This window comes from Nilaparvata lugens, chromosome 6, assembly GCF_014356525.2.
Source record: "Nilaparvata lugens isolate BPH chromosome 6, ASM1435652v1, whole genome shotgun sequence".
NCBI classification, from domain to species: Eukaryota; Metazoa; Arthropoda; class Insecta; order Hemiptera; family Delphacidae; genus Nilaparvata; species Nilaparvata lugens.
In genome coordinates, this window is record NC_052509.1 from 2491972 (window position 1) to 2780329 (window position 288358).

Genomic DNA, 288358 nt, shown 5'->3' on the forward strand with positions numbered 1-288358 from the left:
TTGACTTCATAAATGTCGTCCGACACGACGAGAGGAAAGCTCTCGAGAAGATTTTATCTTCTGTCCGACAATCGGACGACACATTTAGTGTGAGTGAAAGCTCATTTAAATTTGATGCAATCATGTAATTTTGACCCCTACGACTTTGGAACGAATTCATGTCGGTGTCGTGTCGTCGCGAAATCGTTGTGTGTGATAACGTTCTTTACAGTGGATGCCGTCTCTTAAAATGTAATAAATGAAATTTAAGACGAGCAAGAATCGAATTCCTGAGCTCTGAATTAAGGAACTCTCGTAACATACGCATAAATACAGAGTTGGTGAAAATTATGGAAACAGATCAATAATCTTTTTACAATGATAATTTAACAGTTGGTTTCATTTTAGATCCTATTCGAATTTAAAAAACTATACTAAATGGAAACTGTCACTTGAACAGTCTAAACATTATTAACAGCATTCAATTATGATTCTCTTTTGATAATAATAATTCATTGATTAACATTTAAACAAATACAATTTCTAATTTATGTTCATCTGTAAACATTATTTACCAACTAGAAACTAGGCTAAACATTCTCAACAGGATTCGAGAGAATAATGTAGGCCTCATTAGCCACTGAAGGCTTAGCCCTTCAATCCCTCAATCCTACATAACATCAAAGTCATAATCTACATAACTGCCTATAACACCAACATAAACCCATATGTACTAAAGTCATGTAAGGTTCTCTCAACTCCCCTCGACTAAATCCATGGAGACCCATCACTGACATCCTGACTCATGACTGCCAAGCGAAGGGCCCGGGCATCTCTGATCTCGGCTCTGTGTTATTGTTTGCTCAGACAACAATAGCTTAGCAAGTGCTGTGTTGTACTTGAATGTTATCAATGCCTTTGAGTACACAACAGGTGCTACAAAATGACCTACAATCTACAATCCTGCCAATTACTTGGTTAGTAACGTTCAAATTGTTTGTTTGCGTGTGAACGGATCAACAGATTTGAACGGGACTGAATTTGACAGTTGGTAGCAAAATGGTTTGCTTTGCTGGATCATGAGATTAACTGAAAATAGGTGTATCCGACTTATAATATTGTCAATGAACGAGCATAGAGACTTCGTAATTTTGACATGAGGCTCAAGTAGTTGTCCATAAGTGAGTTTGATTGTATGTTCTATGATAACTTTTGATTTCTTTCGTAAATCAATTTCACATTTTCGACACGTAGCTATTCTATGAACTTATTGATTTCGTTGGTCAAGTAAATTGACCCGAAACTTCGTCTTTCTTGAGGATACAAGCAGGATAACATTGAAAGTTTATAACAATTCATTTCAGTAATTCAAAAATTCACAAAAAACAAATCAGCTGGATTCATAATTGCATGCAATGACTCACTCCTTCGTTCTTTTTGAGGATTCAAGCAGGATAACAATTAAAGTCCTTAACAATTCATTTCAGTAATTCAAAAAATCACAAATCCAAATCAGCTGGATTAATAAATGCATGCAATAATCTTTGAAATTAATAACTCAATGAAGTTAAAAGAATAAGACTTTGATATTGTCTATACCATATATTATATCCATATAATTATGGAGAAATACCACAACATCTCATACCATACAATCAAATCAACTCAATGTAGCTTGAACTATTTCTCTTGAATTTCCCCTGCTTTCAATAGAACAGCTGACAGAATATCAGCAATAGTTTTAGAGAGTTCTTCAGTTCTTCAGTCCGAGGACTCACTAGTCACTAACTATCACTACAAGAATGTTGTCAAATTTTCTAGTTATTCATTTATTCAGTTATCATGAGGAGATAATAAGTAGACTAGCAACTAATATATGTATAGACAAACTATTCGTATAGACTAACTATTGGTTCGTTGACCTTCACCATAACAAGGGCACCCAATCACATTTTCAAATTATCCGTTTTCAATTATTATAAACAAAATTTATTAATTTGGGTTAGCCTACCAATTGTTATTATTTGTTAACAATCACCAATTATGTATCAATATTTTTAAAACCCAATTCTCACTTATCGAATTACAAATTGGGCTGCCGAAAATAAATTCCGATTGGTAGGAATGGTATCGATAACAAAATGGAGTATATCCAGTGACGCAAAGGCATCAGCCAATGGGAATGCGTTGTGGGCGTGGCTTTGTAGTGAACATCTTCAGTGTACTAGCTCGTGATTAGTCGGAGTTTCCCACTCTCTCATTCTCTCCTACTCACTCACACACACACACACACACACACACACACACACACTGACTCTCTCTTACTCTCTCTCTCTCTCTCTCTCTCACTCTCGCACTCTCTCTCTCTCTCTCTCTCTCTCTCTCTCCTCTCTCTCTCTCTCTCTCTTTCTCTCTCTCTCTCTCTTTCTCTAAAAGAATCGACAATCATTTGTTGAAACTCCGCTGATTTATGAAGTTACATCATATTATTATATTATCGTTATCCTAATTGCATTCTATATTTATTATCATTGATTAATATTATTTATACTTTGTGAAATTCGTTGAATAACTAGCATTATCTTCATTTAATGTAAATTAGTGTATAAGCCAGTAAATATTGTAACATACATGAATAGAGAAATCTTATCTAATCTCTGAATAAGAATTTAGTTCATTTATATTAATCTTTTGTAATCTTATTACATATTAATATGTAATCTATTTTTTTGTATTCTTATTTAATTTTTGTCTTATTTTGTAAAAAGTTGTGTGGCAGAGAGGATCAGGAGTCCTAACTCCGCCCCAATAAGGGTATATAATCAATCAATCAACTCCCTCTCGTCATCAGACTGCTATTGGCATTCAACATAAAGCTGCATACACATATACGCGCTTCCAACCCGCACCGAGCACGCTCCGCCCTCGTACCGCCCTCGTTCCTCCATCGTACCGCAGTCGCTCCGCCCCCACTCTGCAGTCGCACCCATCATGAACGTTACGGAAGATGTTAGATCTTCTCGCGTTCCCCGGTCGAACCACTGTTGCTCCCCGGTCGATCATCAATCGCTCTGCTGCAGTGACGTTCGGTTGCGGAGCAGAGCGTAAGTCTGTACGCACCTTAATACACTCAAATCATTGACTGAAGCTTTCATGAGACTTTATGATTGTTCTATTTCAATCCCATTAAGAAGACCGGGTTTGTCAATATTTATCAACAATTCACTTTAAAAAAACGGCTTCAAAGGGAAATGCCCTTCAAATCTGAATCGACATCTTCAAACAGACTTGGAGTAACTTAATCAACTTGATCCTTATCAAATACGATTCCGATTGAACACAAGAGAAAAATAGAAAGGCAAAGATTTATCATCTAAGTTCAATCTATGATTAAACTCATGGATTCAATCGAATAGCATTTAGATTTTAGATTAGGCTCAAATAAAAACGAATAGAGATCACTCATTATGAATAACTCCTATTTAACACCATTAAGTTTGCCAATAATTTAAAAAATCTAGGTTTCTCATAAAATCAAAGGTGGAAAACGTAAAATTTAGCGACCAAAGGAACTCTCTCATACAATAAATTTTGCCTTAGAACTATAACCAAAATTGAGCGATTATAACTCAATAGTGAACTCATCGTGAATAACCCATTATTGACTTCAGTTTTGCAATAATGAACAAATTTTTATAATTCTAGATTCCTTCTAAAATGAAAAATCAAATACAAAATTTAACGTTCAAAGAATCTCACTGATATAAAAACATTTCCGTAGAACTATAACATCCTGAACTATAACCTTTGCCGTGGAAGTAAAATTGAGTGATAATATTTCAATAGTGAACTGACTCATTCCCACTCAAAGTCTCTCTATGAAAATCTTATTGAGTTCATTAGAAAATTATGACTTCAGACCCTCATCTTCCTTACGAAACCTTTCCATTCACCACTTACAGCATCCATTCAACTTGTTCACTCTTGAATTTCAAAAAACTCTTTTACAGTTTCCGTTTGATGAAAAATTCATCGCCAGGTGACTCACTTTTATTGAATCGCTAGATCCTTACAACAGAAAGAGCATCTCGTAAATATCATATCAAAGCGGAAGGAATATCGGTGGTAGAGGCGCATCAATATTCTGATTCAATATTGAATCAATAAATTGAATCACGACAGAAAAGTCTGCTCAATTATTTATACTTTGTGCTTTCATCGAGTGATCCCCCTCCCCAATCACCACTTTTCTATTCAATAAAACCCCTTTTCACTTACATTCTGCTGCTTCAAAGACGGTCTTTTGTTTTAAGATGTAAAAGGTATCTATCATAGAGCTTCCAAGTTTTTTGCTAGCTCGAATAATCTCTTCATCTATTCTATGTTCTTTTTGAGGAAGCAATATTTCTGCCTAAGTGAATCACTCAAATCTTTGTAAAAAGATGGGAAATTTCTATATCAAATTAATTACTTTGATAGTTTACTCTTCTCTTGTCAGGGAAATGCATTTTTAAGATTTAAGTTCAAAATATTAATGTTTTCTCCCAATTGAAACTCGGTCGGGTAGTAATTATCGAACTTTAGAGAATATTCTGAGATTGGTGAAAAAATGTTTTTGAGGATAATAAGTAATAATTGGAAAACATTGAAAATAATAATGAACAACTGCAGTGATTGAAAATAGTAAGAATATAATAACCACACAGAAAGGAAATGAGGATCCCTCTGGATCACTTTTGTACTTGATTAAGGGCTCTGAAATAAGAACACTAATTAGCATAGAGTAAAGATAGCCTACTGTACCTTTGTATCATTTGTCTCTGATATTAGTCAGTCCAAGGCCCGGTTGCTCAAAGCCTGTTAGATTTCAATCATGAATAAATACCACGAGAACCAATCAGTGAAGGTTTGATGAAAAAAAGTTTTTCTGTTTGGAAAAAAACCAGGAATGAAATATAGTGAATTATAAGAATGCAAACCTTTCCACAGCCATAGTTTTTTAGTGTAATAGCATATCATATAATTGATCCTATAATCAATACTATATATAAATATTTATAAAGTTTAGGAAATGAATATTCTCGAAACGTTGAGTCGACAAGTTTATGTAATTTTCTTGAAATTTAAGAGTGAAGTACATGTCGCTATTCTAGTAAGAACTAACATAGAATACAACAATCTATAAAAATAAAACGAATAAGTTTTCTCTGGAACTAGCTTCATTCCAAGGTGTTTTTCTACTCAATTTAAAAGACAAACAACGTTATTTTCTAAACAGCAATAGAAGTAGAACAGTATTTCAGAATTACGAGAGTTATCTGTTTATCTTCCACGAAATAGAAAGACCGGAGCACATTATTGTAGGTAATAAGGGATAATGGATAAGATTGATGTGCTATGCAGATAATAAGGTAATGTGACTTCTCAGACTACAATAATGCAACATTACGCAATTCCATTCCGTAAAACAACTTGCAATTGTTATTATTCAGAATAATTTATAGTTTACCACTGATGTGAGACTTGCTCAAATTGGATGAGCTCTCCAGTGTCCTCAACTAAGCAAAATGAATTATGACGGAAGTAAATAGTAGGCTACTCAACGAGTACTGTAAATTTCAAGTTAAAGTTTTATATTAGGATCTAGATATCTGGGAAATCAAATATTACAGTTCCAATTTTCAATTGAATACCGGAGGACACACAATACAATAATTTAAATGAATTGGCACTAAAGATAATTTATACGTTTCACATTAGAAATTCAAATCTCCGAGTCCTAATAATGGAAAAAATGTTTATTGCATTACAATTTTGATCTGCCTCAAATGTTTAATAGTAAACTTGAAAGAATCTGGATAAATTATTCATTTTTGACAATATAGAAACATCTTACCCGTCCGATTCTTCAGTATTGAACATGTAATGAAATGCATGCTAGTAATTAAAAACATGGTACTATTGGAAGTTGGAGCTTTAGATTGATTTAACATCATCATTAGAATGATTGAATCACAATTATTATTGAAATGAACAATACTAGATCAAGTCAATCACATTATTTCTATTTATTTATATGAATGCACGTGTACATCAAAAGCTAACATTTATCAATTTATTGTCGAGATATGGGTTGGCAATAAAACCCAGCATTGATTCTGTGTTCCCTTTGTTTAAATATTGCTGTTAGGGATGATAATGCATTTCCAGGAATACAAATCAAAGCAACAAATACTCTTCGATCGTTTATTTACTTTCAGCTGTCAACTGTTTTATTTACTTCAGTGGTAAAATTTGAATTTGCCCTTCAGCAAAGCACTTGGCTGATGAAATCAACTTTCGCGCACGTGTATTTATAGTGTAAGGTAATTGGAAAATATGAAGACTTGGGAACAAAGAAATAATAATGATGATGGACTCGTGCTTAGATTCCTTCCTAGGGACAAATACTTAACTTAAATGTCTTTACATAAACTTAAACTTAAACTTTGAACTTTATTCGAATAAATCGAAAATAATAATTTGTTTGATTAATAATTCAAGCACTTAATTTAATTGCAATTGATATTCAATTGCAATCATAGAATGTTTTATCCTTGGGTTTCAAGGTAGAAGGTAGCCAATGAGAGTTGGCAAAGAGAAAAATTACAAACTAAAATGAAACAATACAAACTAACCAATGAGCCAGTGGCAATTTCGTGCTCATGACAATAAGCAATGGGAGTTGAGACTGTGCAAAGACTAAAAATAAACTTTCTACTGGTGGTATTTTTCAAAGTTTCACGATTTGTATACTATCAAGCTATCAAAATTGAAAAGTTTTCTCAGGGAAACATTTTTTTTCGATCATTACTTTTTGAGATATGAGCGTCTAAAGTTTAAATTTTTGTGCCAGAACATTTCAAGTTCGGTGAAAGATAAAACCATGAGATTTTAAGGTTGGATTCTTCATGGTATTGTTGATCTAATAAAAAATTTTTTTCTGGAAATATCAATTTTTGAGAAAGTTATTCAATTTACCAAAAATGACCGAAAATAACTCAACTAAAACTTATTTTTGGTCATTTTTAGTAAATTGAATAACTTTCTCAGAAAACGATATTTTCAGAAAATTTTTGTTTTATTAGATCAACAATACCATGAAGAATCTATCCTTAAAATATCACCGGTTTTATCTTTCACCGAACTTGAAATGTTCTTGCACAAAAATTCAAACTTTAGGCGCTCATATCTGAAAATTAATGATAGAAAAAAATGTTTTCCTGTGAAAACTTTTTAATTTTGATAGCTTGATAGTATACAAATCGAAAAACTTTGAAAAATATCACCAGTAGAAAGTTTATTTTTAGCCTTTCCACAGTGAGTGGGGAATTCAACCAATCACAGGCTAGCCAATGAGAGAGTGGCGAAGCGGCATAACAGCGACAGCCAATGGTAGTTGGGTTATGGAGAATTCATGACCAATGACGGAGTAACATGTTAGTCGATATAAACTGAATATAAGGGAATTCAACCGATCTCTAGCCAACCAATGAGCGAGTAACAATTTTGGTAACATTTCATCATGGCAACACTGTCAATATGGTTTGATTGAGAGAATTTAATAAACTAGCAACAATTTAACCAAAGAGAAAGCAAAGATTTCGTCAATCCAATGGAAGTTGAATGAGAGAGAATTCAACCATTCACATGCCAAACAATGAGATGGGGTAGACATCGTCATTTCTACAGCCTACCCAAAGAGAATTGAGTAAGAAAGAATCAAGAACAAATTATTGTATTTGATTTACATCACCTTCATTGAAATTCGATGAGATTGATTTTCCTGAATCACTACCAATACCAGGTCAATAACTAAAAATCTCTTGAAGTATTTTCTACTTTTAGTCCCAATTGAAATCTGATTATCAGAGTCGGAATGAGTGTTAATACTGAATCAGTTTTCACATTCACAATTATTTTTTTAACAAAATTATTTGACTGAATTCCATTCAATTCTAATCTATTGATGCCCATTTGATCATTATTTAAAAATGTTATGAAAGTTTTCTCTTACTATTAATTATCCAATGTTTTTCTTCACTAACCTCTGTCAATCACATTATCGGTCGAGTGTATCTGGAAAGGGTACAAAATATTCTATGGTCATATCATTTATTTGCCATAAAATTCATTTATTTGCCATAAAATAATACAGATTGATAAAATAAATATTTTTAAATAAATATCACCGTTGGAGAAATAATTAAGCCTACCGGAAGTAAAGAACCTTGAATCCCACAGCAGCGTATCTCAACCAATGTAGATCACGTTTCAAGCAGGAAAGCTTTTCTTTTGTTCTTTGCAGTTGTTGAAGTCTCAACAAATTTCGGGTTTGCCGTACAGGCCATAGACCTGAGCTGTAATTCAGGTTCTGCTCCCTAATTCTTTGGAAAGAATTCCCAGCCCTTAATTGAGGTAGCCGTGACGCGAATTTTGTTGACAAGTTCGTTTTATCGAATCAATGTCATTGGACAGAAAGCTGAGAGCTGCATTGATGTAATTTGATTTCCGATAAGTGAATTAGCTGGAAATGAGTGACAGATGAATCGATAACTTGAAAATAATTTGCTATAGTCATCATTATTCATGTTGCAACTATTTTCACTTGAATGATTTAGGCTAATCCTTTCGATTCAAAACTTAATTTTTTCAAATTTTCATCCTCGTGATTTCAGAAGATTATTAGTTTATCACAGTTTTAAATAGGATATTCACTTTACGTTGAACATTGGGGTAGTCATGAGAAAATAAATTTTCTGTCTGCCTCTAAATTTGGTAGAATACGTAGACTCACTTAGTAAATAGATGAATACTCAAGTTGTATAGTATTGGAGTATCCTATCTATTTTTATTAGTGGAATTTCCAATGTATTTTCTATTCGAGAGTGAATTTTCAATGTGAGCTGAATAAACCTGTGTATCTAATGCAGGGCTCTTCTTTTTCTTCTTCAAGCGCTTTAGACTATCAGGATTCATAGACTTTATTTATTCTGAATTTATCTTATGAGAATTCCATTCTTATTCTCTATCAAGTATTTTGTCAGAGTATGAATACAATCGCTGCTTTTCAAATTTCTTGAAATTCTAATATCGTGTTCAGTTCCAGAGTAATTAGAGTTTGAACTCTGTTCTAAGATCAATAATAAGATCAGCTTTACTGGGTTATTAACATTTCATAATAATTAAGTAACTGGGTAGTTGAAATATGTACAATATTTTCCATACAGCTATTATCCAAGAACAATAATTCAAATTCCATAATGATGGATTGATGAATTTTGAATTACAGTACAATCATTCTTGAAGCACATTGGATGTAGGCATAATGCTTGTTTAAATAAATCTGTTGAATTTTGTATGATAGAACCAGCAGGTAACGTGCTTCGAAATAAGGGTCTAATTAGAAACTTGGCAAACTAAAAACTTGACCCACTGAAATCTTAAAGAATTTTAAATAGGCCTATAACCATCCTCAGTAAATTAAGAATCTATATGCAAAATTTCAAGTTTATCAGTCAAGTAGTTCATTCATACGTGATGATGCCTCCTCATTCGTGAATATCCTATTTCCGTGTATAAGTCAATTCTTTCCTTTAATTATTATAGACTAGCAGGTAACCCGTGCTTCGCAAGGGTCTATTTTAAAACTTTGCAAACTGAAAACTTGACGTAATAAAAATTCGAAATTTGAAAATAGGCCTATAACCATCCTCTGTTAATAAAGAATCTTTATGCAAAATTTCAAATCAATCAGTCCAGAAGTTCAGACATGATGATGCGTCAAACATAATTTTCCTACATAATTTCCCGTACGTGTATGAGCCAGCTCTTTCCATTATTATAGTAAAGATGATGGATAGATGTATGATTTAGCAGTATCTTTGAATGAGAATACTTTTGAACGGTTTGAGAAATCGGTGCGGTTTTGACCATTCATTTTCTCTTGAAATTCTGTATTGAAATCATGTATCATATGACCAACGTTAGTTTTCTGTCTTCTAACTTTGTCATATGACTACCTTCCAATTAAAAAAAATGAAGTTGAATTCAAAATGGCAGAACAAAATTTTGATGCGACAGAAAATCAGTTATTTTTATTCGAATAGGATCCCAATCATACGTATCATCTAATGTCCCTTTTAAAAGAAATGTTCAGCTGCTTCTATACAACAACTGGAAGCATGAAAAATTGAAAGCTTGACGTAATGAAATCTTGAAGGACTGAAAATAGGCATATAACCATCCTCGGTTAATTAGGAATCTATATGCAAAATTTCAAATTAATCAGTTGAGTATTTCAGACGTAATGATGCGTCAAACATAATTCCCTATTCCTTATGTGTATAAGCCAGTTCTTTCCTTTATTATAGTATAGATAACTGAAGAAGACATAATACTTGAAAACATCACAGAATCATATTGATTTTTTCAATACATCAATAAATGTTAGTATCTAATAGATCCTCCTCAATTTGAATCAGGCAGCCTTTTGTTTACCCAATTCCAAACAAAATACCTAGAATATTCGTTTCACTGCGAATTTGTGACTGATATTACATTATAACTGAAGAATATAAATTATTACTTATTCTATTGTGATATATTCATGTTTTCCTTATGAAATTCAATGATACAGCATGAAGACTATGTCCATTTCAGTTGTACTGGTGGCAAAATTTTACATTAAAAATAATTATTTCATAAAATCCAAGTTCAATTGTAATGAAAACAAATTCCTTCAAAAAATGATTGATAATAATACGTTTCGAGGGAAAGAATAAAGAACAAAAAAATTGGGAAGAATCGGGATTTGAACCAAGAAACCATCGCTCCGAAAGCGAGTGTTTCACTGTTACACGGCTCCGATCGAAAATGATTGTCTTGTAACAGCATTATAACCTCCTCATAAAAAACACACTTCTGGGCTGCAACAATGTAGTCTATGACTTATGGAACTTCATGTAGCATGAATGAAATTTGAACATTAATTCTGAAAAATCTAGAAGGAAAATTGAAATTTTTACTTCCAAGTGCACGAGATTGTTATTTTTAGAATTAATGTGCAAAATTTGGAGATTTAAATCATTCCCGTTTCTCCGGTATGCAATCCACAAGTTGACATGTTTTGATGCGAACAAACGAACACACGAACAAACACAACCCTACTCTCTCTTATTATATAGAAGAAGAGAACGATAGTACAGAGAGTATTGATATTCTCTGTTTGTATGAGGAGAGGAAGAGAGTTGATTTGAATAATAAATAATAGTATGTTACCAAATTTCACAGATTAACATCCAATAATAATGTGACTATCATTAGACGTAGTGTAGACACATGAAAGCGAATGTATATTATTCTCAAAGCGACATAAATTATGTGATTCATTAGATGTAGTTTGGAGACATGAGTGACATAAGTGATGACATAATTATGCTATGCTAGACATCAAAGGGATGCTTAAGACATGGCTTATGTTGTAGCTGGCTGCTTCCCGCAGTAATTATGCTGGTGCAGTCATGTAGGAATCAGACATTATGCAGGTATTGAGCTGTCAAACTGATGTTGATTGCTGGTCCGTTCGGAATCCCTTTCAAGTCCTAATGAGACAAGTCGGACAATATGATGTCAAGCAGGAGTCAGATTTCTTCATTTATTACAATAACGACCTTGAATAATGATAAATAATACCTTTCAAACTCAAAGTTTAGGCTTAATAAAAATAACGATTTTATGTACATTACATCGGAGATTTCGAATGAAATATTTTTTATTTCTGAACTAGAGAAGAATTTCAAGATAATAAGATTCTATATTGCATTACAACTACTTGATATTGCCAAAGCCACTGATTTATTAAAACAAAGTGTGTTACCAGTTTATCAATGTGTTACATTAACACAACGATGTGTTACATTATTATCAATCTCCAGTTAACTAAAAGCTTAAACAATGAGCAGAAGAATATAATATAGTGTGGGTGAAGCCCTACGATTACCGATTGGCTATTAGCTGTTTTGACCAATGAAGGTTGAGCTCTCCTGTCATTGGCCGAGGCCAGACACGCCCAAGTATGCTAGTATTGTCCAGTGGCTTCATCCACACTATATATTGCTCATTGTTAAGCTATCAGTTTAGTAGAGATTTATAATGGAGTAAAACTTTAACTAGTAACTCAATTTGTTTCAATAAATAGGTTATTTTGGCAATATAAATTCGTTTTTATTCAATATGGGTATTCACCAGAACATCATCTTCGTAACAACTCAGAAAGTTGAAGATGATATCAGTATGTCAATCAGAATACCCATTATGCATCCACAATAATGATGACTTGAGACCTGAGGACTTTAATAACATAATGAACTAATTTCAGAACATCAAAACACAGAACTCATCAAGCTAACCATATGCAGGCATCAATTCCAATATTATTGTAACTACATTATAAACAAAATTCCAAATGACTTTATAGATGAAAAAAATCACAGGCGATTCAATTAAAAGTATAGAATATTGGATTGACCAAAATGTATTCTTTAAACTAGTGGTATAAAGTATAATGTTGTATACAAATAATTGTTACTAAAAACAGTGAGCGATGGGCATGTATACTCTTGAACCAGGCTTGTAATTGTCCCAAGTCACATTACAGGAACTTCTTTTTATTGTATCAGTTCATTTGTTTTTCTTTAAGAAAGTTTCACTGTCATGATGGCCTCAAGATGTCACAGTGATTAATTAGATTAAAATTTTCATCATAGCATAGTATGTATAGTATACAAGTATTCTCAAGTTTTTTTTTGCTGTGAGCCTGTGCGTTTTTTTTTTTTAGTATAATAGGTATAGCTTCATTAGCATTATTATTTTTTTGTAATTTCTTCGTTAGCATTATCAATTGTATATTAATTCATATACTGACCTGAATTGATACAGAATAAATAAACCGCAACTCACTGCCAACACACAAGGAATCTTATGTTGGCAGTGCCAAGTATTACAGTGATGTTATTGATGCACTAAGTTACAATCAATGTTATTTATATTGTATTGTAAAAATATGTATTTGTAATTTTTGGCAATAAATTAAATTCAATTCAATTTACTTGATTACTGAGATTACTTAACAATTTTAAGATGACTGGAATGACGTGACTACAGAGATGGTTAGATGGCTGTTATGACCAAATTCTTCGACAATTCATATATATTCTATATGATTAAGATAACTTTTTGAGCTTAGCTTAGCAATATATTATTGTATCTCAACATACATTGTAGATAAAAAAATCAATAAGGAATTATTCTTAATGCAATAGTATATTTCGCACCTAGGGCCGAAAATGAGACTTTTCCGGCTCGAAATCGGTTTTCAAGTCCGAGGCCGTAGGCCGAGGACTAGAAAAGATTGATAGCCGGAAAAACATTTTTGCCCATGGTGAGAACGTTATTTTTCGCCATACAGAAAAATAAACAATTTAATATGAGAATAATTGTTTATTAGGCACTTTCGAAAGCAAAACAGGAAGGTCATAGCTCTAGCAAATCTGAGGTAATCTGAATATTAGGAAATTGTCCAAGTATTTATATTTTTGATTCTGATTTGTCTAAATAACCTAAAAGATTATGTTCAATTATGTAAGAGGTTGAGTTTATACTTTTTATTCTTCCAAATGACAATAAGATGATATTATAAATGTTTTGATTCTTGAATAATAAACACAAATAATGAAGTTTTTTGATCAGCTGTTTTAGCACACTTGAAATTTGGCCAATCTGAATGTCAACGTCAACAATGCTTGTTGTCATTGACCTCGGAAGTTTGGGTTAGAAGTTGTATCCTACTCTGAAAATCGAATTTGAATAGTTTATAATATATATCTTATCTGTATTTTATTCATCCAAATAAAATGATAGTATCTTATTGCAGAATACTTATTCAATTGTAGAAGCATAAACTAATTCCGTTTCATAAACCATTTTGTAAGCACGTTCACATCAAATCAGAATCAACTGACTTCAAGGTTATTTTACAGCCCTAGGGCCGTAAAACTTTTACCGGCCTGGTCAGAAAACAATCATCTTCGGCCTCCATATGACGCACGAAAACCAGCTCATTACATCCAAGTGGGGCGAAAAAAAATGATAATTCTTATTTCTCACAACAACAAGAATACAGTAATGTCGAATTCAACTCACATTGATAGAACCTTTGATATCAGAGAACAGATCAGAAAACAATACTGTCTGTTGGGTTTTTGAATGTGTCAACATCACACGATTCAAGCAAATAGCATTCCGAGGTGTTGGTTTTGGAATAGAACAGAAAAACTCTATCTCTGCCGAGACTCTGTGTTTATGAATGTTTCAACCCGCAGCATAATAGTTTTCCATGGTGCTACTTTTGGAGGTACAGTACAGTAGTACTCTGTTGCTTTTAGAGGTAGTTTTCTGCCGTAGAACATAGAAACAGCGATAAATTGCAATCAGATGCTGGAATGATTTTTATTCAGCTACGCAACATGAAATCCAACTAATTTCCCGTGTGATTTGATGGGTCAGACCGAGTCACGAATGCCAACCACGTAGCATGAATTCACCCACTAGAATATGGACCTCATTTCTGGAGTTCTGAGCTCTCGTCTACTACTGGGGATGATACCGACTGGAAGGGGGTGGCAAAGGGGGTATTTTGTGGTTGCGAGGGGGGGGGGCTGGTCACTTGGTATTCAACAGACACTTTTCAGTTGGCGAGTCATAGCTCCAACATCACGTCCGTACATGCTGAAATAATTTGAACATGAGTCTTTTAACAGTATTGCTGTACATCTCGCGCAGGATTATAGGCTTACCTTTACTGGAAAGACCGTTGATCTCTTTTAGTTTCTTTGGCTTTCTTGCTTCCCGTCTAGCGTGCATTAGACGAAACTGCTCTATTTCTTGAAGATTTATTTCGAGTAATAATACAGAGTGAGCTGAATGCAACGTACAATTTTATTTTATGTTTTCTCTGTTTCCTACTAGCTAGCAGGAAGAGTTCAGCAGGCTTGTTCTACAGAGTGTTTCAGAGAAACAGGAACTTTTTAAAGTTAAATAATTTCAAGTGAAACAAATCTTTAAATGTTTTTCATATCATTCAATAGTAGAAATAATGCCATTCTAGAATAAACAATACAGTAACATTTATTTTCTGAGGATGACATCTTGCAGGTATGCTCCTTTTCTACGCAAACATTCCTGTAGTCTCTTCATTACATTGTCCATGCATTGTTAGACGTAACATTACAACTGGAATTTGAAATTGATTCTCGGATCTTGGCTTTCAATTCTGCAACAACGGAAGAATTGAAAGCCAAGATTCGAGAAGCGATTTCAAATTGCAGTTGTAATGTTACGTCAAACCATGGACAATGTGATGAAGAGACTATAAAGAAATGTTTGCGTAGAAAAGACAATCTTGCATCCTGCAAGATGTCATCTTCAAAAAATAAATGTTACAGTATTATTTATTCTGAAATGACATTATTTTTACTATTGAATGATATGAAAAACTTTATTTAAAGATTTGTTTTTCTTGAAATTATTTGACTTTCAAAATTTCCCGTTTCTCTAAAACACTCTTGTCTGTACTTGTCTGTAAAAATCAAATGTATTGTCTGTACAACAAAATATACTTGTCTGTACCATTTTCCACTGACTACTTGTCCATTTGAAAATGTTTATTTATGAGACTAAATGTTTATTTATTTACGATTTCAACTGTTAATTGAATTGTAGTTATTCAAACCCAGAAGTAGTGTATAGACTATAGCTATAGCTTTAGCTATACACACTATCCTTGATTCAAACCTACTTACTCTCTTGAGAATGTCAAAAACTAATTTTGGAGTACTGTACTTGAATTTCTAACTTGCTGGAAAAGGTCGGTTCTGTGGTATTTTTTCAGAAATCTATAATCTTTCAAATCAAACTCAAGATTAACCGAATAACCAATAAAAATACAATGAATTAATCATATACTCCGTGCTTTAGTGATCTTCCTTTAGTAATAATGCTAATCTTCCTTACTTGGAAGATTTCGATAGATTATCTTCTTGAGAGTTTCTAGAAAATAATTCATACAAATTTTTCCATCATGCTAGTCTCTCAATATTAAATACCAAATTCTCCCTCCTCTCACATTCCCTTTCTTCCCCCATCTCTCTCTCTCCTCGGCAGTCGATTCTTTCTAAAACTTAATCAAAAACACGACTTGTACAAATATTTCCATCTCCGAAATTCATAAAACCCGGTGAACGACCCCTGATGAAAGAACAACACGTAAAAAATACGCCGTAAGATGAGCTCAAAGAAATTGGCATTCTTGTACTGGCACCGTTTGTCATCAAAGTGAACTAGTTGTCTTTCTGGAGGAATTGACTTGTCCTCAAACTTTGGAAGCTTTCGAGAAGTTTGTACTCACAAACACTCGTGGAGCGCGCGTGGGTTTCTAAACAAACGCGTGTACTTTGCTCTGTCAAAGAGTCTTGCGCGTTTGACGGAGAAGCGATTCGCGAGGCGAATATTTTAAAATATTTAGAGAGCGCAAACCTGCACCTCAGTGAGTGTGAATGAGGCGAACGTAGTTTTGCCTCACGTGCGAATTGAGGTCGCTTCTTGTAACATGAGTAGCGCATAGTAACGTTCCTCTTCAAACAAAAACGCACGCCGCTTGAGAATTTCTCGTGCTGTTATTTTATTGAACAGAGTGTCTATTCCTGTTTTACAGAAACTATCAGTGCTTCTCTTAACTCTTACTACTCATTATTTTATTGTACAATTGAATTACGACAAGAACTTCTCTAGAAATTCAGTTCTTCAATGCGAAGCTTTCATCATCACGTTTTGTTATACTGAGCAGCGTATCCTGATGGAAGATATCAGTGCTACTTCCTTTAATCTGTTACAACTTGTTGATATTGTTCGAAAAGCAAGATTAGAGTTTGAAAAATCTTGACTGGAAATGTAGTTATGCCTTCCCAATCTTGTTTCCTCTTTGAGTAAAGAATTGTTCTATTCTGTACTGTTTCATTAAGGAAGGTATCAACTATTTCATTCGTCATTTACTGTGTTATTAATCTTGATTCATGACTCATGTGATCATGGTTTGAAGCTTGTCAAAGTCCCGTGGTTAACTGGTAGAGTGGACATTACTGTAAGTGTTGATATGCAATGGGTCATGCAAGACCTGGCAATATATTGTAATTTGTGATAGAGGATCAATCAATCAATCAAGCTTCGCCACTTCAAAGAATAGTATATAGAATAGCTATATACTATCCTTGCACCACTCCATCAAGAAGTCATTCTCTTCTAAAATCAAAATGATCCATTTCCTAATAATTATATTGTATCTCATAAACCAATACAGAAATCTGAAACCACTATTTTTCATTATCTCATGAATTTCATTGAGTTCTTAGTAATCTCATCTTCCAATGATCCCATCCTACTACTCTTTCGACAAAAAATATGTATCTTCTGATTCTTTCTCTCTTGGCGGCAGTTAATTTCTCTCATTGATCTTTATCAATAATGTTGATCAGATCAGCTACCAATTTCCAAATTTTCATGTTCATTTCTTCTATTGAACAAAATTCTGTTCACAGTATTTCTGCGATTAGTTAGAGTATTGGCATAGAGAAACAATAGCATATAAGTAGATTGTATCTATAGTAGATTGTAGATTGTAGATTGTATTGCATAGTAGTAGAAGTAGTAGTATCCCATGGTATAGGGCGTTTATGTCGCAGCTTTTACTGTTATCTCAAGCTGATAGTCTACGTAGTTCTTTCCCGTGAAGCTTTATGACGCTGGTAGTCTCTCATATTGTGCCGTTCATACACTCTTACCCGCTCAAAACAGTAGAAACCGACAATAATCGGCTTGAGATAACAGTAAAAGCTGCGACATAAACGCCCTATACCATGGGATATCTACTTACGCTATTGTTTCTCTATGGTATTGGTATAACCTGCTTCTTGAAGCTTCTCTACTTCTAAGCTTTCATCAGCTCTAAACAACTCCTTCTGAGGAAAAGTTTTCCCAATATAATTGATGAAGTGCCCTTATTCACTTCAACTTTGTCTGTTTGTAGTATTCCAGCAATAAGTTGAGAGTGCTCGCATACTTCTTGAAGCTTTCTTAGCATACTCCTAAGCTTTCATCAGTAGCTCTAAACTACTCCTGAAGAAAATTTCCCTCAATATAATATTGATGATATACCGTAATTCACTTCAACTTCTGTCGTGAACATTACTTTCCCTTATCTTTCAGTTGGAAAGAGAACAGAACATGAGCAACCAAATCGAAATTTTCATATCCCTTATCTTTCAATTGAAAAAAGAACCGACATGAGCAACCAAATCGAAATTTTCAACTCATACAACAACCATTTGCTATCAGCTTTACGAGCGAACAGTTTCTGTTTATATACTGTATGTGAAGAAGAAAAGAATTCTCTCGTGCTAGCAATGAATGAAATGAGAGAAGTGATTGTATCTCTGTTGTTTTATGGAATCGATTCAAAATACTAGACTTTTTGCAGTGAGATTCACCTAAAACTGTCAGCTTTACCTATGAATAGCATCAATGCTTCTCATACAACTAATTCTGACAGTTCGAATTGAATCTTACTATAGTGGATGTACACACAACGGTAGTAGAGCAATAGAGATGATATCAAAGCCAGAGCAAACTGCGAAATAGTGATGGTAATAGCGGAGTTTTGGGAGCAAGAAAAAGGGTAGGTTATTCTCTCCAACCCTGCAATTTTATAGGGGAAAAGTTCCGGTGGTTTGGACTGCGATTCTATCAAGTGCACAGAATGAATCTAAAATTTTATTTGCGGTTTTATCGGGCTAATCTTGATTTCAATACATATTCGACCCAAGAAAAGTAGGTACTCGGAGATAATACAGGTCACTTATTGCGTAGAAATGATTTTTTGTGGAGTTGGGTAGTGGCTATTCAAGTGACTATCGTGAAATCCATTGCAGATTTTCAGCTTTGGTTGAATGAGAAATATTGATGCTGTTCATGAGGAATTCTGAGACATTGGAGTGAATTTATTTTTATCCTAATAGATACTCTTGTATCCCATCTTATGAGACAATTTATAAACTGATGCATCACAATAATTATTGCTTATGAGTGCAGATATTACACATTAATAACATATTGATATTTGGTTTGATAACGTGAACTCAGTTTTCCAAATTTGAAAAATTCTCTTCTAGATATTCTGGATTGATAAATGATTTATTTTGCTTACAATTTATAACTCCAGAACTATACTTGAGTACATATGTACATCATGATTACTATTTTTGGTTATATCTGCCTAATCTTTGAACTGCATTTTTCTCATATACTATGGTAGATAGTCTGTTGGCCAAATAATTTGATAACACTAGAGCTTGACTCATAATGAACTTGAAGAGTTTGAAGGGAACCTTATTTTATCTTAATAAATACTTGCTATCTCATCTGAAATATTTAGCTGAGTATTTTGCTCAAGCTGAGCTCTAGGAACAAAAAATCATGATTGAAAATAGATTAAAATTGTTTTCAATTTTAAGCTTTCTCTGATATTCTGAAATACGAATCCTAACTTAGTTATAAACCACCACAATTCACAAAAGAGTAAATTTTCAAAATCCAAAATGATATTCCATACCACAGATTTTCAGTGGCATTTCTCTCCCTGACTTCAACAATACTCACTGAGCTGCAGTGAAACCTTGTACTGGAATACTCATATGGAAAAACATGGAGATATCAAGCAGACGTATTAAAGCTGTTGAATTCAAGTTTGTGGAGCGTGAAATGACATTCGTGTTTCATTGGAATTTGTGTTTGCGCGCGCTTTTTCGGCCATTTTGGCGCCAAAAGCGTGACGACGATTTTCGTTTAAAACTGTATCTGTTTGAATGAATGCATTCACGTCTGCTTGACAATTACATCGCCATTATTTCGATTGAGGTCTAAATTTCCGCTAACTGCGGAAATTTGCTTTCGAGAACACTGAGAGATAATCTAGTAAGTTCTGTATGGTTTTGATGAAAACCTTTCATATGAGTTCTTGTCATTATGAGAATAGAGCTGTAGTATTATCCAATTATCACGTTACTAGTAACCTATATAATAACGAACTGTATTTTTATCAGTATCACTTGAGTAGTATATTCATAGTTCCACTTTATTGCTAATTCATTACATACTTTTACGAGCTCCACATCTATTCATTTTATCCTAGGATCTTGTCTAAAGACAATAGGATTACATTATTACATTTTATCAACATCTCACGTACCATTTTCTTTCATTTCACTAATTTCAATGTATCTTTATTTCTTAAAACAGCAATGATCTTATCAATTTTGGACTTCACGATCTGTGATTATCATTACTATACAATGTTATTTGAACTTTATATCACATCAGTGGTAAAACTATAAACATCCATTAATATGATGTGGGATATTTAATCTAAAACACTCTTATTATGACGTGTGATTCATTTGTGTATATTATTACGATATCATCATTCACTGATTATAGTAAAGTTTATAATCAATACTTTATGATAGTTTATCTTGATTTACATGAGATAGAGTCTTGACATTTTTGGTATGATCAAAAACATTTCAAACTTGTCTGATAGAGTATAAAGGTGGTCTCTTAGGCTCATGAAGTACATAAAGTTTGAAAATTCCTGACATTCATCTTGCTTTATGCAGGCTACCAACTCCAGTTTCCTAGAGGAATTCTCCTAGTCCGGCAGGTTCCCACGTAACACGATCAGTGTCAGTAGCCGGTACAGTAGAAATGTGATTCCCATGAGTTCTAATGGTAATATTCACACTCTCAATAATTACAGATAGGCAGCGTGATCAGTAGAAGACAAGGATTTCTTCTTCTTCTTCTCTTCTTCTTCTTCTTCTTCTTCTTCTTCTTCTTCTTCTTCTTCTGACTTCCACAGTATAGTCATGATTGCCTGTTCCGGTCTTTAAACAAGCCTTGGAAATTAAAATTTATCAAAAATATAATTAAAATTTAACTTTAAAATCATGTCTAGTTTTGAGACCACCTTTTCCTTGGTCTTCCAACGTCTCTCTTACCTGCTGGTTTATAGTTAGTGCTTTCACAGGGATCCAAAAAATGATTTCTTTCAAGATTAGAGATCAACATCATCATTATCATCATCCATCATGGACTAGGCTTGTAAAGCCTGTTCCGGTGTCCACCGCTTCGGTCTTCCGACGTCTCTTTTGCCATCCAACTGCAACTTCCAAGCTTGTAGTGGAAGACGAGTTGGTGGCATACGGCGCAGGTGATTTGTCCACTTCAATCATTATGATTAGAGATCAACTTGATCACATTTACAAGACGTACAACGTATGGATAATTTAGAAGTCCAACGTAATGGATAATTTAGAAGTCCATAATAAGTGACTAAGATTATGTTTTTTCATAATATAACTTATCATTATTCAATTTCTCTCTTTGAAAAATTCAGAATATCGTTTTCGGAGTATGAACGTGGAGCTTTCATTTCCAATTCTAATGAAAATTATGAGAAGAAAGCAGAAAATCGTACTTTTCAGTACGGCATTAGAAAAATGAATATAATATTCTTATCATGATAGTACTTTACTATCTATTTTCAACAATAATCCTCCTCTGATTACTAAATTTCTAATTATAAATTTGAATATTTTATTCAAATAATTCCCATTAAAACAGCCAAAATTAAAGCCCAACATTGAAAATGACGATGTAATTTCAGATGGATTACGCCTACCGCCATCTCCCAATTAATTTTCAATTGAAAGCAGCTTAGTTCGTCAAAGGTTCTATAATATTTTATCCGAAATTGAATTTTAATCCTATTAGGAGAAATCAATGAATGTTTAAGCTCAGATTGAAGTAGCCACATCAAACGTCTATTGATACTTCATCATATTTCAGTAATACAAAATCAGGTTCTCCATAAAATCAGGAATTAAGATAAATCCATCGATTATGATAGATACTATATTATATTATATATATTTATATAGATACAAGGTGGTTTTATGATCATTAAAAAATTGTTTTCATGACTCGTCCAAGGCTCTTAAAAGTTTTCGAAAACAATTATATCCAATGTACTTTTTCAATCTGAAATTTTTAAAGTTTCGAAAGCTTAATCTCATTTTTTTCCAATGTGGTAAGTGATTCTATATTTGCCATTGATACATATTGATAATGTATCATGATTTCAAAGAGGCAATATCAAGATATCCTTGCAATGAGAAGGAAAGAAAAACCTTCAGTCACCTGTGTCTTGTTGAGAATCTTTGAATATATTCTCTCAAATTGGCTCACGAGGCTCGATGTGTCTTTTCTTTCTGCCTTGTTATTCCTGTAAAAAAGGAGAATTCCAATGTAGAAAGTGGAGGAAAATACTCGTATTATTTCTCCCAATGACGTCATTATTTAGGAGCCGGGAGCCTCAATATTGATATCGGATATGCGATTCTCTGATTTGGTTCACGTGAAGTTAATCAGGATTAAAATTTAACCGGATTTTGTGCAACCGGGCCTTTGTGAGGGAAATTTTTGCATTCCTCTGGGAATTAATCTCAATTTACCGTTATTAGATAGAACATTTCTGTATGAATGTTATTATAATTTCTTCTTTGGTAATACATTTTTTATGCTTTTGTACTCCAGAACGAAGCTCGGTCCCCGATATTACTTTGTGATGTTAGTAGGACTACAGAAAGTATTACAATGCACACAGTTTCTTGTATTGATTAAAAAGTTTAAAATGTTGTGGATATAACTGGGAAGTACTGCAATCGAAATAGAAAATTCGGTTATGGAATCAATATCGCTCAAGGGGATTGCTCAGCTCCTCTGTTCTCAAAACTAATTTCTACACCAATTTATTTTTATCCACGATACGTTGAAGGCAAATTCTATTACTGCAATAGATACCGTACCTAAAATGACTCCACTTGTCATCACAAGTTAATGAGAGAGAGAAAGGAAATAGCTCCATTCTCTTTGGATCAATGTTGTAAAAGTAAAATTACTGTTGTCCTTACATTATTATTACTTTCCCGATCATATTAGAGCTCGGGACACATATAACCGCACCGAGCCCGTGCCGAGGTACGGCCGAGCTACGCGCCGCGACACGGTGATGATGGTAGGAGAACACACATATCCGTGCGAAAGCCGAGCGGCAGCAGTGTCTCAGTTCTGTAGTGCTACTGTGGTCTGATTTCTGAATGGGTTAAACTATTGTTAATAATATAACATCCGATTTGAATTCATATTTTTCAATTTTAAACTAATTACCTGTAGACACAGAAGATGAGAATCATAGTGCTGGTATATATTTCGGTGCATAACAATACCACAATCAGTCATGTATCGTAAATATATATCAGCAATAAAATTGTTATCTTCTGCCTTATGTATCTAAACGTAATTAGTTTTAAATTTAGAATTCAAGACACAGTCACCGTTTCCTTATCTTATACTTTTTGTTGTTTATTTAATATTTATTATGTCTATTCTTTGGCTTAACTTATTATTTGGTTATACTTTTACTTTTGGTTTAACTTGTTTTTCCGTTCAACCATATTTCTCATCACTTTGATCGTAAAAAACTGGATGATTCTGTATCTGTTCAATCAGTTTTTCACTCTCAATGTTACACGAGCCCGCACCGTCACCGTCAAAAAGTAAACTGAACTAAAGTGCGAGATAAATTACTTTTAACATGAAGAGGAGAAACCCATTTCTCCCTCCATAGTTTGTAGCGTGGACACAGACGGACATCCTGCGCACAATTGGATGCGCCGTGTCATTTTGCTTCATGTTCTTGTGATGAAAACATCTCTGTAACATACACAAACCAGTATATCTGCTGACCAGTACACTACTTGGATCATTGCCAGCAATAGTTTGGAGGGGAGTGTTGCCGGTCGTGTTACATAGCTCTCTCACTCAGACACAAAAGAAGGAGAATGCTGCTAGGTAGTGGGAGTGATTAGTGGAGGATAGAGCATCGGATCTCTCCGTCTTCGAGAAAGAGCCGTGTTAAAAGTAATTTATCTCGCACTTTAGTCGGTGACGACGCGGGCAACAAACTCGGTGACGGTGCTGGCGCGGTGCGGTAGTATGTGTCCCTACACGTTTGAAAGCATTTGTTTTCTCACTCGGCGTAGTACGTCCGTCACTCGGCCGTGCCGCGGCTCGTGCTCGGTGCGGATATGTGTGTCCCGGCCATTATGTATGAAAATAGTTATTTGTGCAACTAGTGAGCAAAGTGACAGTTTGCTGCACCGAAAGAAACGTTTACGCCCGAGCCGTAGGCGAGGGCAGAATGGTTTCTTGAGTGCAGCAAACGAACTTTGCGCACGTATTTCACATTAAATTTTTCCTACAGTTACCATTGAATATGAGAAGTGGTTGATGATGGGTAAAATGATGGCTGAAATCCATCAAATGTTTGTCTGTATAAATTAATAACAACTTTAATTTATTTTAAACTTGATAATCCAATTGAAAATTAATAATCGATAATTCATTCAAATTAAAAATTAAATTAATCCAATTAATTTGAAAATTTGAATAAATCTTAATTTCTAAAAATTTAACCGGCTGCTGTGCAACCGGGCCTTAGTATTAAGAGTGCGCAAAGTAATACTTTGCGCACTAGAGCGGAAAAGTGATTCTTTGCGTTCTGTAATCAGTGCAGCAATGGCCACTTTCCAAGGTACCTGTAGGAAAATATATTTAGTTTATTATATTCCAATGTTCATATAATTATTGTTATAATTACCTCCTATTTCATCATCATGGATGGTATAATAGACATCAATAGCACGATATACATTATTTCCAACATGGTGAGTTTTATTTTTATCATAGTTTATTATTTCAACAAAAATAAAGTATTTTCACATGAAAAATATCCGATTTGTGATTCTCATTCTATGGGCATGTGGTGATGAATTCCACTTTATTGTGAATTGCACCTTTCACATGCTGGTAGTAAATGTCTGACAGACAATAAAGGGGACAGCAGTTAAGTTAAGAGAGAGAGTGAGTGTCGTCGCTCGTTGGCAATTTAAGAGTAGAGGCTATGGCATGAGATGTTGTGGCGGTGAAAAGGTATTATATGCGGTTGATGGAAGGGTTATTCGGCCACTTGGGGGTGGGGAACGAGAATGAAGATGAGGAGGAGGAGTGGTAAGGAGTAGGTGGGAAAGGGATGAGAGAGGGAGGAGAGAGGGAGGAGAGAGGGAGGAGAGAGGGAGGAGGAGGAAAAGGAAGAGGAGAATTACACAGGAGGAAAAAGAAGAACTTGAAGAGATGAGGAGGAGAAGAATAAGCATTCAGAAGAAAAAGTCAAAGAGAAGAATTGAGGAAGAAGAAGAAGAAGAAGAAGAAGAAAAAGAAGAAAAAAGAAGAAGGAGTCGGCAGAAGAAGAATATTTAAAAGTAGGCCAAATTTTGAAGAGGTGGAGGAGAAGGATCAGAGGACGAAGATGAATATAGGAAGAATGTGAAGGGGACATAAATGTGAAGACAGAATGAAGAAGGTGGAGAAAAATGTGAAGGGGTGAGAGGAGGAGGATAAGGTGTGAAGAAAATTTAAGAGGAATAGCAGGAAAAGGAGAAGGAGAATGAGAAGAAGATAAAAACTGATTGGATGAGCAGGAGAAGGAGGAGCAGGATGAATAGGAGGAAGATCAGGTGTAGAAGAAGAAGTGGGAAGGAGGAGAATGAGTAGAAGAGAATAATTTATTGGAGGAGTTGGATGAGCAGGAGGAGGATAAGGTGTAGAAGAAGAAGGATAATAATAAGTAGAGAAAAACTAATTGGAGGAGTAGGATAAGTAGAAGGAGGGGAGGAGAACGAGAAGGTGAAAGATACGAGTAGTAGTAATGAAAAGAAGAAGAGGAGGAGAAGGAGAAGGAGGAGGAGGAGGAGTAGGAAGAGAAGGAGAAGAAGAGAGAGGAGTAAGATGAGGAGAAAGAGGAGTAGGACAAAGAGGTGGTGAAGGAGTTAGAAGAGGTGGCTATGATGAAGAAGAGAAAGAGAAGCTGTCGTATGGGGGAGGGGATGATTTATCGTCACACTAAATATGAGTGGATGACATGGATGATGATGATGATGATGATGATGATGATGATGATGATGATGATGATGATGATGATGATGATGATGATGATGATAAAAATGCGACCAGACGTAACGGAGACGGAAAACGGACGCTTTTTATCGTTTGCGGCTCTGTGTTGAGTCTCTGTACACGTTTATGGTTTGTATGTGTTTGAGTGGGTCTGACCTATATTATAACTTTTTCATCATCTTTAGTTTTCTCTCATTCATTTAGTGTATCGGTGTCTAGTTTGTGAGTGTATTAGGGAAAATGAGAATCCTTTCTAATTTATTCATTAAATACTGAACAAAAAATACAACATTAAAGAATTGAAAGACAAGCTCAAGATTTCCTGAAGCTTGAGAAATACGCCCAAGCTTTTCTGATTTTACTATCTATGATGAATGCATTCTGATTTTATTATCTATAATGAATGAATTCTGATTTTACTATCTATAATGAATGAATTCTGATTTTACTATCAATAATGAATGAATTCTGATTTTACTATCTATAATGATTGAATTCTGATTTTACTATCTATAATGAATGAATTCTGATTTTACTTTCTATAATGAATGAATTCTGATTCTAATCAGAATATAAGGGTGTGATCACAGTGGATCAAACCCTTATCACAGTGATCACAGTTATATGAGGTGAGAAACAAGTTGCACAACAGCCGTTTAAACTTTAACCGTGATTAATTTCACGAGAACCAACCAGAGAAGGCGTTTTTGAAAAGATGGCTTCTCTGATTGGTTCTCGTGGAATTAATCACGGTTAAAATTCAACCGGCTGTTGTGCAACCGGCACAAAATTTTGTGAGATTGGTGGGTACACTCACACTGGAAGCGTGCACTTGCTGGTTACGTCCAGTGTTAGTAAGCAGATGCATGCAAGTCACAAAGTGTTTCAATAGCACTTCCTAAATTTTGTTTTTCGACTTTTTGTATGATTGTATGATTTTGTATGATTTTTCTACTTTTTGTATGTATATCGTTTTTCGATTATGCATGATCTGACGTGCATTTGCACATATACGCATTCAGTGTGATCACACCCCAATCTTTAATTTGAATGTTTCAAATTGGGATAATGCTCTAAAAACGTTTATATCTTTTGTATCGTATTCATTGTAAAGTAGATTGTCTCGGCATTGGAAATTTAAAATTTGGTGAGTAAGCTACCTATAAAATTAAAATCCATAACTATAGTGAGGTCCACTTTATATGGCAGTGCATAAAGATAGGAGAACAACGTTGCCGATCCTCTGTTTTGTCAATGGAGGGTAGCTGATACCGCTTTATTTATTTATTCATTTTATTCATTTCATTTTTTTGTATAAAATACTATAATCATAATACAATTATGACATTGGAGGAAAAACTAGGCTGAGCCTGTACCATTTCTCTCCAAAAATTTTGATAAAATGTTAATGTTGTCCAAAAGATGAGGTTATGTAATCACACACTGCTTCGTCACTTGATTTTCGGTCCAAGAATGATTATTTAAAATTTTGAATTTTGAAGGTTGATTTTATACTCTAAATAAATAAATTACAGAATGTATCACAATAAATCAAAAACTTTAGAAATATTTTGCACTTATTTTAAAAATTTGAATTCGAAATCAAAAACCTACTCACTATTTGTTATTCACAGCTGATATTAAAATGAATATTAACTGTTAATTAACTGTTAATATTAACTGTTCATTCTCGTTTAAAATAATCAATTAATTTTATCAAGCAAGAAATTATATTTTTCAATGATTTTTATAATGAAGATTAAACAATTTGTAATCAATCATATTTCTATATTGTTGAAAAACTATCTGACAACAGAGCAAAGCGAGAAAGAGGTAGCGTTATCTGCTTTGTTGAATGATAGACAAGTATAGCAATGCAATTATTACTAATCAAACTCCATTATAACGTGGACCTCACTATAGCAGGCTGAATTTTGTAGAAATCGGACACGAAAGGTAAGTTGTAGAAATCAATTTTGTAATATTCATGTCAATAGTGGACAGAATATGAAAAAATATAGAAGCATGTTCAAATTGGGTAAGAATAGGTAATATATTATTTGTTGTAGAGACGTGTGTACAGTCAGTATTGTAGAGTCGCGAGAAGAGTTTCGACTTGTGACGTCATCAGCGTCATGTACTGAGGAGATATCACCACTAGTCATGGCTGAGGGTGGAGGGTGAGTGAGCGTGCGGTCAAGGGTTGATGACAGCTAGGGGTGTGTTGTGGGGATGAGGTACTCTCCACCACTTTATGACAACAGCTGTGTCTGAAACCAGGTCAAGGGGTAGACGACCACTAAATAGTGTTCCTGGTTAGATTCCCAGAAATTACTGTAGGTTTTTAGCAATTTAGATTCCAGAATGTAATTTAGACCTGATTTTCTTCGTTTGTTGATACGAATGCTGAGACCAATCTATTTGAGACTTTGATAGCATAATCTTGTATTCTTGCAATCTATTTGAGATTTTGATAGCATAATCTTGTATTCTTGCAATCTATTTGAGATTTTGATAGCATAATCTTGTATTCTTGCAATCTATTTGAGATTTTGATAGCATAATCTTGTATTCTTGCAATCTATTTGAGATTTTGATAGCATAATCTTGTATTCTTGCAATCTATTTGAGATTTTGATAGCATAATCTTGTATTCTTGCAATCTATTTGAGATTTTGATAGCATAATCTTGTATTCTTGCATTATATACAGATTGAATTCGTTGGCCAATGAAATTAACTCAATCCTTCGTTCTTTGAGAATATCATGATAATATTGGGAGTGCACATGAAAAAATAATATAAATTTTCATTGAAAAATGTGGATCAGAATGTATATCAAGTATCTAGTATTGTAAATAATGCAGTAAGACTTGATAAAAAAATTATACTGAAAGTGCATTATTGGTATATACTTTCAGTTGTACGCTAGCATTGTCATTAACTTACATCTTTCGGGATGCTGTAGATTCATGATCGGATTTTTAAATGTCACTGACGTTTATCATTGATTTGCGGGGAGGGGGTTAACCAAAAATGTTTTTGGACCTTATATTGGACCTTATCCGTTTTTTCAATTAATCAAGGCGAATCTTTTGATTGGGACAAGTCCCAAGAATGCCTCCTACACAATTGTCGAGGCATGCTAGAAGGAAGGATGGAAGGTAACTTACACGTAAGAGATGAGGCAGACCAAGAAAGCGATAGATTCAGGAGATTGAGGAGGACCTATGCTCCATGGGAAAACGTGGATGGAGACGTTCAGACGTTTAGTTTATCAGAGAACATATTGGGAGCATATTATACAGCAAGCCAAGGCACACCCATGACCCAGGGCAGAGAAGTGTTGAAAGTAGGATCTTACCTTGTAACTAGGGTTGCCACCCGTACTATATGATAAAGTATTGTACTTCATTTGGAGGTCTTGTACTTTATACTTTGTAAGCAAGGTAAAGTACGCAAAAATACTTTATTTTCCTCAATAAAGAAATAATCGGAACATTTTAGGTTAGTAGAGTGGCGGAGACTGTTAAGTTTCAAATAAATAGAATTTTTTACTGATAGAAAGTAACAGGTAGCAGGTAACAAATGGAACAGACTGCTCCACCAAATACGTATACGTTACCAGGGCATTTCATTATTGAACTCATTACCTATTCCATTATATTCATGTATTGTATTTTGAATATTCATTCAAAATTACTTTATTTACATGGGTTACTTATAAAAGTTATTCAAAACATGAAGCACCCATTATTTATTTTTCCAGGAGCACATTCAAGCTCTAAAAAAATACTACTCAATAATCAGCCTTGTGGAGCACTTGATGGAGCACAGAAAACCATGAATATATTGATATGAATGCTAATATGAAGATTTTAAACGTTGGAGGCAAAAGCAGTAGGCTAAATTAAATGTAAAAGACGATTTTCATATCTACACTACAGCGAAATTAATAGAAATAAAAAGTAATAACTATCATTCAATTCGATTTAGAAAATCCCATTTTTGATAAAATTTTGCAAACCAAGAAAAAGAGCATAAGGAGTATAGTCATATTATGTACATAAATTAGTCAATACTTTTGTTATTTATTTATATATTTTCATTTGAACTTGAAAATGGCTTAAATAAACTGAAACCTTTATTTATATAAATAAAGGGTGCTTAATTTTTTTATAATGTGTTTTCAATAAATCAGTCAAAATTGTATTTTGAGAAGTACACATATCTCAGGCTTTGGCCAAAGGGGTGCAATTTTTTTGCATTAATTTTCATAATCCTGTGTACCTCGAATTATTTCGCAATAGCCTAGAGTTGATTAAATTGTTGAAGAGCAACAATACTATGCATTTTTTAAAGGCGTATAACTTACATTTTGAATTTAGAAGACCAACTCTATGACTTCATTGGTTTAAATAAAATAAATTATATATTTTTTCTATGATACTATACCTACTATACAATTATACTGTAAGAGCGTGTACTTTGTAACAAAAAAAAAAATCTATATTCAATGATTTATGACTATTTTTTTCATACCAGTATTAAAATCAATAACTTTCCAAGCTATCATGCATGATCTTATTTGGATAAATCGAATTATTCTATCATTGGTAATTATTAATAGGATAATTATAATGGATTTGAATAGTAATCACTAATATTCAAATCAATAATGTGTATTCTTGTGAGTAGCCTATATAAGAATGCCACAAAGAACTATGTTGACAGAACTTTTTGAATACCGGTATACAGGTAAAAATAAAAATGACATGTACTTTATTTAAACCTAAAGTACTATATTTTTGGCCTGTGATTACCAATGTACTTTATTTTTCATTCAAAAATGTGGCAACCCTACTTGTGACCCTGTCAACAGTCAACATGAAATTTGATAGTGTATTGGTGGAGGGGGTTTGATTATAGAGAAAGCAAACAGAGAAACGGTACTAAAATTGTATTTTGTAAAAGTTTTAGAAAACAAATTTCTCTCTGGTTAGGCCTATAAGTTCTGAGTAAACAAGTATCGAAGTATAGGATAACATTGTTGATTGTTCTGATAATTTTGAGTAGTAAATATCGATATTGCAATTTTATAGGAACGAGTGATATCGACAGTATCGAAGTCGGAACAAGAGTATCGAAATCGAATCGAAGTAACATAACATAACCTAGAAATCTGCACTGCGTTTGCCGCTACTAAATTGTGCTAAGATTGTGTTGCAGAAAACTAGTTTATAAAATTTGTTTAGTTATGTTTATTAAAATTTCATCTTGAGAATGTATTGAAATTATATGTTATTAACAGTCAAGATGGCTGAAATAAGTTTCGAACAAATCCCTGCAATTTGGGAGAAACTATGTTGTGCCTTCCCAATTTTGTCTGAAGATGTGTATAAAAAGGTAAGTAGAATAATAACTGTTATTGAATAAATAAGTTTACTTGATTATTTTGTAGCTCCTCTCATAATGGGGAATTTGTTTTTTAATAATTGTCTCTATTTTTTCTCAGACTATAGACTTTTGTCAACGTCAAGCTTGGTGTAACTTAGGTAGGTTAGATTGAACTTATCTGTGCTTGGGTGATAGCAATAAATTTACTAAATCAAGAAAGACTAACCTGATTTCATGCAGAAAGAAAGCTTGCTTGTTTTAATTGACCGCCGTCTTATTTACCTAGTTAGTAGCCTTCCTGCATCTAGTTTATTTAGTCTCAATTCTACCAGAAAACCGAGAAGTGACAACTACTTTTATATATTTAAATTTGTTTGTTTGATATTACTGTATTCGATCTTATCAACTCGCTAACCATGATGATAAGATCGGGACAATCGGTTATATATGATCGGGACAATTCTGAAGAATTAACAGTTTTTAAAACTTGAATAACATAAAGTACCCTAATAAAAACGTGTATACAAAGTTATAACAACCGTAGCACATAACAGAAAAAAAACTTTAAAGTTTTATAATATGAATTAAAACAGGAGACACACGACATAGATTAAAAACACTATTAGAAACTTACATTATAATAGTTAATTTTCGTTAGCTGGGCTACCTTCCTCGACCGTGCAGAGAGTGGTCACTCTTAGTAAGTTTCCAAGTGTTTTAATCTATCTATTTCGCGTGTCTTCTGTTTTAATATGTATATTATAAGTTATAGCAACCTGTATACAAAGTAATAATATTTTTGAAACACTTACCTAACTACAAAATTGTATTTTCCAGCATGATCCAGACATGTGTACGTACACTGAACTACAAGAAATCTGTCTGTTGGTTAAAGAACACACACTGGGGCCAATCGTTGAGGATTGGTAATCGAACGCATTGAACAGGAGATGCGCAAAACGATTGTGCCAAAATTCTGGAACTATTTCGAGGATGGAATTAATGATGGAAGTGGCTTTGAAACATTCAGAAATGCGGTCGAATATCTCTACCACACGGCTGCCAATTTTACAACTCTTTTGGATAGGATTCATGTGATGAGAAATCATTGTGATATGAATCGGCTGGTGTATGGTGAGGAAGGAATGTATGACACGTTCAAGGTGATACTTCGATCTACGCTGCATTCTCAGCTGCCTCTCAAGTATCAGACAGTTATTGAGGATTTTTATAAAGTCTCGTTCAAGGTCTTCTGCAAAAGTGAGAAGGGAAGCATGGAGAAAGGTTAGAGTTTTTTTAAGTATATTACCAATAGTATCTTTAAACTTTATTCTTCATCCATTACCCACCATCTTGTAACAAATAATCAAATAACATATCAAATTTCATTTCCAATAGCCTACTTACAGAAAAACACTTACATAGATAAATATGTGTGACAACAACAAACAAATGTAAAGAAACTAACGAAATATAATGAATAATCAATAGTCGCTGACACAATGATCAATAATTACAATGTAGTGTAAACAAAAGAAAAACATCCCAAGGCTTAGCCTGTGGGGGATGGAGTATCAGTTTAGTATATTTGGTTACGTCTAATTGAATATAACAGTATTTAGGACCAGCCCTTCTAACTCGCTTCAATTTGTACTGCACTTATAATCAAATAATAAAGATCAATAATTCCAATACAACTCACACCTAGTTAAGGGTTGTTGAATCTTCAAAATAGTTCTATTCAGGCAGCTTAAATAGTCAGCTAGTCCATTTGAGAATAAGTAGCCTAATTATGTTTATCAGATTTCTTGAAGCAACTGTTCATTCTGTTTAAAAAAGAAGCAAATCACTACTATTTTAGAAGGATTGTTTGAATTAGCTAACTCGGAACTCGCTGACTCCATGTTAAACTGCTGTATGAATCAAAACTGCTCTGATCATAAATAGTATTGATTCAATATTATTGAGTATGTTAATTAATATTCAATTATTATTGATATGGCGAGTCAACGAATTCCGAGTTAGCCAATTCTATCAACCCTTTTAGATCCTACCTGCATAATTCTTCCCGTTCAGAATATTGAAAAACAAAACATTCTTCATGGCAGGTTTTGCAATGAGGTTTAACAAGTTGCTTATTGCTTTAAAATAATTTTCATGTTCAACATCTCTTCCCAATTTTAGACGTGGTTACAACTATTCTTTTCTGATTACTTATCAATAACATTATACTCTTCCCACAGAGTTGTCCTGCTGGTAGCCCTAGTCTAATCATTTATCATGCTTGAAAAGTTGATTACTTCACATTAGTAAATATATTAAAAAATATTAAGTTTATTTCAACCATAGAATGATTACAGGGTTGCTGTAATGTCAGGATCATTATAATCTTGAATTATAATAAAGGGATAAATTATCAAATAATAATGAAAATAATGTTCGTATGGCTTTTATTGGTGAGATTTTCCACCTCGCCTGACTATATCAATATATCGCCTGATATGAATTATCTAATCATTGTTTGCAGATTCGAACGAGTCTGGTGAGCTAGTGGTCAGCTGCGGTGGTTGTGACTCTGAGATAGATACATGTCGCTGCGAGAAAATCATCGAGTATTTCCACAGTGTCAACAGGTTAGCTAAATATTTATTTATTCGATACAAACATAGAAAGGCTCACAGGCAAATTCCAGTACGAGCCTTAATGAGATATCTGATAGCATAACATTACAATAAAAAAAGGAAAATAATATCGTACTTCATTAAAAATATTCACAACGATTCAGTATAACTGATAAGATTAGAAGAGAAAGATAGTTTTGAAACTCCGTAGTTTAGTTACTCCATAGTTTTGAAATATGTAGTTGAACGGCGAAAATAGCAGAGAGGGTTGAAATAATGCAAGAACTATAGTGAGGTCCACGTTATAATGACAGTATTTGATTGAATTTGATGTTGCTATGCTTCTCTATCATTCGACAAAGCAGATAGTACTATCCTTTTCTAGCTCCGCAACGATGCCAAATCTGTTTTTGTCAATGCAGAAATATAATTAATTGAGGCAGAGAATCGACAACGCTGTTTTCCTATCTTTATCCACTGTCATTATAACGTGGACCTCACTATAGATTTGAAATATAGTTGAACGGCGAGAGTAGCAGAGAGGGTTGAAATAATGCATGAACTAGTTTTGAAATATAGTTGAACGGCGAAAGTAGCTGAGAGGGTTGAAATAATGCATGAACTAGTTTTGAAATATAGTTGAATGGTGAAAGTAGCTGAAAGGGTTGATTAATGCATGAACTATTTTTGAAATATAGTTGAACGGCGAAAGTAGCTGAGAGGGTTGAAATAATGTATGAACTAAAGTGTGAGATAAATATTTTTAACACGGCTCTTTCTCGAAGACGGAGAGGTCCGATGCTCTATCCTCCACTAATCACTCCCACTACCTAGCAGCATTCTCCTCCTTTTGTGTCTGAGTGAGAGAGCTTTGTAACGCGACGCGGCAACACTCCCCTCCACTGGCAATGTTCCAAGTAGTGTACTGGTCAGCTGGTATATTGGTTTGTGTATGTTACAGAGATGTTTTCATCACAAGAACATGAAGCAAAATGACACGGCGCATCCAATTGTGCGCAGGATGTCCGTCTGTGTCTATGCTACAAACTGTGGAGGGAGAAATGGGTTTCTCCTTTTCATGTTAAAAGTAATTTATCTCGCACTCTAGTTTTGAAATATAGTTGAATGGCGAAAGTAGCTGAGAGGGTTGAAATAATGCATGAACTAGTTTGAAAAATAATTGAACACGGTGAAAGTAGCTTAAAGGGTTGAAATAATGCATGAACTAAACACGTCAACCTAACCTAACCTACACCCAGCATGTGCTGCGCCTAAACAGTCCATAGAGGAATGGCGTAGGTAGATTGAAGCTCCGCTTCAAGCTCGGATATTATTATTACCGATTTCAAAGGCGACGGAGCTGGTGAAGCAGGGATTGAAGCTCAACCTACACTCTATATTACTGCTTCACTATGTTTAATCCTTGGATATGAGAATCATGTGATCAATATTCAATTAATGATCAAGCATTTATCACAAATCAAGTATTACAAAATTGATTTGCTCTATCAATGTTTTATTCAAAGTATGCTTTTATTAGTCTGCATATTATGAATCACATCAATTTTCCAAAATGATTGGGTGAGAAAAGCGGGGAAGCCCTAGTTCTCTCCCGATTTAAGAAATATTTGTTTACTATGGATAAGTAAATGTATTAAAAAACTAAAAAATACTACTAAAAACTAAAAAAAATTCTGCAAAACTTATTCAATGTTGAGTCCCCTAGTTGGATTTTAACATGCGGTACTTTAGTACTTAGTATAAGAAATCCTCATTATTTATTTATTCATTCATTGTATAAAACACTATAATCATAATACAATTATGACATTGGAGGAAAAACTAGGCTGAGCCTGTACTATTTCTCTCCAAAAATTTTTCAAATAGAAATATTATCATAAATAAGAAATCAATCGAACTCCCTCGATAATTAAGCATTCATAGTAATGACGAATTATTATTTTATAAGATTATTAGTGAGTACGGTAATCAAAAATTTTTAATTTAGTTGATTGGAAGATTCAAACTCTACAAACATTGATACAATATTTGCAGATCATATGAATGTAATTTCAATTATATATTTAGTAGGCCTATTAAAGTATAATGTTTTAGTCTCATCAAATAAAATTGGAATGTAGAGTTCCGTATCTTGATAATAATTTTTATAGATTTCTACTTGATACTTGTTTTCATCCCACTGGAAAGGCGGTTTTGTTTCATGTTTCTCATGAATTTGTAAATTTCACCTATAAATTAAATAAGTTACTTGAACGATGGTAATTATTTTTTCCTACAGTTACGTTGAAAAGTGGCCATTGCTGCACTGATTACAGAACGCAAAGAATCACTTTTCCGCTCTAGTGCGGGAAAAATTTTTCTGCACTCCAGATTTGCAACATGGCAACGCAAAATACTTAGTAGGTTATATGGAGCAACAGTGCAGCAAAATCAAAATGAAGTTGGTAACAGTGACTGGGCTGCTATAGTGAGCAGAGGTGCAACGAAGCACAACGCGCTAATTATTAGTATTAGATATTATAACCAAGGACAACGAGGACTTTAGGATTTTAGGATTAAGGTTTTTATCAATAATAAAATTACACAGAAAAACTTGATGGATCTCAGGCAATTTTACCCATAATCACCCACTTTTCATATTCAATGGTAACTGTAGGAAAAACTTAATGTGAAATACGTGCGCAAAGTTCCTCTGCTGCACTCAAGAAACCATTCCGCCCTCGCCTACGGCTCGGGCGTAAACGTTTCTTTCGGTGCAGCAAACTGTCACTTTGCGCACTAGTTGCACAAATAACTATTTTATAAGATTATTAGTGAGTACGGTAATCAAAAATTTTTAATTTAGTTGATTGGAAGATTCAAACTCTACAAACAATTATACAATATCTGTAGATTCATATGGATGTAATTTCAATTATATATTTAGTAGGCCTATTAAAGTATAATGTTTTATAGTCTCATCAAATAAAATTGTAATGTAGAGTAGCTTATCTTGATGATAATTTTCATAGGTTTTTACTTGATACTTGTTTTCATCCCACTGGAAAGGCGGTTTTGTTTCATGTTTCTTATGAATTTGTAAATTTCATCTATAAATTAAATAAGTTACTTGAACGATGGTTATTATTTTTTCCTACAGTTACGTTGAAAAGTGGCCATTGCTGCACTGATTACAGAACGCAAAGAATCACTTTTCCGCTCTAGTGCGGGAAAAATTTTTCTGCACTCCACATTTGCAACATGGCAACGCAAAATACTTAGTAGGTTATATGGAGCAACAGTGCAGCAAAATCAAAATGAAGTTGGTAACAGTGACTGCTGTGGCTGCTATAGTGAGCAGAGGTGCAACGAAGCACAACGCGCTAATTATTAGTATTATATATTATAACCAAGGACAACGAGGACTTTAGGATTTTAGGATTAAGGTTTTTATCAATAATAAAATTACACAGAAAAACTTGATGGATCTCAGGCAATTTTACCCATAATTACCCACTTTTCATATTCAATGGTAACTGTAGGAAAAACATAATGTGAAATACGTGCGCAAAGTTCCTCTGCTGCACTCAAGAAACCATTCCGCCCTCGCCTACGGCTCGGGCGTAAACGTTTCTTTCGGTGCAGCAAACTTTGCGCACTAGTTGCACAAATAACTATTTACACACTTTTTGTCGCCAGGCAATTAATTGAGCTAGAACTGCTGGAAAGGCTGGCCGGAGACGTTCTGACAGCATTGATCCATAAGCGTATTGAGAATCATGTACAAGAGACGTGTCAAGGCAGCTTTGACAAAGAGTATATCAAAGACTTGGAAGATGTAAGTGCGTTCACATGTTACCAACCTTCAACTCTAGTATTAGTATTCTGTAGATCACTCTACATACAATGATACAATAGTTGCAGATTCACATGAATGTAATTTCAATGATATATTTAGTAGAATAAGTCGAATTTAATTTAATTTAGTTTAATTTTTAATTCGAATTCTCTCTTTTTCTATATATCCATTCATAGGTATACTTCTTTCCTCTATCTTTTGTTAAATACTAATTAATTTGATGAAAAATAACAACATTGAAAGAGATGTCTGTATAGTGAGATTCATGTTATAAATTCAGCACCTGATAAATATTGGCTTTCTATCATTGGACAAAGCAGATAGCTGACAAATCACCGGTCTTTTATCAATTTCTTTCAATTAGAGTGGGTCATTTGTTTCTATTCATTTCCACTATATCAAAATCAAAAATCAAAATTTTTATTCACAATACAAACAATTGAGGGTCCTGCCAAACCCGAAGGTTTTTCGGCGGTCTATTTTATTATAAATTTATCCAATTTATTGTACAAAACACTATAATTATAGTATAATATTATAGTATTTATAGGGCTCTCTCCAATACTCTTTAACTGTGCTCTGGAATTCATCATTAGGAAATGGAGAGAAATTAATCCTGAAACCATACAAATTGGCTATCATAAAGACAACATCAAACTTAACTGCTTGGGTTTTGCAGATGATTTGGTTTTCCTTGCAAATGGAGTAGCAGAAGCACGGCAACAAATAACATCTTTGGAAGAAATAGCAGGAAAAGTCGGACTGAAGATTTCTTACGAAAAAACGAAACTCATGATAACTGATCCTTTGTGTATAAATAAAATTAATATTAACGGAAGTCTTATTGATATTGTGGACAGTTTCAGATATCTAGGAGAGACGATCACATATAATCTTAGTGAGAAGGCCTCATGGAAGGCCAGAATTTCAAAGCTTTCCAAGGGACAGCATGTAACTAGGGACACTTATAAAAGAAAAAGTCTTTCCATTCATACAAAACTGAAACACTACAAGGCAGTTCTAAGATCACAAGCAATGTATTGCAGTGAAACACTTTTCAATATTGATGGAAATGGAATTAAAGAAACTATAAGAAGAGTTGAAAGACGGATTCTTAGAACCTGCATAAACAAAAAACATGTAGTTGACAACCAGTTCAGACTCCTTCCAAGAGAACAGATTTATAGAGAAATCGAACCAATAACTGACGCAATGCGCAAAAAGAGAATTTCTTTATTTGGGCATATTCTCAGAACCCCAGCGAATCGATTGTTGAGAAGACTTATTGAAAAATTCATGAGTGCGAAAACAGACAGAGCCACAATTCCTTGGCTTGTGGAAATTAAAAAAGACATATCGGAACTAAATTTAACTATTGACGATGTCAAAAATCGCACAAAATCTATAGGGAAACCATCACTGACAGAAAGAGGATCTTATCTATAAAAACAATTAGGAGAAGGCAACAGGTTTGTTCAGATGAATTGAGAAAAGAAAGGTCTGACAGAATGAAAAGGTACTGGGAAGAAAGGAGGAGAATTGAAGCGAATAAACGAAGAAAGAGGACTAACCAGAGACTACAATGATCCTATGTGGTCATAAAATTGAAAAAAAAAAAAAATTATAGTATAATTATGACCGTGGAGGAAAAACTAGGCTGAGCCTGTACCAATCCTTTCCAAATTTTGATAGAAAGTTAATGTTGTCCAAAGTTTTATTAGGTTATGATATCCCACATCACTGCTTCCCCACTTAATTTTCGGTCTTAATTTCATCACTTTGTCTCAATTTTTTTTATTTTCATTTTTCGCAATTCATTCTTTTTTGCGTCCCTATTTTTTCTCTATTCACATAACCCTCATAACTAGACTCGCTCAATAATAATAATAAGGTCAAGCCACAAGAACGTTTTTCAGGCGTTTTCAGACGGGTCAGAGGGCAGGAAGCTCTCCGATTGGTTGATTGGGTTGACGCTCATTGGGTTGACGCTCGGCAATCAGCCAAACGGAGAGCTTCCTGCCCTTCCGACCCGTCTGAAAACGCCTGAAAAACGCTTCTTTGTGCTTGACCCTAATTGTGTTCTCAATCATTAAAAATTCGTCTATTATTAATATCAATGTTCATCCTTTATTGGTAATCCATAAATGTACTGAATATTACACCGATTATTGAGGCATAACCATATCTACATTGAATTGATGTTTTAGAATACTCAATAATCATTAATAATATTCTAACTGTTGTTTCTAAGTGTAATACATTTTTTATTTCAATTTCATTTAATTTGCCCTTGCAGTGGTTGCAGAATACAGTGATGGGCTGGCTAATAAAGATATACAACCAAGAATCTGATACCAGTTGTAATGAGTCCATTCAAAAGTCGATTTTCAAATTCAAACAGAAATTGATGCATTTTATGTATGAAACGTACACCAAAACAAGAATCGACCAGCTATTCAATATCATTATTGGTAAGTAGCCTACACTAGGTCTAACACATTATTTATTTTATTAGTTTCAATTATAATAGGGTTATATTACATGGAAAATACTTGAAGGCAATTTAATTTGAACGCAACTGAATTTTAATAGTAATTTTATTACTATAATTAGTAGGTAGCTTACCTATTACTCTATTATTAGTGTGCAGCTTAATGTATTACTGTACACTCTCACTCCTTATCACTATTAATTTGCTGCTGTTTCTATGAGTTTAACTATTTGCAGAATGACAAAGCCCAACACCTCAATGCAATACGTTCGTTTCTAGGGTCTAGTGCAATAGCAGGCATTCGCTTCAATCTAGTCCAAAATACAGCTAATAAAATATGTTAAAAAAACCTTTCCAAGCGTATTTATTCATAAATTGAATAATACTTGAATCATATGAATGGTTAGGAAAGGGACAACAAACTCAACATCCCAAAACTGTCCCTCTCCCAAATTTTTATATTAATAGTTTCAAAAGATAGTTTATCATTTAAATTCAGGATAAACATAAATATTTTGAACATTTTCTCTTACATCTTATTTCTCCTCTCATGAATCAAAATTGAACTATCATTATGAATATCAGTGTTTTTGGTTTGGTTGCACAAACGTTTGTTGAATTTCAACTGTGCTTGAGTGCTATTGAAAGACGTCTTCTCCCTCTCTGATTGGATCTCGTGCCATTCAACTGTCATTTAATCACCGTTACAATCTAACAGATTTTTGTGCAACCGGGCCTGGGTGGATCACAATATTCACTTATTAATTTCACTTATCCACAATATTTCCGATTTAACTTGAATCTCAATCTTTGTAGAATACCCCGACTCAGACCCGGCCATCTACGATCTGCGAATTTGCCTGGAGAAGACGGATCTGCGCGCATTCCTGATCCAGAAATTCCAGCGCGCTCTGGAGACGCGCCTGCTGCACTCTGGTGTGAACACGCCCGACATTCTCACCGCCTACATCGCCTCCATCAAAGCGCTGCGTCAGCTCGATTCTACCGGCGTGCTGCTGGAGACTGTCACTCAGCCTATCAGGTAGTCTTAATTAAAATTTCAGTATTAATTTCGTATAGAAGTATATTTTACAGTTTATAATAGTAGAATTTTTAGATTGTTTGGTGTAAAAATTTATATGGGCTTGACCTTTTTGGACTACTTGAGACAAGATTTAAAGAAAGAAGAAGTTTTGGAAGCCTTTTTTTCTTTTCTGAGTCTTGTATTTTTTGCTCTATTGAATAAATAAATAATATAGTTTGAAGATTTATAGAAGTCGACATTCCTGACATGTGACATGCCACTTATCTGTGGCCTGGTTGCACAAAAGACTGTTAAATTTCAACCATGATTCAATGCCACAAAACCAATCAGAGAAGCCCTCTTTAAAAAGGTTGCACAAAAGCCTGCTAAATTTTAACCATGGTTAAATGCCACGAGAGCCAATCAGAGAATTCTTATTTAATAAAACGTTACACAAAAGCCTGTTAAATTTTAGTTATGATTCAATGCCACGAGAACCAATCAGAGATACTTTATTTCCAAATACGTTGCACAAAAGCCTGTTAAACTTCAATCATGATTAAATGTCACGAAAACCAATCAGAGAATTATTCTTTTCAAAAAAGTATTTTCCTGATTGGTGGTTTTCGTGTCATTTAATTATGTTTAAAATTTAACAGGCTTTTGTGCAACCGGGTCTGTGAATATTATTATTTTCTTTCGCTTTCTTTTGAATCCACTCTTTTTCATTCCTGAATTTTCCTTCCGTTTACCTTCATTGATCATGAAAGATCGACATCATATTGTTTCAGATAGAAGAAAAAATATTCGGATGTAGTGCTTGATAAAATGCCAATAAATGGTGCCAGTACTTTTTATGGAAAATTGAACATCAAAGGTACTATACTGTAATTTAGCTAATATCTTGTAAACCATTAGTAAGTCGAGTAAATTTCAAAATCGAGTGATTCAATTTGGATATATAGAAATAATAGTTTTATGGATAAAGTTTGGAACAAGAGTTTTTTAAAATTGGTGAAAAAGATTACCTGAAAGGCGAGTTTGATGTTGGAGGAAGGAGAGATAACTTTTGTTATCTCTAGCGATTATTTTGCAACTTGATCTTGTGTAGAGTTGTACAAAGTACAATATACCCTAACTTGAAAATATTTGTTTATAAGCTACCCGTTTTTCATTCTTCTCTAGTCACCCATATTACTCAATATTTATTCATTATTTACTTACTTACTCCTTGGAGCTACAGCTTATTCAGAGCTTTGACCTCCTTGAAAAAGCCTCTCCACTCGCCTCTATCGGCAACCTCACGTCTCCATCCCCTGAAGTTTCTTAATATTGTCCTCCACATCCTCCAGCCAACGCCTTCGCGGACGTTCTCTCAGCCTTCTCCCTCCTGGGTTGTTTCTGAAGACCTTTTTTACAACTCTTGAGTCACTCATCCTCTCAACATGTAACATGCCATATTTATCATTAAATTATAATTATTAATATTTATAATTATTAATATTGAACATTTATAATTATTAATATTATTAATTGCATTATTCGATTTCAGACAATACCTGCGTAGCAGGAAGGACACAGTGCGGTGTGTGGTGACAAATCTTACAGAGGAGGGGCCAGGTGACCTGGCTGAGGAGTTGGTGCGGGGAGGAGAGGCCAGTGACCCCGTCGACGATCAGGCTGCCGAAATGGAGGATTGGCAGAACTGGAAGCCCGACCCTGTCGACAGCGATCCCAGTACGTAATAGCATCGAAAAAACAATCAATAGGTTTTCTCTTTGTATACGAATTCTTTGGTAATAGTTTATATTTCGCACCCAGGGCGGAAAATGTGTGTTTGCCGGCTCGAGATAGCACCTTTTATTTCGAGAGCCGGCAGAACATTTTTGCCTGCGCTGAACAATATTTTTCGCAACGCAAAAAAAACAAACTAGAAACTTAATGAATTGAAAGCTTGACGAGAAACTTGACAAGCTGATACGTGATGAACTGAGAACTTTAGAAACTGAAAAGTTGATGAAATTTAAGCTTGACGAAATGAATACTTAACGAATTGCAAAACTTGATAATCTGATACTTGACGAATTTAAAACTTTACAAGCTTTATTCAATTTTCAACTTCTCATTTTACTTTCCTTGCCCTATTACCTATTAAAAATTAAGGTACCCCAATTTCTAAATTTCTATACGTTTCAAGGTCCCCTGAGTTCAAAAAACTGGTTTTTGGGTATTGGTCTGTATGTGTGTGTGTGTGTGTGTGTGTGGTGTGTGTGTGTGTGTGTGGTGTGTGTGTGTGTGTATGAGTGTATGTGCGTCTGTGTACACGATAACTCATCTCCCAATTAACGGAATGACTTGAAATTTGGAACTTAAAGTCCTTTCACTATAAGGATCCGACACGAACAATTTCGATCAAATGCAATTCAAGATGGCGGCTAAAATGGCGAAAATGTTGTCAAAAACAGGGTTTTTCGTGATTTTCTCGCAAACGGCTCCAACGATTTTGATCAAATTCATACCTAAAATAGTAATCGATAAGCTCTATCAACTGCCACAAGTCCCATATCTGTAAAAATTTCAGGAGCTCCGCCCCAGCAATGCAGATAGATTCCCAATTATCAGGCTTCAGATACAATTGAAACAAAAAAATCAAGTGGAGTAGATTGAGCATGAAAATCTCTACAATTAATGTTCAGTAACATTTTCACCTAAATTGAAAATAAGCTTTAAATTCGAGAAAATGTGATTATTCAATTGCAAATTATTGTTGATTCTATTAAATCATTCACTATGAAGAGATAGCAGACCTCATGTGTGTCTCCAGCGTTATTGCCCTGTCACCAGCTGGCTCAAATCTTTGAATAGTAGACTTGAGATGCGCGGGAACACTAGCCTCAGGTGATCAATTTTCATAACGGCAAGGAAAGTTGTGTGAGTGCGCCACACCAGATTTTTAAATTTTAAACTTGATGAACTAGACAATCTAAAATCTTGACAAACTGAAAACTTTAAAAATTGACAAACTAAAAACTTGTCAACTGAGAACTTGACGAACTGAATCTTGAAGAACTGGAAACTTGACATACTGTAGACTTGAAGAGTTGAAATTTTCATGATCGGGTGCGATCAGCTGTTATTAAAAGTCATTTTCTTCTCCACCCTAGACCCGAAAGGATTTTTTGTCAAGCTCCTGTTGCTTTTAGAAAGTCCAGTTGATCATATATTATATGTATCATATATTCAATTCTAAAATATCAAAAAATATCGGAATAATAGTAGCATATTTGCAATCCAACATCAAAAACCTTACCTCAATAAAATTAACCTCTCCTTACACATTCTTACTAATGTCTAACAAGTATGCAACGGTATAACTGACTGTGGATCAGCCTGCATAGAAAATTAAATACCGTGAGACCTGACGCACTGAACGGCTCAACTTCTCATTATTGTTTCAGTATCTCTAGAAACGATCAAAATAGGTCACTTACTTGATGAACTGACATCTTGACGATCTGAGACCCTCCCTCTTCCAATTGAGAGGAATTTTTTTGATGCAAGTGATTTCTTGATGCAATGTTAGTAATTGTATGCAATGTTGATAATCCTCCCACCTCATTCCAATTGATTTAATTTATAAAACGCTATCTGTGATGTAAGTGATTTATTGATTCTATGATAGTGATTGTATGCAATCTATACTAGTAACTCTCCCACGTCATTCCAATTGGTTTGATTAATTTATTGTGTGTTTTACAGTGAAAACGCCGAAAAGTGGGCGAACCTCTGATATTATTTCGATGCTGGTGAACGTGTATGGAAGCAAGGAGCTGTTTGTCAATGAATACCGTACTCTTCTGGCCGATAGACTTCTCTCTCAGCTCTTCTACAACACTGAAAAGGAATACGCTATCTGGAGCTACTCAAACTCAGGTGAGATAATCAAAGTGACTCAGAGTACAAAAATGAATGGCGAGGTAGTTCTCTAAGTATTTCAGTAGCTTTAGAAGTAGAGGGTTAAGTGTAAGAGAGGGCCGACTGCGCCCTTACTTCGCCCTCCTAGGTCAAAAATAAAGGCAGTCATTCTATTCTATTCTAGCTTTTGATGAGCTTACACAATTTTAGTGGATAATTTAATTTGACTACAGTATAGTTCACTGTAGTGAGGTCGACGTTATAATGGCAGTGTAGTAAGATGGGAGAAAAAGGTTGCCAGATTTAGCCTTGTCACCCAAACAGTTGATACTGGTATAATATCTAATCAATTTAACTGTTCATTATTGTTGAAAATAGTTAATCATATTTTATTTGGCAAGAAAATATATTTTTCAAAGATGTAATAATAAATGTTCATAATTGAGATTAAATATTTTGTCAAGGTCGAAAATATGTAAATTTATTTATTTATTCATTCATTTACATTTAACAATGCACAAATCAAATACATGATTAGAAAAGGACTAACAGGCCTATCCCAAAACTGTTTCCTTTCCGAATTTCGATAGTAGTAAGCCAATGTCTTAAAGGTAGGTTATGTTGCTTCACTTTGGATCAAATTCCGAATGATAAAAACATGAATAAATAAATGATGAATGAATAAACACTCCCATATGAATCAATCGTACTCTTTTTAAATAAATAATAAAAATGAATGAATAGACACTCCCATATGAACCAACCGTACTCTTTTTGCCCAGTAGTTCAGAGATTCATTGGAAAGCAGGGTTTAGTGATTGTATTGAGTAAGATTCCCAACTTTCAAATACCTCCAATTTAAAAAAAAAAATTAGGTTTGGTGACTCACAACTGTATTACTGTGAGGTTCAAGTAATGAGTGATTGGCTCCAATTATGATATGATAGCTCCAATTTCAAAAATGATTGATCTTTTTTTTAGGTTTGGTGACTCACAACTGCATTACTGTGAGGTGATGCTGAAAGATGTGTACGACTCTAGGCGTATCAACGCACATCTGCATAGTGACCCGAATTTTGATCACACCAAACAGGTTCGTTGAGATAATTCTCAAAAAAATCCTAATAAATCAATCGAATCAGTTCATTTTTTTCCTATTCATTTATACAATAAGTACATTATCAAAATGATAGGGAGAGGAAAAATAAGGTAACCTTGTGCTATTCCTCTCTCAAATTTAGATAACACATCGTTTGAAATAGAATAAGTCTTGTAGCTCTTCAATCCACAAAATTTTCAGTCCTCAAGTATTTTCACAAAGTAGATTTTTAAATTTAGATGCTTCAAAGCTAAACATATCAAGTAATCATAATTTTTGTATTTTATTCATTCAAGGCATAAGTAGATAACGGCCTCAGTCTGTTCCGTCAGCCATTAATATGGACTAAACAATGAAACTAACCCAGAAATAGTTAATAATGAAAAATAATGTTTTCGGCCTTGAATCCGTTCTTGAGATTGGCCTTCAGTGTGACTGAAGAATAGAACTGAAGTCCGATCTCTACGAAGGAACCTTTAGAAATCCTTTAGAAACCAGTTAGAAGTTTGTATCTGTAGTGATTTTCAATATACAGAATTTGAATAAAACTAATATCTTTGATTAAGTTTGTAGAGTGAATATTGATGTTGTGGAACTTTTCAATAGTTGAAGAGACTTGAGAGATAGTCAAAAAAATAAGTGAAGATTATCAAGTGGTTATTATTAAGATTGTCTACATATTTTAAGACTGTGAAATAATAATTTTTAAATAAAGTGGATTTTTTGACAATTTCTCAAGTAAATAGTTTCAATTAAAACTAATGTATTCAAATGTTGTACTGAATCAAACATCTCGAAAACGAATAAACCATTTAGGAATAGTTACGAACGGTTGATATTAGCTGTCATTCTTGCCTACAGAACATGTTATTTGATCTTCGATTTGCTTGAAAATGTTGTAATCTAATCAGTTTCCTCTCTTTTTCAGCCTTATACTACGAACGCCCTCATACTATCAGCTCAGTTCTGGCCGTCTTTCAAAGAATTGAACTCTTTAGAATTGCCAGACTTGGTAAAAGAGCGGTTGGCTGTTTACACAAAAGCGTTTGAGACGTTGAAGGTAGAATGCATTTTTCAATAGTAATATTAGAATCAATTTTCCCTTCTAGTTTCCAAATTAATAATCCTCCATTTCAAATTCTTATCAAAATCAATAAAATATTATCTTAAATTTGAGAATTCAATACCTTTACTACTCTTACTTTCGCTTTACTACTCTGATAAAGCAACGAAAAGACTATCTTGGTGTTTTCTATCAAGGCATTTGAGATTTCAAGTTTTATTCCCACATATCAGTATCAGAGTCCTAGTCCGGTTGAGCTCTAATATTCTTACCATGACATTTTATGGGGCTATTCATACCTGCTTGGTTGGGCGTAGTAGGAATAGCCCAATTGGAACTTATGGAAATAATTTTTGTACTGAACCGGACGTCGACACTGATACTGATTTGTAGGAAGTCAGCTGAACTCTACTACTAAAGCCTGGCTTTCACTAGTAGACTTAGTGGTCGAGTAACTAGCATACTAACTCTACCGAGCTAACTCTACTTACTTGATCGAGTAACTGTTGTTCAATCAACAGTACCATGAAGAATTTATACTCTAAGGGCCGGTTTCCGAGCTCGGGATTTAGCTAAGTCCTAGACTATAAACAGCTGGAGTCAGAAAATTGGTTTTCCAAATCGGGGCGTAGTCGCAGTCATAGATATAGTCACGTTTGAATTAAATTTCGAAAAAAAACTAGAAAATTGAACGCAAAATAAAATACAGAGAAAATTGTGTAAATTTTCAGCTATTTTGAATTATTTAGGAATGTCTAATTTCGTCAAGGAAAAGTTCCCGTTTATAGAAATGAGAAAATAAAAACTACGACTACTGTTATAAAAGCTGCTACTACGCCCCGTTTTCGAAAGCCAATTTTCTGACTCCAGCTGTTTTAAGTCTAGGACTTAGCTAAATCCCGAGCTCCGAAACCGGCCCTTAATGTCATAGATTTATCTCTTACCGAATTTGAAATGTTCTCTCCCAAAAATTCAAACTTTAGGCGCTCATATCTCAAAAAGTAATGATCGGAGAGAATGTTTTTCTGAGAAAAGTTTTTCATTTTGATAGCTTGATGATATACAAATCGAAAAACTTTGAAAAATATCACCAGTAGAAAGTTTATTTTTATCCTTTGCACAGCCTTTTACAATATTGAGAATAGTAGGTAAAGTGTGTTGTCTAGTGAACAGAACTAACATTAAAATGTCAATACTTTTTGATAAATTGATACTCAAACACGTATATTAACACTATTTAATAAATTAATATTTTAAGATATTCATTCAATAAATTATCTTTGCCTATTAACAAATTATTCAATGCATAAAACTTCTTTGTTTTATTTGTATTGAATGTTTTAGTATCCAAATTTGTATTGTAATTGTGTTGATGAATAAACTTTGATTTGACTTTTTATTAAATAACAATACTTCTCAAACTTGATAGCCTGCGGCACGACTCTACTAGCTCGAGACTGTTTCCATTAGCATAGTAGTTGTAGAGTAGAGTGAGAAGCGTTGGTGGGGGGAGGCAAGTGGTAGAGTACTATCCCACGGTGCTATCCCACTCTACTCTACTAAAAACTAGTACTCTACCATGACTCTACTCTACCATGAACGTTTTCATTGGGAGAGTTCACAAGATAGTTACTACTTGCCCATGGAACTCTACTACTAACTCTACTAATGAAAACCAGGCTTAAAGGAGGAAAAGTAGTATCTTTATATTCTATTCCAGGGAGTGAAATACGACTGTAGATTGTTGTTTGAGGAGAAAGTATCCTCATATATTAAATGTAAGGCGGGATGCACACCGGAGAAACGCGTTTCGTGAAAAAAGTTTCAAGAAACGTGAAACGAAAGTTGCTCGCAATCGACTGATAAGATTAAGCAGGGAACGTTTCTTTTGTATGCATGCGCGAGTGAAACGGATTGCATGAAACAAGTTTCATGAAAGAGGGCTTCACGAAATGCGTTTCTCCACTGTGCATCTCGCCTAAGGATATAGTATTTGATATTATGCTGATTTTAGATGCTATTGTTAAGTAAATCCTTGATCTGTTTCATCCTTGGTAATAACCTTTCTGCTTTGACATGTATCATCTATTTCCAAACGAACTAAGTTTTATTCCTGCAAAACTACTATTTTCATCTATTTTGCACGCAGGGCAACCGAACATTGAATTGGAAGCCCCACCTGGGTTCAGTGAACCTGGATATTGAGCTCAAAGACAGAACAATCAATTTGACCGTATCTCCGGTTCATGCCGCCATTATCTGGCATTTCCAGACAAAGAGTAAGTGTATTCACTTTCTCTTTTTGTGTAGTTGAGAAGTTGATATTGTGGTAATTATTCATATTGAATGAAATGATTGACTTTTCATTCAGTATTCACTCTCCCTTTATAGGGCTACTTCAATTATTATAGAAATGAATTGAAAATCATCAATGATAATTTGCACTAGAAAATGGCTCTGAAGAGTCTAAACATGTTGTGAATTAATAAAATATAAAAAGGAATACTTGATGATTTTTATTAAATTTCAAAGAGTAATTAATGAATTGTATACAATTTTATTGTATTTATTCATATATTACATTCCACAATCAATATTAAAATATTAAATATTCAAATCAATGATTAGAAGAGAATCAACAGGATAAACCCAAAACTGTTTCTCTCCCTAACTTTGATTAGTCCAAAATGAGGTTATGCAATATTGCAAGAGTAAAGTGTATTGAATTGTATCACTTGTGAAGAATCTGAGTAAATTTCAGCCATTTCCATTTAATGAATTATTTATTGCCATAAGTAATACCACATTTTGATATACTAGATTTCTATATGTAGTAAAATCATGAATCCAACAATAAATGCCTTTAAATTATATTGATGCATTCTGTTATTCTTGCATTTTAATTCTAAGATTAATATCTTATTACAACTCTCACTATGTGAAATGTATTGTTGATTATTTGTTTGTATTTCTGTGATAAAACATTACTGACTCTTATCCTATTATATTAAGCTAGCAATTTCTATATATCCTGTTATATTAAGCGAGCAATTTATGTATGTTTATATCTGGTTATTTATATTTATATATGGTTATTTATGTTCAACGGATCTCGAAAATGGCTCTAACGATTTTCACGAAATTTGTAACATAGTAGGTTTATGATATAAAAATTCGATTGCTCTAGGTCTCATCCTTGGGAATACTCGCTGAACGACATTAAAAGGATAATTCATCCTTGGCTGAAACAGCTGAGACTTTCGTCGTCTGAGGATAGTAGAAAGTGAGCGAATAATTCTGTGGAAAATCAAAATATCGCACCCCCAAAATTCATAAGCTGACGTATAGCCAGCTGTGAAATATAAACACGATCATTTTAGAGAATTGTGTTCTGTTTATCAATAAATAAAAATAACGAGCGAAGCTCGGTGCCCCGATATTTTGTTTATATTTGGTTATTTATACTTATTTATATTTGGTTATTTATGTCCAACGGATGTCGAAAACGGCTCTAACGATTTTCACGAAATTTGGAACATAGTAGGTGTATGATATAGAAATTCGATTGCACTAGGTCTCATCCCTGGGAAAACTCGCTGAAGGACATGAAAAGGATATATTCATCCTTGGAAAAACAGATGATAATTTCGTCGTCTGTCGGTCGATAACAGAAGATTCGTGTATCTGTATGGGAGATCAGCTGTGTAATCAATTAGCTTACCTTATCTCGCGAGAAATCTAGAAATTTTAATTGTCTCGACCAAAATAATCGTTGACATGATTTGTTGACATGAGATGATATATATATCATAATATTCAAAGTTAATTATTATTTTACAGTTTTAAGGGATTAGTGAGTGTTATTTAGTTATTCAATTTGGTTTGTAAAAAATCTAAATTAGAACTTTTATGTTTTCAAATATTTGGACTGAAAAATTGGACCTGAATTCAAGTGTATGGAGCATAACCTACTTTTTGGACCATTTATAGTGTATAAATAAAAATTCGGGGAAGAAACAGTTTTTGAAACCTTCCCCAATCATTTTGAAGAATTGTGTTCTGTTTATCAATAAATAAATAACGAGCGAAGCTCGGTGTCCCGATATTAGAAATTGATTAAACAACTCAAGCAGCCCTATTAAAATACTTTATGACTAACTCCATATTCTATTTGTTTTCTAAAAATTTCAGATCAATGGACCATAGAAGAATTAAGTCAAGTTTTAATGGTACCTGCCACTGCTCTTAGGAGGAGAATCGCATTCTGGCAGTCTCAGGTAAAATCACTCAAACATCATCATAGATGTAATTAAATTATAAATATTTATCATGGTTGTTTTCAATTTATAAATAATATTTATAATAATATTATATTATAATATTTATAAATTTCAATTTATAATATCTTGAACAACAATGTTAGAGCATCAAGTTCAATTTCATGCTAAAGTATGTTTCATAAATAAATATTAACTTTGACTTATTACAAGCACTTTGCCTTTGATTCAAGTTTTATACACAACTTTGACTTGAATACAATAATAGAAATGAGTAGAATAAAACCAACAATCATGATTATTCTGTTGCATATCCGTACTTTATTCATTTATTTATCCATTTCATTGACAATTACAAATCATAAATATATAATGAGTAGAATAAAACCAACAATCATGATTATTCTGTTGCATATCCGTACTTTATTCATTTATTTATCCATTTCATTGACAATTACAAATCATAAATATATAATGAGTAGAATAAAATCAACAATCATGACTATTCTGTTGCATATCCGTACTTTATTCATTTATTTATTCATTTCATTGACAATTACAAATCATAAATATATAATGAGTAGAATAAAACCAACAATCATGATTATTCTGTTGCATATCCGTACTTTATTCATTTATTTATTCATTTCATTGACAATTACAAATCATAAATATATAATGAGTAGAATAAAACCAACAATCATGATTATTCTGTTGCATATCCGTACTTTATTCATTTATTTATTCATTTCATTGACAATTACAAATCATAAATATATAATGAGTAGAATAAAATCAACAATCATGACTATTCTGTTGCATATCCGTACTTTATTCATTTATTTATTCATTTCATTGACAATTACAAATCATAAATATATAATGAGTAGAATAAAACCAACAATCATGATTATTCTGTTGCATATCCGTACTTATTCATTTATTTATTCATTTCATTGACAATTACAAATCATAAATATATAATGAGTAGAATAAAACCAACAATCATGATTATTCTGTTGCATATCCGTACTTTATTCATTTATTTATTCATTTCATTGACAATTACAAATCATAAATATAATATGATTGGGAGAAGACAACAGACATAGCCCAAAACTGTCTTCTCCCAAATTTTTACAAATAAATGTTTAAAAAAAGAATAAGGTTAAGATTTCACTTTTACTTCAAAATATTAAAATAAAACTTGAATTTCAAAAACACTTATGAAGCGAAAATGCACTTACTATTGGCAGTGACGATCGTTTCGACCTGGTGTTGGTTATCATTAGACTGAAGCTACGCTAATAATGAAGGTATTGAGTACTTTGTCCTCAGACTAAGCTAACCTAACCCAACTTTAGTCTGATGATGACCCACAACAGGCGGTCGAAACGATCGTCACTACCAATAGTAAGTGCATTTTCACTTCATAAGTGTTTTTAAAATTCAAATCATGATTATGTTTGATGTGAGTGTTATTCACAATGAATAAATAAATAAGTGAACACAATAGTGTGACTCGCTAAGGTGGGAGGACGCAGACTATCTGTACTCCAAATGATGTACACCATGAGTAGACTGAAGCAAATCACTCTGTGAGTATGCCAATATTAGGGCCAAGTCACATGAGGTGATTTTTCAGACGAGTCGGCAGGGCAGGGAACTCTCCGATTGGCTGATTGGGTTGGCGCTTGTGAGTTAGCTGATACTCAGCCAATCGGAGAGCTTCCTGTCTTGCCGACTCGTCTGAAAAACGCCTCGTGTGGCTTGGTCCTTAAGTTTGGGAAACGACAGTTTAGTGGGTAAGCATCCAGTGTTGAGAGCGTGGCTATGTCGGGGACGCACGACAATGTTAAATGCCCCTACCCTTCATGGCTGGGCTATCAACTCTGGAAAAGACAGTCCCACACAAGGTTGGCTTAGATTGCTTCACTCATGTATGTGTCTAAATTTTTGAAAACCTAATTGGACTAATTCCAATCAAATTCGAGAATGGAATAGTAAGGGCTATAAGCCTGTTTTCCGTTCCAAATCTTTTTATAATTTTGTAAGTGTTTTTGTCTGTGCTGAATAAAATATGCATTCTACCGTCCTCTTTACAAAATATCATGTTGAATTACTCCATTCTGTCTTTTAGGGCCGTTTGCACAGTATAGATTGCTAAACTTGTTTAAGTTAATCTGAAAGTTTAAACTTGAATCGGTTTTCTCAGTGCATTACTAATCCAGTTAAGTAAACTAGTTTAGCTTTAAGTTGGTAATAGAATGTCATCGTTTATAATATCATGAAGGCTGATTTTTACAGGAAATTTGTTATTTGTTTACAAACCATCAGTAAATTGAGGTTATGTAGCAACTATTTTAGTATTTTCTGTTTTTGTTCAAAATCCACAGAGCTGTTAGTAAGCTTTACGGTTATAAAAGTTTGAAAAGCGATCAAAAATCTTTAAAAATTATGTTTAGTTGGCAATAGAAAATATATTCCAGAATGTAAGATAAAAAGTTATTTTGTTACGCTTGAATCTTCTACGGTCTTTCTCGTTTATTATACATATATCTCAGTTATGTGTTATTAAAAACATGTTTTCTAATCGGATACCACTGTTAAAAATTGTCTCAATTTCTATCAAGTGGTTTATTCAATCAAATACTAAATTGGCAGTTGCTGTACTTAATCAAAACCGTTAAAAAATTCTCTATCCCAGAAATTTGAATTATTTGTTTTTTGCCCAATTTTTTTCAGTTTCAAAATTTCTTCGCAGTCATCTTTATCAATCGCATTGAAAACTTCTATCATTCCTCCATTACAATTATTTTACATTCAAATAATGATTCATATATAACCTAAATTAATAATAATTATCTTCTACAGAAGCATTTAAAACAACTGTCGAAAAATAATTTACTATCAGCTGTTTCCCCATCAAACTTTACAGATTTCAAGTTAATCCAAATTATTGGTTTGAACCTCCTGCTTGGAGGTTTAAACTTTCCCAGAGTTTAAACTCAATACAGAGTTTAAACTGATACTGTGCAAACGGAATTTAGTTAATCCAAAAAAAATCCAGATTTGGTTTAAGCTTTAGCTTGAACTTACACTGTGCAAACGGCCTGTGATGATAAAACAGCTGTAATATTTATAATCAATCAGGAAATGGCGACATTACTTACTTGGACGAGAATTTACACTTATCACAGACCAGAAATCAGTTTCATCATGTTTAGTAATAAACAAACCAGCAAGATTAAGAATGACAAAATCCAACGATGGCGCCTTGAATTGTCAGAATATAAGTTCAATATAATTTATAGAGTTGGAAAAGAGAATATACCAGCAGATACACTATCAAGAGTCTGTGCCACTGTTGGATGCCATACAGATATAAAGAAACTGATAAAAATTCATGAGGACCTGTGTCATCCAGGAGTTACTCGACTCCATCATTGGACCAAAACAAAGAACTTACCATATTCAATAGATGATGTAAAGAAGTATGTTCCAAATGTATTACATGTTCTGAAATGAAACCACGCTATGCCAAAGGAACTGGCCGCCTTATCAAAGCAACTCGACCATTTGAACGTCTTAATATGGATTTCAAAGGCCCACTACAATCAAGTTCAAGGAACAAGTATATTTAGTTCTTATAGACGAATATTCCAGATTCCCATTTGCCTTCCCCTGTCCTGACATGACTACTAATACAGTAATAAAACACCTTACATCACTATTCTCTCTTTTTGGTGTACCGTCTTACATACATTCCGATAGAGGAACATCATTTATGTCATCAGCTTTGAAAAATTTCCTACTATCAAAAGGATTGCCAGCAGCAGAACATCGCCCTATAATCCAGCCGGTAATGGGCAAGTCGAACGGTACAATGGAGTTATATGGAAAAGTGTGATGCTAGCCCTAAAATCGAGAGGTTTGAACAACAGTCACTGGGAACAAGTTCTCCCCGATGCCCTTAACTCTATTCGTTCCCTATTATGCACAAGCACCAACTGCACACCACATGAGCGGATGTTTTTACATGCAAGAAACTCAAGTAATGGAAAACCATTACCAACCTGGCTATTGACACCTGGACCAGTATGGTTGAAGAAGATGACAAAAAACTCAAAACAAGAATCGCAAGTTGAATTAATCGAGAGTAACCCTGAATATGCGTTTGTTCGCCACAACGACGGCAGAGAATCGACAGTCTCACTTCGCCAGCTCGCCCCATACCCCACGAGTGCCGATTGATATTAAGGGGGGAAGATTGTGATGATAAAACAGCTGTAATATTTATAATCTGTTATCTCTGTTACTAAGACACATATTAAGTCGAATAAAGCTCGTGTTGAGTCCAATTTCTATTACACGGCCCTTAGACAAATAATTAATATACATAATTATAGAAATGTGTTTCACTTCTTTGTGAGTGTTTTTTCTTCAATTTTAAAAATGAAAGATTATATTGTTTGGATAATTGCAGACTTTCAGACGAATAATTACTTAAAATGTGTTTTACTTCTATGTTAAGTATTTTTCCATTTTTCAAAATGGAAGATCTTATTGTTTTGATAACTGATTGAAAAATATGAACAGGGATTGTTGCGCGAGATCTCGACAGACTGCTTCCTATTGGTCGAGGAGAGTGGAGCCAAGTCCAAAATGGCGTCTGTGCCGGAAATGGTTTGTGAGGACGAGGAGACCGAAAGTGTCATGGCGTCGGCTCACGATCAACGCGAAGAGGAGCTACAGGTTAGTCACCTGATCGCTGGTTTAACGGCCGTTTGTCCTCGTTTAACCGCCAGTAAACTTGTTGTATCAAAACATTTTCAAATGTTTTGATAATTTTAGATCTGTGGCCGTTTGTCTGCGTTCAACCGCCGGTCAACTTGTCTACTACCTGGTGCTGTTTTACATGGAGCTCCTCGGATCTATGAGATTTCAAACTGTGTAGTGTATGAACATAACCCTAAAGGCTCTGTTCAATTAGATTTCAAAGGTGAAAGGAAAAGTTAGGGAGGTTTGGTTTTGGCTTTTTAATGGCAATATTTTATGCCGCATCCACATGTTAGCCCAATGAGGGCCAATGACGACCAGCGCCAGTGATTTGCCAGCGCTGGCATACATGTGGACTAGGCATTGCCATGCTGGGCCAGCAACTGGGCCAACATGTGGACTAGGCATTAATGGTTGAGTTCAAAGCCACTGATCAATTCCATCGGTTTTTTTTCACGTTCAGTAAAAAACCTGATCACAGATTAGTGATCACAGTTGAACCACAGAATGGAAAGTCGGCTAGTATCTTGACGCCATAATCCGCCATCTTGAAAGAAAGTGTAGCATTTTAATACATCATTAGTTTTAATTTCTAACAAGATGATGCAGTCATGTGTTGTGGTCTTGGTGCACTCAAATCTTGGTTAGATTGATACCTTCCATTTTGTGTGTATTCTGTGGCTGAACGGTTGCTCATGAGTCATGACTGACAGATGTTTCCCCTGTTGGTCATATTTTGTAAACAAAACTAGAACTTAACCTATTTCATTGTAATCAAATAAAATGGAAAACCATCAGGTAATTGGAGTTGTTTTAAATGCTTTGTAAAATATTTTAATTGTTATTGAATTTATGTAATCATGCATTTCTCTGCTCCCAAATACATTATAATGGAGTCCATTATTTGTAAACAACCTCGTATTCAGCCATGTCTGTTTACGTTCAGCTACTCTATTTGCGTTCTTTTCCATCGGTGTAAACTATGATTAACTGATCAGTGAACGAACCGGATATGACGTATTTTTTTCTTATCAGTTAGACCAAAGACCTTGAAGAGGTATAAACGCACAATACATTTGCCTTCCCAATGCTAGCTCTTACTTGAAATTAAAGGTTCCATTGAGGTATTTCAGCTCGAGATATTATATTATAATATATATTTTGAAATATTATAGTTCACAAAAATCTCCAAGATCTTTAGTATGTAATAATCGTCGAAGTTGTTTCCTCAATGGCCGATTTCAATTGCAAGTACAGTAGCGCTGCATGTGAGTCTATGCATCGTTCAACGACCAAACAGTGCTTCGTTCAGAGCCACGTTTACTCACCGGTCTCATCGTTCACTCACCGATCAGTGGCTTTGAACTCAACCAATGTTATTTCAAAAATTTTGATAATTTTAGATAATAAACACGAATAAAAAAGTTGAAATACTCGGACGTTTGATATATTGCATATATGAATGACACCCGTTTCACAGAATATAATGCAAGCAAACAAACAAATCAAGTTGTAAAGAGACCAACTTGCAATAACTTGAGATTAACTTGTTAAGCGATCGACTCATTGTTGAAGTTTTTTTTTGTAGTTATGTAGCTGTCTCACTATCTTGTATAAAAATATTATCCTTCAACTATTATTAATAATTTTCTGTCCCTCTACTATTATTTCAATTCATTCTAAGCCTTGGTTGCATATCAGTGAGATTCAACCGCGCTATCACATTGTTCATTGGTTTTTATTGACTTTGGTTCTGTAAGAATATTTTCATTTTCCAAGAATCTGTTCACAAACTTTTGCCCGGTTTCACCTAGCTCGGTCAAGAACATGACTAATTTTCTGTTCAACTTATTAATTTAGAATATAGTAGGTCTTTTTTATTTGTTGACGTCTGTTGATGTTATGTACATTTGATGACAAATTAACTGTTGTTATTCATTAATTTGCATAGATTAGTTGTCTTCAAGAATATATTTTCAACTATATTTTCTTTGTTTGACAGGTGTTCTGGTCGTACATAGTAGGTATGCTGACCAACCTGGACTCCATGCCGCTGGAGAGAATCCACCAGATGTTGAAAATGTTCGCTTCGCAGGGTCCCTCGTCAGTGGAGTGCAGTCTGCAAGAGTTGCGGCTATTTCTCGACAGGAAAGTGCGCGAACATAAACTGTTGTTCAGTGGGGGCTTCTATCGGTTGCCAAAATCATAGGTACTGTTTTTCAAATGGAACTTCATCAAAAACATAGGTACCGTTTATCAACGATTTCAAGAATCCAAATAATAGGTACTGTGCCTTACTGGTTTTTAAATGGAACCTCATTGAAATCATGAGTGCCGTTTTTCATCCATTTCACCGATCCAAATCATAGCTACAGAACTGATATTTAAATGGAACTTTACCGAAAGCATAGGTGCCATTTTTAATCCATTTCACAAATGTGTCATGGAGGAAAAAAGTAGCACTATCAGCTAAGCTGAAATGTTCATGTGCCGGTTGCACAAAAGCCGGTTAAATTTGAACCGTGATTAATTCCACGAAAACCAATCAGAGAAGCCGTCTTTTCAAAAATGCCTTCTCTGATTGGTTCTTGTAAAGTTAATCACGGTTAAAATTTAACCGGCTTTTGTGCAACCGGGCCTTGGTGATCTATTATTCAAACTTGTTCTTATATCTATAAATAATGTAGATTGTATTGAACATTGCTATTAAAGATGTTGAAGAATTCTTTCATAATTGGATAAAAATGATATTCTATTCATATTACACTATATTGGATAAATGATACAATATGCTATTCCAACTTCTAATTTTCTAATTGAGTTGTTTTATTGACACAAAACTTGAGTTTCAGTGTTCATGGTATCATCAGTTATTTGAAGCTCGATGATGATGATGATGATGATGATGATGATGATGATGCAAAGAGCAAAACATGATTGAAACCTTGGGTTATTTTATCAATACAACTAGTCAAGTAGAAAATACAGTTCCTTTCAGTATTCAACCACCCATTGCAGATAGAAAGTCTCTATTATAAACTATTTTTTTATTAATTGTTGTATAAATATGAAATCATGTTTTAAATTATCCTCAATTTTCTTCATTTTCAACATTCTTTACAATCTGATCGATACTATTTTTGGAAACATCATCTCTTTCATCGGGAATCTCATGCAGTTCTTCAGCATTTCCCAGGCACTTATCACCATCACTTTTATTTTGATATTTATACTTAGCATAACCATCTTTGTTCAAGTCGAAAGGTTCTACTAGTGCGCATGAGCACAACTTCATAACTGAGTCTATTTCAGCTGGTGTTTTCGCGAATTCCTCCTTATACAAAGATACAACATAGTTTCTATTCTCTACTAGAACTTTCGCTCCATTCTTAACCATTGTAAACAAATCGGCTGAAACTTTTTTCAACACATTTTGCGAAATCCAAATCAAGTCGAAAAAGTTGTTGAACTTTTGTTTGTGAGGGAGGTCGGTTATGGCTGAAGGCGGGAAAAATGTTACTTTGAAATTGGGCAAAGGAAGAGAGGTGTAGTTGTCGCGTTCCTTAGGTTCTTTTTTCAAAAAATCTTCATCCTTTTTCTTTTTTTGTGATGGTTCTTCAAATTCTGTGGATGTATGGATAGTTTCAGTTAACTCTGTAACCATCACTCCCAAATCTGCAAAAATGAAAAAGTTGAAAAAAATTATTTCCAAAGATGAAAAATGTAACTTTGTAATAGGCTAAATATACGCATCATGCAAATTCAAAATTATTCCATATCTTGGGCTTTCATCCACATTACAAATGATGCATGATTTTGGACCGCCTTGACGAGCCGAGAAGAATGAAGTGTAGTATAATGAAATCTGAGCATTGTTTCAAATGTTATAAGTGTTTGAAATTTTGATCCTTGAGGTGTCCTTATGCGCGCCTCTCCACGAGGAAATACTGAAATAAAGTGCATCTAACGGGTGATCCCCAAAGAACATAATCTCATGAACTCATGTATATCATTGTGCGAAATATCAATGTGAGGGCGATGTAATTGGTTATGATTGTTGAAGCTGAAAATTAGGTGTTTTTCACAATACAAGGAGCATTGTTGTCAGGTGTACCTGGAAATATATAATGAGATAGATCGCTCTACCTGATCTAAGATTGTAGAGCACAAACATTCGCCAGAGGAATTTTGAATTATACATCTAAATGGTAACAATCGGATGATATTGTTGATCAAAAACTAAAACTCATCAGAATTGATTTTTTCTTAAAATTTTACTCATTTTTAAAAAATCATAAATCAGTATTTATTGGAGATACATACGTAGATATTGGAGAGAGTTACGAATGATCTCATTTTATTCAAAATTTTTAAAAAAGGCGAGAGGAAATGTTTCTGTCCGATTACTGGATTTGGCAGAAATAGCTGATAACTGGAAAATGAACCGAAAATACGAGGTTTTTTGGCCATTCTGTATCTTGCACAAGGAAATTTCGCATGAAGAAATTTGTTCTGGACTTGTCTCATGTGTCCAAATAATATATTAAAAAATCAGAACTACTATATCAATTGCAAGCTTTTCTATGTCTATATTGACTGGACTAGTATAAGTTTCAGCTCATGCTTGATCATAAAAATTACAATTAATGAAAATCTCTATTTACAGGGTTGATTTATTAGTGTTTGAGTTTATTCTTCAGCCAAGTTTCTACTACAACATATTTGTACGTTTTCTACGGTCGTATATTTGACATAATATCTATATACGTACAAAGCTCTCCCATCTTTTAAGCTCTTCCATCATTGAAAACTACAATTTCATTGCTGCTTATCAGAAGCTACTGATAATTTTTTCTAAGGGATTGTTGTACAGTGAAATCCACTTTCAAAATTGTTAGAATGAAAAAATATAAATTTACAATAAAGAATGCTGATAGTTTTAAAGTAAATCTAACTATATAATAAAATGAATCCAAATAATATACTTACTCAGCGAATCTTTCTCATCGGCATGACAGTACGGCGTCTGATGCTCAATCTCCCAAAACATCCTTGAAAGATTCCTGAACATAATGTCGGTTGATCGTTTCAAGTGAACGCCATTTTGCGTTTTCAGCATTTCTTTATCCTCACAGTCTAAACCAAACGCGATGTATGGCGCTGAAACCTGGTCGCCCAAGAATCCATGATGTAGAATTTGGTCTTGATGCTGGAATATGGCATTGGTCAGCGTTAAATTCTTCTCGGACATTTCTGTTTCGAGCCAGGTAAACGCTACTCCCGTCTCTCTCCATTTGCTGTACTCTCTCGCGTTGATTCTCTCCCCATGACGTCTCTCACTCAGTTTCATGTTGTAGTCCCAATCATAGGCGCCCTTTCTTGAATCATATCTAAAATAATTCCATCACATTAGACACGATTATTTTGCAGCTTGTTATAAAGAGTGAGTCATATGCATGGGAACCCTTCAATAAGTTGGAGACTGTTGTAGATATAACACTGTAACTTTCAGGATAAGTTATTGGTCAAATACTCTACCTTTTGACGTACAACTGAACTTCAACCCCTCATAAGGGGGGTGACTTAGGGGTTGTAACTCAAATATGTTAAATTTAAACACCCATTGTGTAGTACATCATTTTAAAGGCCTATCTGAAAGAAGAAAGATGGCATCGATAAAAATGTTCTATGATACTTTTATGCAAAATGGCGGCTGATTGAAGTTTTCGTTTTTAAAGAAATAATTGATAAAGTTCAGTCAGCCGCAATTTCGCATAAAAGTATCATAGACCATTTTTATTGATGTCATTCTCCTATTTATGAAAAGACCTTTGAAATGATGTACCACACAATGGATGTGTACATTCAAAATATTTGAGTTACAACCCTTATTTCCTTAAAAACTAAAACTTCAATCAGCCGCCATTTTGCATAATAGTATCATAGAACATTTCTATTGTTGCCATCTTTCTTGTTTTAAAAAGGCCTTTAAAATTATGTACTACACAGTGGGTGTTTACATTCAAAATATTCTAGCTACAACCCCTAAGTCACCCCATTATGAGGGGTTAAAATTCAATTGTTGAGTATTTGACCAATAACTTATCCTGAAAGTTACAGTATTATATTAGGCCTATCTACAACAGTCTCCAACTTATTGAAGGGTTCCCATACATATGACTCATTCTGTATAAACATTCTATGTATTATATTTGTATAGCCTATGTCATTCTGTTTATCTTTTATATTGTTCAATTAATATAGAAATAATTACATAGCAGGTACCATTTTTTGAACTTTTTTTTGTATAATCACAACTAGCTTCAGCTTTAAGACCTTTTAGCCCTTTTTCAGGCTTTTAGACCTTTTTGTGTAGAAAGGCTTTGTGACCTTTATTTTTAAGAAAGATATTTTTATTTTTATATTCATGAAAAACAATAAACATCATAATTTGCAATGTCAATGATGAACAGCATTTGTGCCACTTAAAAAAGCTGAACAAACTAAACATTTTTTTAAAATAATTCTTGTGTATCCATATATTCTTTTCAAGAAACAATTGTTTCAATTTAGTTTTTCTTTTTTGTATTTTTTCAAAATACTTTTAACCAATTGAAATTTTTAGGTGACGATTATTTTTGTTTAGAATCTCATCATTCATATTGGAAATGTTTAGTTGAAATGAAATATTAGTTTAATGTCAACATTTTGCAATCAGTTTTCGTCTTAATTCCACTTCAAAACTCTCCATTTAAAAAAAATATATTGAAGAACTATAATTGATCTGTACTCAAAACTCAATATGAAACATAATAATCTGTAAATTTTTTTTTTTTTTTTTTTTTTAAGATTACGTCCTAAAGACTTCAGTCATGGAGTATAAGACAAGTCATGTTATTACATAATAATTCTAACACTAAGTAGTTCAACCTAGTTTAGGTTTGAAAGGAATTCTTGTACACTATAAAAAGCTCTATCAACTAAATATTTTTTAATTTGTTTTTTGAAAATCTTCAAATCATCATTACTTTTCAAGATTTGAGGTAGCTTGTTATAAAATTTCCTACCAAAATAATCTGGTTTTTGTTCAAATAACCTACTATTGTGACCCATTATATGATAATCTGCTCTGTTTCGCGTATTATACTCATGAACATCTGAATTCTGGATCACACCACTCGTTTTCACATGCATTACAACTTCATATACATACAAAGATGGCACAGTTAATAGACCAAGCTTTTTAAATAAAGGCCTACAAGAGTCTAACCTATTCACTTTCTCTATACATCTGAGTGCCTTCTTTTGAATCTTAAACACCCTGTCCATATTTTGTTGAGATGAATTACCCCATACTAAAATAGCATACCTAATATGAGATAGTATAAGTCCATGGTAAGCAGTTAACAGTAGTTTTTTATCATTCAGCCTAGCAAGCTGCCGCAGGACAAATACCCCAGATGATATCTTATTACATATCCTCTCAATGTAAGGATGCCATGTTAATTTCCTGTCCAATAAAATTCCCAAGAATGCTACTTTCTCTTCTTGGTCTAATTCATTTTCCTCTACAAACACATTTATTTCTCTATCCTCTACTGAATTATATTTACTTTTGAATTGTAGGAATTGACATTTCTTACTATTTATTGTTAATTGCCTTTGCTTCAAGAATTGGACAATTGACTGTACTCCAGTAAAAGCATTTATTTCTAGACTATCTAATAAATAATTGTTTAAGATAAGCGATGTGTCATCAGCAAACAACAGAGCTCTGTGATCTTTTAACTCTTTTGGTAATTGGTTCACATACAACAGAAACAGTAAGGGACCCAGAATTGAGCCTTGAGGTACTCCAGCCTGGACCTCCAGTTTTTGAGATTTAATTTTTACTATTTCATTCCCATCCACCTTGGTAAGCTCAACACACTGGTTTCTACCTATGAGATATGATTCAAACCATTTTAGTTCTATACCATTCACACCTACAGTTTTTAGTATTTCCAATAATATTCTATGGTTCACACAATCAAAAGCTTTGGATAAATCAAGAAATATTGCGGCTGCCTTCTCACCTGAATCTATTATATCTATTAGTCTTTCAACAAGGGATACTATTGCAGTCTTAGTAGATTTCCCTTTCTGGAACCCATGCTGTTCATCACATATGAAATTAATTTCTTCCAGGTGCATCAATAACCTATTTAAAACTACTCTTTCAAAAATTTTACTTATTACATTTAGAATACTAATGGGTCTATAATTTTCAACTCTTTCAGAATCACCGCTCTTGAAAATTGGCAAAATTTTTCCTTGTTTCAGATCATCAGGGAAAATACCCTGCTCTAGTGAAGTATTAAGGAGATGCAATAAAGGGTCCAGTAATTCATTTTCACATTCTTTTAAAATTTTGCTTGAGACCCCATCCAATCCTACTGTTTTTTGTTATTCAAATTTTTTATTATTCTTGACAACTCATCTCTTGATAATGGATGAAATTTAAATACCTTTTCAATTGGCTCAGCATTTAATGTAGTTGTATTATAAGTATTAGTGTTCAGTGACTTTTGGAGATTATATGCAACCTGTTGATAATACTTATTGAAAAAGTTACAAATGTCTATACTATCATCCATATAATTTCCATGTTCATCGATTATCCTAGGGACATTAGTAACTGTATCTTTTTGAGCTGCTCTCCTATTTCTATTAATTACCTCCCAAACAGCAGAGTTAAAATTGGTACTAGTTGTTAATATTTCAGCTGTTTTCTTACACTTAGCTTTCCTCACTTCTTTTGCATAGTTTTTCTTTAAATTGTATCTGAAACCTGATAATTGGGAATCTAAAATCAAACTTTGCATAGATGGTGCAGTACACCTAAAATTTTTACAGATATGAGACTTGTGGCAGTTGATAGAGCTTATAATGACTTTTCTAGGTATGAATTTGATCAAAATCGTTGGTCCCGTTTTCGATAAAATCGCGAAAACCCCTGTTTTTGACAACATTTTTGCCATTTCAGCCGCCATCTTGAATGCATTTGATCGAAATGTTCGTGTCGGATCTTATAGTGTAAGGACCTTAAGTTCCAAATTTCAAGTCATTCCGATAATTGGGAGATGAGATATCGTGTACACAGACGCACATACACTCATACACACACAACACACACAACACACACACAACACACACACACACACACACACACACACACACACACACACACACATACAGACCAATACCAAAAAGCACTTTTTTGGACTCAGGGGACCTAAAACGTATAGAAATTTGGGTACCTTAATTTTTTTCGGAGAGCAATACTTTCCTTACCTATGGTAATAGGGCAAGGAAAGTAAAAAACTTGGTAGTCTTATAATACAGGAACAGCTGATTTTATCGGCTATATTGAGCATGTAATTTATTAGAATGGTGAATTTTCTGTATTACGTGACTTATAAGTTTTATGAAACAGATTGTGGGAACGAAAATTATTTTTTGCAAGAAAGAATAAACCAAAAATTCAAATGCGCAATTTTTTTATCAGAATGTACCTTTTTTGATTAAACTGTTACCTATACTTTATCATAGGCTATTCATTCAAAAATAAAGATTGATTTCATTCGTAAAATAATTTTAAATTATTTGATATTCTGACTATGGATAAAGGTCGACCTGGCAAGTGATTTAGTCACTTTTTACAGCAATGCAAATTGATTAATTAGGCTATACAGAGTGTTTCAGAAGAAGTGTGGAACATTTTAGGGTATTGTTCCTGGATCATAGGAGACTACAAATGTCGTATTTTAGTGTCCAAAACTCAGTGGTTATCCTTATAGCTGCCATTTTGTTTTTTTACTTAGGAATTCTTATCTCAAGAACGAAATGATGTACTGATCTGAAATTTGGCATGAATATTTATGCTATAAAGACTCATCTTTGAATATAAATAAAAAATATTCGATGTGAAATTTCATTTTAAATCTATGATTTAATATGGCGGCCATTTTAAATCTTTGATTGCAAATTTCACAAAAACCGTTCACTTTACAGAAAACTTATAGGAGACAAAAAAGTTAGCAAATTTTATCAAGATTTCAAGGATACCTCATTTATTGAGATTGGTCGGAGAATAACAGAGAAATCAATTATTTTCGTATTGCATGCATGACCACTTTTTACAATTTGAACATCAATATTACATTTCCAATTCCAATTGAATTTAAGATGAATCTTTGAAACTCGGTATGGCTCCATAGTGCCATCCAGCTGATTTACAATGTTTTTCAGATGATCTTGTTTGTTCATGATCAAGCATGCTGTACGAAATTTTCTGTTATTTTCCGATTAATCTTAATAAATGAGGTATACTTTAAATATTGATAAAATTTGCTAACTTTTTTGCCTATTGTATATTTTCTGTAAAGTGAACGGCTTTCGTGAAATTTGCAATCAAAAATTTAAAATGGCCGCCATTTTATTTTTTAAAGTTGAGTCTTTATAGCATAAATACTCATGCTAAATTTTAGATCAATACAACAGTTCGTTCTTGAGATAAAAATTCCTAAGTGAAAAAACAAAATGGCAGTTATAAGGTTAACCGCTGAGTTTTGGACACTTTGAATACGACATATTGTAGACTCCTATCATCCAGGAACAATACCCAAAAATTTTCGACACTACTTCTGAAACACTGTATAAAAAGCAAGGGAAAAGTTGTTATAAAATATAAGGTTTTCTAAATCTTATAATCTTTTAAACAATTTAATTGTGTCTATCTCTTCAATTACTCATAACAGATTCAAGAAATAGGCAATATCAAATTCAAAAAATTCTAAAATTATTTCTACAGTAGGATATATTATACATTATTGTAGCTACATGAAATTTATTTCTAAATACTTATCTTAACTTATGTACATTGTCCGGCTTTCAAATTATTTGATACGAGATTGATATTTTTAGAATCTATGTTCAAAATTTGGAGATCTAAATCATTCCCGTTTTTCCGGTATGCAATCCACAAGTTGACATGTTTTTGATGCAAACAAACGAACACACGAACAAACATAACCCTACTCTCTCTTATTATATAGATTACATTTGATATGAAATTTTTCACTCATCAGAAACTTGCGTGCTGGTCATATGATACAAGATACACAACTCGCTGCGTATCACGTATCTTATGAATGACTTGACACTAGCGCTCGCGGCGGCTACAATCGGAACCACACTCGTTCAATATCGACCACAATTCGGCGACGTTCGGTCGACTGCGGATTCGCACTTCAGTCCTTCGTCGGACGCGGTTCTGTGAGGTTCTCTTCTCAGAGTAAAAATTGTGCGTTAAAAGTGTTCTCCTCTACTTTTGTGACGGGAAGTGTAAATTTAATTTTTAGTGAACGGTACCAGTGAACCTTCCAAAATGAGCAGTAAACCGATATACGAGCCCCATCCCTCGATTTCGAAAAAAGCTCACATCAGCTCTATGAGCCAATACAAAGAGATGTACAAAAAGTCCATTGATAACCCCGAAGAGTTTTGGTCAGAGATTGCGAAACAGTTCTACTGGGAGACTCAAGCTGACCCGAAAAACTTTTTCAACTATAATTTCGACATCAACAAAGGGCCTGTGAACATAAAATGGATGGAAGGTGCATCGACAAATATCAGCTACAATTTGTTGGATAAAAATGTCAAAAATGGATTGGGAGACAAAATAGCGTTCTACTGGTGAGTAAATTTCTATTTGAAACCATTTTTATCGAAACTAGCCTCTTATAGACTACACATAACCTGTCAAATTGAGATATCTATTACCGTGGGTGACCCTCTTTCCTTAGGGCTGACCTTTGACCTATACCTACATGTCAGCGTGGGCGGGATGTTTGAACTGATGCGCTGAATGAGTGGCCTCTGATCGATCAAATTAGAGCTGTCAATTCGTGTCTTCACCTGTATCTATCCATCATTAACGCAATAGTTAGCAGGTATTGAGAGATTCTTTCAAATAGTAATAACTATAGCCTACTGGTATCAGTAGGCCTACCTCTGGTTCATTGTAAATTAATAATTAGGACTATACGAGTAGGAGAATCCATGATTATCGTAATTGTTAGCAGGTATTAAGAGATTCTTTTAAAGTAACAATAATTATACTATTATCAGTGGGCCTTCCTCTGTTTCATTGTAAATTAATTATTAGGACAATACAAGTAGGAGAAAAATTAATATTTTGAAGAGTTCATAACTGACTATTCCCTCCTCCCGTTGACTAATCTCCCGTAATTGACCATTGCTATTCCAAGTTGAAAAACCTAATAAATAATGAGTAGCCTAATCAGAAGAGTTTTCCTTGGAAACCCCCGAGTCTTGACGAACAGTTATTTTCAGGATTATGGTAATAATTTGATTACTATCAGGATGAGTCAGGATTGTTGATGATATTTCCCAAGAAAAGGCCCTGCATATATCCGGTATTGATTCCGTAATGATTGAATATCATAATGATTTCGGTATTTTTCCATGCTATGAAAGTTGGTAGAAGTAGTATACAATATTACAATTATTACGATTGTATGATTGATGATTAATGGTAGATTCTATTAATAAATCTTAGATTCAATTAACTTAATTTAATATACTATAGGTACATACTTTATGACTTATCCAATCAACTTCTTAAACACAGCCTTATTGGATCTCATAATTGAAAAAACATAATATATTATATATTTGAATGAAATTTGTATTGACGACGTTTCATAGATCTCAAGTTCCACATTCATAAAAATTCATGAATTCTATACAAATAAGGGTACGGTTATGTCGGAGCTGTGATAAACGATCCTAGCAACGATGAGAGAAGCGATGCTAGTAGGGAGTAGCGCTCAGCTTCTATCGACTGTTCATGCCGACAGTCGTGCTTAAAGCTGATTCGTGATTCATGTTTTGAAAAACCAATTTGTGTATGCTATAATGAGTGATTCTGATGAGATTTTTTCAAATAGTAATAACTATAGGCCTACTGATATAGGCCTACTGGTATCAGTAGGCCTACCTCTGGTTCATTGTAAATTAATAATCAGGACTATACGAATAGGAGAATCCATGATTAACGTAATTGTTAGCAGGTATTGAGAGATTCTTTTAAAGTAACAATAATTATACTATTATCAGTGGGCCTTCCTCTGTTTCATTGTAAATTAATTATTAGGACAATACAAGTAGGAGAAAAATTAATATTTGAAGAGTTCATAACTGACTATTCCCTCCTCCCGTTGACTAATCTCCCGTAATTGACCATTGCTATTCCAAGTTGAAAAACCTAATAAATAATGAGTAGCCTAATCAGAAGAGTTTTCATTGGAAAACCCCGAGTCTTGACGAACAGTTATTTTCAGGATTATGGTAATAATTTGATTACTATCAAGTAGAGTCAGGATTGTTGTCGATATTTCCCAACAAAAGGCCCTGCATATATCCGGTATTGATTCCTTAATGATTGAATATCATAATGATTTTGGTATTTTTCTTTGCTATTAAAAGTTGGTAGAACTAGTCTACGATATTACAATATTATTACGATTGTTTGATTGATAGCGTACTTAATGGTGGATTCTATTTATAAATCTTAGATTCAATCAACTTAATTTGCTATGATATAGGGTACATACTTTATGACTCATCCAATCAACTTCCTAAACACAACCTAATAATTGGATATCATAATTGAAAAAACATAATAATTATATTGGAATGAAATTGGTATTGACGACTTTTTATAGATCTCAAGTTCCACATTCATAAAAATTCATGAATTCTATACAAATAAGAAAGGCTACCTATAGTGAGGTCCACGTTTTTATAATGGCAGTGTTTGATTAGCAATGGTATTGCTATCCTTGTCTACCATTCAACAAAGCAAATAGCGCTATCTCTATCTCCCTTCGCTCTGTTGTCAAATCGTTTTTCAACAATTTAGAATTAATAATTAATTAACAAAATATTCCATCCTAATTATGAAAATTCATTAGGAAATTATTGAAAAGTATGATTTCTTGCTCAATAAAATATAATTTATTATTTTAAACGAGAATGAACAGTTGATATTACATCAATAAACCTGTATCAGCTACCGTCTATAGAAGTCATTGACAAGACAGAGGTTCGGCAACGTTTTTCTCCTATCTTTCTCCACTGCCATTATAATGTGGACCTCACTATCGTCAAGGTAGTTTGGAGACTACCTTACTAAACAATTTGAAATCCAGTATAGTGTCAGTATATCTCAGAAATGATCAAAGCTGCTTCCAACTTTCAACCAATAATGCTGAAAGTCTGAAATGGATCAATTTCCACTATACTGTGAGATTCATTTGATTCTGTCAGTATTTATTATAAAAATCATCAATGTCCCTTTCTAACTTAACCAACGTTGAGAGCTTGAAATGAATCACTTTACACCTCCAACTGTCAGCATTTTTTATAGATCTGCTTCGATCCGTTAGAAACACTGCTTCCGATTCAACCAATGCCGACAATTTTAAATGAATCACACTATACAAAAGTCGAAGCAGGTATTTCTTGTAGAGAAAACTAGGAATTTTGCGGAATAAATGGTACTAATATTGACACGGTATGAATTTTCGTGAGTACTAGATTAATATGTCTAGTATAAACTATTACAAATGCTAAAGACAATTTCAAGTGAATCACATTATATAGACAACTCGAAGCATATAGTTCTTGTAGAGAAAACTAGGTATTTCAGAAAAATGCTACTAATTTTGGATACGGTATGAATTTTCGTGAGTACTAAATTAATATGTCTAGTATAAACTATTACAAATGCTAAAGACAATTTCTAGTGAATCACACTATATAGAAAACTCGAAGCATATAGTTCTTGTAGAGAAAACTAGGTATTTCAGAAAAATGTTACTAATTTTGGATGAGTTTTCGTGAGTACTAAATATGTCTAGTACTATTACAAGTACTTAATGTCTAGTGAGAAAAACTGTTATCACTGTTAAGTGGGCTAATGAACTTGAGTAGTCAGGGAGTGTTAATTTTAACAATGGGCACTTTCTCACGGAAGTTGACGAACTCGTAAATGCACTCTGTTTACCAAAGTTTTATTGAATTTACATCCCAACGCTGGAGTGTGACCACGGTACCAAAGTTTTTTGAAAATTGAAAATGGAATTTTGAAGTTGTTCGACGTTTTGGCCATTTCACTTCGTGGAAAAAGAGACGGGAGAAATGTGTGAATTGTGATGGGGAATTAGAGAAAGATGATTTGATAGAGAATGTTGAAGACCTGTCAACAGGAGGCGGTGGAAGGAAGAGATAATATAGATAGGTCAAAGAGAAGGAGAGGAAGAAAAAGTTCAAAGTACAAGTTTAAAAAGTGAAGTGGAAAAATGACGATAATGCAGAAAAGTAGAAGAATCATAGGAGGAGGTAAATAAGAATGCAAAAGAGAAAGACATTTTTCAGGAAGAAAAATTTTCCAAAAATATTTAGAGAGAGAGAGAGAGACTTTTCATACAACAAAAATGCATATATAGGAAGGTTAAATTGCAGAAAAGAAAGATCGGAAAGAAGAAAAAAATTGAGAGTAACCAAGAAGCTGGAGGAAAATTGGAAGAGAGAAGAATATAAAGAAGATGTTATTGAAGAAGTGAAAGGTAAGAAAATTGTGAGGAGTAGAAGATAAATAATAATTGTAAGAGAAACGTGCATGGAAGAAAAAGTCTAGAAGATAATTTTTATGAATGTGATAATACGAAAATTCAGAAGATAATAATATATTGATGTATTTTGTAAGGGAGAACAAAGTGAAGTAAGTAGGAAATCTTTATTAGAGGAAGGAATGAATATGATAAGGATAAGGAGTGAAAGTGGTAAATTGGAATCCAAGAATTTGAATAAAATGAGAGTAAAATTCTCATTTGAGTAAAATGAGAGAATTGAAGAGAATAAGATCAAGAAATAGAGTTGAAAGTGTTGAAAAGCATATAAAACGAAGTTCAAATAGTGAAGATGAGAGAAAGGAGAAACAATCGTAAGAGACAAGAGGTCTGAGAGGTGAGAAGACTATAGTAAGGTCCACGCTATAGTGGCAGTATATTTGATTAAGACGGGTGTTGCTATCCTTTTCTATCACTTTACAAAGCAGATAGCGCTATCATTTTCTAGCTGTGAAACGTTGGCAGATCGTTTTTCAACAATATAGAAATATGATCAATCAACAAAATATTCATGAGAATTTATTATTCAATCAATGAAAAAAAAATTCTTGACGAATAAACTATGATTGATTATTTAAACAAGAATGGACAGTTGATGTCACATCAGATAAAACAACGTGGACCTCACTATAATAACTAGCGAAAATAAAGAAATAAATGGGAATCATTGAAAGGAAAAATGGAAAATGGATTTCTCATATTAAGATAGAATTGAAATAAATAAAATTGATGTATGGAAGAAGAAGAAGAGAAGAAGAAGAAGAGGAAGAAGAAGAAGAAGAAGAAGAAGAAGATGAAGAGGAATGCGAAAAAGAAGAAGGAAAGGAGGAAGAAAACTGTGAAAAAGTAATCAAACTATCAAACTGAATAACATTGACACTTATGCAATCAGCAATACTAAGCTACTAGTCACAACAAATAATAATAGTGATAAGACATAAGCTAGACAACAAACTAGTAAATCATTATTACTGTTTACTGGCCTCAATATAATGACATCGCAGCCTAGAAATGTACTATTCACTATGACTATGCAATAGGTCTTCCTCGTTCCTCCTAATGTCAAAACTACACTTTTCAAGATAATTGTCTCAATTACTTTCTATACACCTTCAGGTGGGCTAATTGCCGCATTATTTGTTCAAGTTCACTGTTGTCATAAGAATTTCCTCAGTTGTCATGATTGTATTGACAAGCACAATATATTTCCAAGGTTGTTTATTGAGGAATTCATGTCATGCTTATCGCTTCAGATTGTCGTATCTCGTAGCGGACAGGTTCAGTTACAGCTCATGTGCAATCCAATAAAATATTTGATAAATTAGAACTGCTGAATTATGTGAATAATAGCTTCCCTGTATTATCTATATATATAAAAGCGAAATGGCACTGACTGACTGACTGACTGACTGACTCACTCACTCACTCACTCACTCACTCACTCACTCACTCACTCACTCACTCACTCACTCACTCGCATAACTAAAAATCTACCGGACCAAAAACGTTCAAATTTGGTAGGTATGTTCAGTTGACCCTTTAGAGGCGCACTAAGAAATCTTTTGGCAATATTTTAACTCTAAGGGTTGTTTTTAAGGGTTTAAAGTTCGTCTTTTAGCATGTATATTCTTCTTCTCCCAATCTCTTAATTATAATTGAAATTTCCATATCATATGTTACTATAGAACTATAATCTAGATAGAGTACCTCTTCGAAACAGTTGTTAACTGGCAACTAAATCAATAATTTTGTCAGGTTGGCATTAAGTTGAGTTGACTTTGTTAGGTTGGCATCAAGTTGAAGATTTAAATGCATTTATCGCGGAAAAATTGATTGGGCACTGCTACTTCAATCCTGGGAATATTATATTACTAGCCGTCAGGCTCGCTTCGCTCGCCATATCCGTTTAGCCAGACGTTTAGTCTGGATCCCCGACTGGATTGTCCTAACATGATAAAAATGCAGGCGAGCGAAGCGAGCCTGCTAATCTCATTCTTGGACAATCCAGTCGGGGGTCCAGGGGGCGGAGCCCCCTGGCTAGACGGATATGGCGAGCGAAGCGAGCCTGACGGCTAGTTATCATGATAAATCTGAAACTATGTAGTTCCTTCTTCATCTAAATAGAACAATCATGTAAGTTATAGCATCCAATAGCATGTATAGGTCGGTAGCCACCTTTTTTGAAACCTCTTGTACATTTTGGTTTAGAATAAGGGTAGGCACATACACCAGTTAGTCAATACAAGACAAGACATGATCAGACACGTTTAGTCGCAATACTTCACATTGTCGCTTATGACGCAACTCACACTGATAAGTCATTGATTAGACATGTCTTCAAAAGCAACTATGACCAAAATGGGGTAAGTAAATAGCCTAAAATATCATAGTAGCACCGTAAACCGTAATACAGTATAGAAATATAATATAGATTATACGTGAAGAATAAACATAAGTATGAATTTCAGCTATAGTAATATACTTATTTAGATTGACTCCTCCTTATTCCATAATCAAAAGTGAACCCTGATAAAACAAGACCCTTACTTCTTAAAGTCGTCAAATGGTCGTTTTTCAGGAAACAGCCCTTCTAAGGAATCCTGTTCATAATGAATTGTTCTTTCACGTGATGTGTGGTTCTTTATCTATACTAAAAAAATATCCATTTTGTATAGGGTAGAAGTGGTAGGTTTGCATAATTTTTAAAACCATTAAAAAATACCCCTTTTTTGAAAATTCGTAGCTCCGGAACCAAAAATGGTAGAATCCTGCGCGACCACTCAATTTATTGGAAATTTTATTCTCTTTGATTTTGTCAAGAATGATTTTTCTTGAGAAACTCAAGGTTCACGAGATAAAATGGGAGAATTGAAAAAAAGTCCGAAATTTTGGGGGTTTTGGGGGTGAAGCCGCCCTCTGGCGTGTCAGCAAATTTCAGATTCGAATTCAGCGTCCCAAAATACATATAGAACCGTCGAGGAAAATTCTTTCGGGGCTGTTTTTTGAAAAACGACCATTTGACTGGACTATTACTTACTCCTTGGCACTACAGCTCACTCAGAGCCTTGACCTCCTTCAAAAAGCCTCCCCATTCGTCTCTATTGGCAGCCTTCCATCTCCTGACACCCAGATTCCCAATGTCGTCCTCCACATCCTCCAGCCAACGCTTTCTCGGACGTCCTCTCAGCCTTCTCCCTCCTGGGTTGTTCCTGAAGACCTTTTTCACAATTCTTGAGTCACTCATCCTCTCATCGTGTCCCAGCCAACTCAAACGCCTCAGTTTTATCTCGTCAATAATTTGACTTTTCTGGTGCAGATTAAGCAAGACCCTTCCCTCGTTATAAAGCGTATTAATTTTCAAATTAAATATGATAAATGCAAATCTGAATACCTTTTCACTTGTAACTCTCAGCATTTTTTTGTAAATTCTTCCTTACAAATCACTCTTAAAATAAATGATTTCCATTAGTAAATTTGATGTAAAATTGACTCCGTTTGAAAGTATACCTCAATTGAACGATTCTCTTGGTTTCTCAAAGCTGTGCAAAGGCTAAAAATAAACTTTCTACTGGTGATATTTTTCAAAGTTTTTCGATTTATATATCATAAAGCTATCAAAATGGAAGGAAGAGGTTTCTCAGGAAAACATTTTTTTTCCGATCATTACTTTTTGAGATATAAGCGCCTAAAGTTTAAATTTTTGGGACAGAACATTTCAAGTTAGATAAGAGATAAATCCATGAGATTTAGAGGATAGATTCTTCATGGTATTGTTGATCTAGTAGAACAAATATTTTCTGAAAATATTCATTTTTGAGAAAGTGATTCAATTTACCAAAAATGACTCAACTAAAAGTTATTTTTGGTCATTTTTAGTAAATTGAATAACTTTCTTAAGAATTGATATTCTCAGAAAATGTTTGTTTTATTGAATCATCAAGAATCTATCCTCTAAATTTCATGGATTTATTTCTTACCGAACTTGAAATGTTCTGTCCCAAAAATTTAAACTTAAGACGATTTTATCTCAAAAAGTAATGATCGAAAAAAAATGTTTTCCTAAAGGTGCGTACAGATACACGCGCCTCCAACACGCTCCGCGCACGCCCGCAATCGCTCCACGCAAGCACCGCACTCGTTCCGCAATCGCTCCGATCATGAACGTTACGGGAGATGTTAGCTCTTCTCGCGTTCCACTCTTGCTCCCCGGTCGATCATCAATCGCTCTGCTCGAGTGACGTTCGATTGCGGAGCAGAGCAAAAGTCTGTACGCACCTTAAGAAACCTTTTTCATTTTGATAGCTTCATGATATACACATCAAAAAACTTTGAAAAATATCACCAGTAGAAAGTTTATTTTTAGCCTTTGCACAGCCTTAACATACGTTATAACGGGGTTCATATTTTCTCTCGATATATTGAACATTTTTGCTGCAACCCAATTAATTTATATTCACTTACTCAGGTCCTCATTGTAGGCTATACTAGCCTGCAGTGTGATACCAACAAACTCGTACATAAAATCGATATCATGTACAAATTTCTTATGAAGAGATTATCTGATGACCGGAAGACAGGGAAACATTGCGTGTTCTAGCATAGAGAAACGACCTTGCGTGAGTCCACATAGTCCAAGGTCACGACCAATAATAAATTAAGTAAATACTCCTCGCATTGCAAATCATTATTGACTTTTCCTCCCAATTTCCAACGAGCTCTTCAAATAAGATTTTTCCGTAAATTTGTACAAATAGCCTAATCTATTTATGATAGAAAATTTGCTCAAAGTATCCTATTCCGGTACAATATCATGTATGTAAGTAAATTGACCTAGTTTGAATGTTTTTGTACTGAAAGAGAATGAAGAATGGATCACGCAAACCTATTTGATTGGTTATGTTTGTAAAATTGTCGTAGCCTCGAGTGGTTTAAAAGAGAATAGACCGATCAAAGTAGATGGACCACTCAGTTATTTTCCTATTTGTTCGAATAGTTTGTGGAAGAATTACGTAACTGGATAACTGATACAATTGAATTCTCAAATTGATATAATAGCTGAATAAATTGAATATACTTAAAATTGAAAGACTTATATCAAATAGATATAATAGCTTATTACGGTATGTCAAGGGTGGAGGATATTTTACAATGTCATTACTATTTTTTTAAAGCTGAAAAAACAGGATAACACGGAATTTGATTCAGGAAAAATATGGTTTGAAGAGAAGTGATAAGAGATAATATTTATTCAAAAACACTCACGGCAGTTTATATGTGTGGTCAGATATTGGAGGGGAAATAAAATTAACGTGATCAACTGAATATTAACTGAATTGAATATAATTAATAATCAACATGAATTTACAGAATTTACGTGTAATAAATGAATATAATATAATATGTAATCAACTGAATGAAAAATAAATCAACATGAATAATTCAATTGAATGAAATTGATAGCTTAGATAAAAATCAATCGGAAGGACGAATGGAAGGAGAAAGAAAAACGTTGGAAGTAGAAAATTTGGAGGAGTTGCAAGAGAAAGAATAAAACAGTAGAAATGAGGAATATAACTTATTCAGAGAATAGAGAGAGGACTATACAATAGCACAAAGAGTGAGGAAAGTATAAAAAATCTGAAAGAAAAATAATTGAAAAGAGCATGAACATTCAAGAAAAACTAATAAAAATTCGTCAACTATGACTTTTGGCAAAGTTTTGACAAGTAGATTAGCCACCTCTTTCTCGAATATAGGTACTCAATTTCAAATACTGCAAATCACTTGCATTATTAAGCAAGTGTTGTCTCAAACTCTTGTAGCCTGTATTAATCGATCCATTGTTTTAAAGCTAGACTTCAACTTTCACTGGATTTGATAACTTGTCAAATATTTGATTTTGTTCAAGCTTTAAATCTTTCTCCCTGAGTAATTCATGTATACTTTATTGGCCGAGCGAAGTGAGGTCTCAGATTCAAGTCGACGGTTTGGCATTTCTCTAAATGTTTATATGTTGCGCATTTACGGCAAAACGCGGTAATAGATTTTCATGAAATTTGACAGGTATGTTCCATTTTAATTGCGCGTCGACGTATATAAAAGGTTTTAGGAAATTTTGCATTTCAAGGATAATATAAAGGAAAAATGAGCCTCCTTCATACGCCAATATTAGAGTAAAAATCAGACTATAGAGTTATTCATCATAAATCAGCTGACAAGTGATTACACAGATGTGTGGAGAAGCCAGTCTTTTGCTGTATTTCCATGAGCTCTATAGTTTCAATCGGTACTTGTGGATGAGAATACTGCGTGAGGTCTACTGTTCACAGAACTACTAGTATCAATGAATTATGCTGTAAACCATTTTTAAAATTTATGAAACTATTATAATGAATAGGCTATTTTTTTATAATTTTTTAAAATACGTTTATAATTTTCTATTGGGGAATTGTTCAAGGATGTCAGATGAAAGCAGATTATAGAGGGTCACACGTTTGAAGGGTGAATTAACTGCACACATGATTACATTGTGCGAAATTCACTGCCATAGTGATATTCACTCAAAACTGCCAGCATTGCTGGTTGAATACTGAGCGTTTATGATGTGCATAGGGAATGCTGACTGTATTTAATGAATCATACCATATATATCACTACACCGAATGACCTCTGCTTCATTTTTAAGTGGTGATTCATATTATCAAGGTCAATGAGACTTTTGGCATTAATTTTGACAGATAGATAAGAATGTTTGAATTCCACTGAAATCTGATAAGAATTATATGTCTGTCTTCACTATCATTTGACCCAGAAATAATTATGAGTTTTATCAGAAGTCTACAATCAATTGAAAAAATTGTTCAAGCATTACACATAGCTATAGTTAGGTCCACGTTATAATGACAGTATTTGATCAACTTTAGTTTTGCTATCCTTGTCTATCATTCGACAAAGCCGGTTGTACTATCCTTTTCTAGGTTCACAACGATGTCAATTATGTTTTTGAAAGTGTAGAAATATAATTAATCAATGCAGAGAATCGGCATCGCTATTCTTCTATCTTTATCCACTGCCATTATAACGTGGACATCGCTATAGGGTTACGTTTTAGTGTGGTTTTATTGAATCATTTATTCGAACAAAAGACAAGTGAGTTTCAAAGATATGCATTATAACAATTGGTTTTTGTAAAGTTATCTAGTGCAGCAGAACAGCTTAGAAACTGCTATCAATGGAATCATCATCAATAAATAAAGTGATCATGTAGACATTCAATATGAAAGATATTCTGAGTCATTTTTATTACCTCGGCAATCAATGACCTATGTAATTTCACAAGACATCATGGAATATTTTTACTATTCAATATTGGCATTCAATTAGATTAATTTTTCAATCAAATGAACTTTTCATATCAAGGTCTAGTTCATAATCCCCTGTCTCATAAATTATGAATAAAAAACCGAATTTATCGTACATTATTATACTTTAATTTCTTCCAACTGTTTATGACGCGATAAGTTCGACACTTTTTATGAAATTCAAATATTTTGTTCCTTGTGTAATTGAGTTTTAAAATTAAAATGTATATTTTTCAAAACTCGGGAATGAAATAGTAGGCTAAAGCCGTGTTTAAACCAAATTTATTAACAAAATGTTAATAACTTAATCCTTATAGATTCTATTAGATTGAACGGAACTTGACAAACACACATGTGTTCATAATGTGTATATTAAGTTATGTTCAAACTAAAAGAATCTATAAGGATTGTTATTAACATTTTTTTAATAACTTTGGTGTAAACGCAGCTCAAGGGCTAAATCTGGATTTTCATTCCCAATCATTCTATGATTTTGTGTTCCTAAAGACTCAGTCATTTTCTCTATAAGATACTTTTTCAAAGACAGGATAAAGCCCGCTCGGCTCTCAATGCATCTAATAGAGTTGGGAAGTTTATTCCATTCATGACAAGCACTGACAAGGAACGATTTGGAATAGATAGTTCGATGATTAGGTATCCTGAGAGAATTTGCACCAGTTCTAGTATGGGAAAGCATCTATCCTCCTACCATCGGAAACAAATTTACTGTTCATCATTGATAAATAAATATACAGTAGATAACTTATACGGTACACTTTTATTTATCATGATGTTTAATGTTGACAGTCTATAAAATCTATAGTCTTGTTTTATTATGTGTGGTAGTAGGTAGGTAAGCAGGTAATGCTAGGAATTATAACTACTCTAATAATCTATGAAGTTTCTAATCAAACCTTACTTGGTGAATAATATTATCGTTGAATAGTGAACTCAAACAAGGAAAATGCTACACAGTGACGCCACAATCAGAAAAATACACCCGGTCTCTTTGATAGGAAAGGATAATCCAGTTATTATGTTATTACCTAATACTGGTATCATCTGCTCTAGGCTGTACGTCAGTATTAAAATTCACTTGAAACTGTCACCATTGATTGAATAGGAAACATTGGTGTGATTAATGAGTGTCAAGCTGACAGTTAAAAAGTGAATCTTACTATAATGTCTACTTTACTTCTCCTTGACAATTCAAGGCTGAATAGTATTCAGCTTGTAGGTGTTCCGAAATAATATGCAGCATTCAGAAAGTTATTTGGTCGAATTCTATTTATATTTTTAGCCAAATCTGGTATTACTTTCATATTAATAACTTAATTTCATTCAACGAACGTGAACTCTCGTGAGTATGATGTAATTAATAAATAAATAATAATAATAAATGTTTATTTCCCCAAAAAACTAAAACTACAACATCAATTACAAAAATATTAGATAAATTACAATATTACATACAATAGTTAGTTACAAAAGATTCTTATAATGTGTTCTCTACTTGTTTAGTTTTTCTGTGTGGAAATTGACCTACTCCATTTGTAGCCTATATTGTATTATATAAATGAAAGGTTCTCTCTAAATATTAATTATAAATTTATTGACATATTCGTCTTGAATCTCTTTATCCATTATGAACTGCTTGCATGTTCCATCAAGTGTGTCGACAGTTGACAATCTCATGCTATTCGAAAGCATGCTCCAGTCAGTGGGAAAATATTGCATATTTTTTCACAATTAATAAAGTCTGCAAGTTGTCATTCTGGTGTGAAAACTTGATAAAATATTCTTCACTCTGGTACCCCACTTAGCCCCATGACAAATTAATTTGAAAAGAGCAATCGTTCAAGCTGAACATTTAAAAATGTATTCAGTAGCCTATATTAGATATCGGTAGGTCTACTGCATTATAATATTATTGTAGTAATAAATATTGACCTACTTAATCAAGATGGAACAATTCGTTGAATAACAATACGCATTATATCATAGGTTATCCCGCTAAATGCATGCCTTACTTCAAATGAGATACTGTAAAAGTTAATATGTTACTCCACACTCTCATCAAAACCTTTGCAGTCTACATCTCAACTGTTTTCGATAATCTTTTGTAGGTCTAATCCATGTACTCTGTAGTGTAGACTCTAAAATTTTTCTCAAAAAATTAGTATCATTCAAAGAAGTATTCACTCATTACTACTGTACCGGGTGATTTAGTACAGAGGAATATTGTGCGTCAATTTGTGGCTCTACTGGAACCTCAAGAAAGATATGGCTGGTTTCAACAAGACGGCGCTTCCTGTCACACGTCTCGAGAAACCATGGATTTTCTGCAAGAGTTCTTTGGTGATCGAATAATAAGCAAGGGTTTATGGCCTCCAAGGTCTCCAGACCTCACATCCCCTGATTACTTTTTGTGGGGCTACATTAAGTCTGAGGCCTTCAAAAACAATCCTCACAATATTGATGAACTGAAAGCCAATATTACAGACTTAATCACGAATATTTCCAATATAACTCTGAAAAAGGTTTCTGCTAATATGGTGAAAAGAGTCCGAGCGTGTATAACCTCAATGGGTGGACATTTTACATTTTGAGCATATGGTGTAATAATTTTAAGTAACTAAGAAATGTGAGTAATAAAATATAAATTTTCTTTTGTAAATAACAAATATTATTTTTTTATTAATAGGTTACCCAAATTTCCGTTTATAAATTACATCAAAAATTGGGTAACAGGACTAAAAAATCACCCTGTAGTTGTCTAATCAAGTAGGCCTACCTATGTCGATAAAAACCACAAATACTTTAAATAATATAAATCTCAGTACCCTTTTGAATGATTTTGTCACAAGATTACTGAGATTTATATGTTTATTTATATTAAAACCCTAAAGAAAGAAGACTACAATAATTACTGTATATAAAAATAGGGAAATTAAATTGAATAGGAATCACTATCAGGGGGGGGGGACTATAACAATGTAACAAATTAGGTATACACAGTATTCTGGTACTAAGCAACGATAATTTTTATTCCATCTATTCATGTTATGCAGTATGAATAGCTGTACATACACATAGCTATATACATATACATCAAAACAGTAAAAAAACATATCAGCTGGCACAGGCTGCAATAAAACAGAAGTCAGAGACTGAGTGACCTTGACCTCGTTGCCCATTGATCGTGCAAGAAGTTGGTGCAGAAGGACAGAGAGAGAGAGAGAGAGAAAGAGAAGAATTGGAGAAGTGGTGGAGAGAGCAAGAGAATGAGAGAGAGACAGAGAGAAAGTGACAAGCAATAATGTGAACATGGGATTAAGGTTATTGAGAACAACTTTTTAATACATTTCACTTGAGAAACACAGCACTCACTGTTGTAAATACGGTATCGATTAACGGAAATGGGCTAATTCAAGTCAATGAAATGCTGAAAAGAATTCAAGGATTGTACGACTGTTCGGTACGCGGTACTTTATTGAAAATCGTCATTTCTGTACAAAATGAGATTCAGAACTGACTATATATAGTAGAATGAAAATAAAACATAGGTAGAATGAAATAAAGAAATAAAAAGTCCAAGTGGGTTCAGTCTTGAATCTTGGTAATTGTTTAAATCATGATATTATGCAATTTTAATAATATTTGGAAATATAAAGATCGCAGTACAATATTGGTATTTATTCTTTACTATACTATCTTGTTCTTATATACTAGAAAAATGTGTTTCTCATCATGATTTATCCATTTATATTGAATAGTTTCTTTTTCTTGGACCATGTAGGTACAAAAGTATTTGAAATTCTAGTAAGAAACAGTTTTGGTTTGCAGCTGATGTTCATTTTACAATAATAGCCTTAATTTGATCATGCTTGAAAAATACCCACAAATTTACAAAGTAAATTCAATTCTTACAGAAGTAGAAAAGAAATATTTAAGCACAAAAAAGTATTTCAAGAATAATAAAAGTCTTACAAAAACAAAAAGAAGTAGAAAAGGAATATGCAAGTACATAAAAAAGTACTTCAAGAATAATAAAAGTATTACAATAACAAAAACTCTTACAAGTCAGTAAGTCAAAACTCTTACAGAAGTAGAGAAAAATATTCAAGTACATAAAAAATATTTCAAGAATAACAAAAGTATTTTAGTAGAACACATTAATTTATCGAGAACTTTATATGTGGCATTTAAGAACTAATAGTGATCCGTTTGTCCTTGTAATGAAAAGCTTCAAATGACCCAACTTTTTTGTCGCCAATATAACAGTAGCTTTTGAAGCAATCTTCGCACAACAGTGCATTGTGACTGGGTAGGCTTGCATATCCAACGACTTTCCGTCTGCAAAAAATGAGTTGAATTATTTTACATAATATTCATTGAGTATTAATCTAGTATTATTAGACGTGATTTGTGAAATTCATGTAACTTATAGAAAAGTATTGCATAAAACTGTTGTTTCAGTGAAGAAAACAGTTTTATTTCATAAAACAGTTTAAAGAAACAGTTTAATTAATAAAACTGTTTTATTGTTTCAGTCATTGCCAAATTTAGTATCATTAGACGTGCTTTGTGAAATTCATGTAACTTTTATGAAAAGGTATTGCATAAAACTGTTGTTTCAGTGAAAATAGTCTAACCGAATTGTGACTGAGTGTGTGTCAGCAACTATGACAGTCTAATTACACACAATTTAGTTTGTAATTTATCCTCCCATTAGGATAGCAGATCGAAACACTGAAATTGTTCAGTTGGGTTCATAAATCTAACTTTTCCCAACGAAATCCCATTCTTTTTATAGTACTGTAAGAAAAGGAGTAGCAAATCAATCATTTCAAATGACAACCCCAATCATCATTTTAATCCTCTCATTTTAGCAAGAAAATAAGGTAGAAAAGTATTTTCATTCCAAAATGGAGACTGATTAAATTCAAATTATTCCTGGTATTATTATAGCCTAATCTGATCTTGAATGCCACTTGCAAACCATGGAGTAGGTACTAGGTTTGAGATGCTCATATAATTTGGATCTTTACTGCTTAACACAATGTTATAACTTACATTTTAATAAAGAAATCTAGTTCTTTCAAATGTAGTTCTTTCTGAGCCATGGATAGTCTTCTGAGCTCAATGAATCCCTTTTGGCTATCAAAAGTCTGTAACAAACCATAAACAACATATTTTGTAATATTACATTTTTTCTCGATTGGAATCGAATCTTCAATTCGAGATCTATAAAACTTTATAGTAAATATCAGAGTAATCGATATACGGACAACTTTTGACTGAGAATTTATCGTAAATGATTGTGTTGCATGTTCCATGGTATCACCGAGGCTGAGTTGACAGAATTAACAGATAAATGGATTATTGAAATGGAGATGACATATAAAAATTTAAAATAATAGTTTCAAAATAAAGTTTTATTGAGAACAAATGTAAAATGTGAATTCTAAACTTGTAATTTATAATTTTTTGGTGACGTGTCCATGACATCGACACTGGTTTGAGGTGTCTACAAAGCTTTGCTCTGTTCCTTGTAGCTAGGCTTTTCCTGCTTCTCTCTAAAAATTATGGCTGGCTGTGTGTGTTGTAATTTTGTGCTCTCTGAATATTTTTCTGTTTAAGTGAATTTTTAATGTTTTAAATTGAGTTTTGAACAGTTTATAGTGTTCTATTTTGTCTATAATTGATTTGTGTGTATACAAGCCTATAGCCATTGTTTTCAACTATATAAACTGGATAAGTATTTAGCTTGTAGTGACTTTAGATGCTTAAGTGTATAAGATATTGTTCTTTGTGTATTTGTGTAGTATATTGCCAAAATTCTTCTGAAGATTATAAGTTGATTTGCTCTGAAAACTGGATTTCTCATTCATAGGCAATAGATCCATTCATAGTTTATCAAGAATCTATTACGTTGGAGCCGATAACCTTACTTAGGTTAATAGGTGTGAAATGCTATCCAACCGATTTAGGAGAAATTGGTAGCACGGCAAATGTTACCCCTGTGGTGGGACCAAATTACAAAATAAATATGTCCCAAATGGTACACCATGAAATCCCTGGTTATGAAAAATTATTAGTAGGATAGATATCTTGATGGGTTATGAATGGTATACTGCTGAATGGGAAATCGGTTCAAGAGAGATCAAATCCTAATGAATATATTATCTGTGCAGACTAGCAAAATGGCAAACATTAAAAATGATCTGAATCTTATAGTGTTCCTAACACAAAAGTTTGATGAGCAAAATGCTAGGTTTGATAAGCTAAATGCTAAGTTTGATAAGCAAAATGCTAAGATTGATAATTTGAAACAATATCAAAGTGCTAGGTTTGATGAGATGAAGCAAGAATTTGCTTGCATTAGACTAGAGCAGGTTAGTATAAACCTTCTATTGAAAGATGCACATGAAACATTGAGTGATAATCATGAAGATGAAAACAAATTGAAGCATGATAATAGTAGTGTTAAGATACAAGATCAACTCATTCAAGTTTCTGACAATGTAGGCCTAGTTACTGTTGTTGAAAAAGTCAACCCTAATGAGATAGTAGAATTGAGTAAAGAAGTAGGTAGGGAGTTGTCTTCACTGAAAGTCAACTATCATGAAAGTAATATTGCTACATTGAAGGTTAGGAAAACTATAAACAAAGTGAATGATTACATGAGACAGGTTTCTGTAGAGGTTAGGAACAATGTAAACAAAATGAATCTTGCTTTGAATCAAGTTGATGAATTCAACTTTCAACTGAAAATTGAAAAGGTGTATGCAAAGCATTATTTAGTGAACATGACTGACTTTTGTAAGCAAAATGGCTTTGTTGAAACAAATGAACCCATGAATAAAATCATGTTCTTGAAGAAAACAAAGCACAAAGTCACCATTGATGTGTTAGTATTCAAAGGTTGTTTCAAGTTGCTTATTTACAAGATGATGTCTGTGAATCACATGATGAAAGGGTATTCCCCAGCACTATGTTATAATTAGGAATCCTGTGTCATGCCGGGATTCAGAATAGCAATGACCGTAAATACTACGTATGGTAAGAGTCCATAATTGTATCTTTTTTCTTTCCTGTAGCCTATTTTTCTTGGCCCTTAATCTTTTCAAATTTCGATTCTTTCCTGTCTTTGTGTAATGTTCAGTAAAATTCTTCTATGATGCATATCTTAACCAATCTTGACCATAGTCATTTAAATTTGTATTCTTCTGAAATAATATTAGAAGTTAAAATAGTAGTTTATTTTCCTAATCTTTAAATTGTTGATAAAACTTGACTTTTCTAAAATCTATCCATTGTAGTGTAAATAATTGTTTGCTTGCGGTATATTTTTTCATCATGTATTACATATTTTAATTATGTCTATTTTTTTCAGGTATCATATTAGGTAATTAGGTTTTTCAGAGCAAAATTATGTCCCATGTTCTCATCTTTCATTGCATATCGTGCCATAAGCCATATGTAATTAGGTTATAGTTTTCTTCTGGGCTTTTAACCCATTTTGCATTTTATTTTTTTTTTTTGCTGTCCAATACTTTGGATTTTTGGTAGACAAGTAGGTGTGATTCTTTTAGAGGTGTGGGCGTGAACCACATATGGCTGGACTCGATTATCTGACCTACTTGTTTGCGATATAAAAACCTTAAGACTGCAACATCAAATGTTTGTAAAAACTTTTGCATACTTTTGTTTTTGTGGTCCGATACTAGAGTCTGCTATCACATTGCCTTACAGACATCTAGGAACTCTCCACCCAGTCACAATAGTCAACATATTTTTTCCTTCACCAGTTGTTTTTGTGGGAGTGATAGCTCACAATTATAACAAATTAGAGTCATACTTGGAATCTACAAAATTCCATAGTAGTCTATTTTATTAAATATACTTCCTTATGAAAGTTCAGTACTGACATGTAGGATAGGCTCTAATTAATCTTTCTCTTCTTTGTATTATTTAGGAAATTTATTGACCCAATTTTCTTTTTCTCTTGTTTGTATTTTTTAGGGAACTTATTTACCCATTATCCATCTTGATCATCTTTGTATTGTAATCTTGAAATGTTTGTATTTATTATACAGTCTTTAAATTATGAAATTATTAAAAAAATAAATGGTTCAATTTAGAACATGCTGAAATTTAATCTTATGTATAAATTCTTTTGTTATAATAATAAAACTTCAAAATTTGAAAGTATTAATGAATTGTGTCACCATATATATGAGATGTTCAATATAAATGAAAGTTAACTTGAATAATGTTTCCATTAAATAAAAACGTCTTGTCATATTATTAATTGAAATGAGTTAAAGGTTAAAATTTCTCTAAAGTTTTTGTAATTGATGTCTTTTTCTAAATTTTAAAAATTGTTTGTTCTATAAATTTTGATATGATTGATTATCGTTTGAAATGGATGCTGGAGTGTATGTAGAATTTTTAGTGGGGTTTGCTGATTAGAATTTTGCTGGTATGTGATTGTTTTTTGAGATGGAAACCCATTATTGCCTGAAGCAAAATATTTAAAGTTTCGAATGGCGATTTCAATAAGTCTGGGCAGGTAGGAGAAAATAATATTTTCTCCGCAGACACCTAGCCCAAACCTATATGGGTGAATGTGCCATTTTTATTTAGCAGACATTCAATTTTTTACTTTCCTTGCCCTACTACCATAGGTAAGGAAAGTATTGCTTTCCAAAAAAAAATTAAGGTATCCCAATTTCAAGTTTACTATACGTTTCAAGGTCCCCTGAGTCCAAAAACATGATTTTTTGGGTGTTGGTCTGTGTGTGTGTGTATGTCTGTGAACACGATAACTCCATTCCTAATTAACCAATTGACTTGAAATTTCAAACTTAAGGTCCTTATACCATTAGGATCCGACAATAAGAAATACAATAAAATTCAATTCAAGATGGCGGATAATGACTAAAAAACCATGTTTTTCACGATTTTCTCAAAAACGGCTGTAACGATTTTCTTCAAATTTATACCATGGATAGCTATTTATGAGCCCTATCAACTGACATGAGTCTCATTTCTGGGAAAATTTCAGGAGCTCCATAATATTCTTGAGAAAAATGGCGGATAATGACTAAAAAACCATGTTTTCACGATTTTCTTAAAAATGACAACCGATTTCAAATTTATACCCTGTATAGTTATTTATCAGCTCTATCAACTAGCATGAGTCTCCTTCCTGAGAAACTAATGGCGGGCCCACCCCATCCTTGAGAAATGAACTTTGTAACCTCCTTCTCGTGCATGAGGTAGGTAGGTAGAGCAGTGTTTATAAAAAGAACACATAACTTAGTCGAGATATTTCATCTGTAGAACAGCTGTTTTGACAACTTTTAAAAAAATCATCGAATTTCACAATTATTTATACAAAGGACAAAGTACTCTAAAAACAATAATTATATATAAACATATACAGTAGTCTGATCCTAGTTTCAAATATGTTGCCGCCAATCGTCATTATGTTATTCCACCAAATTATTCTTGTTTAAGAATGAGGCTTACAGTTCAATGAGCAACGAAAGTTGTGTGATTGTACCACACCAGATTTTTTTATAATAATATGAAAATTGAAACAATTTAAATTTATGCTACATAAAATAGACAAATTCATTCATAGGTTGGAGCTAATGCTTATTTATTAAGACTATTATTAAAATATGAGTATATGACTACTATAATTCCAATAGAAACTTTAATATTTTAATAATTAATAAAAGATTGAAGTTTTCATACTGCAGTATGAAATGGTCAAATTTTTCTAGTTAGTTGATAGTAAAACTCACCTTCACTATCTATAATAAAACTTGTTCACAAGTTTGTGTTTCTTGAATGGTTCCAAATTTTCTCAAATAACTCAACATTATTCGTTACAAGTGGCAATTGAGTGGAGTATTTCTAATTAATTAATTCAAGCCATCTAAATTCAAAATTTATAGTTTTAATGTTTATTTTGGATTATAAAAATATTGTACACGTATAATTCTAACCTTATCTTGGACTTTGTCACCTATAAATTTGGAAGAAAAATAGCACAAGGACTACCTTATTATTTTATCTTTCAATGTTATTACATTAGTGTCATTTGCATTGTAAATAAATAAAATAAAAATTATATCATACAGAGTTCTCCACTGAGAAAATGCTGAAGATTGTTATTTGTGATAAAAAACAAAACAAAAAATAATGTTTTTCAATTGATTACGAGACATTATTATCAATACGAATGACTTGGTCAATGTTATACAAACCTGCCTTTAGAGAATTGAATGAGATGTTCACAATTTCCGAGATGCTGGAACAGGTAAGGGTAGTTCATCTCAACGGTCAATGGGCCAGGTATGAAGGATTTGTCAATTCCGAGCCGTGAGTCAGCTGAGGTATCTCAAAGCTGTAATTGGAAATACAGCTGAGCAGTTGAAAACCATTATTGATTATATACTAATTAATTACAAGCTGTCATCGTTCATTATTTATTTATTTATTTACAATGCAAATGACACTAATGTAATAACATTGAAAGATAGAATAATAAGATAGTCCTTGTGCTATTTTTCATCCAAATTCATGGGTGAAAGAGTCCAAGATAAGGTTAGAATTTCACGTGTACAATAAATTTTTATAACATTTTAGTCCAAAATAAACATGAAAACTATAAATTTCGAATTTAGATGGCTTGAATTAATAAATTTTGATTAGAGATATTCCACTCAATTACTACTTGTAACGAATAATATTGAGTTATTTAAGAAAATTTGGAATCAACCATTATTATCATTATTTTATTCCATGTTGGAAGCTGCTTGACCATTCAAACGTGGGTTGTGACTTCCAAGGGACAGAAACATGCTAGTGAATGGCCTAACTTCTCCACACAACCATGTGGTAAGCAGTTATGTCATGACTGTCATCCACAAATCATTTTTCCTGAGTAGACGAAGGGAGCCCAGAATGACTGCTTCCTGCATCTGCCCTAAAAGTGAAATTACACTCTTCTCACAAGCAGGAATCGATTTTAATTGATTGAAAGCGGTAATGGGCGCACCCCTCCAAGAACACCAATTAGAAGAAAAATCAGTAGTTGTGTTGCTGCATCAAAAGTGCCTCGTATTTGATCCGTTATCCTCCACATTGGAACCATATTATATTCAGCTGGTACTGAGAATTCAACTACGTATTGCTTTTGCACTTCTATCGAGGAGGACAACTTCAGGCTCAGTAGCTGTTAAAAGCTTGGTGATGGAGAAAGAATAGTTCCAGTAAATAATGTTCATTCTCCAAAACGGATTCAATTTCCCCGGGGATATAAGACAAAACCGGTGTTCTGTCTTTATTATACCATAGGAGTTTCACATACGATATCAAAACATCACAGACCACTTGAAATAACTGTTAAAAATGGATAATTATGATCGTATATTGTGAATATTATTCTCTAGTCTGTGTTAAGGTTTAAATTTATCCATCAAAAATATTCAGCTTGAGACCTACTTCAAATAAGTATAATACTAATATTGAAACTAATATTATACGGCAACTTATTTATCTGAGTACTATAATAATAAAACATTCTGGATCATCATCTGAACAATGCTAAAATTACATAGAAAATGAAGCAGGAAATCATTAATTGGATAAAAAGCAATTATTCTTTTGAATCTTTGAATTATTGTAACAGTTACCTTGATCCTTATTTCACATCTCATCATACCTTCCCTCAGCCCTGCCTATCTAGGTACCTACCTTCTTTCCCTTCCCTGTCACACCTTTCCCTTTCACCTGCCTATTACATGGGAAACTATAGTTGGCAAGGTTTTTCCCCTCTTTTTTCCAGCACACCACATCATTTTAGGAATACTGTCTTAATTACAATTAGTGTAATTGTTTTATTATATATTGCTTTTTCTCATTGTATGTTTGTGTGTTGTGAATAAATTGGATATAATTGATTTTTTCAAATATGTCACACTATACGCTCGGCATCAGTGAACATATTTCCATCCTTGTAGAATTAAAAAAGTTAGTTTGTAAGTTTTTACCCAAATCTACCATATTTTTCCTTTATTTTATAATCTGGTATAGTAAGGTCATGTCATCGTCCTAATTCAACCAATACATTCAACTGATTTTTCAAATATCAACATTTCAGAAAAATGAAATTGACAATTTTATATAAGTAGAATAATGAAGATATACAAAAATTCTATAGTGAAGATTACCTTGAGAGTTGATGGTGAGGGTTGAGCGTTAGGATTTTCACTGACATCACCATCCGTGCTGATAAAATCCTCGCTGCAAGAGATCATGTTACGTAGGTGCAGAAGTGTATTACTGCCCAAAATCTCTATCTCACTTTGAAATACTGGTCGTTTGCCAGATTTGTGAATGTTTCGTTTGTAATGGAATGGCTGGAACACTTGACATTTTACAGCGAATTCTTCTCCACTCACCAAATCAGATTTTTCTGGATCATATGCCTGAAAGATCAATCAAGAAAAGTGATGAGAGATCAAGATATCATTATTTATAACAAGTTTATGGCTGGTATTGAACTATTACGCTATTTTAAAAAAATAATCCTCAAATAGGTGTTAAGTACATATAAAAAAATCTGGTGTGGCGCACTCACACAACTTTCCTTGTCGTTACGAAAATTGATTGCCTGACGCTAGTGTAAACGCGCATCTCAAGTCAAAGATCTGAGCCAGCTGGTGACAGGTCAATAACGCTGGATACACACGAGATCTGCTATCTCTTCATAGTGAATGATTCAATAGAATCAACCGTTCCAAACAGTTTGCAATTGAATTTTCTCAAATTTCAAGCTTATTTTCAATTTAAGGTGAAAATGTTACTGGACATTAATTGAAGAGATTTCCATGCTCAATCTTTTCCACTCGAAATTTTTCGTTTAAATTATATCTGAGACCTGATGATTGGAAATCTAACATCAAACTATGCATAGATGGGGTGGAGCTCCTGAAATTTTTACAGATATGGGACTGGTGGCAGTTGATAGAGCTTAACAATGACTATTTTAGGTATGAATTTGATCAAAATCGTTGGAGCCATTTTCGAGGAAATCGCTAAAAACCCTATTTTTTAGACAACATTATCGCCATTTTGAATCGCATTTGATCGAAATTGTTCGGGTCGGATCCTTATAGTGTAAGGACCTTAAGTTCCAATTTCAAGTCATTCCGTTAATTGGGAGATGAGATATCGTGTACACAGACCACAGACGCTCATAATACACACACATACAGACCAATACCCATAAACCACTTTTTTTTGACTCAGGGGACCTTAAAACGTATAGAAATCAGAAATTGGGGTTCCTTAATTTTTTTCGGAAAGCAATACTTATTACCTTACCTATGGTAATAAGGCAAAGAAAGTAAAAATGTGAAACCTCAAGGCTCGTATTAGTTAATAGTATGCACGCTTAAAAAACTACAATTTCACCAGTTGATATGAGTGATAAATAAATTTATAATAGATTATACCTACATACGCTTTTTGGTTGTGCGTGGGTTATGAAATGATCAAACAACATGCGTTTGAATTGATTGAAACAGACTTAACTCTTAACCCAGACTTGACCCACCACCAAACTGCACACCACTACGATGCACTCAACTCAATCCAAACAGACTAGAACTGATTAAGATTTTCTTTTTAACTCACGGGTTTTGGTTGTAGTTGGTGAGATTTCATCCGCCCTCTATCCTTGGTTATTTGTTCAAGGCCACCGATTTGCTCAACTGTTTTGGTTCCAGAAGCTTCTCTGTCCTTTTTTGATTTTATAATAGTTTTTTTCTTTTCAGTAGTCTTCCTGCCAGCATTGGCAGCCATCTTGTCTTTTTCTGCATTTCTTTTCTTTTCAATCTCTCTAGTAAACAGTTGCACAGATTTTAGTTCGGCACATGCATCCATTAATAATTTTGCACTTGGACGACTATTAATATCTCTCGGTTTGGTAGTATTAAAAGCTGGAACTTCATCTTCAAACGCTAGTAGAGAAAAGCTAAAAATGGATATATCATTATTATTGAACGAAAATCCAAAGTTAAATGCTGTAAATATATGCCGTAAATAAAATTCATAGAAATGATGAGGAACCTCCCTGTAATGATTTGCAAGAAAGATAAATATGGCAGGAGGTTGCAGATTTACTACTATTTCATAGGTATTTGTATACTAAACACTAGTTAATAATAACATATGTAAACTTGTAGTAACCTTTTTTTTTATTTTTTTTTTATTTATTTATTTACAAATTCACTAGAAATTTACAAAATAACACTTATCAACTAATATACATTGGTGTGGCTGGAAAAGAAGCCTTGAGCTCCAGCCACGAGTTCGAAAATATTCTTTAAATTATTGGTACATTTGGTACCCTTACTACAGGGTACTTAATAAAGTACCCTTAATAAAGGGTTTAAGGGTATATAAGTTATGTTATATAATGACATAAGTTATGGTCGAAACTATTCGTTGTAATATTTTAAATAATAAAGGGTACTACAAGTTTTTTTCTATTGTTCTTATTAATTTGTAAAAACGTAGCCCCCATTCAAGTGAAGTGTTTATACTAAACACTAGTTTTTATTTCTTGCCTGTCTGGAAGTGTCATGGCTCCGAATATTACGAGTGCTCTAGGTATAAGGAAAATCCGAAAATTGCCAATGAATCAGCTCATGCCCAAGTCAGAGAGGCAAAATACTATCTTCATTATTACAGTAATGGATCAAAACGCCTTGAAAAATGCTTCATATGTCCTGGGCCTTATACATGAATTTAAGTATTGAAGATAGTAAAAGACATATAATTATTGATAGTTCCATTATCTAGTTTGTATAGGTCATCACACACCTAGTTACGTTTTTCTAGTAGTCGTCTTTGGAAGACGTAACGTCCTATCTTCTAATATTAAATCCACGCTAATAATCTGTCCAATCATACCAGCGAAGCTTAGCTTTTAATATTGGGAGATATGATGGCTATGTCTTCCAAAGACTTATTTCTTCACGTAGTGGGTGTGTGTGGACCTTATAAGTATAGCCTACATCATTAAATTATCACTGTGTTTATTAAAACAAAAAACAATGGTTTTATTTCATGGAATAATAAAAGGGGTATTGATAACTTAACTTTATTTTGTTTAAATAATTTTAGTAACCTTACAGAGATCTGTGTTTATTAATATATAACATCATCAATATTGTTCAAGTTATATTAGGATTGCCACTAACGGTAGGATATGCATGTTTAGGCTATCATGCACACACACACACACAAATGTTCATCATACATGTTTTGTAATGAACGAGATTCTTCTAACATTTAAAATAAACAACCAATCGGCTAACAATAAATAAACCACTAGAAAATCACAAATTATATTATAATGATAGAAATATCATTTAACCTCAAACAGAGCAAAAAGTAAGAAACAAAAATCTGGTGTGGCGCACTCACACAACTTTCCTTGCCGTTATGAAAATTGATCACTAGACGCTAGTGTTCCCGCGCATCTCAAGTCTACTACTATTCAAAGATCTGAGCCAGCTGGTGACAGGACAATAACGCTGGAAACACACGAGGTCTGCTATCTCTTCATAGTGAATGATTAATAGAATCAACAGTTGTCAACAGTTAGCAATTGAAATAATCACATTTTCTCGAATTTCGAGCTTATTTTCAATTTTAGGTGAAAATGTTACTGAACATTAATTGTAGAGATTCTCATGCTCAATCTTTTCCACTCGAAATTTTTTGTTTAAATTGTATCTGAAGCCTGATAATTGGGAATCTAAAATCAAACTTTGCATAGATGGGGCGGAGCTCTTGAAATTTTTACAGATATGGGACTTGTGACAGTTGATAGAGCTTATCAATGACTTCTTTAGGTATGAATTTGATCAAAATCGTTGGAGCCGTTTTCGAGAAAATTGCAAAAAACCCAGTTTTTGACAACATTTTCGCCATTTTAGCCGCCATCTTGAATCGCATTGGATCGAAATTGTTCGTGTCGGATCCTTATAGTGTAAGGACCTTAAGTTCCAAATTTCAAGTCATTCCGTTAATTGGGAGATGAGATATCGTGTACATAGACGCACATACACTCATACACACACACACACACACCACACACACACACACACACACACACACACACCACACACACACACACACCACACACACACACACACACACACACACACACACACACACACACACACACACACCACACACACACACACACACCACACACACACACACACACACACACAACACACACACACACACACACACACACACACACAACACACACACACACATACAGACCAATACCCAAAAACCACTTTTTTGGACTCAGGGGACCTTGAAACGTATAGAAATTTACAATTGGGGTACCTTAATTTTCTTCGGAAAGCAATACCGTACTTGCATGCCGTATTGTGCATGTGTAAATGAAATCGTAACGTGGACCTCGCAATAGATGTAAAGGTGCGTACAGACTTTCGCTCTGCTCCGCAATCGAACGTCACTCGAGCAGATCGATTGATGATCGATTGATGATCGACCGGGGAGCAACAGTGGTTCGACCGGGGGAACGCGAGAAGATCTAACATCTTCCGTAACGTTCATGATGGGTGCGTGGGCGGAGCGACTGTGGTTCGATGGTGGTACGAGGGCGGTACGAGGGAGGAGCGTGCTCGGTGCGGGTTGGAAGCGCCAATATGTGTACGCAGCTTTAGGTAATAGGGCAAGGAAAGTAAAAATCGGCGATACAAAAACCTAAACTAAAAAAAATTGCTAGCCTTTCGCTGTAATGACACAACCATGTATGACATTTGTATACACATGTCCATCATACACGTCCTGTCGTTAATCACTGTTTAAACCCAGAAGATGTTTGTGCAAATTACTAACCTAAAAACTAACTGACTTATAACATCAGGGCCCAAACTAACATAAACATAATTATGGTACCTAATATGATGTAGAAATAGTAAGTTTATCCTGATTTGTATGACCTGGTATTATATATGTAGGTGTTTAATGGCACAAACTTGTTTGACCGAGGATGGTGGCATTAGGGTTAGGCGATCTAATCATAGATAAGCATTTACCAAAGACCTTAAAGATGCATCTCTTTGATATCTCTTTGAAAGATGAGACCTTAAGACCTTTTCAAAGACCTTAAAGATCTCTTCAAGGTCTTTGGCATTTACAATAGACGGTGCATTATTGGCTATACTAGATTTCTTTATCATACTTCTGTTAAATAGAAGCATCAGTGCAAGTTATACTATACTTACTCGAATTCTGGAGCGGGAACTTCTGAACCAACAGTTTCATTTTCAGGACTTGAAGTGAAAACACGGTTTTTCATCAGATTTTTAAGTCTTTCTGCAAATTCGCCCAAATTTACTTTGGGTTTCGAAGGAACCTCGAATTTCTTCATCTTTTTATATACGTCCTCCATGATTTATACCGTATACACTACAAAAATGAAAAATATAAACACTTACTACTTTAACTAAATACTATCCTTCTTATTTACCATCTACCATCACAAAACATAACCATATACCAAAATATTTTTAAAAGTCTAACAACTTGTAAAATGTGTGGGGAACAGTGCAATTTGGCCAAAAAGTGAAATAGGCCTACTAGTGATAAAAAAGTGATCATATGTACCTAGATTTGGTGTGAAAAAGGCCGACTTCCCTGGCTACCTATCCAAGTTCCAGTTTAAGAGAAGATATAACTTACCGTTACTTTTGGATGAAAGTAAATTATTATATATAAAAATGTTAAACGATTGTGAGGAGCGCAATCAGCGCATCCACTATTTCTTTGAGGCGGCGGGGGGTTGCATGTCCCCACGGGCCCCACGCATTACTAGGTTACGCACTGAAGTGGGAGAGAAATTACTTTTAACACGGCTCTTTCTCGAAGATGGAGAGGTCCGATGCTCTATCCTACACTAATCACTCCCACTACCTAGCAGCATTCTCCTTCTTTTGTGTCTGAGTGAGAGAGCTTTCCAACGCGACGCACCAACATTCCCCTTCCAGCTATTGCTGGCAATGTTCCAAGTCATATACTGGTCAGCAGGTATAATATTGTTTTCATTACAAGAGCATGAAGCAAAATGACACGGCGCATCCAATTGTGCGCAGGATGTCTGTCTGTGTCTACGCTACAAACTGTGGAGGGAGAAATGAGTTTCTCCTCTTCATGTTAAAAGTAATATATCTCAGACTTTAGTAAGATTTGGTTGGGATGGGTTTGGTCACAGAATAGATAATATGTATACTGTATACTGTGATTTGGTGAGTTTTTCCTTTTGCATTGGAGTTTCTAGTGTTAAACAGTGAATTAACAGTTGTCACAGAATATTTTTTAAAGTGTTTAAAAAAATATATTGAAAAATAGTGAAAATTAAAAAAAAGTGAAAAATACTTGATGTGTAAGTTATAAATAATTACCAATACCTATTTTCTTTTAACATAAAATCTTAAACTTCCTCATCTTTGAACCTTGTGCTCTCTAAATATTTCACTCTACTACCAACACAATCCATTTTGAAATAACTTGGTTCAATAGTTTCAAACAAACTTTTTTGATCAAAATATTAACTACAATTTCTTTTTCTTCATAAAGCGCACAGATAATTTCTTTTTCTTCATAAAGAGTTTCATAATTACATACAGAATGGTCTTACAGCATTTATCATTTAAATTTTTCTAACTTTTTATATTTTGATCTATAGTGTAGTCCATGTTATAATGGCAGTGGATGAAGATAGAAGAATAGCGATGCCGATTATCTGCATTAATTAATTATATTTCTACACTGTCAAAAACATAATTGTCATCGTTGTGGACCTAGAAAAGGATAGTACCACCGGCTTTGTCGAATAATAGACAAGGATAGCAAAACCAAAGTTGATCAAATACTGTTATTATAAGTTATAACGTGGACCTCACTATAGCAATACATGATTGGTCAATCCGTTTAGTGATATGAGAAACATAAACATACCTTGAGAGTTAAGTACGTTAATTTTAGAATTTATATTACTATTTGAAATGCAAAGAAAAAACTGTTGTTCCAAGTTAAACAAATATCATCACTAAATCAAATCCTTATAAGTTTTATAAGGGATAGTGTAAGTGTATCTTTTTAAATACCTGATGAGTCTGTTGTAAACTAGTGCCAGTGAAAATAATAGCCGAGTTGAATCTTCTGCGCAATCAGCTGATCGTTAAAGTCTATTCAGAATTCTGACCAAGCTATTGATCTGACACTGAGGAGCAACACACCGTTTTTATGGCGCATCCGCTTTGTATTCAATCGTACTTCATAGCCACTCTTTCATGAGCTGTCTCATAGATACAGCGCGAATGCGAGCGAGCCTACTACACCTTAAAGGTGCGTACAGATATACGCGCCGCGAACATGAGCAATTCACTTTTAATCAGCTGATGCCAAGATTTTTATAACTGTATTTTACCGTTTCTGTAAAAATACAGATATAGTCAGCTGATTAAAAGTGAATTTCTCATGTTTGCGGCGCGTATATCTGCACGCAGCTCAATAGATCACTGATGCACTATAGTGAGGTCCATGTTAAGGTGCGTACAGACTTTCGCTCTGCTCCGCAACCGAACGTCACTCCAGCAGAGCGATTGATGATCGACCGGCGAGCAACAGTGGTTCGACCGGGGAACGCAAGAAGATCTAACATCTTCCATAACGTTCATGATGGGTGCATGGGCGGAGCGACTGTGGTTCGATGGAGGAACGAGGGCGGTACGAGGGCAGAGCGTGCTCGGTGCGGGTTGGAAGTGCGTATATGTGTACGCAGCTTTATAATGACAGTGGAGAAAGATAGGAAAAAAACGTTGCCGATCCTCTGTCTTGTCAATCCTTCTATAGACGGTAGCTGATGCAGGTTAATTCTAGTTTAAAATAATCTATTATATTTTATAAGGCAAGAATAGTTATTTGTATATCTAAAGTGAAAAGTAGGACTTTTTCTCCCTGAGGCTGGTATTTTGAATAGAATAAGGTATTTTAAAAATTGTATAAATTTTTATCGTCTACTAATATTAACAATATAATATCATACAAACATATATTTCATGAGTTGATCAAATTTCTGGTTGTGGTATTGAATTCAGTTGACTCAATGACAGACACCTCTTTTTGCTTTCTCATCTGAGCTTAGACCTTCTAACCTATTATAATGTAAGTTTTTAAAATAGAGATGCTTCCCATGTTATTTAAACGGAGTCACTTTTACTCCCTAGGGAGTTTTTCTGTTTTTTACTACCGAGAGAAAAAAGGGACACTTTAGTATTATGTTTCAGGGAGTAAAGTAAGTACTTTAGCCAGTAGGTGGAGGAAAATTATATTTTTCAATAATTTTATAATTAAGATGAAATATTTTGCCAATTTATTGATAATTCTACATTTTAAAAGACGATCTGGCAACAGAGCAAAGCGAGAAAGAGATAGCGCTATCCGCTTTGTTGAATGATAGACAAGGATAGCAATAACTACCATTGCTAATCAAACACTGCCATTATAACGTGGATATAACATTATTGTGGGTATAGAGCATTCCTCTTGCTTTCTCTCTCAAATAAATGAGTCTTTCACAATTTGAATAGGCTAATAATAATTATAATATAATTATTGTACCCAATGAAATGAAAAAATAACTAAAAACTCAGTTAAAAATATTTTTTTATTTAGTTTACTTTCAGTTTTTTATGTTAGTTATTTTGAGTTTTGAACAGTTTATAGTGTTCTATTTTGTCTATAATTGATTTGTGTGTATACAAGCCTATAGCCATTGTTTTCAACTATATAAACTGGATAAGTATTTAGTTTGTAGTGACTTTAGATGCTTAAGTGTATAAGATATTGTTCTTTGTGTATTTGTGTAGTATATTGCCAAAATTCTTCTGAAGATTATAAGTTGATTTGCTCTGAAAACTGGATTTCTCATTCATAGGCGATAGATCCATTCATAGTTTATCAAGAATCTATTACGTTGGAGCCGATAACCTTACTAAGGTTAATAGGTGTGAAATGCTATCCAACCGATTTAGGAGAAATTGGTAGCACGGCAATTTATACAGCAGTAATGCAATATACTTCCTCAACCCATTGCTCACTCAATGATAATAACATATAGAGGAATCAACTTTAGTCCATAATCGAGTTCTAATAACATAGGAATTCACTAGTCCATCATTAACAGAAATATATGAGCTCTTCTTGGTGTCTTCATCTTATCTCTATTGAGAACAAAAATTTAATATCGCTAGAGTGTGGAATTTGGAATCTCGCTTAATAAAGCCAGAATTGAGAGCGAGCAGAAATTCCGCCATTAAACTCCGGGGCCGGGCGAACAAAATGAGACTCACTTCAAACTGGCGGCATTTGATGAATGGAAAGCATTGTGTCGCCATTGGATGAATGGGAAGCATCATTAATGTTGTTTACAAGAAAATCTGACAGTTTGAAGTGAAGTCTCACTCAAGGAATGTTCATTTGCAATCATGTGCTGATATGTGTGAAAGCGGTCGCAAAAATAAGCACACTCACACACTAACAAAATCAACTTACTCACACTATAACTACCTACTCACTTCAGTGACATGATGGAGACTTTCAGCATTGGTTGGATACGAAGACTTGATTTTACACTATTTATTTACAAGGAATACCGTACTGATAGTTGAAGTGGAATCCCTTAAAAAAAGAGGAAAAACTTTGGCGTAGTTTGGACGGTCAGTTTTCGGTCTCTTGACGTTTTAATTGGAAAATTGCACGATTCGCGAATAGAGGAGTAACGTAGTCGGTTGTAGAAAACTAACGTTTGACACGCAAAATTGCGCGCGCACATTCACTTACTCACGCACACCAGCGCAGGACTAACACAAGTTTGTTAAAACAGACACACAAATGCATATTATAAAGCAGGAGATAAGCCTCAGGTACTTCTTTTCACTGTCACCGACGACTTGCCAAGTCTGTCTTCTGCTAAAATTAGTAGGTTGTTGTTATTATGGCCTACTTCTACTTATATATCAAATGGCAAACCTCTGCTTAAAACGGGTATACTTTTAATATATGTAAATGAAGTGGTGATTTGAAGCTTTCTAAATAGAATGGAATCTTGGCTTGTATTTTCATGATTTGAGCGTTTCGGGTACGTAGTATTCCATATTATAGGAATTCAATTGTTTTGGTAAATTGGATGGATTTCGTATTTTTCTAATTCAAAATTTTTATGTAGAATTCTTATGACTTATTGGTAGCCTACTGCACTTAATAGTTCCAATAAACTGAAATAATTTTGTATTTTCTTGTCAAATGTGTGTCGCCTCAATAAAATATATTAATTAGAACATAAATGGAATAAAAATTAATTACCGTAACATGAGTAAGAACTATCCACTTATCAATAATAGCACATTATTATGACTACAGTCATAGTGGATAGTGGATAGTAAATAGTTGTAACTCATGTTAATATTATAAAGTAGGTATTCTACCGGTATTCTATTGAGGCGACTAACATTTGACATGAGAATACAAAATGTTTTCAGTTAATTGTAGCTATTAAGTACGGTATCTATAATTAGAGTTCTTTCATTTCAACTCATAATAAATTAGAAGCCTAAACCATTTGAACTTAAGACAAATTCGTTGAAGTATCAAATTATGAACAATAACTTATATATATATAATTATAGCCTCTACACACACTAAACATAAAAGAATATGAGCAATGCAATCAAGCATTTAAACTTGTATGGTACTATAGTAGGCCTATATAGAAAAACAAGAATTATTCAAAACTATGGGCAATGGAATAAAAAATCTAACTTAATATTGTAGTGGGACATACAATCTAACTTCAAACTCATATGGCCATAAAAACAAGTATAGAAAATTATGGACAATAAAATCAACCATTCAAAATTACTGTGAACACATTCAGACCATCAAACTCAATTCGTTTGTGTTTATGTTTTCATAAAATGAATTTAATAATTATAATATAATGTACTTATTCACTGATGTGGAGGAATGAGATATTGGTATACGATAGGCTATTGCATTGAAATAGAATTAATAATCTTGCAAGGGTACTTGTAATTTTCCATAATTAGAAAATTAGAGATGTGACGGTATATTGCATTTATTCGAATGCTAATTATTTTATTAGAATTATTCACTCTCTGCTACTCTCTTCCAGATATAAAAAGCCTTTCTATCGTGGTTACTGTATTATGAGCACAGAATAAATTAAATTACGTAAAATGGAATAAATTTATTCAAATCTTTACGGACAGGTCATTGGGCCAAGGTTGCAAGAGGTCTAAAAGGCGTCGTAGAACTATTTCTTCGTATTCTTACAATCTGAATACAACTATTACATCAGTATAAAATTCTCCAATTTCCATAATCTTGATTGCATTTCTCTCCCGTGCTCACATTGGGCTATCAAATTGATATATTACATTAATATTATTTTATTATATGCATGGTACATTGAGTATTCAATAGATAGACTGGCAGACTTCCATAATTTATAATGTGAATAGAAAAACAATAATAAAAGTAAATGGGTATTAATTCAAGTCAGGGTGAATTATTCTTATGTAGAGCATAAACTCTAATAACGTGAGATTTGGATTTTAAAAAAGTAAAGTAGTAGGACTCAATATAAACTCAAGTGAGGAAATACTCCAAAAATTTGAATCTATCAGATTTATTTATAAAAACTCTGAATTTTTAATCTTTCCCGATACTTGTAAATGCACACCATATGTTAATATCCTTCTTTTATCTGTTGAAAGCTTCCGTTTCCAAGGTTAGTAAATTCTTGAAATGACTAATAGACCAATCATTCAACGTCAGCCTTCTTTTATCAATATTTGCACAAAACCTCGATGAATATCATGTTTGCTTTTGCATTTTTACTGAAGGTTAAACACTTTTTAAAACATGATTGAGATATCAGTCACAAGCGCTGTGAATGTCTTCTGTTGATAGAAACTTTATTAGGTACTTGAACATTTTTAGATTTGATAAAATCAATAAATCAATGTTAATGAAACTTTATTCAAATTAGAGAACCAACGGACCAATAGTATAACTGAAATAAAACTGATAATCAATATTGCAACAATTAATCTTTGAATCTTCACTCCTATTAACAACAAAATAAAATTAATTTATGTAATAATATAGTTTGTAAATGTATGAATGATATTAGCTTAATTAGACTAGAAGTAATGGAAAAAGTGTAATCTGAACAATGTAGGCTACTCAATTTTGTATAATCTGTAGAAGAGACCTATTTAAGTTTATTAATACATCAATGAATATTGATAAATAATAATATTCTATTTTTTCAAAAACTCCTCTCTTCCAATCAATCTTGAAAAAATTGAAAATTGTTCAATCTCTAGAAATTGAAGAAGTGATTTAAGTTCTTAGCCCCTTGGTGAAATAGAATATTGAGCTTATAAACAGCATCCAAAGTGTTTTATACTTGCATCCTGCAATACCGAAATAGCAGATGAATACAGATATAGAAGCGGTGCTTATCTGCTACTTAAAATGCTTTGCGGCGCCGAGCTCCGTCATCGATTTTCTATGTGACAACATAAACAAGAAAACAACATTAATTCAGTATAGAACTAGCTTTTCAAGTCAGTGTTCAATCGACCTTGACACCAATCTAGTTCTTTCAGATTGTTCTTTCAGTTGGAAACCTAATAGTAAAATGAATTATCTAATAATTATTATATTCCTTGTAAAAAATATTGTAAAAATATTCCTTGTATTATATTAAATATATATTTCTTGTAAAAAATGCAACTCTCATCTCATAAATCCAAATTAGGATATTGTTAACACTAATCTGAGTTTGAACATTATGAGGATCCATGATAAAATAGAACCAAGAAGAAGTTGAAAAGATAAATGAGTTGTTCTGTAGAAACTACAACAGGAGAATGGTAATTGTTCTAATATTATTGACAATAATTATCAACAAATACTGGTACTGGTATTTGGTACCGGTACTGGTTCATGGAACGAAATAAATAAAATTTGTATTCTTGATTATCAAATTGATAAAATTTGTAATTCCTTGATGAATTCAAATATATACATTTTATTAAGGTGAAATGAAAATATATTTTTCTTTTTTTTTGTGTAGTTGAGAAGTTGATATTGTGGTAATTATTCATATTGAATGAAAAAGACTAAGAAATTGTCAAAAAACCACTGATTTATTGATAATTAGAAAGACCGGTTTCGGTTATTACACCATTGTCAATCTCTGATAAATACTGTAATAACCGAAACTGGTCTTTCTAATTATCAATAAATCAGTGGTTTTTTGACAATTTCTTAGTCTTTTTCATTCAAAATGAAAATATATTGTCAATTCCTCTTAATTTATTTGAGTCCAAATCATCATCAGTGGTGAGTCTACCAATATTATCATTATCTTTTCATTTTACCTTTATATGGAGAAATTCCACAAACATCTCTGTGCCAAGTGTTAATTACATATACATTTTAGTTAGTTTATACTTATTTCTATTGTAGGCTCTATTTAGTGATCTACCGTATTTCCATCCACATAAGTTCTTTTTTGAAGGGAATTGGAAGTCATACCTGTAGCCTGCTAACTTACATTGTACTGAGACAATAAAAATATCATATCTCAAACCAAAATAGAACTGTACAAGTATGAATGGTAAAATTCAGAATGAAGTCTAGAAGATCCGATTGAACATTGATAACTTGCAAGACACATGATGTGTTTGTTATGTTCCGTTTGAAATCTGGTAGGATTTAGAAATAAAAATTCTTTTGAAATCTTTGGTGTAAACCTGGCTTAATATTCAACAGTTCATAGACACGTCAACTTTATATATTACCTGTTCCACACTGTAGGTAGAATTTAATCTAAATAGTTCACGTTTCACCAGACCTCACTTTGGACTATTTATGTGCCAAAATCAAGGAATTGAAGAAGTTTTGGGCAATTGCCTGTTTCTCTTTCCAAATATCGTGTTTGTGACTGTTCTAATAAATAAATAAATAAAATTGAGACGTGCCTGATTGAGCCGAAGATGAATATCCTCATCATTTAACAATCTATTTTTGTCGAGAAGCCATCTGTCTGAGACGTTTAAGTTTGAACTTATGTACCAGATTTAGATTCAGCCTATCGAAGATTTTTGACCCTTGTGGAATGTATTTTAGTCTGTGATAAAGATGGTACTCAAGTTCAAAATTAATCCATATGACTCTATTCATGGCTCTTGAAATTATCGAAAGACTTATTTTTCAATTCTATTCAAAGATAGATTTCTTTGACAGTTTTGTTGGAGTGGATCTGCGAGTTTGATATTAAACAACATTATTTTGTCAAATTCCTGAATCGATAGTATTTTTGTCGGAATTTTTACTTGTTCATCACCAAATTCAGTGTGGTCAGTTTTTGTTTCATAATGATTTGATATATAATTTATTTCTAAAAATTATTAATAGTTTTTAGTGCTGTTCTTTAAAATGATATATTAAACTCATTCTGTTTTCTTTCAACGACAAGGTTCAGTCGTTCATCAATAGATAATATTCTATTATCACTCCTAAAACTATTAATTCAGAGGAAAAAATCTTCAAGGAAACTAAAATTAAATTGTAGCAAGGTAGACTACTTTTTCTAATGAATAAGTAATGAAACTACTTTTTTATTTAATTATACCTCAACACTATCTTTTAGAAGGTCAGCTCATTCATATCCAACTTTTACTCAACCAAATAAAATCTTCTAGTTCAAACTCCAACACTGAACTTTTTCAATTTAATCTCAGAAACTGCAATATGCTATGAATGAAACAATATTTCTCCAATTTCATTCCATTCTTGCAGCACTCACTGCAACTCATGAATGATTGAGTAACTTTCTTTTATGACTCTCTCTTTCTCTATCCAATTAATTCTCTTTTCTTGCATTCCTTCCACTCTTTCACTTTTGTTGGTCTCCAACCTTCAGGCTAAATAAACTAGTACCAAATAAATAAACTCGCTTCAACTTCTATTTATGAACTGTGAATAAATATGTTTCTCCGTCTGTCATTCATAAATTCAATATTATTTCCTTGAAAAATTTCCTGAGAATGCTCCCATAAGTTATTTTGAATTATTTCTATTTGTGTACTATTCCCTGTATTTTATATGTACCAACAGGTCCAATTTCGGTACTACAAATTGAAAAGTTTTCCTTGAGATTAGCACATCAGTATTTCGGAATAGATTCTATCAAATAACAAAATATGAACTGCAAATTGAACTCTCATGTTCCATAGGCGGCAGCAATGCAAGGAAAATAAATCCTACGAGATTTACTGACGTCAGAAAATTGGTGGCAGTTTCTCGAAAACCTGTTTTGGGTTTTTCTCAACTTGTACTCTGTTGGGATACGATGATGGAATAACAGCCTGAGCCTGATCTCCTTATTGAGGAGGAGGAGGAGTGGGAAAAGATGATGAGAGCGGAAGATAAAACAAAAACATTTTTTGCAAAGGACGAGAAAAGGAGATGAAAAGAGAAGGCGAGTGAAAAATAGACCAAAAACATTTCTTGGAAAGGATGAGGAAAAGCAGATCCCATATTCTGTTGTGAATAATAGAAGTTTTGTGGTTTAGGTCAGCTGGAATGATACATTACCTAGTACATTTCAAACCTCATCGATAATTATTGCAAAACCATCAAAATTGTCTGCGTTTCTCTTCAGTCTGGAGACTTATTCAAAGCGATTCTTTCGAATAACAGTAGCTATAAATTATCAGCTAAGATCAGTATAGATATAATCAGTAGGTAGGCATTTCTATTTATTCCTCTCATGCTCTATATCAAATCTAAAAACTGTGGTAATAATATTAAAGAAAGATAAGAGAAACACTACTAAAGGATGCGTGGAAATGTTGCATAGAATTTGAATATTTGAGCTTTTGAGTCCTGGATAGTAGATAATCAATCCTATTAGACTTATCTTGATTTTGTACAATTAAAGACGAGGAATGTTCATATCTTGGAATGATAATAGAGTAGAATTTGATTCCTGTTTTTGTTTTTCAATAAATATAATACTAATTCGTATTAATTCGCATTAATTCGCATAGCCTTTTTGAATCGAATCATATTTTCTGTTTATTGCATTCATCTTTTGATAAATTTTATTATTAAAACAAGCAGGCGACATGGTTTTTAAACACTTATGTGTTTTTACAAACTTTGGTTACCGTACAGTCCGGGTCCTGTAGCTTTGCCTATCGGTGGAGAGCCAATATAGACTACAATACTACCCGTTCAATAACATCGAACATGGAGGGAGCTTCCTCCATCACTACGGATATAGGTACTCTGGAGCGTATGTTTTTTTAAAGTAGGAATATCACCCCGCGAACCATACCTTGCCTTTATGCCGTTTCACGGAGGCAAAGCTACGGGACGCGTCATTCTATACAAAATTTTTGTACGATTCTACAACAAACAGGCTACATTATACCTACTATATATGTAGCTCACTTCAACTGAGCAGTTACTTGAAATCAATTAACAACCTCATAACAAGACTAATCATTGTCTTTTTTTCTTTAGGGTTACTTTCAATATAAATCTAGAATATGATTTAAAAGGATATCAAGATACGAGATTTATATTTTTGGTGATTTGGAGGTTTTCCTATAGCCTCCAGTGTGTTCTCTAACTGATTTTGAGGTGGGTTTTCCGAGACAATCAGCCGTATTGGCTGAGAATTTTTCGTAATTTTTTGTCTTTTGCAGCTTTAATATAATAATGTTCCAGACTAATTAATATCGTTCATGTGTTTTATCATGCCTGATAAGTAATTATATTCCTTATAATATTGTGTTTAATATTTTTGTTTGCAGGGAAGGAAACGACCCAGAAGACTACAGTCGACTAACGTATAGAAAGCTGCTAGAAGAAGTATGCAAATTCGCCAACGTGCTCAAATCGAAGGGCGTCAAAAAGGGAGACAGAGTTGCAATTTATATGCCAATGATTCTAGAAATAGTCATAGCTATGCTGGCCTGTACACGAATCGGGGCTGTGCATTCAATTGTTGTAAGTACTAATATTCATTGGATAAATATTTTGATTTTTGAACAAATGATATTTACTTTAATAATAAAATTAAAATAGTAGGCTACCCTTTCAAAATAGTTATTTGTGCAACTAGTGCGCAAAGTGACAGTTTGCTGCACCGAAAGAAACGTTTACGCCCGAGCCGTAGGCCAGGGCGGAATGGTTTCTTGAGTGCAGCAGAGGAACTTTGCGCACGTATTTCACATTAAGTTTTTCCTACAGTTACCATTGAATATGAAAAGTGGGTAATTATGGGTAAAATTGCCTGAAATGCATCAAATGTTTTTCTGTGTTATTTTATTATTGATAAAAACCTTAATCCTAAAATCCTAAAGTCCTCGTTGTCCTTGGTTATAATATATAATGAATAATAATTAGCGCGTTGTGCTTGGTTGCACCTCTGCTCACTATAGCAGCCACAGCAGTCACTGTTACCAACTTCATTTTGATTTTGCTGCACTGTTGCTCCATATAACCTACTAAGTATTTTGCGTTGCCATGTTGCAAATCTGGAGTGCAGAAAAATTTTTCCCGCACTAGAGCGGAAAAGTGATTCTTTGCGTTCTGTAATCAGTGCAGCAATGGCCACTTTTCAACGTAACTGTAGGAAAAAGACTTTTACTATTTCTTGAAATTTTTTTTATAAATCATCAAACCCATAAAAAATTGTAATTCTTTTTTTATTGCTATATAAAAGTAGCACTCATTATTATATAGAATGCTATTTATTTTCTATGAAGGTTATTTCTTTGTAGAGAAGATTTTCAAGATACCCTAAGCAATTCAAGTTACGTTTATTACATTATGCCCCCTGTGAGTTGGGGGAGCTTTGAGTCCAACATCGTTTACTCAAGAATGTGTTGAAAACTAGAATTCACCCACAGTATCCCTGCTTGTCGTAGGAGGCGACTAAAAGGGGCCCCAAGGCAACTCCAGAAGTTGCCTTGCCTTCAAACCCACGGGATCTGCCCCATCACGGCCGTTTCGGAGGGGCAAATAGAAAAACCAAAGAGACCAGAGATGGGTGAAACTCCAGACACAAATGCGGGTCAAGAGGCTGAGTCGAGGGTGACCAGGTGACCTAGAGGAAATTTGGCGATCCCTCCTTAAGCGGAAAGATCTACAAAAAAGCTAGAAGTGGAACTTACGTAGGTCACGAGTTTGTGGGTGGAGAGGCTAAAACCATAGAGAAACAATAGCGTAAGTGGATATCCCATGGTATAGGGCGTTTATGTCGCAACTTTTATCGTTATCTCAAGCCGATTATTGTCGATTACTGTCGATTTCTAATGTTTTGTTGGGGTGATAGCGTAAGAACGGCACAATATGAGAGACTACCAGCATCACACAGCATCATGGGAAAGAATTTCTTTGACTATGGGCTTGAGATAACAGTAAAAGTTGCGACATAAACGCCCTATATCATGGGATATCTAGGCTACTTAAGCTATTGTTTCTCTATGCTAAAACTCACTACTGCTCAAAGAAGTAGGCGGCCATTCAGGCAAAACTTCTTTGGAGAGATGAGGCTTTTGACGCTGCGAAGTTACGGAGGGGCAAAAAGAAAAAACCCAAGAGACCAGAGATGGGTGAAACTCCAGGCACAGATGTGAGTCAAGAGGCTGAGTCAAGGGTGGCCGGGCGCCCTAGAGGCAGCTTGGCCACCCCTTCCCCAGCGGAAGGACCTTTAAAGACGGCCAGGAGTGGAACTCAAGTAGGTCACGTGGACTAATCAGTCTGAAGAGACTGCCAAGCATATCACACTGGATTGCGACAAGCAACCAGGTGATGAATGGGATGTTAGTATAGGGAAAAACTCGTGGTTCTTGTAAAGGACACAGGTAATGGTTTGCTTAACTAACATACTACTTGGGAACACAATAAGCTTCGGTTGACGTGTGGGGTTCTTCGAAACTTTGCATCCTTGAATCCGTCCCTTAAAAAACAATATACAATTATATTACATTATCTATTCTTTATCAGCAGGTAAGTTATACTTCTAAGAATAACATTTGTACAATGGAAATTTTGTGTTCCAATGTGCAATCAGAGATGACATATTAATAATTATTCTTCCCTCTATAGTGCAATGTACACCATACATTGCGCTACCTACATAATCTATTATTAATAATAATAGGTACCAATTATTTCAAATAATTTTGAAAATCAACGTAAGAATGAAGAAATAGACTAAACAAGTTGAATCTAAACTATTGAAGATCAATAACATCCGTTGGCTGTATAGAAATAAATATAAATTGAGGAAATGTAGGTTCTGTAAAAGCACTGCTATTATTTGTCTTAGTATGATTTTTGTTACAGTTTGCGGGGTTCTCGTCAGATTCACTGGCTGAAAGAATGCTAGATTGTAAAGCCAAAGTGCTTCTAACAGCCGACTGTGTATGGAGAGGGGACAAACTACTTGGGCTCAAGGAAATATGTGATGCAGGTAGCGTGCAGTAGATGTAATTTACTGGAAAGTTGATATAAATTCCTATTTTTATCATAACTATTCTGTTTTAGATTTAGAAGAACACTATTCAGCATTAAATAATATTGATATTGACCTATTTTATAGTACCTAATATATTTTCCTCCAGTGGCCCCATTTCACCAAACTGTTAGGTGGTGGGGGGAGGGCGAGCACTAATGGATAAGGAGGGGGTGTATGATACCGCTAAGAGAAGGAGGCGGTCCAGGGATTTTCCCCAAAAATTTATTATATTAGAAGATATAATTATATGCAATTAATATACATAACTAGCCGTCAGGCTCGCTTCGCTCGCCATATCCGTCTAGCCAGGGGGCTCCGCCCCCTGGACCCCCGACTGGATCGTCCAAGAATCAGATCAGCAGGCTCGCTTCGCTCGCCTGCATTTTTCATTTGGGCATTTTTATCATATGTTAGGACAATCCAGTCGGGGGTCCAGACTAAACGGCTGGCTAAACGGATATGGCGAGCGAAGCGAGCCTGACTGCTAGTAATATAATATTCCCAGGATTGAAGTAGCAGTGCCCAATCAATTTTTCCGCTATGAATGCATTTAAATCTTCAACTTGGTGCCAACCTAACAAAGTCAACTCAACTTAATGCCAACCTGACAAAATGATTAATTTAGTTGCCAGTTAACAACTGTTTCGAAGAGGTACTCTATCTAGATTATAGTTCTATAGTAACTTATGATATGGAAATTTCAATTATAATTAAGAGATTGGGAGAAGAAGAATATACATGCTAAAAGACAAACTTTAAACCCTTAAAAACAACCCTTAGAGTTAAAATATTGCCGAAAGATTTCTTAGTGCGCCTCTTAAGGGCCAACTTGACATACCTACCAAATTTGAACGTTTTTGGTCTGGTAGATTTTTAGTTATGCGAGTGAGTGAGTGAGTCAGTCAGTCAGTGAGTGAGTGCCATTTTGCTTTTATATATATAGGTCTATATATATATATATATATATATATATATTATATATATATATATATATATATATATATATATAGAATATAGATAATATTATTATTCATTATTAACTAGTAGTTTATTGATATTGGGCTAAACATCATAGATTTTTGCAAAAATGGTCAAAAATTAAAATCACTTAAACTCCCCGGAATGATAGTACTTGACGAGAGGAACAAAAATATGTCATCACATTGGCGAAATGCACTCCTATTCTTGAGTTATAAGCATTTCAAGATGCAATTTTTCTGATCTGAGAGTGGAGAATAGTTATTTGTGCAACTAGTGCGCAAAGTGTCAGTTTGCTGCACCGAAAGAAACGTTTACGCCCGAGCCGTAGGCGAGGGCGGAATGGTTTCTTGAGTGCAGCAGAGGAACTTTGCGCACGTATTTCACATTAAGTTTTTCCTACAGTTACCATTGAATATGAAAAGTGGGTAATTATGGGTAAAATTGACTGAAATCCATCAAATGTTTTTCTGTGTAATTTTATTATTGATAAAAACCTTAATCCTAAAATCCTAAAGTCCTCGTTGTCCTTGGTTATAATATATAATGAATAATAATTAGCGCGTTGTGCTTGGTTGCACCTCTGCTCACTATAGCAGCCACAGCAGTCACTGTTACCAACTTCATTTTGATTTTGCTGCACTGTTGCTCCATATAACCAACCTACTAAGTATTTTGCGTTGCCATGTTGCAAATCTGGAGTGCAGAAAAATTTTTCCCGCACTAGAGCGGAAAAGTGATTCTTTGCGTTCTGTAATCAGTGCAGCAATGGCCACTTTTCAACGTAACTGTAGGAAAAGAATATTATTACGATCTAACCAGAACCCTCAACTGCTCAATTTGTTAACTATTATTATAAATTGTTTGGGACGCCCAACAAACTAGATTTCCATATGTTTTGAAACCTAATTATTAAAATAATGGATCTAACAGATCAAAACAATAGAACAGCTACTTTTCAGTAACGAACTTACGAGTCGACCTAGATGGATCTTGAATGTTTTGATATTTTCAAACGATCAAATAGAAAAATTAGCATTTTTGAGATTGGATTGATAAGTTGTAGAAATATCAATAATATTATTTTTTTAATAATATTTTTATTTTGACAGGAACTAACTGTATAGAAGTTTATTATATCTTTATTTCACTGAGTTGTGTTTTTTTTGTCGAAATAAAAAACGATTTGATTTGATTAAAATATGGTTTTACTGTTAAAAATTGTATAAGGTCTACAAAATGTCCTTGCAATTTTGATAATGAATTTACTGTAGTGCGGTCCACGTTATAATGACAGTATTTGATCAACATTGCATGGTGTTGCTATATCCTTGTCTATCATTCGTCAAAGCAGGTAGCACCATCCTTTTCTAGCTCCGCAACGATGCCAAATCTGTTTTTGACAATGTAGAAATAGCCTATAATTAATTGAGGCAGAGAATCGGCAACGCTGTTCATTTATCTTTTATTCACTGTCATTATAGAGTAGACCTCACTAGAATCATTCATTGTTAGAATACATTCAAAATATTTTTAAAAATTACCTTATTTTAGAAAAAAATTTCAAGATTTGAATATTCCATTATAATATATTAATAGAATTTATAAATATATTTTGTTAAGGAATGGATCGATCTGCAAAGTTAGGACACACAGTAGACGCCTGCATAGTTGTACGTCACATTCGAAGACTGACCAGCTCTATGAATGCCAGTTCAGACAGTCATCCGTCCAACAAAACTGTACGTTCATTCAATCAAGAATTTTCTAATTCATAATTTATTAAAAACATGTACAAAAACTGTAACATGTAAATGAAGTAGAAAACATCCACCAATAATCATGTAATTCCTTCCACATGTTTGTCAATGTCAAGCACATTATTAAAGAATAATTCAAATTTGAATAAGGTTACACATAGTCCGAAATAGGTTAAGACTTGTAGTTTGAAGAAATACTTTCTTCCAAGAAAACTATATTCACCATGTATTTGAGAAATTCATTTGAAAGTATCGCAGCATTCCTTATAGATACTAGTGATTAGTTCCTATTTAACCGAAGCTGACAGCTTGAGCATCTCACTACAGTGAGTGACATTTTAATATAATTAAAGAAACTGAAAATTTTGTGGAGTGAACAACTACAAGTTTTAACCTATTTAGGACTATGTGTAACCTTATTTAAATTTGGGAGAGGAATAGCACAAGGTTAACTTATTTTTTCTTATCATTTTGATGATGTACTTATTGTATCAATCAATAAAGAATAAAGTCTGAATTAAGATCAATATTGACTTTGAATTATAGCGAAGCTATTGTATTTGCTTTTTGTGTAGTTGAGAAGTTGATATTGTGGTAATTATTCATATTGAATGAAAAAGACTAAGAAATTGTCAAAAAACCACTGATTTATTGATAATTAGAAAGACCGGTTTCGGTTAACCGAAACCGGTCTTTCTAATTATCAATAAATCAGTGGTTTTTAGTGGTTTCGGTTAACCGAAACCGGTCTTTCTAATTATCAATAAATCAGTGGTTTTTTGACAATTTCTTAGTCTTTTTCATTCAATATTGTATTTGCAATAAAATAAACTATATAGGGCATGACAATGACAAGATTACAAGATCTTGTTTGAAATTCAAATTTCAAATTCAAATTCAAATTCAGTTTATTTCCAAAAAGTACATTTTACAATATATTCCCTGAAAATTACTCCCTCTAATATGGAACAAGTCCGTGTTTAGAGGAGTCATTACAACAATAGACACAATACAAGAAAGAAAAAGTTGACTTTCTACTGCTGTAGTTTACAAGCATAAGCTATTCAAACATATTTACATACAACAATACTAACACATAAAACAATTGAAAGAAATATAATCTCAAGTTCTTAGCCAATATCATAATAATAGAAATAGATTCAACAAACAAAAACTGATTGTTTCCTTTCTTTTGTTATAGTTCTGGAAACATTATTATACCGATGTACTCGATGCACTCTTTTACACATTTTGAAAACAATAATTTCTACAATATATAAATAATGTAATACTTCGCCTACCTACTTTTATAGAATAATTTTAGAGTAACATAATATCTCTGTTATCTTACATGCATTACATTACCGTACCTATTATAGACTATAAAAACCTTATACTGCTCGTATACCTGTACTATACCTATACTTATAGGTACATAATATATACCTATTATACTAATAGTATACATAGTGGCTGTAGTCGAGTGCAGTCGATATGCTGGCTTTCTAATTCAGAGGCCCGGGTTCAAATTCCGGGCCGGGAAAGATATTTTTCTCGGGTCACTCCGTGTTTCGGATCGACACGTTAATCATCGATCCCGGTTGCTTAATAACAGTCGTTGGGTTATGTCAGAAGCCCTGAAATTGATCAGGTGCAACATTAAAGCTCTGACACCAGACCTGAGCCAGCCAGGTCACTCTATATTATTATACTATTTAAATAATGCAATATTTCAGTTACCATACTTATTGTAGAATACTATACTATATTGTAAGATTACATTCTAATCAATCACGTACAGTATTATATACTATTATTATTTATACTATACTATATTATACTATTATTTAGAAAAATCAATACAACTTTAGAAAGAACAGCTAGCCCAAAACATGACATTGGACACAAACAAAACAGTCACATTGGAACATGATAGCCCAAAACTTGTCATTTTTCTTTAGGGCTACTTTTAATATAGATAAAATATAAATCTCAATACCCTTTTAAATGACTTTATCCCCAACATTTTTCGGACATTAATGCCATATTCAAATCACTTGAAAATGACATTAATGTCGGAAACATGTTGGTGACAAAATAATTAAAAAGGGTACTGAAATTTATATTTTCATTTATCCCAAAATTTGTTCCTGTAAAAAAATATTACACTGAAAAATATATCATACTAAACTATAAGAAGAAACAATATCCTGTTGTTATAATCTAAATGAATAATATTTTCTTCTAATTTCAAAATGATAGATACCCATGGATGATGACAGAGACTCTTGGTGGGATGATGAGATGGAAGATGCCTCAAGTTCCTGCTATCCTGAATGGTGCTCGGCTGAAGATCCACTATTTATGCTCTACACAAGGTTAGAACATATTAGAACTTGATCAAATGAATATAAAATTTCCACCAAGACATTTGACGTTGCTTTTTATGAGAAACTTATTAATATTCTATTGCATACTGGTAAGTTAGTATCTCACAGTGAATCTGAAAAGTTTCCACTACTCAGTGGAAATAGGAAAACTATTGTAAATTATAAGGAGTGAAATACGGTAGGGTAAACCAGCCCACGTTGGGACACCAAAATTCAAACAGCTATAACTTGGACAAAAATAGAAAAAATCTACATTTTTTAATTTTATATTTATTTTATTTACTTACACTTTCATCCTTGAGGATGGCAACTGCAATGATCGTCGATTGGTTTTTTTATTGCAAAAAACTTTTTGGGGAGTATCCCAACGTGGGCTTAAGATCGGCCCACGATGGGACATCCCTTGCCCAGGTTGGGATATTGAATTAAAAAAAGAAATTCATTATTTTTATTAATTTATAACATTTTATTATAATTATTGATAGTATAAATACATATTATTTGACATTTCTTTTAGTAAAAACTATGACCAAAAGTCATTTTCACAAAGTGTGCTTGAAATGGCTACCTCTGAAGCTACAATACAGGCTATAATCATATATCATATTTATTTCATTGATAATGTAGCCTAAATTGAGTAAAATATAAGATTCAGAATCAAAGCTCATCGTTATAATATTAGCATATATATCATGATTGCAGTGTCCCAATGTGGGCTGTCCCAAGGTGGGCAGATGGTCATGGCTTTGTTTTAGACAGAATAACTGGATTACTAATAAGAGTACAATAATTTTCTATATATCAAAGTATTCATAAAATAATACAGAATGCATATTAGTTGTGAGACTTACCTTAAATGGTAAATGTTTTAAGTAAAAATTAAAATTCCTCTTCTCAAAAAAAAACCTTTGAGGTTACAAAAACAATGTTTTTAATTTTTTCTCATTAACGACTGGTGCTACATCTGAAATTATTGTCTGTAATAAAGGCTATAAAAAGCCATACGCTAATAATAATAATAATAATAATAATAATAATAATAATAATAATAATAATAATAATAATAATAGCGATTAATAGAGTCATAGGTAGAAGCGCAGTTGCCAATTTGTCAGTCGTCTGACCGCTTTCAGACTGGAAACTTCACATGTGTAGCATGAGCACATGAACACTCACTAGAAGTTGGAGATCGCTGGCCGCTTCAAAACGGCAATATCGTGCCTCCGTATCCCTCCACTATCTCCGTAAACAAAGCCATATAGCATTCTGGTGACGTCAGCACAGGTAGGACTCCTACAACAATAAAAACACTAGCCGATATATATCAGCTGAAATCAAATATTTTTTATTGGTGTAGGAGCCCTACCTGTGCTGACGAATGCACTATGGCTTTGTTTACGGAGGTAGTGATCCCTCCCACTGTATAATTTCTCTGCTGCGCATGTCTGAAGTAATTCTGTACAGAGTATAATAGTATCTTCTTCAATGTACTGTGAAACAGTACAAACGCAAGTCGTCTCTGTAATAGGATATTTATGTATCTAAATAAAAGTAAATAATTTACAATTAGTATTATTGACACAGTATATAAATAGAAGAAATTTAGAAAATTATAAGATACAATATTATATATAGAGTACAAAATATTGTAGAAATAAATTGGAATCGCCTACAGATGAAACTAGCAGATTAATTTTACTTATTCTGCACTGCCAACATAAGAAAAATCTTAATTAATAAAAAAAACATTATTTATCAATTGTATACAGGGTGATTCACGAGGATATGCGGTAACTTTGAGAGCTCATTCAATATGTAAAAATAATGAAAAAAACTTATATAAACATAGGTCTGGAAATGTTTCGTTAGCGAGTTATACAGGGTTAAAGATTTCGCCTGGATTTCAGTTCCGCTGAGTAAATGAAGACTCTCTGAAATTCTGGGAAGTTAAATTTAGGGGCAAATGCCATTGTTTCTTATGGTTTTTTACCTGAAAAATTCATTAGAACAGGTCCCAGAACTGTAAGATGAGTAGTTTTGAGTAATCCAGTGTAAAATGCAAAAACATTGAGTAAAAAAACACAATTTTTACATTTGGCCAGCAATCGCTTTGTTATTTTACCAATAAACTGATCAAATTTCAGAACAAAACTTGTAGAAAATTTAATTCTTAACAAAACGGTATGATTAAAGTATACAGAAAGTGAACAGATAATCGATTAAAGGAAGTTTTATGAAAACAGAACAACACACGTTTTTCATTTGGCCGACAATAACTCTGTTGATTTCTTATTAAAGATCTGTAAAAAGTTAATGATTTTTACTTAATTTAACACCTTAATTTTTTTACCAAAATTTCAAAATAAAATAATATTAAAACACAGTTTTAAAATAAAGAAATAAACATAAACAACAAACATAAATAATAAAAAAAATACACATGTTGAGTGGATAATTTGTTTTTCATAAGTTGGCACTACAATAACAGCTGATCAACAATGATGTGATTTGAAATGTAGAATTTTAATTCCTTGAGAGGTAACAACTGAGTTTTAGTCCACGTGTGTATTGTTCTGTGGCCGCTCTGTTTCGACATCTTCGGAGAGAAACCCTTTAAGAACATCGTTACCATCTATAGCAACCCGAAGATGTGCGCCTCCACGTTGGTGCGGCTGGATAACACTTACTCCCATGAAGGGTACGGAGTAAGTCAACCGAACCGAAACAATCAAGGGTAGACAGCGCTCGTAAGCCGTGGTGAAGGCAAGCTGTCTAGGAGAAGGTAACTCTAAACAAATTAGCTTAACAGATTATGGAGTACCACAGGGAACTGTACTTTCCCCAATATTATTTCTCATCTATGTCAATGATCTACTCAGATTCAGCAATGAAGAGAGAACTCTAATTTCATTTGCAGATGATACCACAGTAACTTTTACGGGTGGGTCATGGAAGGAGGTAAATGACCTAGCAGTGGAGGGACTGAAGGTTATCAAATCCTGGTTAGATAATAACACCTTGACACTTAACTATAAAAAAAGTAATTTCATAACCTTCTCACCAAACATCAGTACTCAACCCACAAATATAAACCTACAAATACATGCCTCATCCTGTGTTTCGTCCACATCTACCCCGTGCCGGTGTCCATTGCTGGGAGAAACTGACCATGCTAAATACCTTGGAGTTATAATTGATGCACATCTAAGATGGAACTATCACATTGATGATAAATGTAAGAAGTTGAAATACTTGATTTACAGATTCCATAGAATCAGTTTAATAAACAATAAGAGTATTGCAAAATTGCTATATACTGCATATGTTCAGTCCATCTTGCAGTATGGATTACTGGCTTGGGGTGGTGCGGCAAACTGTTACATAAATGGGTTATTTTTTGTGCAGAAGTATATAATAAGAGCGGCTCTTGGAAAACAAAGACGTTTCCCGAGTGCTGAATTGTTCATAACATTTGATGTTTTGCAATTAAAAAAATTATACATTAAGAGTTTAATTCAACATGTAAAAAGGAAAAATATTGAAATTACTATTCGTGAAACTCCATATAATCTCAGAAATCAGACAGTTGAACAGGACAGAATTGACCTGGAAATTTGTAGGCGTCAATTAAATTTTAGAGTAAATAAAATCTTACAAACAGTTCCTGATAATATTATTAAAATTAGCTGTGATAAACATAAGGCTGGTGAATTTCACGACTGGATAAAGGCTTATGAGCCCACTTGGTGAGCCCACTTGTGTGTGTTTGTCTATTGTCAAATCTCGTGTATAGAGTTTTTGAAATCTCCGTTAGTCTTTTTTTCTTGTTTTGTTTCACTTGATTTTCATCTGTTTTTTCTGCAGTTTCATCTCCACATCCAAAATCATACGTCTAAAATCACACTGCTGTACGATAAAAAAGCAACTCGTATCCGCGCTCAGTTTTTTCTTTGCGGGTACTATATTGTTTCCGAATCGTTAATCGTTAATCGTTATGGGAGATTTCAATGCCCAGATTGGAAAGGAAAGTTACTTACAACAAGTGGCAGGAAAGTATACTCTTCATGAAAAAACAAATGAGAATGGGTTTCTTCTTGGTCAGTTTACCATCAGAAATGACATGCAAATTAGGAGCACTCAATTCCCACATAAGAGTATTCATCTTGGAACTTGGAAATCACCAGATACAACAACAATCAATCAGATTGATCACGTGATAGTTGACTCCCGTAATGCATCATCAATCATTGATGTAAGAAGCTGTAGGGGACCTAATTGTGACTCTGACCATTTCATTGTGAAGGTAGTAGTGAGACAGAGGCTGTCAATGCTGGCGGGTAAACAAAAGGTTGTGCCTATAAGATGGGATGTTGAAAAGCTGAAGAGTGAAAGAGTCCGTAGTGAATACCTCAGACTAATACAGGCAAAAACTTTGAGCTCTTCAGAAGCAGATGGTGTTGAAGAAGTATGGACAAAGCTAGCCAATGGCCTGAAGGAAGCAGCAAATGAAGCAATTGGTCAGAAAAGATGGGAAAGGAATGAGGGATGGTACGATAATGAGTGCAGGGAAGCAATTAGAGAGAAGAATGAAGCCAGATCTCGAATGATACAACGAGAAACAAGAAGAAATTATGAAGATTACAAGGAAAAACGAAGAATTGCCAATAGAACATGCAGGACAAAGAAAAGAGAAGCTTTGAACAAACAGTTAGAAGAAATTGAAAGCTTATATAAACAGAATGAGACGAAAAAGTTCTATAGAGCGATGGAAAGAATAAATAAAGAATATAGACCAAGAATTATTTCATGCAAGGACAAAAGAGGGAGAGTTTTGAATGAAGAGGATAATATCATGGAGAGATGGGCAGAGCATTTCAGAGAACTGTTAACAGTAACAGATATCAATGAGGAGAATGTACATGAAGGAACAGGGGAGCTACTTAGTATTGAAGCGGAGTTTGTTGCAGGGCCAACATTAGAGGAAACAGAAATGGCTGTAAAGCACCTAAAGAATGGAAAGGCAGGTGGCCAAGATAATATATCGGCAGAAATGATAAAGTATGGTGGTGATGACACAGTCAAGAGAATACATGAGCTGATAAGTATGATATGGAGAGATGAAACTATGCCTCAAGATTGGAACATAGGTATAATATGTCCAATTTATAAAAAAGGCGATAAACTGGACTGTAATAACTATCGTGGAATAACTCTTCTCAGTGTAGCTTATAAAGTCTTATCAAGTATTCTTAACAATAGAATTAAGGCCTACACAGAACAAGTGCTTGGAGAATATCAATGCGGATTCCGGCCAGAAAGGGCAACAGCAGATCAAATCTTTACAATCCGGCAAATCGCAGAAAAATTTTATGAGCATGACCTGGATTTACATATTTTATTTATTGACTTCAAGCAAGCCTTCGATAGCATAGTGAGAAGTGAGCTATGGAAAACATTGGAGCAATACGCCTTACCAAAAAAGCTCATTAATCTAGCAAAAATGACAATGAGTAGGACTGCAGCAATGGTCAAAATTGGTAATAGAAGGAGCAGCACTTTTGAATTTAACACAGGTGTCAAACAAGGCGATGGACTATCTGCAATCCTATTCAATATTGCATTACATAGAGCTATTGAAGGATTAGACAGGGGAAATATTTTCCACCGAATGTATCAGGTATGTGCATATGCGGACGATGTAGCAATAATTGCAAGAAGGAAAGATGTCCTACAGGAAACGTATTTGTTGCTAGAAAGAGAGGCGAATAAGATTGGCTTGATAGTGAATGAAAGAAAAACGAGGTACATGAAAATATCAAGTAGTCAAGCAAGAAGAGTTCCACAAAACCTCCGAATTGGAAATAAAATCTTTCAAGGTGTAAGGAACTTCAGCTACTTGGGGGTTGAACTAAATAACGAGAACAAGATGGGTTACAGCATAAAGCAAAGAGTATTGGCTGGAAATAGAGCATACTTCAGTAACATGAAACTTTTGAAGAACAGGCTCATATGTAGAAACACGAAACTTAAAATATATGAGAGCCTAATTCGACCTGTTGTAACGTACGGCTGTGAATCTTGGACGTTAACAAAAGAAGACAAAAACCATTTAGGCGTTTTTGAAAGGAAAATCCTAAGAAAGATTTATGGTCCAGTTAAAGAAGGAGAGGAGTGGAGGAGAAGAACTAATTCAGAGCTCGAGGCATTGATGAAAGGCCGAAATATTGTAAAATTTATAAAGGCACAGCGGCTTAGATGGTTTGGACATATCTGTAGAATGAACGAAAACAGAATGCCTAAAATAATATTCAAGGAGAGGCTACATTCAAGAAGAAAGATAGGAAGGCCGAGAATAAGATGGGAAGATGAAGTGAGAGACGATCTCCAAAAAATGGGATATAGAGGATGGAGACAATTAACAGAGGACCGAGAAGCGTGGAGAGCTGTAGTGGAGGCGGCCAAAGCTCATATTGGGCTGTAGTGCTAAAGAAAAAAAAAAATATTGTTTCCGAAGTGTATTGATCTTTAGTTTAAAATGTTGAAAACATTATTTTTGTATTATATCATATTGTATCATGTTTTACTGCATACTGCTTGTTGTTTTGTACTTTTGGAAATAAATAAATTTCAAATTTCAAATTTTGCTGCAAATTTAAAATTGAGAAATGTTTGAATTTTGTTGTGAACAAAAAAAATGTTTGTGTTGAACACAAACTTTCAGCGCGTCACAAGTATGAAGAATCTTGGTGCTACCTTTGATAGTGATTTAGAATACATACAGAATGGAAAGCATCAATCAGCCAATCCTTTTTACAAGTCGCCAATACTTGAGTCACAGAATACATAACAATAAGTGTTCTTTACTCCGTGCTTGACTCTTGGCCACCTTGAAAGTGAAGAATTTAGGATAGCTAGGAAATAATGAAAGATAAGCCCCATGCCCTTGAATGCTCAAGGGGGTTGGGGCTTGAAATGAAGAAGAGTTTGACTAGATGGTCAGATAGACAGACTAAAAGAGAATGGCTCACAGCCAAGTCAATAGAAAATAGCCATTCTAGTATTCAACAGTTCCAAAGCATGCATGAGAGAAGAAGGGTGATGGGAGAAGGGCTTTGGAAATTAATTCGATTTAGTTCTCCAAATCTTGGTCTCCATCCTGATTTGGATATCCAGGCGCACCGCGTGGAGGCTCTTCCAGCTTCATTAAAATGGTGTTAAGGATGTTTTGTTGGAGAAAACTTCGAAGCTGGAACAAATTGATTGTGCCCATATAAAAGAAGAAGAACTTGATCTGGCTGTGAGAAAGATGAAACTTGGAAGATCACCTGGACATGATGGCATCACACCAGACATGATCAAATATATGGGGCCAATAGGTAGAAAGTGGCTCTTGAGAGTGATAAGATTAGCCTGGAGATATAAGAGAATCCCCAAAGACTGGGAAGTATCTGTAATGATTCCCATTTACAAAAAAGGGGACAATAGAGAATGCAGTAACCACAGGGGAATATCCCTTCTGAGCGTACCGGGCAAGCTCTACTCAAGAATACTGCATGAGAGGCTGAAATGTTTTATTGAACCAGACCTTGAGGAGGAGCAATTTGGCTTCAGACATGGTACAAGTACTCAAGATGCCATTTTTATCCTGAGACAAGTCCTAGAAAAAAGTGTAGAGTATGGCAAAAACGTGTACTTGTGTTTTATAGACCTCATCAAAGCATTTGACAGAGTACCCTGGAATGCTTTATGGAAGGAATTATGAGATAGAAGAGTGAATGATAATTTGTTGAAGGCCATCCAGAGCTACTACAGAAGCTGTAGGAACTATGTGAGAGTCGGTAACTGCTGCTCTGAGCAATTTGAAACAAGAGCAGGAGTAAGGCAAGGAGATATTCTATCACTGTATCTTTTTGTTATAATGGTGGATGGAGTGATGAAGGCCTGCAAGGATAGAGAAAAAAGATTGACAGTTGGTCACTGGTGACTACAGAGAGGAAACTTCACATGTGTAGCATGAGCACATGAACAGTCACTAGAAGTTGGAGAACGCTGACCGCTTCAAAACGGCAACATCGCGCCTCTGTATCCCTCCACTATCTCCGTGAACAAAGCCATAGTGCATTCTGGTGACGTCAGCACAGGTAGGACTCCTACAACAATAAAAACACTAGCTGATATAGATTAGCTGAAATCAACGAATTTTTATTGGTGTAGGAGCCCTACCTGTGCTGACGTCACACGAATGCACTACGGCTTTGTTTACGGAGGTAGTGATCCTTCCCGCTGTATGCTTTTTCTGCTGCGCATGTCCATCCCAAGTCTGAAGTAATTCTGTACAGAGTGTAGTATCTTTTTCAATGTACTGTGAAACAGTATGAACGCAAGTCGTCTCTGTAATAGGATAGTTATGTATCTTATATAGCCTGCTGGAAATTTGAAATATATCTATTGCAAAAAAGTGAATAATTTACATTTAGTATGATTGACACAGTATGAGTAAAAGAAATTGATGAAATTATAAGATACAATAGTTTTTATAAATTATAAAATTACAAAATATTGTAGGAGAAAATAGAAATACAGAAGAAACTAGCAAATTATAATTTCTTATTCTGCACTGCCGACATAAGAAAAATCTTAATTAATAAAAAAAACATTATTTATCAATTGTATGTAAATGAATGCCCTGTATAATATCATACGAAGTAATATGATAGGAATTGAAACAGTTCTATAGCCTACTTATAGTATGTACATAAATTTCAGCTAAACATTTGTGATAAGGCCTAGCAGGAAATTTCCACGTTTTAATTATTGTGGCTACCAAAAGTGATAAGATCTTAAGTATTATTCCTTTGAAGATTGAACTTTCCGTACCACACTCTTTTATTCGACACTGAATTCATAATCATCTTTCCCTTATTATATGATCTGATAAATATTCTAAATTATGTAATTACATAATGACAAGGAGGTAATTTTTCAAGAAAATGATTTGTTCACAATTTTCTTAAAATGTATGAATTCAGGGCTACTTATTTCAATCCATAAAATAGAATTATAGTAGGCCTACCCTTTTTTGAAATTAATAAATTAATAGATTATCAAGTGCCGGTTAAATTTTAACCGTGATTAATTCCATGAGAACGAATCAGAGAAGCCGTCTTTTCTAAAACGTCTTCTCAGATTGGTTCTCCTGGAATTAATCACGGTTAAAATTTAACCGGCTTTTGGGCAGCCAGCACTAAGAATAAAATTATAACAACTAGTTTCAGAATTCACACCATCTTCAGGTTTTAGATTTTGAATTTTATTTTTTTAAACCTGACGATGGTTTGAACACTGAAACTAGTTTTTATAATTTGCATTCTATATTATTTTATTTATTTCAAAAAAGGGTAGACTATTATAATTTTATTTTATAAATTGTTCACAATATAATATTATTATTCACATTAGAAAAAATCTGGTGTGGCGCACTCACACAACTTTCCTTGCCGTTATGAAAATTGATCACCTGACGCTAGTGTTCCCGCGCATCTCAAGTCTACTATTCAAATATTTGAGCCAGCTGGTGACAGGGCAATAACGCTGGAGACACACATGAGGTCTGCTATCTCTTCATAGTGAATGATTTAATAGAATCAACAATAATTTGCAATTGAATAATCACATTTTCTCGAATTTAAAGCTTATTTTCAATTTTAGGTGAAAATGTTACCGAACATTAATTGTAGAGATTTTCATGCTCAATCTACTCCACTTGATTTTCTTTGTTTCAATTGTATCTGAAGCCCGATAATAATTGGGAATCTATCTGCATTGATGGGGCGGAGCTCCTGAAATTTTTACAGTTATGGGACTTGTGGCAGTTGATAGCAGAGCTTATCGATGACTTTTTTAGGTATGAATTTGATCAAAATCGTTGGAGTCGTTTCCGAGAAAATCACGAAAAACCCTGTTTTTGACAACATTTTCGCCATTTTAGCCGCCATCTTGAATTGTATTTGATCGAAATTGTTCGTGTCGGATCCTTATAGTGTAAGGACCTTAAGTTCCAAATTTCAAGTCATTCCGTTAATTGGGAGATGAGATATCGTGTACACACACACACACACACACACACACACACACACACACACACACACACACACACACACACATACAGACCAATACCCAAAAACCAGTTTTTTGGACTCAGGGGACCTTGAAACGTATAGAAATTTAGAAATTGGGGAACCTTAATTTTTTTCGAAGTGAAGATGTAAATTTAAAGTATTGTGCTCACTATAACCTTAGTGTCCGGTTTCCCATTAGGGAACTTTGGACTATATACGGCGAGGTGGGTGGAACTACACCCTTGGGTCTCCCCACCATTCAAAGGCATTCGCTAATAATAATAATAATAATGTCCTAAGTGCCACTTGTTTCACAAGTGCATAACATCTGAAAAGTGTGTTCAAATTATGCATGAAGGATTATAACCTTTGGGTCAAACCATACGAGGCATTTTTTCAGTCGGCACGACATGACAGGATGCTTTCTGATTGACTGATTGGGTTGGCGTATATCAAGTGAACTTCCTGTTCAGCCAATCGGAGAGATTCTTGTCCTGTCGTGAAGACTGTAAAACACATCGTGTCGTGTGGCTTGACCCTTTTTTTGGACTGAATAATGAATTTATTGTCAAATACAAGAAATATTTTTACAAATAAAATAGTCATTAAATTACAATAGTTTTGGCAATATCATGTGTGTCATATTACCTAAATTTAAGAGTCATTTGTGTCATTTACCTAAATTTATTTTTATTACCTGAATTTGTCATATTATCTACATTTTTACCTAAATTTGCCTTATTATTCACACTTAGTGCCATTTTTACAAATGAATGAAGAGTAAAGAATCTTTGTGAAATTTGGTTGTTCTCAATTCAGTTGTTTTTTCGTGATTTGCAGTGGATCAACAGGCAAACCAAAGGGAGTTCTGCACACAACAGGGGGTTACCTGCTATATGCAGCCACTACATTCAAGTATGTGTTCGACTACCACCCGGGTGACATCTACTGGTGCACGGCGGATGTGGGCTGGATTACCGGCCACAGTTACGTCGTCTATGGACCACTCGCCAATGGGGCCACTTCTATCGTTGTAAGTTGCGAATATTCACAAGATTTAATATTCTCAAGTAGAGAAAAACAAGTAGAATAAAGAGACTATTACAAGTATAATTGTACAGGCAACACAAACATCGAACTTACTTCTTCTTCTTTCTCGATCCCCTTCTGCCTCACAGCGTAGGGTGTGTACACACAATACACGAGTGGAACTCCATACCCTGGTCCAAAAATATCACAAATTCCACAAACATAATAATCAATTTATCATTCAATTGTACAGAGAGTATATTGCTCTATGGTTCTGAAACTTGGGAATTAACAAAAAGAGGCAGTCAATGAATAAATTGTGTGAAATGGATTTTTTGCGCCGGAGTTGTTGTGTTTCAAGTTCAAGGATGGATCGAGTGAGGAATTCAGAAATATAAGGAACATTATAGGGAAACTGGACACTACTACAGTATATAGAGCGTACTAAGAACTGATTTGAAAAATTCCCAGAGATATTCCCGAAATCTGCAAATCAGCGTTATTCCAGTGTTCTGAGTTTTTTTCAAGAAAACAGATTGAACGAAAATTTTCAAATTTTCTACAGATGTTCAGCTAAGGTGACAAAAATATTGTGCTAGAATGGCTTTGAAATATAAAGTCAAAGATACGCCCAAAATCAGCGGTTTCCTAGAATTTCTCCTGGGGTTTCCAGCATTTTTCAGCTTATTCGAGAACAAATGAACAGAAAATGTTACATTGAATGTAGAAGTAACTTATGACTGATATTTTCAGTTCGAAGGGACTCCATTCTACCCAGACAACGACAGATATTGGGCTGTCATTGAAAAGTACAAAGTGACCCAGTTCTACACGGCACCCACCGCTATTAGGGCGCTCATGAAATTCGGAGAGGCTCCAGTCAAAAAGTGAGTAACGCATCTCGAATAATATATTGGGTTGGTTTTAGACCACCTCTAGTTCTGTGATGAAATTGCCAAACCAAGGATGACAACAGTAATCATCAGTAATTGTATAATAAACAATAAATATTCTCAATTCATCCAAATGCTTATGAATACCAGTATATAAGTATATGAATGGATATTGTAAGTGTGGTATTGAAAAACGCAAACAATGTACAAAATAGTAGTTGGGTACAGTAAAAAATCAAGAAATGTGAGCTAGGTCTGATATTATTGATTGATTGATTGGCTGCCTTTATTAAAAACCTAGGAGGGCGAAGTTAGGGCGCAGCCGGCCCTCTCTTAAGCCCGGTCCACACGCTCAAGTTTATCTTCAGTCTTTTGCTCAAGCAAAAGTCGGAGCATGTAAGTCGTTGTGTCTGGACGGTAAGACGGATGGGTCTTGACCGATGATGTCGTCGAACTTGAAATGTATCGGCCGGGAATCTTTTTCCATCAAACCGTCCGTCTTTTGCCTATCCACCAAAACCTAAATCGCGTAAAAATGGAGATAGAGAAATTGTGATTTCAGATTCGGATTCAGCGCCCTCAAATTAATAAAATGCTTCGCGAGTACTTGAAAATAAGCAATTTTTTTATCGATTTCATATAACGCTTTTTTTCTTTCTTGATTCTCATGATACTCTCAGAATTTGATGTTGATATTATGAATTTAGTTGTATCGACAATAATTATTAATATTAAAAATAATATTAGCATTAGAATGCTAATTTGCTTTAAACAACTATGCTAATATCATTAAAAGCTTACAGAGTTGAAAGCAGAAAAAAGTCGGGAGAAAAAATAATAAGCTACATCGAGTTATCAATATTGCATGCCTCATTGATTGCAATTAATAGTCCACACGACAGCTGATTTTTTACCAAATTGCAATGGGATATTAATTGCATGCAAGTAATAATCCACTCGACAGCTGATTTTTGTCTATAGTCTGATTTTCACGGTAATATTGGCGTTCGAAAGAGACTTCTTTTCCTTTTGTATTATCCTTAAAAATTATCTTAATGCAAAATTTCAAAAAACATTGTAACTTATATACGTCGACGCGCAATTTAAAGAGGAACATAACATACCTGTCAAATTACATGAAAATCTATAGCCGCGTTTCACCGTAAATGAGGAACATATAAACAAAATTATGAACATATTTTCAGATTCATCTTGCAATTCTCGAAGTAATGCAACGTGAGAAAATTTGTCTCTTTTTAACAACCAGTCCCTACTCCAACGTGAACGATGAACTCTACCTTTCTTCCTATTTTTTTGCACACAAAGCAAAAGTGGCCAAGAGTACTAGCTCTTCCATAGTTGATGACGAACTGAGCTTGTGAGCACAAAAATAGGAAAAGGGACGACATAAGAAGGATACGTGTGAACGCAATTTTACATCCGTCTTTTGCTTGAACCAAACAATTAGTCTTTTTCTTGAGCAAAAGACTGATGGTAAACTTGAGCGTCTAGACCCGGCATTACACTTAACCCTATTATTGAGGTTTACCTGAATATAATAACGAAAGATCATTCACCAATATTTATTTTCAAATGATTATTTTTGAGATACTAAAATAAGTGTTATAATATGTCCTGAATAATGAAGTAATAATGTTCATTTCTCAAATCTATATTTTTATCTATTTATACGTGGATACAATAACAAATCATATAAATATGATTGGGAAGGAACAACAGGCTTGGCCCAAAACTATTCCATTCCCAAATTTTGATTACATGTCCAAAAAATAGGTTATGTTTCTTCAGTAAGAAGTTGTTCGCCATTCTTTCTCCACAGTCATTATCTATTTATTTTCTTATCTATTACATCAAAAGATAAAACATAATTCTATTACGCTATACCGTGCATTAATACTGTACCAATATTGTCTTATTGAAATTATAATTCTAAACAACCGCATAATCAATTGAATCCTTCCTGTTTATTTAGGCACGATTTAACTTCGTTGAAAGTGCTGGGAACTGTGGGCGAGCCAATCAACCCAGAGGCGTGGATGTGGTACTACAAGAACATAGGCAGTGAGAGGTGTTCTATTGTGGACACTTTCTGGCAGACAGAGACTGGTGGACATGTTCTCACACCTCTTCCTGGAGCCACTCCTATGAAGCCTGGCTCAGCTGTAACTATTTATTCATTATTCTCTCTTTTTTCAGGACTACTGATTATTAAAACACTTGAAAAAATATCGAAAGTACCCTGATAAAATTATTTTATAACAATAGTTATTTGTATATCTAGAGTGAAAAGTACGACTTTTTCTCCCTGTGGGAAAAAGTTTGAAGCCCGAGGCGAAGCCGAGGGCAGCAATTTTCCTGAGGGAGAAAAAGTATTTTTCGCTCGTGATGTACACAACATTTTTCCTCCATCTACATTTTTTTATAGAAACTGCAAATAAAATTATTCTAATAACTTACGTATTGGTGACAATGATTCCTAACAACATAACCTAAATCTAAAACCTAAAAACCGGTCGTCTGATTGGCACTGCCGATTGCGCTATCTATCGGCAAAAGTTGTAACAATTATATCAGCTGAGCAGCTACCAAAACTGGCTGACTCCAGATCACGCGGTTCAGATTTGAATTGCAGATCAAAAATATTTGTTGGCTGGTATTTTGAATAGAATAAATTATTTTAAAAATTGTATAAATTTATATTGTCTACTAATATTAAGAATATAATAATTATCATACAAACATATATTTCATGAGTTAATCAAATTTCTGGTTGTGGTATTGAATTCAGTTGACTCAATGACAGACACCTCTATTATGCTTTTTCATCTGAGCTTAGACCTTCTAACCGATTACAATGTAAGTTTCAAAATAGAGATGCTCCCCATGTTATTTAAATGGAGTCACTTTTACTCCATAGGGAGTTTTTCTGTTTTTTACTACCGAGAGCGAAAAAGTGACACTTTAGTATTAGGTTTCAGGGAGTAAAGTAAGTACTTTAGACAGTAGCTGGAGGAAAAATATTTTATAATTTTATTTAAAAATAGAATTATTATATTGCAACACTACTGTCGTGAGGTCCACGTTATAATGACATTATTTGATTAAGTTTGATGTTACTATATTTGTCCATAATTCCACAAAGCAGGTAGTACTATCCTTTTCTAGCTCGGCAACGATGCCAAATCTATTTTTGACAATGTATAAATAAAATTATGATAGAGAATCGGCAAAGCTGTTCTCCTATCTTTATCCACTGCCATTATAACGTGGACCTCACTATAGTTCCAAGAGCCTATTACACTCGAAAATGGCTCTTGAAGAGTTGAAACCCACCAAACGCAACGTTGCTAGATCGTCTTTTAACAATGTAGAAACATAATTTACAAAATATTCAATCTCAATTATTATGAAAATGTACTAGGGCTATTTAATAATTTAAAAATATTATTCTTGCCAAATATAATATGATTGAAAAATATGTAATTGAAAATACTAAATTTTGTATGTACGCTGATGACATTAGTTTAAGCATATTCGACAAAGATTTGGATATAATCGAAGAAAAATGTAATGACACAATATTGCTTTTAAAAAACGTTTTAAGTAAAATGAACCTTTTATTAAATAATGATGAAACGAAATTTGTACATTTCACCTGTAGAAATCCCAAAAGAAAAAGTACACTGAAGCTAAATAACTTAAATAACATAAAATTTTTAGGCGTAGATCTAGATAACAAACTCAATTGGGAAGAGCATGTATCAAGAGTATGTAAAAAAGTAAGTACAGGAATATTTGCACTAAGAAGGCTGGCACCCATTTGTAATTTATTAACTTTGAGATCCGTGTATTATGCCACTGTCCACTCTCATATTTCATATGGCATTGAGATTTATGGTGGGACTAGTGCATTTAACTTGAATAGGATATTAAAACTCCAAAAAGAAGCAGTAAGAAAAATATCTAATTTAAATAGACAAGAGTCGTGCAGGACATTTTTTAAAAAGTTAGAATTAATGACGGTGTATGGACTTTATATTTATAAAACAATATTACACGTAAAAAATAATGAAGACAAATTCCCCAGGCAATCCAGTGTGCATGACTATAATACAAGAAATAGGAACAACTTTATTATCAAAGAACATAGTAAAGAGAAGTACAAACAAAGCCCGACCTATATGGGCATCAAATTCATCACTTACCGGTACCTTCCTACTAAGATTAATCATGAAAAAGATATTACAAGGTTTAAAAACAAACTGAAAAAGTATATCGTGGAATTAGAATTATACAGTTATGAAGAATTTTTTAGTGCCAACTCATTATGTATTTAGACTACCTATTGTTGATGTATTTTGTTTTTACTTGTATTTATTTTATTATTTTGAAAATAATAAAGAAAGACGCATTCATGTACATTTTGATGTATGTTTTGAATAAAGAGATTGATTGATTATTTTTAACAAGAATGAACAGTTGATATTACATCAGATATACCGGCATAAGCTATCCTCTATAGAAGGCAGTGGCAAGGCAGAGAAGCAGCAACGCTGTTCGCCATTCTTTCTCCACAGTCATTATCTATTTATTTTCTTATCTATTACATCAAAAGAAAAGCAACAACCTATAGAAGCTTTATGCTGGAACAAGCCATAGTGAAAATCGATTGGTTACACAAACAGAAACTAAATTAATAAGAAAGAAAAGATGTAAATAACAATCAAATACTTTTTGTGTAGTTGAGAAGTTGATATTGTGGTAATTATTCATATTAAATAAGAAGACTAAGAGATTGTCAAAAACCACAGATCTTATTGATAGTTAGAAAGACCGGTCTCGGTTGTTACACCATTGTCAATCTCTGATACCAAAGATAAGTGATCTGATATCAGTTTATCAGAGATTGATATAATGGTGTAACAACCGAAACCGGTCTTTCTAACTATCTAAAAGTCTGAGGTTTTTGACAATGTCTTAGTAGTATTTTTATTAACCAATCAAATAGTTTGGAACAAACATTTATAAATGGAAATTTGAATAAAAAATGAATAAAATAATATTGAGAAATAAAAAGAGACACTATAACGTGGTCTCAATATACAGATTGTAACATAATGCGTGGATTGTTAACAGACATTCCCGTTCTTCGGCGTGCTACCGGAGCTTCTGGATGAGGAGGGAAAAGTCGTCGATGGACCCGGGGAGGGCTACCTGGTATTCAGGAGGCCGTGGCCCGGAATGATGCGCACTCTCTTCGGAAACCACGAACGGTTCGAGTCCACCTACTTCTCAAAGTTCCCCGGTTTCTACTGCACAGGAGACGGTAAGTGGACTGAATTATTGATTTCATGTAACGTACGAATATAAGTTGAATGTTCATAATATTATATTTTGTTATAACTATGATAATATCGTCTGAAAAGAATCAAGTCTCGTTCGTTATATGTAGTTCATTCTGAGTCTAGGACACCAGTTGATTAAATTCAGTCTAAACTTTGACTGTACAAACGACCTTTATTTGAAAAAATTAATAAATTAAAAAATTTTATTCAAGTTAAATTTTCTTCTGGTATTTATGATTTTTTTATTTTAAAGTTGATTGGATTATAGTGTTAATTCGCTCAGTGTAATAAATAGAGACCATTGAAGAGCTAGAATAATGGCTTTTATTGACTAAAATAAACTGATATAAAATAACAAACTTTCTGATGATTTAGAATAATTCAAACAACTGATTTATGACATATGATTATCATATCATTCTTCCCTCCCAGTGGTGGAACCCAGCTAAGAAACTTATTTGATTTTGTGGAATTAGAGTTGATATTGTAGAATTTTTTCATAATTGAAAAACACAATTTCATTTTATAAAATAATGTGGATGTGACAGAAATAGAACTTTTTTTTCAATGATTTGATTTTCTTAAAAACTGTTCTTAAATTATTTTTAAAACATTTACCAAGCATCACGCTTGGTCCAAAACAGATCTCCCAGATTCACATCATTAACAATCTTGTGCCTCCACAATTAAAGCTATTATTATATTATTTCTGGATGAATAAGTTAAATATTTCATTTTATAAATGTGGATGTGACAGAAATAAAACTGTTTATTCAATGATTTGATTTTCTTGTTTTGAAAAAAATTGTTAAGCAACATGCTTGGCCCAAAACCGATCTTCTCCCAGATTCACATCAATAACAATTTTCTGCCTCCACAATTACAGGTATTATTATAATTTTCTTGGATGAATAAGTGAATTATTAATATATTTATGAGACGTACATTTTGTTCGACGATTCAGGAGCCCGCCGCGACTCAGACGGCTACCTGTGGGTGACAGGGCGCGTGGACGACATGCTGAACGTGTCCGGCCACCTGATGAGCACGGCCGAGGTGGAGTCGGTGCTCGGCGAACACCCATCCGTCAGCGAGGCGGCAGTCGTGTCGCGTCCGCACCCTGTCAAGGGCGAGTGCCTCTACTGCTTCATCACGCCCAACCAGGGCATCACATTCACTGACAAACTCGTGTCCGAGTTGAAGACCAAAGGTCAGCAATCAGTCTGGTTTTCTATCTATAGGTGCGTACAGATATACGCGCCTCCAACCCGCTCCGCCCTCGTTCCGCACTCGCACCGATCATGAACGTTACGGGAGATGTTAGCTCTTCTCGCGTCCCACTCTTGCTCCCCGGTCGATCATCAATCGATCTGCTCGAGTGACGTTCGATTGCGGAGCAGAGCGAAAGTCTGTACGCATCTTTACATCTATTGCGAGGTCCACGTTACAATTTCATTTAAACATGCACAATATCAAAACAATGATTGGGTGAGAAACAACAGAATTGATAAGCCTAAACTTTGGAATGTTCAATTATTTTTCAATTTAAAAATAAATGTATGTCGCACAACATAATATTATTACAACACATTTTACCGGCTAAAAATAAAAAATACTAATGAAAATCCACTTTGAAAAACAACTTATTTTAACATTATTATTTGTTTTGCTTTAGAGGAGAAAAACATAAAGTTAAATAAAGATGGGCACACCTAGGCATAAGCCCTATTGGAGTGCACTTCTCTTAAAATAAAAATTTAACTTTAGAGTAGTAGGACCGCTATGCTCTATTTTAACATTATTATTTGTTTTGCTTTAGAGGAGAAAAACATAAAGTTAAATAAAGATGGGCACACCTAGGCATAAGCCCTATTGGAGTGCACTTCTCTTAAAATAAAAATTTAACTTTAGAGTAGTAGGACCGCTATGCTCTATTTTAACATTATTATTTGTTTTGCTTTAGAGGAGAAAAACATAAAGTTAAATAAAGATGGGCACACCTAGGCATAAGCCCTATTGGAGTGCACTTCTCTTAAAATAAAAATTTAACTTTAGAGTAGTAGGACCGCTATGCTCTATTTTAACATTATTATTTGTTTTGCTTTAGAGGAGAAAAACATAAAGTTAAATAAAGATGGGCACACCTAGGCATAAGCCCTATTGGAGTGCACTTCTCTTAAAATAAAAATTTAACTTTAGAGTAGTAGGACCGCTATGCTCTACTCAAGAAATAAACTCTATTCATGTATAAAATTAATAAATAAAAATTTACTAATGTTACGGTTTTCATAATGCAACAGAACGATGACTATCTCTTATTACAAACGAGTAACTTTATTATAAGTAGTTTCATAGTGATGTAACAATGTTAATGTTATTAAATGAACGGTTGGTTCATTCATGGAAAAAAACAAGTGAAATGAAAAAATAATAATAAAATAGAATGAATAAAATTATTCAATAATTTTCTCAGTGAACAGTGAATGTCTTATTCAAATTATGAAAACAGAAAGACAGACAAAAAAAGCAATTGACTTAAGAATAAAATCATACTACCTAGTATTTATACTAATGTACAATCCTTTAAGTGTGTCACCTGAATTTGGAAGAGAAATAATAACACAACCCGCCTTAGCGTTTTATCTACCAATGTTTTCACAAGAGTGTAGTTTGTTACATAAATAAACATAAAAAAAATTTCTCGGGAGAGTTTAGATATTATTTAATCGATTATTTCTCGAATTTAGATAGTTGATCCGGTCTGAATGAGGCTCTGGTACGAATCATTTCACAAACATTTACCGTCCCAAAATATAAACACTGAAAATTTTGGAATCTGGGTTGACAATAAAATATCGAAAAATAAGTTTTACACTCCAATATCCATTTATGAATTGAAAAACTTGAAAAGTTTTAAGCCACATGCACAAAATCACAAACAATGTCAGTATTTGATTAACATTGGTGTTGCTGTCCTTGTCTATCATTGGACAAGGCAGATAGCACTATCTTTTTGTAGCTCCTCAATATTGCAATATCGTTTCTCAACAATTTAGAAATATAATTAATTAATAAAATATTCATTCTCATTTATGAAAATATGTTGAATGATCATTTAGAAAAATATTCTTTCTTGACAAATGAAATATAAAAGTATAATTTATCATTTCTAACAAGAATGAACAGTTAATATTTCATTAGATTAATTAGCTAAATTCTATAGAAAGCAGAGGCAATGTAGAGAATCGGCAATGTTGTTCTCCTATCTTTCTCCACTGTTATCAACACGTGGACCTCACTATAGTTATTTTGTTGCTTTGTGCTTTCTAATAATTTGTTTGATCAATAATTGGCAAACATGAAGAATTATTTGTTTGATATTAATGTACGACATTTTTGTTCAGTACGAGAAAAGATCGGACCGTTCGCACAGCCGGACGTGATCCAGCATGCGCCCGGCCTGCCCAAGACACGATCCGGCAAAATCATGCGTCGCGTGCTGCGCAAAATCGCCGTCAACGACCGAAATGTCGGCGACACGTCGACGTTGGCTGACGAAAGTGTCGTCGAGATGCTGTTCAAGAACCGTCCTGAATCGCTAGCTGCTTAAGCATAATGCAACGTCTGCAAAATACGCAGCCTATCGTTCATAGCGAGGCAAACTGCTGTAAAAATAGGTAACGTAACTTACATAGTGAGCTGCTGTTCTATTACAGTATATAGCAACTGTAAACTAATCTATATGTGTAGGAATCAACTCCTTCAATGCCAAAAACTCAAAAGCTCCAAAACGTGAAGCAGCATGAACACACAAACAACAGCAACTTTCACTATAGTAGAATTAAAACCACCTCAGACTTGTAGGGATTGGCGGAGCAGGGAAATGGAGATCCAAATCAGTCATAGAAGCGCGGTTGCCAAGTTGACGATCAGACTCAGTCCATGCAATGTTTTCAAAGAGGAAACTAGGTAGGCGTATTATTAGGTGTTAAAGACTCAATAAAGTCTACAGAACGCTGTCCGCTTCAGTACGGCAACATCGCCGCTGCTGTATCCCTTCTTTCCCATGCTCCGCATAAACATCCTCAGAAGAAGAAATAATTTTGTCCGGTATAAAATGTGTTATAGATTACTAAAACTATTCGTCAGATCTGACAAGTGTTTTGAGTAGTTGGTGTTTAAGGAGTTGGTTAAAACACCCAGTTTAGTGATAAAGATAGTAATAAGCCAGGTCACATGATATTAGAATAGGCAAGTATGTACAGTTAGACTACCAACCGTAAGTGGATTATTGTTCTAACGGCCGGTTACACAAACGTCAATCAAATTTTGATCTATAAACTATTACGGTACTATTCACAGTTTCAAAAACTATAAGTGCTGTTACTTTCAAATGAAATTTATTTCATGTTTGTGTGACTGACACTATGATCATATTATTTTAAATTTTCATCAATCAACATTCCATTTATGACTTGAGCCTAAATATAATTTAAACAGAGTTTGTGTTTTTTGACACCAGAAATTTATCAAAATCTGAAACTTTTGCAAAGTCTAAATCAGATTATTACTTTCTGGGCATGTATAGAAACACGTATTACACCAAGCTTGGACAATTGGTTATTAAACCAATTAATAACAACCAATTGGTTATTAAACCAAGCTTTGGTTATTAAACCAAAGTTGGACAATTGGTAAGCAAAAAATGTTACTGACATTGAATGCAGGAAAACTACATATAGTAGAAATATTGCGGAATGCATTTGTGAGAGTTGATATTGTAATAGTAAAAAGTTATTTATCTACTAGTAGAAATAGTATCTATCTGGTAGCAGAAATTTCCAAATAGATTCTTATCTATTTACCACCAGCAATATTCCTAACAAATAATGTTTGCTTTGAAACAATAAAGGCTATGTGAACACTTTATACAATACTGCTAATATATATCAGCTCCAAATTTGATTTAAGCACGAAAAATGATTCTAAAATTGGATTTTGTGGATTTCAGAATCGCAGTGAATTTTAAATAATAAATAGAATTTAGTTGAAAGGTTAATTATTATCAACTGGAAGAAAGGAAGACTCAAATTGAACTTGAATCAAGGACTTTTAATTAGGTTGCGCTTGAATAATATTTTTATTGAATAGCAATCAAAGTTACAACAGTAAGTGATTTGAAGACGAATTTTAAAGATTAGAAATTTCTATTGTTCAGTTTTAGAAGAGACAATGTATTTTTATCGGATCGATCAAAGACAATCGACATCTATCTATATGTGATGAGAAAATCTATTTGAAATTTCATAACCAAGATAAGCTTTTAATGTTCTTGTTTTTGTAATAATTATTTCGCCTGATCTTGGCAAAAATTTGGCCAAGTCTAAATCGGTTTTGACGTTTTTCGAAGTAGTTTATATTATTTGGCTTAATCAAAATAGATTAAAACTGTGTTAGTCATGGAAAGTTATGAGCTGACACGAATAATTTGAAGTTCTATAAAAAGTAGATAGAAGCTTGTACAGAAGCATGGATATAAATTATCGCTATAGTTGAGTCAAACTCATATATTTTTATATAATAAAAGATGGCAACTGATCAAATATAAAAGAAGAATAAACAAATGAGACCGAGCAGATATTATCCTGGAAATACGTAACAAGTTTTTTTGGAACCTTTTAATTGAAACATTTAAATTTAAGGAAGCATATTACAGAACTCATTTGTGACATTTTTATTTTTTAAGAATCTCATTACAGCAATAAAAGCTGAAAGTCAATACAAATTGAAGATTATCCAAGCAGAATAAATTATTATAGGCTACTTTTCAATTATTAGTTTGACTGAATGTTATGTAATATTATTAGTATAATTAAATTATTAAAGGTTGTTGTACTTAAATTATGTATCGCACAACTATGTATAGTACTGCACAGACTTATCTATCTATATGTATAGGTATAAGATAATGAGAATAAAACTTATTGAATGAGCGTATGGTATCAGATTAGCTCCTAGTTTAGACGTCATTTGTATGTGTTACAATAACTACCGAACGCTTTGACCAATCAAATTCTAATTTTGAACACTTTGAGCAGATTTAACGTTGGCCAATAAAATTATCACACTTATTTCTGAGGCCTATAACTTTTGAGTCCATAGACTACATTGAGAATTCGGGAAATAACTTGCACAAAGTATTACCGTAATAAAATATTTATTTATTCAATTTTTTTGAAATGAAATAACACATTAGAAAAATGGACAGAATAAGCTGCTTTATAACATTAAACGCTTTTATAACTCAAAGAGGATAAAACCTCACAAATCTGGTAGCAGAATACTAAAATACATAAACTCAAACTGAATACCGTACTTGAGATATTATTATAAATGGAAGTGAAAGCACAACTTCGAATGGATACTCTCCAACTTACTTAATTAACTCTGTCAAATCCAATAAAACGTAACTAAATGCAACAACTTTATAACTGAAATCCCACAACCTCACAAATCTGGTACGGTAGCAGAATACTAAAATACATAAACTCAAACTAAATACCGTACTGATGATAATATAAGTATAGTGATAAGTAGATAAGATAATAATATAAGTTCAAATGAAAACACAACTTCGAATAGATACTCTCCAACTTACTTAATTCACTAAAACGTAACTAAATGCATCAACTTAACTATCTAAACATGACTTCTTGTTCAAGAAGTTTCTATAAAGAGATTACTATTATTGTAATCCACAGCCTATATAAATCCACAATCGACAAATATTAAATTATTAGGACTTGGAATAAAAGTATGTAAAGCTGCAGGCTTATAAAAATCTGATTCCAAAAAGGAAATTTGAAAATCTATTAATATTGTTAATGAGAAAAAAGTAATGGAACTTAATATTGTTGACGTTTGAAGGCAAGGGGTTATATATATTTTTAAGGATAAAAACCGTATGTGAATGTTATTCCACTCATAGTTCTTTATAGTGTTGTTTGTAAATATATTTTATTTTTATTGTTGTGTAGACAAAAAAAGCCTACACATGCAACACAATGCAAATATATACGCTAAGTAGATGTAAGCCAAGTTGATTAAGAAATTAGCTCAAGTTGATTGAGAAATCAACTTGAGTTGATAAATTAAGAAACGATGAAATTACATATCATTCCGATGTACTTACTTATCTTAAGATGTATATCTTGTGATAAATACATTCCGTTTTTGAACTGTTAGTTGAGTTGTTATTTTCATGTAGTATCTACTTCATCTGTATCTACTTTTAGTTTGGAATAATTAACTATCAAGGACATGAAATTAATCACATGCGACCAGAATACTCTGACACCAGACATATCGTTCGATATTATTAACAGTCAAGGTAAATCATGACTATAATAATCAATAAATGATGATTACTAAACAAATTGAACCTGATATCTAGTACAATCGAATGACATTTTGAGCCTAAATAATTAATTTAAACTTATATTATAATTAATTCGAAAAATACCAGAATACTCTGACACCAGACATATCGCTCAATATTATTAACAGTCATGTTAAATGTCATGAGTATTGTCAACATCAAACTATGTGGTCGTGGAGACCACATGAGCCGCGTGAGATCAACGTGTCACCACACTTTCCTAATCATTTTTCAGGTCTTGTGAAGAAATAAACAATATTCAAATGTTTGAATCTTTTCTAATAATATTAAAATATTAATTCACACATAATAAAGAGTATTTATCTTGAAAAAACAATCACTATCGGAAATCAGGAATTCACTTATCACTCTTTCAATTGTATTAGTTATTGAAGAATCTATTGGTGGATGTGCACTTGTAGAAGCAACTGGTTCGCCTACATTGGAATTTCTGACATTTTTTTTTTTTTTTTTTTTTGTTGAGGTTGTTCTTCACTGGAGTCATCACTATTTTCACTAGGTTTGTATTCATCAGACAAATAAGTATCATCTAACTCTTGAATATCCGACTCTTCATCAGATAATAAGTCCTGTAAAAGTTTATTTATACAAACTTGCTCGGATTGATAGTCACTTGCCATTTCAGAAACTTTTCACCATCACAATCACCACTAACAAACTTCATAGAAACACGTTTCAATAATTATTGAAAATAGGTTATCAATACAGAAGGAAGCTTCTTGATAGCAACTCCTTGTGAAACAAAAATATGTTATTGAAGCTAAAAAGAAACAGCTGATTTCATGTGGAATTAGAAATGTTTGAATTAGAAATGAAATAAATGGAAAAATATTATTTCAAAGGTTTAAAAGGAATTGTGATGGATTTTTACTTTTATGCAAAATAAAAATAGAACAAACACTCATATGACCAGGCCATGGCAGTTTTAGTACCTACTGGCCATGCACTTTCGAATAGTATTGAAATGCATAGGAAATGTGAAGCCACTGCGACATCACACGGCCTTTTCTGAAAGAAGTGCCTGTGAGTCCACCTTGGATTCACGCGGCCGGTGAGCTCAATACAATGTGAGTCCACTGTGGACTCACGCGGCAGTCAAAGTGTTAAGGCTCCACTTCAAGTATATGAAGAGATGCATGAATCTGCCTGATAATAGGTATCCGCATATTCTGCTCAAGGAAACTATGGAGAGGAAAGTGTTTGTGTACAGAGACTGGATGAATATGGAAACGGCTTATGGGGTCTCAGCAACGGAATTCCTTGCGGGTGATGTTGAGGCTCTTGTTATCAGAGTCACTGAGGGACTGAGAGAGGGATTCAGAGGCAGACTTCAGAGAAGCCAGCGATACTCCCTGTATCCAGAACTGACGCAATTCACAAACTATGTGTATGAACCAGTGGACTTCACATTGATTAAGTGGTTCATGAAGTCAAGGACCGAGCTCATTCGTCTCAACAAATATTCCCACAGGCAGGATGTAAGGATCTGTTCTCTATGCAACATGAAGGAGGAAGAGGATGTAGTCCACTTCATAGCCAGGTGCCCGGTGCTTGCAGAGTTCAGAAAGCGATACTTCGGAAAGACTTTGCTTGCGGTAGAGGAGCTGAAGACGTACCTGAATGGTGACAACTGGATGCTGGTAGGACAATACTGCAGAGATGCTTGGGCGTACAGATATTTCTTGATTCAAGAATTCAATTTTTAATCCATACACACAAGATGTACTATTACCCTCTCTTCCTCTGTAAAATAGTATTTTATATTCTTATTTTTTGTATATATTGTCTGTTTTTAAAATAAATAAATAATATTAAAATTCATATATAAAAAGCTTGCCAACACCTCCTGACGGCACTCAGCCAAGGAGAAAATGCTTACAATAAAAATGTATTAACATTTACTTGATTATTTTCTAAAATGTAATGAAATTTCGTTCAATAAAAGCCTTTATTATTTATTTATTTATTTATTTATTTATTAACAGTCAAGGTAAATCATGACTATAATAATCAATAATGATGATTACTAAACAAATTGAACCTGATATCTAGTACAATCGAATGACATTTTGAGCCTAAATAATAATTTAAACTTATATTATAATTAATTCGAAAAATATTTACAATTGCATCAATTTTCAATAATACTACGGCAGTGTTATGCCCCTTGGTTATCACTTATCACAAAACTATGTGGGAAATGTCAACTCAAGTTAAATCTCCTTCTAAGATTCAAAATCTGATAGAAGAATGCAAAATAATTCTAGCGTTCTAAAGTTTGAGCCACAAATGGCGACCACATGCTCTCCTAAAATTTAAAAATTGGTAAGAATATGGACACTCGAAGAGCTAGAATAATAAAATAGCTGTAAAAAGAAACTATGGCTCCCCTTCATTATTAAAACAAATTATATCATATATTTTACCAATATTTAAACTCTGAAGTTTGGATACTGACAATTGAATACATCCTCATCGAATTTGATTAATACAGTGATCAATCTTATAAATCTAATATGAAAATATAATTTCACACATAATAAAGAGTATTTATCTTGAAAAAACAATTACTATCGGAAATCAGGAATTCACTTATCACTCTTTCAATTGTATTAGTTATTGAAGAATCTATTGGTGGATATGCACTTGTAGAAGCAACTGGTTCGCCTACATTGGAATTTCTGACATTTTTTTTTTTTTTTTTTTTTTGTTGAGGTTGTTCTTCACTGGAGTCATCACTATTTTCACTAGGTTTGTATTCATCAGACAAAAATAAGTATCATCTAACTCTTGAATATCCGACTCTTCATCAGATAATAAGTCCTGTAAAAGTTTATTTATACAAACTTGCTCGGATTGATAGTCACTTGCCATTTCAGAAACTTTTCACCATCACAATCACCACTAACAAACTTCATAGAAACACGTTTCAATAATTATTGAAAATAGGTTATCAATACAGAAGGAAGCTTCTTGATAGCAACTCCTTGTGAAACAAAAATATGTTATTGAAGCTAAAAAGAAACAGCTGATTTCATGTGGAATTAGAAATGTTTGAATTAGAAATGAAATAAATGGAAAAATATTATTTCAAAGGTTTAAAAGGAATTGTGATGGATTTTTACTTTTATGCAAAATAAAAATAGAACAAACACTCATATGACCAGGCCATGGCAGTTTTAGTACCTACTGGCCATGCACTTTCGAATAGTATTGAAATGCATAGGAAATGTGAAGCCACTGCGACATCACACGGCCTTTTCTGAAAGAAGTGCCTGTGAGTCCACCTTGGATTCACGCGGCCGGTGAGCTCAATACAATGTGAGTCCACTGTGGACTCACGCGGCAGTCAAAGTGTTAGGCTCCACTTCAAGTATATGAGAGATGCATGAATCTGCCTGATAATAGGTATCCGCATATTCTGCTCAAGGAAACTATGGAGAGGAAAGTGTTTGTGTACAGAGACTGGATGAATATGGAAACGGCTTATGGGGTCTCAGCAACGGAATTCCTTGCGGGTGATGTTGAGGCTCTTGTTATCAGAGTCACTGAGGACTGAGAGAGGGATTCAGAGGCAGACTTCAGAGAAGCCAGCGATACTCCCTGTATCCAGAACTGACGCAATTCACAAACTATGTGTATGAACCAGTGGACTTCACATTGATTAAGTGGTTCATGAAGTCAAGGACCGAGCTCATTCGTCTCAACAAATATTCCCACAGGCAGGATGTAAGGATCTGTTCTCTATGCAACATGAAGGAGGAAGAGGATGTAGTCCACTTCATAGCCAGGTGCCCGGTGCTTGCAGAGTTCAGAAAGCGATACTTCGGAAAGACTTTGCTTGCGGTAGAGGAGCTGAAGACGTACCTGAATGGTGACAACTGGATGCTGGTAGGACAATACTGCAGAGATGCTTGGGCGTACAGATATTTCTTGATTCAAGAATTCAATTTTTAATCCATACACACAAGATGTACTATTACCCTCTCTTCCTCTGTAAAATAGTATTTTATATTCTTATTTTTTGTATATATTGTCTGTTTTTAAAATAAATAAATAATATTAAAATTCATATATAAAAAGCTTGCCAACACCTCCTGACGGCACTCAGCCAAGGAGAAAATGCTTACAATAAAAATGTATTAACATTTACTTGATTATTTTCTAAAATGTAATGAAATTTCGTTCAATAAAAGCCTTTATTTATTTATTTATTTATTTATTTATTTATTAACAGTCAAGGTAAATCATGACTATAATAATCAATAAATGATGATTACTAAACAAATTGAACCTGATATCTAGTACAATCGAATGACATTTTGAGCCTAAATAATTAATTTAAACTTATATTATAATTAATTCGAAAAATATTTACAATTGCATCAATTTTCAATAATACTACGGCAGTGTTATGCACCCTTGGTTATCACTTATCACAAAACTATGTGGGAAATGTCAACTCAAGTTAAATCTCCTTCTAAGATTCAAAATCTGATAGAAGAATGCAAAATAATTCTAGCGTTCTAAAGTTTGAGCCACAAATGGCGACCACATGCTCTCCTAAAATTTAAAAATTGGTAAGAATATGGACACTCGAAGAGCTAGAATAATAAAAATAGCTGTAAAAAGAAACTATGGCTCCCCTTCATTATTAAAACAAATTATATCATATATTTTACCAATATTTAAACTCTGAAGTTTGGATACTGACAATTGAATACATCCTCATCGAATTTGATTAATACAGTGATCAATCTTATAAATCTAATATGAAAAATACTTCACTAATAAATACATGAAATGAAGAACAAAATACAATGTCATGCAGTACATCATTACAATTGAATTGAATAAATCAAATTAATAAGATACTTATTAATTAAGCAGGTTTCTCATACTCACTGTATAACTATACGTTAATTGTTAACATGTTTGAATCAAACATACCTAATTCTTTTTACAAATTTACCTTTAGCATAAGAAATCGGATTCAACTAACTCACTTAGCTTGTAATAATTATTACATTATAATTCATTGACAACATATATTATTTGAATAATTTCTACATAGCCTAACCTACTTCATGACCTAATTTATAAAGACATCAACTCATATCATGTTTATTCAAATAATTGCTTCAATAATAATATAATTACTTCATATGCTAACCACGTGGTTACATTGTAAACTACATAATATCTACATTTCACTTCTCTCCTAACTATAATATATCTATATTGCTATACGAAATCTACATTTACCTGCCATCAACTTATCCTATGGCTATATACAAGGGTTAACACAAAACACAGTGGGTCATGTGGTTTCTATTGTAAGCGTGTCTGTGAATAACGTTTAGAATACTGTTAGCAAGTTTCTATGAAAGAATTAATTCTGTTTCAAACTATTCTGAAAAGAATACCACTGTCGTCTGGCTAGGTAGGCTATTCAAATGTATTCTTAATAATTTCGAGAAACGGTTCTTTCTATTATTCTAGCTCTTCGAGTGTCCATATTCTTACAATACAATATGTTCAGAGCACATGTTACAACAAATAACAGAAATCTACAATTTTTAAATTTTAGGAGAGCACGTGGTCGCCATTTGTGGCTCAAGTTGTTATCAAGCATTCTCTATTCTCTGAATTCTAAGAAATCACTAAGATAAGAAGATAAGTCAACTTTTACTACTAAGAAGAAGTTAACCATCAATCTTCATACTAAGTAGTGATGTAATGCATTTTTCTAAAGCCATTCTATATATTTGAGAGTGCTGCGGAGACTAGTAGTTTTTGAACAAAGCCGACTTTGCGCCACTTGTCTCCGCCCTGCCTGAGTGTTTTTACAGGCATTTCCGTGAGGCCCGTTTTTGTGACATGTAAATCACTGGATATGATTCTTGGGTTTACGAGTACGACCCATTTTCACTTTCAACAACATCTCCTAAAACGTCTGGATCCTTGTTACACTTTGTTCACGCTGCATTTAAACTCTAAGGCGTCACTAAAACGTCTCTCACGAAAAAACCTGTAAAACTCTCCTGCAGGGCGGAGACAACTGGCGCGAGTTCAAAAGACCCTAAACTACTAGTCTCCTAGTGCCTCAGCACTCTGCAATGTGAAATGGCTTCCGAAAAAAAATCAAAATTACTTTTGAAACAGACATTCTGACACAGGAATTCTCATTCAGGAGCTCTCCAAGAGAAACCTTGTATTTTCTTGACAAAATGCGAATTATGGCACAAGTATATTAATCAAGTACATTATGAAAATATATTTATAAACTCACATGAAAAACTACAACTTTTTCGTTCGGTGATACGCATCACATCCAAAATCTCAGTCTGGTCATGAATCACATACTAAATACTGGACTGAAACCACTAATCTTATTGAAGTAATATTCACTACCAAATAAAACATTCAAGCTAGCGTTTACACAGAATACTTGGAATATTCAACATTAATTTCATAGTTCAGTTGGTGAGAAAATTCAAAATTAAATTTTTAACAGTCTCTAAGAAGAATCCGAGATGACTCTCCAGTTGAATAGTTGAAAAATATAGACTTTGATTGAAACAAAATATACTTTCAACTTTTTTAAACAAAGAGGAAAAATCAAGATGCTCTAATCTTCTATGACCAGTTGAATATTTGAAAAAAAACATGGAGCTCAAAATAAAAACTAGAGGAACTAGTGATTGAGGTAGCATTACTTTGTCTAGTTTGACGACCGATCCTCAACTTCCTGTCATCCTAAACAAGGCGGAAAACTATTTTCGAGTATTTTTGCCACTTCAATTAAAATTCATAATGAAAAAAATGATCCAGTATCTTTTATATTTTATTAGTGCATAACATGTTTCAAATCGTGAAAGCCTTTTTGAAATGTCATGGCTATTATGTATTTTATTCGAAAATTTATTACATTTTCTACACCAAAATGAAATGGTATTATACTGAATGATATTCTAATGTATTTCGACTTATGGATTTGAATTTAGGCGATAACAAATATTCAGTGAAGGTTATTATATTCATTGTAGGCCTATAGGTTGGCAGGAAATTGAAGATCAATATTATTGCCGCTTCAATTCAAAACATTCAAACCTTATAACTATAATTCAAACCAAAATCAACCTTCACTGTTATGTCCTGTTCTTACTTCATGTCGATGAAAATAACATTACATGTTAACACATGACATTATTTTTGTAGTAAAAGTGGGAACCTAACCTAACTTGAATTAATCGTTGTCGTAGAATGAGGCTCATCTATTTGAAGTTTACACAGACCTCATATCATTTGATCCGGCCGCTACTTCGTCATTGAGTTCACAGAGCAGCCTCCGTCCCATGTACACATAGTTGCGGTAAAAGTTTACGCATCTCAAAGCCTCATCCATATTTCTGAAGTTGATTTTTGCGTAGCGACTGAAATAAAAATAATATATAAATGTCAATAGTAATAAAAAATCAATATGAATATTAATATCTGGTCACACATTTTTGATTGAGCATCCCACATTTGAGATCCTCCAATAATACAGAGTGAGGCATCATAATTTCATTTTCTTAATGCTTACTATTCAGTTAGAAGATGGCGTAGCGCGAAGTTAGTAGTCTAGTCACTTTCGAGAGGTGGTTTTTGAAAGTTTTGTTGTTGCACAGTTCAGTCGCCATTATGCGTTGGACCAGAGAGGAGTAGGCCTATGCTTTTGCTGTTGAGACCTACTTTTTGAGTGGCTGTTCCACTCACGAAGCACAGAGCTTTTTTCAGGGCCTTTCGGAATCGGTTTAATTATCCCCGTTGTGCCGTGTTCCAGGCCGGAAAACGATTTTTTGTGGAATACTACATTTAGAAAAACAGATAGTACAACAAAACAAAGATTTAAACTTGCACGGTCCATTAGATCACGTGAAAACATTGAGACAGTGAAAGCTTAAATTTTTTAAAAGTTTTTTTTTATATTTTATTCGTCAAGAAAATATATTCTTGAATGATTAAATAATAAATTTTCATAATTGAGATTAAATATTTTTGTAATAAGATATTTTCGCCACACTGCACAGAAAGCAGCTGTTTTCCAGTCTCTACGTAGATCTGAAAGACCTTGTTTGCAGACGACGTCAGAAAAGGGTTTCTTTTCCGGTCTAGGCCAGAAAGTTGTCTCTTTCCAGCCGCTCATGGAAGTAGTTAATAAGTCATCCGCTAGATCGGCGAGTGTCCACTTTCATCATCAGCTGAAGTCGCCATGATTTCAGTTCCAGTGAAAAATATATTATGGTTAGTCGAGACACTCAAGTGATGCTTGATGAGGAACTGTTGGATGCTGTTTCGAAAATTGATATATCTCGATGCAAGATACCGATAATCAGATGGATTGATGGAGTTCCAGGGAGCGGAAAAACACATTTAATTGTTGATAAACATCGACCAATGGAAGACCTCATACTAACTCAAACAAGAGCCGCAATTAAAGGAATAAGATCAACTATACAGGAGAAACACGGAAATGAATTCAACTCAATCATCAATTCAAATTACAGAACCGTGACGTCGTTTCTAATTAATGGCTGCCACAAAAAATATAAGCGCGTATTCATCGATGAAGCTGTCCTTATGCACGCCGGCTTCGTGGGATTCGTCTGTGAGCTGACAGGCGCAGACGAGATAGTACTGGTTGGAGACTCAAACAAATATCTTACATCGAGAGAAGTGGTTTACCAGCAGTCTGGAAAAATATTTCTGTTTTCGCGGATCCGGATTCCTACCAATCAGTAACCGACAGGTGTCCAATGGATGTGTGCTGTCTGTTGTCTAACCACTACAATGATATCTGCAATACAAATAAAATTATTCGATCAATTGAACCAACAATAATTAACGGAGAACCTCACAACCTACAACCACAAACATTAATCCTCACATTCACGCAATCAGAAAAACAAATGGTACTGGAAGCTGTTAAAACAAGGCTCCCGCTGGCTCATTAACAATACTAACTATACATGAAACTCAGGGTTTAACGTTTAGAGATGTTATCCTAGTGAGGAAAAATACTAAACTACTCAAGATTTACAATAGCATCCAGCACATAATAGTAGCACTTAGTAGGCATACCAACTCATTCAGATATTTAACAGTTGGAGAGCAAGATCTCATGCTGTCATTAACTCAAAAAATACAATCAGTTGAGGACTAGGATATCTACAATTGGCACACAAATAATTATAAACACAGAAACAAAAATGGCTGATTTGATGGAGGATTTGGATTTATTAGACATTGAAGACTTTTCGATTCCAAATTCACAAGATGTCAACAATAATCCAACCTTTCAACTTTAAAATCATGAATTTCAACATCAGAAGCTACAATAAAAACTTTGAAGAATTTCTTATTCAACTGGAAGACCTGAACTTGGATTTCGACGTGATAGTCTTAACGGACTGCTGGATTGCTGGTGGTGTTTCCTTGAAATCAATTAATAATTATACCTGCCACAAAACAGAAAACAATATTCTACAGAATGATGGAGTAATAATTTATTTCAAATCCGACTATTTTGTCAAAATAAAAGAAATTGCAGTTAGGCAAGCCAACTGTCTGAATATGCATTTAAAAATTGAGAAAGATACTTTTGTTAAACTTTTGTTATAACAGCGTTATATAGATCTCCATCACACTTGGACTTAACAGAATTTCTCATTGATCTGAGGCAGATTTTGGATGATAATGGAAAGTATTTTCACATCGTTCTAGGAGATTTGAACATCAACACAAAAGAACCAAATCAGCACAGGCAGCTGGAAGACTATGATAATCTACTCAGTGAATATGGATTCCTACATTGTATAAAGCAGGCAACTCGTATTGGAAATAATAGCGCTTCATGTATAGATCATATTCTGATAAACTTTAAAAAAGATATAATACCAATAGTTTTCCCAAATCTATTACAGATCATTTTATAACTATTCTGGGAATTAAATATGATGCGGTGGAACACAATCACAACAGAAGAAAACCCTACTATGAAAGTATTGATTATAATAAACTTTCATTAGCACTAACAAATGAGACCTGGAATTCGTGTACCTGCAGGAATGCGCTGATAGTGCTTTGAAGAAAATGATAGAAATACTGAAGAAATACACAGAAGAATGTAACGTTATTAATAGAGTATCGCACACAAAAAGAAAAATTAAGCCTGGATTACAAATGGATTAATACATCAATAAGGAAGAGAGATAATTACACAGACAAAGCAAGAATAATACAGCGAATCTACAGCTTAGAGAGTATTATAGAAGGTACAGAAATCTACTAACAACTGTCATAGAAATGCGAAGGAACAATACTTTTCAAGGCGATTTGAAACTTCCAGCAACTCTAAGCAAACATGGGAAGTAATAAGAGAAATAACTGAAGTGCAACGGCCAAGAACACAAATCCACCAAATCAACTTGAAGGGAGAGAATTGAAATTGGGAGATGATGGTAAGATATATGGCAAATTCTTCCAATGAATTTTTTATTAGTATTGGATCAAAACTGGCTCAGGACATTCTAAATAGCGATTGTAATGGCGCAGATGAGCATGCGGCAGCTGATCAGATAGTCTGCCGGTCATTATTCTTTACACCTGTCAGTGAGGACGAATGATAAAAATCATTCATAGTCTTAAGCTAATAGTGCACCTGGACTCGATAATTTAAACCGATTTTTTTCAAAAGAATTACTATACTTACCACCAAGCCTTTAACACATATTGCAAACAGAATTTTTGAGGAAGTGTTTTTTCCACAGTGTCTTAAGGAAGCTGTCATTTCCAATCTTCCAAAACAGGAGATAAGAAAGATATGAATTGCTACAGACCCATATCATTACTAAGTACATTATCAAAATTTTTGAAAAGTGTATCAAAACAAGACTGATCAGATTTCTTGAAAAAAATAATCTTCTATCGCCAAACCAATATGGTTTTAGATCTAGTCGCAGTACAAATGATGCTATCCACTATGTGACCACTCAGATTGCCGATAAAATAAACACTGAAGAGAAACCATTAGCAGTATTCTTAGATTTAAAGAAGGCTTTTGATACGGTGTCACATGACATTCTTCTTTCAAGGCTTGATAACTATGGAATAAGAGGAGTCGCATGGAATCTTTTCAAGAGCTACCTATCAAACCGAACACAATGTGTCAGAGTCAATGGATGTATAAGCAACAAGCTGACTGTAAAGTTTGGAGTGCCACAAGGACCAGTACTAGGACCAATTCTTTTCCTTCTCTACATAAATCCATTATGCAACATGGAAATTAATGGATCAATCACCACCTTTGCAGATGATACTGTTCTACTGTTCTCTGAGCCGACCTGGGAGATGACCTGGAGAGAAGCCGAGACTGGACTTCAGAGGGTGTCTCGCTGGTTGAGTGAAAATCTGCTAACATTGAACCATGAGAAAACCTTCTTTCTGACCTTTTCGGCGACTCAACATGGACAGCCAACAGGAGATGAGATAGTAATCAAGAATCAACGGAATAACACTTCATACACAGTTCGCAGGAAACAGTCACAGAAAACCTGGGAGTTACAATGGACTCTTTTCTGCGCTGGGATCATCATCTCAATGAATTATGCGGGAGACTGAGGAAGACTATCAGCAGATTCAGGATTCTGAGGAACTGGTCGACAAGGGATGTCTAAGAGTTATCTACTTCTCTCTAGCACAGTCCCTCATGCTGTATGGGATTGTGGGATGGGGAGGTGCAAGCTCTTGCCGCTCCCGGCACCCTTCTCCGCTCTCGAACCGCTCCTCAGGGTACAGAACTGATCATGAGGGTCATCAACCAGAAGCCTCCACGCTATTCATCAGACCAGCTATTCAATGAGTTTGACGTGATGGATCCAAGACAGCTTTACTCCAAGGAGTCACTAAAACGTCTCTCACGAAAAAACCTGTAAAACTCTCCTGCAGGCGGAGACAACTGGCGCGAGTTCAAAAGACCCTAAACTACTAGTCTCCTAGTGCCTCAGCACTCTGCAATGTGAAATGGCTTCCGAAAAAAAATCAAAATTACTTTTGAAACAGACATTCTGACACAGGAATTCTCATTCAGGAGCTCTCCAAGAGAAACCTTGTATTTTCTTGACAAAATGCGAATTATGGCACAAGTATATTAATCAAGTACATTATGAAAATATATTTATAAACTCACATGAAAAACTACAACTTTTTCGTTCGGTGATACGCATCACATCCAAAATCTCAGTCTGGTCATGAATCACATACTAAATACTGGACTGAAACCACTAATCTTATTGAAGTAATATTCACTACCAAATAAAACATTCAAGCTAGCGTTTACACAGAATACTTGGAATATTCAACATTAATTTCATAGTTCAGTTGGTGAGAAAATTCAAAATTAAATTTTTAACAGTCTCTAAGAAGAATCCGAGATGACTCTCCAGTTGAATAGTTGAAAAATATAGACTTTGATTGAAACAAAATATACTTTCAACTTTTTTAAACAAAGAGGAAAAATCAAGATGCTCTAATCTTCTATGACCAGTTGAATATTTGAAAAAAAACATGGAGCTCAAAATAAAAACTAGAGGAACTAGTGATTGAGGTAGCATTACTTTGTCTAGTTTGACGACCGATCCTCAACTTCCTGTCATCCTAACAAGGCGGAAAACTATTTTCGAGTATTTTTGCCACTTCAATTAAAATTCATAATGAAAAAAATGATCCAGTATCTTTTATATTTTATTAGTGCATAACATGTTTCAAATCGTGAAAGCCTTTTTGAAATGTCATGGCTATTATGTATTTTATTCGAAAATTTATTACATTTTCTACACCAAAATGAAATGGTATTATACTGAATGATATTCTAATGTATTTCGACTTATGGATTTGAATTTAGGCGATAACAAATATTCAGTGAAGGTTATTATATTCATTGTAGGCCTATAGGTTGGCAGGAAATTGAAGATCAATATTATTGCCGCTTCAATTCAAAACATTCAAACCTTATAACTATAATTCAAACCAAAATCAACCTTCACTGTTATGTCCTGTTCTTACTTCATGTCGATGAAAATAACATTACATGTTAACACATGACATTATTTTTGTAGTAAAAGTGGGAACCTAACCTAACTTGAATTAATCGTTGTCGTAGAATGAGGCTCATCTATTTGAAGTTTACACAGACCTCATATCATTTGATCCGGCCGCTACTTCGTCATTGAGTTCACAGAGCAGCCTCCGTCCCATGTACACATAGTTGCGGTAAAAGTTTACGCATCTCAAAGCCTCATCCATATTTCTGAAGTTGATTTTTGCGTAGCGACTGAAATAAAAATAATATATAAATGTCAATAGTAATAAAAAATCAATATGAATATTAATATCTGGTCACACATTTTTGATTGAGCATCCCACATTTGAGATCCTCCAATAATACAGAGTGAGGCATCATAATTTCATTTTCTTAATGCTTACTATTCAGTTAGAAGATGGCGTAGCGCGAAGTTAGTAGTCTAGTCACTTTCGAGAGGTGGTTTTTGAAAGTTTTGTTGTTGCACAGTTCAGTCGCCATTATGCGTTGGACCAGAGAGGAGTAGGCCTATGCTTTTGCTGTTGAGACCTACTTTTTGAGTGGCTGTTCCACTCACGAAGCACAGAGCTTTTTTCAGGGCCTTTCGGAATCGGTTTAATTATCCCCGTTGTGCCGTGTTCCAGGCCGGAAAACGATTTTTTGTGGAATACTACATTTAGAAAAACAGATAGTACAACAAAACAAAGATTTAACTTGCACGGTCCATTAGATCACGTGAAAACATTGAGACAGTGAAAGCTTAAATTTTTTAAAAGTTTTTTTTTATATTTTATTCGTCAAGAAAATATATTCTTGAATGATTAAATAATAAATTTTCATAATTGAGATTAAATATTTTTGTAATAAGATATTTTCGCCACACTGCACAGAAAGCAGCTGTTTTCCAGTCTCTACGTAGATCTGAAAGACCTTGTTTGCAGACGACGTCAGAAAAGGGTTTCTTTTCCGGTCTAGGCCAGAAAGTTGTCTCTTTCCAGCCGCTCATGGAAGTAGTTAATAAGTCATCCGCTAGATCGGGCGAGTGTCCACTTTCATCATCAGCTGAAGTCGCCATGATTTCAGTTCCAGTTTCGAATCAAACTAATTTGCTTCGCAACCAGTTTTATTCAATTATTTATTGTTGATTAGTGCATTCCGAATTTTCAAAAATGCTTGAAGATGACTGTGGTATTCCAAGTGAAATTTTAAAAGAATCTGAAATCCTGACTGCAAATCTTCTACCACTAAAATCAAAAGATAGGTACGATAGCTTAACGAGTATTCTTTATTTTGTAATCTTTATTTATTTTGTCAGCAATACCTGTAGTGTGGCGAAAAATATCGTTCGCACCACGGGCAAAAATGTTTTTCCAGCTCGAAATCGGTTTTCAAGTCCGAGGCCGTAGGCCGAGGACTAGAAAAGATTGAAAAATCTCATTTTCTGCTCTAGGTGCGAAATATACTAATTCATACACTGTTAAAAAACCATGTGACAACGTTTTGCGGAGATAGAAAAGTATGCTTTGACGAATAATAGAAAAGGATAGCAACACCAATACTAATTAAATACTGCCATTATAACGTGGTCCGCAATATAGGGAGAAGAAGTAGTGCCTTGATATTCTATTCTAGACAATAAAGTACGACTCTAGTTGATCAGAATAACTTTAAATGAGATATATTTCTATTCAAATTGAATAAATATATACTTACACAGTCTCGTGCTTCATAGAGGTACACATTTCAATCTCGTAAGGCCAGACACCGATAGCTTCGTATACAATTCTATAAGTGTGTCCCTGTGCGAACCACTGCGGCAAATTGACAAGTAGCACCAATATACACTCCGTCTCAACACACTTTTCTGCAAAAATAATCCATCACAAATTAAATACAACTACCATAATAATTGTCAGAATATCTTTCTAATAGGGGCAGACAGAGGATGAAACAGATAAATAAGTGGGTGATACAAAAATTTTTCTTCGACATCAGTCAAATATTATAATTACTAGTAATTTATTGTTAACTTCGATTTTTGTAGCTTTGATTATTATTAATAAATTTTTATATTGTCTAAACAGCTGATACTCTCACTCAGCGGTCAGGGTATTGCCCTTGCTGGGTGGTGCCATGTAATTTTGATTTATTTGTAAAATAGCATAATATTATAATCTAGAATATTTCTTTTGTAAGTTTTTTTTTGTTTTGTATTTTGTTTTTATGGGCAATAAAAATGTTTAAAAAAAATGAAAACCAAACAAAGTAGAATGTATGCCAAACAATTTTTTCAAACTTCAATTACATAAATTTCAATTTATTAGTATCTGAAAATAAATATTTTAATTAAGGTTGCCTTTCAGAAATTATACAAGACTAAAATTTCCTGAATAGTTGAATATCTATAAGGAAAATGATCAAGTAAATGATCGATTATTTTATTTGTTCACGGTCAAGCCATAGGAATATAAATACAGAGTTACGGCGAAATTAAGAGACTTTGATGTCATGACTTTGAGGCAATTATATATAAAAATGTTGATAAAATACATTAATAACTATATACAGCACTTTGAGGAATCTGACAGGCCATGTTATTCTTATTCATTCAGACCTAACATAGTGAGAAAATACAAAGTATATCACAGCAACCTGAGTATAGTCAGGAGACAACTTATTTATGCTAGCTCCAAGTTAGTCAACATGGTACCTGAAGAATTTCTAGCTCATTGTCAAAATATGTCGAGATATGTGGATAATTTTTTTCAAGAATTAAGGTTCCTGTCAATACCTTAAGTAAATAAGATAACCATAGCAGATTACAATATTCTGGTATTTTTGTTTTTTATTGTGTCACAATTTATCATATGATACGATATATGTATAAATATTGTTTTAATCTGGTTTTTGATGAATTACTCTATTCAAAGATATTTCGTAGCAACTGTTGTTTATTTTCTTTTCTAATGAGTATTTTCTTTTCTTTCTGTATTGAATATGGCTTTTCTAGGTTTTCCTGAACTTATGTTTTTTTTCATTTCCTTTTTATTTTTGCTAGTATTTAATAATTATTAATTTTAGTTTTAGGATGGCCTCCCACCAGCGAGCAAGTTTTACTTTTGCTGGTGGAAATTTTCATTTTCATTAAATATTTCATGCTGTGTATTAGAATAGTTAATTTTTATTATACCATACTGTATCGTGCATGTTGTATGAAGATGGAAATAAATAAATTTGAATTTTGAAATAAATCAAGGTGGATGAACAATAATCTTTAATATTACAAAGGAAGGAATTGGATTGAATGTACTGGATACGAAATAAAATCTCTTCACTTGCATGGACTGCTTTTTAAAAATTATTAAAAGCAATACAAAAACATGAAGTATATTTGAATAGACTTAGAACGTTGTCAAAAATCCACTTTAATTAAATAAAAATTAATATTTTACAGGAGCATGCTTTCGTGAGTGGTCACACATCATCAGCCAATGATATACAAGTTAAAAATTAGTCAGATAAGCTGATGATGTGTGAGCACACAAGAAAGCATGCTCCTGTAAAATATTAATTTTTATTTAATTAAAGTGGATTTTTGACAACGTTCTAAGTCTATTCAATTGAAAAAGTTCCACAACATCAACATGCACACTACAAACTTAATTAAATGAAGTATATTCATGTACAGTACATACATATCATGTACAGTACTTTATGTATTCATATTGTTTTTTAATAATTGTATACGAAATGTACATTTGTGATGTACGTACCATCATCATGCCTGAACTACTGAACTGATCAACTTGACATTTTGCAAAAAGATTCTTAATTTACCGAGGGTGGTTATAGCCTGAGCTTATTTTTACAATTCGTCAGGTTTTCAGTACGTCAAATTTTCAGATTGTTATACTATTTGATTGAGTGGTCATCTATCTACAATACTTATAAAGGAAGGAATTGGCTTATACATGTACGGGATGGGAAATTCACAATTGACACATAATCAGTTATGAACTAATGAACTGTTTCATTTGCAATTTTACATAAAGATTATGAATTTACCGAGGATGGTTAAAGGCTTATTTTTATTTATCAATTAATTTTTTTTTAAATAATTTTCTATTATTCTTAATTTTGTTTGAACAATTAAGACAAATTGATTCAATTTGTGATTCAAAGTTCATGAAACAATAAAAGCCAGAGCTTACTCCAAGAGATTCCGTGGCGTAGTAATTGGTACCACGCGTGACTCATGACTTCGTTGTCACAGACTAATCAAACTCACTTTTCTTTTTCTGAGAATTGTTAACCCCGACGTGGATTTATCCATGTAAATTCAACAAAATAATAGAAAACATTTCATTTATTTTTTTTATCAGAAATTGACAATGGTGTAATAACCAAACCCGGTCTTTCTAAGTATCAATAAATCTGTGGTTTTTTGACAATTTCTCAGTCTTTTTCATTTATTATCTTTCCGTTTCCTGGACATAAGGAGATTGCATTTTACAACACAAAATTTTCCCCGGTACAAAGCACAGTTTACCTGCTAGTAAATGATATTTTTTCAAACAAGCTTGCTAGAAATGCGATGCTAAAAAATACCAGTTTGAGAGAGCACAATTTCATATGCTTGTAGTGTATAATTATTAAAAATCATAGACGTAGGTATTTGAAAAATAAACCAAATGATGGATGTTCACAATGTTTCACAATGTTTTGAGCAGAGCAGTATTATATGCGGATGATACTACCTTTTTGAATGTCTCTAATGATATGGCTAAGCTCTCAAATGTTGTTAATAACTCACTTGATGAAGCAGGAGTCTGGCTCAGAGCAAATGGATATCTTTTAAATGCTAATAAGACTGAAAATGTCATATTTAGTCTGAGACCATATGATAATGAATATACTCAGCAGGATATTGTAAATAATGTTAAATTTTTAGGGGTACACATTGATCATCAACTGACCTGGGGAAAACACATTGATTATTTAAAAGCTAGGCTTTCAAGAGTCATCTAACTCATTGGACGTCTGAAGCAATGTGTGACTCCACATAGTGTGAGAATGGCTTACTTTGCGTTTTTTCAGTCCCTTATTAAATACTGTCTTCTTGTATGGGGCAATTCTCCGAGGGTTGCAGAGATATTGAGGTTGCAAAAGAAAGTTGTTAGAATTATCAATGCTTCAGGTCCCTTTGATCACTGTAAGCCTATATTTATAAAATTAAATATTAAGACTGTCATCGATCTTTATATCTTTGAACTTGCTGCTTACTCTTTAAAGAAATTACCAGAAACAACTCTTAATGAACATGTCCACTCACACAGCACACGTAATAGGGGTAGAATGAATTTCCAATATTGCAGATTAAGTAAATCTCTTAATAGTCATTGTATAATGTACAAAAAGGTTTACAATAGTTTGTTGGGGTTCATTAACAAATATGATAATATGACTTTTCTCAATAAATTGGATATTTGGCTGAGTGAAAATCCTTTCTATGACATTGAGGAATTCTTTGAGCATCCACATATAATTATTTAGTGTTAAGTATTAGAAGTGCTGAAGTGTTGTTTCAATCAATTCTGTTATTCAATTCCAAATTTTATTGTCTGTCCTGGTGTTATTTTTATAGTTTATTTATTTTTAATGTTTAAATTCTATATATATATATATATTATGTTTTATTCACCTCAGCTTTAGACTAAGGACTATGCTCCGTTTTCATGACTTTGTCAATACATGTATAATTGTGAACGACAATAAAAACATTTGATTTGATTTTGATTTGATGATTAATTTTTAAATAATTTGAAAAATGCATTTAAACTCACCCACAGCAAGTACGTCATTGCGATTGGTCAAGAGTGGTGGTTTGCTGGTGGCTTTCCTTCCTGAAAAAACGTTTCCTTATTATTATTAAAAGTTTAAACTATTACAATGAACTATATCTATATCTATAATATAATAAATGAAAGAATCGGCTTATACATGTACGGGATAGGAAATTCACGAATGACGCATCAACGTCTAAAGTAGTGGACCGATTAACTTGAAACTTTGCATATATATTATTAATTTACCGAGGATGGTTATAGGCCTATTTTGAATAATTCATCAAGATTTTAGTAGGCCAAGTTTTTAATTAGATCCTTGCGGAGCACGGGTTGCCTGCTAACAATTTACTATAGTTTGTGTAAAACAAGTTGAGACTTGGCCCTCCATCCCAAGAAATTACAGGGTTGCCAAATCGTGTAAAATTGCAACTTTCTCAAATTTCCAATTTAACGTCAGAATTGGATGTATAATATCATCCCCGATATCCTAGTAGTGCTAAAAAAGTTTCAGGGTTGAAGGATTAAAAGGAAATTCAACTTTTATGATAAAATTGGAAACATTGCGAAAATTTGTTTTTCTTTTGAATATCACTTCTCTCAGAATCATGTAGCGTCATAATGCGTAATAATTTTATATCAAATCAACGGGGAGACCGTCTCCTTTCTATTGGTGTCTGGATCATTTTTATCCGACCCATAGATATTTTTAATTAATAATTATGCTCGTCAATGTCGAGACATTTCGAGCAGAAAACATGAAATTTTCGACATTTTAGAAACTTTTTTGTTTCAAAAGATAAGTAGGTGGTGAAAGCGAGAAAGTTTCTCAGAAATAATTGAAATTATTTTTTCAATTGTCAAAAGTAGTCGGAAGATCGTATTTTGGTCTCAAAGGAATTAGAAAGTTAGAAGAGTGGCTGCATGGTATGCATTGTGCAACAAATTGTATGCTAAAGGCTGGCAATTTACTAGATTATTTGACTGAATTATTTCAAACGCAAGCAGCTGATTGCCTCTAGAAAGGCTCTAATGAAACACCGTTTGGATTATTCAAGGCGAGGTTGTCATTTTCACTATTATTATGATCATCTGGCTTGCAGTTGCTGAATTTTTCAATCGTTCTGTATTTTGAATTTGTTGATCCCAGCTATTGATAGCATATGGCGGCACACCATTCAGCCGCTATCCTTCACTTTGAAACTCCTGAGAGGCCAAAATACGTCCTTCCGAGTACGTTTGACAATTGGAAAAATAATTTCAATTATTTCTGAGAAACTTTCTCGCTTTCACCACCTACTTATCTTTTGAAACAAAAAAGTTTCTAAAATGTCGAAAATTTCATGTTTTCTGCTCGAAATGTCTCGACATTGACGAACATAATTATTAATTGAAAAATAACTTTGGGTCGGATAAAAAAGATCCAGACACCAATAGAAAGGAGACATTCTTTTAATATAAAATTATTACTCATTACGACGCAACATGATTCTGAGAGAAGTGATATTCAAAAGAAAAACAAATCTTCGCGATGTTTCCAATTTTATCATAAAAATTAAATTTCTTTTTAATCCTTCAACCCTGAAACTTTTTTAGCACTACTAGGATATCGGGGATGATATTATACATCCAATTCTGACGTTAAATTGGAAATTTGAGAAAGTTACAATTTTACACGATTTGGCAACCCTGTAATTTCTTGGGATGGAGGGCCAAGTCTCAACTTGTTTTACACAAACTATAACAATCTTACTCAGCTATATTCCAATTCCCATCAGGCTATTTTCGTCCGTTGGACTATATTTGTAGACTTTTAGGGCCAAGACACAAGAAGCGGTTTTTCATAAGATTGGCTGATTGGGTTCGGGAATCTGCTGATAATTAGCCAATAGGAGAAACTCATGCCCTGCCGATTCGTCTGCAAAAATGCTTCGTGTGGCTTGGCCCAAGCATTAGTTAACAATCAAACTCAATCGATACATTCAAGAAATAGTCTATATTAATTAAGTGCTTGGAACCAGGAGAGAACAGACATTAAAAATTATAAATCCGGTTAACATATCCAGTAAGTAAAGAATAGGTTAATTTAGTTGAATTATGAACCACTAGAACTGGTTTTGTTATTGCTATAATATTAATGTAACGAAAAAACTGAATAATCGACAAATTTCACAAAATGAAGGATCAATAAATAGATTCACATAAAATAACACTTACGCGATGTACCTCCGGAAGTCCCCAGTTTTGGAGCAGAAGTGGGAGGATTGTTCTCTTGATGTCCATGATTTTTGTTCTTATTTTTACCACTAGCTGCTGCTTCACTCACAGCTGATTCAGCTAAAAAATCAAATTCGACGGTACTTCATTAACATTGACAAATCTTTAACAAGTATACTCACACTTGAAAACTACTAAAAAATTTGAAAAATGTGTTGGAATAAATATTAGAAGGGTACTATGATTTTCAATGTTTATTATATTATATATTCAGTATATGTATGGCCCGGGTTGTCGTGAACACCGAGCTTAAATATATCCCACTTATTTATTTATTTATTTATTTATACATTGATAGATACAATATCATTCTCAACTATGAATGATTGGGAAAGGAACAACAGGCTTGAAGCCCAAAACTGTTCATTTCCCAAATTTGAATAGAAATTGTCCAAAAATAGGTTATGTTTACACTACACGTTTTTTGTCAAATTTTGAGTCCAAAATATTTATAAACTAGGAATTTAGAATTTAGGAAAGTTGAAAACCAAATTAAATAATAATACTTCACTGAATCATCACTAATAACTGAAAATACTGTATTAATAATTGAAATTTTTAAAACGCGAAAAGAAACTCAAACGTACTCCTAAAACAACAGCTGATATACTATACACTGGTAAAACCTCTGAGACCATAGTTGAGCAAGCTAGGTCACTAGACATTCATTTATTTCAACATAAACTAAGATCAAGACAAAAATGAAAATGAAACACAAAGTAAAGCAGTGAATATCGATGATATCGCTGGCTTTCTATGAATTTCTGTTCTGCTTGACTAAATAATTTATACCTTAGAATTCTCGCACATTAATGTAGCTACAAAATTCCTAATCTAACATCACATTGTCGGTTAATTTTGTTATTGCTATATTTGGAAATTTCTATCGTATTCTTTGTCAAACAATTTGTGCATTTTTGTAATTTCTAGTGTTAATTTTGAATATTGTTAATATATTATCGTAGTAGGATTTTTTGTAATGTTCGTGTTTTTATCATCTATTCTGTTAATCAAGAATCTATTATGTATCTGATTGGGATAGTAACTTCTATTTGTATGATTACTTGCTCAAGAACAAATAATTAAACTATTTAATTTGACTAAATAATAAAAAAACCATTGTTTCTTATGGGGTTGTTCACACATTGGGAAGATGTAAATTTGTGAATACTCCCAGAAGAACCTATAATATTTTATTTCTGGCCATAGGAGCAGAAATTAATTGGAAAGCGGTGTTGTAGTTACGGTATACAATTAATATACAAAAATGATATGTTCACTTGAGCGATTGCATTCTCTACTTATTCAAATAATGATATAATTACTTGAGCAACAGCATTACAATACACAATATTACAATGATCAAGCCGGAAACCAATTAAAGTTCGGATAAAAATTTGAGGGTGTTTGTGGGAAATAAAAAAAAGTAAAGTAAATTCGTATGGCTTTTGAATATATAATTTAAGCCGTCAATGGACCTTACGACTGTAATACTTAAGCCGGGACCGACAGTTTAACGTGCCCATCCGATAACACGGGAGTGATCTGGTTAAAAAAACTTTTGGTATTGAGAGGGTTTGAACCCGGGATCTCTAAGCTGCTACGCAAGCACTCTATCCACTAGACCACGGATCACTCCTTTGTGGGAAATGAATTGGGACAAGATGATATTAGGTGTTTTTACAGACGCCAACCCAATCAGAGAGCATCCTACCCTGCCGACTCTGAAAACGCCTAATATGGTCTCGGCCTTAGCTTCAGGTGGGTATGGAACCACTTGAATTGAAGATGGGATTCCAGTGAAATGTGATTATCCTAACAACTATCAGGCTCGTATTACAATAATATGGCATCAGTGGGTCGCCAGAGAGCAACCATTGGTGGCCGCGTGTCAGGGTAGACACACGAGACGTTTTTCGATGCAGACTCTTATGAAATAACGTTTTGTGTGTCTCTGCCCTTAAGTAGGCCTACGCTATGACAACAGGATTGGCAGCCGGTGGCAATTAGTCTTTCGTCTTTTTCTTCTTGATGAAGAAGAGAATTCGGTAACCGAATGAGATACTGAAAGCCGGAATTAGTTGCTTTATTATAGCTTCAAAATTAACTGCTGAATACAACACAAACATATTGGAATGTTTTTGGAATACGAGGATTGCTGCAATATAAGAATATTGTTGAAAATGTAGGCCCATAGTCCGGGCGCAAATGTCATGAATAAGACGCTCCGTGGTCATTTTTGAGTAACAGCCATGGAAGATGTCTAATTTCTTTGTTAGGTCTAGCATAATAAGGATCGTGATGATAAGTCGAAATCACAGGCAAACACCTCGGAAACAAGATGGCCGCCAAAATTTTCAGGGTATTGCTATATCTCTTGTATTTCAATAACCGTTCAAGATATGATTCAACCGTTTTTTAGACAAAAATATTTTTAAAATCGTCCTCTACAATTCATGTTTTACAAAATTTTCCTCTAAAACGCATATCTTTTTAGTTATAACCTTCAACAAGCCCAAAAGAACTTTTCTTCTAAATTTGTTCAAATTTCATTCCATTATAACTTTTTTGTGCAAGAGATACAGAGAAATTTCAAATCTATGAAATTTAGAGAGTATTTTCAACTTTGGAACGATATATCTTCATGCGATGTACGTCAAAATATGAGTTCTCCAGCGCCCTCCAAAGAAAACCCTGCATGATTTCTGGTGCGTTTTTCCATACGTATGAAGTTGTAGGCTAGAACTATAGAATCGATTTTTTATGACTACTTTAAGATAGAGACTTGCAATCTATTCGTCACAACAAGACGAATAAGAATATTGATGATGGAAACAACGAAAATATTCGATATCATTGAAAAATACAAGATGGCGGTCGTTATTGACAGAATTTTTTATATTGTTTGTTTTTCAGTTATTGTGAGAGATATCGGATTGGTTTTACCAACATTGTTTAGAATTAACCAAACAATGATGTTCTAGAGAATGATGTCATTTCGACAACTTTCTTCATTATTTATTCAACTTCAAAAACTTGAAACATATATTTTTCGGAACAATATTTCACTTTCTACCCTGTATAGCCTATGTAGATATAATAATATGAAATATTGTCCCCGAAAAATGTATGTTTCAAGTTTTGGAAGTTGAATAAATAATGGAAACTTCATGCATATGGAAAAACACACCAGAAATCATGCAGGGTTTTCTTTGGAGGGCGCTGGAGAACTCATATTTTGACGTACATCGCATGAAGATATTATCGTTCCAAAGTTGAAAATACGCTCTAAATTTCATAGATTTAAAATTTCTCTGTATCTCTTGCACAAAAAAAGTTATAATGGAATGAAATTTGAACAAATTTAGAAGAAACGTTTTTTGGCTTTTGTAGGTTAGGCCTATAACTACAAAATATGCGTTTTAGAGAAAAATTTTGTAAAACATAAATATTGTAAAGGACGATTTTGAAAATATTTTCGTTTAAAAAAACGGTTGAATATCTTGAAGGGTAATTGAAATACAAGCGATATAACAAAACCCTGAAAATTTTGGCGGCCATCTTGTTTCCGAGGTGTTTGCCTGTGATTTCGACTCATCATCATCACGATCCTTATTATGCTAGACCTAACGAAGAAATTGAGACATCTTCCATGGCTGTTACTCAAAAATGACCACGGAATGACATTTGCGCCCGGACTAGTACCCAGATATTTAGTTTTACTATTATTGCATTGAAAATTTACTTGTTTTTTACTCACCCAAGGAATTTGTAGATCCCTGATAACTACGTCGATTTGCGTTAGATTTATTATCAGAGTCATATTTAGCGTCAGCGCCTCCCTTCTTTCCATCGGCATCTTTGGACGACCATTTTTTACTTAAAAGAAAAGAAAAATCGTTAATCTAAATAGTGATTATCATGGATTAGGCCTACATGTAATGATATGATAATCACTTGGTAAAATACTATTAACAATATTATAACTATAAAATATCTTATTTAAACTCAAGTAAGAAGTAATTACTCTTTTTAGCCAGCCAGATTACGATGGCTAATTATGTACTTATGCACAATATGATTCAAAGTTAAGAGCATGAGTCGTCATTTGCTTTTTTGAAAATTGAAGATTCATAAAAATGACCTATCTTCAAGGTTGAGTAGCTATTTTTAAATTTTTGTGAACTCAAATATAAATCACTAGATACAGTACAGAACAAAAATAATACCAGTAATAGCCTACATAAAAATGTACCCTTTCAACATTTATTTTTTATTCTTGCACAATATGTTAATAACTTTCAACATTTCTCTTTGGCAGTTTGACTCAGTGGTCGCGCTGATATCACTTAGATAAGCTAAGAATCATACGCCTGGTACTCCCTTTGGAAGGGTGACCGCTTGAGAAAACTCCTCTGAATATTATTCATGAGTTGTAAAATCGCTTCCCGGTGGTTCGGAACCCACCTGAAACTGTAGTTTCATAGGACCTATGAAGGACATGCATGTCCTCCCGTTAGTGGCCAGCCTCACACAACATTTTTAGATCCTTCAAGTATGAATGAACAAAATGAATTTGTTCAGGGCTATTAAACAAAATAAATCTGTTCATTATTTTGACACTCACCATCACCCTTGAGAATGGCTTGTTTTGCTGAGGGTAATGCCCAAATGAGCACTAGGCTTGTGCGTGGGTAATGAGGCGGATGATAATGAGAGATAAATGGACCATGAAGGATGAAATATAATTTATTAGTTATTTTTAACAAGAATGAACAGTTAATTTCTCATCAGATCAACGGTATCAGCAATATTTTATAGAAGACAATGGCAAATCTGTTCTCCTCTCTTTCTATACTGTCATTATAACGTGGACCTTACTATAACCAATGGAACATTATAGAGTGAGATTCTCCTGAAACTGTCAGCATTGTATGAATGGGAAACACTGATGTTATTTATATGGAATGCTAACAGTTTAGAGTGAACCTCACTATAAAATTTATTATAAGAATAGTTATTTGTGCAACTAGTGCGCAAAGTGACAGTTTGCTGCACCGAAAGAAACGTTTACGCCCGAGTATAATTATAAATATCGGGGACCGAGCTTCGCTCTAGAGTACAAAAGCATAAAAAATTGATTACGAAAGAAATTATAATAACATTCATACAGAAATGTTCTATCTAATCACAGTAAATTGAGATTAATTCCCAGAGGAATGCAAAAATTTCCCTCACAAAGGCCCAGTTGCACAAAAGCCGGTTAAATTTTAATCCCGATTAACTTAACGTGAACCAAATCAGAGAAAACCATTTCAAAAAGATGGATCTACTGGAATTAATCAGGATTGAAAATAACCCGGCTTTTCTGCAACCGGCACTAAGTACCTGATTTTGACACAGTCCCACACACATGAACCACTCACTTCCATCACCAATATACAACGAAATAATTATCAGCTGTTTTCCCAGGGATGTGCCTGGTTTCACCAACCTCGATCAAATATAGCCTAGCCATGGTCAAAATTTGATCACTTGTTCAAACATACAACTGTTCCACCAACCTCGGGATTGATCAAAACTCCGTCGGTCAAATTTGAACATGGTCAACTCTTGTAGCTGTACTTTTCTGAAGTTGGCCAACATGTTTGCTGGCTTGCTATTGGCTACATCTGATTTTTACGGATAGAAATTACTGAGATATTGCAATTTTTCAAATGCTAATAAATTAATAATTATTATTAAACGAAAATCCAAATTAAATTCTGTAATATAGTAAATATGGTAACACTCCATGATACTCAATTTCAGTTTTGCTGCTCATATTCAGAGGGTAATTTGCGCTGAATGCTCTTTTCACTTTACCGTCAGGCCGTCAAAAATTCAGATTACTGTACTTTTTTTCTGTAATTACTGTACTGATTTATATTCATTATTTCAGGGCAGGCCCCCTGGGCACCCTTCTTATATACGAACCTGGCACAGACGTTTTGTATAGTCACACATCTACATTAATTTATATTTCAAATTTAAATTGAATACTTTCGTACAAAGAATTTACAAATCACCATCATTTTTGACAGTTTTTTTCATGAACAAAAGAACATTCCAATTCTAATGAGATACATTGAAGCAGCAAGGTTGATCTAAGGATTGAATAATATAGGCCTACTGTGTAATAAAAGAGTAAAGCAAATCTTTTTCAAAATCTTCCTTTATTTTCTATACTATAATAATTTACTGATTGAAAAATTCTGAGAACAAACCTAATAAATAACTTACTACAACTAAATTCAATCGCACTAAAAACTTTGAAATTTTTCATTGCGTCAAAAACATAAATGGTAACCTACAAACAAGCAAGGAAATTGATGAACCAGTCTTTTGACCGTGTTCAAATAATTTGATCGCCCGTTCAGCGGCAATCAAACTTGACCATTGGTTTGACTGTGGTTAAACTCAACTGGTGTTGGTGGAATAAATTATTTCTGATTTGACCAGCTGATAGACTTTAACCATGCTCAAATGCCTTGACCAAGGTTGGTGAAACGGGGCACTAGTGCAATCGAATCTTTATATTATAAACCTACTATGTTCTGAATTTCGTGAGAATCGTTAGAGCCGATTTCGAGATCCGGTGAAATACAAACATATAAACATCCAAACATATAAAGAAGTTGCTCGTTAATAGTATAGGATTGATATTAATAGAAATTAATTATTAAATAATCAATATAAAATAGTAACAAATTAATTAAATTGACGATTATAATTAATATTAATTAGCCTATAATTATTCACATTAGAATGCTAATGATTTGTAGTAAACAACTATGCTACATCATTAAAAGCTTACAGAGTTGAAAGCAGAGAAAAGTCGGGAGAAAGTAATAAGCTACTTCGAGTTATCATTATTGCATGTCTCATCGCTTGCAATGAATAGTCCACACAACAGCTGATTTATGATGAATAAGTCTGATTCTCATGGTAATATTGGCGTTCGAAAGAGAATCCTTTTTCTTTTGTACTAGTAGTTCTGTGAACCTCGCGCTCAGTAAGTTACATTGACCTGTTGTTATGTTTTCTCAAAAATTAATAAATCAAATACTTCATCACTCCATCGGTTGCGTGGTCTCCTCTGTCGTCTTCTGCCCTCCATCCTGGGGCTGCCTGTAGGCCATGGCCAATCCACGCGGTCGATGGTCTCAGCAATGCAATGCTTGCTGGTGAAAGGTATGCAGCGCTATTCCTGGCCTTAAAAATTGCTTTTGGCATTTGATGTTCTGCTATTCTCTCAACATGACCAGCCCAGCGCAATCTTTGTGATTTAATAAAACGGACCACATCCCCACTTCCTAGAATTTCATTTATTTCATTGTTCGATCTTTTTCTCCACAATCCATTGTCGTTGACACTCCCACCCAGGAGAACATCAGATCATACAGATGTTGATTTTTTATCACTTTTCTGAACTGGACAATCACAAATAAAGTTGGTGGACCTATCAAGTCGGTTTCAAATCAATCAGCTAGACTCATTACTGGCCGACAGTCAGATAATAGCTAAAAAGACTAAAGAAAAGTTCTTACAACCAGTACTACATGCACTGCAGACAGGAGAATCTGTTGAGAAATTGGGTTTCCATGACAATGAACAGGATGGATGTATATTCAAAGGTTGTAGGGTACTAATACCAGAAACGCTTCAACGGGTTCTACTCAAAGAACTGCATGTTGGACACTTTGGTATGGATAAGATAAAAGCTTTGGCTAGAAGTTATTGTACATGGAAGAACATAGACAAGGACATTGAAAATATGGTAAGGACTTGTAATAGTATATTTCGCACCTAGGGCCGAAAATGAGACTTTTCCGGCTCGAAATCGGTTTTCAAGTCCGAGGCCATAGGCCGAGGACTAGAAAAGATTGAGAGCCGGAAAAACATTTTTGCCCGTGGTGTGAACGCTATTTTTCGCCACACGAAAAATAAACTCTATACATATAAGAATAATTGTTTATTAAGCACTTCCAAAAGCAAAAGTGGAAGGTCATAGCTCTAGCAAATCTGAGGTAGGCCTAATCTGAATATCAGGAAATTGTCCAAGTATTTTTATTTTTTATTCTGATTTGTCTAAATAACCTAAAAGATTATGTTCAATTATGTAAGAGGTTGAGTTTATACTTTTTATTCTTCCAAATGACAATAAGATGATATTGTTATAAATGTTTTGATTCTTGAATAATAAACACAAATAATGAAAAGTTTTTCATCAGCTGTTTTAACACACTTTGGCCAATCTGAATGTCAACGTCAACAATGCTTGTTGTCGTTGACTTCGGAAGTTTAAGTTAGAAGTTCTATCCTACTCTGAAAATCGATTTTGAATAGTTTATAATATATATCTTATCTGTATTTTATTCATCCAAATAAAATGATAGTATCTTATTGCAGGATACTTATTCAATTCTAGAAGCATAAACTGATTCCGTTTCATAAACCATTTTGTAAACACGTTCACATCAAATTAGAATCAGCTGACTTCAAGGTTATTTTACAGCCCTAGGGCCGTAAAACTTTCACCGGCCTGGTCAGAAAACAATCATTTTCGGCCTCCATATGATGCACGAAAACCAGCTCATTACATCCAAGTGGGGCGAAAACAATGTTGTTTGAAACAGAACCAACCAAAGAAAGAACCAAATCATACATGGCTTGCTCCTCAAGGACCATGGGAGAGGATACATATCGACTTTGCAGGACCAACACAAGGACAGGTCTATTTGAATGAAAAAGACTAAGAAATTGTCAAAAAACCACTGATTTATTGATAATAGAAAGACCGGTTTCGGTTATTACACCATTGTCAATCTCTGATAAACTGAGACCGAAACCGGTCTTTCTAATTATCAATAAATCAGTGGTTTTTTGACAATTTCTCAGTCTTTTCCATTCAATATGAATAATTACCACAATATCAACTACAAAAAAAAAAAAAAAAAAGGGCTATTTCATCATAGTGAATTTATTTACCAATTGGACTGAAGTAATTCCCACTAGAAACACGTCTTCAGAATAGTGTATCAAGGAGATACAAAAACTATTCGCCGCATTTGGACTAACCTTGGTTTTGGTCTGGGACAATGGGAGTCAATTCACATGATTCACTTTCAATAAATTCTTATCTGAAATTGGAGTGATACACAAAACAACGGCACCTTACCACCCATCTTCCAATGCAGGGGTCTCCAAACTTTTTTACCCAAGGGCCACATTGTTAATTCTTGGGAGGCTTGGAGGGCCAATAACAAGGATGTACGTGGAATTTGACTTGTGGGGACACACACGACGGGGGATTTGAAGAGTGTAAAATAATTATATTTCCATTTAAATAATACGAGGAGTTTCATGTAGGTTTAATTAAAACACAGGAAGAAACAAACCGATTCATTTCAATACAAAATCCAATTTATTAAGTGTAAAAAGGTCATAAGAAAACTTGACAATGCATGAATTTAGCAAGTTAAACAAAATGATAACTTTTTTAATAATAATGAGACAACTTGACAATACACGAATTTACAGAAAGTTACCAAGCTAAAAGAGAATACTTAATTTTAGTGAGAAGATTGCATTTCTTTTCCATTTAGAATGTCCGCCCATTTAGGATCAAACTTTGTGGTTCCGATCATTAATTTTTTTTCAAATGTTCATCTGACAAGGAAGATCTGTATCTGGATTTAACAAACTTCATTTTTGAAAATGTCTGCTCACACTTGAAGGTAGATCCAAAAAGAGAAAACATAGCTTTAGCATGGTTTTCATGTTTTTAGAGTCTTTTTCTGGGAGAGACATGTACAGTCCGTGCAGACCATATGCTAATATCACGCGATGGTTGATCGCTGCTTGTTTACAGCTAATTCTACACTTATTAATAAATGGAGTGGCTAGTAAGAGAAGAGTACTGAACTCTTTGTTGTTGTTTAAAAATGTGTATAAATATATATTTTTAAAAATCTGTAGCAATAACTCTCGGCGGGCCGGATGTGGCCCGCGGGCCGTAGGTTGGAGAGCCCTGTTCCAATGGACAAGCAGAAAGATATGTCCAGACCGTAAAGAATTCATTGAAGACATTGGAAGATGAAGAAGGAAAACTGTAAGTTAAACTCATCAGGTTTCTTATGCAGCTTAGACAGTCACCCAATGCAACTGGATCGAACGCCTACAGCTTAATGTACGGGAGGGATATTACGACACGTCTAGGAATGCTGCGGCCACGGTCTAATACAGGAGCTGGAGCACACGAAGGAACTAGAAGACCCAGGCGAGAGACAAAGTACAGACACGAAATTATTCGAATTCACGACTGAAGTGGAGCTTTGAAGAAATAATTGCAATAGAAAGTGAAATTATATATATATAAAGTGAAATAATGGATGGTTCAATATGGAGAGGACATATTGACCAACTCCTCAAGTGAGCAATTTTAGTGGGGAGAAATGTCACATGGTTACAATTTATGGTTGCTATGGGCAATCAACTTAATGATTAACTTGTTTATAAGTAATTCAGTTTGTATTCAACTATATTAACTAGTAGTTCTGTGAACAGTAGACCTCACACAGTTTTCTCATCCACAAGTATCTGGTGTCACCTGTTTACCGGCCCGGCCTCTCCAGACATCTGTGTAATGCATGCAATGAATAAACCACTTGTCAGCTGATTGATTATTGATCGAGCGAAGTGATGTCTAAAGGTGCGTACAGATATACGCGCCTCCAACCCGCTCCGCACTTGCACCGATCATGAACGTTACGGGAGATGTTAGCTTTTCTCGCGTTCCACTCTTGCTCCCCGGTCGATCATCAATCGCTCTGCTCGAGTGACGTTCGATTGCGGAGCAGAGCGAAAGTCTGTACGCACCTCATGATTCTAGTCCACGGTTTTGCATTTATCTTTATGTTTATATGTTCCGCAATTACGACAAAACGCGGCAATAGATTTCCATGAAATTCAACAGGTATGTTCCTCTTTAAATTGCGCGTCGACGTATATACAAAGTTATCCTTGAAATTTTGCATTTCAAGGATAATTGTCCGAGCGATGTGAGGTCTAAGATTCAAGTCCACAGTTTTGCATTTCTCTTTGTTTATATTCATGTTCCGCATTTACAGCGGAACGCAGCAATAGATTTTCATGAAATTTGACAGATATGTTCCTTTTTGAATTTCGCGTCGACATATACATACGGTTTTGTGAAATTTTGCATTTTAAGGATAATACAAAAGGAAAAGAGTCTCCTTTGAAAGCTGATATTACAGTAAAAATCAGACTTTAGAATTATTTATCACAAATCAGCTGTCTAGTGGACTATAATACTACCCGTTCAAAGACATCGAACATCTTGGAAATGAATCTTTCCATCAACGTTAGTACAGTTGTCTACTAACTTTATCCTTTCCATAAGCTGAAGCCATGATTCTAGTTTGGAGTTATTGATAAAAAACAATTTTTCTTCTTTTTTAATCTGATTAGCTTATATAATGTTTAGCTCTATATGTTTATTTAGGATTTTTTCTAGACATTTTGAATTGATAAATTATTTATTCAATTTATTGCCAAAATTTAACAACGCAACAAATCAAAGATTAATTAATCAAACACAAGAAAATAAAAAAAATTAACTACCCAGAACTATGAAACTAAAAATTGTTTCAGGCAACACCAGCAAAAGAAAAGTCTTTGGCCGCTGGTGGGAGTCGCAAAAAAGTCCGATTTAAAATGAATACTAAAAATAACACAATACAAAATAAAGTTTATGACAAGAAAAAACTATTTCATATCACTGCAAAAAACAAGAGTAGCCTAATACAGTAACAAATTTTGAGAGAAAAAACAAATAAGATTTTCTAATAGAAAGTGGAGGAGGATCTCCGAAAGATGGGGATAATACCATGTGACCGTGATGTGTGCTAGAGGCTAAAGCTCACATCGATCTGTAAAGGCAGATGAAGAAGATACAGAATTTTTTTTCTAAAAGTAGCTCATGAGTTGAGGCGTTATTAAAAAGTCTTGAATTTTGCATGACTTCTGACAGCTTGACGACAGTTATTCCAACAATCTCGTTTGTAATAGAATAAAAAAATGTTTTTATTCTCCTTTACATTAGAAATTCGTTTGCGATCCATTGCTTAAGGTTAGATCTAATTGAAAAAATGAACTCATGTATGTTAGTATGAATTGTCAAAACAAGCAACCAAATTAAAATTGTGAAAGCTTAAAAAACGTATCTTACTTCTTTCTTTGGCATTCTCTCCTCATTCATAAATGTGATTCCGTATGATCCATATCTATTCGGAAAACACTCATCCTCAGCGCTCATGTTTGTGATGGCCTTACAAATACAGTAATCTGAAACGACAATTCAAATTTCAACTGCTAAATTCAATTGTAAAGTAAGCTTACCGTTGTTATTACAAAACAATACATTATTTATTAAATATTATAAACTTATTATATATTTGGTTCTCCAAATACATTATCAGTTCTCCAACTCAGAGGGTCACTAGTGTTATATAGTCTATTATTTATGAGATTACTGGCTGATGACTTTCATTAAAAATGTATAGCTTGAAATGTATAGCTTGTGTTAAACCAACAGAATGATAGGGTACTAACTTGACTGAAAATGAGATTGTGACACTTTTTCGTGTTATTTCAAGTGCTAAACATTTAAAGAGAAGTTGAAATGCAAATTATGTTATAAAATGTCATTATAAATACAACTTACTTTTGCTAAAACAATAAACCTTCAATAAATTCAATCAAGATAATAGGCTACCGGTACTAAATGTTGTTACCGTACCAAACATGCGATTATTCTTGTTACTGTATTTTAATGGGAGTGACCACCGAAAAAGAAAAATAAGTTTTAGTTTGAAGTGTTGAAAACTGAATTGAAAAAACATGATTGTTATAAAAACAAAATATCAACACATTTTAAAAAGTAAACAACTTTCTGTAAACATGCTTTAGCAAAACGTCAAGTGAAGCAAGCTTTATCAAATTGTAAGATACAAGTGGAAAAATGAAATCATTAATGAGTAGCCTACAGTAGAAGCAAGAATTTGATAAATAAATAATATTTCTTATCAAATTTACATTTCAAACTTACCCAAAAACAAATTGGGTAGGAACAGGAACGTACTCTCAACTTTCCGAAAAACAGGAAATGATGAAGATGAAGAACAAGAAGTGAAATTACATGGCAGCCAACTTAACCACAATTAATATCTCAAGTATCATTGAAATCAAATATTACATTGGATTAGATGTGATGATTTAATAAAAATTTTGATATAATCTACATATCATGATTTTATGATGATTGAAATTTATTATGAACCACTATAGATATTTCTATTGGAATTTTCACGTTTTTGAGAAATGAACACGTTACCAACCTAGGAGAGCAAAAATATTATTTCTTATAGCCAAGGAGCTAAAATATAGTAAAGTATATTTACTATAATAGTGAACTATGGTTTACTATATTTTAGCTCGTTGCTTACCTAAATACCTATTTAGGAGGTCCTGCTTACGCCCATTGTTTGTCTTTACCAACGAGCTAAAATATAGTAAACTATAGAGTGGCTGAGTGGCCGCTATTCCTGTTACGAATTGAACATGGGCAGCCATGACAGAGAGAGGCAAAAGCGGCGGAAAATTTGAATGGCCCTATTGATATAATGGAAACTTGCATAAAAGACAAGGTGCAAATCAGTTATATTTAATAAATACTACATTGAACATTTTAAATATATGTATTACAGCTGTTATACATCCATAAAATTAATTGTTTGAATTGCTTTACTTGAAGCCTTGGTGAAATTAATGTACCCCAAGTTACAGTGTTAATACTGCTTAGCCTTACAAGTGCTCTACTAAGTTAAAATGCCATACCGTAACTGCAGAATTATGATTTTAGAAATCGAATTATTTTTTATGCTATTTTGAGTAGGGAATTTGAAAAAACCAGTTTATGAAGACGTTTCTTTGATACCAGCTTACAGTACTTATCTACATTATCTCCAAGTTCAAAACAAGAAGGCAAAGTATGATAGTCAAAAAAATAACAAACTAAGGTGGAAGGCCGGTATTAGACGGTCATATGCAGATCATATGAAATAAGTTGTAGGAAATCATATTTTCATCTTTTTTCATGTTACCATCAAATACTATTACTATCTAATACCGGCCTATAGTGCAGTCCACGTTATAATGACAGTATTTGATCAACTTTGGTGATACTATCCTTGTCTATCATTTGACAAAGTAGGTAGTACTATCCTTTTCTTGCTCCACAACAATGACAAATCTGTTTTTGACAATGTAGAAAGATAATTAATCAAGGCAGAGAATCGGGCAATGCTGTTCTCCCATCTCAATCCACTGTCATTATAATGTGGATCTCACTATAACATGATCATATGATATTAGCTTATGTCTATAGTTCATTCCAGTCAAGTTTGCAATATCATCATCATCATAAATATAATAATTAGTCATAGAAATCAATTTAATTCACAGAAACACACCTATTCCTGCAGTGGCAGACTGGCAATAGAGGCTGTTCTTGTCTCTCTCTGTCATTGCTGCCCTTAGTTTGCCATGTAACACATTGAGAGTGCTGAAAGCACACCAACAGCCGCTCTATAGCTGCGTACACATTATACGCACCTCCAACCTGCACCTAGCACGCTCCGCCCTCGTACCTTCATCGCACCACAGTCGCTCCGCCCCCGCTCTGCAGTCGCACCCATCATGAACATCACGGAAGATGTTAGATCTTCTCACGTTCCCCGGTTGAACAACTCTTGCTCCCTGGTTGATCATCAATCGCTCTGCTGGAGTGATGTTCAGTTGCGGAGCAGAGCGAAAGTCTGTACGCACCTTGAGGCTTACTACTTAGACCAATTATAGAATAGACACGGCCCATTGTATATTCATACTGAAAGTCGATGAAGCCAAAATCTACTGCCAAATCCACCAATCTTGACGTCACACTAGTGACGACACGCATCGTATAGAAATTATAGAAAACTTTTTTGAGTTTGTTGTGTGAGTGTTCCTGGTGTTTAACTTACATTGTTGTTAAACATAGCTTGTTTCCCATAGTAGATTGTTATTTATTTATGTAATTATTATTTATGAGAATTGTAATCTCCTCTGCAGCATAAAATTGCACTGAAATTTTTAGGAAAAAAAGTGGAATATCTTTTCATGTGTAAGTTGAAATTTATACACATAAATATTGTAAGTTGTAACTGTAATATTATCCTTGGTTATGATGTGAGTGAACTCATTGCAGCATGACAATAAATTAGTTTTGTAGGCTACCGTACCTTATTATTTTCAAAACACATTATAACTTTGAAGCCAATATCACATAACACAAATATCTTAACCGATATCGTTTTTGCCCATAGCTAGAAATAACCTAAAAACACCATGAATCTGAAATAGACACAATCTGAAAGTTTTCCAAACAATGAGTGATGTCACTGTTGTGATGTCAAGATGGGTGGATTTGGCAGTAGATGTTGGCTTCAGAGGCTAGACTTCCCAGCGTGTCTATTCTATAACTGGTCTAAGGTCTACTATATATTAGCTCATTGGTCTTTACCGGTGTACACACGTACGTTTGCCTCGGGTGAGCATACGTGTATGGGCTTGCATTCGCATGTCTGGACACTGTTCGCTGAGGTGGCTGAGGCATGTGGGCAAACCGGAACCCTGTCGGTATTTTGGCGTGCTCAAAGGCGCCTCGGGCGAGCATTGAATGTACGTGTGGACGCGTTTTTGCCATACGGGTGAGGCAAAACGTAAACATTGAAGGCGTCGGCGTCGGGTGCATACCAACTGACCCAATTCCTATTTGACCCAACCTACCACTTGACCCAATTTTTTCAAATCGAGAAAAGCCGCGAAAACACTTGACCCAATAGACATCTGACCCAATATACCATTTGCCCCAATATACCATTTGCCCCAATATTATAAACATCACAAAACCATCTGACCCAATTGACATCTGACCCAACCTACCACTAGACCCAACTACTGTGCTGCGCTCTCGTGGCATAGTTTATGGTGCGCAAAACATCAATGCCTTCTTGATGAGTGGTACTCCTTCGACAGCCATGACAGTTGACATTCCGATATTTTCTGGTAGATGTCAGGACGGTCAAGACTAACCTACTCATGTGGTGACATTTGGTACTACATTTTCAGTATTGTTTTCAAAAGCGGGAATCATAATTATTTTCAAAGTTGACTGCTTGAACTGTATTTCAGAATTATTGAACTGCCTTGATGGAATTAGAAAATGCCTTGATGGAAGATTAAATGCATTAATTATTATTTGAAGCTACAGTAGTTTAAAATATTGGTAATTTCAGTCACGAGAAACACTTGATGATGTCTTGTTTAAAGATTAAAATATGGTAGGTAGAATACTAATAAAAATCAACAATATATACTCTTGTGAAAATAGAGTAGTATCTATTATGTTTCAATCTCTGCTATGTGAATTAGTAAACATTGAAATAGAATCTATCCATTCTAGAGCTAGAATATAAAATAATAATGAATAAAATGGCAATGTCGTTTCATTTATTCACCCATTAATCACCATGATCCTGAATTTGACCTTGGATCAAATTCAGTGAAATAGGCATAGTCTGTCCAAGCAAAGAAGACCCTCTGGAAAGATGGGAAATTGACTCAAGCTCGGTCAATATTGGTTCAAAAATTATCAATTTGACCTAAAATTGTAGGAAACAATTTGATCCACTATTAAGACCACATTTATAATGGAAATTTGATCTCATTTGCTATGTATCTTCTATAATATAACAACAAATAAATGGCCAACAATGGTCAATAGTAAATTTATTAATAATCATTACAAAGTAAAGTTTTATTTATCAGCAATGATGTGCAGATCTATGTTAGTCTGGTAGGGTATCTAACAAGAATGAGAAAAATAAGAGTTTCATGAGCTGAACCTTGTTCAGTTGACAATATGATCTTACAGCTGAAATCGTAAGTATATTCATTAGTCTATATTGTATCACTCCGGACTTGGCAATTTGTATTGAGACAGCTAGGCTGCTTTCATATTGTTGTATTTTGTCGTTTTGTTGCATGTATTAATGTATTAAGCCTCATGTTTTGAATTTTGTCCCTACATATGTTTATTATAATCTTGAATATTGGGCATATGATATTATAAAGATGAATTTGAAAACATGAGGCTTAATAATGCAACAAAACGACAAAATACACCAATGTGAAAGCAGCCCTAGGTTTGAACTGGCTCTTATTGTTTTCTGTAAAAGGCAGAAAATTGGTTGATCCGTATAGCCTACTGTATCCGTATATTCACAATGTAGGTAAACATCAAACATCATCATTCACTCACTCATCATCATCATCATCACCTTTGCTTAAAATACTTGCTATCAAGTCGCAATTGTAAAAATAAATTTTAAAAAAACTGGAGATGTCCAATGAAAGATACCAAAAAAGTGTTAGGCCTATGATTTTATGGTAGCACAACTGGCGCGGTAAGGAGGATAGATTCAATTGGGTATATTTACTAAAGCTGAAGAAACAGTTCCGATATGCCTCAGCAGAGAATATGTGGACAGATAATGGGATTGATGTGAACTATTTAAAGCAAAATTGTATAGAGCTGATACATATAACTTATATATAAATGTGGTAATATTAAGCATGCAATTCAGATGTGGGTAGAGCCGTACATTCCCAATCCTCTCCCAGATACACGAAATTAAATCCAAATTTTGTTTTGGGTGAGCAATTCAAATACGTATGGATTGGCTTTCTAAAAAATTCGATGTTTAACCCAACTGAGATTAGCTGGTAGGCCTAATCTGGTTATGTTCTTATTTGTTGAAGAAAAGGGTATTTGGATAAATTGTAAAGAAAACTGTCCAATATATGCAATTTGCAAACTGACTAAACAGTAGAACACTTCTTATTGGTCTGTCCAATGTATAATCACATAAGAGACAATTCATTGCTAAATTTATACAGAATATTATATTGTGAATGACAAAGATAAAGCAACGGTACTCTTGTCCAACTTGAGTGTAGACAAAATAAACTCTGTGTACAATTTTACTGTGGAAGCAGTTCGAACAAGATCAGAGATATTGAGCCAACAGTGATATTATAAACAATATATTTATACAATTGAAGATATTACATTGAATTGATGTAAATATTTTACGTGACTTGTTATATTCGTTGTATTGTTTGTATGCATGATTTTTCACTATGACATGTGTTTGTAACGATTTGTATGGGGCATAGCATAGCTCCGATTGCAAATAAACTTATTTATTTATTATTTATTCATTAGCCTAATATAAGTCTATATTGTGTTCATGGATACGGTCAATAAAGTGAAATATAGACAATCTGAACTTTTCAAACAATCTCTGGGCATATAACTTGGACCTAATGCTATGAAGATAGGCAGAGATAGTGAATAGGTTTTGGAATATTTGAGATTTTTTATATACATTAAATCTATTGTATCATTCATTCTCTTCTGATTGGATCTATGAAGAAGGAATAATAAATGCTTCCTATTTAAAATATGATTCGCAGTACAATTATTAAATTATTTTTATTTTAGCATTATATGTTTCAGCTCATAAGAGTCATTTCCAAATGCAACTGAGTTGCATAAAATAAAAAATAATTTCAAAAGAGTATCGTGATTCATATTTTAAATAGAAAACTTTGATAACTAGCCCTAAGAAAAAGGAAATCAGGAATATTGAAATAGAGCCAGGAAGGGGCCCAATTTTTTTTTTGTGGGGGCTATAGGTAAGTACCGATTACGGCACTGCTCAGACTTCATTGACTTTGAGCATGTCTGTTTGAAAAATGTACGTATTGCATGCTGTAATAGAGCCTATTATATATAATAGAATAGTTGTATGATATTGCCTGTCAACTCTATCCGATTGATAATAATTTTTTCCATATACCGTATTTCATTTACATCTACTGTCTGACCGGGGAACAGATTTTGATAACAGCACAATCACATTGATAAGCCCTTCCCGTCTTTTGGAGGAGACAATCAGCATAATCCCTCTCATTACTCACACACAGACCTAAATAGGAGCCCATGTGGGCACCCTCAGAGAGAAAATTTCCTATACGAAGCTATTTCTGAATTCTGTCAATCTTTCTCAATATTCCTCATGAAAAAGTATTTTGTCGGTCGGTAATAACATAGTGGATCGTACTAGAAAATTGAAAGTTCTACTCGATTTTAACATTTGAGCCGCCAAAAATTTTAACCGCAATCTTGGATTCGCCATATGAAAGTTTATTTTTACAACGTTTTTCTCAACCCGCTTTCTTGTTTGTTTGTCCGCGAAATCTTTCAACTCAAATTTCGACCATTTATCGGCAATCTATAGTTCTGAAACTTTACATATAGATCAGAACCAGATGACAATGCAATATTATAATAATTTGATGATGATTTAAAGAGCTTCTTGAGTAATTTCAATAAAATATTATAAAATTTGACAGAATTGAGTTAACTGGTCAGGACTGGGAAATTAAATTTCAAGATAATCCATCAGCTGAATGATGAAAATTAAACTTTCAAAAAAATGAAAATGATAGCAGCTGGTTGACTTGTGATTCTGTGAATGTAGGATAACCAACCTTTGCACTATAAAGATTGGTCAACATGAAAGATCCAGAGCATATTTTTTCAAATAAAATAAATATTCATGCACTAATTGGACGATTATCAATTCAATTATTCATTTTACATTATTTTAATTGGATAATTTGATTATACCATTAAACTTCAACTCTTTTTATTAAAATATAAAATTTTTATGCTGGTAAAATGTGTAACAGTGCTAACCCCAAAATGGATTTGCCATGTCAGATCGGTTACCGACCATGAAGAATTGCTATTATCTCAGTTAGTGGAATGGTACAAAACATTTCCTTTGTAGTAGTAAAATGTCTTCATTTATTCACCAAACATATTACAATGAATGCAATTATTATACAAAAAATAACAAAACAAAATAAAAAAATATCAGATTATTACATTATTTTAAAATTAATAAAAATAAGACATAATCTTGGCATAGCCAGGAAGGCTGTCTGCCAGGAGTCAAATCAAGTTCAAGTCAAGTCAAATCAAGTTTATTTCATCCATCAGATATAAATTTACATAATTTAAATTGTAATCACTGGGTGAGAAGATGAAGGAGGCAAGGATGAGGTGGTTTGGTCATGTACAGAGAAGGGAGGAAGATTATGTGGGGCGGAGGGTGCAGGATTTGGTTTTGGATGGAGTGCGAGGTCGTGGTAGACCAAAGATGAGATGGAAAGACAGAATAGCAGCATACATGCAGGAGAACGGTTGGAGGAGAGAGGAAACATTGGACAGGGTGTTGTGGAGAAGCAGAATACGAAGAAGGTATGCTGACCCCATTTAAATGGGATAAAGGCAAAGGCAAAGAAGAAGAAGAAATTGTAATCACTTATTATAAATACATTCCATCATAATCAATATTATTACCACATATTTTCTACAGAATACTTTACTTATTTCTACAGAATCGAATTACACTAATTTATATTACTAGACTACAATCTTCATTTATAATTATTACACATATATATTTCCCTGTAGCCTACAGATGGATGTAAGAGCTCACATAATGATTTATTACAAGTGTTGTCTCGTCTCGTATCGTGATCTGGACCCGGGATCCTAGAAGCAAGGAGGATTTGGACATGAAGGTAGGCCTATGTTATTGTGCACTTAGCCATTTAAATTGTTCAACTTGCTACCCGACGCCAGACAACCCCAAAAGGTTCTCGATGTAATTGATACAGTCCACAAACCAGAGTGCTGTTTGAGCCAGCCTCTGTCGAATAAACAATACCATTAACCTGTTCTCATTTTTCACTATATTACGACAATATAAATCCAAAAATTGAATTCTACATCTATACATGGGGCAGCACAACAAAAAATGTTCTAGAGTTTCTAATTCCCCGTAATTACAAATAGGGCAGTTTCTAGTAGAGTTAATACAAACTCCTCTATTCTTAAACAGGTATACTCCCTTGTCTGATGCTAGTCGCAGCTGGGTTAGAATTCTAGTTTTTGCAAATGGTATATTCATCCTAAGCTGCTCTCCTAGATTTAAAAGAGGATAGCTCCCAAATAGCCTCAGCTGATGTTATGAATGAATGGAAAAACTGTAGTAATTGCATGCAATGAACTCTCAGCTGACTGAATCATAGCAATTTTTTTTCTTATGCACTTTCAATATTATTCTTATATCCTGAAAAAGGACGAAGGAGTGATTCAATTTTGTTGTCCAATGAACTTGACCTGTGGAAAGGTTCGAAGAATATGCGTTCAAAATTTGAAGCTGATTGATCAATTCTTGCGAAAGTTAATTGTAGAACATACACACATACAGAAGATTTTGGCCTTTAGTAAGTCAAGTGAGAACTCACTAACGCTCGTTCAATAAAAATGTAATTAAACTTCCAAGTAGACCTATTGAAATAAATGTAAAATGAATAAATTTCTTTTGAAAGGTACCACATACTATTCAAAAATATTAACTAAACTTTATCGATGTTGAATCTGTATACCGTATTTAACATCGCATAAAATATTGGTATAGAACAATATCATAATATCACTTAAGCCCTGCACACACACATCGATTTTTGTTCGTACGATATTTTGCCGTCCTTATGAATTCTATCAGATTAAACGGAACTTGACAAACATCATCTGTTTGAAATCATCTGTTTAATCTAATAGAATTTACAAGGACGGCAAAATATCGTATGGACAAAAATCTATATGTGTGTAGCTAGCCTTACAGTACTATTATACAAATTTACAGTACATAATGTGGCATTCAAGTACTGTAGTGAGGTCCACGATAAAATGACAGTGGAAAAAGATAGGAGAACAACGTTGCGGATTCTCCGCCTCACCATTGCCTTCTATAGATAAAATAAGATTGAGTATTTCGAACAGGAATAAACAGCTAATATTACATATGATTTAGATGTGACATATGATTTAAATTACATATTAATTTCCGATGTTATTATATTATAATTTTGCAAATTACAACGTTGGGTCCAGACAAGGTAAACTGGAAAAAGCTTCAATTATTCAGTTTTGGAGTGATTTTAACCTTTGTTGTGAACGAAATTTAAGCATGCATTATTCCATGTAATATTGATCTCACAACTTTTTTTTATATCTGATCTTGAAGGTGTGACATAATTGGTAAAAAACCGTTCGCCTCTAATTTTTTTGCTTTTCTTGTTCTTATAATTAGAAAACGTTGGAAAAACATTCTGATTATAAGCTTATAGAGCATTAAATTCTTTACAGGTTGATGTTTAATTTAACAATCATCGCTTGGACTATAAGTTATATTATACACTCTTCGCAGAATTCAATAACGGCTACTCTCTGTTTGAGCAATTTCCAATTTTCAAAACATTGCTTTTAAACATAGCGCTCTCAGAAGAATTAAATTGAATAAGTTGATAATATAATTATTTGATAATTTTCCAGGTAATTTGAAAAATTCATTCAACAGATAAAATTGTTTATTGCTTGGTAATCTTTAAAAATATTTATATATTTACATCACTGATTAGACAGCTGAGCACGTACCAGACAGTGACTGGCCCGATCACCTGGAGAAAGCAGACGACAATATCAGATGTGCCCAGTACCTACTTGAGTGAGGATGTCAAAGTTAGTTGATCATTCACTATTCGTAAAATTATTTGCTAGTGCATTAATTCTCATTTTTAATTCAATTTGTAAAGTTTTTAATTACATCAATTGATAATTTAGTTTTCAGTAATGAGATTATACTACAGAGTAAACTTTTTCCTACGCTAATTCATGGTTTGAAGGTTAGTTGAAGTCACTTTTTCTTTCAAGTGTAAATATTCAACTCTTAAACTTAACTTTAATTCTTTTGAAGCATTCATTTTAGCCGGTTGTTATTTGTTTTTCATCCAAGTCTAGATATATTCAGTTTTTTAAACTGCCTCATAATAATATATAATGATTTTTTATTTCAATACCGTACTTGTTAGCTTTTTAATTAACTATTTTGAGCCCAGCTTTCTCAAATAGTTTAAAATTTAGATATCTTTTAAAATACTTAAATAATCATTTTGATCATTCTATATTTTTCTTATCGATTCTATACGGACAATTCTTATTACTCTTTCTTTTCCTATCACATACTTTTCTTAATTATTTAAAATAAATTCTATCAATCTCGAGTAAGTTATATAAATTCTATTTCAATAATGTAGGTAGTTCATTCTATTAAAAATTCTCCATCACAAAATGTTGGAAATGTTTTTATAGCCTCGTAATTTTTTTATTTAAATGCTTCAGTCTACAAGTAGTTTGGATTCAAAACTAAAATAATAGGCAGGCTATGTTATATCAAAAAATAAAATTATTATATTTAATTGTTTCATCTTTTTATGCCTATTTACGTTTTTTGAGGTTGGCCAATAGTTGAAAAAATCCAATTTGTCAGGTTTATTAAAATTGAATTTTATTAAAAAGAATTAGTTTCAAGACCAATTGAATGCACAAACCCCAATAAAAAAGTTAATTTCTAAAGTTTATAGAGTTATGTTGTGGAACTTTTCCTTAATTGAAGAAACTTGTGAGTACACACAAAATCATGCTCCTGTAAAATAATAAATTTTATAGAAATAAAGTGGATTTTTTGTTAATATCTCAAGTCTCTTTTATTTATTTGTAAAACATAAGGTAGGCCTGTAACTTAAATATAGCCTATTTATTATTTATAGTTGATTCTATTTGTAAATTATGAATATTAATTAACCTAGGTTTTGTTTATTCCAACAGGTTCTATATGCACGTAAAGAAACGTTTATGGAAAGACATCATCAGTTATCAATGAAGAGCAGCGTCACTATATATGGATCGGTGAATTTGGTATGAGGTATTTGGTATTTATATTATGTTTAGACAGGCTAGAACTTCTTAACACTTTCCCATAACACAGATATTTAGGGATGGGATGTTTGTGGCGGTTAGTATTATAACATGGTTTATTCCAACCCTCTCGGCAGTGCCAAGTTCTATCCGGTTGGTTCTGAGTCCAATGGATGCTTTCAAGTTAGAGTCAACTGACCTGCAGATCGCATTTCCGCGTGCCAACAACTGGACGAACATGTGCTACTGTTTGATTGTGGTTTGTGGATGGCTGTGGTGTAAGACAATCACTATAAATAGGGCTTGAGTGGTTAGGGTCCCCGTAGGATATTTGCAGTTGTCAGTCGAGTATTTCATTTCTGATCAGTGCCCTTTGTGGCGGTCTCACAGCTTTTTCATGATGGTTGCGGGCTCAGTACAGCACTAATTTGATGGGCAGGTGGGGTACTGTTACACTGTGGCCTGGTCTGATTTGTTCTATGAGACTGGCGATGTAAATATTAGATTAATGCTGGATTAAGATTAGATTTAAGGCTGAAGTAAAAGTGAAGTATAGCCTCTAGCCTTTGCTAGTTGGCGGGGGATAGCCTCTAGCCTTTGCTAGTTGGCGGGGAGAAGAAAGTATAGCCTCTAGCCTTTGCTAGTTGGCGGGGGACTAGAAAGTATAGCCTCTAGCCTTTGCTAGTTGGCGGGGGGATCATTCACTCCTGGTGGTCAGGTAGTGCATTAGTTTAGTTATAAGTCATTAGAATTAAGAAATTAGAAATTTAAGTTTAGATTTAAGATTGGAGTGATATTAGTAAAGTAAAGCCTCTAGCCTTTGCTAGTTGGCGGGGAGAAGAAAGTATAGCCTCTAGCCTTTGCTAGTTGGCGGGGGATAGCCTCTAGCCTTTGCTAGTTGGCGGGGGATAGCCTCTAGCCTTTGCTAGTTGGCGGGGGATAGCCTCTAGCCTTTGCTAGTTGGCGAGGGATAGCCTCTAGCCTTTGCTAGTTGGCGCGGAACTGAAGATCAATGCAATCCTGTAAAACCTTGGGTTTAAACTGATTTCTAACCTAATTTAAGTCTTAACTTGCATGAAATTTAGTTTATAAGTGACTATAAATACTATTGATAATTCTGAAGTTATATCATTAAAGTATAGCCTCTAGCCTTTGCTAGTTGGCGGGTGATAGCCTCTAGCCTTTGCTAGTTGGCGGGGTACAGCCTCTAGCCTTTGCTAGTTGGCGGGTGATAGCCTCTAGCCTTTGCTAGTTGGCGGGGGATAGCTTCTAGCCTTTGCTAGTTGGCGGGGAAAAGATATTATAGCCTCTAGCCTTTGCTAGTTGGCGGGGACGAGAAAGTGTTGTCTCTAGCCTTTGCTAGTTGACGGGGGACAGCCTCTAGCCTTTGCTAGTTGGCGGGGGGAACATGTACTCCTGTTGGTTCAGGCAGTGCCTTAGTTTAGTTTAGTGATAAGTTAAAGTTGTAATTTATAATTTATCAACATTGTATTAATGTTCTGTTTCTTCAGTAAATTTCAGGTTCATCATGGCTTCCCTTACACATGTTTACAAATATTTTCTGTGTGCATGAAAATAATTACTAATTTTAATATTATTATATTTTTAACAATATTATATTATTGTATTCAATATAATTGTTCTGTTTCTTGAGTATGTTTCAGGTTCATCACATGGCTTCTCTTTCACATGTTTACAACTATATACTGTGTGCATGTGATCAGTTTCTAATATCAATATTGTATTTAATTTGTTACAATTTTTATTATTTTATCTAATGTTATTCATTGTATTAAATTGTCCTGTTCCTTAATTTGTTTACAGGTTCATCACAGCATCACTTCTCTAATAATTATAAACACAATCGTCGCAGCTATCCATTCATTTTTGCTCTGAGTAAAATGGTGTCTTTGAATTTACATTTTACTCTGTGAGTAAAATGGTGTTTTTGATTTACATCCAATAACAATGGATTCTTTGAGTAATTATCTTATATCTTGAATTTGTATTTTTTATCTACACTGTATTCAATCCTTTTGTTTCAGTTTCAGAGTGTTTCAGGTTCATCTTTTTAAACGCTCATATTTTTCATCTCAGCTCATCTTTTTAAACGCTCACATCTTTTCCTCCATGCTTACTGTGTACATGCTTTGAGTGACCCATGTTGCATTTAGAACAACTCAAGTTTTTTGTCAACATGAATTTTCTCAATTTTTATGTTTCTCAAGTACGTTTCAGATTCATTGCGGCTTCTCTACTTAAAGTGCGCACATGCTCACAACTTTTTTTTTATTTGAGTGTGATGCCCGCATGAGATCTAGGCTTGTGCATGGTTGATGAGGCGGATGATAAGATATGAATGCACCTACAGTTTGAGTTTTACAGTTTCATTTCTTCATGTTTTCTGAGTGCATGCTTCGAGTGATCTAGGCGTGTGCATGAGTAATGAGGTGGATGATAATTAATAAGAGATGAATGCACATACAGTTTTAGTTTTGTCTCTTCATTTTTATTGAGTGCATGCTTCCAGTGATCTAGGCTTGTGCATGGGTAATGAGGCGGATGATAATAAGAGATGAATGCATTTGCAGTTTTAGTTTTACAGCTCTATCTCTTCATGTGTTTTGAGTGCATGTTTAGGATGATTTATGTTGCATCTTGAACACGTTGTGTTGTGGTCATTTGTTGCATATTATATATTCACTTTTATGCATAATATGTGATGAAAAACATGTGTTATAATAATATTATATGTTGTATGTTGCATAATATTCACTATATGTCTTGAATGAGCTGTAGGCATATAATAGATCGGATTAACAGTCGGTTAAATTTTAACCGTGATTAATTTCACGAGAACCAATCTGAGATGGCCTTCTTGATAACACGGCTTCTCTGATTGGCTCTCGTGGAATTAATCACGATTAAAATTGTACTGTTGGATGCAAGAAGGGCTTCAAGTCACTCAAGCCCTTTTTGCGTAAAACGCTTAAACCAATTCCAGCTGGTTTTCTGTACATGCCTGCTAAATCTCGTTTCTGTATCTTTAAAACTGACTGAGATATGAAAATTTTTGTGAAGCACTGTTGGTCAACCTATAGCTTGTTGGCCTGATGCGTTTGTTTACAAGTTGAGTTGAATAGTTTCTGCAAAAGTTAGAAGTTTCCTTTTAAAAGTTAATTTTCTATTTAATGAGTTACTGTTCAATCAATAGGCTATTCATTGAATTATATAGTAATCAGAACAGTTATTGTTTGACAATGATGATGATGATTTGGACATTCAAAGTGATGAAGAAATAATAATAGCACATAAACAAGATTAAGATTTTAAATTATTCCATGACTTTTCAAATATATGTATTTTCATTTCAGTTGACCATCTAATCAATTTTCCATCTTATAATCAATAGAAATTATTATAAAACACATTTTTTATGTTCTCATTTCATTTTATGCAAGAAGGGCCTGAAAAGATCTTTTTTGAAATGATTACCCATTATTTTACAAATAGAATTCTCAATACAAAAGAAATAATGAATAGAAAAAATATTAAATTTTAATGCAATGGTTACTTAAGTGATACATCTTGACTGAGAATAAAAAATTATTCTGTTCCAAATGTTTCAGGGCATTTTTCTCAAAATCGAATTTTTGGACTCGGGCCCTTCTTGCATCCAACAGTACAATTTAACTGGCTGTTGTGCAACCGGCACTTAACACTTCATTAAAAAAAGAATGTATGAGACACTCCTCCAAAGAATCATGGTTTGAAGGTTAGTTGAAGTCACTTTTTCTTTCAAGTGTAAATATTCAACTCTTAAACTTAACTTTAATTCTTTTGAAGCATTCATTTTAGCCGGTTGTTATTTGTTTTTCATCCAAGTCTAGATATATTCAGTTTTTTAAACTGCCTCATAATAATATATAATGATTTTTTATTTCAATACCGTACTTGTTAGCTTTTTAATTAACTATTTTGAGCCCAGCTTTCTCAAATAGTTTAAAATTTAGATATCTTTTAAAATACTTAAATAATCATTTTGATCATTCTATATTTTTCTTATCGATTCTATACGGACAATTCTTATTACTCTTTCTTTTCCTATCACATACTTTTCTTAATTATTTAAAATAAATTCTATCAATCTCGAGTAAGTTATATAAATTCTATTTCAATAATGTAGGTAGTTCATTCTATTAAAAATTCTCCATCACAAAATGTTGGAAATGTTTTTATAGCCTCGTAATTTTTTTATTTAAATGCTTCAGTCTACAAGTAGTTTGGATTCAAAACTAAAATAATAGGCAGGCTATGTTATATCAAAAAATAAAATTATTATATTTAATTGTTTCATCTTTTTATGCCTATTTACGTTTTTTGAGGTTGGCCAATAGTTGAAAAAATCCAATTTGTCAGGTTTATTAAAATTGAATTTTATTAAAAAGAATTAGTTTCAAGACCAATTGAATGCACAAACCCCAATAAAAAAGTTAATTTCTAAAGTTTATAGAGTGATGTTGTGGAACTTTTCCTTAATTGAAGAAACTTGTGAGTACACACAAAATCATGCTCCTGTAAAATAATAAATTTTATAGAAATAAAGTGGATTTTTTGTTAATATCTCAAGTCTCTTTTATTTATTTGTAAAACATAAGGTAGGCCTGTAACTTAAATATAGCCTATTTATTATTTATAGTTGATTCTATTTGTAAATTATGAATATTAATTAACCTAGGTTTTGTTTATTCCAACAGGTTCTATATGCACGTAAAGAAACGTTTATGGAAAGACATCATCAGTTATCAATGAAGAGCAGCGTCACTATATATGGATCGGTGAATTTGGTATGAGGTATTTGGTATTTATATTATGTTTAGACAGGCTAGAACTTCTTAACACTTTCCCATAACACAGATATTTAGGGATGGGATGTTTGTGGCGGTTAGTATTATAACATGGTTTATTCCAACCCTCTCGGCAGTGCCAAGTTCTATCCGGTTGGTTCTGAGTCCAATGGATGCTTTCAAGTTAGAGTCAACTGACCTGCAGATCGCATTTCCGCGTGCCAACAACTGGACGAACATGTGCTACTGTTTGATTGTGGTCTGTGAATGGCTGTGGTGTAAGACAATCACTATAAATAGGGCTTGAGTGGTTAGGGTCCCCGTAGGATATTTGCAGTTGTCAGTCGAGTATTTCATTTCTGATCAGTGCCCTTTGTGGCGGTCTCACAGCTTTTTCATGATGGTTGCGGGCTCAGTACAGCACTAATTTGATGGGCAGGTGGGGTACTGTTACACTGTGGCCTGGTCTGATTTGTTCTATGAGACTGGCGATGTAAATATTAGATTAATGCTGGATTAAGATTAGATTTAAGGCTGAAGTAAAAGTGAAGTATAGCCTCTAGCCTTTGCTAGTTGGCGGGGGATAGCCTCTAGCCTTTGCTAGTTGGCGGGGAGAAGAAAGTATAGCCTCTAGCCTTTGCTAGTTGGCGGGGGACTAGAAAGTATAGCCTCTAGCCTTTGCTAGTTGGCGGGGGGATCATTCACTCCTGGTGGTCAGGTAGTGCATTAGTTTAGTTATAAGTCATTAGAATTAAGAAATTAGAAATTTAAGTTTAGATTTAAGATTGGAGTGATATTAGTAAAGTAAAGCCTCTAGCCTTTGCTAGTTGGCGGGGGATAGCCTCTAGCCTTTGCTAGTTGGCGGGGACGAGAAAGTATAGCCTCTAGCCTTTGCTAGTTGGCGGGGGACTAGAAAGTATAGCCTCTAGCCTTTGCTAGTTGGCGGGGAGAAGAAAGTAAAGCCTCTAGCCTTTGCTAGTTGGCGGGGGATAGCCTCTAGCCTTTGCTAGTTGGCGGGGGATAGCCTCTAGCCTTTGCTAGTTGGCGGGGGATAGCCTCTAGCCTTTGCTAGTTGGCGCGGAACTGAAGATCAATGCAATCCTGTAAAACCTTGGGTTTAAACTGATTTCTAACCTAATTTAAGTCTTAACTTGCATGAAATTTAGTTTATAAGTGACTATAAATACTATTGATAATTCTGAAGTTATATCATTAAAGTATAGCCTCTAGCCTTTGCTAGTTGGCGGGTGATAGCCTCTAGCCTTTGCTAGTTGGCGGGGTACAGCCTCTAGCCTTTGCTAGTTGGCGGGTGATAGCCTCTAGCCTTTGCTAGTTGGCGGGTGATAGCCTCTAGCCTTTGCTAGTTGGCGGGGTACAGCCTCTAGCCTTTGCTAGTTGGCGGGTGATAGCCTCTAGCCTTTGCTAGTTGGCGGGGGATAGCTTCTAGCCTTTGCTAGTTGGCGGGGAAAAGATATTATAGCCTCTAGCCTTTGCTAGTTGGCGGGGACGAGAAAGTGTTGTCTCTAGCCTTTGCTAGTTGACGGGGGACAGCCTCTAGCCTTTGCTAGTTGGCGGGGGGAACATGTACTCCTGTTGGTTCAGGCAGTGCCTTAGTTTAGTTTAGTGATAAGTTAAAGTTGTAATTTATAATTTATCAACATTGTATTAATGTTCTGTTTCTTCAGTAAATTTCAGGTTCATCATGGCTTCCCTTACACATGTTTACAAATATTTTCTGTGTGCATGAAAATAATTACTAATTTTAATATTATTATATTTTTAACAATATTATATTATTGTATTCAATATAATTGTTCTGTTTCTTGAGTATGTTTCAGGTTCATCACATGGCTTCTCTTTCACATGTTTACAACTATATACTGTGTGCATGTGATCAGTTTCTAATATTAATATTGTATTTAATTTGTTACAATTTTTATTATTTTATCTAATGTTATTCATTGTATTAAATTGTCCTGTTCCTTAATTTGTTTACAGGTTCATCACAGCATCACTTCTCTAATAATTATAAACACAATCGTCGCAGCTATCCATTCATTTTTGCTCTGAGTAAAATGGTGTCTTTGAATTTACATTTTACTCTGTGAGTAAAATGGTGTCTTTGAATTTACATTTTACTCTGTGAGTAAAATGGTGTTTTTGATTTACATCCAATAACAATGGATTCTTTGAGTAATTATCTTATATCTTGAATTTGTATTTTTTATCTACATTGTATTCAATCCTTTTGTTTCAGTTTCAGAGTGTTTCAGGTTCATCTTTTTAAACGCTCATATTTTTCATCTCAGCTCATCTTTTTAAACGCTCACATCTTTTCCTCCATGCTTACTGTGTACATGCTTTGAGTGACCCATGTTGCATTTAGAACAACTCAAGTTTTTTGTCAACATGAATTTTCTCAATTTTTATGTTTCTCAAGTACGTTTCAGATTCATTGCGGCTTCTCTACTTAAAGTGCGCACATGCTCACAACTTTTTTTTTATTTGAGTGTGATGCCCGCATGAGATCTAGGCTTGTGCATGGTTGATGAGGCGGATGATAAGATATGAATGCACCTACAGTTTGAGTTTTACAGTTTCATTTCTTCATGTTTTCTGAGTGCATGCTTCGAGTGATCTAGGCGTGTGCATGAGTAATGAGGTGGATGATAATTAATAAGAGATGAATGCACATACAGTTTTAGTTTTATCTCTTCATTTTTATTGAGTGCATGCTTCCAGTGATCTAGGCTTGTGCATGGGTAATGAGGCGGATGATAATAAGAGATGAATGCATTTGCAGTTTTAGTTTTACAGCTCTATCTCTTCATGTGTTTTGAGTGCATGTTTAGGATGATTTATGTTGCATCTTGAACACGTTGTGTTGTGGTCATTTGTTGCATATTATATATTCACTTTTATGCATAATATGTGATGAAAAACATGTGTTATAATAATATTATATGTTGTATGTTGCATAATATTCACTATATGTCTTGAATGAGCTGTAGGCATATAATAGATCGGATTAACAGTCGGTTAAATTTTAACCGTGATTAATTTCACGAGAACCAATCTGAGATGGCCTTCTTGATAACACGGCTTCTCTGATTGGCTCTCGTGGAATTAATCACGATTAAAATTGTACTGTTGGATGCAAGAAGGGCTTCAAGTCACTCAAGCCCTTTTTGCGTAAAACGCTTAAACCAATTCCAGCTGGTTTTCTGTACATGCCTGCTAAATCTCGTTTCTGTATCTTTAAAACTGACTGAGATATGAAAATTTTTGTGAAGCACTGTTGGTCAACCTATAGCTTGTTGGCCTGATGCGTTTGTTTACAAGTTGAGTTGAATAGTTTCTGCAAAAGTTAGAAGTTTCCTTTTAAAAGTTAATTTTCTATTTAATGAGTTACTGTTCAATCAATAGGCTATTCATTGAATTATATAGTAATCAGAACAGTTATTGTTTGACAATGATGATGATGATTTGGACATTCAAAGTGATGAAGAAATAATAATAGCACATAAACAAGATTAAGATTTTAAATTATTCCATGACTTTTCAAATATATGTATTTTCATTTCAGTTGACCATCTAATCAATTTTCCATCTTATAATCAATAGAAATTATTATAAAACACATTTTTTATGTTCTCATTTCATTTTATGCAAGAAGGGCCTGAAAAGATCTTTTTTGAAATGATTACCCATTATTTTACAAATAGAATTCTCAATACAAAAGAAATAATGAATAGAAAAAATATTAAATTTTAATGCAATGGTTACTTAAGTGATACATCTTGACTGAGAATAAAAAATTATTCTGTTCCAAATGTTTCAGGGCATTTTTCTCAAAATCGAATTTTTGGACTCGGGCCCTTCTTGCATCCAACAGTACAATTTAACTGGCTGTTGTGCAACCGGCACTTAACACTTCATTAAAAAAAGAATGTATGAGACACTCCTCCAAAGAATAGAAGGGGTTTGCACGCAGAATATCAAATAGTGATTTGTTGAACAAAGAGGCTGGAAAGTTTTTAATGATTCTGGCAACACATGTAGGAATCATAAGCTATTTGTTGCATACTATCCAATTATTGGTCTCGAATGTGTTGCCAGGTATTATTGTATTCAAAATTATAAGTCAAGGTGAATTAAAGAGGTGTTTTCAGTTCTACAGAATAATGTAGAACTGACAACATCTCTTTCAATATTCATCTTAATATGGAGCGATTCCACTTCTCTTTTCCTAGTGTAAATTTTAAAATTATATATTATTTGCTGCATCTACTTTCCACTTGTATGTCTTGGATGTGATGTCAGGAACGTGTTTGAATTTTAATAGTCATTTTATATTATATCATCACCATAATGATCATCACTACTATTTTATTCAAGATAATGGTTCAACTCACACTTACGCGACTCAGGTCGAGGAGAGACTCGACTCTAGTGGAGAGCATGTGTTTTCAAATGGTGACAGTCGCGGAGACTAAAGTCGACTGGTCTGAGTGTCACCATTTGGAAACACATGCTCTCGACTGGAGTCGAGTCTCTTCTCGACCTGAGTGGCGTAAGTGTGAGTTGAGCCTTAGATTTCTCATTATTTTAGTGCTGTGTTACAGTTGAACTAAAACATATTTCGTTTCAGATTATGGAGTTTCAGCTATATTTTCAACTCTTTATTACATTTTAGTGTCATACAATAAATTTTCAAGTGCTAAATCAAGAAGATCCTAGTGTCTTTGAAAATTTATGTTGAAAAATGTAATAAATGAGTTCCTATAATAAATAAATTTCATGGGAATTACCTATTAATATTGGAATAAAATAGGCCTATATCATAGCCACCTCTTAATACATACATCTATTAGAGGTGGCTATGCCTATATTCATTAAATATAATATCTATGATATTATATATTTAATGATAAATCATAATCTTAAATACATATATTTTATTTGTATATGTATTTGTCAAATTGTATTTTTATTATTATTATTTATGCTGATAATAATGATAAAGTTGAAATATCTATTTATTAGTTCAGGTGATATTATAAATCATAATCTTAAATACATATATTTTTATTGTATTTTGTATAATAGATAAATGTATATTATTGTATAGTTGAATTAAGGTCTTATTCTTCTATTTATTTAATGTTGGCGCATTTATTTTATTTGTCTAATATTATACATGTTTCATTTTTATTCTCTAATATCATTGTCTATTGTAATTAAGTAGAGATGTATATAGTTGGTATACGTTGTCAAATTTATTGTTTCAGATAATGAGATTTCAGATTCCTTCTCATAGATAGAGAAGATCATTATAATACCTTCTATAGAGTAAGCCTTTTGGGACTAACACCAAACGCAGCCCATTATCGGGACTCCTGGAGGCGACTGACCCAAACTATATATATTTTTTTTAGTTGAATTGTTACAGTATTGTGTTTTTCCAGTTAAACTAATGAGATTTCTGTTTCAGATAATGAGGTTTCAGCGTCCTTCTCATAGATAGAAAGGAACATTATAAAACCTTCTATAGAGTGAAGCCTCTGGGACTTACACCAAACGAAGCATATGACCGAAGTAGACTCCTGGAAGCTAATGACCCGAAACGTCGACCATACCTCAGTGGGAAAAGGCTGAGAATAAGACAAAGAGAGAGAGAAGCTTTACAAATGTCACCATTTTCTCACATCGCGAATTTTATCAGTGAATTTTAGTGATTTAGTGAAATAGGTAGTGCAATAACATCGAGTGATAATCTAGTGAATGTAGTAAGTGAATGTAGGCTTCAACAGTTTGAAGTTCAAGACGAAATTTTGGCTACCGGTTCGCTACTTCATGGTTCTAAGGTTAGTGGAGAATTCTCTTTTATCTTCAAGTTTGAATTTCTATTTTTGAATTTACTTCGATTATTTTAAATCTCTAGTTTAATCTCAATTAAATTTTTTTAATTTTATTCCAAGTTTGAATTTAAATTTCAAATTTCACTTTGATCCTTCCAATATCTAGTTCAATTTATTCTGATAGTATTCAAGTAATTTACAGTTTTTTTCGAGAGTTAACTTTTTAATCGGATAGCCGGTGATTATTTTTATTATTATTCAATTAGGCTCAACTCACACTTACGCGACTCAGTTCGAGAAGAGACTCGACTCTAGTCGAGAGCATGTGTATCCAAATGGTGACGTCGCGAAGACTAGAATCGACTGGTCTGAGTGTCACCATTTGGAAACACATGCTCTCGACTAGAGTCGAGTCTCTTCTCGACCTGAGTCGCGTAAGTGTGAGTTCAACCTCAAAGGAACGTGACCGGTTGCATCTCTATTGAACCTCATTATCTCTCTGTGGAGTTCGAAGAAATTCTGTTCAAGATGGCGTATTCTGTCTCCAGAATGTGTTTTCTAGAATAGTTTTGTCTAGAGCATGTGTTTTCAAATGGTGACAGTCGCGGAGACTAGAATCGACTGGTCTGAGTGTCACCATTTGGAAACACATGCTCTCGACTAGAGTCGAGTCTCTTCTCGACCTGAGTCGCCTAAGTGTGAGTTCAACCTCAAAGGAACGTGACCGGTTGCATCTCCATTGAACCTCATTATCTCTCTGTGGAGTTCGCAGAAATTCTGTTCAAGATGGTGTATTCTGTCTCCAAACTCTGCAAACTCCTCACCAACATAACTCCAGTCGAATTTAAATATTTCACTAGTGGCTTATTAGTGAATTAATTAGTGGCTTATCGTAGTCGAGTGGATCAGATGCTGGCTTTATGATTCAGAGGCCCGGGTTCAAATCCCGGCCCGGGCAAGATATTTATCTCGGGCCACTCCTGTGTTTCGGATGGACACATTAAGCCGTCGGTCCCGGCTGCCTAAAAAGCAGTCGTTAGGTCATGTCAGAGGCCCTGAAATTGTTCAGTTGCGACCTGAAAACTCTGACACCAGACCTGAGCCAGCCAGGTCACTCGATATTATTATTATTATAGTGAATTATGATCTTCCATTTTGTTCTGTTCTATAATTTATTCATCCTCCAATTGAGTGCTTGATATTTTTCTCTTTGAAACGTGAGTGAGTGAACACAAGATAGCTGTTAAGTGTTGCCAGATCATTTTGGGATTTAAAAGTGGGATTAGATGATTAATCTTGATCTCTCATGCTTGATCATACTAACCACATTGATACTAACATACAATTATCTGATATTAATTACGCCATAATTCATTAAAAATACATGAATACTCATTTCTTCTAATTGACAAGCCAAAGCGTTACTGATTCAAAATTTGTACAAAAATCAATTCTTTTAATATCAATTACTTCATAATCCATTGAAAAAATATCAATACTAATTTTTCTAAAAGTTGTTCAGCAATAGCTCACTTATGTCAAATTTATTGATTCTTATTCCTTCAAAATGACTAACCAAAGCCTTACTATAATCATACTATACATCATACATAGATTCCTCCAATATCAATTACTGTATTTCATAATTCTTTTAAAAAATATTACTTCATAATTCTCTTAAAATATTTCTTCCAATTTCTTCAAAATGTCAAATTTATTAATTCTCATTTCTTCAAAATTTACTGATTATATAGCATTAATAAAGCATTATTAAAGATATATAGTATTATATAAAGCCTTACTGATTATATAGCATTCAAACATCAATTCCTTCAACTGCAATTACTTCACAGTTCATTAAAAATATAACTAACAATTCCTTTAATTAGTTGAGACATAGCTCAGCTTATATCAAAATCAATTATATTAATTCCTCAAAAATTGACAAGCCAAAGAGCCTTACTGATTCCATGATTACATAACCTCAACTTTTGGACAACATTAACATTCTATCAAAATTTTTAGAGGGAAATAGTACAGGCTCAGCCTAGTTTTTCCTTCAATGTCATAATAAATTATATATTCTATAATACATATATTATGATTATAGTGCTTTATACAATAAATAATAATGATCATTTTAACATCAATTACTCTAATACATTAATTCATAAAATCATATTCTAACATAATTCCTCTGATAGTAATTACTTCACAATATTCATAAAAAAATGTTAATACTATGTTACTATGTTAATAAATGTTAAATTGTTTTTTCAATTTAGTTGAGCTTCTTGTCAAAATTATCAATACTATTTTTCTGTAATTGACATCAATTATTCCTCTAATATTCTTAACTTTATGATTTATTGAAAAATATTGATGCTAATTTCTTGTGTTTGCTAAGACATATTTATTTATTCATTCAATTATGAATTAGCATTCTAATTACTATGTACATAGCTCAGCTTGTATCAAAATTAATTATACTAATTCTTTCAAATTGGCAAGCCAAAGTCTTACTGATTCTATAAACATTATAACATCAATTACTTAAAATTGAATAACTTCATTAAAATTATTAATTAAACATTAATAATACTAATTTCATCAAATTTTTGAGCCATAGATCAGATCATGGCACGTGAACTCTTATAAAAATTTATTATTGTTTGTTTTTCATTTTTCCACTATTAATCATTTCAATTATTGTGTTAATTGGAAATATTCATTACTCTCTTCAATTGAAATAATTGTATATTTTGAAAATTGTATTAAAGATATAATTTTGCAGAAGCCCAGATTAATATTTAAAAACCAATTCTTCTTTCTTTTTCTTTACGTGTGACTTCCATCGTAGTTTTGCATCTAGTGTGTCATTCCAAGATACTTAGCTTCATTTGCAAACGGAACTTTCTTGTTGTTTAATCTTATTGGAATGTACACATAATGCCTATTTGTGAAGACAACATGTGTGGACTTGCTTTCATTCAACTTAATCCGCCAGGTTCTAGTCCATTTCTCAATTTTCTTGATGGCTTCTTGTGATTTACTTGTAGCTTCCTCATTAGATATGATTTTGCAGAAGTCCAGTTGAATATTCACATACATTTTTGCCTGTCATTAAATTTTATTCAATTGAACTATTATAAATGTTGTTCCTTCCAGTTGTAAGTAAGTTTTTTCCAACTAAGTCATTTGTCCATTGTAATTAACTTGTGGTGAAACGGATTGGCTATATAGAAATTTGAGAAGGCCAAATATTGTTAACATAGTTAAGTTTTTAGTTTGTAAGTGAATTATTTGTAACTTTGTACCCTACTATAAGCTGAGCCCTGGCTGGTTAACATGAATGAATATCTCTATCAAAATACTATTCATAAGATAATATTAAGATTAATTCTATAATAATACTAAAATGTATTCTTTTAATGGTAAAATATTAATTAATTTCAATTTTTGAGCCACAGCTCAATGCTCTAATTAGTGAAGAATCCATAGCCTTACCTCATGTTGTCAAAAATTTTAATCCTATAATCTCATCAAATTGACAAGTCAATTACTATATTAAGAATTGAAGTAACTAGTATTAATAATTTTGACAACATGCGTTGAGACTGACAAATTGAAAAAATTGTTACCAGTGTTTTTTATCTCTTACCTCTAAAATTAATTACTGGTTAATTAATTCATTGAAGAATTATTAGGCTATCAACTTGCTAATACTTATTATAAATTGTACTTATACTTAACTTGTAATACTTATTATAACTTGTACTTATACTTAACTTGTAATAATTATTATAACTTGTACTTATACTTAACTTGTAATAATTATTATAACTTGTTAAGAAATCGCTCAGCTCATGGTGGGTGGACTACATCACAATTACTGTTTCTTTTTAATTTTTCCTTTGTTGAATAATAATTTTAAAATTAGAATATTTATTTTTTATTTTCATCATACTATTCAGTTGAAATAATTATGTATTTTAGATATTGTATTGAAACAAAGTTGGATTGAACAACTTTAATAACTGGGGAATAGTTATATGAATTTCCAACTGTGACTTCTGTAAAGTTATGGCAAAAGTTACAGTTGGAAATTCATTTAAATATTTGCCTGTTATTAAATTTGTTCAATTGAACTGTTCTAAACCTTTTCCTTTCAGTTTGTAATTAAAAGCAGTTGGAATCATATTTGGAAATTAATATCAAAATATTAGCCTGTTATTGAATTTGTTCAATTGAACTGTTCTAAACTTTTTCCTTTTAGTTTGTAATTAAATTCATTGTAACTTAGTAATTGTTCTATTGTAATTTAGTAGAGGTGGTTAGGGTTGGCTATAAGGGGTGTTGAGGAGGCCATCTATTGTAAACTCAGTTTGTAAGTGAATTTATTGTAACTTTAAGGGGCCGGTTTCTGAGCTCGGGATTTAGCTAAGTTCTAGCTGGAGTCAGAAAATTGGCTTTCCAAAACTGGGCATAGTCGTAGTTTTTATGATAATCTTTATTTTCTCATCTCTATAATTGGAAACGCTTTTCCTTGACGAAATGAAACATTCCCAAATAAATCAAAATAGCTGAAACTTTACACTATTTTCTCTTCATTTTATTTTGTGTTCAATTTTATAGTTTTTCAAAATTTCGTGGACTGCGATTACGCCCCGTTTCGGAAAGTAAATTTTCTGACTCCAGCTGTTTAAAGTCTAGAACTTGGCTAAATCCCGAGCTCGGAATCAGACTCTTAGTAATTTTTCTATTGTTATTTACTAGAGGTGGTCAGGGTTGGCTATAAGGGGTGTTGAGGAGGCCAACTATTGTAAACTTAGTTTGTAAGTGAATTTATTGTAACTTTAACTGAAGTCAAAGCTCAGCTTATAAAATTATCAACTTATTATTGCCTGAATAAACTCAAAACAAGTTTAAGATAGTGTGGTTGATTTTAAGTCTCAAAATTTTACTGTATTTCAAAGTTAAGACTTTATCAATTGTTGGTGATTAATTGAATTCATTTTGAAGTAATGTTTCATTTCAAATCTTTGCAAAAGTCACACTTGAAAATTCATATAATTTTGTCTGTAATCAAATTTGTTCACTCCAACTGTTGTAAACTTTCTTTCTTCTAGTTTTCAATTAGATTTATTGTAACTTTTCTATTGTAATTTTCTATAAGTAATTTTTCTATTGTTATTTATTAGAGGTGGTTAGGGTTGGCTATAAGGGGTTTTGAGGATGCCAACTATAAATTGTAAACTTTAGTTTGTAAGTGAATTTATTGTAACTTCAACTGAAGCCAAAGCTCAGCTTATACGATTCAATTAAAATTTATTTTGAAAATTGTATTGGAAATATATCTTTACAGAAATCACATTTGGAAATTGATATAAAAATATTCGCCTGTTATTAATTTTTTTCAATCTGTTGTAAACTTTTTTGCTTTTAGTTTGTAATTAAATTTCTTATAACTTTGTATTTTTTCTATATAACTTTTTGTCGGTAAACAAATTTGTTCAATCTAGCTGTTGTAAACGTTTTTCCTTTTAGTTTGTAATTAAATTTATTATAACTTAGTAATTTTTCTATTGTTATTTACTAGAGGTGGTTAGGGTTGGCTATAAGGGGTGTTGAGGAGGCCAAACTATTGTAAACTGTAGTTTGTAATATTATTGATTAATAGAAATTAGTCATATTATGTTTACTGAAACATATGTTTTCAAAAAATATAAAATAACAAACTCAATTTGTAATTGTTTCATTTCTAAATAAAGAAACGTCTTGTTTACAATCTTTGTACATTATTTTATCAAGTTGATTTTCAATAACTCAACAGTAAAGCTGCGTTTACATCAAAGTTGATAACAAAATGTTAATCCTTATAGATTCTATTAGATTGAACATATCTTATCATACACATGATGAACATTTATGTGTTTGTCAAGTTCCGTTCAATGTAATAGAATCTATAAGGATTAAGTTATTAACATTAATTTTGTCAATAACTTTGGTGTAAACCCAGCTTAAGTAAATTTCGTTTTTAATAAAAAACGCAAAAATCCATCTTAATATATTGTTTGTTTATTCAAACCACTGTTAGCATAGGTAGAACGGGAAGCCTATTTACCCATGTAAATATAATTTACATGAGTTCTAATTGGACTATTCACACTCAGCACGGTCGAGCAAGTATGTATTGTCTCATTAAAACCCATGGACATTATATTTTCACTTTCACTGATATCATTGTGAGAATCCAGCTTTATATGGTTGAATAGATTTCTTATAAATATCACTGTAACACTTCCATTCAACCAATTTAATGCCCGTTGCACAAAAGCCCGTCAAATTTTAATCGTGATTAATTCTACGAGAACCAATCAGTGAAACCGTCTTATCGAAAAGGTCTTATCTGATTGGTTCTCGTGAAATTAATCACGGTTAAAATTTAACCGGCTTTTTTGCAACCGGGCCGTAGACATTTAAAAGTAAATCTTACCAATTGACTAACCAAATGATGAGTAATATTGTAAACAAGGGAATCCTCCATTTTGTGTTCCATTCACGAAAGCTGAATGGACATCCGAGAGGTATGATTGGCTAAAGGTGCGTACAGATATACGCGCCGCGAACATGAGCAATTCACTTTTAATCAGCTGACTATATCTGTATTTTTACAGAAACGGTAAGATACAGATATAAAAAGCTTGGCATCAGCTGATTAAAAGTGAATTGCTCATGTTCGCGACGTGTAAATGTGTACGCACCTTAACAGCAATTTGAGACAACAAGTGGGAGGAGCTTATTCGGCCAATCGTAGCGCTCCATTACGATTAGACTTTTGAGCTTGTATTACAACTAAAGTCTGTATGAGATAGGTTGAGATTTAATGATTATATGCCTCTATTAGGGCGGAGCTAGGACCCTAGGTCCGCTCTGCCGCACAACCCTAACTTGAGACTAGGGAAAAATATTCCTGTTGCCAAATTGTTCGAAATTCTAATCTTTCCATGCAAACCCATATGACAGAATGTATTCAATTCGACAACATAGTCATTAGATACAGAGTAATCAATCCAGCCATATGGGTTATAGCAAGAAAATATTGAAATTTCACATACAAGTTTGATTCCCCTTTAAAATACGAACACAGCCATATGAATAACTCAATTTCTCAAAAAAATGGAGAATGTGACTTTTGCGTCTAGGCCCCTCAAATATTGATTTTTCAAATACTTTGTCAAGACGGATATTTTCTCCAAGTCTCAACGTTTTTACTTTCCTAGCCCTATTACCATAGGTAAGGAAAGTATTGCTTTCCAAAAAAAATTAAGGTACCCCAATTTCTAAATTTCTACACGTTTCAAGGTCCCCTGTGTCCAAAAAAGTGGTTTTTGGGTATTGGCGTTTTTGAATTTTGGTTTTGGGAACGCGTAAGTACTCTTGCTATGTTTACATTTCTATTATTAACCTTCGGTGTTTTACTTGAGCTCATCTTCCTATCTAAGAAATTATATTACTTGCAATAATAATAATTGATTTATAAATGATAGGATTTTAATTTGGTTATAATTTTAGTCAAGTAAACTATCTATGTTTATTTTTAAATCTCGAAAACCTAACCTCAAAATAACCTCTAAACGATGTTTGGCTTATAAAATAGAATTAAGAATTAAAATCTAAAACAAAATGATAAAACGTGATCAAGAAACAATAAATAATGAAATTAATACAAAATTTGTACTTATCCGTGACTATTTATAACACAAAATCTTCCAAAACCCAGGAGCTAAATTATGTATGACTTTCATTCACATCACCAAGGTCATCTCCCTATATAATCATCTCCCTTCTATAATCATACTATAATTTATTCCTGTAACGATAAAATATTAATACTAATTTCAATTGCCAAGCCACAGCTCAATGCTCTAATAATTGGTGAATCCATAGCTTAGCTCATGTTGTCAAAAATTTTAATCCTATATACAATACAATATAAATAAATTTTATTTCCATTAATATACAAATAAACAATCTAATCAATAAAATGTACATAATAATTATTCAAAAATACAATATATGAAATTTACTACAAATTGATTTTTTTCGGAAATTAACCTACTCAACTATGGGAAACCCATGTTTTAGAGCAGGTGATTATAGAATCCTATAATATCATCAAATTGACAAGTCAAAGCCTAACTGATTCTATCATCTACTAACTTCATTGCCTCTAAAATTAATTACTTGATAATAAATTCATTGAAGATATTAGGTTCATACTTATCAACTTGTTAATACTTAACTTAACTTGTAATATTTATTATCACTTGTTAAGCCATCGCTCAGCTCATGGTGGGTGGACTACATCACAATTATTGTTTCTTTTTAATTTTTCCTTTTTTGAATAATAATTTTAAAATTAGAATATTTATTTTATATTTTGATCATGCCATTCAGTTGAAATAATTATGTATTTTGGATATCGTATTGAACAACTTCAATAAGAGGGGAATATTCATATGAATTTCCAACTGTGACGTCTGCAAAGTTATAGCAGAAGTCACAGTTGGAAATTCATTTAAATATTTGCCTGTTATTAAATTTGTGAAATCCAACTGTTAACTTTTTCCTTTTAGTTTGTAATTAAATTCATTGTAGCTTAGTAATTGTTCTATTGTAATTTACTAGAGATGGTTAGGGTTGGCTATAAGGGGTGTTGAGGAGACCATCTATTGTAAACTCAGTTTGTAAGTGAATTTATTGTAACTTTAAGGGGCCGGTTTCTGAGCTCGGGATTTAGCTAAGTTCTAGCTGGAGTCAGAAAATTGGCTTTCCAAAACTGGGCATAGTCGTAGTTTTTATGATAATCTTTATTTTCTCATCTCTATAATTGGAAACACTTTTCCTTGACGAAATGAAACATTCCCAAATAAATCAAAATAGCTGAAACTTTACACTATTTTCTCTTCATTTTATTTTGTGTTCAATTTTATAGTTTTTCAAAATTTCGTGGACTGCGATTACGCCCCGTTTCGGAAAGTAAATTTTCTGACTCCAGCTGTTTAAAGTCTAGAACTTGGCTAAATCCCGAGCTCGGAATCAGACTCTTAGTAATTTTCTATTGTTATTTACTAGAGGTGGTTAGGGTTGGCTATAAGGGGTGTTGAGGAGGCCAACTATTGTAAACTTAGTTTGTAAGTGAATTTATTGTAACTTTAACTGAAGTCAAAGCTCAGCTTATAAAATTATCAACTTATTATTGCCTGAATAAACTCAAAACAAGTTTAAGATAGTGTGGTTGATTTTAAGTCTCATAATTTTACTGTATTTCAAAGTTAAGACTTTATCAATTGTTGGTGATTAATTGAATTCATTTTGAAGTAATGTTTCATTTCAAATCTTTGCAAAAGTCACACTTGAAAATTCAATAATAATCTTATAATTTTGTCTGTAATCAAATTTGTTCACTCCAACTGTTGTAAACTTTCTTTCTTCTAGTTTTCAATTAGATTTATTGTAACTTTTCTATTGTAATTTTCTATAAGTAATTTTTCTATTGTTATTTATTAGAGGTGGTTAGGGTTGGCTATAAGGGGTTTTGAGGATGCCAACTATAAATTGTAAACTTTAGTTTGTAAGTGAATTTATTGTAACTTCAACTGAAGCCAAAGCTCAGCTTATACGATTCAATTAAAATTTATTTTGAAAATTGTATTGGAAATATATCTTTACAGAAATCACATTTGGAAATTGATATAAAAATATTCGCCTGTTATTAATTTTTTTCAATCTGTTGTAAACTTTTTTGCTTTTAGTTTGTAATTAAATTTCTTATAACTTTGTATTTTTTCTATATAACTTTTTGTCGGTAAACAAATTTGTTTAATCTAGCTGTTGTAAACGTTTTTCCTTTTAGTTTGTAATTAAATTTATTATAACTTTGTAATTTTTCTATTGTTATTTACTAGAGGTGGTTAGGGTTGGCTATAAGGGGTGTTGAGGAGGCCAACTACTGTAAAACTGTAGTTTGTAATATATTGATTAATAGAAGTTAGTCATATTATGTTTACTGAAACATATGTTTTCAAAAAATATAAAATAACAAACTCAATTTGTAATTGTTTCATTTCTAAATAAAGAAACGTATTGTTTAAAATCTTTGTACATTATTTTATCAAGTTAATTTTCAATAACTTAAACAGTAAAGCTGCGTTTACATCAAAGTTGATAACAAAATGTTAATCCTTATAGATTCTATTAGATTGAACATAACATATCATACACATGAAGAACACATGTGTTTGTCAAGTTCCGTTCAATCTAATAGAATCTATAAGGATTGAGTTATTAACATTTTGTCAATAATTTTGGTGTAGACCCAGCTTAAGTAAATTTCGTTTTTAATAAAAAACGCAAAAATCCATCTTAATATATTGTTTGTTTATTCAAACCACTGTTAGCATAGGTAGAACGGGAAGCCTATTTACCCATGTAAATATAATTTACATGAGTTCTAATTGGACTATTCACACACAGCCGGTCGAGCAAGTATGTATTGTCTCATTAAAACCCATGGACATTATATTTTCACTTTCACTGATATCATTGTGAGAATCCAGCTTTATATGGTTGAATAGATTTCTTATAAATATCACTGTAACACTTCCATTCAACCAATTTAATGCCCGTTGCACAAAAGCCCGTCAAATTTTAATCGTGATTAATTCTACGAGAACCAATCAGTGAAACCGTCTTATCGAAAAGGTCTTATCTGATTGGTTCTCGTGAAATTAATCACGGTTAAAATTTAACCGGTTTTTTTGCAACCGGGCCTTAGACATTTGAAAGTAAATCTTACCAATTGACTAACCAAATGATGAGTAATATTGTAAACAAGTGAATCCTCCATTTTGCGTTCCATTCACAGAAGCTGAATGGACATCCGAGAGGTATGATTGGCTAAAGGTGCGTACAGATATATGCGCCGCGAACATGAGCAATTCACTTTTAATCAGCTGACTATATCTGTATTTTTACAGAAACGGTAAGATACAGATATAAAAAGCTTGGCATCAGCTGATTAAAAGTGAATTGCTCATGTTTGCGGCGTGTAAATATGTACGCACCTTAACAGCAATTTGAGACAACAAGTGGGAGGAGCTTATTCGGCCAATCGTAGCGCTCCATTACGATTAGACTTTTGAGCTTGTATTACAACTAAAGACTGTATGAGATAGGTCGAGATTTAATGATTACATGCCTCTATTAGGGCGGAGCTAGGACCCTAGGTCCGCTCTGCCGCACAACCCTAACTTGAGACTATGGGAAAATATTCCTGTTGCCAAATTGTGCGAAATTCTAATCTTTCCATGCAAACCCATATGACAGAATGTATTCAATTCGACAACATAGTCATTAGATACAGAGTAGTCTATCCAGTCATATGGTTTATAGCAAGAAAATATTGATTTTTCAAATACTTTGTCAAGACGGATATTTTCTCAAAGTCTCAACGTTTTTACTTTCCTAGCCCTATTACCATAGGTAAGGAAAGTATTGCTTTCCAAAAAAAATTAAGGTAACCCAATTTCTAAATTTCTACACGTTTCAAGGTCCCCTGTGTCCAAAAAAGTGGTTCCAATACCCAAAGGTCTGTATGTGTGTGTGTTTGTGTATATGAGTGTATGTGCGTCTGTGTACACGATATCGCATCTCCCAATTAACGGAATGACTTGAAATTTGAAACTTAAGGTCCTTACACTATAAGGATCCGACACGAACAATTTCGATCAAATGCAATTCAAGATGGCGGCTGAAATGGCGAAAATTTTGTCAAAAACAGAGTTTTTTGCCATTTTCTCGACAATGGCTCCAACGATTTTGATCAAATTCATACATAAAATAGTAATTGATAAGCTCTATCAACTGCCACAAGTCCCATATCTGTAAAAATTTCAGGAGCTCCGAAAAGTCCGAGAATCTATGAAAAGTTTGATTTTAGATTCCCAATTATCAGGCTTCAGATACGATTTAAACAAAAAAATTTAAAGGGAGAAGATTGAGCATGACAATCTCTACAATTAATGTTCAGTAACATTTTCACCTAAAATTGAAAATAAGCTTGAAATTTGAGAAAATGTGATTATTCAATTGCAAACAGTTGGCAACTGTAAGTTGATTCTATTAAATCAATCACTATGAAGAGATAGCAGATCTCGTGTGTATCCAGCGTTATTGTCCTGTTACCAGATGGCTCAGATCTTTGAATAGTAGACTTGAGATGCGCGGGAACACTAGCGTCAGGTGATCAATTTTCATAACGGCAAGGAAAGTTGTGTGAGTGCGCCACACCAGATTTTTTTATTCAGAGTAGGCCTATAGTAGTCCTCCAAACAATTTCGGGATTATTTCATTATCCAGACATATTTCGGACACTGAGCCATATGAATAAAAACGGAGCATATATATGCTCATAAGCATGGAGCATAAGGTTTTGCTCCAGGTAGAAGCATATGCATTTGCGCATTTTTATATGAATAAACTTTACCTTAGACTCTTACCTTATCCTCCTGAACTCTGGAGCAAATGCTCACATATTTTAAAGATTTTTCATCAGCTGATTCGTCTTACTTTGTTTTTATAGTGAAAGGTTAGAATGTGCTACTCTCGTAAGCGCTAAATATGCAAATATAGACACCGCTTGTGTTTGGTCATCTGCTCTGTTCTCTATCTATGAATTGAGTTTTAGGTTATTAATTGAGTTCTGAATTTTGAAATAATAGCGTAAAAAATGTTATCTCTATAATTATCTTTAGCATAATCTTATAATTTTAATAGCCTTTTTATAATCGTCTACACTCATATTTTTAAATGCCTATTTCCTATTTCCTATATCACCAAATGGAGACTGGCAAAAATTTTGTGAGCTGCTCCATACACTTTTGGAAATTACAACCGCTCGTTTCACAAATGTTATAGTAGTAGGAGATTTCAATACCGATTTTGCCAGGCAGGATAAAATGACAGAGGATATTAGAGATATTATTAATATGAATAATTTAGAAATTAAGGTCCACGAATATACAAGAGTAACTCGAACTTCACAGACAATTATTGATAATATCCTCACAAATATAGAAGGTTGTAATGTCAGGTTAGGTAGCTCAGATCTATCAGATCATAACTATCAAATTTTAGATGTTAAGTTGCAGGGCCAGAATCCAAGCAGAAAAAAAACTTTTGTGAAAGAAATTCAGCAATATGAGCTAGGAAATATAAATTGTTTGAAGCAGGAACTGCTTCAAGAAAATTGGAGTAGTGTTTATAACAGTTGTAACCTAAATTACAAATATAAGCAATTCATTGATACTCTGAGATTTCACATTAGTGTATGCTGTCCAATAAAAAAAGTCAAAGTAAAAAGTAAATTAAACAAAGTAGATGAATGGATAACTGAAGATATTCTTACTCAAACAAATATTGTTAGGGAAGCTTATGGAGGAATTTAAATTAGAGAGGGATGTTCCGAGTGAAGCTAAGTGTAAGAAAACAGCTGAAATATTAACAACTAGTACCAATTTTAACTCTGCTGTTTGGGAGGTAATTAATAGAAATAGGAGAGCAGCTCAAAAAGATACAGTTACTAATGTCCCTATAGGATAATCGATGAACATGGAAATTATATGGATGATAGTATAGACATTTGTAACTTTTTCAATAAGTATTATCAACAGGTTGCATATAATCTCCAAAAGTCACTGAACACTAATACTAACTTATAATACAACTACATTAAATGCTGAGCCAATTGAAAAGGTATTTAAATTTCATCCATTATCAAGAGATGAGTTGTCAAGAATAATAAAAAATTTGAATAACAAAAAAACAGTAGGATTGGATGGGGTCTCAAGCAAAATTTTAAAAGAATGTGAAAATGAATTACTGGACCCTCTATTGCATCTCCTTAATACTTCACTAGAGCAGGGTATTTTCCCTGATGATCTGAAACGGCACTCAACCAACTTACCCAACTCCCATTTGACCCAACCTACCACTAGACCCAATTTTTAAAATAGAGAAAAACTGCGAAACCATTTGACCCAATAGACATCTGACCCAATATACCATTTGTCCCAACTCTATGAATATCAAAAACCAACTGACCCAATTGACATCTGACCCAACCTACCACTTGACCCAACTACTGTGCTGCACTCTGGCAAAACGTCTGCAATGTTCCAGGCTTGGTTACTCTCTACCTACGGTCTACTCTTCAGGTAAAAGTCTAGAAGGCCTTGAAACCAAGCACAACTGTTTTGACAGTTCTTGCTATCTTTGAGGTTAGATTTGTGTTATTTTGTGATTTTGAGGTTAGATCTGTATTATTAAATTTGGATGAGGTTATTAGATTTGGTAAAACCACCATAAAAGCATCTTATCAATCAGTAAATGATTGATGATTATTCAATTTGATATAGGTAACTTTTTACAACTAGATTTTACCTTACTCCAAGTATTGTAGTCTATTGTTGCTATCATAGTTTTTATTAAGTCAGAAAAAAGCTGTTGACAGGTATCCTACAGCCTACGATATAAGTTCTGTAAGACAATGGAATTGAGTTATCGTATTAGAAATAGAAATTGGAAATGAATATTTATGGACATTCCTTATAACCTAGGTTAAAACCTACAACATAAATAATTGTAAAGAATGACTTTGATGGAATCTGCCTTAAAAAATTTCCTCACAAGTTTCTTCCCTCAGTAAATTTGGATAAGTGTTTCTAGAATACATCGATTTAGAGTAGCCTACCTACATAGTTTTATGAATATTTCAGAAGCTATGTTTCTGGTTGTACTATTTATTTACTGAGAAATAAACAATTTGCACAACGAAATTTGTAAAAAAATCAAATAATCTCCATGATATAGTACCCTACAATTCTCGGTTACCGGTACTTATGAGAATGCATTTCTCAGTTGAGTTATTTATTGAACTGCACTTTAAAAACCTAGAAATTTCAATAAAATATATTAACATTTTATGAGTTAGTCTGTAGGCCTACCGTAATTTATTAGGTAGGCCTACCTATTAATTAATAGTTTCCTCAGAAATGTGATTGAACATTTCCTCAAACAGCACCCTACACTGATGTTTATTCTTCAATTGTAACTATAGGCTAAATAGTTTAAATGATTACAGTAGAGTTTACAAAAAACAAGAGTTGATGAAACAAAAATATAATACTAATATGCTCTAATCTAACAGTCATGGGATTTGTAAAAAATAGCTCAATGGCATTGATAGCACAATTGCATTGCTTGAATTTGATGGTGACCGCAATGTCCAGATCACTATAGTCCACGTGTCCACTTGCGCTGAGAATGAAATTTGGTCGGTTACCCTAGCGATCGAATTTAACTCTGGGCAGGATAACTTCATTTAGGACTAAATGGCAGGAATTCGTTGTCATATACAGAAGTTCAGTGCTCATTTTGGGCCATTCAGAAAGATATTCAAGCATTAAGAGCAAGAAAGTAACTCTCAGCATGCACTAACTACACTAATTTGTGTAGTGTAATTTAAATTGGAAAAAATGAAAATAAGATAACTCAAACCATTGACTATGGATGTAAGTCAATCATAGTCAATCATACATAGTCAATGCTTACATCCATAGTCAATGCTTAAACTCTCAGAGTAGACTAAATATTGATGTTGTGGAACTTCTCAAAATGAAAGAAACTTCAAGTGGAATTGAATGTTTCAAGTTTCTTTCATTGTGAAAAGAAGATAATAAATGAAACAAAATGACTGTTTATAAAATTAGACAAATTAATGTCAAGTTTATTATAAAATATCAACATAAAAAATAAGAAAGAAGCATATAATTATTTTATTTTTAAACAAATTATAAGAAGTGTGCACATTGAATCATATCATTTTTGCATATGTATAATTTTTGATTTCACATATCATTCTGGATTGCACGTATAATTTTGAATTGCACATATCATTTTCCACTTGCAATCCATTTTTAAAGATAAACAGATCATACCTAAATAATAATAGTGGAAACATTATTATTACTGTTATTGAAGTAACAGTAGCCTAGAATATTTATGGAAAATTAGGATCATCATTGTTTCCTCAAAAAATTTATTGGGAGAAATTTTATTGTGAGAATATTATTCAGGAAAGTCTTCATAAGAGGACTACTTTCTTCAGCAGGACAAGTGAAAAATATTTCTTACAACCCATACCGGTGAACCCTCTATTACAATCTAGGCCAATAGGCCTTTTTTTAGAATGCCAAGAAAATATCTTTTTCAATAAATTAATTGTATTTCAAGTAATAGTTACATGTTTGAACCATTTTTTGTATATTGTTTTTCTACAATTTTTATCTAGCCTACTCTGCCTTGGGACAAACTTTTATGTGCCATGGTTTTTCGATTGTATATCTCAACTCATAGGCCACATAAAGACTTCTGGTTCTTACTAGCTGAATGGTGCCATCCGACGCTACAACTTGAGTAAAATTTCATTGGATTTGGTGTTGATCATTTATTAAATCAAATAAATTAAATTTGAAGTGAGACTAGTTTGTCTATGTGTATTTATTAGTATTCAAGTGTTTGGCGAATTCCATAACTGACAGAATCCAAGGGCAGGGCAGTGGACTGTGGATGATAGTTGGTATAAATACCTACAAATAAATCTTTGAATTCTGTACATAAAAATACTGATAGCTTGAAGTGTGGTAAGTATGCCAATAAAAGACTAAATGAATCAACAATATAAGATTTAATAATAATAAGATGATAATAGTAGGCAGATGGCCACATACAAACATTGAATCAAATATTTTGAGATCAATAAATTAATAATAGGCAGGTGGCCACATACAAAAACAATGAGTCAAATCTTGGGAAAATTACAACATGTGAAATAATGTAGAGAACTACAACATTTAAAAGAAATTGGGTCAATGACATTAATGACCATTGAGGTCTGACAATAACTGCAAAGGTATTAATGATATTAAATTATTAATTATATTGGTATTAATGATATTGCAATAAATGCAAAGGTATTAATAATGATACCTGAAATGAATATAATTTGAGGGCAATAATGAAAGTTATTACTAAGGTACAATAATAATGATTAAAAATGACAATAAGCTGTAAAAAATGCTCAGCAAATAACATACATAAAAAATATATGTGGCATAGGCCTTCAGTGATTTGAATGTCAAAATAGACTTCGACCTAACAATTAATAGGCGTTATTGGCCTTAGAATAACACTTAAAAGCTAAGGGTAGCTAATAAATACAATGAGGACAGTCCGGGTTGAATATAGGCGACATGGGCCTTCAAAGAATTGAATGTCAAGACAGACATCAATTAGAACGAGTAATAGGCGACAGTGGCCTTCAATGAATCACTTGTAAAGCCAAGGGTAGCTGTCAAATCCAGAGAATTAATAGTTGCTACTATTGAATACAATTATATAGGCGTCAGTGGCCTCAGAAAATCACTTGTGAAGCCAAGGGTAGCTGTTAAATACAATGAATTAATAGGCGTCGGTGGCCTTAGTGAATTGCATGTCAAGATAGACATTAATCAAATAATAAGTAGGCATCAGTGGCCTCAGTGAATTGAATGTCAAGATAGACATTAATAAAACAATTAGTAGGCGTCAGTGGCCTCAGAAAATCACTTGTGAAGCCAAGGGTAGCTGTTAAATACAATGAATTAATAGGCGTCGGTGGCCTTAGTGAATTGCATGTCAAGATAGACATTAATCAAATAGTAAGTAGGCGTCAGTGGCCTCAATGAGTTGAATGTCAAGATAGACATTAATAGAATAATAAGTAGGCGTCAGTGGCCTCAATGAGTTGAATGTCAAGATAGACATTAATAAAATAATAAGTAGGCGTCAGTGGCCTCAATGAGTTGAATGTCAAGATAGACATTAATAAAATAATAAGTAGGCGTCAGTGGCCTCAATGAGTCACTTGTAAAGCCAAGGGTTAGAGTTAGAGAATAGAATGTCAAGATAGACATTAATAAAACAATAATGATGCATACGTAAATGAAAATTGAAAAGAACGATTTACATAACCTGAATAAAATTTTGAAGAGGAGATGCGGCCAGGCAAACAGGCAACGACTCCGCAATACCAACAGGAACAGGACATCAGCAAGCGATGAAGTGATCAGGCCATGCGATGACAAGCATGGAAACGTCCACTACAGCAGGCGAATCCCCCAATGGAAAAGTAGGCTGGAGCGAGTAGAATTCCAAACGAATAATCCGATCTTCAAATTGTGGAATTTTTGGATTGATTTCCAAACAGTAGAGATGATGCACTTGAAAGTTTGAGGTTCACGAGGTGAAGCCAATTGTAGAAAAATGGCAACTGAAGCTTACACGAGGTTGTAATTTTAGACAAAGTTTATCCAATTTTAACAGAGTAACTGAGTGAAGAACTCGATGAATAATTGAATCACACTGAAGAATGGAACAAACGAATTGATTTGAAGAATAATTCACACTTTAAAAAGGTTCTGTAGATCAAATGAATAGCGATGAAACGCTCACACGAGGTTGCAATTTTAGACAAAGTTTATCCAATTTTAACAGAGTAACTGAGTGAAGAACTCGATGAATAATTGAATCACACTGAAGAATAGAACAAATGAATTAATTTGAAGAATAATTCACACTTTAAAAATGTTTTGTAAGTCCGATGAATTCAGATGAAAGGTTTAGACCGAGCGCAGGAAGCACACTCGCCGACCTCCATGAATAGATAAACAGCAAAAGGCAAAGACGCTAGTAAGAAAAAGGGGAAAGTGGAAATGTAGCCACGTACGAAAACGTTTGGAAACGTATGTTGAAAAAGTGGCAAATATCTAAAAGGTAAGATGCCAAAGACAAGATTAAATTCTAAAAAATCGAATAGCACAAATATTAAAATTGCAACGGCAAACAATCCGACGAAAAAATACGAATAAAAGTATAGAAAACCAGCTGATTAGAGCAGTGGCAAAAAACTGCGACTGAGACGTCACTGGTCAGCGCAGACGCACAAAAGACACAGCGTGCAGACAGACAGACATGATGACGACATGATGTCTACGTAGTAGCGGAACGAATAACAAGTGAAACCGTTCCAATAGATGCTTTGTCAGATTTTACAATAACTTTTAATTTCTAAAAGAATGTGTATATCAACTGAACACATGATGAGTATGTGTTTTTTTTTTAATTTTATGTCTTTAAAGTATCTGTATTGATGAAATATTTTCAATTTGTCAACTGTTCTCTTTAGTGTTTTAATTTATTCTCTCATTGTTAAACCTTTCAATTATAAAATTTTCAAATACGTTTCCTGGGATTGATAATTTATCTTTACTTCTGCTTTAATATTGGTTTAGCATAGGGTGACCAAACGTCCCGGGAAACCGGGATTGTCCCGGTTTTCATGAAAAAATACGGTGTCCAGAAAAATTGTTTCGGGACGCACAAAAGTCCCGGTAATTGGTTTTTAGTTTTACAAAAATTCTAAAATAATTTAAAAAATATTTCGCATGATGAGAAGTTGACAAGTGGCATTTTATGGTTCTTGTATATGGGATATTCAAGCAAGTGGAGCAAGTCATTTTCAGCATTGTCAGTTTTTGATTGAATGATACTGAAAAGAGCGGCAAGCCATAGGAAAATCTTGAGAATACAGTTGCTTTTTTAACAAGAAGCACATTGAAATTGACGATTCTATTCTATCTGATCAGTTCGGAATAATAAAAAATTCAATGAAGAAAATTTTTAAAATAAAAGAAAGCACTATTGTGATGTCATGAAAAATGTGTGAGTTTTATAAAATATTGTGAGATTGTGACAGTCCTCGCCAGCACTCTAGGCTACAAATTTCACTATAATTGTTTGAAATACCAGCCCACAAAGTAAACATAGAAAAAATATTTTCTCTCATGAATTTACAATGGACTGATGGGAGAAACAGAATGAAAGTGGAGTCCCTTGAATCAATCCTGCTCATCCTGTACAATTACAAAAGGACTGTGTACAATTATACAAGATACAACTATGTTTTGAAGGACAAAGACATGAACAAGAAGGCTGGAAGCAGAACAAAATGCTCGTTTCTTCAAGATAAATTCACCCCGTCTACAAGCAGTGTGTAGTTGTAATTAAAAAGAAAAGCATAAAATTTGGGTTTTTTAGTTGCATTAGGCCTACATATTATTAAAAATTACTGGGTAATTCTTGTTATTTTTCCTGGGTGCATAGGGGGTGGGGGGGATACATTTTAGGAGGCCCGGTTTTTTCTGGGATTGATTTGGTCACTCTAGTTTAGCAACTAGTTCAACCCAAAAGTCTTTGTGTGGTCTTGGAGATTTTTCTCAAATTTTTAGTTTCAGTAGCTCATAATTTTCAAACAAAAGTGAAAAGATGGAAATAACATTATCATTACGGTATATCTTGACTTCTGCTCTAATTGGTTTAGTGACACTACTTTAACCCCAAAGTCTCTGTGTATCCTAGGATATCATTTTCAAATTTTTAGATATAGCTCATAATTTTTAATCAAAAGTAAAACTATGAAAAAACATTACTTTTTAAAGAAAACTTCATCACTTTCTAAAGTTTACTAGAAAGAACAAAACACATTAATTCATCACACCATTGGTTAATAGAAATTCTTTCTCTCATACCTCTAAGTTAAGAATTCTACTATAACTCAAACTATTAAAAGTGTTGCTCAAACAAAATTAAGCTTTAGACTATTATTTATAAAGTTGGAATAACTTTGATCAAGGAATACTTTTTTAAATTCTCGTTTTGAGTCACACTCTTCATAGTTTGATGTTTGAGTTGTAGCCTATTTGAATACTTTTGCCAATTTTATAAAGCAATTTTCACCCACTTCCCGATAAACTAGAGACTTGAAACTTCCAGAATAGATCAAAATCCGATGACAATGCAACCTTCAATAATTTTCATTATGATAAATTTTGAATTTGAACACTGTATAATTATTGTGAGGACATTGACTGTGTCACTTGTGATTGGTCAGCTCTGTGAAATCCGCTTTACTTTTGCCAAGATTTACATTAAAAAGACACGTGAATCATCAGTTATCTTGATGTGAAAAATTTCCAACAAAAACTTCATCTATGCCACTTTGCTAATGCTATTCCCCATCGAATAATTTTAAAAAATAATAAAAGTAAAGAGACAATTTTGAATTTTGCAAAGTAAGTTACCTCTTAGAAAAAATTGGACAAGTGAACTAATATTCCAAAACTTAGCCTACTGTTAAATCTCAACAGGATTTAAAAGCTTGACAAATTGATGGCGGCTGGCGGGAAATTTTTTATCTTAGCGTACTATTTTGAAGCTTTTTACACCAATAATGAAATCTATGATTATATTATACTCACACTATGATTATATTATATTCTCTATACTTAAAATCATTCATACATGTAAAACTAAAAAGATAAATAAAATTGAAAAAAATTAAAAACCAATGTTTTTAAATCCAACTTCAAAGGAGAAAATAAATTTTCTGCTCGCCTTTGAATCTTTTCATGTACCGTATTGAACTTATAAATAAAATATATTCTGTCACCATTTCATTATTATCATAATAGTCTTACACTGAATACCGTATTTATAATAACACATCTCAACAATTCCAAAAACTTCTATAAATCATTAATATGTGTAGCTGATGATCTAGAATGTACATTGTACATATACTTGCGCCAAACGTCTTCAGTCTAAGACACATTATGATAATAATAAAATTAATGACAGAATATATTTATAAATTCAATAAAAGTTGGATGAAGAGATTAAAAGATGGGCAGAAATATCAAAAAAATTAATAAAATTTTAAATTCACATTTACAAATGGCTCTCAACAGTTGAAACTTGTCGTTTATTGAAATAAAGATGTTTTAAAGGGTAGCCTACTGAGATTGCTGTTTCATTAATTAATACCGTAAACTTTGATAATTAGCCATATCCAAAAAAGAAATCTCCACCCTCTACACAGTATCCGATGCCCACATTCTGACGTATTCCGTGCTCGGAATATTGCACAGTGGGCATCTCAAGTCCCGTGGATTATGTTGTCTATTTAGATTAGCACATCGAGTGCACATGCAGATGTGACCGCATGGAATCGCCGCATGGGTTGACTCGAGGTCCAAACAGATGGTGCAGCGGCCGAAATTGTGCCGGTTGTTCATTCCTTGCCCACGCTGTTGAAGACGAGATCGGCCACGAGCACCTCTTGGCTGCTGGCCACGACGACCCCGCGATTGGCCACGGCCGCGAGGTCTTCGTTGCACCAACCTTTCTGGGACTGGCTCGGCAACAGCTGGGACGGCAGCAGCTTCTTCCACAACCACCACCTCTTCCTCGTCCTCCTCCTCATCGACGTCTAGAGTTATCCACTCATCTCTGATGTCAACCTCCAGTTCTTCCGCGAATAATCCCTCGTTTGCTTGTAGAGAGTGGTTGAAAACATCAAACAATGAGTCAGTCTGATGTGAGACTCTTTTTAAAAAGTCAATCAAACTTATTTGTCGTCGAACAAGTAAGTTCATTGAGTCAGCGATTCCGGCCGTAGTTAAACGACCCATCCTCCCGCGATTACGGTTATTCAGGTCAAGGATGTTGTCATTTCTGAGCTGCTTGAAATAGAATTCCTGCTCGATTCGCTGGAGACCTCCTAGAAATTAAATAAATTTATTATTTTTTACACTATTGAATGGTTTCAAGTTTGTATAATTACACATTAAAATCGTTATTTATCTTTCTGCTGCGGATTATGTCCTCTTGAGTGATATACTCCTGCAAAGAACAGAAGAGCCTTTGGCAAGATGGCTGCCAGCGCTGATCAATCAGTGCAGCCAGCAGTCGAAATGAAAATTGTTCTACTCTCACAAACAAAATATTATCAAATATATTTAATAAAATATATGATATATTCTAAAATGAAATATATTTGTAGTATAAATACAAATACATATTGGCAGTTGCAATGTGTGCTCTGTTGATTCAGCCTCCTGGAATCATAGATCTGGTGCAATATCGGTAGGTTGGCAGAAGTGCTTTTAGACTAGAAATTTTAGATCTGCACATGCGTACTTATCCCTCCGCCATTTTGCCAAAGGCTCTTCTGTTCTTGGCAGGAGTAGCCTATACTAATAAATTTGAATAATGCTATATATCAGTAGTATTGGATACTTCCGCTACTCATTGACATATTTAATAATGTCATGTATTTTTTACTTCTTTATAATATATTTGAATCATACTGGATAAAAAATATTTCATACAATCTTATCAAAGCACAACCCTAGACAGACAAAAGGGGTGACGTGTCACCCCAGGCAGGTAACTTATATTTTATGTTGTCATTTTTGTTACATTTGTGTCTGCAGACCTGGGATTTTTTGTATTCTTCTAGAGGACTGTGAACCTGCTTCACATGTAATTATAATGCTGTAAGTGTTTTGGAAGTGTGCGAAAAAAATAGCTTAGGGTGACGCGTCAACCCTGTTGTCTGTAGTGTAGCCTATTATAGCTTTTTTCTTATGCGCCTTGATCGAATACCAAGCTTTTCTCCGAATTTGGTTGATATAAACCATCCTGATTTCTGTGCTTAAATTATGCAAGAAATACTCCAACATAATTAGAAAACTAGAGATGAGGTCTCTATGACTCTTATGAGGACTATAATGAACTAATATATGAGAGTATGATTTTTCAGTAAGCTCATCTGGAGATTATGAACCTGAATTCATCCTGTTACCTATTTGAATCCAGTTTCATATCTATAGATTTGAATCTATCATATCTATTCTTACCTATATCATGTTTAATACAATCTTATTCATCATTTCCATTGTATTCCAAGTTTTTTAAATGTTGTTTAAAATTTCAAAAATTCAAATTATTGGTATTTTTATCCATCTCAATCCACTTGCATTTTTTTGGGTAAGATTATTCCAAATTTGTGTAACTTAAATGGCTCTTTGAAAATTATATAATGATTTGCTTTCATGAATTCAATGCATATTATCACAATCAATTGGGGGAAAATAGGTATTTCATGAGGCACCTAATGTAGGAAGTTTCAAGTTTGGTGACTCATTGGGATTTGATTTTTTGCTTGAATTTTCCATTGACCAAATTCGATGGAAATTACACAAATGGCACTGAGAATATAAAACTTGAACTATCTAACATGGAAAAACTGTAAAATCGATCAATCTAGTACAAGTTTTATGCATTTTAATTTGGGGTGGTGCGTTACCCCATGTTGTCTGAATGCATTGCTAGATTCATGTTGTCTGTCTAGGGTTAAAATTGAGAAATCGTTGAGAATCAATTCAATAAAATAGTCGTACAACAACAGTTCTCAAAGACAATTTCACTTACCAATGAATTCGAAGATATTCAAGTGTGGCCCAAGAGCCGCCAACAACTTCGCATGGAAGCTTTCCACACAGTATTGTTGGTTCTGTTGGGCAGCCGAAAAACACTCAGCCGTTGAGCTCCCACTCTCAATAGCCAATATCTCCTCACATAAGCAAAGACACGCGCTAGTGCTTTGTTGAGCAGGTTCTCCTCTCTGGCGAAACGTTTCACAGCTGCCAGTCCATCAGCAATTGAAAATGGCGGAACCTCATTGCTGTGGATACTACCAGCTTCAGCAGGCAAATGTGGTATCGCCATTATGAGTTTTATAACTCGCTTTAGTTTAGAGCGGGGTCCTCACGAGTCGCTTGCACGAGACCGTAGCTCACAACTGCTCTCCATATTGACTGGAACATTTACAAAATTATGTGTTGAATTAGGCCTATGTGAATTGACATCATATCAGACTTATTAGATTATAATGATACAGTACTATTCATGTATTCATGTACTATTATTTTCTACTTTTTAGTTTTGTTCGTTATAAATTTGTAATCGTAAAATTTTATTGAAGAACCTCGATGAACAATGCAGATGTTCTTAAAATTTTGCGTTCGAGATTTAAAGACAAATCAAAGTGTACTCATTATCTAATGAAACTAGATGTCAATAACGTTCTTTTAATGCTTTTACAATAGTTATTTTGGATGCAAAATCATTAAATGTTTTGGTTAGCAATGAGACTCACCGAGGCAGAAATAGTTGAGTGGTTGAACGGGGAAAAATTGGGGGAAAATGACGGCATTCCTTGAAACAGCCTTAAGACTCCGAAACGATCCGATAGTAGAGTTTAACTATTAAGAGGTAGCCTACCGACTCTTTTCCTTTCTTGCATGTGGAGCATAACTTTATAAATAATGTTTAACTTTGAAATGATAACTGATCATCCTGTAAGCTACTATAATATTTTTGTAATAATTACCCGAGCTTACGCACAGGTCTATGTTGCCTATGTGAGCTCTTACATTCATCTGTAGGCTACAGGGAAATATATATGTGTAATAATTATAAATGAAGATTGTAGTCTAGTAATATAAATTAGTGTAATTCGATTCTGTAGAAATAAGTAAAGTATTCTGTACAAAATATGTGGTAATAATATTGATTATGATGGAATGTATTTATAATAAGTGATTACAATTTCTTCTTCTTCTTTGCCTTTGCCTTTATCCCATTTAAATGGGGTCAGCATACCTTCTTCGTATTCTGCTTCTCCACAACACCCTGTCCAATGTTTCCTCTCTCCTCCAACCGTTCTCCTGCATGTATGCTGCTATTCTGTCTTTCCATCTCATCTTTGGTCTACCACGACCTCGCACTCCAAATCCTGCACCCTCCGCCCCACATAATCTTCCTCCCTTCTCTGTACATGACCAAACCACCTCATCCTTGCCTCCTTCATCTTCTCACCCAGTGATTACAATTTAAATTATGTAAATTTATATCTGATGGATGAAATAAACTTGATTTGACTTGACTTGAATTTGATTTGACTCCTGGCAGACAGCCTTCCTGGCTATGCCAAGATTATGTCTTATTTTTATTAATTTTAAAATAATGTAATAATCTGAAATTTTTTTATTTTGTTTTGTTATTTTTTGTATAATAATTGCATTCAATGTTTGGTGAATAAATGAAGACATTTTACTACTACAAAGGAAATGTTTTGTACCATTCCACTAACTGAGATAATAGCAATTCTTCATGGTCGGTAACCGATCTGACATGGCAAATCCATTTTGGGGTTAGCACTGTTACACATTTTACCAGCATAAAAATTTTATATTTTAATAAAAAGAGTTTAAGTTTCATCATTCAGCTGATGGATTATCTTGAAATTTAATTTCCCAGTCCTGACCAGTTAACTCAATTCTGTCAAATTTTATAATATTTTATTGAAATTACTCAAGAAGCTCTTTAAATCGTCATCAAATTATTATAATATTGCATTGTCATCTGGTTCTGATCTATATGTAAAGTTTCAGAACTATAGATTGCCGATAAATGGTCGAAATTTGAGTTGAAAGATTTCGCGGACAAACAAACAAGAAAGCGGGTTGAGAAAAACGTTGTAAAAATAAACTTTCATATGGCGAATCCAAGATTGCGGTTAAAATTTTTGGCGGCTCAAATGTTAAAATCGAGTAGAACTTTCAATTTTCTAGTACGATCCACTATGTTATTACCGACCGACAAAATACTTTTTCATGAGGAATATTGAGAAAGATTGACAGAATTCAGAAATAGCTTCGTATAGGAAATTTTCTCTCTGAGGGTGCCCACATGGGCTCCTATTTAGGTCTGTGTGTGAGTAATGAGAGGGATTATGCTGATTGTCTCCTCCAAAAGACGGGAAGGGCTTATCAATGTGATTGTGCTGTTATCAAAATCTGTTCCCCGGTCAGACAGTAGATGTAAATGAAATACGGTATATGGAAAAAATTATTATCAATCGGATAGAGTTGACAGGCAATATCTTACAACTATTCTATTATATATAATAGGCTCTATTACAGCATGCAATACGTACATTTTTCAAACAGACATGCTCAAAGTCAATGAAGTCTGAGCAGTGCCGTAATCGGTACTTACCTATAGCCCCCACAAAGAAAAAATTGGGCCCCTTCCTGGCTCTATTTCAATATTCCTGATTTCCTTTTTCTTAGGGCTAGTTATCAAAGTTTTCTATTCAAAATATGAATCACGATACTCTTTTGAAATTATTTTTTATTTTATGCAACTCAGTTGCATTTGGAAATGACTCTTATGAGCTGAAACATATAATGCTAAAATAAAAATAATTTAATAATTGTACTGCGAATCATATTTTAAATAGGAAGCATTTATTATTCCTTCTTCATAGATCCAATCAGAAGAGAATGAATGATACAATAGATTTAATGTATATAAAAAATCTCAAATATTCCAAAACCTATTCACTATCTCTGCCTATCTTCATAGCATTAGGTCCAAGTTATATGCCCAGAGATTGTTTGAAAAGTTCAGATTGTCTATATTTCACTTTATTGACCATATCCATGAACACAATATAGACTTATATTAGGCTAATGAATAAATAATAAATAAATAAGTTTATTTGCAATCGGAGCTATGCTATGCCCCATACAAATCGTTACAAACACATGTCATAGTGAAAAATCATGCATACAAACAATACAATGAATATAACAAGTCACGTAAAATATTTACATCAATTCAATGTAATATCTTCAATTGTATAAATATATTGTTTATAATATCACTGTTGGCTCAATATCTCTGATCTTGTTCGAACTGCTTCCACAGTAAAATTGTACACAGAGTTTATTTTGTCTACACTCAAGTTGGACAAGAGTACCGTTGCTTTATCTTCGTCATTCACAATATAATATTCTGTATAAATTTAGCAATGAATTGTCTCTTATGTGATTATACATTGGACAGACCAATAAGAAGTGTTCTACTGTTTAGTCAGTTTGCAAATTGCATATATTGGACAGTTTTCTTTACAATTTATCCAAATACCCTTTTCTTCAACAAATAAGAACATAACCAGATTAGGCCTACCAGCTAATCTCAGTTGGGTTAAACATCGAATTTTTTAGAAAGCCAATCCATACGTATTTGAATTGCTCACCCAAAACAAAATTTGGATTCAATTTCGTGTATCTGGGAGAGGATTGGGAATGTACGGCTCTACCCACATCTGAATTGCAGGCTTAATATTACCACATTTATATATAAGTTATGTATCAGCTCTATACAATTTTGTTTAAATAGTTCACATCAATCCCATTATCTGTCCACATATTCTCTGCTGAGGCATATCGGAACTGTTTCTTCAGCTTTAGTAAATATACCCAATTGAATCTATCCTCCTTACCGCGCCAGTTGTGCTACCATAAAATCATAGGCCTAACACTTTTTTTGGTATCTTTCATTGGACATCTCCAGTTTTTTTAAAATTTATTGTTACAATTGCGACTTGATGGCAAGTATTTTAAGCAAAGGTGATGATGATGATGATGAGTGAGTGAATGATGATGTTTGATGTTTACCTACATTGTGAATATACGGATACAGTATATACGGATCAACCAATTTTCTGCCTTTTACAGAAAACAATAAGAGCCAGTTCAAACCTAGGGCTGCTTTCACATTGGTGTATTTTGTCGTTTTGTTGCATTATTAAGCCTCATGTTTTCAAATTCATCTTTATAATAGGTATCATATGCCCAATATTCAAAATTATAATAAACATATGTAGGGACAAAATTCAAAACATGAGGCTTAATACATTAATACATGCAACAAAACGACAAAATACAACAATATGAAAGCAGCCTAGCTGTCTCAATACAAATTGCCAAGTCCGGAGTGATACAATATAGACTAATGAATATATACTTACGATTTCAGCTGTAAGATCATATTGTCAACTGAACAAGGTTCAGCTCATGAAACTCTTATTTTTCTCATTCTTGTTAGATACCCTACCAGACTAACATAGATCTGCACATCATTGCTGATAAATAAAACTTTACTTTGTAATGATTATTAATAAATTTACTATTGACCATTGTTGGCCATTTATTTGTTGTTATATTATATAGAAGATACATAGCAAATGAGATCAAATTTCCATTATAAATGTGGTCTTAATAGTGGATCAAATTGTTTCCTACAATTTTAGGTCAAATTGATAATTTTTGAACCAATATTGACCGAGCTTGAGTCAATTTCCCATCTTTCCAGAGGGTCTTCTTTGCTTGGACAGACTATGCCTATTTCACTGAATTTGATCCAAGGTCAAATTCAGGATCATGGTGATTGATGGGTGAATAAATGAAACGACATTGCCATTTTATTCATTATTATTTTATATTCTAGCTCTAGAATGGATAGATTCTATTTCAATGTTTACTAATTCACATAGCAGAGATTGAAACATAATAGATACTACTCTATTTTCACAAGAGTATATATTGTTGATTTTTATTAGTATTCTACCTACCATATTTTAATCTTTAAACAAGACATCATCAAGTGTTTCTCGTGGACTGAAATTTCCAATATTTTAAACTACTGTAGCTTCAAATAATAATTAATGCATTTAATCTTCCATCAAGGCATTTTCTAATTCCATGAAGGCAGTTCAATAATTCTGAAATACAGTTCAAGCAGTCAACTTTGAAAATAATTATGATTCCCGCTTTTGAAAACAATACTGAAAATGTAGTACCAAATATGTCACCACATAAGTAGGTTAGTCTTGACCGTCCTGACATCTACCAGAAAATATCGGAATGTCAACTGTCATGGCTGTCGAAGGAGTACCACTCATCAAGAAGGCATTGATGTTTTGCCATTGATATAGAGAATAAACTATATATATCAATGTGTTTTGCACACCATAAACTATGCCACGAGAGCGCAGCACAGTAGTTGGGTCTAGTGGTAGGTTGGGTCAGATGTCAATTGGGTCAGATGGTTTTGTGATGTTTATAATATTGGGGCAAATGGTATATTGGGTCAGATGTCTATTGGGTCAAGTGGTTTCGCGGCTTTTCTCGATTTAAAAAAATTGGGTCAAGTGGTAGGTTGGGTCAAATGGGAATTGGGTCAGTTGGTATGCACCCAGTTAAACACCACAAACACTTACACAACAAACTCAAAAAAGTTTTCTATAATTTCTTTACGATGCGTGACGTTATTGCTGTGACGTCAAGATGGGTGGATTTGGCTGTAGATGTTGGCTTCATCGACTTTCAGTATGAATATACAATGAGCCGTGTCTATTCTATAACTGGTCTAAGGTATGGATATACAATGGGCCGTGTCTATTCTATAACTGGTCTAAGGGAAGTCTAGCCTCTGAAGCCAACATCTACTGGCATATCACCATATCGTGACGTAAGCATTGGATAGAAAACTAAGGAACTATAGTGAGGTCCACGTTATAATGGCAGTGGATAAAGATAGAAGAATAGCGATGCCGATTCTCTTCATAAATTAATTATATTTCTACACTGTCAAAAACATAATTGGCATCGTTGTGGACCTAGAAAAGGATAGTACCACCGGCTTTGTCGAATGATAGACAAGGATAGCAAAACCAAAGTTGATCAAATACTGTCATTATAACGTGGACCTCACTATATAAAGACTGGGTACACGCAGTCGCCATTTTGAGTCATAGCATTCGTTTCAACTGCTTGTATTGCTTTGCTTTGACAGTAGTAATTATATAATATTTGATTGATTTATTCAATTTATGAAAAAACTTAAAGATTTTGCTATAGCCTACTTTGAGTGTTTATTCTACAACCTATTAATTTCTTTCTCTTTTCTCATTTTTACTCTTACATGAGCATTATTATATTGATTTGTTTTCCACGAGTCAAAGACACTGGACGGGTACAGGTACTGTCCAGGTACTGTCACAAATATTTATTACTCTACATTGAAAGCATTTTCTATTTTACTGATTGATTATCTCAAAACAGAATTACATAATAATAATAACAATAATTCGTTTATTTCACTGCATTTTTACAATAATTGGTAATACAAATACATACATTAAACGTAATGGTTGAACATTACAATTGGTAATACAAATACATACCTTAAGCATAATAATTGAACATAGATAATAATATTAAGCATGTAACAGAAAAAACCACAGTGCATCCCTCTTTAGGCTAAACCTGTGTTGAGGGATGTGTCGCTCTCTAGTTGAGTCAACTTAATTATAATACAATAACAATTTCGAGGTATCAAACAATAAAATAAATTTTATACAATAATCAGTGTGCTTTTCACAAGATGGGATTATGAATCTTTAACAATAAATTACCCAGAAAAAAAATAAGTAAAAAAAACATGCCTAGATTTGAATGAATACAGCAAAAAAATGTAAATAATATCACACCTCTATTAAACGTTTTTCTTCATAGAAGCGATTAAGTCTATTCTTAAACAAATTGTAACTGGGTGCATCTGATATATCTGATTGCAGTTTATTGAAAAGTCGTGGTCCCTTAGCAGAAGCATGTAAGGAGGCCACTCTACTTCTTGTGAAGGGTTCTTTTAATTTATTAGCAAGATTTCGACAAGTGGAATATACATGTTCATCCATAACTGGAAACTCTGAACGTCTTAAATACACAAACTTCAAAAGATTTATTTCAAATAGGGTATCAACACTAAAAACGCCAAATTCTCTATACAATACTTCGGTTGGATATCTTATGGGTCTCTTTAAACATATTTTTATTATTCTTTTATAAAGAATTATGAGAGGTTGCAAAATTGAACTACCACAACTTCCCCAGGATACAATACCATAGCAGATAATTGACTGTATCAGTGCCAAGAATGATAGATAGGAAGGACATTCCTTAATTGAACGAATTTATAAATTAATTTTCTAAGTTTTGAACAGATGTATGAAATGTGCGAGCTCCACCGTAAATGTACATCCAATACTACACCTAAATATTTTATTTCATTTTCTTTCTCTAATGTAAAGCTATAGTATGGACTGGCACAATTTATATTATGTGATACTAGTTTACAGTCAGTATCATCTGGAGGCAATCCAGAGGACGACAATGAAAAGGGAAGAAATCTAGTTTTTTGAATATTCAAATGTAGGAGACTATTCTTTAACCAGGACTTGATAACATCAAAGCATTTATTAGCTCTCTGGAAGGTGATTGGCCAAGTTTCCCCCCAAACTATAGCAACTGTGTCATCCGCAAAAGAGTGCAAGGAGCAATTCCCTAGATTTATATTTAATAAGTCATTTATGTATATTAAGAACAAAACTGGCCCAAGCACTGTTCCTTGTGGAACTCCAATATTCACATTTAATAGTCCACTTGTCTTTTTATCAAGCCTAACTTTTTGTCTTCTACAATTTAAATATGATTCAAAGAATGACAATGCAATCAGTTGAGTCAGTATGCTTGGTTAGTGCGGACGGTCTGTGAGAAGCTCCACCATTCAAGTTAAAATACGCAGGATAAACAGAACACATGACTTTTATAAATAGCACAGTAATAGTATAATAATTTTGACATCTTTTCATGTAATTATTATCATCGTGAGTAAATTATTTATCAAGTTACAAGAGTTTTATTTTCGTGTGATTCAAGTGTTCTACAGAAATTTTCAATCATGCCTCCCAAAGCAAGTACAAGGTCAGTTGTTGCTGCAGATAAGAAGTCGGCTACGGATGAAGAAGATAACAGCAGTCAACCCGTAAATGCAGGTAACAGTGAAGTGAACGTCAATAGTTTAGATTTTGGCAGTAAGCTGGATATTATCATGAACGATATCAAAACAATCAAATCCGACGTTGAAGCAATTAAAACTAAACAAAATGATATGATTTCATCAATTGAGAACTGTTTTGCTGGGATCAATGAAAATAAAAACTCCATATTAAATCAGAAAAAGATATTGAACTCTTGTGTTAGTGATATAAGTGTTGCATCAAATGAGGTTACTACTTTGAAGAGCCAACTATCAAAAGTAAACAAGGAACTAGCATCCATGCAACAATATACTCGTAAAAATTGTATAAATATTGCTGGTATACCCTGTGAAAACGGTGAAGATATTTTCAATATCCTACAAAAAATCTCCCAGCACATAGGATTTAACTTCAAAAAGGAGATGATAGATAACTGTCATAGACTCTCGAAAAATGACACAGCGAAATCATTTCCTCCACAAATTATTGTGAAATTCAACAAGAACTTGGACAAACAATTGTTTATGACTACAAAGAATTTGAAAGGGAAAGTGACAATGAGTGACCTAGTTTGGGGTGGTAATACAAATAATCTTTATATCAACGAAAGTATGTCTCCATTGAACAGAGAACTTTTTCAAAAAGGGAAACAGCTACAAAAAGAAAAACTTTTCAAATACGTTTGGTTCAAAAATGGCAATGTTTTTGTGAAAAAAGATGATACTACTAAAAGTGCCATTATACAAAGTATAAGTGATTTTGACTCTGTTATGTGAAGTTGGCATTTTTTTAAAGGAAAAAATAATGATCAGACTATTATTTCTCTCAATTTTTTTCTAATCATATTGAATTAATTATTTCTCGTTTATTTTAATAATGATAATAATACTGTACAATGAGTAATAATAGTGCTGACTTCATTCTCTTGAAAAACTCAAACAGACTCTTATACAGACTCTTAATGATGTGCTTTATTTCTAACTTGCGATAATTAATTTGATGAGAACATTATTGGAAAACCCTAATGAATGAGATTTAATTTTTTTTCCATTTTGATGATTAATTGGATAAGAATATTCTATTCCACATGATTTTATCATTCACTTCATGCGTTCTTCATAACTTTTTTCTATAATTTTAATCCAATCAGATCATGCATTTTTCATCAAATTTTTGGTAATGGGAATTATTCTCAGGATTGTGATTATTATAGGAGAAATATGTTGATTTTTTTTCTCGAATCATGGAATTGGTTTTCGTCTTTTTTTCACTCACTGTTAACCATCATTTATGATGAATATCCTCACTCATTTTTCATTAATTTTAATTACTTTATTTTGTCATGTGTTTATGTGAATTAAAATGGTTGGTTCTCATTTATGATTCGTCTTGATCTGGTATGTGTACTTATGGAATTTTTAACTTTTTTTCCTTAGATTATTACAGTATGAATGTTGATAGAATGAATGTCCATCAAACCATAAAAGTATCACTAATTATTCTTATGTATATAAGCCTATGTAATAAACTTTTAAACCTATTTCTGGATTATGGTTGAAGCGTGTAAATATGTGGAGGAAATCTCAGAGGTAAACTCTTGCTTTCTGACGGACAGGGGGAATATTACTGTTTTGCATCAGAATATTAGAAGCTTGAACAAAAATTTTGATTCTTTCCTAGCTTACATAAGCTGTTGGAAATACAAGCCAGATGTTGTAGTTCTGACTGAAACTTGGTTCCAGCCGTTTCAGGATAAATTCCCCTTTAATATCCATGGTTATGAAAGCTATGTTACTGAAAGTGATGGAAATAGAGTATCAGGAATAGCGATCTTTGTCTTGTCTGGAAGGGAGATTACATGTTCACGAGAAGATTTGAGGATAGAGGGTGCTGATTCTGTCTTATTGCATCTTAAAATTTCCAATTACAATTTAAGTCTGTTAAGTCTCTTCAGATGGCATTCTGTTAGTGTAAATGTTTTTTTGGATAGCTTTGGCCGGTTTCTGGACATGGGAAGGGTTAATAACGACACAATAATTATAGGAGACATGAACATAAATATAAATGATTTAAATAATCAGAGTGTTTTTGAATACCTGGAATTGTTGAACTCTAAAGGTTATCAGTCACTTATAGATATCGATACTCGAGTATCTACTTCAAGTTCAACCTGTATTGACCATATTTTTTATAAATCTAAATTTAGTAAAAATAGTATTCAGAGTGCAGTTATAGAGTCACACGTTTCAGACCATAGAGCCGTCTCTGTTTCACTAACAAGGTCAAGTAACGTGAAAAATCCTGTTTCATCTATTAGAGAGACCCTCGATATTAAAAAATTATATAAATTACTCTTGGAGCATGATTGGAGCAATTTATTTGCATGTACTGATGTTGATGGTAAGTACTCTTTGTTTATTAATGCATTACTGGCTTATATCAAACAATGCACTGTGAAACGTCAAAATTCAAAACATATTAATAGTGGTGGTAAACACTTGAAACCATGGATGACTGAAAATATTTGTGTAGAAATTCGGCATCGTGATAGACTTTATAAAATACACAAAAATAATCCACATAATGATCAACTTAGACTAAATTTCCTTTCCAAAAAATCTTATCAATAAATTAATAAAACAGCAAAAATATAATTTTTTCGCCAATTTGAAGACCTTTCCTGTTAAAAAACAATGGGAAATCATAAACAATCACTGCGGTCAATCTTCTATAAAAAATAAACCTATTAGTTTAAAGTGTGAAAATGATGATCTTATCGAGGATGAAAAGGCTTTGGCAGATAAATTCAATGACTATTTTATTAATATACACCTGGTCACATTATATCTTCCATTCATAATCCGGATGAGCTGACTACAGAATATTATAACAGTAGATTCAAGAACACTAATTCATGTGATTCCTTTTTTTAAAAACCCATCACGTATCATGAACTCTTAACTGAAATAAATATGATGAAAAATGGTAAGTCACCAGGACCTGAAAATGTAAATTCAAGCCTAATTAAAAAAATATCCAAATCTATAGTACCGTAGGTGTCTTATGCGATATTTTCAATGCCAGTTTTCAAGAAGGTAAATTTCCCTTAGAACTCAAAGTGGCTAAAGTTATAGGCCCATTTCGCTGCTTTCAGTTTTTTCCAAGCTCTTGGAGAAACTCTTCAAAAAGAGAATAATGAGATTTTTCAAGAAAATAAATTTTATTCATAAGGTACAGTTCGGATTTCAAGAAAAACTTAGTAAAGAACAAGCCTTAAATAAATTCATGTCAGACATCTATTATGGAATGAATCAGCCTCATAGATCAAGGACCTCAGGTTTATTTCTTGATATTAAAAAAGCTTTCGATACAGTGCAACATAGTATTCTGTTAGAAAAGTTATATATGTCGGGTATTCGTGGAGTGTCCAACATGTCAATGAGGTCTTACCTGTCATGCCGGGAGCAGTATGTGTCAATTGGTAGTTGTACTAGTGACTTGGCAACAATTGAGTATGGTGTTCCTCAGGGGTCGGTTTTGGGTCCAATTCTATTCTTAGCATATATCAATGATTTGTTCTCCAACACATTCAATGGATCCTTAACATCGTTTGCTGACGACACGGCATTGGCATATTCTGCCAAAAGTGAAATTGAACTACAGGAAATGATCCAGCTTGACCTAATAGATCTACTTTGCTGGTTTGATTGTAATAAATTAGCACTCAATGCTACTAAAACCTGTTATATTAATTTTTCATTATCAGCTCCATTTCATTTTACTGACCCAATCAAGTATCATAAGATTGGCTGTAATCATTCAAATTGTAGCTGTGATGTCATCAAGCAGTTGGATTTTGTCAAGTATTTGGGTCTAACTCTTGATTATGGGCTGACTTGGAATCTACATATACAGAAAATCAAGATGTACCTATTATATTTGCTAAGAAGATTCCATCAATTGAAGCAATTCTTTCCAGTGAGTATTTTACGTGTCATGTATTTTGTATTTTTCAATTGTCGACTGGAATATGGAATCTCTTGTTATGCGTCTACTTTCCTATCTCATTTTAAAAGCCTAATCACACTGCAGAAATCAGTGGTAAGAATTATTCATGGTGTGAATAGAAGTACTCATACCTTTCCAATTTTCCAACTGTTGGGAATCCTCCCTTTCAGATACATCTATGTGCTGAAGGTGTTATCCTTGTTTTACAGAATGAGTGGTAGTATAGGACTTTCAGCTAGACCCATTCATGAAGATGATCATCGGGTGACACGTCAATCAATGCAACTGATGTTGAAAGTCCCAAAGCCAAATTCCACTACATTTCAAAGATGTTTTCTATTTCTCGGACCCAAGTTTTTTAATCTTCTACCAAATGAAATTAGAAGTGAGAGATATTACAGGAAATTCTAAAATAATAAATTGAAAATTTGGCTATGGCTTCAGTCACCAATAGAGTTAGAAAAACTTTTTAGAGTGGTGGGCTGATGATTTCTAATTTGAATGTATAAGCTTTTGCAATTTTCCCTTCCTCTTCTCTTTGAAAAATCCTTGTGATTTTCCTCTTTGTTGTACTTCCTACTTTTTAAATACAAAATTTCTTTTTTTTTAAATTATTCTTATGATGTTATAGGCTCCAATTAATTAAATCATACTAATTAAATTATACTAGTGATACGGTATATATAATACTAATATCTATATTCATTGAAAATTAAATATGTCTATGATTGAAAAACATACTTGTGTGTGATTGTGTGTGTGAATGTGTTTTTTTTCAACTCCTACTCACGTACGAAAGCTTCTTGCTTTTTTGTGAGTAGTAAAACATTATTGTTTGCAATAAATTTTATTTCATGAAGTTTCAAATTTGATCATCTCCATCATCCAGTTGAAGCTATATCATCCAACGTCATACATCATACGTCAGTATCATCCAACTGATAATCAGCATCACGGTGGTTTGGTTTTTTATTAAATATAATTTTTTTGTTATTCATTATATCCACTGATTATTATTTGCAGCTGGTTTTATAATTGTATGGAATTATCAAATTTGATTGTAATGAAAAATGAAAACAATAAATTTGAATTTGAATTTGAAATACCTCTTATTCCTATTGCTTCCATTTTATCCATTAGAATTCTATGGTCAACTGTGTCAAATGCTTTTTGTAAATCCAGAAATATTCCTAAGCATTTGTCCCCATTATCTAATTTGCTCGAAATTTCTCTTGTTACTCTAAAAATTGCATCGGATGTACTCATACCTTTTCGAAATCCATATTGATTACTAAACAAAATGTTGTGTTTTTCCAAATAGGATACCAGCCTCGACTTTACACACTTTTCAATTACTTTGGATATACTAGAGAGTAGGGAGATAGGACGATAGTTACCAAGTTCAGTCCTACTACCACCCTTATAGAGAGGAATAACTGTAGCTATTTTCATTTCATCTGGAAAAAACCCCTGTTGGAAGCAAAGATTTATAATATGCTTCAACGGGTCACATATTGCTGAAGAATTTTCCATCAGACATTTTGAATAGATTCCATCTACTCCCGGAGCAGTACCTTTTTTAAGCCCCAATATGTTATTTCTCACCTCACAGGCCGTAGCTGGATAAAAGAAAAACGACCTACAAAATGATCTATTGACCTTATACTGGATAATTAATTGACAATTATTATGTGAACTTACTGTAGGCTACTATACCTATTATAAGGTACCAAGGTATAAGGGTTGAAGCAAAGCAGTAGCTTGGTTAACAATATTATCACCAGTTCATAGGCTTAGACGCTTAGTTACAAATTCTCCTTGATATCATGAACTCTCTATAATGAATATTGATATTGTCTTCAGTCCTTCAGTGATGTTAATATAAATTCTGTCCAAAACCATACAAGATAGCATATACGGATATAATTTGAATTTGGCTCCTTCTTCTGTGACTCAAAGTGGCGCTACGCTACTGGTGGCACTGAACTCTATACTAACTGGAATGGACTAGCAACACAAAGAAAGTGAGGCAGCTGGTGAAGATAGGCAACCCGCATTGCTGTGGGGCTCGTCATTTTGTAACACATTGGCTCTTATGGAAAAATACATTACACAGTTTCAATTTCTATTTTATTTCTATATTGTATGTCTTATTCCATGGAAGCGTTATTTTTCCTTTATTAAGCCGTTCATTGTTAACTTTTTGAGAGAAAAAATAATGAAATAGGTTGAATATGAATAAAGAAAATATTTTTTTCATTTGTGACTGCAGTAGTTTTAGTATTGTCAACTTTTCACAAGCAAGGGAATAACTTTGGGCTAGATTTCAGAGAAGCGTATCATCTATTTATTTTTATTTATTTAACAAGGACAAATATAAACTGCCATGAAATGATTGAGAATGAAAAAAACAGGCTCATAGTCCTTATTATTCCAATCCCGAATTTTGTTCGTACACAATCCAAAGGAGGGCTGTGTTTAATTGAAATTATTAAACACAGTCTTATGTTTATTTTGATAGGATATACTATTGTTTTTTGGATTATATGATTTATTGTTATTGTTAAAGGAAAGATTTATGATTTACTGTTCAAGGAAATATCTCAATTTAATAAATATAGGCCTACTTATACAGGGTGGGGCAGAGCCGATTGACGAGTTTAGAATGGTTATAAGAAATGAACCGTTCAAATTAGAACAAAATTCTTTAATAGGTACAATTCAGTTTGAAATATAGTTTTTATTGTTAATTTTTTTGAAATTATATCAGTTAAATGGCAGCCATAAGCAGCAATACACTGATGTAGCGTATTTTTAAGTTTTAGAACGCATTTTGGCACACGGCGATTGGTAAGGCTCTTCTCTTATTCGCTCCTTTAATTCTTCCAAGGTGTGTGGGCGATGTTTGGAAACTTTATTTTTGAGTTAATGTCACAGAAAAAAATCGCATAGCTTAAATCGGGTGAGCGTGCTGACCATACTTCTTTGATAATGGCAACATCACCGTCAATGTCACATCCCAGCGTTATGTGACAATGCTAAAAACGTTTTTGCGCCCCAAATTGGAAGAACTTGCTGAGGAACATGACTCGGGAGAAATATGGTCCAGTAGGATGAAGCTAAAGCCCACACAGGGCGTATTTCAATGAATGTGTTGAGACAAATATTCGCAGGGCGGCTTATCTCACAAAGGGTGAACTTGAGGTGGCCGACACGCTCACCCGATTTAAGCATATGTGATCTTTTTCTATTTAAATATATAATGATAGGAATGCACTAGGTATTCTGATAACATTTCAAATCATGTAAGTGTGGGAATTTCAGAAATGATGCAAAGAAATCTATGAAGAAACATTTATATTAATTGTATTATAATTATGACCATTTCTGATAAGCAAACAGTAGAATATGCTAAATAATAATTATTATGATATTGTAAATTGAACGATTATTTATTTGAAATGGAAATGTTTCAAAAATTAATCACAATTCAGCTGATAGCAATATCATATATTTCAAAATAAAAGTAGGCTGCTAAAATAAAGTAGGCACCTAAAATGAATGATGTCATCTCATGAAGATAACACATAAATTATTAATCATTTGTATTTATTCTTTTTTGAATAAGGATTCATTTTTTGTTCTTCAACTATGTTTTTTATTTTAGATGCTAATAAAGTAGGCCTAAATTTTCAATTAGCTTAGAAACTATTGCAGTATACTAGGAATAAAACCAAATTTGTTGTTTTATTTTTGGTCAAATAAACTGATCAATATAGAAAAAAGTATTGGAAATGCATGTAAAACAAAAAGGTTTCTTCAAATTAATTAATAGACTAAAAATGTTTGACTTACCTGTGAAATGGTATTTCATTTCCTTTAACATGCCCATTCTTGCATCCAAATGCAACACAATACATCACTATTTTTCGGTCGTATTTTCATTCAATTCTATTACGCATTTTACAACAAATACATCACAATATTTAACAGAGAAGGTTGTGGTCTAATACTGATAGCCCTAATACTCATTCAAATCCATTTTTCAACTTTAAAAATGAAAAATCGTATTCAAGAGCTGCAACAACCTGCTTAAATGTATGAGTACGAGAGAGAAGGGGATCCCACACGGTATGCCTGTCTCACTCACTCCACCTTACACACTTTCAGCTGTAGCTTAGCATTGGACAGCCCGTTCCAGTTAGTATGGAGTTCACTGACTGGTGGAACATGTGAGGGTGAGTTATTGCACCCTAATTCGGCAGTGTCTTGAGCTATGGAGCTCTATGACTGCTCAAAGTAATAACAGTGCTGAAGTTGGGGGTTCCTGATATATAAGACCTTTAATAGAACTTGGCAATTTTATCTTCATTTATTTATTTATTTATTTATTTATTTACTATTTCTTTTTTAATTTTATTTCATTTTATTCTCTGATTTTTCTTTTTCTAATTCAATAATTTCTGATATTCTAATTCTAGTTTAATTTTTATTCCATTCTCGAAATATATTTTTAAAAGTGAAAATATGCATATATATTTATATATGTATCTTTTTTCTGCCAAGTCTACTTTTTTGGGAGAAATGGTAATGGAGAAGGGTTCTCACTCCTCTCCTAGGGAATTTGGTACTGTGAACAGTGGCTGACTGACAATCAGCTGTTGGCACCTTCACGGCCCAACTGCTAACTGTCAATCAGGTCACCATTGTTGAAATGGGAGTGGCTTGTGGGTCTGAACTGGTCGTGGTATTTCGTACATCTGCCTCATTGATGAACGCCACGAGATAGAAGCTGTATCATGAAGATTTCGAGATGTGAGCTGAATTAAGTTGAGTAATTGAGTGGTACTGGCATATTCATAGAGTAACCTGTTATTCACAGTGTAGTGGAAGTTGCAGATGGTTCTAATGAGTCTGTTTTGAAGGCCAAATAGACGTTTTCTATTGATCTTCGATAGATATGGGAACCAGACTGGGGTGGCATAGGTATGCCCTGATGATGGCTGTGAATATGAGCAGCCGAAATTTCAGGGGGAGTGAAGGGGTGACAAGGAGGGGGAATAGTTGTACAAACAGCACACGACAGTGTTGAATTTTCACTTTAATATGTTGTTTGAAAGTGAGTGTTCTGTCCAGAGCCATGGATTTTGAGAGTAGGAGGAAGTTTAAGTTTTCGGGAGAAGGCGACAGCCACACATTTAGTTGGATTAATCTCTACCTTCCAGGATGAACACCAGGATGTAAGCAGGTTCAACTGCTCTTGAACATTCCTGGCCGCCCTATTCAGATTCATGCTGCTCGAGTGGAATGTGGTGTCATCAGCAAATAGACTTGTTTGAAATAAAGGTAGAGATGGCATGTCATTGATGGAGAAGGAGTAGAGGATAGGTCTAAGCACAGATCCTTGGGGGACACCTGCTGTTGCTGGGGTGAGAGCTGAAGAGTTTACTGAAGATGGGATGCGGGTGTGAACTTCAAAATACCTGTTAGTAAGGTATGACTTGAAGAGTCTTATTGTTGAAGGTGGAAAGACAGATGAAAGTTTATAGAGTAGACCTAGTCCATCCAGCCACACAGTGTCGAAGGCTGCTTTGAAGTCTATAAAGACTGCAGCCACGTGCTCTTTCTTGTTGAAAGAATCTGATAACTGAGAGCAGAATTTCATTAGTTGCAGTGTTGTTGAACAACTTGCATGAAATCCAAATTGCTCTGGCCTTATCACACTATCTAGTGTATCTCTAATATGTTTCTCCAGAAACATTTTCTCAAAAAGCTTTGAGAAAAAGCAGGGTATGGAGATTGGCCTGTAGCTGGATGGTAGGGTGGAGCGTTTTCCAGGCATTAGGAGCAGGAATAATTTGCTCTTTTTCCATTCTGAGGGGAAGTGTTGGGTGTTCAGAATGGAATTGAAAATTACAAGCAGGTGTTGGGCTAGCTCTGGAGGCGCATTTAAGATGGCCTTCCCAATAATACCATCAAGACCTGGGGCCTTTTTTGGATTGGTATTTTAAAATGCCTTTGTTATATCTCCCATTGTGAAAGGTGAGAGATTATTTGGGGTGGGGTCTTGCACTGTTACTAAAACACTGTCGACTATTTTTCTAAAGTGGGTGTCGAGCTCTTGACTATGAGGGACGGGTGGATTTGAGAAGTGAAGTTCTAGATGGGAGGCAAACTCATCCAATTTCTCTTGGTCTGAGAAGATTAGCCCATTTGGGCCCTCAAGTGGGGAGTTTGGAGGTTGTTTCCTGAGAAGTTTTCGGGTAGCTTGCCAGGCTGAGTTGGGTGGCAAAGAGGTGAGATACTCTTCCCGCGATGTAGTTTAAGTAGTTGAGAGCATTTGTTTGATGCTCGTTAAAATGCATATTTGTCAGCAGGAGCTCGTGTTATGTGCCAACGTTTGCAAGTGCTACGACGTTCACTGATAGCCACTTGAATTTCAGTGGGAAGTAGTGAGCGTCGTTGGGGTGGGGCTAAGGAAGTGTTATCAGCTAGTGGTGTGTTTATTACTTCCGTGATATTTACTGTATGTGCTTCCAAGTCGACAGTGTTCGAATATGTGCTTGGAAGGATGGGAATAGAGTTTGACACACTTTCATGATACTTCCTCCACTTAACTGTAAGGCGATGTGGAGGTGGTCTTGCAATGTAGTCGGGATTCACAAGAGTGAACAACATTGGCAGGTGATCTGAAGACAGGTCTTCGACCACCTCAACCAGGGAGGTCTTCGTGAGTCCCACTGACAATGCATAATCCAATGTGTCAGGTTGAGCAGCTCGATTGCACATACTTGTATGTGTGGGAGATGATGGGACAAGGAAATGTATATATGTGTCAAATTTTTCTATGAATTCAAGGATAGATTTTCCTGCTATGTTTGTAACCCTGCAGCCAATAGCTGTGTGTTTGGCATTCCAATCACCAGCAACAAGCATACAGGGGAAGGAGGTGAAAAGTTGAGATAGGAGGTCAGAGTTGAACTCTCTATTACGAGGAGGATAATATATGGAAACAAAATGGCGACTGCGCGTACCTGGTATTTATAGTTCCTTAGAAAACTCTTCTGCAGAGTTTGTTTACATTGTTTTCTATCCGATGCTAACATCACGATATGGTGATATGGCAATAGATGTTGGCTTCATCGACTTTCAGTATGAATATACAATGGGCCGTGTCTATTCTATAACTGTTCTAAGGTCTTCTGACCACCTGATCACATCAGATTTTAATTTTAGAATTAAACAGTAATGACAACCAGTCATTACTGTTAGGGTATTTTTCTGCAGGATGAGCACCGCCCTAACATCCGCGGCATGGCCCCAGATTATCAGGCAGTACCGTACCCCATTATGCTACTGTGGAAGAATGTGTAGTAAGCACTCAGAAGATATCCGTCTGGAACCTGGCACTTCAATTTCCTCAGCAGGAAAGTGACTCTTGACAATCTGATACAGACTGCATTCACGTGGTTTCCCCACGACAGCTTTCAATCCTGAAACCCAGCATCCCCACCGTGGGTGCATTATCTCACCATAGACTACAGTTCATTCACAAACATTGAACTACAGTAGTTTGAAAACTACAGGCATGAAGAAATTGCTCAAGAAAGTTGTGTTCACTTTATCGATTGTATCACTGTATTGCATTATGTTACTCGATTGTGTAGAATCACAGGAAGAAGGAAACCAATATAGAACACAATATTAATCATGCTCATTGTTCTCTCACTCTCCTCCGACGCGCGTCTCGCTGTAGGAATGCTCCTTCTAGCATAGAGGAGTATGCGCATAATGCGCTGGTTCTGTTGCTTGAATGATACAATATCACCTTTGTTCCGTATCATAAATAGTTGCCAGCGCTATCTAGCGTTCAATCTACAACTACATAAAGCTTTTCTCTATTCAAAATTCCGTAAGCGCTGTTTTATCAGGGCTTTTAATCAAATGTTTAAAGTTATTCATCAAGTTTTACAATAGAAAAACATTTTTTGATGTGCAGTGAACTTACAAACTAAAATATCAATGCAATTGATATTGAATTTGCTATTGAAAATCAACTGACAAGTTCCTAACTCTCGCCACAGTTTTGCAGAAGCGTTTGTATAATCTAAGGGCTTCAACTAAGTTCATTGTTCAAATAATTTCATAAAGCACAATATGATCTTTTTTTAGAGAATCATTTTGATTAAGGACTCCCTGCTGGGGGTACTTTCATAATATATAATTCAGTAATTCAGTAGATCAGCTCGAGCTCATGAATCCTACCCCCTTGAAATTGAAGTCTTTGAATGGAAATGGGAATTCAGGGATGTAAAAATAGTTATTTGTGCAACTAGTGCGCGAAGTGACAGTTTGCTGCACCGAAAGAAACGTTTATGGAATGGTTTGTTGAGTGCAGCAGAGGAACTTTGCGCACATAATAATAATAATAATAATAATAATAATAATAATAATATATTTATTACCATTTGGTTTACAAAAAACATTGGTCATCGTCACAAGTATACAAAATAAACATTAAGTTTCACATTAAGTATTTCACATTAAGTTTTTCCTACAGTTACCATTGAATATGAAAAGTGGGTAATTATGGGTAAAATTGCCTGAAATCCATCAAATGTAAATCTGTGTAATTTTATTATTAATAAATAAAATAGAATGTAGTATGTGTGTTTGAATGACGGGGCGGCTGTGTGCTGTCAACTGCTGTCATCCACTGTTGTCCACCCCATCAAGATTCTTACAACGTGCACCAGTCACAGTTACCAACTTAATTTTGATTTTGCTGCACTGGTGCTCCATATTATAACCTACTAACTATTTTGCGTTGCCATGTTGCAAATCTGGAGTGCAGGAAAAATTTTTCCCGCACTAGAGCGGAAAAGTGATTCTTTGCGTTCTGTAATCAGTGCAGCAATGGCCACTTTTCAACGTAACTGTAGGAAAATAATATTTTTGAGGGGAGTGGAACGCGACAAACTGGATCGAGAACAAAGTGGGTTGACATCAAGCTAGGTCGTTTTTTTGACCCAGCTTGTCGCCTCACGCAGACGACAAACTGGGTCTACTGAGGAATGAGACCGGATTGTGGGGAGTGGAAAGAGAAAGCTCAGCAAGAGGCAACCCGATATGGAAATGACAAAAATAGCTACTGATTCTATGACATGATCACGTCTTTGTGTCGTGTCGTCACTGGGATCATAAAATTATTTGAAATAAAAATAATTATTCTTATTCCTATAGCTAACTTCTATCACATGAAAGGATCAAATTCTGAATAATAGCCCTAATTATAAATTCAATCATGCACCCTTATTTGAGATGTTACTTTTATTATTTACTATAGGAGTGCCTTCCAGTTTGTTGAGTGAGGTGTATGATACTGAGTTTTGGCCAAGTGATATTATAGTATCAAAGTTTTTAAATAGAGGAAGAAAACAACCTGAAGCAGGTGATTTAAACTCCATTCGCCCAAAGCAAAAAAATAGATGTGAATTAGTTCACCTGAGCGCTCAGAGTGAGGATAATATTTTCCTATTTAATTTTAAAATGAAATTTGTAAATGTGCAATGCTTATGGTCCACTGACATACCATAGATATCATGAGTCTTTTCTATTTCTGAAGTGAATCACCATTTGAATAATGTCTTCTGGTGTTACTGGGTCCCAGTCCTCCATTACTACGGTCCCATCTGGGTTGCTGAAAGAGTCTACCAGCAGCTACCTGTGATCTGTCTATCTCTGGTAGGGCACTGACAATTTTTCCACCTCCTGTATCAGGAAATTATTAAATTCATCAGGGCTTGCCCTGACTCTGGGCTTCAAACTTTGCTTGCTAGGTCCTGAAATACTTTTTACTAGATCCCAAGCAGCCTTACATTTGTTATTGGCCTGATTGATTGAGCTAATGTTTGCCTCCCGTTTTGTAAGGTCCACCTCCTTCCTGTAAATCCTCTTTGCCCTAATGTATTGATTATGGATGTTCTTCCTCATCGAGACAAGATTTCCTTCTGCAATCCAGAGCCAAGACAAAATTCTGAAGCTGAAGTATAACCCAGGCGTATACCAGGCATTATTTTTTGCCTACATGAATGAGATTTTTCTGGGCCAGATGACTCTTTTTGATTCTTGTGATTTTCGCAGGATAGATTCTGTCAAACACGTTAGAGAATTCTTTGAAAAAGGAGTTGAAAAGCTCTTCTGGGTCATCCATTGGGTCAGACAGAATTTCGGTCTAGTCTAAGTTGGCCAACGCTGCTTTAAGTTGTGGAATCCTCTTTGGGTCAATTCTTCTAGAAGGTTTAAAGTACCTAATTGGAATGCCAAGGTTACAGAGTCTGCAGGTCCACTCACCGACTTCAGCCACATGTTCATTATTACAGCGTCATGATCAGCAATCATAGGATCCAGGATGTCCACTTCATAGTTCCAGGAGTCAAGAGAGGTTGCAATGGTATCCAAGCAGTTGTCACCTCTAGTTGGTGCATGACTCGTGATATGTACGATCCATGACTTTGCAGCAGGCACCTGAATGTGTGATATAATTATGCTGTTTTCCTCATTCAAGTGGATATTTACGTCTCCGCCAAGGACTATAGGCATGTTCAACTTGTTCAGGCTTGCTAAACAATTGTCTATGGCTGTGAAATGCTTAGCATTACCATTAGGGGAACGATAAACTGAGATGACAATTACATTGTATTTTTCGAGTTTCACTCCAGCAAGTTCAATGTAAAGTTCCCTACAAAACATAGGCTCACCTGGTTTGATGTAGTGGCTCACCTTCAAGACTCACCTGGGGTAGCCACACCAACAAGCTTTGCCTGAAGCTATCCAGGGTAATATTTCTACTCAGGCGTCTAAAGCTTCTTATTTCTAGGAAGCATCTTATTGAAGTCTACTTTGCCTTGTTCCACAGCCATATTATTTACGGACTGCAGATGTGGGGACATGCGCCCGGATGTAATGATGTGCTTCTTCAACAGAAAAAGGCATTGAGAATTTTTGACTCAGCAGGATACCTTGATCACTGTCGGCCGATCTTCATCAGACTGGGTATCTATACGGTGTTCAACCAGTACATTCTGCTCTCCTTGCTACACATATAAAAAGTCATTATCACTCAATGACAAGGAGAGTCGATATGCATTCGTATAATACCAGAGGGAGAGCTAAAATTGATGTACTCTTCTGCAGATTGAACAAGAAAAGAGACTGTTTCCCTGTACTGGCACAGAAGATCTTCAATGCGCTGCCAGACATGGTGAGGGATCTGGATGACAGAAGTTTTGGTGCAAGGATTAGAGCATGGCTGCATGGGATGCCATTCTACTCTGCTGTGGCTGAATACTTTGAGGCCTACAAGTTTTTAATTTAATTCAAGTGATTCAGAATTCGACCAACCATCTCGATCTGTTAGTTAAGCTTTAAAAACTTTAATGTTTGTGACAAGTTTATGTGAAAAAATGTATAATCAACAACAACCAAATTAGGTCTCAATGTAAAGAGACGCCGTCCATCCAGGAAGCTGGTCAATGATGAAGGACAGAAGTATGAAGTATAAGTAGCTGGCCCGGTGAACTTCATACCGCCAAATAGTTGATGCATCTTTAACTGGATGCACATCTCAAAATCTATAACCCATATTAACAATCCTCAAATCCAGACCATCCTATTATGTTTGACCAAATAATAATCAGTTCAGCATACTCTTTCATGTGCGTGCACGATAAAATCATAACTGACAAATTAATTGATTACACATATCATTAATCGACGTGTAGTTTAAGCTACTGTATGCTATCTTTTTGCATAAATCACATGTGCTCCCCCGTTCACTCCCTTCACTTATTTAGTATATTTAATATAAATAACAAAATATAAAAATATATAGAGATATACAGAAATTGCTCGCTTAATATAATATGATAAAATATAGAGGACAGATTTTGCGAGGAGCTAGCAGAATAGAATAAACAGTGATACCAGTAATATTTTATACAATCATAATATATTTTGCAGATGGATGGATGGATTAAAAATATTTTTATAACCAAAACTATTAAAACGTTTCTCGCTAAGCAAAGTGATGCTCTCTTTTTGAATTTTTCTTTGAGAACTGCATTGTTGCTGACGATCATCTTGACTAAATAGTTTCGTAAAACAAAATGTTACTATAACTAGGTGTTCTCCAAGTTTTAATTTTGGACCCAATAAATAATGCAATTTTAAAATATATATAAACTTGTGAGCCCATCCGTAGAGGAAAGAGAAGAGAAGCATTATGCTACATTTTCTCTGTGGCCCATCGAACTAGAGAACTCGTGTGTAAAATTTGAAGCTGATTGATCAATTCTTTATAAAGTTATTGTAGAACATACAATCATACGGACAACGACTTTGGCCTTAAGTAATTCAAAAGTGAGAACTCGCTAACACTCGTTCAATTATATGCAATAAAATATAGAGGACAGATGACACGAGGAGCTGGCAGAATGGAATAAACAGTGGTACCAGTAATATTTTATACAATCATAATATATTTTGCAGAACAAAATTTACATTTCCTATGAATATAAATACATGGTGAAAGAAGCTCACAAACACATTAAACTGTGATGTCTTGTGACATAAAAAGAACAAGTTTTAAACGTATATCAGCCTGGAGAAAATAATAATTTGAAAATACAGCAATATTATACTAACTCAAGTCTTGTAACACACTTTATTATACTAGTATACCTACATTCAAATCGAGGTACTCTTAATAGTGAACACTCCCTGTAAATATTTATATCTATTTTGTTAGTTCAGTAGACAAGAACCTAAATCAGTATCTATTAGCGTACCTATAGTAAGATTCACTTTAAACTGTCAGCTTTGGTTGAATGGCAACCATTGATTCTATTTATGAGGAATACTGGCAGACAATACAGAGTGTTTACGAATTCCCAACCAATACTCTAGGCCATTGTTCCTGGGTAAAAAGCATATCTAAATATCATATTTAAATTGACCGGAAGTCTTCAGTTACTCACACAGCGGCCATTTTGCTTTTTGATGTGACAACGTCTTATAAATTGGTTTGCCGGGTGAAACTTCAAGAAACTGCGTTACGCTCCCATGTTATGCGCTCACAATGAGAGCGAGTGAGAGCGTTCGTTTTGGTTTACGGTCGTCTGGAAAGAGCACGAATAGGTGCAGTGGCGAGCAACCAGCAGCGACCCGAAGCATTCACCTGGAGAGAGAGTGAAACAGAGCTGTCAACCTGCGCAGGCGCCGCAAGCAATCTCCTGCGACTGTGCCACTACTTGCACCACGAATATGAAATTCAGTGTGAGATTCTTTGTATAAATTGATGTTTTAAATATAATTCTTTGTATAAATAAATGTTTTAAATTGTTACTATTACTTCATCCTTCTTCCTACTATACGAATGAATATTCACATTAAAATTATTTTACCACTCTAAGTCGTTGTCACGTAAAACTTTCACCAGTATACCGACTTTATTTCACTAATTATTTTTTTTCTAAATAATGGTTAAACAAACAAAATTGAAACTTTACACAATCATTTACAACAACTAGACAAAGCTACAAAAAATTTTGATAATTTTTCAAATTCATAAAAAAATGGCGGCCATTTAAAATTTTGTATCTTATAACTCAGAAACCGTTGATTCCACAAAAAAATACAAGAATAACTTTTTTTAAATTAAATTGCCTATCGATTGGTATCAGATTCGACTAATATTAACTGAGATATGACATCCTTAGTGATAGGTGACCACTGAAAGTTTGTTGCAGTGCAAACCAAGGCATGCTAATAGAGTCGCCCCAATGCTGCAACAATATCAATTTTCTTTTCATGTTAATAGTAAGCGATTCAAGTAAGGTCTTCAAACAATAAAATAACGTTACATAACCCATCTAAAGATGGGTCACCAACCACTAAAGCTGCCATATCTCAGTCAATATTGGTCCAATCTTGAAAAATCTGATACCAATCGATAGGCAATTTAATTTACTGAAAAAATTTATTCTTGTAATTTTTTGTGAAACCAACGGTTTCTGAGTTATTTAAGAAACAACATTATAAAAGGCCGCCATTTTGTTTTATGAATTTGAAGGAAAAAAAATGTAGCTTTGTCTAGTTGTTATCAATGATTGTGCAAAGTGTCAATTTCGTGTTTAACCATTATTTAGAAAAAAAAATTAGTGAAAAAAGCAAAATGGCCGCTGTGCGAGTAACTGAAGACTTCCGGACAATTTAAATATGATATTTAGATATGTTTTTTACCCAGGATAAATGACCTAGATTATTGGTAGGGAGCTCGTAAACACCCTGTGAAAGTGATTTATCTCAATAAATGGATAAAGCTGGATTCCCTTAATCATATCAGTGTCGGTGCAGAGAGAATATTATTCCTGTAAGTTCTAATAAGATTATACATACTCGCTCGGCCGTGCTCAATGTGAATAGTCTCATTACAACTTATTTAAATTATATTTTTCCTACAGTTACGTTGAAAAGTGGCCATTGCTGCACTGATTACAGAACGCAAAGAATCACTTTTCCGCTCTAGTGCGGAAAAAATTTTTCTGCACTCCAGATTTTCAACATGACAACGCAAAATACTTAGTAGGTTATATGGAGCAACAGTGCAGCAAAATCAAAATGAAGTTGGTAACAGTGACTGCTGTGGCTGCTATAGTGAGCAGAGGTGCAACCAAGCACAACGAGCTAATTATTATGCATTATATATTATAACCAACGACAACGAGGACTTTAGGATTTTAGGATTAAGGTTTTTATCAATAATAAAATTACACAGAAAAACATTTGATGGATTTCAGGCAATTTTACCCATAATTACCCACTTTTCAAATTCAATGGTAACTGTAGGAAAAACTTAATGTGAAATACGTGCGCAAAGTTCCTCTGCTGCACTCAAGAAACCATTCCGCCCTCGCCTACGGCTCGGGCGTAAACGTTTCTTTCGGTGCAGCAAACTGTCACTTTGCGCACTAGTTGCACAAATAACTATACTGTATCGGTCACTTTCACTGTCATTGGGAATCCAGCCTTAAAGATTTCCTATAACTTACGTAAAACTTACGAAATATGACAGGTTTCACAATTTTGTGAGAATTATTGATGATTATAACCAGGCGAGCATTCCTTACTATGAATAAACCTTACAAAAAGAAATAATATTCATAATAATAAAATAGGCATAGCTTTTTTATAGATGTTGAGTATAATGGGACAATAAATAAATAAATACACAGTTTAATTACCGGTACCTACTATAAATCTCAACCAGTAGTAAACATATATGTACTTATAGGAGAAATATTTCGTATTATTGCTTTGTGTATAAAGCATAGAGAAACAATAGCGTAAGTAGATTTCCCAGGGCGTTTATGTCGCAACTTTTACTATTATCTCAATCGATTACTGTCTATTTTTACTGTTTTGACCGGGTAAGAGTGTATGAACGGCACAATATGAGAGATTACCAGCGTCATAAAGCTTCACGGGAAAGAACTACTGGACTATAGGCTTCAGATAACAGTAAAAGTTGCGACGTAAACGCCCTATGCCATGGGATATCTATTTATGCTATTGTTTCTCTATGGTATAAATATACTTTTTGATGATTATTGAATATTTCCATCTAATGAAATAAATTGTAAAAGTACGACAAAATTGGAAATGGAACAGATAGTTTATGTGGATAAAGAAATAGTTTCTTAAATAGATTCAAAAAAATACCAGATACGGTATTGAAAATAATTTGATCTGTGCTACTGTATGTTGTGGGGAGTTTTGTTACTTTAAAAAAGATTGAAATTTACTGTAAACTGTCACAATTTTTTAATGAGAATGGCTTAATGAATTTTAGTGAAGTCAAAATATGAAATTATCTGAATATTAAATGGATCAATAATGAAACATCGAGTGAACAACGACAGTTATAAATTTCAATTAATACAGAATTCGACTCATCTTATCGATAAGACACATAACATATCCATTTTTGTTACATCAATGAATTGTGAAATAATCATTATTTCGACTAGAAATCTTCACTTGAATTCTACCAATTATCAACAATCAGTTACCATATATCAGGTTCTACCAGTGTTATTTTTGGTTAACAATGCTTATGTTAATAACAATTTTATTTTACACTCCTGAATTCACAAAATACCAACACCTTGTTAACAATGCATAATTATTGTAAGTGGCACACAATGTTTAGAGAGCAAATACATAAACTAAAAGACAATACAACACAATACATTGCATTAAAATTGTATCCTCGAATCTGAAAATTATCTAAAAAAATTAAAGCTTTAATAGTCTTGAAAGTAACATAACTAAGAGTTTTGAGCGTATACCTGTATAGATTTACTAAAACTTTGAAAATATGGCAGCTTTTAACAGGTACCGTACTTTCCAATGGGATGAGAATTTTGTATAATCATAATAATAATTATTGGATTTGTAATTGTATGAATGAAATCACTTCTCTTATTCGCTTACTTTATTTTTTACATTTCAACTTGAAAATTACCTATGGTCGAAACTAGTCGTTAAAATATTTTAAAGTTTCTAATAAAAGGGTACTAAAAGGTTTTATATTGTTTTTATTTCTATGAAAGAATATTTCTTTTAGCTGAAAGATGATTTTGAAGAGAAGAGTTAGTAAAATAAATTTACTAATCACATCTTGTGACTGTAATAAATTTTGAAAAATGTTTTTGCCATGGTTTGTTTAGTGCTTTATCAGCTATTTCATTACATAAGTATGGATCTTAATCAGCAATGAACCCAAGCCGGCAATTCAGCAATCGAGTAGAAGTATTATAATACTCGCTTATACTCGAGTAGAATTTAGTAGTAGTAGTAGTAGTAATACTCGAGTAGAATATTTACATTCTACTCATATTGAAACTGTGATAACGAGAAGATATATTAGAAACATTACAAACCTAAATGATTTATTTGAAAGTCTATTTTAGAGCAAAAAAAATTCTGTTTTGTCTATCTCGGACTCAAAACGCTTAAAACTCAAAAATCTATATTATTTTTTATTTGATTAGGTACCAAACTAATATGAGGATAATAAATCTATGGCAGTACCATATTTGAAATTCGACAAAATAAAATTCAGAATTATGGCAATACATATTAGGAACAAACAATGTATTAATATCAATGATAACATTAAAAATACAATAACCTTACAGAGGTATGCAACATCAAACAATCCTAGTAGAATATAATAATATATAATACTTGTAAAAAGTATATCGTCTTTGGTTAATGAAACACTGGTGCTAGAAAATTCAGCAGAATATATATTATATTATTTTAATATTTATTTAATGTATCATGTGAGTTAATATATTTTATAGAGGCACAAAATCGCAATAACAACATAATAAATACAACTATTATTACTTTTCAATTATATTATATCAGTATCGACAATATTTTTCTACAGGTTTACTATAACATACATGATTTCATTGATCTCATTAGACAGTATTTCACAGGAAAGCGCAAAAACATTACTTTACTTTTGGAGCAAGCAATACATGAAATGTGTTGCTCAATTTTAGTTGAAAAACTAGATTAATATTTTAATATTATTTTTACAAAGTGATGTTCATCAAAATTGTAAAGGAATTACTCTTACACAAGAATCATTATTATTATTCTTGAATTTATTAATTATTAAATATTGATTCAATAAATAGATTTCACCTGTGAAACATAAATGATCTAATATTAAGTTCTATTTGATTACAAATGACAGACTGCAAGTTCTTAAACTATTTATGCTGATTACTCAAATTATTTACACTACCTATGTCTACTCATCTATACAATATTATCAATTTGTAATTTTGGAGTCGTACAATATAATTAAATAATTATCGAGAAATGATATGCTATCATCCAAGTAAAAGTTCAGCTATTATTCCTGACCTTTGTCTATGAGCTAATCAATGTCTTTGATATAAAATTAAAGATTTTCAAAAAATCTAACCGTTTTAGAAGATTTGACTAGTTGGAAAATAAAACAGTTTTCTCTTAGGTGAATCAATCATTTTGCCAACAAGACAAACTTACAGACATCAGGATGCAGTTATAACCTCAAGGGATCAAGGAAATGAATTCCAATTTCCAATGTTTGATTGATTTTATCAATTAATTGTAGGGTATCGAATACCTAAATTTATAATCAATAACACCGAAAAATTAAATCAATATCTATGAAACTATATTATCAGAGGAGCATGATATTCATCTGGACCCATTGATGTTTTTGAGTGTAATAATACTGGAGTATTGTTTAGGTTACTAGTGAACTTTGTACAGGTATTTTAAACTTGTATGTTAATTCAAAGAATCGAGATTATCTTCAGAAGTAATCTTAGTTTTACAGGCAAGTGAGTTTTAGGAATAAATACAATAATGTGGACCCACTTTTCAAATGATATTAAAACATTAACGGCAGACATTTGTTACCAAAATAAAGTAAGTTTTGTGTAGAAAAATTTGAAAAGACAAGAAGACTTGACTCATTTCTATCATATATTCCATTTTTAATTGATATGAAATTTCGGCTAACAGGTATTCTGAGAAAAAAATTAAATAACCAATTGAAAAGTGAAAATAAAGCTCTCTGAAAACTGTCTAATTAAAATAAAATTCCTCTATTAAGGAGATTTGAGCTATAAAATCTATACAAGAATAAAAACTTATAACACCTACATAAAAGTCTTGATACTGTACAGCATAAAATAAGTAAAATGCTTGAAAATGCCAAATTTTCCAATGCCAGAACGTCAATGTGAAGGAAGTTTGAATTATATAAAATTAATAGAATCTTGTGAGAGTAACTAGAGAGAAGATTTTGTATTAATCTCAATTACACAGGAATACTTAATTTTGTACTAGATTTCACACTAGAGATGGTCTTCGTCATTGTGAAGCAATAGGTTGTATGGTTATCTTCATACAATAAATGGTTCTTTAAAGCAATGAATCGTTCTTCAACACATAAAATGTTTTGAAATTGAATTCATATTATAGGAAAAACGATTAAGCAAAAAAAGTAGGCTAAGCTACATAAACAATTAGAAAAGTAATAATATTTGCTATGTACAATACTCATTTAATTGTTGTCATACACATAGCAACGAGCAAAAAGTATCTCTCTTAATAATTAAGAATTTAATAAACATTCACTCTTAATAATGTATATCTTATTTTCATAAATACCGGTGGAAAAATTCGTAAATTTAGACAAAGTTGTACTTTTAAATACTGCTGATAAAAATACAAGTCTATGTAAGTACAATATTTATTGGGAAGAAGAATTCCATTAAATGGATCGAGTTTCAAGATTTTAAAGATATTATATTTTAACCATTCTCTGATATGAAAAAGCTTAGAAAATTATTAGAATTCAAAATAAATACAAATTTCGTTTTCTTATTCAACTTTTATGTTGTCATCAATTTTACGCATGCTATCGAATTGACTGAAAAAGCTGAATTCTTCTGCAATTGTGAATGGGGCTAGATCATTCAGCAGATTTTACTTGAAAGTTGAATTGAAAAAATAAATATATTTTTTCCTATACATTATGTTTGTCTCATAACACCTAGATTGGTTGTGATTGTCGAACAGTGAATGACAAATTTTCAAAACTTGACATTAGAGTAGATATTTTGATATTGTAACATATTTGGAGACATGATCAATCCATAGAAATTTTGTTTGGTGATATTGATTTATTATCAAATACATAATTATAGTACAATCTTATCGATAGAATATTCCTTTTATAGTGAGATATTTGGCAAAAGCTCTAGGTAATCCAGTTAATGCAATTCATCAATAAATAAATAGGCTATTTATTTTAATGATAAGTAACAAAATTTATAATATCACGTTTAATATGAACTGTTATCAATCTGAGTATAAGCGTGATTCAATGATTCGAGTTAAGAGAAAAATACGAGAAATAAAAATGGTATTGTTATAAAAGAAAAGTTGCCATGAAATTATTCATATTCAGAGATGACTCTGATATAATATTGATACTGATTCGATAGGTTTTTAATGATTCTGAGTAGGAGAAATTCATTTTTCTGAAATTGTGATAATTTCAGAAAAACGCGAGTTAGCCTACCATTATCGTTTCATAATTTCCAATACGGTAATTGATTCTAAGAGGGAATAGTTTATTTTCCTGCAAAATCAATAAATTTCTTCACAAGAAATTTCACCAGCAAGTTTGCCATTTATTGTTGAACATTCGTCAAACAATAAAACGTCTCTAAAACTAGCCAGAGAATAAAACCAAACGAATTGAAACTTTAACAATCCTAAAAAATCTTCACAAGGACAACTCCAAAGCTTTATCTAATGAATGTGACAACACCAAACAATACCACCATTTTACCCAGCGCTTCAATAATAATTTTACAGCTAACTATTACTTTCAATATTATAATCTATTACTTATCACAGGACAATAACTATGCTTGGGACCTATATTAGAGTTGAACGTTTTCCAGAGAAAAACTAGAAACTGTTTGAGTAGTAACTAGTATTGTTATATTATAGTTCTAGTATTGCAACTAGTTACCCGATCGAAATGCTAGGTTCTGTTTGCTTCAAGGTCGCACACATTAGTTATCAGATTCAAAAACCTACAATAATAACCGTTATTATAAAAACACGTTACAACAGGATACATTACAAAAACTGAATAATTTTATAGTTATGTTATTAAAAGCAAGCGCATTAAATACAAACAATTAACAACAACAACAAATATTACAACAGTAGGAAAGTGAACAGATTTTCAACAATATTATACAAAATGTAAGTATTACGGCAGTAGCAAGATGCTAATAACCACTGAGCTAAATAACTAACAGGAGATGGCTCTGATTTAGACAGTAGCGGTTCGTCTCGTTTGTTACAAAATAATGTAATTTCAATGCATTGTCCTCAGTTTACTGCCAACCTAACAAAGTTGAACAGTACTTGAATATTGGTTGAAAATCATCTCAACTCACCACCAGCCTGTCGAAAATTAGACGGAACCCTTGTCTAGCGCTTTCTTCAGATGCTCTCAATCTAGCTCAGTGCTAATAACTACGGAGCCGCTTATAACCATCCTATCCGTTTGGTTGCTTTTTGAGAAGCTGAAATAAAGCTTGAGACGCGAAATAAGCGCGATGCTATCTTCTGCAATCCCAATGTTCTTTGTGATGCATTCAGATAATTCACCATTTTCCACAAGATGCCGATTATGATGACCAGATCCTGCATAAGAAATACAAGGCTCATTATAAAACACCACTAAACTTTGGATTAGACGTTAGATTATTATTATTCGTATAGTTTTTATTGGTGGAGAGTTCCTGATGGAAGTTCCACTTCGCCTGAATTTGAAATTTGAAATTTATTTGCCAAAAAATTCGTAAATTACAAAAATTTGAAATAGACAAGTCTAACAAAAACATAATATCTTAAACTAAGAAATAACATAGAATAGAACTTGACTAATCATGAAAACCTAAGATAAAAGTAGAATTTTTTAGGCGCCACCAGCAAAAGAAAAAACATCTTGCCCGCTGGTGGGAGTATTAAATAAATAAATAAATAAAAAGAAAATTAAAAACTTGAAAAAGTAGATCAACTGAAAAGAATAAACGAGTAAATACATAGATATCTTAAAAACTAATGAAAAACAAAATTAAATGAGAAAAAATTTTTAAATGAGAAAAAAGACAAATCAAATTGGCACTACCACCATTCCGCTCCCAGTGAAAAAAGAACCTCTCCTTAATCCAAGTATCAATCATTCTATCTTGGACGTTTAATTCAAAATCAAAAGGTAAAATATTTATAAATCTAGTGCTCATATACATGATCTGTCTTCTTAGAAAGCTCAACTTTGAATCGTGGATAATATATTTCAAAGATGTGTCAGGTCTTAAGTTATAAAACAGTTTATCATTCTGATAAATGTATCTTTGTTTTTCACAATATGTTTAAGAAGTCTTTTGAAATGAAGTTGCCTTATTGTCATTACATTAAATTCAACAAAGAGGGATTCACTTGAATATAACCTAGGTTTTTTTTAAAAATATATACCATTTAAGCCGTCAATGGGCTTTACGACTGTCATACTTCAGCCGGGATATATTTCAGTAGACGTATGTAGACATAATAGTCCAGGAAATGAATTCTCAAAAATGGGTAAAAAATGAAAAGTTTGGAAGACAATTTTTGACCCTGCAGTTATGTTCAGGGTAGTGAAGAGTCAGGGCACTGTGGAAGTCAGTCTGGTAGTCCAGTCTGGAAGTCAAGTCAAGGAAGGGTTATAGAGGGAAAAGTTTGGAAGACAATTGTTGACCTTGCAGTTATTTTCAGGGTAGTAAAGAGGTATATATATCAAAAGTACCCACCTCTACCCCCTGTGCTAAGGGTAAGTTGTGAAAACTGTTCTATACAGAATTGAAGCTCACATAATTTCCTACAATACTTATCTCACAACTTTTTCTATATCTTCTATAATTTTCGAGATATCCGCTCTTGAAGGTGTGACATTTTGAAAAAATACGTTCGCCTCCAATTTTTTTCTATTTTCCTCTTATAACGTTTTAAAAATCGATGGAGAAAACCATGCTGATGAGTTTATAGAGCAAATTATAGTCTTCAATTTGATGCATAATTTCACACTTTTACGCATTTCCCTACGACTGTTATTAGCTTTAGTATTGAGGGTGGAATCTCCAGTTTTGAAAAAAATGGTACCTTTGAACCAGCCCCACACCCTTAGCACAGAGGGTAGAGGTGGGGACTTTTGATATGCTTACCTGGCTTACATGTATGTATCTTGGAAACAATGCATTTAGATATTACAAAACTCTACTATACAAAACTTGTAGGACATTTAATTAGCTTCATTTTTGTTCAGTTAGTCATGTCGCTGAAATGCATTGAGTCATGTCGCTGAAATGCATTGTTTCCAAGATACATACGTGTAAGCCAGAAATGAAAAAACGAAACTTTTAAACCACCCTCATCCCTTAAGCACAAGGGGTAGGGATGAGGACTTTTGATATGTTCACCTTCTAACTGGTCCAAAACTAAGCTGCAAAGTATAATATTGTGTTCTAAACTTTCCCTCCAAATTTCCCTGTCAATTGATCTATTGTTGTTAAACTGAAGATTTTACACTCAACACTAGAACGGATGCAACAATCGCAGGGAGATGCGTATAATAATGAAATAATACATGAAAATAAAGAGAATATGATGCTCTATGAGCTCATGATTATTTTTTCAATCAATCGTTAAAAAGTTATAAGGTCAAAAAAAAAAAATCGAAGCCGGAAGGGGTTTTCTTGAAAATGTGACCTTCGAGAACTCATACCTAGAAAACTAAGAGAGATATGGAAAAAAGTTACACATGAAACTTGTAGACCAATTTGTAAGCTTCAGTTTTGTATTACACAAAAATTTTCTAAAGACGCATATTGTTCGAGATATGTGCAAAAAATCAAAATATAGTACTTTCAAACCACCCCCACACCCTTAGTACAGGGGGTTTAGGAGTGAGGACTTTTAATATGTTTACCTCCTTACTACCCTAAACAGAACTGCGGGGTCAAAAATTGTCTTCCAAACTTTTCCCTCTATAACCCTTCCTTGACTGGACTTTAAGACAGTAGATGGAGCATACACATAAGTAGCATAGACGAGTAGATAGAATAGAGTGGTACTGACTTTAGAGTGAAGAAACCAGCTCACTGTACCCAGGAGATATAAGTAGGTGAACACTTTTTCATATCAGGATAGTTTACGCTACGTCTGGATTTGACGTCATCGTTCAACGAATACTAATTTATCGAGATGTACGAGTCGATATATCGATTTGTTCTTGGTATTATTATAATTAATTGTTCAGATTTATTTGATTGCTTTTGACCATTTTTAACTCAAGGAAAAGGTACTTCAGTCCTTATTTAGAACTTCTGAACTTTCAAAGACAAAAACTACAAAATTATTTAGCAAAGTTAACCTCAAATTTTACATCTCTGCCTCTTCTCCAAGCTAATAACTGTCGACTACATCTCGATATCGATGAACATGTAGGCCTATTTTATTTAAATTTAAATGCAAGAAAATAACACATATTTTCTAAAGAAAATATGAAAATGTAAGGTTTGACAAACACAGAAAAGTTAGTTCAGATTGGAGCTGATTATATTTGCATGTTGTTTCCACTTCGTGTACCCTTAATTTGTCTTCAAATTCTTGTGAAGTATTGGTGAATAGCATTATTAACGCGGTTATAGATAGCTAATAAGCCTATATATACAGAAACCTAAGTTATATTGATTGTTGATTGTAATAATGAAATTGAACAAATCGATACCTCGATATAATCAATATACATCTCGATAGATTAGTATTCGTTGAACGATGACGTCAAATCCAGACATAGTGTAAACTATCCTGATATGAAAAAGTGTTCACCATATAAGACAGTAGCATAGTGGATAAGTAGCATAGACGTGTAGATAGAATAGAGTGGTAGACTGACTTTAGACTGAAGATAGGCAGCTCACTGTACCCAGGAGGCAGGTACCCAGAGCGGTTCCGTTTCGACGCGACTGACCGCACAGACCAGTTGCTCGAAAGCCGACGAAAGGTCTGCGTTCACTATGGTCTCGTCGAACAAGTGGCTGTAAAGGAACTCGATTCGTTTGCTGCTGTGGATTATGTCGTGGAATTCGTCGTCCTGCAACACAGAAACATCACAATTAATCGATGGAAAATGAAAAACCAACGAATTTCTAGCTATACATTCCAAGGAAGTCCTCTAAAAGAAATGAAATGAACATATATGGAAATGAAAATGAAAATAGACTTTAGTCTGTCTTTGAATAATACGACAATTATTTTTTTCAGAATTATACTGAACGAATTCCTAGCTATACGTTCCAAGGAAGTCCTCTAAAAGAAATGAAATGAAAATAAAAATAAACTTTATTCTGCCTTTGAATAATACCACAATTAATACAATAATCTTTTCAGAATTATATTGAACGAATTCCTAGCTATACGTTCCAATGAAGTCCTCTAAGGCTAGGCACCGGTTAGTCAAAGACTAGTCACGTTTAGTCACAATACTTCACATAGTTGCTTATGGAGTCATGTCTAATTACAATTACTAATCAATGTGTGTTGCGTCATGAGCAGCAATGTGAAGTATTGTGACTAAACGTGACTAGTCTTGTCTTGACTAATCGGTGTGTGACCAGCCTAAAAGAAATGAAATAAAGATATGGAAATAAAAATGAAAGTGAACTTTATTCTGCCTTTGAATAATACGACAATTAATACAATATTTTTTTTCAGAATTATACTGAACGAACTCCTAGCTATACGTTCCAAGGAAGTCCTCTAAAAGAAATGAAATAAACATATGAAGAAAATGTGAATAAAAATGAACTTTATTCTGTCTTTGATTAATAAGATAATCTTTTCACAATATTATACTGACAGCAATAATTTTAATATGTAGACGCTGTCAGTTTGAATTTCTTCTAAGTACATATTTTATAATACAGAGGTACGAGCTGCACAATAGATTATAATGATTAGCTGCGGTCATTGCGGTACAATGATAAAAATTTATTGATTTTTATTAAAAATTGATCTTTATCATGAAAATGATAAAAAAGAACACTCTTTACAGAGATGGTTGAAGCTAATTGAGCAAAAAGTTGAAAATCGAATAGAAAACAGCAGACACAACAACTGAGAACGCAGAAAACAATTAACAATACAATTGTATAATATATTCCTTATAATGACTTTCCGATGGTTCGGAACCCACGTAAAGCTGTAGCTAAACTCATCACTCATCATCATCCGTCTAATTACCCACCCTCAAGCCTGAAGCTCATGTGGGTACCACCCTAAAAAAAAGTTGTTTTTTTTCGCTTCATGATTTGAATCACGTTAGTGTGAGTAGCCTATAGCCTTACACATATGTGGAAGAACAATGAGATAAGGTATAATTATTATTTAACTAAAATCCTAAATAAATGCTGTAAATCACCCCGAAGACTTCTGCTACTGCAGACATTGACAACAGGGTTAACAGCTAGACGTCTGCAGTAGCAGAAGTCTTCGGGGTGATTTACAGCATTTATTTAGGATTTTCGTTAAATAATAATTATATATCAATTAGCATTTGAATAAATGCATTCTCTATTTAATTCCATCTGTAAAATGAGATAATGCCTAGAGATTAAACGGATAGGATAGAGATTCAAATAGTAATCCAAATTATATTTCACTGGATACAATATCATACAAAAGCTATTATCTGCTTATAAATTCATGACTCTATTAAAAGTGACTGTAACCTATTTGAGTGTGGTCTTTAAAAAATAACTGAAGTAGAGCTTAATAGTAGGCCTACTCAGAAGATAATGCATTATTTCATGGAAAATGTGATTTCTGCGTAAATTACCCATCACGAATAAGATAAAAGTATTTGAAAATGCGTAGAGCATTACCGTAAATCCTCTCGAATTATTCTCATCAAATGTTGAACGAGCAAATGCAGTGTTTCTTGTTTCTTTTAAGCCTTCAAAATCGGGAGGCTTTATGTAGATTATGTAAGGTTTTAGCTGAGGTGTTCTCACCATCCTCAAAGCCTGGAAAGGAAAGTTCAAGTTGAGAAAATTATAAACACCCTTAATTTGAATTAATCTTCATTGAGGTGAAAGTGTATTTCTACATACAATGTTCTCAACTAGTTTATCATGAATAATATACTACTGATATAATATATTACTACCAGATATATCTATATTATATTTATGATAATAATATTCCTAGTTTAATCCAGTTCAACAATGTTTTAGCATATTTTATTGTGGTATAACTTATCTTATTGCACCTATCCCAAGTGGATTCACTCTATTTAATGAAATATAAGAGCCCACATAGACCTTTTTGGCCTGTTCGTGGGTCAATGAGTCCAGTACTGTGTGATTAAAGTATACATTTTTTTCCTGATTGAACTTAAGAGAAATAAGTTTTTTCAATTTCATAATCGCACACACACCACACACACACACACCACACACACACACACACACCACATACACACACACACACACACCACAGACACACACACACACCACAGACACGTTGGTCATCACAAGGTGAACCGCTAGGCAAAAAGATATATTGATTGGGACAAAGAGAATATCCAAACATTAGAAGTAACCAATATCCTATTGATAAATAGATTAAAGTAGCCGTTCACATTGATCTTCATTCAGCGTTTTTATCCAATTTGTAATTATTGATTTATATTTTGATAAACTACATGCGCCCGACTGACTTATTTCTTGAGGAATGTTATTCATAATAGTGTGGCATAGGTATGATATATTCCTATCACAGGCTGAACGTGTGTTTCGTTGAAGACCCGAGTGATGAAAGTCTTGTCATGTAATGATGATTGGACTCTGAATTGAAATATATTTTATTCTTGAACATGTACATCAATACTGATTTAATGAATAGCTGCCTGATTCTGAAAACGTTGAAGACCTGAAACAATCGTACGGATGGAAATCTTCTGCATAGACCAAGGCCAACTTTTATTATAGTTTTCTGAGTCACTGATATTTGATCTAACAACGCTTTGGGTGCACTTCCCCAAAGGACAATACCGTAGGAAATAATGGACTGAATGTACGCATAATACACTGTTCTCAAATGATTTATATTAAGGATTCCCCTAAGCTGGTTGAACACATAAATCATTTTTCTCAGCCTACTATTAAGGTATCTAACATGAGAGCTCCATCACGACTATCTATATGAATGCCTATATATTTATATTCATAGACAGTCTCTATTAAATCACAGCCACACGCATTACCCTAATCAGCCCCGCACGTGTGAACCCTCAATTCCAAGTTGGTAGGGGGAGCACGACTGTCACGCAGAAAAATATGCAAACACTTGGTTTTTTTTTTGTATTCATGCTGAGTATATTGATATAAAACCAGCTTTTCAATTGTCTTAGCTCACTTGAAGCTACTCTGTACACATTTTCCCAACTGTTATTGTTTTTAAGGTACTTGGTCAATTGCTTCTTGAAACATTTCTCGATGACCTTAGAAATGAAACTAAGAAGGTTTATAGGTCTATAATTATTTAAATCATTTTTAATGCCAGACTTATAGAGTGGAATAACTTTCGCTAATTTGAGAATATCCGGAAAAGTTCCTGATATAAGTTGAATAAGCCTGATATAAGTTGGAGTAAAATGTGGTGGAATGTGAATCTATAGCTGAGTATAAGATGTGAAAGAGTGTGAATATAAATATGATTTTGCTCATAACTTACATGGAATTGGGGTGCGAAATTTGTCGGGATCGGTAGCGATCAAGCGGCGCTTCAGTTCGTTGCGACCCACTCCCGGGGGACCAATCAGGACGATGGGGCGCGGTAGCCCCACTCTCGGGTATAGTTTGGCCACCTAAACAACAACAATTCAAATTACAATTTTCTCAAATCCAACTCATAAGAGCATACAACACAAAAATCACACAACTTGGCATGATGACAAATAATTATGTGCTAGGCTACTAATAATGTAGGTCTACGAGTAATTCGAGCGTAAAACTTCCTTACTGATTTTGCAAAATGATCGATTTATTTTTTCTCTGTCATGTAACCCATGTCAGAGGTATTTATTAAACATAAAAAAACATTTACACTATGGAAAAAAGTCCTTTACATATTTGGATTAATTTCCTTAAACTATCGTGTAGCATCTCACTATAGATATAATTATTATTTAACGAAAATTCTTCGTTAAATAATAATTATATATTAATTAGCATTTGAATAAATGCATTCTCTATTTAATTCCATCTGGCTCACTATAGAGTCTATGTGTCGGGATGCATAAAATAACTGCGATAACTGCAGATGGAAATTAATGATAAGATGTATTTATTTGAATGCTAATTAATGTATCATTGTTATTAAACGAACATTCAAATTAAATGCTACAAATCACCTCGAATACTTCTGCTACTGCAAATATTGACAACATGGTCAACAGCTAGATGGAAATTCGATAAGAGCTACTATCCAAAAATAATTTGTCAGCCCGGCTAGCTCTAGCTATTCTCATCGAATCTCCATCTAGCTGTTAACCCTGTTGTCAATATATGAAGTAGCATAAGTCTTCGGGGGGATATGCAACATTTAATTTGGATTTTCGTCTAATAATATCAACTGTTATTAAAGACAATATAAAAAACATGAAATACCCTTTCATTTAGAACATTTCAAACAACTACTTTCGGCCTTTGGCCATTTTCTCATTTAAACTTGAATAGGCCTAAAGTAGTTGCTTGAAATGTTCTAAATACAAAACAAAAAGAAAAAGTGAAAAGGTACTTCATGTTATTTATATTGTTTTTAATTATTTGTAATAACTACAATTAATGACAATTACTTAGTCTTCTTATTTAATATTTTTAATGAAGTAGCCTTCACACTTACAAGTGAAGTGATTTTACCGACAACTGTTTTGCTCAAGCAAGAAAGTCGCGTTTCACCTTCTTAATATTGTACATGAAATTTAATATTTTTCCTACAGTTACGTTGAAAAGTGGCCATTGCTGCACTGATTACAGAACGCAAAGAATCACTTTTTCGCTCTAGTGCGGGAAAAATTTTTCTGCACTACAGATTTGCAAAATGGCAACGCAAAATACTTTTCCTACAGTTACGTTGAAAAGTGGCCATTTCTGCACTGATTACAGAACGCAAAGAATCACTTTTCCGCTCTAGTGCGGGAAAAATTTTTCTGCACTCCAGATTTGCAACATGGCAACGCAAAATACTTAGTAGGTTATATGGAGCAACAGTGCAGCAAAATCAAAATGAAGTTGGTAACAGTGACTGCTGTGGCTGCTATAGTGAGCAGAGGTGCAACCAAGCACAACGCGCTAATTATTATTCATTATAATTATATTATAACCAAGGACAACGAGGACTTTAGGATTTTAGGATTAAGGTTTTTATCAATAATAAAATTACACAGAAAAACATTTGATGCATTTCAGGCAATTTTACCCATAATTACCCACTTTTCATATTCAATGGTAACTGTAGGAAAAACTTAATGTGAAATACGTGCGCAAAGTTCCTCTGCTGCACTCAAGAAACCATTCCGCCCTCGCCTACGGCTCGGGCGTAAACGTTTCTTTCGGTGCAGCAAACTGTCACTTTGCGCACTAGTTGCACAAATAACTAATTTCACTTTGCGGAAAAATTCTATGTGTTATATCATCTGTTTGACAACATTTTCTTTGAAAGTGAATATTTCATGAAGAAATTTCAAAATCAAGATCACAAAAATATTCCAACCACGAAGTGTTTTATGAAGTATTCAAGATTTCTAAGCAGTTTTGAAATCACAAACGATAATTGGAATTTAATTAATTGCACATTGGGTGTTGAGTGGATTTTGGATTCTCAATTAGAAGCTCAGTTGTTGCAGGTCGGACACAGCAATGTCTCTAGGCTAAATATGCCAAAAAATTCTTCAGGGAAACCCAAATGTTTCTAATTTATTTTGTTGACCTATGAGTCTATAAGTTAGGCGAGCTGCCGCTCTTCCCTTGTTTACAGCATTACTATCTCATAATGATAAGATATTGAGATCTGTAATAAACGAGTAGTGGGAGTCAGTCTTGACTGAGCTCTCTAGACAGTAACATAATTTTTTAAACTTGAACTCTTTTAACTTATATATAACTAGCCGTCAGGCTCGCTTCGCTCACCATATCCGTCTAGCCCCTCCTGGACCCCCGACTGGATCGTCCAAAAATGAGGTCAGCGGGCTCGTTTCGCTCGCCTGCATTTTTCATTTCAGCATCCTTAATTCCATGAGAAAGTCAAAGTACTTCCTCGCTCGATTCAATCACCCAAACGCAAAAAACCGCTAATTTTGGGCGTATCTTTGGCGTTATTTCAAATTCCTTCTAACACAACATTAGTACACCCCAGCTAAGCTTCTGTAGTAAATTTGAACATTTTATGTTCATTTGTTTTCGATAAAGCTGAGAAAGCGTAAAAGAACGCTGGAAAAACGCAGATTTTGGGCGTATCTTTTGGCGTTATTTCAAATTCCTTCTAATTATTACACCCTAGCTTAGCTTCTGTACTAAATTTGAACAATTTCTGTTCATTTGTTCTCGATAAATCTGAGAAAAAGCAAAAAAAAAACGCTGGAAAAAACGCTATTTTTGTGCGTATCTTTGACGTTATTGCAAATTCCTTCTAACACAACATTATTACAGCCTAGCTGAGCTTCTGTACTAAATTTGAACATTTTCTGTTCATTTGTTCTCGATAAAGCTGAGAAAACGCTCAATAAACGCTGGAAAAACGCAGATTTTGGGCGTATCTTTGGAATTTTTTCCAAATCCGTTCTTAGTGCGCCTCTAAAGGGCCAACTGAACATACCTACCAAACTTGAACGTTTTTGGTACGGTAGATCTTTAGTTCTGCGAATGAGTGAGTCAGTCAGTCAGTCAGTCAGTGAGTGCCATTTCGCTTTTATATATAGATACATGAAAATTGATATTACCTCTTCATAAGTGGGTATCTCCTCGCGGTCAAAGTCCTCACGCTCCTCAGCGTCATAGATGATCTTCTTGGTCTTGGTGTTCTTGGACTGGCAGTCGGAGACGGCGATGCCCTCCTCATCTGGGAGAGTGCAGGGGGACAGGGGCAGGTGCACCGTGAGGGGGGGAAGGGGTAAACCCGGGTAGCAGGCGTCCAGACTTAGACCCAGGCGGGGTTCAGTGTTCACACAACTAATCATCACCCCGTCTGAAATCAATCAATAGCAAGTTAATATCGAAGAGCAAAATGTTAATGAATTGAAGGTGATGGTTTCTTGATAGAACACATAGAGAAAAGTGTATTAATAAATTGGAAAACATATTTGTTTGGCTAGTTATTATTTGTTTGGATAAATTTGATTGGTTATTCAAACTACATTGAAGGATAAATAATAATGATTGAATGATGAATTTAATAGTTGCCTTTATTTGATTCTTGGAGGCCGAGGTTAGAGCTAGAATGCTGTCTGTTACGTTATGTAACTGTCTGGTGTTTATGTGTTGAAGAAGGATATTCTGTTTTTGAATTCTGAACACTTTTCAATTAAAATTTATTGTAGTTATTATTATTATGGCTTTGTTTATTATTCTTCATTTTTTGTTTATAAGATTTATTTTTATAAGTGTATTTTTAATTTTTGTTTGTTACATTTTCTGTAATTAACTCCCTTCTTTTAAGGGTAGCAGGACGAAGGAAAAAGTAAAAGGAATGCTTATGGCTTCATTGGCAGAGATATCCTATTTTAATAGGTTTTATTAGTGTTCTAATTAGGTTTCTATTAATGTTTATTATTTGTTTGGTTAAATTTTATTGGTTATTCAAACTACATTGAAGGATAAATAATAATAATGATTGAATTGAATGCCATAGTTGCCTTTATTAAATCGTGGGAGGGCGTGGTTAGGGCTAGAATGCTGTGTCTGATACGTTATGTAACTGTCTGGTGTCATTTGTTGAAGAAGAATATTCTATTTTTGAATTCTCAACACTTTCCAATTACAATTCAATTAAAATTTATTTTATTTTATTTATTTATTGTATAAAATACTATAATCATAATACAATTATGACATTGGAGGAAAAACTAGGCTGAGCCTGTACTATTTCTCTCCAAAAATTTTGATAAAATGTTAATGTTGTCCAAAAGATAAGGTTATATAGTCACACACTGCTTCGTCGTCACTTGATTTTCGGTCCAGAAATGATGATTTAAAATTTTTAATTTTGAAGGTTGATTGTATACTCTAAATGAATCACAGAATGTATCACAATAAATTAAAAACTCTAGAAATATTGCACTTATTTAAAAAAATTATTGTAGTTATTATTGAAAACAATATAAAAACTTGTAGTACCCTCTATTATTAAAAACTTTAAAATAAAATAATAATTTTACTTAAAAATGACCTATGGTCGAAACTAGTCGTTGAAATATTTTAAGGTTTAATAAAGGCTACTACAAGTTTTTATATTTTTTCATTAATCTGTACAAAAGTAGCCCATATAAGTGAAGTGTTTTTAGTTATTATTATTAATATGCTGATGGCTTTATTGACAGAGTTGGAAATAATAAATAAAGAAAGACGCATTCATGTACATTTTGAATAAAGAGATTGATTGATTGATATATCCTATTTTAAAGTGAAATAAAACCGATATTGTAAGTTGCAATTTATTTGAGCCAATCTAAAGTTTCAATGCACTAGAGGTATCATCATCATTAGTGGTTGGAAAGACTAAAACATCTAACAAAAAAAAGCCTAAATAGTCTAGTCTCAAAAGTCTAATACCACTGATGATGGTGCATTGAACCTTTACTTTGGCTCAAATCAATTATGTGGAAAACAATATATTTTATAATATCTTTCAATATCGCTTTTATTCCACCTTAATATGGAGAAATTCCACAATATCTCTGTTCATAGTGTAAATTATATCCTATTTATTGTAGTGTAGTAGTAGTAACTCAGGTTCGGTTTCTAGAACACTTGATTTTAATTTTGTTGAACTTATAGATTCAACGGTCCAATACATTTATTTGGTATGCTAAAAACCAGGCCTGATACAGATTTAATGGTTCATTGATCAAAAATCATAGGCCTATTAATTGTTGATTCTTGTTCATAATGATCAATTATATCCCATTGGTCGAGGAAATTTATTTTTCTTGATTTAAGTTGATAATACTTTTCATAATAAATTGAGATGAAATATTCTGGTAGTTCCTTGATTGATCACTGTATTCCTACATAGCCTAAAACGATTTAGCAAGGACGTGGCCTGCTAAGAAAAGGATAGTGCTTCCAAGTCGAGAGGTTTGAAGTGTATCTCACGATACCAAAGACAAAGATGAAGATTGTGAGATTAATTGACTATTTTGTTCAATTACTTTAATTGACCGAGCGAAGTGAGGTCTAAAATTCAAGTCGACGGTTTGGCATTTCCCATGTTTAAATGTTTTTATGTTGCGCATTTACGGGAAAACGCGGTAATAGATTTTCATGAAATTTGACAGGTATGTTCCTTTTTAAATTGCGCGTCGACGTATATACAAGATTTTTGGAAATTTTGCATTTCAAGGATAATATAAAAGGAAAAAGGAGCCTCCTTCATACGTCAATATCAGAGTAAAAATCAGACTATAGAATTATTCATCATAAATCAGCTGACAAGTGATTACACAGATGTGTGGAGAAGCCAGTCTATTGCTGTATTTCCATAAGGTCTATAGTTTCAATCAGGTACTTGTGGATGAGAATACTGCGTGAGGTCTACTGTTCACAGAGCTACTAGTATAATTGACTAATTTAAATACGATTGACTTTAATTGACTATTAGATTCCTTTCTTTTGTTCCGTATCGTTTTATGACGTTCAATCGAATTCAACCACATTATTCATAATAATTATGCTAATAATAATTACGGTATGTCAATTATTGATTGACAATGGTCATTTTCTGTGTGAATATAATTAACAATTAAAAGTGATTAGCTCTTTTGAGTGGTTACTATCATACTACCCGTATGATAATAGAACATACAATGTACTGCACAGTAATTCAATTTTTTTATTATTCATAAAATATTTTCATTTTTTGAAATGTATGAATTCAGGGCTACTTTATTGTATTTATAAAATAAAATTATAGTACAATTTGAAAATAATAATTATATTATTTTCAAAGGGTACTACAATTCTATTTTATAAATATTTTAAATTTTATTTCTCTAAAATAAGTACAGTAGTTGTATGTTTATAGTCAACACAGTAATACATCACGGGTAACTGAATATCAACTATATAGTTTTCAGTACGGTAAATGAATTGCCATAATTATCAATTGAACGGGAGTTTAACTTTCAATTCTATTTGAAATGCAGGTAGGTAATAACGCACTAACCGTGGTAGTCAATAATGGATAATTCAATAAATCCATTGAAATCTTTTCTTTTTTCTTCAATGTCGTTGTGCTACGTGTTTTGTTAGGTATTTTCAACTTCTAATTCATTGAATGATTATTTTGTCGAATATAATGTTCACCAAAGTAATTATTATGCAGCTTTTCTCAAATATTGTTACAATAAAGAAATATCCAAGTTTTACAAAGTCTGTGAGTTGATAGTAATATTGAAAACATGACTCCTTAATTAAAGGTGAATCTACATCAACGTTGGTAGCTAATTAGCGTGATAATTAGTTATCAAATGTAGAAGTATCAAAGCTTGAATCAATAGTGTGATTCAAGTTCTGAATTCAGTGGAAATGATAGGTAGGCATTGTTGCACTTTCCCTATTCCACCACATTTAATACTATTGTAGATGGCTGTGATTCAAGTTTCAAGTTATCCCGGTAAATCTGATATGAGATTAATATTTTTGATTCTGGTTGAAAATTATAATTTCTATCACAAAAATACTTTATCCGACATGAAAAATAGCTCTTTCATAACTTAATTATAATAAATAATAATAACATCACCTGGCTCAGGTCTGGTGTCAAAGTTTTCAGGTCGCAACTGATTTTAATAATAAATTTTCGTAATTGGATTGAATATTTTGGTACGGTAATTCATCATATATTATTTCCACGTAGTCTGAAAGTAATTTGAAAACAGTGCGGTGTTGGAGTCTATTTTCTTTAATTTTCATGATCAAAATGAAAATTTACTCCTTTTTTGCAATAATGATTCTATTTTCTTCATAAATCTCTCTGTAATGTCCAAGGTGCTATTATGCTGGATGGTATCAATAAATAAAAATACTCGGAGATTCACAATTTTTTTAGAAATAAAAGAGACTAGATTTTTTCATCACTATCAATATTTTAAAAACAGTTGAAGTTGATAATAACGGTTGGATAAAAATGAGAGTGGTGATGATATAACATCGAAATAAAGTAATCAGGTTGTTGTGGTAACCATAGTTTTGTTTCTTAAACTATTATCAATAGTAGAAATAATTCAGTATCGATTAATAATGGTGTGAGAAACAAATATATTTTCTGATTTATTATAATTGATAGCAGGGTTTGACAATTTCTTGTTATTTTGATCTACACAGAATAGTCGTGACTGCCTTTATTCTTCCTGAATTTCGCTTACATGAGAAAATTTAATACAGTGGGAAACAAAAAAAAAATCACTCATAAAATATTTGGAATAAACAATAGTTTGTCTTTACAACAATCAACTTTCAGTGCTCATGGGATAATCGACAAATGCAGGCATTGAAACTTGAGTTTTGTGTGAAAAAACGATCTAAGGGTTGAGGCGTTTTTTCAGATGAGTCGACACGACACGACAGTACAGGAAGCTCTACGATTGGCTGATTCTCGTTACGACAGCCCAATCGGTCAATCAGAGAGCTTCCTATCCTGTCGTGCCGTGCCGACTCGTCTGAAAAAACGCTTCGTGAGTTTCGGCCATGAGTATTGAAGGCAACACAAATATTGGGTTTCAATTTCATTCTGGAACAAGACCACAACATCTCACATAGATGACATCACATCTCACGTTCTATTATTGATTTGTGCCCATGTTCTCAATTATTACTGATCTATGTGAATATGCCCATTTAAGTACTTTAAAAAAATATTTTCTGTATATTTAAGCTACGTCATACTTGTCTATCTGGTGTATTTGGATGTCAACAATACTTTAGAAGTATGAAGTAGTGAGAAACAGAGTAACACACATACTGACTAAATCGGAGTTGAATTCAAGTCTATAAAGACGAATAAGGTAAAGAAGAAATAAGGTTGAAAGAATAAACGATGATGGAGAAATTCAAAACAGATATCTTTCTAGTACTGGATTCAATAATTTTTTAAAGAAAACATCATGAGAAAGAATAGGCTCAAGACAGAAGGTAGAAAAAATAAATTTTCTTAGTTAAAATCCCAAACTACATAGCAGTACTATTCTGATAAACGTTCTATTAGCACATTATTCAGAAGGTCTACATTTTGTCTGGAATAAGGCTTTTGTCAGTTGAAAATCATTGATAGAAAAAAAGAACATTTTGTTTAACAAAATATTAAGAGTAGATAAATATTTGAACCAACGTAGATTTAATCTAAAAACTAAGTTTATGAAATGATTTTCTAAAGAATAAGACTTGTCCAAAGGAGTTTCAATATTTATAATAGTTTTAATAGCTTTAAGGAAAATTGAAAAGAGTAAAACATAAGTGATTATAAGATTGTCTACGAGTACATTCCTTTGATTGATATTACTCTTGTGGTGAAAATATACAATACAGTATTCTAAATACAGCAAAATATAAAAAAAACACAGGAAAGATTAAGCATCGTACTACATTAGGTTATCACCAGTGCCTGGCTGGTGTCTCACTCTGAACACTAGGACACCGCTGGGACACCTAGATTATGGGAGTGAAGCAGCGTTCTTCCTCCTTCATGGTGCCGCGCACTGGTGTCCTAATTTAATACGAACCTTAAGCTTTCATTGCTCATGGAAACTACTGGTGTAATACGAGCCTATATTGAGAGGAAATAATGACTTTAAAAACTAAAATGAAGAGAGAACAAAAATCAAAATCACATGAATGTATTTTCAAAAACATACAAAATATAAAAAACAATAATTGTCATTTCTGAGCGGCTAGTTTGACAAGTTTTCTTAATATTGTTTTCAAATTGATAAGTCAAGAATAATTATTGCGAAAATAAGATTGCCATTAAAAATGATTGAATAATCTAAGAAGAAATGTTTTAACTATCTTCATCGAGCAGTCTATGAATAATAACGCTTTTCAACAATAATTAGTTTCTATTTTCCTAGTTTGAGAGGTCTAGTTTCCTATGAATTTGTGAAGATAAGCAGTTTATAAATAATAAAGCTTTTCAACAATAATTATTTTCTATTTTCCTAATTTGAGAGGTCTAGTATCCTATGAATTTGTGAAGATAAGCAGTTTATGAATAATGAAGCTTTTCAACAATAATTGTTTTCTATTTTCCTAGTTTGAGAGGTCTAGTATCCTATGAATTTGTGAAGATAAGCAGTTTATAAATAATAAAGCTTTTCAACAATAATTGTTTTCTATTTTCCTAATTTGAGAGGTCTAGTATCCTATGAATTTGTGAAGATAAGCAGTTTATGAATAATGAAGCTTTTCAACAATAATTGTTTTCTATTTTCCTAGTTTGAGAGGTCTAGTTTCCTATGAATTTTTGAAGATAAATGTTCAACAAAAATGAGTAAACTATTAAAAAAAATTGAGTAATTTGAAAACAGTGAATAAATTGGCAGACTACATTCACTACTGTTTTTCATGCAGACATTATATTATCATGCATGGAACGAATAATAATTCGAAAAATGGGAAATTAAATTAATAAAACACAATTTATTCAATGAATATTCAAAGTATGAATTTTTAAATAAAGTTCACAATTGGGACGGATTGAAAAATGTCTAGTTAATTAGTTTATATTTTATGACATGAACTTCAAATCAGACTTCAAAATTTAGAAATTCATAATATTATTAGAGAAGAATGATGATAATTAGCATATTTATTTCAAATAAACGATTGAAAAATAATTAAAAAACTAGCTACCAACTATATATTATAATCATTTGAATAAGAATGATACTTCAGGATCACAACATAAATATTGATAAACATAGTGAATAAATATATTGTACGATTGAACACAACATAAATATAGATTTAAGTAATAAATAATAACAACAGTAATAAAATAATATTGAATTTCAATGTTACAATCACAACGTGGAGTAAAGTATTTAACTAAGAAATATATTTAAAGAATAGAGAGCACCTTTAAGAATAGTTAAAGCTTATTTCGAATATTGGATGATTAAAAGAAAATAATAATATTATTTGTACGATATATAGCATTATTTGGCACTTGAGTGAAAAAAATAAATATGAAATAAGATTATATCAAGTAGGCTAAATAAAACATATAAATTATTATAGTGAAAAATATAGAATTTAAGTCATTTAAAATGAAGCACATACGCTAAATATTACATAATAAATAACTTGATGAGTCGATATGATTAACAAATTAGTATTATCTGGATTAAGTTCAGAACTTCCGATTAAGTTTAATATGACAATCCCATACCAAGACCAAAATTAACTGTCTGTTTACAACAGCAAATCTTATTTTTTAAATAATTGAGTTTTCAATTTTTGTAATATTTAAATACGGGTTGTAAACTGTCTAGTTAATTAGTTTATATTTTATGACATGAACTTCAAATCAGACTTCAAAATTTAGAAATTCATAATATTATTAGAGAAGAATGATGATAATTAGCATATTTATTTCAAATAAACGATTGAAAAATAATTAAAAAACTAGCTACCAACTATATATTATAATCATTTGAATAAGAATGATACTTCAGGATCACAACATAAATATTGATAAACATAGTGAATAAATATATTGTACGATTGAACACAACATAAATATAGATTTAAGTAATAAAATAATAACAACAGTAATAAAATAATATTGAATTTCATGTTACAATCACAACGTGGAGTAAAGTATTTAACTAAGAAATATATTTAAAGAATAGAGAGCACCTTTAAGAATAGTTAAAGCTTATTTCGAATATTGGATGATTAAAAGAAAATAATAATTATTTGTACGATAAATAGCATTATTTGGCACTTGAGTGAAAAAAATAAACATGAACCAAGATTATATCAAGTAGGCTAAATAAAACATATAAATTATTATAGTGAAAAATATAGAATTTAAGTCATTTAAAATGAAGCACATACGCTAAATATTACATAATAAATAACTTGATGAGTCGATATGATTAACAAATTAGTATTATCTGGATTAAGTTCAGAACTTCCGATTAAGTTTAATATGACAATCCCATACCAAGACCAAAATTAACTGTCTGTTTACAACAGCAAATCTTATTTTTTAAATAATTGAGTTTTCAATTTTTGTAATATTTAAATACGGGTTGTAAACTTCTGAATACAGGATATTTTTGAATGAGATCACCAATACAGTTTTTTTTTAAATTAAAAAGAAGACTAGAAATTTCATTTTAATACTGTAGTTCAGTTAAAAACTGGATATAATTTGTGTTTCAACAAATGTGTAAATAAATTATAGCATCAGTTTATTATAAAGCAAAAAAGTTAAAAATCATAATAATTATTTCTATCTTTAATATCTTTGTAAAGTGGAAAAATATATAAAGTAATAATAAGAAATAATACGTATCAATAATAATCTAGATGTCATAAACTACAACATTATTGATTAAGTAAAGCCTATCTCCACCATCATACGTTTTCAATCATAATAAATAACTTAAAGATAAAATAAATAATACGAATAAATCAAATATAACATTGAATCGAACTACTTAAATAATGAAAAATAATACTGAAGCTGAATAAATAAAAAGCTAAAGGATTTTTCACTACCAACATTTCAAATTTCAAAATGATACAATATTGATAACTCCTTTGAAAAAGTCTTGAATTCTTATCTATGAGAGATTTTTTAAACAAGGGTGCAGATAGAAAGAACATTGATTGATATTTTTTCCAATAATATCTAAGAATACCTTTTCAATACCAATATTGACAATTGGTAAGAAGAGGGCACTACCAACACTGACATCTATTTTTTGTCACTACCAAAGAATTTCAAATAATACATAATAATGATGCGGAGATATGTGAGAAGAGAGCAATATCAACAAATATCAAATAATACATAATAATGATGATGAGATATGTAAGAAGAGAGCAATACCAACATCAAGAGATTTCAAACAATGAATAATGATGAACAACTGGAGAGAGAGTGAATGCAGACGTTGAGAAGAGAACAAGACTAACCTTCTTCTTTTGTGGGTTTGTCTTCTTGGGCCCGTTCATGCATCACCCTTCTCTCTTGCAGGGCTCGGCTAGGAATCAAGCCGGCTCGCATATCTCTGTCTCCTTCTTTACGAGCTTGCCACCTACGGGAAAAATATGAAAATTGTTCAAATCCGTAAAAAATTGAGCATTTGTCAATGAAGCATACAAGTAAGGTTATGAGAGTGAAGGTTATACAGAAACATCTTGAAACTCTCCTGTATTATTTACGTATCTAGTCAATTCAATCACAAAATCAAAATTGAATTGGATAAACCAGTCTCCAAGGTATTATTGAGGGGTAAACATACAAAAATTATAATTATTCAGTAGCGACGTTAAAATAAAATAATGTTTCTATATAAAACCCAATTCGCTCAAAAGTGGCATTTTTCACTCCTATATAAAAATATGGTACAATACAAACAGAAGAGACGAGGCGCCAGGTCACGTACATTGGGTCCAAGGTCTATAGATACAGGTCATGACACAATCCCGTGATGAATTGCAAAATCGCCATTTTATGGGGTTCTAGTTCACCAATTTTCAAATTTATCAGCTGTTATCATAATAGATTGAACAACATGATGTGTTATTTTGTTCAAGGGATATTGATTCAAAGTTAGTAGACAGAAGGTTGGTCACTCATCTATAGTATTTTAGTTGAAATGCAATTGGAGTGGGGGAACTGCAGTCGTGACGTAGGCTGTAGTACAGAGTAGGTAGAATATCGCATTCTTGAGAATCATACGGTGACGTATAGTCAAATTATATAACACAAACATTTTCTGACATGCAAGATTTCTGTTTCTGCTTTACAATAATTATCAAAACAATTGAATAATACAAGTATTTTGCCATATAAAAGCAAAAACCCCACCTCCTAACCTTCCCTTTCAAATCCTTAAGGTTTCTTCATCTTCTAGGTCGTGTTTATATTTTGTAGTTTGGCTATACATCAGCTTGTGAATTTCGGGGATGAGATATTTTGATTCTCGTAGAACATGTGCTCGATACCAGCATTATGTTCAGTGCATTTATATGAATGAAATTCTTCGGATTTATTGGGATCGGTTTATCGGATTATTGCAATGCATTGGTTTATCAAGATTTTTTATGGGTTAATCTGAAATTATAATAGTATAACGTTGTCTACTAACGCTTTTCCAGCTTATTAACTTTTTCGTGTCACGTTTTTAGATTCTTGAAAAACTTTCAACTTAACTTTATTCACACAAGTTGAATGAACTTGAAGTATTTAACAACATCATTAGAATCAGTGATTCAATCGCTATAAGTATGGAGAATTTTTAAGTTCTAGGTCAATCTTGAGGGGATTAAACGACGATGTATTTGAAGATACAGTGAATAAACTGTATGCTCAGTGTGGTTATTCTATCACTTTTTTACTACACGTGACGTCACGCTGGCGTTTCCCCCACCACTTCGAATCTTTCACCTGTGAGTGATCAACCTTCTGTCTACCAACGTTGATATTGATTGGCTTTGAATTGTAAAATAAATTGTTCCGACAGAATAATAATATTTAGATTCCAACAAGGAACTGAATTGTTGATTCTTAAGGTGCGTACAGATATACGCGCCGCGAACATGAGCAATTCACTTTTAATCAGCTGACTATATCTGTATTTTAACAGAAACGGTAAGATTCAGATATAAAAAAGCTTGTCATCAGCTGATTAAAAGTGAATTGTCCATGTTCGCGGTGCGTACAGACTTTCGCTCTGCTCCGCAACCGAACGTCACTCCAGCAGAGCGATTGATGATCGACCGGGGAGCAACAGTGGTTCGAGCGAGGAACGCAGAAGATCTAACATCTTCCGTAAAGTTCATGATGGGTGCGTGGGCGGAGCGACTGTGGTTCGATGGAGGAAAGAGGGCGGTTCGAGGGCGGAGCGTGCTCGGTGCGGGTTGGAAGTGCGTATATGTGTACGCACCTTTAGATTTAATTGATCGGGAACTTAAAACTCTTTTTGAAGTTGGCCTCGCATATTTCTGTCTTGTCTCAATGCCTTATGAATCATAATCCTCAAGTTACAAGAATAAGAACAATTTTTAATAATAGATAAATGAAATAAAGCATTTATTATTGAAATTTCATTATTAAAAAATTAAAAACCTGAATTCACATATTATCTGAACTAGAATATTGTTTTTAAAACGCATAATTTTGTTACGAGCAAATTGAATTAGATTGGATTTTCAAATGTCCTGTCATAAAGACCCCATAAAATGGCCGCTCCATAAGGAACACGTGTGTCATGACCTGTATTTATGGACCTTGATTGGATCAAGTGAGGTATCTCGTGAATGAATAGAGATTTGAATGAACTTTTGTAATTCGTGAGAAATAATTAGTTGGGTGTCACTGAATTGAAATGCACAAGAACATCAACATATCTTATATTAGGTAGCGTTTCTGAACCAGTGCAAGAGTTCAAAATTACACAGTTGATATGAAACGTAGAATATTTAAAATATATTGTGATTGGATTTCTGGAACAATGGAAGGACCTTGAATCTCACAAATAAATAATCAAGAATATTCAAGATAGTCAACCATTTGAATGAGAACTTCCCAAGCTCATGGAAGTGCTCAAAATCATAAAATCAATCTAGAATGTTCAAAACTGTAATTCCAATGTAATTCCAAATTGTTCTAATGATTGTGTGCCAATGAAATGAGATAATTTTAAGCAACGTTTTATATGAGTGCGTCTTGGTCAATGGGGCTCAAAATGACACATTTGATCTCAATGTTTCAAATTATCGACTTCTGATCAATTTTCTTCGATTTCCAAAATTATCTACTTTTTATAGATACCTGAACCAATGAGAGAGTTTAACTCTCTGATTGGATGAAAAATAGATCCTGACAAAATTAATTCAGTTCAAACACTATTGCTTGAATAAAATATTATTCTAGTAATTTACTAGATAGTAATATAATAATAAAATAATAATCCAACCATAGTTGACTGGGTATTTTTCCACCTTTCTTTCTTTTCAGCACACCCCACCATGAAGCCTGTTTTTGTATTTTATTGGAAATTTATTTTTGATTGTGATTTTTTGTATTTTGATTTCTTTTATGTATATTGTGTTGAATTGAATATAGTTATTTGTGCAACTAGTGCGCAAAGTGACAGTTTGCTGCACCGAAAGAAAAGTTTACGCCCGAGCCGTAGGCGAGGGCGGAATGGTTTCTTGAGTGCAGCAGAGGAACTTTGCGCACGTATTTCACATTAAGTTTTTCCTACAGTTACCATTGAATATGAAAAGTGGGTAATTATGGGTAAAATTGCCTGAATAATGTATGTGTGTTTGAATGGCGAGGCGGCTGTGTGCTGTGTGTGTGGGTGGCACTGTGCTGTCGCTGTCCTTGGTTATAATATATAACTAATAATTAGCGCGTTGTGCTTGGTTGCACCTCTGCTCACTATAGCAGCCACAGCAGTCACTGTTACCAACTTCATTTTGATTTTGCTGCACTGTTGCTCCATATAACCTACTAAGTATTTTGCGTTGCCATGTTGCAAATCTGGAGTGCAGAAAAATTTTTCCCGCACTAGAGCGGAAAAGTGATTCTTTGCGTTCTGTAATCAGTGCAGCAATGGCCACTTTTCAACGTAACTGTAGGAAAAAATTATTCTAGTAATTATATTGTTTTATTTGAAAGAAAAACGTGTCATGGACTCACCAGTAAGTCACATTTCAACTTAGTATCATAGTATCATCTAACTAATACTAACATTAAGTAGAGTAGCATTGTAAATAACATTATATAGTAATAACATTATATCAGTTTCATGAAATCGATTTAGCTCTAAGACTTTAAAGAGAATAATTCATTGTAACCAAACTCAATAAATCTGTTGTATGAATTAGAATAGGAACTGTTTTGGACATAAACCTTTGGTAATTTTCTGAAACTTGTGTAAATCTAAATAACTGAATTAAATAAATACATAAAACATACATTAGTAATTTTGAACGTTTTGTATGATGGCAAAAAGTGTTAGTGACGTACCAGTAGGCATCATCCTGGCTGACAATATGTAGTACATCGCCCTTGACAAAGTCCAATCCCGCCTCTTTGCAGGGGATGTAGGGATCGCCATAGGCTGAGTAATCGAAATGCGCTCTCACTCGCACCTTGCTCTCTCGAATGCCTCCTTTTCCCTCTGCTGGTATCAGCTTGAACGTTATTGTGCCCTCCGAAGCTTGCTGCAAAACAAACCAAAAATAATGATTTGCTCAGAGTCCTATTTATTATACTGACTAAATTTTTTTACTTCAATTTTCTGTCTTGTATTAAAAATTTTTGTAAGTTGGCATCCACCAAAAAACATACGGGCCTGGCAGGACTCTCAATTGTTTTGAATTATGAATGAACAAATTCTGATTAGGTTAGATTGAATTAACTCTTCCCTGATTATCTTATTTCTTAGAATATGACGAAGATCGAGTGATTTCAATAGAACAACTTATAAATCTTGAAATAAAATTTAGTCATCAATAGAAAATTAACAGATAGATGTGATAGATAATTAAGGAACTGAAAATAGAAGAACTAAGCAATCTCAATGAATAAACCAAGACCAATTGAGCAATCTAAATGAAAAATTGGAGGATATTTACAGTGGAATTGAAAGATCTCTACAGTGAAAAATGAGAAATCTTCATGGTGAAATTGAAAGATATTTTTAGTGGAATTGAGAGACCAATCTTGATGAATAGTGATTTTGAAATAATCATCATTAATCATAAAAGTGAAGTTATCTTATTTTTAAATTTTATGTTTCGATTGTGATGTTTTTTTACATTAAAATGACATTTTGCTGCATATTCCTCCAATTCCACCTAAAAATGCTTCAGTGGTGGGATTTTTTTGGACGGATCGTCAGGAAAACTCTCCTTTTCAAGAAACCCCACAATTTATCCCTGTTTTGGGAAATAGCGCAGCATTCATAGCAACTCTTGTAGTGCTGCAATGTTGTTTATGACTGGAAAAGCCACACTGTTCCATTCAGAATTCTGGAATAAGAGCTAAGCCACACCCAAATCTACGAGATCTATACGAATTTGATGGAATACTAGTCGATACACTGCAAAATGTCATGGTAAAGTTGAAAATGCATAGATTTCTATGGAAGACATTCTGCTGAAGTTATATTAAAAAAATATGCTTTCATTTATTGTACAGTAAATGTACAAAAGTGAATGTAGATGCTACCTTTTTTATATATTCATTACCATTGAAGAAAAAATTCTTAAAGAATTCGTCACTTGATAAAATATTTCAGTTTCACTGAATGACCCTGTATTTCGAATAATTTTGGACTCGGAAAACAGCAGTCATTCGACCAGTTTCAAAAAACTGTTTTGGACTCAGATGGGGAACAGTAGGCCTACTCATCAGTGAACTATTTTTTAAAACAGCAGACTTAAAACAAACATAGAAACGGGTGAATTACCAGTATTTTGAGAACATCGTTGGGCGTTTTGCCCTCAACATTGATGTTGTTGACCTCGACCACCTCGTCCCCGACATGAATCAGCCCCGACCGATCGGCCGCACCTCCATGCATCACGCGCGCTATCACTATTTTGCCCGTCTCCTCGTCTGTCTTGATTGTCGCTCCCTGCAACAAACACAACCACATTCAATCAACAACAAAGATTAGATTGATATTATCCAATAAAAATTGTATTTAGACCAAACATTGTTTTCTATTTGTTTATTTATCTCACACAGTCACAACATCTAATAAATGATTGGGAGAGAATCAACAGAATAAACCTACTAGTGTTTCTCTCCCTAATTTTGATGAGGTCTTATGAGTTTATAAGTAATTAGTTTTTGATAGTCTAAGTGCCGGTTGCACAAAAGCCAGTTAAATCGTGATTAATTTCATAAGAAACAATCAAAGAAGGCTTTTTCAAAAAGAAGGCTTCTCTGATTGGTTTTCGTGAAATTAAACACGATTTAATTGAACCAGCTATTGTGCAACCGGCACTTAGACTATTAAAAACTTATTAATTATAAACTCATTAGACCTATCAAAATTAGGGAGAGAAAAACTAGTAGGTTTATTCTGTTGATTCTCTCCCAATCATTTATTAGATGTTGTGACAGTGTGAGATAAATAAACAAATAGAAAACAATGTTTCAATGAAACTTGTAATAATACATTAAACACAATTACAACATAACTGAATTGATGGCCGCGTGACCACACCTCTTTCTATAGACCTTGAGTTTGATTATACTAGGCCTATCTAGATCAGTGGATACCATGTTTTCATGAATTAATTTGTATCTGCCTATAGAATAGTTTCATAATTCGTAATAAAGTTTTTCAGCTTTCAGTGGAAAAAAACTTGAAAATAAGATGTGGAACTGACTGAAATGAGTGAAGTAATTGATTTTTTCGGGCCTATTGCATTTTTACCCGGGCCTAAATCTTAAAAAATAATGCCATAGAAAGAGTTTTGTCAGTTGAAAATCTCATTTTGTACATTAAGTAAAAACGGGATAACGTACTATCAAATGCCTGAATAGTTTCAATTTTGAATGCAATGAACTTTTTGAATGTACAAAACTTTCTTACTCAACTTACTTACTCCCAGGTCCATCTATACTCGTATCTAAGTGAGTCAAGAAATACATATTATTGAATAACAAAATACATTATTAATTGCTAAGTAAGATTAACGATGTGAATAGGAGATTCTTGAAGACCTCTACATATATAGTGAGTTGCAGTGATGTCATAATCAATTATCTTAAAAAAAATCTACATAGCTACATGTACCATGCGTTCAACTAATGATTTAAACGCAAATATTGTGAAATAAGAAACAGCTCTAAATTTACACAGATGAGATGAGTTGAGTGTCAACTACAGATTCAACTAATTTGAAGCGATTTAGGTGAAATTGATGAATCTAATTTTTGGAGTGAAGAATGTTTATTCCATCAGCTAATGAGATTATTTGTAAAAAAATCTAGAAAGAATAAAAGATGAGGAAGAGACAGTGGACTGCATACATTTATACCAATTTGGGAAGAGTATTAGCACAGCCACCTCTAATACAAGGCCCTGGCCTACGATATTGCAACGTCGCAGCGGAGGCCCAGAATCTAAACATTATTAGTGAAAAAGATTTGAAAAAATACCAGCTGATCTTTTTCACCAATCATGTATAAAGGTGCGTACAGATTTACGTGCCGCAAACATTAGCAATTCACTTTTAATCAGCTGATGCCAAGCTTTTTATATCTGTATCTTACCGTTTCTGTACAAATACAGATATAGTCAGCTGATTAAAAGAGAATTGCTCATGTTCGCGGCGCGTAAATGTAAATCTGTACGCACCTTTAGATTCTAGGCCTACACTGCGACATTGCAATACCGTAGGCCAGGGCCTTGTATTAGAGGTGGCTATGATATTAGACATTTCAAAAGGCTATTACACGATCAGATAATGATGAGTGATAGATGGGAGTACAGTTTGTCTACTTGATTTCATGTAATGTATCTATAGTGGTGAGTAATAATATTTGAGAAATTTTATCACTATTGGGACTTTCATAGTTCAGGAGGAAGTGTTACGTGGAGAAAACAACAAAATGGAGGCATGAATAAAGATAGTATTCATAAAATCACTTCACTTATGTGGGTTATTTATTCAAATTAATAAAAACAATATAAAACCTAAGAAATTGTCAAAAACCACAGATTTATTGATAGTTAGAAAGACCGGTTTCGGTTATTAAACCATTGTCAATCTCTGATAAACTTCTAATAAAGTTTATCAGAGATTGATAATGGTGTAATAACCGACAACGGTCTTTCTAAGTTTCAATAAATCTGTGGTTTTTTGACAATTTCTTAGTCTTTTTCATTCAATATGAATAATTACCACAATATCACTTCTCAACTACACAAAAAAAAAATAAAAACCTTTAAAGTACCCTTTAAAGTTTTTAATAAAGGGCAATAAAAGTTTTTATATTGTTTTTATCAATTTAGATAGTATTCAATCTGAATTCTACAAGGTTTTAAATAGAATATGTTCTTGATAGATGATGATTCTGTAGGACAAATAGTTTGCGCTCAACGAAGGTATTATATGTTACAATACTGGTAATAGTTTGAACCCGTAAGAAGTCAATGAATAGAGCACTACAAGATGAAATAATAGCTAAAAATGATGAGACAGGAAGAGATCATAATAATTATACATTGGAAAAACAGATATGACAAGAAGCAGAGATAGATCGGTTTAATGATATCGACAGATAAATACAGGACAAGAAAATCGGTTCTCAATTTTCATTTTGATGAAATGTTTTAGTTAATAGACAGTATATTTAGTTTATATATAGTTTAAAGACAGGTAATATTTTTTTAGACAGTACAAGAAGATGATCTAGATGAAACACATGAAACAGTTTTGAGATTAAGGCGATGCGTTTAGCATGCTTGCTTTGTGGGGTAAGGGAGTTTTGCAAAATTTGCAAATAGGGTAGAAATTCTTCTCTACCAAGAGGTGTAGTTTTTACTCACCACAATGGGTTCTGCGCTCTGAGCTCCGGTCTGATAGCATTACATAAATGAAAGCTCAGTCAGTGCACAACAATTTGCAAAATTTTCAAAAATAATCGAATGTAAATTAACGAGTTTAATAAAACGATTGCCGTATTATAAAAAATACCTGTTGACAATTTAAAAGAGGAAGGTTTCCCCGCATTGCCACATCATTATAAGCATAACTAGTTCTTATTGTATCAAGTTATGTAAGTAGAAATTAAATTTGTAGTAGTATTATTATCAATGAATAATAATATCAAATTTAGCTGAAAAATATTTACATGAACTGTTCTAGTCAATTATCAGGTAAATATTCAATTTATCTAGTCAATTATCAGTCAATATTCAACTAAGCCTGCTACTATAATATCTAGCAAATCTTTGTATTTTCATTTTTGAATAGGGTGGTATTTTTGTTGTTTGTATTATTTATTATTGCATAAGTTCGTATTATTTTTATCATATTTTTCTTTTTTCATTTGTATCTGTACAATTTTTATTGTTAAGGACACATATTTGGGGAAACTCGTTGTCTCCATTGAGAATAAATAAATACAAACCGTATTGGGTCAATCATAAAATTGAGGTATTTATAAGTAAAATCAACAATAATTTCGTATTAACTGAACAAATCAATGGGCTTCTGTATCAAGTTAAATACAAGGTATTATTTAAGATCAATTAAGAATTTGAGACGTTTCTATAAGTAGAGCCTAGAAATATTTATATCGACATTTTTCAATTTTCGAACACTTTCACTCAATTATAATACTTCTGGGTCAACGAGGTCGAATACGGTACATACTGTATTAGGTGAACTGAAAATCTGATCTATTCATTGAGTTAAGTCTATAAGAATTTTGGATGAATGACCAATTTTCTTTTATTTTTGTTTGGCCTAATGGACTACCTAATAAATTAAATATGTTTCTGTATTAAGCCAAATACTGGATTAGCTCAACTGAGAATGTAATAAGTAATATCTACAAAAACTTTGTATGAGATATTCGAATTCTAAAAATATTCAATGAGATATTTGATTTCTGAAAATATTCAATAAACTGTATCTTCTGCTATTCTTTTTGATATTTTGATATCTTCCTAGATATTAGGTCTTACCTAAGATTAGGTTACCTTAGATAATTAGGTATACGCACAGGTTTTACCTGGTAGGCTACTCCTTAAAAATAGATGACATAAAAAATATACTGCAATTTTGGGAGTATTTTTATATATTTAATACTGTAGTACTTTTCTTGTATTACTTTCAGATGTTATATTATATTATTATAATTGTGTATGCTTTTTGAGAAATAAATTTGAATTTGAATTCTTTTTGGAATATTGAGGAAATACCAATAAATAACACATTAGGATGATCAGTGCAATCAATAATTGTGCATTATATAAAACTGTGAACAAGGTGTTAGCCTTCTTACTTGAAGGAAAAATACGAGATCTAAATTTTTTGAACAGTTACTAACAACTCTATATTCTGTGAAAATTCGATATTACATTAGAATTCATCGACTAACCGATACAAAAGGATGATACTACATCCTTCAGAAGAAATTGCAATATCAATGGCTACTGAAATAGATCTAGTGTGAGCTTGTGTCGGTACAATTCCATATTAAACCACGTTTTCATACAAATTATTTTCTAAAAATATATGAGGAAGAAAATATATTCAATATATATAATTATATAAGTGTGAGGAAGAAGAGCTACATTAGTGAACTATTTAGAGAGTAAAATAATCAAAATTTCAACCTTCAACACATAACTCTCACTAAATTATTGCCAACCGAAAAGCTAAATAGCTAGTAATTCAGTACTGATAGTAATAACCCATGAATTATTGAAATTTGAAATGATAATGTGATTGGAGTGCGAGCTTAATATGATATCTATAATCATCTATCTAACATGTAGGCAATATTCTACTAATTTTCATCTGGATTTATACTATCTCAATTCTAGAATTTCTATAAATTATTTGATGAATTAATTCTAAGAGCCATTTTCTAAAACAAATATATAAAGACTGAATATTTAGAATATGAAAAATTGTTATAAAAATCTTCAAAAATATCCTTGTCTTGTGTTAATAAAAATTATCTATCATTCTATTTTTGAACGGCCAATCATATAAATTGAATGAATCACTTCAATAATCTGATGAATGCTACTGCAACTGAAAGAAAGAAGCCCTCTTCTTTTTTCTCTGCAGTATAACAGAAGACAAAACATCAGCACAGTTGATTACTTGAATTGGATAATAATTGAGACAGGAGTCGATGTCCCCTTTTAAGCTGGCAAGTATTCAAGTGCATAATTATGACTTCTTTCCAGTTCAAACGAGTCAAATTTCTCCCAGCCACCAAAACTAAAGCAACTCAACTAACATATGATGCAATATGTAACGTTCTAATATGCATGATACAATAGGTGGATAATGGATGAGGAGTTTGATTTGTTTAAAACTATTTCATCTGCTAATAAAATATATTTTCTAATTTTTTTCTTTTCACATTACAGTAGTGAGTTTCGAATGATGTACTATTCATACTGTATTTTATAGTTTCATCTATTTATAATTTTCTATTTTCATGTATTTACGATTGATCTTTTTCATAAAATTCAATTAATACTTTCTTCTACCACTAAAACTAGATGTAGTTTAATATTATTTAATTGACGTGTCATACACTGTTAGAGCTATGCTCATATATAGTTTCACATGACAAAATAATAATAATTCTATTTGAATTTGAAATTTCAATTGTCTATGTTGTCATTACATTTAATATAATAGAGTCTATGATATTAAGGGCCCTTTGCCATAGCCTACTATAGATAGATCTGAAGTAAGCCATGCCTTTGCACAGTGACAGTTTAAACTAAATTCCATTTTAAACTGGATTAAATCCGTATTAAGTAGTGTTTGTTATAATGTGTTTCATTTTGAGTTCAAGCCACCAGCTGATTAAATTCAGTTTAAGCTTTGACTGTGGAAACGGCCCTAAATGTAATGACAAATTTGTTCGATTTGAAAATAATACTCCTCTACTGCAAAATAGAATGAATTATTATCCCTAACTTCACCAAAGAACGTTTTTCTAATCTAACCACAACTAAGACACGTGAAACCAAATATTTAAATTTGCATGCTAATGGATTTCCAACACTATAACACTTGGGAAGCTATTTATCAGAATATTTAAAACTAAGGAAATTAAATGCTATTAAGACTGCAAATCACAGGAACACTTGGGAAGCTATTTATCAGAATATTTAAAACTATAAAAATGAAATGATATCAAGACTATAAATCACAGGAGAAATTCACTCTCGTAATACTTCAAACTTTACTTTTAGAATACTTTAAACTGCACTCTCTTGATACTACAAACCTCACTCTCTTAAAACTTCACTCTTTAAATTCTAGACAGATAGAATGTAGCATCCAATCACTATCAATCTATTCACGAAGAACTTGTGAATAGATGCTTATTCTAAATACTGAAAAATATAACAATTTTATAAAATGTAAGACATATGGAATGTAAATTCCAATCAATCCATCCATGTAGAACACGTGATTGGATTATTATTTCAAGTACCGAAAAGTAAAAACTGTATATTTGTTCTATAATATATTCATCCGTGATATTTCGATATTATTGACGGTAAAGGATATTTATCTATACATTACATTAGACAATAATTCTCTTCAATGTTTGTTTCCATTAGGAACTGCTTGTTAATCATCACTTTTGAACAATTAAATTACGACATAGCAGTCAGGTATTTATAAATAAAAGCTATATTAGCTTCTACTCACATTTGTGAAGCGCTTTCGGACACTAGGCCCTTCCTCAACACTGGTTGAAACGTCCGTTGTGGATTGTCCACAGCGTGGGTTGTAGGGCACGCTGCTTACTATAGTTTGTGTAAAATAACTTGAGACTTGGCCCTCCATCC

At 33.4% G+C, this 288358-nt stretch overlaps 6 protein-coding genes and 3 long non-coding RNA genes across 10 annotated transcripts in view; 5 read left to right on the forward strand and 4 right to left on the reverse strand.

The window, feature by feature from the left end:
- Positions 1-31426: 31426 nt before the first annotated feature.
- LOC111057205 (anaphase-promoting complex subunit 2) lies at positions 31427-59522 on the forward strand. Its single transcript, XM_039429934.1, is given in 15 exon segments — positions 31427-31664; positions 32493-32939; positions 34183-34288; positions 37976-38114; positions 40432-40606; positions 41443-41668; positions 43203-43387; positions 45410-45553; positions 45556-45583; positions 46547-46658; positions 47593-47724; positions 49877-50006; positions 51919-52004; positions 56604-56759; positions 58786-59522. Coding segments are annotated over 14 exon segments (2160 nt in total). The 5' UTR covers positions 31427-31664; positions 32493-32605; the 3' UTR covers positions 58993-59522.
- A 15-nt stretch (positions 59523-59537) lies between these two features.
- On the reverse strand, positions 59538-62285 carry LOC120351766 (dynein assembly factor 3, axonemal-like). Its single transcript, XM_039429935.1, has 2 exons — positions 61773-62285; positions 59538-60458 (listed from the first exon to the last, which is right to left on the reverse strand). Exons 1-2 carry the CDS (start codon positions 62131-62133, stop codon positions 59875-59877), a joined length of 945 nt encoding a protein of 314 aa, XP_039285869.1. The 5' UTR covers positions 62134-62285; the 3' UTR covers positions 59538-59874.
- Positions 62286-68055: 5770 nt separating this feature from the next.
- Positions 68056-137919, forward strand: LOC111057202 (acetyl-coenzyme A synthetase). Its single transcript, XM_039429937.1, has 11 exons — positions 68056-68519; positions 108966-109161; positions 111508-111634; positions 114281-114399; positions 116680-116795; positions 127766-127958; positions 128708-128841; positions 130841-131030; positions 134005-134194; positions 135178-135423; positions 137618-137919. The coding sequence occupies exons 1-11, from the start codon at positions 68212-68214 to the stop codon at positions 137821-137823; spliced, it is 2025 nt and encodes a 674-aa protein (XP_039285871.1). The 5' UTR covers positions 68056-68211; the 3' UTR covers positions 137824-137919.
- On the reverse strand, positions 83061-93756 carry LOC120351768. The gene is made up of 3 exons (XM_039429940.1): positions 93625-93756; positions 92157-92414; positions 83061-84258 (listed from the first exon to the last, which is right to left on the reverse strand). The coding sequence occupies exons 1-3, from the start codon at positions 93652-93654 to the stop codon at positions 84151-84153; spliced, it is 396 nt and encodes a 131-aa protein (XP_039285874.1). The 5' UTR covers positions 93655-93756; the 3' UTR covers positions 83061-84150.
- A 15921-nt stretch (positions 137920-153840) lies between the features above and the next one.
- LOC111057204 lies at positions 153841-176210 on the reverse strand. Of its 2 annotated transcripts, none has more exons than XM_039429938.1 (7): positions 176087-176210; positions 175208-175323; positions 166676-166794; positions 162856-162975; positions 160639-160698; positions 156509-156659; positions 153841-155047 (listed from the first exon to the last, which is right to left on the reverse strand). In XM_039429938.1, exons 2-7 carry the CDS (start codon positions 175231-175233, stop codon positions 154900-154902), a joined length of 624 nt encoding a protein of 207 aa, XP_039285872.1. In that variant the 5' UTR covers positions 175234-175323; positions 176087-176210; the 3' UTR covers positions 153841-154899. The 2 variants fall into 2 exon arrangements, with proteins under 2 accessions (XP_039285872.1, XP_039285873.1); XM_039429939.1 differs by lacking the exon at positions 176087-176210 and adding an exon at positions 175703-175890.
- Positions 176211-185583: 9373 nt separating this feature from the next.
- LOC120351769 lies at positions 185584-187666 on the forward strand. The gene is made up of 2 exons (XR_005571513.1): positions 185584-185800; positions 186947-187666. It is a non-coding gene; the product is annotated as an uncharacterized LOC120351769 (long non-coding RNA).
- A 646-nt stretch (positions 187667-188312) lies between these two features.
- Positions 188313-192719, forward strand: LOC120351770. The gene is made up of 2 exons (XR_005571514.1): positions 188313-190811; positions 191794-192719. It is a non-coding gene; the product is annotated as an uncharacterized LOC120351770 (long non-coding RNA).
- A 61315-nt stretch (positions 192720-254034) lies between these two features.
- The window catches only part of LOC111051252 (MAGUK p55 subfamily member 7), a 40995-nt gene continuing 6671 nt past the window's right edge, over positions 254035-288358 (reverse strand). The window contains exons 4-12 of the mRNA XM_039431330.1: positions 281249-281416; positions 279802-279998; positions 275733-275854; positions 266312-266556; positions 263047-263179; positions 261825-261856; positions 261195-261335; positions 259208-259405; positions 254035-255915 (exon numbers count right to left, since the gene is read on the reverse strand). Coding sequence (XP_039287264.1) covers positions 259229-259405; positions 261195-261335; positions 261825-261856; positions 263047-263179; positions 266312-266556; positions 275733-275854; positions 279802-279998; positions 281249-281416 — 1215 coding nt within the window. The 3' untranslated portion in view covers positions 254035-255915; positions 259208-259228. The remainder of the gene's footprint in view (positions 255916-259207; positions 259406-261194; positions 261336-261824; positions 261857-263046; positions 263180-266311; positions 266557-275732; positions 275855-279801; positions 279999-281248; positions 281417-288358) is intronic.
- Positions 271769-273263, forward strand: LOC120351771. The gene is made up of 2 exons (XR_005571515.1): positions 271769-272843; positions 273026-273263. It is a non-coding gene; the product is annotated as an uncharacterized LOC120351771 (long non-coding RNA).

Coding starts and splice junctions, on each gene's coding strand:
- LOC111057202 (XM_039429937.1), top strand. CDS start 68,212: ATGAGCAGTAAACCGATATACGAGCCCCATCCCTCGATTTCGAAAAAA. Junction 68,520..108,965: donor GACAAAATAGCGTTCTACTG/GTGAGTAAATTT, acceptor TTTTGTTTGCAG/GGAAGGAAACGACCCAGAAG. Junction 116,796..127,765: donor CTATTTATGCTCTACACAAG/GTTAGAACATAT, acceptor CGTGATTTGCAG/TGGATCAACAGGCAAACCAA.
- LOC120351766 (XM_039429935.1), bottom strand. CDS start 62,133: ATGAAACTGAGTGAGAGACGTCATGGGGAGAGAATCAACGCGAGAGAG. Junction 60,459..61,772: donor CGATGAGAAAGATTCGCTGA/GTAAGTATATTA, acceptor TCATTTTTGCAG/ATTTGGGAGTGATGGTTACA.
- LOC120351768 (XM_039429940.1), bottom strand. CDS start 93,654: ATGAAATCTCACCAACTACAACCAAAACCC. Junction 92,415..93,624: donor ACCAACTACAACCAAAACCC/GTGAGTTAAAAA, acceptor TTGATCTTTCAG/GCATATGATCCAGAAAAATC. Junction 84,259..92,156: donor CCTCACCATCAACTCTCAAG/GTAATCTTCACT, acceptor CATTTTTTGCAG/ACGGAAAGTCGTTGGATATG.
- LOC111057204 (XM_039429938.1), bottom strand. CDS start 175,233: ATGAGGAGAGAATGCCAAAGAAAGAA. Junction 162,976..166,675: donor GGGATCTACAAATTCCTTGG/GTGAGTAAAAAA, acceptor TTGATTTTTTAG/CTGAATCAGCTGTGAGTGAA. Junction 160,699..162,855: donor GACTTCCGGAGGTACATCGC/GTAAGTGTTATT, acceptor ACGTTTTTTCAG/GAAGGAAAGCCACCAGCAAA.